Below are 231,578 nucleotides of genomic sequence, written 5' to 3' on the forward strand. Positions count from 1 at the left end.
ACGAGCCGCGAGCTTTTCACGCTTGGACTAAAGATCGCGAAAGAATTAAAGGTGCCAAGTGGAAGTCTTTTGTTATCGACTCAGGAGCATCGCAGCACGTTTGCAATGATCGAAGCTTGTTTATTTCTTTCGAAGAGGAAATTGGTAATGTACATTTAGCCAATTCACAAGTCTTGCAGTCGCTTGGCAGGGGTACCGTTAAACTTGACTCTTTAAACATTACAATAGCGAACTGCATTTACTGCCCGTCAATGGACAATTTATTGTCAGTAAGGTGCTTTGCTCATCAAGGCATAACTGTGCGTTTCTTAAAGTCAATGTGTGAGTTTTTCGAGGGGAACAAACGACTATTGTATGCCCGGGAATCAGATGGTTTATATAGACTATATTTTCGCACCTACTCCCAATCGCCTATAAATTGCAGAGCAGCACAGTTAAGCCAGGAGTTGAGGAATGTAAGGCCACATTCTGGGTGTATCCACGTGGCGCACAGAATTCTGGGACACCTGAATTTTGCTGATGTAATTAAGACAAAGAATATTGTCAATGGCCTCAACTTAAAACCATGTAAATTCTTTATGCAGTGTCTATCCTGTTGCAAGAATAAGATTAAGGTTGCACGCAAGGGTAGGTGCTCAGATAGGAAAGTAACTGAGCCATTTGAGCGTGTACATTGTGATTTAGTTGGGCCACTCCCACCCTCATTAGGAGGTTCGAAGTACTGGCTTACCCTGATAGACCAGTATAGTAGATATTGTTGGACTTATGCAATAGCTGAGAAGTCACAAGCATTTGAGAAGTATAAGGTTTTTTGCAACTGGGTAAAAACGCACTTTAACAAACCAATTAAGAACCTGTTTTCTGACCGGGGCGGGGAATTTGTTTCTGAGGATTTTGAGAAATTCCTGGAAGCGCAGGGGACTACTCATGAGTTATCTTGCCCCCGAAGTCCCTGGCAAAATGGGCTTGTTGAAGTTGTGCAGCGTGACCTGCAGGCAGGGGTTAAAACTTATCTGCACGATGCTAATCTGCCCAAAGACTTTTGGGCTGAAGCGCTCCATGCCTTTTGTTATGTTAGAAATCGCAGTTATCATTCTGGTTTAGATGTCACCCCCTATGAGAAGCTGTTTAAAAAACGCCCTAATCTGAAATACCTACGTATTTGGGGTTCAGATGTAATTATGCATTATCCTGCTAAGCAGAAATTGGGTGAACGTAGTGTTCAGGGAAAATTAATGGGCTACCAGCAGGGGGCGTACAGAATTTACATACCAGCAACTGGCAAATTTCATATTACCAGAAGCATGATACAAACTGTAAATTGGAATGGAGTTGCTGTTTTCCAAGATACTGATGGTATAAATGATACTGAGGAAGAAGAGGAAGCAGCAGCAGGAGGAGGAGGAAATGGTGATTCTGAATTAATAGAAAAAGACAAAAAGCCTGTTGAATCTGATAATTTGTTTGACTTAAAGTCACAGGCACCTGAGGGGAGGTTAGATTCTCTTGAGTTTTCTGACCGTGAGCTTAGCCTACAGGCACCTCTTCAGACTGACAATGATGATTTACAACCTGAAACTAGTAGTTCACTCAGTCCCATTAAGTCTGAGGAGTCTGACTCTCCTTCCGGACTGAGACGTTCAGATAGAAAGAGGCAGAAGCCACAACGTTTCGCAGATGAACATTTTAATACTGTGTATGCCAATAAGGTGGTTTTTGAGCCAAAAAGCTACAATGATGTTCAGAATTTACCTAAGCACCAAGCTGTAAATTGGTATAAAGCTATGAACTCTGAGATAGCTTCTTTAAAAGAGCATAACACTTGGTCTCTTGTACCACAAACCCCAGATATGAGACTTATTGATTCAAAATGGGTTTATAGAGTTAAAATGAATGACAAAAATGAAGTTGTAAGGTACAAGGCAAGACTAGTTGCTAGGGGCTTTCAACAAATTCCAGGTGAAGATTATGATTTGTGCTATTCACCAAGTGTAAAATATGAAACAGTTAAGCTTTTGTTAAAAGATGCATCACAATGTGGAAAAGCCCACTATGCAATGTTTCTCTGCTCTTAAGAGAGTGGTAATGTACCTTAAACATACCAAACATTATAGGTTGCAGTTTACATCACACATGAAAAACATGTACAAAGTATGCTTTATGTTTTTGTTCCACAATGATGAACCGCAGGGGAAATGTTGAATGGTTTCTTTAAATGTAAAGGTTCATCATTGTTCCACTCCATGTGTATGTCTTTAAGGGGCCGGAGCAAGGGCCAGAGCAAGATAACGAGACCCAGCTTTACAGCTGTGAAACATAGCAGGTGCTGCTGAGTTGTATTTGATTAAGGTGTGTCAGCATTTGGGTAGAGTATATAAGGAGCAGCACCTAGCTCTCCCATTACCCTGGGGGATGGGTTGGTGGTTGGGTCATGTTTGTTTGTTAATATATTTAGTGTAAATGGAGTTTTTGTTTTTCTTATTAAAACCTTCTTTAAGTTATTTTTGAGTCCTTTCTTTTTAATGCATGATCTCCCCAGCAAGCTCTCTGCAGCGTTACTATACTGCAAAAAAAATCAACATACCTCTGCCACCAAAGCTCGGTAGTCCAGGGAGCAGAGGAGGGTTGCGCCCGATTCTGTGGTTTCTGATGCTCCTCCTTATCTTTCAGTGCAGGTGGAGTTGATTGTGGGGGAGCAGAAAGTCTATACAGTCATACCTTGGGTTGCAAACGCTGTGGGTTGCTCGTTTTCGGGTTGCAGACAGTGCCAAACCCGGAAGTAGCAGAACAGGTTACTTCGGAGTTTCGGCGCTTGCACATGCGCAGGACCACCAAATATCATGCGCATATGCAGAAGCGCCGAATTGCGTCACATGTGTCACACAGCGCTACGGGTTGCGAACGTGCCTCCCGCATGGATCACGTTCACAACCCGAGGTATGATTGTACTTATCCTTTGTTAGGAAAGAAAAGTTTGTTGCATTTATAGTTGAAGTTAGCAACTGCAGACTGAGAAAAAAGATGATGATATTAAGGACCCTTTAGAAGTATTTGGAAGTGAGCGTGTTTATGAGATCTTAGGGTGCTTGGAATCAGAGCATGGTAGGCCTGGAGCTACTGAGTTGGGAGGTTCATAGTTTAGTGGCTGGTGGCCAGGAACTGAAACATTTGCTCACTAATTTGCAGGTGTTCCCAGACTTGGTCCGAGCACAAGAAACATGTCTCTGGAGTTCAGATAGTTGACTTACATGGCTCTTTGGAAAGATAGGGGCAGCAGGTGTTGCAATTTTTGTTAAAGAAGGTTTGAATTATGCTGAGCTGGGGGGGGGGAGTGGGGGGGGTTGGAGACCTCTCTTGAATATCTTGCTTTAGATACCCCTTTAGTTAAGTGCTGATATTTTAAGGGCATTTAATTCCTATAATCTCCGTCTCCCTCTAGACGCCGGTGGTTTAAATTGTCTCCTGGAGGTGGTGTTGGGTCCTTGTATATTGTGTGGTGATTTTTAGTCACAGTTCCCTCTGGGAAAGTTGAAATGCTGACAAAAAAACGAGCAATTCCTGGAAAAGCTTACGTGAAGGTTATGTACTGGTAGTTTAGAGTGATGGAATTCCCACTTGGTTTGACTCATTTGCTGGACTGTCACCCTGTCTGAAAGTCTTGCAAGCTCAGGGTGAGTAAGAAGTTATTGAGGAGAGCAATATGGACAGCGATGCCCAGGTCTCATACGAGGGTTGGGGAATCAGAAATTATATAGATGTGGCTCAAAGGTCTAATGAACTTTAAGAAGGCTAATTCGGAATTGTTTATATGCTTGGATGTTGTTGAGGATTATGGCGGCTGCGATGATGATGATGATAATGATAATAATAATAATAATAATAATAATAATAATAATAATAATAAATAATTAATAATACATTTATGCCCCACCCATCTGGCTGAGTTTCCCCAGCCACTCTGGGTGGCTTCCAATCAAGTGTTAAAAACAATACAGCATTAAATATTAAAAACTTCCCTAAACAGGGCTGCCTTCAGATGTCTTTTAAAAAGAAGATAGCTGCTTATTTCCTTCACATCTGAAGGGCGGGCGCCACTACCGAGAAGGCCCTCTGTCTGGTTCCCTGTAACCTCACTTCTCGCAATGAGGGAGCCGCCAGAAGGCCCTCGGAGCTGGACCTCAGTGTCCAGGCAGAACGATGGGGGTGGAGACGCTCCTTAAGGTATACAGGACCGAGGCCATTTAGGGCTTTAAAGGTCAGCACCAACACTTTGAATTGTGCTTGGAAACATACTGGGAGCCAATGCAGATCTCTCAGAACCAGTGTTATGTGGTCCCGGCGGCCACTCCCAGTCACCAGTCTAGCTGCCGCATTCTGGATTAATTGCAGTTTCCGGGTCACCTTCAAAGATGTGGAGTTTTATGAAAAGTGGGTGCAAAATATACTGGGGCAGCCACTCCAGCTATTCCTAAGTGGAACAAAACGAGAAGCGATTAGAATATGTCCCCATGGTGGTCGGATGAATGTAGTGAGGAGATTAAGGAACATAATACGGTTTTTCAAACATTTAGACATATCCTGGCTGGGGAGGACTTACTGCAATGGAAATATTAAAAGGCAGTGCTTAAAGGGTCACTCAGGACCCAAACTGGAAATAACAAGAAATTCCTACTATTGCGGAAAGGCAGGCAAAAATGATGGATTATGCGGAGTTAGCTAAACTGACCAGCAGGATTCGGGATCAGGACGATCAGAAATTCCAGGATAATTGGAGTAAATTTATTGTATACTTAAAGAACTGTAAAATTTTAAAGACACTAGCAGGATCGAAGGAATTCCTACAATGTAGAGAAGTGTAAAAAGTTAAAATACGCGATTGGATTTGATAAGGGATACCAGCTGAAGGATGGGACGTGGGTGGTGCTGTGGGTTAAACCACAGAGCCTAGGACTTGCTGATGAGAAGGTCAGCGGTTCGAATCCCCATTACGGGGTGAGCTCCCGTTGCTCTGTCCCTGCTCCTGCCAACCTAGCAGTTCAAAAACACGTCAAAGTGCAAGTAGATAAATAGGTACCGCTCCAGCGGGAAGGTAAACGGTGTTTCTGTGCGCTGCTCTGGTTCGCCAGAAGCAGCTTAGTCATGCTGGCCACATGACCCAGAAGCTGTATGCTGGCTCCCTCGGCCAGTAAAGCGAGATGAGCGCCACAACCCCAGAGTCAGTCACAACTGAACCTAATGGTCAGGGGTTCCTTTACCTTTACCTCTACCTTTACCAGCTGAAGGGAAGAAGGGAAGTCGCAAGCTCAGCAGAGCAAAAAGGTTTATATGTTGATTAATATATTGCAAGAATGACTGTGTAAAGAAAATAATAAAAAATTATTGGGGGAAAATAAAAATAAAAGGGCACTCAGGAGGGCTAAAAGAAGAAGTTAGGAGCAATTTTTTTTGGTGTCTTAGGTCAATATGGATATTCTGGTAGCATTGGTGTCTAGGCAGATGAGGAAAATGAAGAAGATTCAGTATCAACAGAAGGGGACTCCACCTTTACTTGCTAAGGTGGGATGCTGTTTATAGGGCATGTGGAAGGCTGAGGGGCTGGCAGATGCTTTTCAGAGAGTATGCAGGGAAGATCACTGGTCTGAGCAGTTCCTTTCGACATTGACATGCTTCCTGTCTTAGAAACCACGGTGACATGCTAAACGCTTTTTTTATTCAGGGATGATGATTCCTTGAGTCTGGACTTTTCTACGTGCAAAAAATCCAAAGGAAATATCAACAAAGATACTTGTTATGCCCACTTGGATGTGCAATAAAAATCTTTCATATCACTTTCTTGAATACTGCACAACACTGTGCTAGATTTAATGGGCCCAAAATATTTGCTCCCTGAACAAAAAAAGGTCCACAACATCTCAGTTCATTGAACAAGAAGGTCAAAATTTGCAGGATTTAATCAGCTAGGAAAAGCTCGGTGTCCAGCCGCATTTTCCTCAGATTGATCTCCCTGATCTGGCTTCTTCCAGGATCATCTGCAGTTCAGAAGCTTTGGACAATTCCAGTCAGAAACAGCAAAAAGACAGAGAGGAATCAGTTCAGTGAGAATTTTGTTACGGGCTGTTGGAGGTTCATACGCTAAAGAGCCAAGACAGATTTAATAAAATCAGGCCAACTTTAAATGAAAGAGCTATGTGCAGGCTGCTCATTAGGGATAGATTAACAAGAAATGAAATAATAATAATATAAAAAGATTCGAAAGAACCGCCCCCTTGCCAACATGCGAGCTGCTCAACAGAAAGAAACTGGGTGGCTTTTATGTAACGCTTGCAGCAATGAACTACACTGGAAGCCAGATGCTACCCATTAGCGTTGATTAGGTGTTGAAGACTAAAAAGAGTCCATTAGTAAGGTTGGCTGAGTTTAAGACAATGGGTGAATACAGGCAGCTAACCTACCGCATGGGTAATACAGGAAAGTTTGCCAATTTAAAGAATGTGTGACACAGTGTGATAAGGTATAGCTTTGTAGTATACTGTGTTTCTTTAAACTCTATCCCCAGTAACTCTGGCTGGATCTAGACATCTAAAAAAGTGTTACAGGAAAACGCTTTCTAAAGCTCATAATGGAAAATCAGATTGCCCAAGGATCAAACTCATCTAGTGTTACATATTTATAACACAATTATAACGATATAATTGCCTGAATGTTGCCGAATCCTCTGTCTCTATCTAATAGTTCTTCTGCTCATATCCCACTAATATATCTCAGTTCTTCATGAACCTCTGTTTGGGGAAGAAGATTGTTATCATTATCCATACTAATACAGTGGTACCTCGGGTTAAGAACTTAATTCGTTCTGGAGGTCCGTTCTTAACCTGAAACTCTTCTTAACCTGAAGCACCACTTTAGCTAATGGGGCCTCCCGCTACTGCTGCGCCGCCGGAGCACGATTTCTGTTCTCATCCTGAAGCAAAGTTCTTAACCCAAGGTACTATTTCTGGGTTAGCGGAGTCTGTAACCTGAAGCGCCTGCAACCCGAGGTACCACTGTAATCATATTGTTTCGAATAGGTCAGTAAAACATATTCTCCTCTCTTGGGAGTTATTCTCTTTCTCAAATGAAAAATAAATAAATGCCTTACATTTCAGCCTTCCAGGCCATAGAATCACAGAACAGAATCATAGAATTGTAGAGATGCAATGCAGGTATCTGTTGTTTTGCTGTTAAGTCTGTGAAACAATCTACTGCGGGCCATTTTAGATTGTCCATGTAACTTTTTGCGGTCCATTTTCTTAAAAAAACAAACAAGCATGATTGTGACATACATACATGCACATATCTCAGCTGCAACCACTAGAATATTAAGGAGAAGGGGGAGGGGAACCTACCGGTAATTACAATGTTCAGCTTGAAATCAAGATAAATCACATACAACACCCAGCCGGTACAGTTGCAGAGAACTTGTGAGCACAAATGCAAAAAACGCAGGCAAAGAAACTAAACAAACACCTCGTAGGAAAGATATTCAAAAGGACAGATTTCATGATAGCTTCCAAATATTGTGTCCCATATCTACCCAGGGAGGCTGTGGCAGAACACAAAACCTATTCCCATCCTCCATGGGAGACGGCCTTTGAAAAAACACAGGTAGCTGCACCATGAACACTTCTTCAAAAAGCAGTAATTGTGTCAGGAAGGTAGCTAAATCCAACCTCTCCCATTCTATACACATCATTGAAGAGCTGATAAGTGTCATTACAGCTTTTTGAAGAAGGGCTCAGCAGTATGCGCAGTCAGAAGGGAACTGGGGACATACTAAAGTGAATGACCATTGGAAAGTGTTAACATTGTCCTAGTGCTGGCTACTGTCACCAGTCAGCAGTCACGAAATTAAAAGACGCCTGCTTCTTGGGAGAAAAGCAATGACAAACCTAGACAGCATCTTAAAAAGCATAGACATCACCTTGCCAACAAAGGTCCGTATAGTGAAAGCTATGTTTTTCCCAGTCGTGATGTATGGAAGTGAGAGCTGGACCATAAAGAAAGCTGATCGCCGAAGAATTTATGCTTTTGAATTATGGTGCTGGAGGAGACTCTTGAGAGTCCCATGGACTGCAAGAAGATCAAACCTCTCCATTCTGAAGGAAATCAGCCCTGAGTGCTCACTGGAAGGACAGATCCTGAAGCTGAGGCTCCAATACTTTGGCCACCTCATGAGAAGAGAAGACTCCCTGGAAAAGACCCTGATGTTAGGAAAGATGGAGGGCACAAGGAGAAGGGGATGGCAGAGGACGAGATGGTTGGACAGTGTTCTCGAAGCTACCAGCATGTTTGACCAAACTGCGGGAGGCAGTGGAAGACAGGAGTGCCTGGCGTGCTCTGGTCCAGGGGGTCACGAAGAGTTGGACACGAATAAACAACTAAACAACAACAACAACAACAGTGCTAGCTAAGGATACGCAGAGCCCCATAATATGCCTCCTACTGGATCAGCATGTTTATGTCTACACTTTTTTTAAAAAAAATGAAAAGGATTGCTGTAGTGTTTGCAGCAAAGGATCAAAATGGTTATTTCAAACCTGAAAGCCAAACTATTACTTCCTAATGCTTTTTTTCTGCTTGAAAGATTTCTTGTGCCAAAATTGCTGTCATCCGAAATAACAACTGTCAGGGCTCTCTGTGCCTTGCTCCGCTCGAAGAATGTGTGATGAAACGGGTGCTGGGTCTGATTTTAAGCAGCAAGCATTTCCATGCTGTTGATTTGCGGGCTTGAAAGAGAAGCAGCAGCTTGCATGGCCTTGGTCTGCCAAGCCTAAATCCACACAAGCAAGCCCAACCTGGAAGAACCATGTAACTCGCAGCATCTGCCAAGTGATGGCTTGGCTTTCCCTTTGACAATTCTTGCTTTCCATCCTCTTGCATTTCCTCTCATGTGTCAGTTGGATTTTGACAGCAAAACATAACATGGACTGCAGCAAGCAAGCAGTGCACCAAGCCCAGTGCAGTGTCCTTTCAGTAGAGGATGGAGTGCAGAATTTCTTAAGAATGGCAAGTCCTTCTGTTGTTAGCTTAAAGGTAAAGGTACCCCTGCCCGAACGGGCCAGTCTTGACAGACTCTGGGGTTTGTGCGCCCATCTCACATCTATAGGCCGGGGGCCAGCGCTGTCCGGAGACACTTCCGGGTCACGTGGCCAGCGTGACAAAGCTGCATCTGGCGAGCCAGCGCAGCACACGGAACGCCGTTTACCTTCCCGCTGGTAAGCGGTACCTATTTATCTACTTGCACCCGGGGGTGCTTTCAAACTGCTAGGTTGTTAGCTTAGAAGCTGGCAAATTTTACCCTGCAGAATTGTAGTAAGAAAAGGGTAGGCGCAGTGCAGAGCCAAGTCAAAAGCCTTTGGTATCAATGGGGAAAGTATAGGGAGCTGCCTCTTCCATTTAAACACTGGCATTATGTATTTTAAAGAATTTTGTTAGCTGCCTTGTGGGTTTTTGAATGGAAAAAGCAGGATGGAAATATTTTAATAACATAAATATGTATACAGTCATACCTCAGGTTGCGCCTTTTCAGGTTGTGCACTGTGCTGAACCCAGAAGTACCGTAACGTGTTACTTCCGGGTTCTGACATTTGCACATACGCAGAAGGGCTAAATCGCGCTTTGCGCATGTGCAGAAGCACCGAATCGCGACCCGCGCGTGCACAGACGCGGTGCTGCGGGTTGCAACCGTGCCTCCCACACGGATCACCTTCGCAACCCGAGTGTCCACTGTATTGCAGATAGGAACTGAATTGCACAGAGCACAGTGCATAGCAACGCAAGGGAGGGAGCAAACAAGCTAACTAAAGTTGATACATTTAGTTTGTGCAGCAGCCTCAGAGGCAACATCTAAGGCAGGGGTGAGGAACCCCCTAGTCCAGATGTTGCTGCACAACAACTCCATCATCCCTGACCACTGCCTGCACTGATGGGAGTTGGGAGTCCAATAAAATCTGGAGGCTGGGGAGTGAACGTTTTCCTTCACAGTCCCTTACTCCCCAAGCCTTCAACAGTTACTACTGGCCTTTAAAAAAGGACCACATGTTTATTGTGTGTTAATTTTCACATTGTCGGCCTCTTTGGAGACCTGCTGGTAGGCAGAAAGACAAGTTATAAACATTTTAAATAAATTACACAAAATACTAATGACCATGTATTTTAACTCATCAGTATTTATTTATTTTTTAAGTCACCTGGCTGTAAGGGCTGATGTCTTAAACCGCAGAGGTAAGTTGATAAGGCAACTCTTGAAAGCGACACGTCTTTTTATATAGTTTTCCTAGTGTGAAATGGATCTCCTTTAATTGGGTCTACAATTGCGACTATTTAAAACAGATGTAAACTACTAGTTGAAAAGGATTGTTTGGCTGACATGTATAGGGCAATTTTAATTTGAAATGTTGTTATTTAAGAGTATATGGACATTGGCTGCATAGCTGATCTAAGAGTCGACGTAGCTGACCTGAGAGGCGACAGCTGCAAGCAGATTTTGTGTGCCTGGAATCCATGTTTATCATTGTATTTTAGTGGTTTTTCATAAGATCTTTGCATTTCGATGCATAAAGAACATGTCTGATATGTTTGCCTTATCTAATCCCAACTGTCTAGCTTCTAATCATCCTCCTCGCACACAAACCACCCGCGTATCTTGCATTTTTTGGGTGAATCTAGGCCTCCCACAACTGCAAAGTTTTAATGCCACCAAATCTGAAGAACTTTAATCCAATTTTGTGAGCCTTCCCTGACACCTAGTGGTCAAATGACATAAACAAGTAAGAAAAATGGGTGGAAGGAAGGCCTTTGGAAGGCAATGACCAGTTTTTCCTCGTGGATTCTGAAGTAGGTGTGTCTCTCACACAAAAAGTTGCTTGTAATTTTTCGGTGAACCAAGAGCACTTGAGCTGTAAACCGTGTTCCATGAGACTCCCTCACCCAAACGATTTTTTTAAAAAAGCAATCTTGCAGAGTGTGTACAACATACATCAGGTTTATGTGATTTACCAAGATCTGCATTTGGGGGGTAGGGGTTCTTTCTTTCTTTCTTTCTTTCTTTCTTTCTTTCTTTCTTTCTTTCTTTCTTTCTTTCTTTCCTGAACTTGATTTGTGGCTCTTGTAGTCAGTGCATCATCTATGACTGAGCACTTTGCCTCAGTGACTGTCCAGGGAATGGCGAGTGAACCAGGGAGACAGCGTCTGCCATACACAATTCTCAGAAAAGTGAACCAAGCCACACTGTTTCTTTTGGGAGCACCTTAAGTGTCACAGAAGTCTGAGAGCCAGTGTGGTGTAGTGGTTAAGAGTGGTAGACTCGTAATCTGGTGAACCAGGTTCGCGTCTCGCTCCTCCACATGCAGCTGCTGGGTGACCTTGGGCCAGTCACACTTCTTTGACGTCTGTCAGCCCCACTCATCTCACAGAGTGTTTGTTGTGGGGGAGGAAGGGAAAGGAGAATGTTAGCTGCTTTGAGACTCCTTCGGGTAGTGATAAAGCGGGATATCAAATCCAAACTCTTCTTCTTCTTCTTCATCTTCCCCAGCCACGCAGTTTTCAATACATAATATAAAAGTGCAGCAGTAGAGACTCAGCCCCATTAAGAGCAGGAAAGTTGCAGCAAGGGTACACACAAGTAAGATTTCTGGTCTCTCCATTTCTGCGCTGGACTTTGGGGTCAACACCCCCCCACACTTCTAGCAATAACTTCTGGGATTGCTCTTGATGGGGGGGAGGTGTGAGGATGGGGGGCTGGGGGAGTGAATTACTGGCTATTGAGGCCCTACATCTAGTTCAGGCATAGGCAAACTTGGCCCTCCAGATGTTTTTCAGACTACAATTCCCATCATTCCTGACCGCTGGTCCTGTTAGCTAGGGATGATGGGAGTTGTAGTCCCAAAACATCTGGAGGGCTAAATTTGCCTATGCCTGATCTAGTTCTTCCTCAGTAATGTTTAGAACAGGGCTGCTGCCTCAAGAAAGTTTAATGAACCTCCCTGAGGTTGGGAGTCATCCTGATTTCTTAAAGAAAGGGTTACAAGTAAAATGAGTTATGGGGAGGCATGGGATCTGGATGTTGTGCTGCTTAATAAAACATTATTTTCATGTTTTTCAGTGTTTATCTACATCTAATTACAGTGGTGTCTCTTTCTGATTTTGGTTTAAATCCAAAATTCCGTGTCAGTAGAAGCAAGAAATAGGTTGATAAAGTGAGGGGATTAGACAGATTCATGGAGGATAAGGTTATCAATAGCTACTAGCCATAGCAGTTGTATTATACCTCCTGTCTGGTTGCTGGGAAAGGACTATTCTGTTTGTGGACAGCTCTCCCCAGGAATGCTTGCCTTGCCACTTCCTTCTACAGTGGAACCTCTGGTTGCGGACGTAATCTGTGAAGGAGGCACGTCCGCAACTCGCAGCATTGATAACCTGCAGCGCCGCGTCTGCGCATGATGCAATTTGGTGCTTCTGCGCAAGCAGCAAAACCCGGAAGTAACCCTTTCCGGTACTTCCGGGTTTCCCGCAGTCCGCAACCTGAAAACGCGTAACCTGAAGCATCTGTAACCTGAGGTATCACTGTATATCTTTAGGTGCCAGGCAAAAACATTCCTAGATAACCAGGCCTTTGGCCTTTAACTATATGTGGCCTTTTAGAACTGGGTTGGGTGTGTTTAATGTATCTCCCCCCCCCCCACTTGGTTTTACTGTATCTGTGTGGGGCTGTTTGTTTGTTTGTTTGTTTGGTGGTTGGTTGTAAGATGCTCTGGGTTGCCCTGGGCAAGTTAAAACGACTAACAAATTAAATAAATACAATATTGTGTTGATTTCCTGCTTGTTGGCTTCTCAGAAGCATCTTGTTGGCTACAGTGGGAGCAGAATATTGACAAAAATGGACCTTTAGTCCAATCCAATAGGGCTCTTTTATGCTTTTACGTAGTAAAGGTCACTTAGTATAGCCTTTAGCCATTTAATTAAACTCAGACTGATTTAATACAATATAGATGTACCTTGTTCATTCTATGTATTTGTCAAGCTCATAATGCTCAGCTGCCTTATGAACCAAACCCCATTTCATTTGTTTTACTCTGTTGAATGAGATCCTGCACGTGCAGAGTCAACGTGTGCAGAAAGTCATTAAATTTAAGCATTAATGAAATTCTTGCTGATTGTTCTATACATGCCGAGACCACCTGACCAGACCAAGCAACTTGCTGTTTGCAGACAACTTTCTCTGTTTAGGCCAATTCACTTAATAACATAAAATGTTTTCAAGGAACTATTATCTCCCATCTAGATTTAATGCCTTCTTTTGTTCATAATAATAATAATAATTTATTTGTACCTCTCCCATTTAACTGGGTTGCCCTAGCCACTCTGGGCAGCTTCCAACATATATAAAAACATAATAAAACATTAAACCTTAAATGGCTTCCCTATACAGGGCTGCCTTCAGATGTCTTCTAAGGGTTATATAGTTACTCATCTCCTTGACATCTGATGTTTCATAGGGTGTCACTACCGAGAAGGCCCTTTGCTTGGCTCCCTGTAACCTCACTTCTCGCAGGGAGGGAACCGCCAGAAGGCCCTCGGAGCTAGAACTCAGTGTCCGGGCAGAACGATGGAGGTGGAGGCACTCCTTCAGGTATACAGGACCAAAGCCATTTCGGACTTTCAAGTTCAGCACCAACACTTTGAATTGTGCTCGGAAACGTACTGTTTGTGTGTTTGAAGATTTGGGACAAATTTTCCAATCAGCTGCCTGCCATGGATGATGCTGTTGGGGCGAGTGCAAGGCAGGTGAAGCCAAACTAGCTGTTTAGTCTGGAATTGGAACACAGATTTTTCTTGTTGCCACCCAGTTGTTGAGCTGTGCTGTTGCCTTTTTCTTGAACCAATTCTGGGCAGTATTTTTGGCCATGAAACACTATTGCAGCACTAGACTGCCCAGTGTGGACTGGAAACGCTCAAGAAAAACCTTTCAAGGCGGAGGGCTCCTTTAATTATAGGCTTCCTCTTTGCATCTTATGCCCCAGTTCAGGGAGAGGGGCTTTCATCTCAACCAGAGCGAACTCTCATTAATTTTTATGAGTGCAATTACGAAGTTATGAAATTACAAAATTGTGCTCATCATCTGGGGGTGGGGGGAACGACGAGCAAACTGCTCTGGCTTCAAAGAGGAAGCCAGGATCCTGCCATGGGGTGGGCACTGCAGGATAATATTGCACAGTATTAAGTACCATGTAGGACAGCCATTTTTATTTCACTTCTAGCTAAATTCAGAAAATTGGGTGGGGGTGGGGGATTACAATATGGTATATGTGCCCAGTACCAATTAACAGCTACACACAAAGCATTACAAAGCAGGCAGAGGACTCTCTCAGTACAGATGAGCTTTTGCCCCCAGGAAGCTAATTTCAATTCAGTCTGCAGGGAGCTTGCCTATCTCTGTTGCAAAACCACCGCAGCCCTTGCTGAAACACCCCCGATTTCTACAAACACAGACATGAGAGCTATGGATGCAAGAGGAGCACAGGCAACTGCAGCACAAGTTACAAAGCTGCTAAACAGTTTCTCTAAAGATCATCAGACTTGGGAAAGGAATCTTCGTAGCATAAGAATGAAGAGGCGAATTTGGGCACACATAAAAACCACCAGTGTTTATTATCCCATTCGTTGCAGCTCTTTCTCTGCCTTGCCCAGCAAAGTAGAGTTGTGTACCTCTTACAATTCTCCATCCTATTTGTAGGCAGAGAAATTCGGGGGGGGCGACAATTTCACCAAATTTCTCCATGCGGGGTAATTTGAGTTTCCCCAAGGGTGAGACTCAGTATCAGCAGTGACTTGATGCACAGCTTCTCTCATATTTCCCAGGTTGTTTTTTTTAAATGCTAGCCACTATTTTGTACAGCTATTATGCTCCAGATCCAGTATCATTTTAGGGGAAGGAGCGAGGGGGTGGGGTGGGTCTGTGGCCGTGACAAAAGTATAATAGAAAATATTTGCCATGTCAACATTTGCAGAACCCATGCGAATTTTAACACGCTCCCTTTGCAAACACTTTTTAAAGGGAACCTACAGTTCTTTCTGTCAAGAGCATCCTTGTCAATATCTTGGTTCCCCTCCTGGTAGGTCGCCTTTGGAACAGCCGAGGGCTACATCTTGACCCAGGACCAACAGTAGAGCCAGCAGAAGGTGTTGTCAGTGTGATTTGTTTTGCAGCATGCACGCAGGTAAGCAATCCTTATTTCACCATTGCACAACCACAGTACATCTTCTTTTTGTACAGATATGTTCACTGGCCCCTCAAAATACAGCATTGTGAGCAGCGCTCCCATTCCAAAACTGTGTACAGGAGGGTGTCATCAGAATACCGAGTGCAAATGGGGATTGTGCCCTGCTACCTGTGGCTAAAAGCCATGGTGACAATTGAGCCCCCATTCCCACCAACCCCTGGAAGTTGCTTTTCTTCACACTCAGGCTTTTGCTGCAATGGGCAAAAAATAATCAATAGCTGATGGACAAGAGATTTCTGGGCTTGATCCCAGCTTGGATGGGATCCAAAAGTTGTTGGGTTTTGGGAAGGCAGCAGGTTACCTTATTTAAAAGATTATCTTGCGTATAAGTTTCAAAATGATACTTGAGAGACTTCTGATGCCCCCAATAATAAGGGCCTTTAAGTAAGACTTGATAGTTTCTCCATTTCTTTTCATAGCAATGACCAAACACAGCATGTGGAAAGACCAAGTCAACAGTGTTGCTTTTGCAGTTGTCTCCTCTTCCTCAATTGTAGAGATTTGACTTAAAAATCTAACCTCTCTTATTTCACTGAGTTTTTATAGAAATCCAGAATCTGACAATCCATCATCTTTCAAGGATTTTTGATGCGAGGCCTTTCCTCTGAGATTGGCAATTGCATGCAGAAAATGAACTATTCTGGGAGTCTTTGGTGGTGGTGGAATTCCTTTTAGTCTTCCAATGGTTCAAATTGCTATAAATCAATAAATCTTCATTTGCTTTGGGCAGAGAAAAGATACCCATTTATAGGATTTGAAAAGCCAATGTTAGATAGGACATTTAAGTTTCGTTTAAGTCTCTTATGTAATGGAAGTCTTTGCTTTGCAAGTTACTGACTTGCGTTTCAATACACCAGTTGTAATAAGGGGATACTATTGACCAACTTTTGCAGGGCCATTTTGAGGATTATTTTGTTATAGCTCTGGGTATTTGAAAGGTGCTTGAAAATGCTAAGTATCTGCATCACACACATATATATTCATTTTTCTGGAAACTCACTGAAATTGATTAAGATGCTACCTTTCTTTGCAAGCACCACAAATTCTCCATTGGAAGATTGTGTAATAGAATGAAAATAAAAACAATTCAGTCCCTGTAACAAAAGCATTAACCTAAATGTTGTCTCAGCACAGGCCAACTTGTTTTTGTATCGGCCATATATTTTGTGTTTGGTGGACGAGTTTGATTTCAGTCAGTATTTGCAGCAAGATGTAGGCAGTGGTTGGGATTACATAAGGATGCACTCCTAATGTTTACTTAGAAGAATGCTTCACTGAACTAAATGGGTCTTGCTTCCAAACATACAAAAAACTAGGCTGCATAGTACTTAGTCTGAATTTCACAAGTCACCAAGCATATCGAAAATGCTTAAGAACATAGTCTGGCATGTTAACTATATACTGCAATGCAGCTAAAGCAGGCGTAGGAAACTCGGCCCTCCAGATGTTTTTGGGACTACAACTCCCATCACCCCTAGCTAACAGGACCAGTGGTCAGGGATGATGGGAGTTGTTGTCCCAAAACATCTGGAGGGCCGAGTTTGCCTGTGCCTGAGCTAGAGCATGGATTAACATCAGGTTTGAAGAGTGGGTGCATCGGACTGTGTGTCTGTAGCGTGCCTCCAGAAACAAGCCTCTCTACAATCTCCACCCTACAGCAACTATGTTTACTGTAATCCTGTCTGAAATGTGTTGTGGACATAGCAGTCATCCTCTGTATGGCCGTACCTGTAAGCAGGAACAGATGTGAGGTTCATTTTGCTGTGGGGTGATCTCAGCTTCACTTTGGCTTTGCTCCTGTAAAGACACACATACAACCTCCAATTTGAACATGTGATTGCTTCTTGTGGTTCATTACCCCACCAGTGCTTTACACTTGCTCTTGTATTCTTTCAGTATATGCATATTCATCCATTCAGGTTTTTACAGTTCTAAAAGTTTTCAGTGGTTATTTCACACAGCTCTGTCCCAACAGTGGTATGCATGTAGGTTTGCAACTTACGCAAGGGCTAGCTAATCAGTGCTACACAAATCCAGATTCTACTGAAGACCAGGACTAGAGATTATCTCAGATCCTGGGAAGATGAAGTGTTAGCACAAATGCAGTGACTAAACTTCCACAGCGAGGTCTAAAATCATATCCATCAAGATTCAACCCCTCATTTAATTACAGTACATCTCTACTTCGAAGTTTTTCTGTCAAGGTTCCTTTCTTTAGCAGCCTCCCAAACACAAAGGTAAAATGGTTTTCATTTGTATGTGTATGAGATTCTTATCTAGATACTGGATAGCTCAGTTTGTTAAGAGTGTTGTGCAGATAATACCAAGGTCACAACTTCGATCCCCATACAGGACAGCTGCATATTCCAGCACTGTGGTGTGTGTGGGTGTGGGTGTGTGTGGACTAGATGATCCTCAGAGTCCCTTCCAACTCTACAACTCCAACATGGAGAGCCAACAACCAGAGGTGTCTGTAAGACTAGCTTAAACAAACTGTGCCGTCTTTTACCAATGGAAACTGAAGCACTACTACCCCAGTCCCCCTGGCCACATAAAAACTCACAATCAGAAAACAAATCATGTCTTGCCAACTGCTCCCTTGAGCACAAATATGCCAATGGTATAAGTATTTGAAATGGGAGCTGATGAAGCCAAGAAGTGTACAGTGGTACCTCGGGTTAAGTACTTAATTCGTTCTGGAGGTCCGTTCTTAATCTGAAACTGTTCTTAATCTGAAGCACCACTTTAGCTAATGGGGCCTTCTGCTGCCACTGCGCCGCCGGAGCACGATTTCTGTTCTCATCCTGAAGCAAAGTTCTTAACCCTAGGTACTATTCCTGGGTTAGCGGAGTCTGTAACCTGAAGCGTCTGTAACCCAAGGTACCACTGTGGTTTGCAAGGAGCCAAGTTACATGGTGTGTTATCAACTCATAAGTCAAGGTCTAAACTAAAACTGGCAAATTAGCTGAGGAGTTGCGCCTGGAAACCATGTGTCCGCCCCCCCCCATTCCACCAGCTAGATATTTGAAGCAGATGTGCTGAACACAGTAGTCAACCCAATATTTCCAAGTGTTAACCATTTATAAATAAGTACATTTTTTTTCATACATACAGTTCATTGTACAGGTTACAATCTGTATACATTAGGGAGGGGCAGGGGAGAATGCATTCTTTTTGAACTTTTTCCACGTCTATCTGACAGCTCACATGTACAGACAATAAAACTCTGCTCAAGCAAGTACAGTGAAGGGAAAGAAACACATTTCTTTCCTTTTATACAGGAGTGGCCAAGAGTCTTAGCTGAGCGCAGGGGTTTGTGCGGCTGCCCTGCTGCAAAAGATCACAACTGTGTTGGTGATTCAATATATCAGTAAGAGAACAGAACATGCAATTGAATATTATTATACTGTACAGAGAAAATCCTTTACATCGGAATTATAGAAAAGCTAAAAGGAAAAAGAACTCAGTGTCTTCCCAGCAAGTGTCTTGAAGGATGGCAAACCTTAAAGGTTTTTTCTTTTTCTTTAATACAAAGGAGTGCTGTGTTACTGTACAGAGGCAGACAAGGCAGGCAAAATGCTGCAATGCTCATAGGGAAGAAAATGCAAAATGAAAGAACACCATCGGAATGGAAAACACGTTTGAACTGGTGCAAAACATTCATCCCCTCCAAAAATACCCCAAACCCTGGACCTATACAGATCAGTGCCTTGCACTCTGTGGAAATGTCAGTATCGGTAAATAACAGTGGGTACTCCTAGGAAATGGACTCGGGGTCCGGTGCATGTCCAGGCAGAACAGAGCTGAACTGCCCCACCTTGCTCACGGACCCAGTGTGATGGCAGCCAGAAGAAAAAGCATCATCTCTCTCTTTCCCTTTCTAAGCAAGCGTAAAAGTGCAAAAACCTCGTTCCGTTTTCCCAGTAGCCTCTCGACTCAGAAGCAGCCCCAGGCCAGCGGTGTCTGCCTTTCTGTGGGGAAAGCAGTTCTCTGGAGAAGATCCCAAAGAATTGTCAAGGATTACAGGGTTTTATTTGCCAGGAGGGGGCCTAGTCTGGTCTAGCAGGTGGATTATAATCAAGAACTGCAAACGCAATAGCCTGCTATGTAATTTCAGCCCTTAATATGTTTTTGTTTTTAGGGGAGAAAAATCATCCAGCAATTGAGTTCAAGTAATTCGGGGGGGGGGGGAGCAGTTCAGGTTTTCCACCCCTTTGTGCTTGTGCCCCAAGTTCTTCCTTCGCTTTCCACAGCAACCATACATTTAGTGAAGGCATCTAACATGTCAAAGGAGGTACATTATTTCTTGTCCCCTTCTAAGCCCTTTTTATAAGCTGAATTCCGGTAGATGAAGGCCCTGGGACTCCCAGTGTATTTAAGAAGAGGGAAATGGGAAGAGATGTCGCCTGCCAGCCAAGAGTTTGCAAGGGGCCACCTTAAGCAGAGAAGGAGAATAATTTCTAGGCACGCAGTGATGTTCGTTGCTTTATGTAAGGCGTGGAGAAGCTGGCACTTTGGTTTTTTACTAGATGACTTTCTGTGTGGATCTTGAACGGTAGCAATTTTGTTAACTGCTGCAAAAGGCCAGGCCAGTGACTTGGGCTTTCAAAATATGTGCAGGCTTCGCCCTCCCCCCTTTCTCCGCAGTCGAATGCTATGTAATAAAAGAAAAACAGCCTTCAGGCTTAGTATCTGAAAGGAAATGTTCTCCTTCTCAAATGTTCTGCATATGTGGACAGCCTCTGCCTCTTTGAAACTGCAACAACAGGCACATTTTCAGCCACTCTCAAATAAACTCTTTACCTCCAAGTACATTTCTTACAGCTAGCAGTAGAGCCATGTTCCAAGCTGATAGCTCTCTTTCCCTGGAGCAAAGCAGACCTTGCAATGTATTCAGACTCCCATCCTATTTTAAAGAGCCAGCTCAGACTTGTTGGGTGGAATTCAGCCAACTTTTACTCAAGAGTAGACCCTCTGAAATGAAAAGACCTAATAGAGTCATGTTCTTTAATTTCAGCGAGCCTATTCTGAGTAGGCCTAGTGTTGAATTTCACCCTGTTTCAAATTTCCAGGTGCCAGGATCAGTTTTCGGTACCCAAGTGGCAAGACCCCAGGAGGCAGACTCAAACCAGGGTCAAGTTAATTGCTTGAATGCAATTAAAGTACAGCACACAAATTTCTTTGGTATGTAAATAGCAGCCATGGTGAAGCCTGCAAAACCTTGAGATGGTGGCAGAGGGTGGAGAGAAGTCTCTAAGTGTGCCAAAGTCCAGAAGGTGCTCTTTACATTTCACAGAAAGACTCCATTGGCAGCTTTCTAGAACTTGTTGCTGGGACCATGGTGAGTAAAGTGGAACTCCCCCTCCTGGTCCCTGTGGTTCCGAGGCTGATCAGATATGGCAGCTACTAACATAAGAAACAAAAATGTGCTTCTTCACTGTGTTCACGCAATTAAGGACAGGTCTACCTTGGTCCTCAGAAGCAGCTGGTACTGCTTCGAGAGCCGTAACACATGCACCATAAACCTGCAACTAGATTCTAGCTCTAGAATAAGCCTTCCACTCAGCCTAGAAGCTTTCTGCAGTGTTAGAATGACATGGAACGGTGGCATACGCGGGCATACATTCAAAGCAGAAATGCCACTAGACTATTTGGTGTGTTTGTGCGGGTAAAGAGAGTTCTAAAACTCCAGCTTAGAAAGGGAGACAGGTGCAGTTATTTTTACATGGCCCTTAAAAAAAAAAAAAGCATCTGGGAGCCTTCTCTTGAGCGTTAAGCCATTCTATCACACTTTCCTGAGTAGAAAAAGCCTCACTTGAAAAGGCATTTCAATTGCAGAAAGGACAGCGAAAGAAATTACTTTGTGCTCTATCACATTGTATTTCAGGAGACGACACAATGAGCAACAGAGGTCTAAGCCAAGAGCAAAATCAGAAGGAACTGCCTCCTGCCAACTTCTAAGACAAAAAACGGCTCCTATTTCAGCTGAGATCTGTGTTACCTGGTAACTAAAAGCAGTCACAATTAAGCCTCAGGTGCTCCTAAAGAGAATTGCTAGGAGATCAGTTTGATAAGTCACAGCAAATGTTTCTCTTTATATTGATAAAAGTACTTCGCCTTTTGATGCTTATGTACAACAGCTAATACTTGTGCTATATATTTTGAGTCATTGCTTCTGTTTTAATACACTGAAAGACGAGAGCTGTTCTGCTGTATTTCTAATGAAGACACTGATCACACTTAAATAACCAGCATTTATCATAGTGACAAATGAAACTGTAAAGTGCACCCCCCCCATTTACAAAGAGAGCAGGTGACAAACCCATCAGTGCAAAAATCCTGTGAAATCACAACACAGTACCGGGGGGGGGGGAGAGAGAGAAGAAGAAGAGGGGGAAACCCTGCCCAATGGAAGTATTAAAACCTCGTTTTGAATGTGCATGCCATTTCTTCCACTAAACACTAAATGTAAACAGATATGGTACTGGGAACCCCATGGCAGTGAAGAGCAGAGCAAAGCAACCAGATTCAAGAACTATAGCATTATGCCATCAAGAAGATTCGTATGTTGGAACTGCAAAGGTGATCGGATCGGCATGACAGCAACATTGTTCCTCCGCCTCCCGCATGGTGGAGACAGCTAAATTTGGTTGCGTTTCTCTACTTGCTTTATCGGGAAAGACAGCAAGTTAATGCCTCAGTGCACTCCAGCCATACCAAACAATTTGGTGCGAGGATCTTTTATCGTAGCCCAAAAGGCAAACAACGGAAACGATTAATTTGACCTTCCACTGTCCGCTGCAGTAAAATGGGTTCTATCTTCTGCATGATACAAGCAGTTCCAAAGTAGTTGCCACAAATCTCTTAAGGAAAGAAAAATCACCGATAAACACATGCAAACATATTCTTGTTTGGTGGTGTGTCTTCCAGTTTTTAAGAGTTTAAAGTAATCTGTCTTTATAAAGCAGAAAAAAATGTCTTAAGACAACACTAAAATCATAAGGACGATTCCCTACATCTAGCAAGTGCAGGGGGGGAGGTTATCAACCCTTTTACACATTACAAAAGTAATGTGTGGGGAAAGCAGGAAGTAGCTTTATCCACCCCCAAAATAAAAGAAAGCAAATTTCAAGTTGCACCTTCTTTATATCGTGGGTTATGTACGAAAGCTCGCTCTCCCCTCTCTCCTACGCACACTCACAAGAGGGCACAACACTGTCCCTTTCAACATGCAAGTTGAAACAGCGGAAAAGCATATTCCCGAAAAATGTAGCTGCCAATTTCTGGACTTGCTGGGCACCAGTACACCTTGGCAAGCCCCATAGCAGCAGAAGAAATTATGCTAACACCTCTTTTGCTAAGTGTTTCCTATTACTGCAGGTTCTGGAATACAACAGTTAAGAGCTGGAAAAAAGATGTACAAAAAGAGTCCTATGCAAAGATCAAAGTAAAAACCGAAGTAAAACAAACCCTTGAAAACATCCCCTTCGCACTCAAACAAGGACTACTCGTTCTGAGAATGAAAAGATTTCCTGAAACTGTTACATGAATCTCTTTTGCGTCTCTGAATTCCAGGACCTTAAAGCATAAACATATTGTCAGTAATACTTCCAGGTATGGAACCCGCCAACCTCACCTGAAGGTGCAAGCCTTGCTGTTTAATGGAAATGCCTTTTCTAATCACTTTTCTATTTATAGAGAGGGTCTCCTGAGGACAGCAAACAGACTTCAGAAAGAAGCCAAGTACTGAAAGTAAATCATAGGAAGCAAAGGGTATGTATATACCTGGTTTATGTTTCAGAAACCATTGTATTGTTTTGCACATCCTGATAAGAGAAATGAGGAACTCCGTTTCAGCTGGGACAAAAGACTAGCCATCCACGGCTGGTGCAATCATAGCATGGAGGAAAATAACCCTGCTTAATTAACAGGAAGCCAGCTTTATCCTTTGTCCAGCCCAAATGAAGAAAGGGCAAGGTGTGATTTTGCATTCCTTTGTGTCCCTGCCATTTCACTGTACCTCTGATGACCTTTTGAGCACCTGCATACATTCACAGATTACCTACAGCTGCATGAATCTGAAAAGCCCTTGCTACTCAGGAATGACCTTTAATTGCCCTCAGAACTCCTCGCCATCATTTTTTGTCAACATCTGATCTTCTCCCACCCAGTTCTGCCTTCTGAATTTGGCCTGGAAAAACAGCTCCAGCTTCTAACACTTAAGAGCATATTCCTCAAACATCAGTATTGTATTGGTCTAAATGACCCAAGTCGCAGTGCCCCACAACCAGAGAAGAAGAGTGGAAGAAAGTGCTTCACTCTAAGTGTCAGCCGGAAAAGGAATGCCGAGATGGCTCAATGGGTCTCTAACTCAGGAAGCATTGCTACGAGTGTACTAATACTGACTTCTAGGGGGAGGGCATTAACCGTCACCATGGGAGTGCCTGTACAAATTCTGCTTCTCTTTCTCAGTTCCCCCCATCACGCTTTCAAATGATAGGACACCTCACAGTTTATAATGAGCTTTCTTGATTTGGGAACAATACCTGGAGTGTGAATCGGTAAGGTGCTGTTCCATTTGGAGGACAAGCCCACTGATAATGGACAGGAAGTCCGATATACAGACCGAGGTAGCCGCCCACTGATTGGCTGAAGTGGAGAGAACTTTGATTTCTCCCTGAATATTTGTTCAACTGCCTCAGAGGAAATCCAAACAGTATCATTCCGAACATGCCTTTCAAAGCAATGTTACCCGTGGAAGTCCATACCAAGAGATTGGCTGGAAAGGATTTTTTCAAAATTCACAACCATGAACCCTTAATACTAATCTTCAATCCGATCACACCAGATAAAGCAGGATGGGTTTTATGCATAGCTCCTCACTGTATTACGAACAAAATAAAAGCCGCATTCTGTGCAGGTCAACAAGCTCTTTGGACACAACAAAACAATGTGGACAGCACTGTGCTGACTGAAAGAGTGCAATTTCCAAGTCAAAAGGGCTCAGTACTCTGGAGGAAAATTTAGTAAGTGTTTTAAAGCCTATATTCAAACCAATCTGAATTTTGAAATTCGCATTTTGTTTTTTCAAAGAGCTGGTTACCTCTCTCGAGTGATTCCTTCTAGGTCAGCCCCAACACCGTCTACTAACATTGCCTAATTGACAGCTGAAGACATGTACAGTGCTGGCTTTATCTGAGGTCAGCTGTGTGCATCAAAGGGTTTGGAGCATGTCTTGGACTGCCTCATCACCACACAGAAAAAAAACCCTAGATGGTGGCCTGCTAGGTGAATGAAAAATTTAAAAAGGGAGGAAGAAAAACAGCAGTGTAATGTGGGAATTCAGCCGGGAAAAGTGTGCTGAAAACAAGGCTCTTGCTCCAAGACACGTCCGTTTCACACATTAGACTCCACAAATGGTCTCTTTGGTTTGATAGGGGATGTCTGTCCTTGCCTGGAGTCTCTGGAGAGTTGCCTATAGAGGTTGTCCTGATACGCCTGTGCAACAGGCAGTGTCCTGGCCACCTTAACATCGGGATACGAAGAGGTTTGGCTAACTCTCTCTAGGAGGTCTCCTCGGGAGCCATTGGACAATATCCCATGTGGGCTGTAATAGTCGTCTTCCAGCAGGTGGCCATTCTGTGCATTGTTGGTTTTGTTATAAAAGGCAATGCTGCTGATTGAGGAAGGCGGGCTGAACGTTTCTGGCTGGGGGAGGTTTCCTGGGGACGTGGGGCTTATGACGGTATCCACTGAAGACACAGCCCAGGTTCGGTTCTGTTGGTGCAGGTGGGGATACTGCTGAGTCCGGGCCGTTTTATCAATGATTCCCATGAAAGGCGTGGTCCTGGAGCGGGCAGGCTCGCTGGGGTAACCGCCCTGCGTTGGAGAGACTGGGGAAAGCTCATCGCATGACCTGTCATAGGCTGGCTTAAGGGGGATCTCCATCTGCTGAATAGAAGCCGAAGGGCGGAAGGGGGGGTTCAGATTGGGAGTGGATGAGATGCTATTGCTGGAAGGGGAAAATCGGAGGCCAACACTCTGAGAATGAAGCAGAGGCCTTGGGGTCGGCGGGTGAGGTTTGATTTCATTGGGGTTTACTGCCATGGGCCTTCGTATCAAGTGAGAGATATCTGGCGAACCAAGCTGGCTAGTGGGAAGGGAGGAACGTTCGAGATCAAGCTTTGTATGACAGACTGGGTAATAGGAAGCGGACTGGCTGCGCCCAATCTGTGGGGTCTGGTTGTATCTCATCCCGCCGCGATAGGCAGAGGAAGGCCTTTGTGGGAGATCCTCTTTAGCCAGCCCTCCATGCTGACAGATGGCCCCTGCACTGAGACTAGCCTGAACGTGCTGCATGGGCCGCCCATCCCCCACTATCCCCCCAATGGAGCTCTGGTAGACCAGCCGGTTTTGGCCAGCAGCCATTTCCGCTGACGCCGACTGGTATTTGCTGGTCACTGAATGGGCCACCTGGCCGTAAGTGCCCGTCGGGATCACCGTACTGCAGTGCACGGCCGAACTCGGCTGGTTGCTTCTGACGATCTGTGCCTTGGCAGGCTGCAACCTGAGCCCTTGCTGGGGGACTGCAACCGGCAGCGGAAGCATCTGGAAGGACCTCTGTGTCATTTTGGAGAGTGGAGACTTTGGCCGGCTGGGAAGTTGACTGATGCTGGGTTCCTGCTGATATCGTACGGGTGAGCCGGACTGAGCCCTGTAGACACTCATGCTATCTGCTGGAGGGCTGGCTCGGTACTGAGGGCCTCTACGAAGGGGAGAAGGAGGTGGGCTTTGATACTCTTTACCTTGGCTACCTACTGGAGGTGGGCTAAAGCGGTAAGACGAGGCTTGGTGAGCAGGAGATGTGTGTGCTGGGCTAGGCCTATAATGGGAGTTCTGGTGTGTTGGGGAGAGTGCTGGGGAGGTGGGCTGGTACCCTTGCCTTGTTGGTGACCCCACAGAACTATTTGACCTGAAGTCAAACACCTGATGTGAACTAAGTGGTGAGCTGGAGATGTAGGCAGAGTCTCGGTGGGCAGGAGAAGAAGGTGGGCTCTGGATGATGGGCAGAGTTTGGCTCGGCCGTGACTCCGTCTGCAAGCCAACAGAAATGTTTTCTTCTACATCTTGCTCAAGGTACTCCTCTTCCAAGATGTCCTGCACTGCATACAACTCTTCGTGCTGCGTTTCAGGCTCAGATACCGCAAGAGGCTCTTGCTGTAGTTGCGCCTGCGTCTGTCTGCACTCTTCCTCCACCCTCATCAGCAGCCGCTGGATCTCACGGTTGTTCGGACAGAGCTTGATGGCCTCGTTCAGGTCCTCCAGCGCTGCTGAAAACTGCCTGCTCGACCCAAGAGAGGGGACAAAAAAGAAGAACCAAAGTTACTCTGGATCAGAACGGATTTGGGAAGACTTAAGCAACAAGTTTCTTGCGAAGAAAAGCATTGCTAGCCATGGTGGGGAGGATGTTCCGAGTCCTGTAAGAACCAGATTCTTCAGCCTTTGGCTGTTTCTTCCATTTCCACGGCAGAGGACACAAGGCAGTTTTCCCAAGATTGCTCTCTTGGAAATGAAGGGAACAAGGAAGGCAACTTTATGGTATGCAGGGTAGGTTTAGCTGTGCCCCTCCAACTATTTAAGGTCTGAGCTTAAGCCCTTATGATGCTCCAGGCAAATGGCAAGCTCTGGCCTTCCTGCAGCCAATGCATTCTGCTCTTGGGAATGAAGGGAACAAGGAAGGGAGAGAGTGCCTGACACAAGCCCACAATGCCTTTGTCTATCTTTGGAGGAACAGAAGGGTGGGGAGTTTGGGGGGAGGTGGGTTGTCATTTACAGGGACACTGGTAGCTTTTCAACAAAACAGTCATCTACTCGAATGTGATTGCGATTGGTAGAGAATATCCTCTACGCCCTTCATGCATTTCGTTTTATTGTTTGGTTTTTTTAAAACACAACAATTCCCCCAAGCCCCAAAACTTTGACCTCCCCTGACTGCTGATGCTAGGAGGCAAGGCATGGTATGGCAAGGGAAGGCTTTTTCTTTTTTCTTTTTTAAAGTGGTATAATGGACCCTGAGTGAAGAAATGTGGGAAAGTCCCCGAAAGGAAATTGGTTGCCAATTTACTGCAAGCAGTGGGGAGCCGAATATGAATGCATAAAAGAAGGGAAAGTGTGGCTCAATTCATAGAGGTCTGTTTCTGGAATGGAAGTTTAATTATAGCAGTGAGAGACCCAGACGAGGGTTTATTGCCACTTCAGTGGGTCCTCCTTGAGCTGAGAGGTTGAACTGCAGGGCCTCCAGCTCAGCAGTGATGATCAAATGGGTAGGTACAAAAGAAACTCTGGAACAAAACAAAGCTCCAAACAGTCACAGCAGGTACTACCCTACTCCATGAGCTGAGCAAAGAGGCTAGCAGTGGCTGAAAGGCAAAGCTCTCCAGTCAGTTCAGGATTCTGAAATGTGATCCCACCTGCAGCAGATGAGCTAGGCCCCTTTAAGCACCAACCAGAACACAGATGAGATACAACTGGATCCCAATGCTTTCATCCCACAGCAACAACTAATTTCGAGCACAGAGCAGAGCAGTCACTAGTTAACCCCCAAACATGCCCTCCAGAAGCTCAGCTGCTGCATGCTTCAGCGATGTGAATAAATCTAGCACTGACAGAATGCTCTGAGGACACTATGGTCCAACTTACAGAATTACTATATATGGAACTGTGGAAGGTGCTCAGCTTAATGGAAGAGGGCGAGTTTCTTAACCTGGTATTTCCGAGGGTTAGAATTATAGTCTCCCTTGGGCAATCCCTTGCTGTCGATTCATTTGTGTGGAATGGGGGCGTTTTTGGAATGTGTCACACCCAAACCTCAGGAGAACAGAACCTTTCATTTCTCTCTGGCTCTCCTCTCACCTGCTGCTGCGTTTGGCCCTTGCTCTTGCATAGTAAGCTTCATAAGATTTCGGTTTCAGCTCCAGTGCTTTAGTAGCAAATTCCTCCGCCATTCCAAAATCCTGCCATCACAATAGGTGCGTAGATAAGTCATTGAATATATACACACACAGAGAATTTGGGAAGAAAAAATAAGAATATGACATGGAAATATTTTTATATGTGGACTTGGTATTTTCCAACACTGACGTCATGTCACAGATAGCTGGTATCGAGAGATCCAACCCTGTTTTGTGAAGTTACGAGGTTATCCACTCCCAGGCTGGGCCTATAAGGACTCACTTCGTTCCTTGTGTGTCTCTTCAATCGGTCTGCTGTCACTGTGTCTGCCCTGGAAACCTTGCTGGATATAGGATTCTGTCAATTTGACAGGTCTTCTTTAGTGTATGTACTTATTGTTGATCTTCTCCCTGCACCGCTAATCTAAAAGTGCGGCCTAGACCTTTACATTTGGCACTGTTGGAAACAGAACTTTCCATCAATCTGCTCTTCTCATGACCTTTTTTTTTGGGGGGGGTTCTCTTGAACTGTGTGCTAAAGGAACATGTCAAGGGGTTCACAGCTGCACAGCTTTGCCCCTTACCAGTTTTAATGTTTCGGTGTAGGGTACCTTAACACGGCTGCTGACTCTGGCTGGAGTGAATGGCTGCAGTGAAGCTATGCAACACAACCATGCGATGAGGGCATTCAAGTAAGCCTCTTCTTATACAGTAACTCTGAATTTTTTTTGCTAACCAATAAAAAAGAAGAGGCAAACCTTGGAAAGGTTAAGAAAACCCTTCAAAATGGTCTGGATATGCTCAATGGGTATGTTTGGTTTTATACATACATTTTTAGTTTCTTTCTTCTCTCCTCCCTATTAAATCACTCCCTAAACAATTTCTGCAAAGTGCTAATGTAAGTTAACTCTGTTTCTTAGCTCTGTGGCCACACGTAACAGATATGATTAAAACATGTCTATTCTTTAAAATGTTTGCATGCCAAATCCTTGACTTTAAATCCAAATGTGCAAAGCTTTATTATATATGTTGGCTTCTATATTGCTGAGACATTTACTGGATTCCTAGCATAAACAGTATTGTTTCTCTTCCACGCACTTGTAAAAACACTTCCCATGCTATGTTTTTAGACACAGGAACAGATTGCAAGTAACGCAAGTTGTTGCCCATCTCCAGGAGGAAGATGGGAGGGTGTGGGGTATGTGTTTCTGATTCTGAGTGACTGCTCTAAGAGAAAGCAAGAGCTTCAGAAGGCTATGACAGCATTACAAGTCCGACAGCATCCTCCAATCTGCACACATACAGACATTGAGAAAAAATAAATCAAAGAGAGCTATAACAGCTCTTTTTTATATAGCGATGAATTTTTAATTGCTTGAAATTAATCTCAAACCATTGGCTTGGCTGTTTCAGAACTGTAAAACGCCAGTGCTCTGTGAAGGACAACCAGGTTACAAAAAGGTGGAGGTTTTCAAGGCCATTCCAGGAGTCTGGGAAAGAGTCTGGTTAGGGAGTGGTTTAGGAACAGGAAAGGGAGCTGGGAAAGGATCATTGCCAGGAAGGGGCTTTGAGAAAGAGGCCACTTACATTCATTTTCCTCCGGCATCTGGAGAGGTTGAGGAGGAGTGAGACCTTCAGTTCCCGGAAGGTTTTCAGGTCCTCTCCAAACCCTTCTCGGGGGAACTTCTTCAGAGCATACTGGTAGCGCTGGGCAGCCTCCTTCACTTTCCCTTTCTAGCAGAACGGCAAACAGGTCAAAATGCACCACTCAGTTTTCTATTTCAGCATTGTAGCAGTTCTAAGACAATCACTGAAGACAGCTGAATGTGCCTACACAGTTGCATCAGAGGGATCTAGAAATAAGCATGGCAGCTGTCGTTCCTTGCCGAATGAAATTTGGCTGCATGGAAGTCTTTAAGAGAAAAGCTTTCCTCTGTAGACTGTAAATTGATTTCTAGGTTTCTTGTTCTGATACTGGAGGGAGAAAGCTTAGCACAGCTGAAAAGCTCAGACCCTAGAGAATGGTTAGGTGGGTTTTCTTAAGATGCCACTGGATTGACTGTAAATACTAAATACACTGGGTAAAGGTTAGCTCAAAGAATGATTGGGCACATCGTGGAAGTATGTCCAAAAGTATTGCACACATTGGTACTAGTCTGAAGTGACCTGGTCAATTACTTGTCCATCTCACCATGGACAGGGGACCAATGAGAACACAAGTGACCGACTAACAACATGTACCTGACAGTAATATAAACTGCCCAAAGGTTCCTGCCAAACAGAACCTCTTCCTGTACTACTTTGACATAAGGCTTAGAAAAAAGTGGATGTTTCCCCCCCCACACACATGGCTGATTTCCCAGCTGAAGGAAATATTGAACTATTAATGGCCTCCCCACTATAGAAGCAGAAGGATTTCAAGGATGGACTTGGCAGGCAAGAGCCTCTTGCCCACAAGACCACTTCCAGTCCTGGAAATGGAGGGGTCAGTGCCCAGGGACCTCCATAATATCGTAAGAGGCACATACTTTTAAATTACCTGTCTTTCCCCCATTGACTCTAGTTTCTGTATCTCAGGCCTATTGCTTCCAATGCATCTCCTTTTATTCATCTATTTATTTATTCCTTTACTTTATGAAACCATTTATATCCCACCCCTTGCTGTTGCAAAAGGAGAAACAGCTTACAATATCTACAAATTACAATTTTATAAAAACAACAATATACACTTATCAATCAAAAACCCATGAGAATCAGTTAATTTTGTAGGTTTGTTTGGTTTATCTGTCAGATGCAGCAAAACCCTGCCAAGATATGATGGTTAACAACCAGCAGAAAATAGCAAGGGAGGAAACCAACTACAGTCGTACCTTGGAAGCCGAAAGCCTTGGCTCCTGATCAAATCGGCTCCTGAACAATCAAAACCTGGAAATGAGTGTTCTGGTTTTCGAACAATTTTCAGAAGCCGAACATCCAGCACGGCTTCCGATTGGCTGAAGGGCACTTCTGCAGCCAATCAGAAGCTGCACTTTGGTTTTTGAATGGTTCTGGGAGTCAAACGGACACCCAGAATGCATGCTGTTCGAAAACCAAGGTACCACTATACAACTTTCATGGAGCAAGGCATTCCATAAGCTTAGTGCATCCTTTTGTGTCTTCTGCTCATATCATAATATCTACATTGGACGGCAACATCCCATTGGCACCAGCAGAGGCTTTCCTCCCAAGGCAAGTAGCAACGTGGTGCAGAACTTTAATTTTTAGTGCAAGGTATAAACTGTAGCCAAGCAGTAGCTCAAGATTCTGAATTAAGAGAGCCACCTTGATTCTAAGAAAGCTATTCCAGATATTGGAGAACATAAAAGTGTTTTGTGGTTGTTGTTGCTACTGCTGCTGTTTTGCTTCACAAAGCCCAGCAATTTAGTCAAACAGTGATGCTGCGGACAACCCTGTCAGACACAGGGCTCAATGGGGTCTTAAGTTCTATGGACATGCTGACTGTATGCATTTAATCCCAACGGCCATGGGCAGTGCCACCAGATCCAAACATCAAAAATAAAGAGATGTTCTACAGTGGCAACCATTCACTTACATGTACTGCAGTGTTTTGGAGTAATGGGCACCTGCTGCCAGGTTCTGAGGCTAGGGGATTTTTATTCATTCAGCAATTCAAGCTACTGTCAGGACTGCTTGTGCTAAAAATTACAAATTAACTGATGCACATGAATTGTGCAAATTAAGCACATTTATAATACTTGCTCATTTGAATCCAAATTATTCAAGTTAGGTTCTTTTAGCCACTGAGAGAGTGCAGAATAAAGAAACATCATAGACTTGACACCCACTCAGTCACCCTGTGGCATAGTCAGAAGAGCAAGGGGGGGAAATGTTTTTTTTTTTTTTTTTAATGTGAAAGCTCAGGAACTGTTTTGATGCAATTGCAGCAGCAAAGAAATAAACACTGATAGGTCGTTTAACTGATACTTGGTGAAAAGCTCAGTTTCCCATCTCTCACCTTGTAAAACATGTCTCCTTCCTCCATCAACTTGCTCAACAGGATGACCATGATGTCTGGCTTGGAGGTGGCCATCGCCCAGGTTGCTGGACCTGTAGTGTACAGGATGCATGATGGGTAAAAAACTCATACAATGCAAAAGGTGGTAAGGGAGGAAAGCTAAGGTGGATAAACATCCTGGGGGGGGGGGGAGAAATTTCTGCTGGAGAGAACAACTTGGTGCAGCCACCCAAGGAGCGTGGGGTTCTCGCAAGAATGCTTCAAACTAAAAACGCCTTTCCCTTGCAACCTTTTCTTTCAGCTGATTTGAAATGATTCGCAAATGTTGGAGAAGAAGGCATCAATATCCACCAATTAGCATTGGTGGGAAGTAAAGACAGTTACGTTCTGGAAAATGTGATTAGTGGAGAAATCAAAGGGTTTAACAAACAATATAGATCAATTCATGTAAACTTTAAATATGGTATGCTACAGCTTTCTGGATGTATTTGGGGCTGAAAATTTATTTGTGATGTATTTGTGTCAGCACAACAAGAACAGAGTTTAAAAAATAGTTGGTGTTTCAAAACAAGGCTCACTTCAAACAGGGCTTATACCTGCGAAGTACTTTGGATACACTCCCCTTCTATTGCAGTCCAAGAGCCCAATTCTACAGCTGTTTTATGCAGGCCTTTACAAATCCACCAAGCCTTCATGGTCTAACTTGGCAGGCTAATTGTCAAATAGGGGAGTTCTCAAACAGCCAGAAAGGCATGGGGAAGCATTTCAGAAGGCTCTGAGTAAAAAAATAAATTGGCAGCATTTTAAAAGTGAATTAGGTCTTGAGGTCAAGTTATTCTCTGCAACAGTAAGGGGGGAAAATAATTGTTTGAAGGTGAGAAAAAATGAAAAGAGAGGGAGAGAATGCAGGCAGGCAAAACCATAGAAGAGAAAGCAGAGCTGTCAGACCACCAAGCTGGATGATGACAGCAGTGATGTATACCTCGTGGTCGACTCGGTAGCGTCTGACAGCCTTTGAAGAAAAGGAGAAAACAAAAAAGTTGTAGAAGAGGGAGAAAGAATGGATGACGGTGAATTTAAAAAAAAGGAAAAAGCAGCAGTGAGAGGCAGGCAGCATAGCAGCCAAGGCACCAGCAAATTCCCTTGTGACGCGAGGGGTTGTAGGGGAGTAGAGCAGTGCAGGCAATACCCAAACCTGGAAGCATCTACAGAGCAAGGAAAGCAACAGCTGACAGCAGCATATCAGCACAGCAGAACCGTCGAAGTGGTGGTCATTCTCAGAGGAATAACCTCATTAAGAGGTACTCCCCCAGTTTGCCCAGAGCTAGGCAGGAGGGAAATCCAATGTTCGATTAACACAACACAGCAGCCAAAGCGCACAGGAATGTTGGCATTCTGCTGGTGAAACAGAAGCAGCATTCTTTCAAAAGCGGACATGCCTTTTTCATAGGAGTGCTGCAAGTTTGCACAACCTGGGAGGAAATAGGGCTCTTGAGAGATTCACAAGGTGGGTTTTCTTTTCTTTGACTGTTCCCTACCTATCTTGGCTCCTTTCTTCAGTAGTGTGACAACAACAGAAGTATTGCGGCAACCCACGGCCCTGTCGAGGGGGCGCATCCCACTGTAATCCACATGCTCAATCATGGCACCGTGATCCACCAGGAACTGAACCTACAAATAAGCAATCAATTGAAATCAGCATCACCCTGGAAGTCATAGGCATTATGATCATGCTATTAAGTGCGGGTTTTTGACCTCAAAAGAACTGAGAGTGGGATGCTGAGCTAAAATGGCAACTATTTTTATTCCTTCACCTCATTTGACTCCTGAAGGCACTTAGGAGTTGGAATGAATAAAAAAGCCATCAGATCCAATCCCCGGCTCAAAGGTAAAACCACCCATATATGCCAACCACACACTCCAGGCCATACTGGAGAGAGCATGTATGCCACACAGCAAATAGCTGCAGACTTCATTGTGTTGAAGTGCGATGTCTACTTTTGCCTGACACTATACCGTTGGGCTAAGGCCTGTTCTTTCTTTTTCTTTCAGCTCAGTATATTAGAAGCAAAACTCCCTTGGTGTGCTTTCCAAAAAAGTTGACCACTACTGTAGGATAAGAATTTGAAGGTGGTTTGGGGCCACATTCCTCAATTAGCTCTGGAAATCAAACACAATATCCTCCTGGAGCAGCTGTACAAGTTATGGGTGAGTGGTACCTACTTGGCTGGACATTTCCAGAGGGTGATGCTTGGGGAGTGTTTTGCAGCCCCATGCAGCCTCCAATGTGGAGTTCCTCAGGGTTGAGTTTTATCTCCTATACTGTTTAACATCTATATGAAACCACTGAGTGGCGTTATCTGGAGGTTTGGAGTACGCTGTCAGCAATATGCCAACGACACACAGCTCTGCTTCCTCTTTACATCTGCAGGTGAGACCGTAGATGTGCTGGATCTTTGTCTTGCCTCGGTAATGGACTGGATGAGAGCCAACAAACTGTAGCTCCATCCAGATAAGACTGAGGCACTGTTAGTGGGCAGTTCCCTAGATGATGGTGATGATGATGATGATGATAATAATAATAGTAATAATAATAATAATAATAATAATAATAATAATAATAATAATAATAATAATAAATTTATTATTTATGCCCCTCATCTGGCTGGGTTTCCCGAGCCACTCTGGGCAACTTCCAACAAAACACTAAAATACAATAACCTATTAAACATTAAAAGCTTCCCTAAACAGGGCTGCCTTCAGATGTCTTCTAAAAGTTTGGTAATTATTTTTCTCTTTGACATCTGGTGGGAAGGCGTTCCATGGGGCGGGTGCTACTACCGAGAAGGCCCTCTGCCTGGTTCCCTGTAGATCAGATGGATGGGAGTTTGCCTGCTCTTGATGGGGTTACAATTCCTCCAAAAGAGTGGGTATGCAGCTTGGGGGTACTTCTGGAACCTCTGCTGTCACTTGAGGGTCAGGTGGCCTCAGTGGTGCAGAGTGCCTTCCATCTGCTTCGGCCCAGCTGCGCCCCTATCTGGACAGGGCCAGACTAACTACTGTTGCCTATGCTCTGGTAACCTCAAGGTTAGATTATTCCAACGAGTTATATGTAGGGCTGCCTCTGAAGACGGTTCGGAAACTTCAGCTGGTGCAGAATTTAGCGGCCAGGTTGCTCAGTTTGAGCATATTACACTGATCCTGGCCCAATTACATTGGCTGCCAATTAGTTTCAAAGTGCTGGTTTTGACCTTGTTGTTGTTTGGTCATTTAGTAGTGTCTGACTCTTTGTGACCCCATGGACCAGAGCACGCCAAGCACTCCTGTCTTCCACCGCCTCCCGCAGTTGGGTCAAACTGCCTTGTTGTGGCAAAGGGGCTTGAATAACTCAGAGAGGCTATGAGCTATGCTGTGCAGGGCCACCCAAGACGGACAGGTCATAGTGGAGAGTTTTGACTAGACGTGATCCACCTGGAGCAGGAACTGGCAAGCCACTCCAGTATCCCTGCCAAGAAAACTCCATGGTTTTGACCTATAAAGCCCTAAGCAGCTCAGGACCGCAATCCCGCAAGGATCACGCTTCTCTAGATGAACCTACTCAGACCCTCATCACCTGAGGGCCTTCTTCATGAGAACGGGCCTTTTCTACAGTGGCTCTCCATTTGCGACATGCTCTCTTCAAGGAGGTCTTCATTATACACTTTTAGGCACCAAGCAAAAATGTCCTCTTCATCAAAGCCTTTGGCTGATTAACATCTGATGCCCTTTTAAATGTGTTGTGGAGGAGGGAATCGTTGGTTTGTTTTTGTTCTCATTTTTATGATGTATTCTGTGTTTCTTATTTTGTATTTTTATGTTGTGAACTGCCCTGAGATCTACAGGTGAAGGGCAGTATACAAATTTAATGAATGAAACTAAGTTTGCCAAGGGCTTGACATTATCCTGAACCTCCTCTCTTGGATTTGAATTCTCCCCCCCCCCCAAAAAAAGCACTTACCACTTCTGCATCACCATAAAAAGCAGCTAGATCCAACGGAGTGCGCCCATTTTTGTCGGCATGGTCTGTAGCAGCTCCACTCTCCACCAAAGCTCGTACTACTGAAAGGTGTCCCTTTAGGCAAGCCCAGCTGAGGGCAGTAAGTCCTTCTTTGTCCATTAGGGAAATGGAGGATCCTGGGGAAAAACAAAACACAGAGCAAGACTACTTAAGGGTATTTCCAAATATGCTAAACCCACCTGCAACTCACAGTGCCCCTCTTTAAGAGTTTCATTCCTGGAAGTTGTTTTTTTTCTTCCATGGAAGTGTGTGCCTTATTTAAGAGACTCTTATGTCCTCTGCAATATTCCATATACTGGCTGTGCAGGTATCTTTGGAGAAAAATTGCCAGTTTGCTGACATTTGAAGTGCTTACTTGTCAGACCATAAAGGTAATACCATTTGGAAAAGAATGACGTGATAGATCTGATTCCTAGAGAGAAGAAACAAAGGATAGAGGAACACACGGCTGGTGCAATCTCTATAGGTTGTGGCCAGCCAGAATAGCAGCATGATTTTGGTCATTTACGGCAACAGCTATTCTGCTGAGCTGAGATTTTCTGAACCTGTAGCTGGGGGTGGGGGTGGGATTGGCACCTGAACTGGGAAATCATTTTGAAAGTTTTGTTCACAAAGTTTCGACCCTGTAAAAAGTCAATCAACTAAGTAAGGCTATTCCACTGTAAATGAAACATTCGTATACAGCATCCTAATTCGGATTTGAGTCTAGCTTGCATGATTTCATCCAACGGTATGAAATTTGTGGAAAGCGAACGTCAAGGTCTGTCTTTGCAGTAATTTTGGAGTCTGCTTACACATACTTGGGTTTAATCTCAACACGACTCCAAACTAACCTTGTGCTAGTAAGAACTCTACAGTGCCCAAATGTCCCTCGGAAGCTGCCATCATCAAAGGAGTCCGGCCTTGTTTATCTGCCATGTTAACATCTGCACCATGGGTGAGCAAGAGATCAACAATCTGAAAGCATACAAAGCAAGGATGCATTGAGTACAAATTGTGCACAGTTTGAGAGCCATGAAAAAAATGCATAAGCCCCTACGCTCTGTACTCACGACAAGTTTCAGTTTGCAATTAAAATGTCACTATGCTACACCTACTTAAGTCTAGTACTTTCAAAATCTTCCACCTCCAAACATTCCTCATATATCCATTGGATTTGCATTTAAGAAATACTTTTATTTAAAATGGATGTGAAGTTTTCAGAATGTTCTGCACATCCTTCCTCTAGATAAGGGGTGAAGAATCCTTTTCAACCCAACATATTCACACTCACAACCGCACCTGCTTCACACCCTATTCACAGAAATGCCTCTCTTCACACATTTGCTCCTCATTCACACACACAGTGACTATACATTATGTTATTTTTACTGCTGGGGAAGGGGAAGGGGAGGCCAGTTGGGATTTTCAAACAGCAACATTCAAATGTTTTGGGCTTCCTTGGAAAATAGGTTCTGTGGCTCTGCCCAGCTTTGGCTCACCCTCAGCACACCTTGAAAGGACACCTGTGCAGCCTGAATGCTCTTCCTCGGGGTGGGGTGGGGCACCTCCAAAGTGATCCATGTTTTCATCACCTACTTACTGGAGCAAGTTGTCTCTCTAGAGCCCCTCCCTGTAAAAGGTCCCCCGCCATTTCCCTCCAGAGAGACAGCATACAACAGTAGACGTACAGACTTGTTTAAATCTGCTCACCCCAAATTATTGGAGGTTGCACAGGGAAAGCTCAGAGAAAAAGAGAGTAAGAGAGAGAGAGAGAGATGGAGAGAGAGATCGCCAAGGCGCTCAAGCAAGGCATCATGTGTACAACTGCACCATGGATGAGAATGGAGAAAGAGGGGAAACCGCAGAGAGAGTGGAGAAATAGAGAAAGACATAGCAGCATATTCCATAGCATCATATTCCATGTTGATTCTCAATGGAGGCTGCTAAGTGAGTTTCTGGAAGCAGAACAGAGTTGGTGAGAGGGTGGGAGAACACATTAAGAGTTCACAGGGGCTGCACCCAGCCCATGGGATGGAAGTTCCCCACCAATGGTATAAGCTAATGTGTGGTATAGGCTACTAAGGTACACTCTCGGGTAGATTCTGGGTGATTTGAGCTCCCATCCTGCTGCCTCCATGTCATTTACCATGAGCTATCTGGTCCCTCTCATAATGTATGTTTTCTTTATCTATATCTGTGCATGTTGGGCTGTCTTGGAATAACTCTGCTGCAAAAACACTGGCAACCCCATATTTCTAAATTAATGCAGTGACCGTCTGTGTTACCAACCGTCATACCAACCAGAAAACACAATGCCAACCAGGGAACACACTTATTTATCAAATATTAGGTGGGAACAGACTGGAATCGTGGACTGCTAAAAGGCATGTAGGGGCATTATTGAGGTGTGTGGGAGAAGCCAAAAGGGCTATACGGAAGATAAAGAGTGAATTGCCTATGTTGGAATAGGCTAATGGGGCTTTCTACATGTAGAAAAAAATGCTTAAATTTGAATTGGAACATTTGACACCTTTGGGGTAAAACATGTTCCTTCCAGCCCAATAAATCTCCACCAGCATTTGTGAACCATAAGCTTTCATCTAATGAGAGTTAGGCACTGTCAGGGAACTGCCATCGGAAGGACAGGAGGTGGAAGGGCTCACAGAGGTTGGGAGAGACTCAGCAGCTGAAGAGGGAACCAGCAGGGGGAGAGGAGGTGAGCTGAGGGGAAGTGAGCAGGAGGGATGGCTCAGAGACACTTCCAGCGAAAACAGTGGGGAGGTTTCAGGACCTCCTGTAGGGACACCCACTCCTCGCCGGAAACTGTCACGCCGAGAGTCCAGAAGACGTGTTTCCGTTAAGGAGCTTTTATGTTGGAAGAGATTCCGAAAGCAACCACTGTCGGAATCTGCCAGCGACTGACGGAGCCATGTTTAAGGGGCTCCGTTACAGACAGAGGTTTGCGGACTTAACCAAACTCTGAGGGACTTGGATTTTACGCACAAGCAGCTCATCATCCCATCACAGGCACTGTTTACATGTGAATCACACACATTTAAAGGAGGGAGGGAGAGCATTTGGTATGAAATGCTCTCTTTGGCAGTACGTCAAAGCAATCTCCTTTCCTTCTGCATTCCTATGAATGCCGCAGTTATTGGTTCCCTTGCTCCCTGTTTTGCATCTTGCATTCCTGAAGAACTCACATACATCTAAAAGCCTCCGTAATTAAAATACAGAAAACTTCAGACAGGCACCTATCTATTTTTTAAGATGTTGTGGCAACACCAAGGTATTGAAAATCGATTAGCGATCCTCCCAGGACTTCACCATAGGGAGACACATGTTGAAACCTCTCTCACGTTGTTGAGGATATCCCACCAAAAGGCCCATGTGATGTACCGTATTTTTTGCTCTATAAGACTCACTTTTTCCCTCCTAAAAAGTAAGGGGAAATGTGTGTGCGTCTTATGGAGCGAATGCAGGCTACGCAGCTATCCCAGAAGCCAGAACAGCAAGAGGGATTGCTGCTTTCACTGCACAGCGATCCCTCTTGCTGTTCTGGCTTCTGAGATTCAGAATATTTTTTTTCTTGTTTTCCTCCTCCAAAAATTAGATGCATCTTGTGGTCTGGTGCGTCTTATAGAGCGAAAAATACGGTAAATGATACAGGAAGCAGCTCCAAAAATCCAAGCTGTATACATACTTGTTACCTTATTAGGAGAAGGACTGGCAGCTTTTTCCTCCCTCCCACTCCCCTTACCTGCCAATGGCCTTGTCTAACAGCACTGAATAAGGGAACGACTCCCCGTCGGTTGGGCTGGGCTACAGCTGCTCCCTGCTCCAGAAGCAGACGGCAAACATCCAGCTTGCCTCGTCCGGCTGCAGCAGTCAGGGCTGGAAGAGAGAAAAGACCAATCAGAATAAAAGAAAGTCTGCCACTGCTGCTGCTGCAGGACTTCCAGCCATGGTATGCACCTAAGTGCTGTGCGATGGCTAAAGTGGAAATAATCCCTGCCTACAGGCTTCCTTCTTGTTTTTAAAAAAAGAACATGATAAAAGGATTGTGGTCCAAAAATAAAAAAGGCTTTAGGTTACAATTTCCAAGATTCGCCCAAGACATAAAGGGTAGCATAGACCTGGAAAGATTTTAGCCCTCTTCGGGCATTATCCAGTGGCCAAGGGAACGAACACACTAATTCCACCTCCTGCTACCATTCCATGTTGGAGGGTAATATCCGGAAGCAGGGAGGCTCCTCTCCCCCATGCATTTCCCCAGTTTCTAAAATGTTGAAATGAAATTACTTGGCTCTTGTAAGAATGTTTAAAGAATTAGGTAAAAAGGTGATTGTTATGAGAAGCTGGTAAAAATAAGATTTAAGTTTTAAGGATTTTTATAAGATAGATGAAAATAGAGCAAGGTAAGGTAATGACAGAATATTATGAATTATGGAAAGGATTTGCTGTGACAATTATTAATCAAGATACAAGAAATGGGAAGAGGAGGAGGTCATGGAAAGAAGGTAATGAAAGTGGAGAATTTGAAAATGATGGTTTTATTTTTTATTTTTTCTGTTTTTGTCTTTTTTCTCTGTAATTTTGTCATTTTCTTTGTAATTTTAAAAATTCTTTTTTCAATAAATATCATTATTAAAAAAAATATGTGTGGGTAGCCTCTATGAGCACAGAAAACTCCCCAATTCAGAAGATCATCCTTCAACTGGGGACAGGATGGAGTTAGCGTGCTCACTCCCACGGCTTCCCTTCGCATGCTTAACTGACTAGAAAACACATTAAATGGGGTTGTTGTTCTTTAATCTGCATCATTCATGGTAATTGATATATGTTAAGTAACAAGCGACGAGGAAAGACTGAAGTTCAATTCTCCACATCCAGGTTATCAGAGAGAATACTTTGTTTGGGGTAGCAACCCCTACCCTGTACATAGATCTACACACATATTTATTGCTATTATTATTATTACAAAGTAAATTTCCCATCAGGCTGCATCTTCAGTAGCCAGGTGTGCAGGACCGCTGGCAGTACAGAGCACGGTAATTCTCCAGGGCACACAGGGCCAGCCCAAGACATTTTGACACCTGAGGCAAACCAGAAAATGGCACCCCACCCCTTACCCCAACTGGCCAGGGAAGAATGGATGGATGAAGGGGACGGGAGATGGATATCTACATCAGGAACATGGGTGGGAAGAGGAGACCAGCATTACCTCCTATTCTCTAAAGGCCACTGCAGAGGCAGCACTGGGGGGCAGGAGCTGCAAGGGATCCAGCCTCCAATGAGTGGGCAACAGCTGCTGTCGCCATCGAGGCAGCAGCAGTGGGTGATACATTCCTTGCAGGCTGCATCCATTGTCCCCGGGGATCCTGCCTCACCTTGCCTCATGGGTGGACCAGCCCTGGTTCCAAAGGATTAGAGAGGGAAATTCTGTCTGCATGGGGGTGGGTGAATACATTTTAAATTTTTGAACTGCTACATTTCTCATGGTATTACATATTAAGTAATAATCCCAAATCAACCTATTATGTTACCCATATTCAAATTTATGTACAATTGGCAGACTTTTCTGTCTAGTGTGTTTAACCATATAGAACAGTACAATTACATGGGTCATCTGTTCATATGTGCACCACGTGAATAGCATTAACATTTTCTCACGTGAATTAGAACTGAACTAAATTAGGCGTGCTGGATGTGTTTCTAAAATTATTGGGCTGAGCACGAAGAACTTCAAATTCAACTGAAACTGAACCAAAGCACTGAATGATTTGACTCCCTGGTCCCCAAAATGCAATTTGGACAGATGCTTTTAAGAAGACAAAACAAAACCCTGCATTTTCATCTGCAATACTTTTGAGAGTGCACCAGGGAAAAGCCTGTGATGCAACCATCAAACAGACACGATTCCATCTAAATGCAAACTTGGGTCCTTTCTTAGGTCAAGGCAAAGCCCACAGACAGCAAAAGCCTTTTCTGTACAACCAAGCGATCATTCATTCTCAAGACTTCAAGAGTTTTGTGTAACATGGAAGTGCCTTGTGCCTGGCATAATGTACTGTCTGGGTTAGAGGAGACACTTTCACCCTGAAAAACAGACGAAAGCACTTTTTGAAGTTGCTCTTTCCCAGACTGACACAATAAACTGCCGGCAAAGCAATTCCTTTCCCAACCACCACCTCGCCCTCCCATTCTCCAGCAGACCAAGTCCTTTGTCTTGTGCTGCTTAAATTTGCCTCTTTGAATATTCTGGCCTGGCTTCTCTCTCTGCTATTTGAAGCATTCACACCAATCCTCTCTCCATGCAAATGAACATTTTCTGTAAAATAACCCTGATCCAGATCTCTCAGAAGTTCACTGAGATAGGTGAATCTGCTAGCTGTGCAAAATGAACCTATTTTAAATTAGTAATTAGAAGCCATGAAGCAACTGTCTTCTATAATGCCACATTTCTCTGCCAAAAATAAGGAGGCACCTGCTGTAGTGGATTATCAGGATGTTCTTTTGAGTATCCAGCCCACCACTGTTCAGAGATAAGTAAGAGCACACACTGACCTGGTTCACACATAACGCTAAACCGAACTATGGCTCAGGGCAAATGGCCACTGTGCTCGTTCCTCAGTCCTGCTGTTGCTACACGACCCAGAACTAAACCATGGTTTGGCTTAGCTCTAAATCTGAACCATGACCTGTAACCAAGGTCTGATCCTGATTTACACACACACCCCGGTAATGTGGGAGCAGCAGGACTGGGGAGTAGGGCACCATCTGTGATATTTACTTCAGAAACGCATGTAATAAATGCTAATTCAAGGGCTGACTTTTGTTATCATGTTAGCATCCCTGGGTTAGGATGCAACTTAGCAGCACAGTTTGAAGACAACATGATAATGAAAATAAGCAAGGCAGCCAATTGACCACAAGCATGCAAAATGTACAACAGAGTATAACTTCTGCAGGAGTAGGAGTTATAGTGGTTCATCTTATTTTTTATTTCAATTTATATGCCTTTAATTACAATAGTCTCTAAGCGGTGCTCAAGGAATACAATACAATGAAATAAAAATCAGGTAAGACCATACAATGAGAATTCCGTTAAAATGGGATGGACAGTTCTGAATGGGGTCACACTCCCTCTGAAAGGCAGGTTCGCAGCTTGGGGGTACTCATTGATCTGTGTTTTTCATTAGAGGCCCATGTCAACTCATTGACTTGTATGAGCTTTGGCTGAAATGCCAGTTGCGACCATTCTTGGCCTGAGAAGGTCTGGCCACAGAGGTCCATGCACTGGTAACCTTAAGGGGCTCAATTACTGTAATACGCTTTACGTGGGGCTGCCCCTTGCATCTGGTCCTGAAGCGGCAACTAGGGCAGAACGCAGTGGCAGCTCCACTTCAGAGGAGCAGGTCACTTGCAACATGTTACTTCTCTGCTAAGAGAGCCACACTGGCTACCAATTCACTACCAAGACAGGTTCAAGGTTCCTGCGTTACCGTATTTTTCGCTCTATAGGACGCACCCGACCATAGGACGCACCTTGTTTTAGAGGGGGAGAACAAGAAAAAAAATTCTCGCCCTCTCTGCTCAGCGCCCCTTCAGCGAAGCGGCAGGAGAAACAGAGCCCCTTCCATTTCTCCTCCCGCTTCGCTGAAGGGGCGCTGCGCAGAGAGGGAAAGCTGTGCAGCACCTCTCCAGCAAAGCGAAGCTAGGAGAGCAAGAGGGATCGGTGTGCACTGATCCCTCTGGCTCTCCTGGCTTCAGCGAAGCAACCCAAAGCCTCCGGCTTCAGGCTTCAGGAGGCTTTAGGCAGCTATCCCTGAAACCAGGAGTCTTGTTCTCCTGGCTTCAGCAAAAGGAACCCGAAGCCTCTGGAGTGCAGTGGGACTTCCTGCTGTGCTCCGGAGGCTTCAGGCGGCTATCCCTGAAGCCTCGGTGCGCACCGACCCCTCACACTCTCCAGGCTTCAGCGAAAGCAACACAAAGCCTCCGGAGCACGGAGGGAGCGCTCCCTCTGCGCTTCGGAGGCTTCGCGCTGCTTATGGAGGCTCCATAAGACGCACACACATTTCCCCTTAATTTTTGGAGGGGGAAAGTGCGTCTTATACAGCGAAAAATACAGTAATTCCTGACTCCATATTTTCCAGCATGATCACTGGCACCCTCTGATGAGCCACTTCAGCTGGATTTTACTAGAGACTGAGCTGGTAGAGGTTCAGCAAGAATTGTCCCTGCCTTCTTTTAGACATCTCCTGAAAATTGTGTTATTCAGACAAGCTGCTGAGAGGTGAATTTCTTTTAGCAAGCAGTATTTATTAATTGATGTTTTTACTGCTCTTACTGGGATGTCACGTTCTTATGCATATTGCCTTGCTGTAATTTTATTCATGTGCGGCCTATAAATATTGAAATAAATAAAATATTTATAAGCTTTTCCTCCTTAAACTCAGAAGGAACAACCAATACTCAACACCCTGAAAATTAAGGGACAGAGGTTTATGTTGGCACTGTTGTGAATTTCCCAGAGGATAACCAATCTCTTTCAGCACATCACACATGTATTCAATGGATGCAAGGGGAGCCACAAACAGTCTACAGAATTTACCTGTCTCTCCCCAGAGACTGTCAAAGCTGTTGATCTGTGCTCGTTCTACCTCCTCCTCATCTTTTTCTGGAAGATCAAGCAGGTAGGAGACAATCTAAAAACAAAGAAATCTGTCAGTTTCTGAACTCTCTGCGTGTCTAAAAATAATCTGAAGCTGTAACTGCTTTGAACAAAACAAATGGAAACAGAGTGAACAAATTCCCTATCAGGCACTTTCCCAGGCACAAAGGAAATATACTCCCCAGCCCCATTAAAATAATTATCTGCCTTTACAACAAAAACACACACCGTCACCCCCACCATAATCTATTTATTTATTTGGAAACACCTTTAGAAGATAGCACACAGTATCAGGACATAAATCTTAAACAGTATCCAACTAAACAAACAAGTCACAATGGGTTTTTTTTTGTTTTTTTTTTTTTAAATACACTTAATAACCTTAAAAAACCCCGCAAGGGAAGATTCATGAGGGGTCCACTATACACCCAAAATTCTAGCCTACATTCAACGATTATTAGTATCGTATTTATTCGAACCAAACGCTCCCCTTTTTTGGCCAAATTGCGTTGCGAAAATTAAGGTGCGCATTAGATTCGACAGCACATTTACATCCACCAGCAAATACCTTTTTTTGTTTCAAGGTTTTGAAAATTGAGGTGCGCATTAGATTCGATGGCGCGTTAGACTCGAGCAAATACAGTATACTAACTGTGCCATCAGTTATCCATGTGTGAACATCCAGACTAATTACTGGATATTATATTAAGAGTGTATAATGTTTCCGGCTGACTTTGAAACTTCTTAGACCTGAGCTAGTTCTGTACAGGACAACTATGTTTTCCTTTGAAGCCCTAGAAGGTTGGCTGTGAGGGAAAGTGGCCTTTGGACTGAAAGAAGTTCCCTACCCTCTACCCCAGCTAATGAGACAACACAGTCCTTACGGACTGCCTGTTCCCACTTAAGCCTGCCTGATAACATTTCCCCAGGTGCCTCAGAGGTTGGATGTGTGGTTATGCACCATGATGGCTATGGTTTGCCTCCACAGTTGGAGGCAGCAATGGGAGAGTGGGAGAGTCCTCTGATGCTCATGTTCTACCTGGTTGGCCACTGTGAACCTAGGATGCTGGATTAGATGGACCACTGGCCTACCATTCTTATGCTCTTATATACCCAAGAGAATATTTTTTCTGTGGTTGCACCCTGTCTATGGAACTTGAGCCCACAGAAGAGCCATGTTAATTTTCTTTTAGATACTAGGAGAATTCTATCCTACTTATTCAGGCTTTTTCGTATTTTGTTCGTTTCCTTGTTCTATTTCGCATTAATTTCTCCCGGTCATTGTTTCTATATGGTATGGGCTGCTGGAATTGCTTCAATTTGCATAATTTGCCTGAAATGTTTTATCTGCAATTTACTGGCATACCTTAATTTTTATTTTCTATCATTTCTTGCTTTCTTGCAGTTTTTTTATGCTGCTTAATGATTTGTTGTTAGCCACCTTGTATGTCATTTCTAGTACAGGAGAGGCAAGCAAATTATTTTAAACAGCAAGAAGTCAGTAGATTGTCCACAGCTTTTGGCTGCAGAGCTATAGGTGTGGTGACTTCCCTCAAGCCACTTGATGGTCAGAAAGGTTCGCTGCATGCAAAGGCGTACCTAGGCTCCCGTGGCAACTGCATAACCCTCCCTCGCACTTCAAGCTTTAAAAACAGTTACTCAGTATTTTGCCTTAACACAAAGGCCGCTGGGCCAGGGAGGATTCAACAAGGCTGAGCGACAACTTACCTCGGTGTATCCCATGCTGGCAGCCGCAATCAGTGCCTGCTGGATGGCTTGACTCTTTTTAAACACTCCCTGCTGTTGCCCAGCAATTGTCCAGTCGCACTGGATTAAAAACTTGACAACTTCCAGGTGGCCTCTGAGAGCTGCATGAACCAGGGCACACTGACCGTTCTTGTCCAAGTGATCCACCTTTTCAAGAAAAGGAAAAAAAAATGGCTGATTAAAATTTAACTTAACTGCTGTGTGTTTCAGTTCCTACTTTTCTAACACTGCCACATTCACATGGGAAATATGCTCCATGTTTCTCTGGCCATATATGCAGAGCTAGCCAGTTTTGTGATGACAACTGTATTCTGTGTCCACAAGTACGTTATTCACATGTAGCACAAACCACTCTCACAGATTTCATCTGCAAGGAGCAATGACATTTAAAATGGAGTTTAGAATATAAACTCAGGACAAATCGTGCAACACACAATTGCTATGTGCACCGGCAGTGATCTGCAAACCTCTTTGCTACATTCCCCCAAGTCCCACTCCAATAAGCAAAGTTGGTCTGAAGAAATCTATTTTTTACATCTAATTCGGGAATTAGGTGCCATTCTGTCTTGTTACCGAATGACAGTGTTTGCTTCTAAACCTATGGTTTTCAGTGAACGTTTTGCTGTTACTTTTGGGAAACACAAATGTTCACTGAAAACCACAGTAGCTCTCTAGAAGCAAACACTGTCATTCGGCAACAAGACAGAATGACATAGTGATCTTATAGAGCACAAATGTCACCTAAAGCATTGAGCTGGTTAGTGAGACAGTATAAAATTGTAGGCTCCTGGAGAGGTGTTGGTTCCTGGATGTTTTCTGAGGTTAGCCAAAATGGACCATACTAGAAGCGAAGAATCTGCCAAAGACTATTGTTGTTGTTCTGATTTATACTTATGTATTATATTATAGATATATTCTTACAGAGTGAGCAAAAACAACTCACATTAAAAACAACAAAACCTCCTAAAAACAGAGCTATACAATTAGAAGGTGGGATGAACAAATCCTGCCCCATTAAAAAAAGGTCACAATGCCCCCCCCCCCCCAATTTAAGGGCCAAAAGCCCAGGTAAAGAGAAAGTCTTTGTCTGAGGACCACCTTCAGGAACTTTTACAACATTCAGGAGCCTGAAAGAGTTAATCTTAACCTAAAATGAAAACAAGTTTCTAGCCATCTTTATTATGAAGACAGGTATGACAATTAAAAAGACATGTTCCTGAACAAATAGTTATCTCATATCCCTAATCCATGTTACATTCAAGTTCCCGGTTTTGCCAGGATATGTTTCATGATGTATTCGATTCTGGAATACCATCCGAGGGATATTGGCTACTCCTACTCACTTGGTGCGAAGTGTCGTGTAAAAAGGGAAAAGGCATATTCTCCAACAGCTGGCATTTACCATGTTTGTGCAAAACTAGATTATGAACTCTAGCCTTGCTTTCTGTATCTGAGTGATAGCAAATTAAAACAGGAGAACTTTAAACGTTGAGACAAACAAGATTAGCACCCTATCCCTTCAGCAGCTTAGCAACATCCTTACCCAAACCTGAGTTGCCAATGAACTGCTCTGGGATTTTAGTTGCTGACCACAATACCAGTGAAGATTGTGGAGTACATTTATGAAGAAACAGAAATGAAATTGTTGCTCGTGCTCTTGCTAGCGTAACTACCCCGGAGAGCAGCTAGAAGACACAGCTACAAGCATGCAAGCAATTAGGACTGGAGTCTACGGGACATGGGCAGCCCAACCGTGGCTTGCTTGCTCAGGTTTGAGAACAGGACAGCCACCTTCCTCACCTTCGCTCGCTTCTTGCACAAGAGGGCAACAATGCTTAGATACCCAGCAGCAGCAGCATATCCAAGAGACGTTAGGCCGCTTTCCGAAGAGGCGTCAACATTTGCTCCAAATTCCAACAGCAAAGCTACCATCTCCGTGTAACCAAGGTGAGACTGGACGCATAAAATTGGGGCATTGTTTAGAACTTCAGTTCTGTAATTGATGTTGGCGCCTCCTAAGATCAGTAGCCGACTGACCTGAACAGAAAGAAATGGGAACGGATGAGATCAGCACTCTCTAAACGAGCCAATTTTCTCAATTAAAAACGGAGCGAAAGAGTTTCGTGTAGTAGAGATTAGCAGCTTCCCTCCCCTGCCACAAGCTTGATTTGTCTAGCAATTCTTAGCCAAAGCAGAGAATACACAGGAAAATGTTAGTTTTTTCCATAAGAGTTCTAAATTTGCTACTGCCGTCTCCGCTCCCCACATTCCGCTGTCCTCTGGCACTAACAAGGGGGTAGACGTTTCGTCCTCTCTCTCTCTTTCTACTTCCCCTGCCCTCTTTCCAGCACCTTGAATGTTGCAAAATCTTCAGAGTCTTACCAAACTCACTGACATTCTATGGTGGGCAAGGTTATTTCAATTGACAGAACAATTTCTTACTTTCTGGAACTTCCAATAATGCTCTGATGTTGCCTCCCTAAGCACACACTCTCCAGAGATCACCACTGAATGTGCTTTCCAATGCACTAGTGTGTTTCTGTGTACCTTGATGCTATTTCTGACTGGGAGGAATTGTTCTCAAAGCTGTGACTCAAGCTGAGATGCAGTAGGCACTCTTTTTTGAGGTTAAGGAATTCTGGTGTTCCTTTGCAGCAGGCATGACTAAATCAATCAGATGCAGACAGAGTGCAGAATTACCTGCCCTCTGAGGATAGCGATTAGAAGGAAGCACGTTCAGATCCTCAATTATTTTATTTACGTTTACAACTCATTTGTGATTAGCTCAGATGTCACTAGTGTGCCCCCCAGCACACTGTTTGGAAATTACTGGGTTAGAGTCAGATTTTTGATGGTTGTAGCAGGGAAAAGGATGAAAACATCTATCTATGGATCTAGAAGGAATTTTGATATTAAGATTCATATTAAGTTCCTTTAACCTACGACATTACAATCTAAGTACTAATATTTTGTTTTACTTCCTCTTTTAATGTATGGCGCCAATAATTACTGTATATTTCCATGTATAAGACTAGGTTTTTTTCCTTTAAAAAATGAAAAACATGAGGAGGCGTCTTATACACAGGGCCATCTCTCCCCGCCCCCCATTTTCTTAAATCTAAGTCCCCCAAAATATACATGGGGGCGTCTTATAGACGAAAATATACGGTATTCCTTATTTTTTAAAAAATGTGTTTGAATGCTATTTTACGAACAATACTTGTATTTCAAATTGAAGAGTGCTACAGAAATGTTCTAAAGCAAAACAAAAAACCCAATCTGCCTTGATATCTACCAGGCAAGAGTCAACCAGATGCGTCGCAAAAGCCCATATTCAAGGAAAACCTGTTGTCTGTCCCAAACACCTGATACCTGGAAGTATGCTGCCTTATAACTCCAAGCCTATTTAGAATAGACGTTACATTTTCTCTGCATTTTAAATATTATTTGGAAATAAAATGAAAGCTGAAAAGAGGAGGCAGTGATAGAAAGAGAAGTCGAAATTCTTACTGAATGGGAAGAATGGAGAAAGACATTTTATGAGGATGCCCAAGGGGTTGTACAGATGTGAAGAAGGGTCAAAGTTGACCAAAGGCGGAATTAGATGTGACGTTACATCAATTAACATGCACATTATAAAAGATGTAAACAACAGCTGTAGCCCCACCCCACCATGAGAAGGAAGAAATACTTAATACTTTTCCTTGCCTGCCATAGTCTCAATAAAAATTATTCCCCTCTCGTACCTTTATGTTAGGGGTGTACAAATTCCGGAGAGAGGCCAGCGCCATGGAAAGACCTTCTGAGCTGTAGGAAATCCAAAGCCCTTGGAGAATTGAGGAGGAAACCCCAACTTTTTTACTCAGTCCCTGCAAAAGACACACTTTAAATTTGATAATCCAAGGTACTGGTTTTATTTTACACATCACTAACACACGGCTCATTTAACCCCAATTGACTAGCAAGGAGTCACTGTCAACTTTACAAAAATATTGTATTCTAAAGAGAAAGTAGGAGTGTTGGAGAGGACGCAACTCCAAGGATTAAGTCCTACTACTCGGTGCAAGTTACGTCAGAGCACCAAAGAGTTACTCTTTTGTAAATGCTCTGAAGTCTACCACATTTCGAATAACAACCCCAACCTCCAACCAAATCACATGAGTAGGAACTCTTGGGTACAAGGTGCAGCATTCCATCATGAAAGGGAGAGAAGTGATGTAATCCCTTTGCCCTACATCTAGTGGGCTGTATACCACAAGTACTAGCAAAAAGACACAACAAAAAATAGAAGAATCAAAGAAAGAGGTGAGCCAGTGCTGAATAAAGAACATTTATTCTAAAAGAATCAATATCATAAATAGCCTAACTTTTTTGAAAAAGGCAATGCAATCTAATACTCCATTTCCCCCCAAGGATTCTTTTAGGAACCTTTCCTGGGAAGGTCACCCAAGCTCTTGTCTACAGCCCCCTCCAAAAATAAAACTTGCACACTGTAAGTCATATTCCTTGGGACAGTATGTCAAGACATGGGGCTTACAATTAACAGCGACTGTTCCTAAGGTGCTCTTAACAAGTTGGTTGCAGCACTGAGCAATCTTTTGACTCAGAAAATGGAAAATCCTAAACTAGACTAGAACGTAAGGTAAAGGTAAAGGTACCCCTGCCCGTATGGGCCAGTTGTGTCCGACTCTGGTGTTGTGTGCCCATCTCACTTAAGAGGCCGGGGGCCAGCGCTGTCCGGAGACACTTCCGGGTCACGTGGCCAGCGTGATAAGCTGCATCTGGCGAGCCAGCGCAGCACACGGAAACGCCGTTTACCTTTCCGCTAGTAAGCGGTACCTATTTATCTACTTGCACTTAAGAGTGCTTTTGAACTGCTAGGTGGGCAGGAGCTGGGACCGAAAGATGGGAGCTCACCCCGCCGCGGGGATTCAAACCGCCGACCATGCGATCGGCAAGTCCTAGGCACTGAGGTTTTACCCACAGCGCCACCCGCGTCCCTAGACTAGAACATACTCTATATTACTACTTAGTACTTCTCATACAGAAATCGAGAGTGCTAATGAGACCTCTAATAATTAATTACTTCTCAAACATTCCTTAGTGTTCAGGGATTTAAAGCCACTCATGCCAAAGGGCTTTCACTTCCGATCAAAGGAATTCATTTCCGATCAATAGGCCATGTTTGGTATGAGAAGAATGGAATAATGATACAGATCTAGGGAGGGTGGAGATCACTAACTAGCAGTTCCAGGCCAAATTCAGTTCCCTTTGGGGGCACCAATATCTTCCTCCTGCCAGCTGCTTACCCTAAGATCTAAGGAAGAGAGAGACCTTCTCTCTTATTTCCCCTCTCTCTCCCAAAACTGGAAAGAAAAGGTTGAAGAGGTCCATGAAACTGAATGAAGAACCTTTCTTTCTCCTCCTCTTCCTCACCCTTGGTCACCTTCTGCTGAATCAGCTGTCTGGTAGCAGCAGAAAATCATGGACGGCTGTTGTGAGACAGCGTCCTCACATAACTTATTCCTCCTGTTTTGAGGATACCTGAGGACAGGGCCTTGGCCTTCACCACAATTTGTGGCTGACCAGGCTAGGTCCTAGTGAGGATCTCAGAAACTTAACATTCTTCATGTACTCTGAAAACACCAGTACCACACCATTCAAATCCAAAGTGAAGATATCACTGCACAATTTTTTGCTACCTTAAAGATGTGTGCTTTGAGAATATGATGGCCCAGCTCAATAGTCTGCTGTCTGTTGAGTTTTCCCTCTTGACGGGAAAACCAGAAGGCGAGCAACGTATGGCCACTCCTGGGCAAAAGAGAAAAGAAGAAACATGGAGGAAGTTAGAATTCTAACTCCAATGTATCTTTTGACAGTTAGCACTCAGATTGTGAAATGAAGGAGATAAACCTTTTATCCCTCCTCCTCATAACCCTTGTTAGTTGTACTCTGATGCACATCAGGACCACGTTGTCCTTAATTGTTCATCAGCTTTGATGAAACATTTGCTGAACTACTAGATAGCACTGTAGCTCATTCCTCTCTCTAGGAGAACTAACATAGAGGAAAGATATTAGAAGCAAAGATCTTTCAAAGTCTGAGGTGACCCCTTCTTGTAGGAAGCTACACTTAATGATGGATTCTATTCTGAGTGAGTACTTTTAATAGAACAGCAGGATATAAACAGACTAATAATAATAATAATAATAATTCTTACCCACTGCTGTGGGCAATACCTATTTTCTGGAGCTGGAAGCAGTAGCGGTTTATTTCTGCATGTACCCTATTGAAGAAGGGGAACTTGGTGACTATAAAATCCATCTAGTTCACCCCTTTGAAGAGCTCAACCAATGAAATCAAGGCAAGTGCCACAAGAAACTATTTTTAAGATAGCAGACAGAATCAATCAACCACCACTACTCATGCTTCCAGGCTGGGACTTGCGTTTAATAGCTGCAGTGACTGGCTATTTATTATTATTATTATTATTATTATTATTATTATTATTATTATTATTAAAATTTCTATACAGTGGTGCACCACAAGACGAATGCCTCGCAAGACGGAAAACCTGCTAGACGAAAGGGTTTTCCGTTTTTGAGCTGCTTCGCAAGACGATTTTCCCTATGGGCTTGCTTTGCAAAACGAAAACGTCTTGCAATGTTCCAATTTTTTTTCGCTTCCCCACCCCCTTTTTCTAAGTCGCTAAGCTGCTAATAGCCTTTTAGCCACTAATCCGCTAAGCCTTTAATAGCCGCTAAGCCTTTAATAGCCGCTAAACCGCTAATAGCGCTAAGCCGCTAAGCCGCTAATAGGGTTGCGTCGCAAGACGAAAAAACCGCTAGACGAAGAGACTCGCGGAACGGATTAATTTCGTCTTGCAAGGCACCACTGTACCACCCTTCATCTGAGGATCACATGGCAGTTTACGGTATGCCTTTTTATCGTTACAACTTTTGGCTACCTGCAATCAAAGAAGTCTCATAATTTAATATTTCTGTTAAGATTATCAGAGATTATATGGTTAAATAACAATAGTCCTTGTAAATCACAATCATAAGGCTTTTAATATAGGCTGGCAAACGTGATGGAAAAGGAAAAAGGAATGGAAGAGAAAAGCAAGCGTTGCAGCAGCTGTTGCTTCAATAGCCAGTGAATGGGGCCAGATTGATCTTATTCTTGTCACCAAGTTCTTCCAGTGAGGCTGGGTGGAGCCTCCCAGGTGGCATTGAAGTTGTCGGTGGTGCTAAAAGGCCAGGGAATGCTTTCCTTTGTTTCTGCAGTCATAAGAGGAGGTGGAGGTTGAAGCAGAGCATTTTTTCTTTTCTTGCAAGGGGAGAGGAAGCAAACTTATGAATCTATCTTATTGATAGAACTTTAAAGATACTTCACTACGGAGGAGTCATGTTCCACTTCAGATGTGGCTGAGACCATGGTAGTGTTGGGAAGAAGCTTGTCCAGTAAACTGGTTTGAACTGAGGTGAATGCAGGCACAAAAACCATGCAGATGTCCCATTCAAGGTCAGGAACCACTGGACAGCAAAGGCAGTCACAGACAGGACTTTCAGCACCCTGGACAGATCATAGATGACTTGTTCAGACAAGTGCTTAGTCCCCATGGAGCCCTTATATACCCCCTGTGCCTGACTATTCCCCAACCCGCCCCCAAAGCTCTGTTCCTTTGCTGAGGAGTTCTGACCCTTGGACATGCAGTTCTCTGGCCCAGAGCCTTGCACTCCATTGCCTTTCTGCTATTTCTCAGTAGACACCTTGCTGCATTAGCAAGTGGGTTCTGTAGAGAATGAAGTCACGAATAACAAGTGGAATCCAGCTCAGGGGCAGCAGTTTTTGGATGGCTGCAAAAGATGGTTTTATTAATGCAACCTAAAATCATATTCAGGGTTTTTTTGCAGCTAAAAACTCACTGCTGACTCCTATTTGGCTTACGATTGACTACAGTCTCCAGATCCCTTTCACATCTACTATTGTCAAGCCAGGTGGCCCCCATCTTATACCTGTGCATTCAATTAGTTATGTTGTTTTGGCTAAATGCATAACTTTGCATTTGTCTATGTTGATTTCATTTTGCCAGTTTTGGCCCAGTTTCCCATTCTATTGAGGTCATTTTGAATTCTATTCCTGTCTTTCAAAGTGTTAGCTTCCCCCTACTAGTTTTCTTCCATCTTTAAAGCCCTCCAGATCTATGTTCAACTGATCTCAAGACAATAAATATTTAGCTCTACCATTTTTTCAAGATGGTTCTTGAGCTTTCAAGATTTTCAGAACAGGGTATTTTAAGAACCTTCTAGCTTTGTTCAAGCTCCTGAAGGAGTTTTATATTCTGAAACATTTTGAGCTACAATAAAGAGTTGCGCATGAGTGAATAACAGAGCCTGTTCCCCTTTTTGTTCTGTAAAGATTACAACAGCAAAATGTACATAAAACTCTTTTACTCTGCTTAATCATTATTAAGCAGAGTCAAAGTAAATTCTAACATCAAGTTAAATGTGGAGGTATTGACTCAAAAATAAATACAACGAATAATCACTAAGGATCTTGGCACGTGATCATTTTCCTTAGTCGCATCCAAAGAAACAGACTTTGCCTACTTTCACAGACTTCCATACATAATAGAGAAAGTGATCAGATAATGATTAACTTAGTGTTGTTGTTGTCGCTATTTACTGAATATAGATACCACTCTTCAAAGACCTCCATTGGCTCCCAGTATGTTTCCGAGCACAATTCAAAGTGTTGGCGCTGACCTTTAAAGCCCTAAACGGCCTTGGTCCAGTATACCTGAAGGAGCGTCTCCACCCCCATCATTCTGCCCGGACGCTGAGGTCCAGCGCCGAGGGCCTTCTGGTGGTTCCCTCACTGCGAGAAGCAAAGTTACAGGGAACCAGGCAGAGGGCCTCCTCGGTAGTGGCACCCGCCCTGTGGAACTCCCTCCCATCAAATAATAACAATAACAATAACAATAACAATAACAATAACAATAACAATAACAATAACAATAACAATAATAATTTATTTATATCCCACCCTCCCCAGCCAGAGCCGGGCTCAGGGTGGCTAACACCGGTAAAATTACAATAAAAACATAAGGGGGGGACCAATTTAAAATACAGGTTAAAATACAATTTAAAATGCAGCTTCATTTTAATAGTAGCCCATAGATCAAAGCCATAAGGGAAGGGGGAACATCTCTGTCTTGCCAGGGGGAACATCTCTGTCTTGCAGGCCCTGCGGAAAGATGACCAGTCCCGCGGGGCCCTAGTCTCTTGTGACAGAGAGTTCCACCAAGTCAGGGCCAGTACTGAAAAGGCCTTGGCCCTAGTTGAGACGTCAAAGAAATAAACAACTATCTGATGTTAGAAGATATCAGTTTTTAATGACTGATGTTTTAATGTACCGTATTTTTTGCTCTATAACACGCACGTAGTTTTTAGAGGAGGAAAATCCGTAGGCATGCCACCCGTAGGCATAACACGCACAGACATTTCCCCTTACTTTCTCGGAGGAAAAAAGTGAGTGTTGTGGTGCAAAAAATACGGTATTTTTAATCTCTTGTTGGAAGCCACCCAGAGTGGCTGGAGAAACCCAGCCAGATGAGTGGGGTATAAGTAATAAATTGTTGTTGTTGCTGCTGCTGCTGTGGTTGTTGTTGTTGCTGTTACTACTACTACTACTACTACTACTACTACTACTCTATACCTGCACGTCTCAGGGCGGTTCACAGAATAAAATCAGATTATAAAACCACAAAATACATAATCAAAATGAAAACAACATCAACCCAATAACACACCCACCCGGTTGGTTCTCTTCCTATTGTAAATGGATCATCTTTTTTAGCCACATCTCAATAACACTACTCAGTGGTATATTAATGAAAAATGAAGTGATCTCGTATCTGTCTTCTCCTGTCACAAGGTGATGCGTTACTTACCTAGGGTCACAGAGGAACTTGGTTTTTTCTCCTTCTTCTCTCCAGATCAGCCACTCTCGAAAAGATGGATGGACAAACATTCGGGTCATATCTCTGCGCTTGATAAGGAACATGGAGAGGTTCTCCATCCTTTGCTGAAAGTCCTCCCATTCCAAGGAACCTTCAATGCTTCCTGCATTGATGGCCTGGAAAATATGCTCATCGGTCAAGGGGTGCAGAGATGCCACAGCCACGTTTAAGAGTGGCATCACCCGGTCAAAGGAAGACTGTGTTGGAAACTTCATATTGCACTGAAGCAGGTACACCTCTGAAAGGGAGACGGGGACTACCTTATAGCTAGAGCTTTTTAACACCAAATAGCCCTTCTCTATTAGATCAAATGTGAGCTTAAGGTACAAGTAGGATCCTTGACTCAGGGTTTTGAGATGAGAACTAAGTTTGCCAAAGGTTGTATTGTCCATTTTGCCATTAAGAGAGATGTTATTCTGTATCTCAGAGCTGCTATGTATTCGGTGTAGGATGTAGGCTTGGAGATCCTGATCTATAGCTTCATTCTCTTCCAGTCTGTCCAGGAATATCCTATGGAAGGGTAATAACTTAATTATTTCCTATAAGAGAAAAACAAGAATAAAGTAAATAATGGAGAAGTTAAAAATGGGAGAAATACAATCAGTCTCCCACTGGAAGTATAAATATTGGCACACATAGTTATGAGTTATAGGCCAAACATGCTGTCATACTGGCTCCAAATGAGGTTACACCGCTTGTTAATCCTGGGTGGCTCAGTTAAACTGACTTTGAAATAAACACAAAGCTAAATTTCCAAACTGCCTTTCAAAACCACAACCAAGAGAGCAAAGGGACAATGGAATCAACAGTTTCTACAGATTTGTTTCTGGTCTGTTATTGCCCTTTATATACTGACCTAGGGTGCTTCTACACTAGCAGTTTAGTGTGGAACTGCCATGTTTTGTTCATTCGCCTTTTTATGGGGCACCCATGTCATGCCATCATTATCATTCTGTATTTTCATCATGGTTCATCAGTCTTCTTTTCAGAAGCCAGAAGTCTGATTCCCCCGCAGAAGAGCCCAAGAGAAGCATGATCTCCAAAGGTGTAGATGTCTTTAGTGCTACTCTTCCATCTTTTTAAAAGAACAGGATTTTTTGATGTGCACAGCAATGGATAGAAAAGAGAATCCCCCTCAGGGAGGAAGGATGGGATATAAATTTAAATAGTAATAATAAATAAAAATGGGCTTTCTCCTTGGAATGAGGCTGGAATCAGCACTTTTAAAGTAAAGATGGAACAACACACTGGGTGGAGTCCAAGGTATGGGAACCACAGTGAAAGGCATGATTAGAAGTAGCAGTAGAGTTGTGCTTATGTTTTCCACCTGTTTTTCTGCCATAACAATGTGAGAACCTTGGCTGGAAGGAAAGGTGTCAAGTGTTCAGCGCTATTCTAAGCCAGTGTTAGAATCAACTAATAAATGTTTTTCTTTCTCAAGGTTTGAAGATTACAGGTGGTTCTCACTGAGAAAACTGTATTCCCCTAAGTTACACATTCCATTTGCAAGTCCAGTGCTCCAGCACTTTTTAAAAACGCAAGCAGATGTTCTAGCAATGTGTTCTATTAATATTTTATGCCCCTGATAGCCATATGAAGGTATTTTATCCTCCTTTGTACTTTAACTCTTTTATCACCTTTTCCACCATATTTACGCATGTTATGTTGTCTATAAATATTCACACCACTATAAATTTACTAGTCTCAAAGGTAACAAGTGCACTTTCGTTAAAAACTAATTTTTAAAAAATGAAGAGGGGGGGAAATCTGCTGCTGCTGCTGAAAAAGTCCATTTTTTAAAGAAGTCAAACCATTCATCAGTAAACCAGCAGGTGGGTAGATGTACTTTCATTATCCAAATGTAGCAGCTGCAAATGACTGACTGCCATTATTGTTTTGGTCTTGGGAACAATTCAGAGAATCATAGGATTACCCACAATGTCGGAGGGGGGGGGATTTACTTCTTTTTAATATATCAATCTTCTCCATTGCATTCAATGTACTCTTGAAAGCTGGAGGAGTTTCAAAAGCAGTTCATGTAGAGGCACAATGAGAAAAGACCGGAAATCCAGCTGGGTGCACCTAACTGTGGCCTTGCCTTCTTAAAATACTGGTTGGAAACATCATCTTCCTTTGAAATGTAACAGTTTTTATTTCCTAAGAAGTCAACGTTTCAGCTTTAGTAAGTGAACTAATTCTATTTGCAGCTGTAGACGATGAAGGTGGCTGCCTATTTTCTCTTTTAGTTAGAAATTGTCAGGGTAATATTAAACAAGACAGCTACCTTAATACTGTAAGGTTGCAGTGGTTAATAAACATTTGTGCGTCCCAAATTTCCTCCCAACCAGTGCATATGCCTTGCAAACTGTGCATGAATCATCTGCTTCCAAACAGATAGCCCCATCACAGCAGAGGCCACGTAAGGTGTCTGCTCCCATTCAGAGAAAAGCAATTATCAGAACAGAACAGTGGAAAAAGTGGAAAAACCTAGTCCCCAACCTACCTGTAGACTTGTTCTGACTGTCACAATCAGCTTCAGCCAGGATGGAAATTTCCCTATCATTTTGCTGAGGAATGATACTATTGTATCCCCGTAGTCAGGTTTGTGAAATTCAGCTTCATTTAACCCATCAATTAATATGATGAAATCTTCATCGGGGATCTTTCGTTCTGAGAGTTTGGGAATAGGGAGGTGGGAGAAAGATATGGTCAGAAAGGTTCAGCTTGTGCTTTTAAAATGAAGCCGCAGTCGTGCGTTGCTATCAAGGTAAACTCATGCTTTTCACTACCTTTATGAAGGCTTTCCAAGGGCTCCAGAACTCCTCTCCGGAAAGAAGCTAAGGGATCCTGAACACAGGACCGTAAGCTGAGCATGCTCTGTAGATGGGGCTCCCGTAACAGCTGCTCTCTGTAGGCAGCGAACTGTGGGGAGCGGCAGAGCAAGGCTGCCACGTTGTGTACAAATTCTGGCACAAGGCAGGTGTAGGCATTATCAGCCTGGCAGTAGTGGTACGCAACAACCTGCAAAAGGGGAAACAAACATCAGTTTCTCAGCGGACAGACGTTAAAAAATAGCCACATTTGCTTGCTAGTTTCTCTCAGTCTAACAAGGAGGAGGATCCAGTGCTAAAAGTCTTTGACATGAGGGGCAGAGTGACTAGGTTCACACCTAGACCATATATTTAAAGTACTTTAATGGTCATGGCTTCCCCTATAGGATCTGAGGAACTGTACTTTATTAAGGGTACTTGTAGCTCGGGGGGGGGGGTGTCTCCTAACTCTTCAGTGTCCTTTACAAGGACTGCAGGAAACTGCTTCCCCCACCCTTGAGCAAGGTGCCCCCTTTTTTAGAGGCATTACCTGCAGGAGGGACTTCTCCCACATTCTACTAATGCTTGCAAAAGGAAACTTTCTTTCTCCCCTCCCCATCACACGATAGATGCAGTTTGCAAGTGTGGTGGAATAAGTCTCTCTCGCACTTGAGACCTGTAAAAACTGGGAATGTTTGCACTGGCTATGGGAGTCTTTTCCCAGTAAGGAAGACGTGTGCACAGCCAAACTGAACAGGCTTTAGTGCCCCCCACTAAACCCTGCTTTGGCTGAAAACACCTGTTCACGCAGCCAAGGCAGAGTTGAACTCTGTCCTCCTGTCCATGAGCTGGCATCAGTTAGCTGGTGTCAGTTAAGTGACAAGTGGTTATAGTAAATGCCCTTGCAGGCCAAATTGGAACACCTGGTGAACAAAGGTTTGCTTGAGGGCTGGAGGTTTGCCACCTTGGGTCTATCTGTTGGATCAGTGTTTCCCAAACTTGTGTCTCCAGCTGGTTTTGGACTACAACTCCCATCATCCCTAGCTAGCAGGACCAATGGTTAGGGATGATGGGAACTGTAGTCCAAAAATAGCTGGATAGTCAAGTTTGGGAAACACTGGGTTAGATAATGGTTTGATGCAGTTGTGTATTTTTAACTCTTTCCCCTCCCACAAAACCAAACAGTGGTCATTTAACTTAGCAATACTTCCACACAGTGACTTCATTGTTCAGAATAAACCAGCCAAACACCAAAGAAAGGGAGCATTTGCGAGTATCTTCATAGTATCACATTGCAGGAAAGACTTCCCACTCAACACTGGTGAAGGAATAACCCCAAGAGGTGGAAGAGATCTTCTGACATTAGTGGAACCTCTGTGCAAGCAGAAGGAATATTTTTGGAATTTTAGCATGGCCATAGCGTAATAAAGGGACACGGGTGGCGCTGTGAGTTAAACCACAGAGCCTAGGACTTGCCGACCAGAAGGTCGGCAGTTCGAATCCCCGCAATGGGGTGAGCTCCCGTTGCTCGGTCCCTGCTCCTGCCCACCTAGCAGTTCGAAAGCACGTCAAAGTGCAAGTAGATAAATTGGTACCGCTCCGGCGGGAAGGTAAACAGCGTTTCTGTGCGCTGCTCTGGTCCACCAGAAGCAGCTTAGTCATGCTGGCCACATGCCCCAGAAGCTGTACACCGGCTCCCTCGGCCAATAAAGCGAGATGAGCGCCACAACTCCAGAGTCGGCCACGACTGGACCTAATGGTCAGGGGCCCCTTTACCTTTACCTTATAGTGTAATAAATAGTTGTTAAGTATCTGTAGCAGGACTTAAAGTACACTATTCCTTTCCCTTGGTTTGCTTCATCCATATGAAAGAAAAACAGAATGAAAAGTTTGGGTGGGGAAGTAATACCTGGGCAGCAAGCCTCCTCATAGCCTCCTCCTGACGTCTGCGCATTTCTGGGGTTCCAGGGCAGCTTCCACTTGTGATAGAAGAGTGAGCAGAAGGTGGTTGAGTGAGGGGGAGCTCTCTGTTTGCATCAACATCTGCAATGCAGAAAAGGCGGAAAGATGGACTTAGACTGGAAAGAGTGAGAAGCAAGCAAATCACATCTATGCACCCTAGAAGGACAGCTCGATTTCCCTTACACAAGCCAACATTTGTAAGCAGCAGGTTATGGAAAAAACAGGAGTCAAATAAAGGAATATAGGAGTGGGCAGCTGGACATTAAGGCAATGCAGCCAAAATGGCACCATATAAAACTAGAATAGCCTACAGTCCCCAGAATGAAATTACCACAGTACCTCTCCACCATCAATAAAAGCATTTTTCTATTAGGCTTTTTATGTCACCCTGAAGGCTCTTGATGCATAAGTACTACCAAACCTATTCAAAGCTTTGTACATTAAATAAACCCAAGCTGACATATATTCCTGGCCACTAAAAATAGCTTTCCAAAGCATCCTCTGGCTTGAACTCAGTATGATTTCCAGAGGAAGAAGTCTTAATTGTGGAGAAGTCACTAAGAACTCTTTGTTTCCGTCCTCATTGTAAAGATTGGCACCCAAATGTTTCAGTATATAGGCAGATAGCTGCCAGCACTCTTATCTGTGCGGTAGTAAGTGGAAAGACAAGTCTAGATTCAATGGAAATAAAAGCTGAATTTGTAGCAATTCCAAGCTCTTATAGTATATGACTGGGAAATGAATAGTTCAGGATCCCTATAATTTCTCACACCTACAAATGCAAGGAATTGTCCCAACCTGCTTGCGTACAGGATATAGGAGCACATCTCCATTAGATAATATGTTACCTATATAAGCACACAACATATTTATCCAGTTAGTACATCTCTTCACTTACGTTTTGGGGATGCATGGGGGCTGTCAGAAGCAATCTGCCTCATCCGTGTGCCATGGCAGCTCAGCGCAACCAGTCTGGAGATGATTGCTGTCTTGCCAAAGCCTATATTTCCAACGATCACCACACCTCTGTTCACACTGGCATCAGCACTCTGCAACTGTACATCTATCTCTTGGAACACCCAGTCCCGGCCGACAAATACAGATTCTGTGGTAATGCTGGGCACCTCAAAAAGCAGCGGTTTCAGGGAGATGTCAGGAGGTCTGTAAGGTGCAAAGCGTACTGCAGAGGGGGGGAAAACATGTGTACAATTCAGTAACTATAATTAGTTATGGTCAAGGAAGCACCGAGTGCCACCTTCTAGTCCTGAACAATGATGAGCTTTTCAAGGGATCCATTTGAACTTAGGTATCATTGGCTACTATAGCACTGCTCTATTCAAATACAGAGAAGTTGGGAAATTTCAGAAAAGGCGGAAGGAAATGTAATTCAATGGGAAGGGATTTTTTTGGGGGTGGGGTCCCCAACAGCCTCATACCACCTTCACTTTTTGAATGCGGACTATAAAAAATAGGTGTGGACAGATTTTCCTTCCTCTGTTTTGGATATTCTGCTCTGTCTTTCAATAATTATGGAGCTTTTAACTGTTTTTAAGATTCTGTTACTATGGAAGGACATTGCAGATACAAAGGGCTTCCTGCCTCCGCCCACCACCACACATACATTTGAAAAGGTATCTCTCTCTGCCTCTTTCTAAAATATATAAAGTAATCTTTCTTAATATACAGTCTTTTTTTTGCCATAGCTGGGAAATCCCCCAGTACGTATAAGCTCTCATACTGTATGTGGATAGCACCATTTATACTGTCCTATTAGTGGCCAAAAAGGTGGTAAATATTTTTTATTTAAATCTTACTACTTTAAAGCGGGATTTCCCAAACTTGGGTCTTCAGTTGGTTTTTTGTTTGTTTGTTTTGTTTTTTGGTGTTTATTTTTTGGACTACAACTCCCGTCGTCCCTAGCCAGCAGGTCAGGAATGATGGGAATTGTAGTCCAAAAACAAATAGCGACCCAAGTTTGGGAAACCCTGCTTTAAAGCAACTCCAATTATGTTTTGGACAGCTCGGGATAACTTACTGTAGCACAGCCAGAGATAGCCCAGACTATACTAGGTTCCTTCTCAGAATGTGGACACCTTCAGTAGGCATCTGTACTAGGGTAGTAGCTGCTAAAGACCCCAAGATATGTCACAGCTGCACACATATAATGCTTACCTCTTAGGTCCTGTTGTGTGCGAGCACCAGCCATACTCTGACGAGGCATCCGTAGAGATGTTCGTAGGGGAGCATGCCTCTGTTCATCTAGATAAGCTAGATCTTCTAAATGGGCTGAGCTTGTGGCTGCCAATGAATAGAATGCTTGATGAGACACACTTTTGGGATTGGTATTAAGACATTATAGTAAATATACAGCACTCGTCATTCAATACATATTGAAGGCTGACGGGAAAAGGCGCCATATTCAAAACTGTAGTCTTTCGTCTTCAAAAGGAAGAATCAGAGGCATACCGAAAGTGCGCTGGAGATTTTTCTTCCTTAACCTGCGGTTTGAACTTTCATATATGCCAGGCCCACAAACGTGGGCATGCTTTGCCCAAAACTGTTGGGTGGGCCATCCTCCAGGGCCTGGCAAGTTTAATTTGGCCTACAGGTTGGAGGGTCTCCACCCCTGGTGTATAGCATCTGAGCTGTGCTCATTGGATCAAAGCAAATAATTCATGCTCTTTAACACAGGACCAAAGAAAAGTCAACAAAAACTCTTCATCAGATATGTTGGACATGCTTATTAGAATGTTAATATCTATTAATTTAGAAAAAGATAGAAATGTAAACCTGAAGGTTTCTAAAGAATGGGGAGAAAGATTCCTTAAATTAATTATGTTAACTTCCCTAAGCAAAATGACCTAAAAGTAGCCACTTGTTTATTTCTTTGGCCCTAGACTGAGTAGTTCCAAGAGAATATATATCATGTCAGGTACTATATCTAGAGTTAATACAGGGTTGGACCTTCCTTTCCTGGGATTTGTTTATGAGTATATTGGAGCCTGAAACCTTGTGGGTAAATAGATTCCCAACTCTCTCACTGACCCTTTTGCAGTTTGATGAAGCAAACACTTCATTGCCATGAATACTTCCATCCAGCTATAAAATGCCTTCATGTCACCTAATGTATGCAGTGCCTGAAAATAGATGCCTTTCAATCCTGATAACTAGGTGTAGGCAGCTCTTTGTTCATAAGGCTAAGATATATATTACAGAGAAACCACAGGTCAAAAATACCTTCTCACCCATAAACCATAGCCTGGAGCAAGTAATTATTTCTCCACCTGGCCAACTTCAAAGGGCTGTTGTGAGAATAAAATGATATAGCAGCATACTGCAATGTACCTTTAGCCTGATTAGTTCTTTAGAAGGCTTACATAGAAAACAATGATGTTGTACACTGTAAATATTCTCAGCTGAAATTAAGGAATGCTGAATGGCTTCAGTCACTAACAATGCAAAATACTTAAGGCCCAATGCACACAAAAATCACTCAATCTATATTTTCCTTTTACTCAGCCCACAAAGGAGAACTGCAAGAGAGGTATTCAGATTGCATGGAACAGGAAAAAGAAAACCGGCACAGAATGTATATGTAATTTTAAGTATAATATACAACCACAGAAAGCAAAAGGTGTCACTTGCATTTGCATTTTGTAAAATACTTTGAGTTTTTATTGAAAGAATAAATACAATAAACAATTGTAAATTGCTTAGATGCTTTTAAAATGTTGTTTTGAACAGTTCCACAGTAAAAATAAATAAATGGTGAAGTATTATTTCAGCAGAAAGGTGGAGAATATATGGAGAACAGTTATGGTCAAAGGAGAGAAAAATGACCTCTTTGTCTGTCCTAAGAAGCATGTCAAAGATTTCTATAGATATGAGGCTATTTTGGGCAATGAAGATGACTGATTTATACAGCATAATTGGTGTGCATGTTGCTTTGCTGAGTTATAAGAGGCAATGTCCTTTTGCCAAAGGGATATAATCTATAATTAGACACAATGGAGACAACAAAGGAAGGGGAGGGAAGTGGAGGCAGGCAGAGGAAAACAGGAAAAGAATATGTGCTACTTCAGTTAAAGATACTTAGGCTTAGGTACAGTAAGGCACAAGAACTAGGAGACGGGCCTTGATCACACCATGCGAAACTGGCAGCTGCTACGCTCCTCTCTCTCCCTGCTGCTGTGCTGCGAACAGCTAAGCCAGGAGCTTAGCATTACAAGCAAATCCGGGCTTGGGACTTGTCTCTCCCAAACAAACCACAAATGGCAAGCCATGAACAAAGCTTGGTTACAGATCATGGCTTGTCTGGAGTGAGACAAATCGCAAGCCCCGTTTCAGACATAACGCTAAGCCAAATCACTTAGCTCCTGATGGTGAAGGAGGCAGAGGAGCGAGGGATCAGCCAGGTGGCCAGAATTTTCTTGTTCAAGGTAAGCCAGTTTAACTCAGCATTACATGCAAACCAGACTACTGTGTCAAAGGCTTCACAAAAAAGTAGATTTTGAGGGGGTCTTTGAAAGAAGTAAGGTGCTCTGGTAGGAACAGAGGAAAGGTGTGCTGGAACTGTTTAAGGGAGCAGGAGATCTTCAGCCAGCTGAGGGTGGCAAAGACTGGATAAATGAAAGTTATCATGATCTAGAAACCAGTATAGCCTACAATCTTAAACCTTTTACTGCCCACCCCCCAATTATATTAGTCAATGCCTTGCAGTCTAGGGTCCATTGGAGTTTGGAGGGGGGTGCTGAGATAAACATTTTATTTCACTGACATCATGACTTTCCCCCACGAAATCATACCATATCCAAGCCTGATCCAGAAGCAAGACTTCTGGATCATGTGTCTTCAGGTCATGCTGTCAGATTTAGTTTCCAGGTAACACTTAATCACAAGTTCTCGCAAAAGAAAAGAGAAAGTAGAGCTTGCGATAAAACTTTCCAAGAGTGAAGGAAATATAGCTTAACTAGGATTAAAGGTACTTAATGCTGCTATAAAGCCCTTGTGATATAAACTAGGGATGGGCAAACTTCCCTCAGCTCAGGTTGGAAATGAGTCACCAGCTATTTTAAATTGACTTTTAATGTACTATATCAGATTGGTTCAAAATCCCACCTATCTTTTGTCCTAAGCCCTGAATATTAATTTCAGCTCTAAAACAAGTGCACCCTGCCCCAAAGGGGGATGCTTAAGACTCACAGACAAGGTGAGCAAGTCTAGTGATGCTCTCAAACTTCGAGGGGGGGGGGAAGCTATGTAGCCTTTAGGCTTGTTTAACCTAGTAAGTTCTAGGAAGCTTCCTAACTCAAGCAACCAATAGCATTTGCAAATAATTTTATTACAGGCTTTGCTAGCTTCCCCTAGCTCAGTGATTCCCAAACCAGAAAATTGCTGAGGGTCCTGGCAGACTATTTAGTTGTCCTTTTCTGCCTGTTGTAGTAACTGTAGTGCACTAGATGTTGTATGAACTTTGTCCTTTTTATCAACACACTGTGGACCACTTGTATGAAATTTGTAGACCACTGGTGGCCCGTGGACCAGTTTGGGAACCCCTACACTAGCTTATGTTTTCACCTCTCCTTTATAATGAAACAAAAGACTTTTCTCCAATGCCTCTGTGTCCAGCACTGAGACATCTGGGAAGAAATGTCCCTCACCCATGTGGAGAATTTCATTTCTCAGCTGAAGGCAAATTATGAAGAAAGCAATGTTTGATGGGCACCTCTCCCAAGCATACAAAGCTCAGCAAATCTGTGACCCAAACCAGTATCTATTAGTTTCTGCAATATCAATGATATAAACCTTGTGTGGTTCTCCAGGTACCACTTGAGGTTGAGGTCTGTTACAAGCACCAACCATTTTGTGTGTGGGTTCTGTTCCTAGCTCCCGTGTGCATCTGTTGAATGGACATAAGCATGCCCTACCTCCATTGCATCCCATTACACCACCACCACCCTGGTTCTACCCTCTTCCGGGTCCCAAAGGACCCACGTGTCAGCAATTGGACTGTTGAGAATTCCATTCCTCCCGTGCTGCAGATGTGTGGGACCGTTACATGTCACATGTCTGTTTACATTCCAGCACTGATTACTGGAGTCTTGTGAGTGGAAAGGGAGATACGCAGAGAGAGAAGCCATGTTTCTGTTACGTTTGATTTAATTTGTAATAAATTAGGCTTAGATGTTACTCCTCAAGGCTGAGTTTCTGTTTGGACTCTGCTAGTCGTGTGCTCATGTCCTTGGATATGGGTCACATCAGCGTGACAAGATCGGAGTGATGAATCCCGGGCGACGCTTCATTGAGGGAGGCACCGGCCTCAGCGTTATCGCCCAACGTGGATGTGCCTAAAACGGTCGCTGTCTGCATATGAAATTCTTCTAGGGAGTTACTCGTCAATTTAGGATTGGCGACTACCCAATAGAAATGTTTGACTTAGAGCTAGTAGGAAGTAAGGCAGACCCAGATTGGATTAAAGTTGTTGCTAGCAGTAGGGGAAATGACAGAAGATTAGAGTTCGTAGTTTTGCAAACAGTGGCCTTGTACAGTCTTATTTTGCCTCTCCTCCGCTCCCAATTTCACTACTTGGTTCACGCAGCATCACTCTTTAGCAGCTTTTCATTAATCTCTCATTAGCACATTTAGAAGTTTATGTGATTTAATTAAATATGAGGGTTAAACTGAAGAAAGAGCAAGTGACATTGTGCAAGCACTTCTGGAACTATCAGGAGTGGAGATGTTGCATTGTGTAATCCTTCAGCAAGTTTCTCATGGCCAAGGACACAACTGAGGTAGAGATAGGAAGGATCCGTGAGACACAAAACTAGAAGACACTGGATAACTTGAAATGTAAAGTTAGTGTGGGGTGTTATTTCAGAAATAATATTTTAAACACCTGAAGCATTCACACAATTTTTTACAAGGGTGATAAAAATGTAAGTAACGAGTTTCTGGCTCACCATTAATTACAATTTACCTTAGCACTTAATGAGAATTTCTTACCTGCTACAGAGTTTGGGCGAGGCATAAGGTAGAGTGGAATGGATTGTACTGACTGGGATAAAACAGTCTCTAAGTTCCTTTCAGGGATCTTGTTCAAACTGTATGTAGAGGCCGTCATGTTTTCATCCACTCGATATAAACAAGAGTCTATGCTGGATTTTTGAGACTGCCAAGGTTTCAAGTTTCCTCCAGATCCTAATTCTTTACTGCTTTCCCCACCATACTTAGCACGATCCATATTTTCAGAATAGCTTGTCAGTGTTGCTGTAACAAACAAACACAGAACATGAATAACAAAGGAGGCGGTTAATTCAAGTGTGACTCTACAGATGAAGGCAAGGATTGCCATGGTTCAACAATGTCTATTTCTTCAGCTGCCTTATAAGAGTACGAACGCAGCCGTTGCACTTTCTGGCCTGCTACCCCACTGCTGGTCTGCATACTATCCACTCCCGTCTGCTGTGGGGCAAGCCTAGATTGATTTCTGGTGAGCGATGGGACCAACAGGGTTAAGGCTAGAGCAGAGAGGTGGTGCCGCAGAGCCTTCAGGCACAAATTTTAGGTGTGGTCTCTCAGTTAATAATCTGACAACCCTAACATAATTTTGCATTGCATTCAGATATCAAAAAGTGAACTGTAAATTCAAAGATTATGGAATCCAAATTGGTCCGCACAACAAAATGTTGCAGTTAAGCCACTCTCTCCCATATATATGCCCTTCCAACCTGCAATATGGACAATTATTTGCACTTGTTCTGGATTTTGTAAAAAAAATCCTAAACGAGAAAGACCAGGATCTTTGCTGATACCTTTTGGGTTTTATTTGTTTTGTTTTCTGCAAACCTTGAAGTTCAGTCTGCTGATACCTCCCCCTTCTTCTTATGCATGAGTGTTGTCTACTGTGGCTAAGCAAGCATGTATATTTTCCCTTGACAATCAGAAAGAGAATATAAGATGACATACGGCAACTATTCTGCCACATAAATGCAAGATTTGGAATTACAGGGGAGATGAATATGCAAATATACATTTGAAGTTTGAAAAATATAACAACACAAATTGTATTTAAGGAAACATGAAGGTCACAAAGGCCAAACTGTTAGTTGCTGGAGTTCATCATTAAGCAGAAGTTTTGCTCTTACAACATAATATATACAGGAGCCCTGACTTTTCTTCTCAGCTGTTCTGTTCATCAATCTGTTCATTGCTACAGTGAACTCAAGATGACGGCTACTTCCCACTTCTCTGTCATTCTCTCACATTACCTCCAACGGGGTTAATTTAGCTATCATTCAAACAGGACACAATCACTGGGTGGAACTCAACACTGCACTAAGGCAATTTGTTCCGCCAGGGCAAGCATTTCAGCTTGCTAGATTAAACGATCCCCACTTTCCTGACTCCCCCAAACCAATTTTGGGGGGCAAGCAGTGGAAGAGAGAGAATCCCCATTGTGCAAAGAGGAACCTTTGCACAGGGATTCTGCTGACAGGACTCATTGGTTGATTCCCAGCCATTGGCTCTGGGCTTCTGTGTATGCAGGCATTATATCACCCAGCCCTGAAATACGAAATTTGGAGTCTGTTCTCTGCAGTTTATATTTCAATCTGAGGCAAAGGAGAATTCAACACTTGCCCTCCTTCACAGCCCTCAAGCCATGTCCCTGCCACCCCCAATGCGTATGATCCTCCAAGCCTCCTCTTTTTCCATCCACTTACTTGGCTGCTCCTGCTGCTTTGGCTGAAAGGAGGAGTGAGGAAATAAGTGATAGACATTTCTCTCGACTCTCCATCTTCCCAGCACATTGTACCTGGTGCAGCAGGCACCAGAACTGGAGATTGGGGTGGAGGGTGAGGAGAGGCCTGAAATTGCCTCCTCTGAACTGGATCTAGCAGCCAGGCACATGGGCGGCATCATGCGTTAGAAGGGAGTTTGGAAAAACATGGGTGAATGAGAGCAAGCAAGGAAGAAGTTTGTGGGGTGGAAGGGGAACAGTTGGAGGTGGGATTGGAGCCCACTGCACTGTCAAAGACATTGTGGAGTGTGCATGATGAGGTCCAATTTGGCTCGCAGCTAGCCAAGGAATAAACAAACCAATTACCTAAGCCCAATTATGAGCATGACCAGAGGAACGTCTTACACAAATCTGGTCAACTAGATTTTTCTAGATCTTCTTAGCGTATACATCACCGTATGAAATTATCTTAGCAAGCTATAAACAAGGGCAGTCCAACTTTTCATACCAAGTGGGCCGCAAGAGTACTCTGACATGGAACCCACAGGCCACACAATTTGACACTCCACCCCCCCCCTTTTCAAAGAGAGGCTCCGGCAGGGTCTTAGAGCTTTCCAAATCTGGGAACGCACTAACTATGCTTTGGAAGGAGGACTCTAGGACCCTACCAGAGCTTTGCTTTAGAAAGGAAGTGTGAGGGCTGGGGGGCAGGCATCCAATGCAGAAAGAATGTAGTGGTCAAGGGAGCGGTGGACCCAAACAGGCTGAAAATCTCTGCTTTATGGGTTATGAGAGAGGCAGAGAGAAACTGCAACTGAAGTGAGATAATATGCAGACTCAACATGGACCGACAAATCTAAGAGCGATAAACTTAGCTTGCAACAAATTTCCTTTGAGGCTTCTATTGCTTCCATTAGTAATCTTTGTTATGAGTTTGGCTGCCTCGATTAGTGCAAATGGACCTATTGTTAAACCAATGGGTAGCCAGGGACTTCCTCTCCCATGCCTTTGAAATAAGGCACCCATCAGAGTTTAGAGGAAGGACAGGATGAACACTAGAAGCAGATGGGGGAGAGATGCTGAGGTCAGACAGATCTGGACACAGATGGAGGTAGACAGTCAGGCAGATGTGAGTTCATCTGCACTGGCTTCTGCTGGAGAGCTGCCTTGGGTCACCAGTTTTACTGCCTGTTTTTGAAATCTATTTCCTTTTACTACGCTTGTAAATAAAACAGATACTTCAGTGACAACTTAAGTATGTAGAGTACTTTCATTCAAAGGAAGCTAAATCCCATAGTACAGTTCCCTGGATTTCTCATACTTGAGAAAGTACGGAGTGCTTAACCCTAGCGTCAGAAGTACAGCAATGTTTCTTTCAGGAGAAACTGTGATGTGATGTGATTTGGCCAATATGTAGAAAATTGCCGCAGCGCTTCTAGTAGAATCAGGGTATCCCACTAGGAGATGAAGATGACTTAAAGCAACCCCGAAGGCTGCACAGGAATAGGTGAAAGCCTTGCTTGCTCAGCAGCTAAAGGGATCAAAGCTGACCTAAAAGCCCAGCTGCACAGATCCCATCTGAGTCTGGTTAAGACATTCCACAAGATGTATGAGTATTTAATGAGCTTGGACTGGAGTGCTACAGTCAGACGCTGAAAATAAGCAGGCTTCATCTACCTTCTGACCTTCCAATGCAAACAAGAGCAAAAAGCTATATGAATAGCTGCTGACTAGTGAAAGTGCAACCTATTCTAATAGTGGCTTGAAGGAGATTTAGCTGTAGCCATTGGTGAGGGGGGAACCCTTAAACTTTTTCACCTTGTGTGAAAGCCTCATGTAAAGGCCTTGGTGGGATGGATCAAATCTCTTACAGTAGGATTAATTCACAAGCCTGTGGAAGCCAAGCAGTCTGAGAAGCATATCTGCCTCATATTGAGACCATGCTCAGGAAAATGGAGATGACAGAAAGAAACAGAAACTACTGGCAGTTAGCCTGAATGGCTCAACCTCTCAGGTCCAGCAAGAGATGAAGACTTCATCCCAGATGAAGACTTCAGGGCTTTTGATCAAAGGTTTAGATCAAACCACCAGTCAGAGTGGGCCAGAAACCAGAGCAGGAATGACAAGAGGAAGAAAGAAAAAGGAGGACTCTCTGAGAGAAGTTGCAGTGGATTTGGAGAGACTTATGAGCCAGACCTACCAAGATGCCACTGAAGCAAAACAGATCACTGAATGAGCATTTGATTAGAATTTTCACGTGATCCTCGTGGAAATGAACCAAGCAGTGAATATTTCTGCAAGAACAGACTCCTCTGGTGCAGCCTCTGGTTAAAGAAATGTGGTTCATCAAAGGAATGGTGTTGGGTGAGCACAAATCTCTCTTTTTTCTCATTTGAAACAAATATACTACAAACTTGTTTGCTATTTTAGAATTTACTTTTGGACACACGCGGCTCTTAATCCATCTTGCACTGAAAAGGGTAACTCTAATCTGTTTTCTAGCCACACTTGTATCAACCTTTTTGCCTTTCATTATTCCAAACAAGAAATTCTAACAATTTATAATGGGGAAGTATATATTGGAATTATTTTGATAACTTTTCAACTGCAGAGAATAGAGTAAGGGCTGAGAGGTAAATGTTTTACACAGAGAAATTGGCAGCTAAAACTTTTATTACTAAGGCAACAGAAAATGTTGAATATGACAAGATAGTGCTATACTGATACACATAAACCTGTCCTCTTTCCCATGTCAAAACTCCATCTTTTAAAAAGCTGGTTAAGTATTTTAATGATTGGGGGAACAGAGGAGTGACAGGACAAGTTAAGGCAATTCTAATTTCTACTTGAAAGAAGTACGAAGAGCTATGGCTCTCTTCCTCCAGCACTACAAAATACACACCTTCCACATTACTTCATAAACTGTGTTGTAGAAAGCTGTTGAGATCACTTCTGTCAGATAACCAAGAGGCAGACATTTGCCAGTCCCTGAGTTGATAAGATTGCGCTCCAATGGAAGTCTCTCTGGTATCACATCAATAGCTTCACTAGCGGGTACTATTGAGAGGTAACACAGATTATATCTACTCTCTCAGTTCTGATTTTCCTGAACACTCTGTGAATCAGGGTTACTGCAGATGGAAGCAAATTTCTGAGCCAAGGTGACAACAGCAGTTAGGTCCCCTTTGCACCTTGGCACAAGGACCTGGAGAAGCTTTGCACTTGGTTGCTAACCGGAGAAACAAAACAGTGCTATGATAGGGATTCTGCAGTTGATCATGACTCTGTGAAATTCATTTATTTTGAGAGACTGCTTCTCTTGATCCAAGCTCTGCAAGTTAACTGGAGGGCTCATCTACTGAGCATCCCATGGATAATACTCTACCCCAAAGAAAGGTTAGAATGACAAAGAGTCTTGTTGCACCTTAAAGACTAATGGATCATTATGGCATATGCTTTTAATCGACTAAAGTCCACCCAATGAATTAAATACTATCCTCAGGGTGTGTGGGTGTGGGTGTAAGTGGTCCATAGTGGGATCAAATGGCAATGAAATGCAAAAAGTACACTCTACAACTATTAAATTGATGCTTAGCTGTATGCAAAATAAGCACAGTGACCATTCATAACAGCAGCACTTTGTATTAATACAATCATCCTCTCATTATTAAGTTAATCCTGTAGTAGGAAAGTATTGTTTCTTTTCATGCCTGAGCAAATAAGAATCAGTCTTAGTAAGCTTTAATTCAGCAGTTTCATGCCAATTCTTCATGTCACTAACATTCTATTAAACATGATTCCAAGACACATAGCATTACTGGTGCCCATGAACATGACTCACCTATTATGCCGCTGTCTCTGCTCTCAAGAGTAGAAGTGGGGCTGGTGACAGCTCCATAACTGCAGTCTTTTGCTATAACATCCTTGGTGCTAGTTTGAGGGAGGGTGGAGCAGGGACTACTGGCAGGTGGTGAAGCAGTGCTACTGGTCAGCGTGGAACAAGGACTTATTCGTTGGGACACTGCTGAGGTCTGCAAAATTGGAAACGGGAACAATTCAGTCATTGCAATCTATTAGTATAGCATTCAGACACTTAACTCTGGCTCGTACTTCAGCATCTATATAGTATAACAACAAATATACCATATTTTTCGCTCTATAAGATGCAGCAGACCATAAGATGCACCTAGTTTTTGGAGGAGGAAAACAATAAAAAAATATTCTGAATCCCAGAAGCCAGAACAGCAAGAGATCTGGCTTCTGGGATTGCCTCTTGCTGTTCTGGCTTATGGGATAGCCGTGCGCAGCCTCTACCGGGCAGCAGGAGGAAGGCTCCCCCAAGAGCTGTGCTCCCTTTAAAGAGCGCGTGGAGCGTGTGTGCGGCTCTTGGGGGCTTTTCCCCAAGGAGGGAGAAGGGCAGCCCCCAAGAGCCACGCACACATTCCACGCAGCTCTTTAAAGGGAGTGCTGAGCAGAGCCTCCCGTCTGCATTCGTTCCATAAGACGCACACACATTTCCCCTTACTTTTTAGGAGGGAAAAAGTGAGTCTTATAGAGCGAAAAATACAGTAGTTGGCTGTTGGAATGTCATCTGGACTAAGACAATGGTTCTAAAGCAACCTCTCTTACACTTCCAGGCCATTCTAAGTCCTACCATTTTCTCTTGGTGCCGAATGCACTAAAATCACATTCTTTCAACAAAAACCTGCAAAATTAGTACAGGCCGCTGGTGTAATACTTGAAAGTACACCCGAAGTTGCACTGTATCTGGAACTGATAGCCTCCTCACATAATACCTATTTAAAATGCTGTATTTCGATTGTATCCCACATACCTGATACTTTGAGAGCTAGCCACAGAAAAGACACACCTAATTCTATTTTCTGCTTTCCCCCAGTAGTAAGCAACACATATTTTAACCAGCATAATGTCATTATTTGTGCTAGATATGAGTACCGGAATGGCAGCATTTTGCAGAACATTGGCAAAAATGGTTTTCTACACAAGCAAGACAGCTGTGAAAGCCGAGAAGACTATTTGAGTTTCCTTCTATTTTAGCATCCCTGGCACAATATATACAGGAAATCCAATAAAGACTTGCAGTCTGGCACTTTCCCCAATGACTCTGCTCAGGAAGCTCTCTTGGCATCTGATTTTGCTTTGTAAGTGCTTCTTCCATTCAACGAAATATGACAATGATTTTGTACTCAGATAAAGAAGGACGTATCAAAACAGCTCCCCTTTTTCTCACAGGGAACATTTTTCATGTCAAATTTAATTTTTTGAAAAAGAGCAACCAATAAAGTATTTCCTTTGCATAATAGAATAATCCAAAGCTGAAGGCGCATGAGGTTGGTATTGATCAAGAAGGGAAGATTTATTTTACTTTAACTGTCTGCAAAACCATGCACAGAGATGAGTGGCTTCAAGATGTCTAATCTGACAAATAATCTTGATTCTGTTGAAGAAGAGAGTTTGTATGCTCAGCTTATAGCGTGCTGAAAAAGCCAGCTGCTTTAATTTTGCACATTTAAAATAAGTTACTTTTAAAAGCCATCATAGGCCACCCACATTGCAGTCTGTGACAGTGTTCCTACCAAAAATGCACATGCCAACTCAGAACCAAAATTGGTGCTGGTACTTGTTACTGCTCTCCAGTGCTCTGAGCCCTGATTATCTGAATCTGTAACATTGGAGAAACAGATCAAATAGCATGTGTGCTGCTCCTCAGCCATCAGTGCACCAATGATCTTGTCTTGCTTAATGTATTTGTGAGACCATTCCCACAGGCGTCCAGATGTACATGTCGATTGCAAGCAAACAAACCCTGGGAATGTTAAACTCTTTACTAGGGAAACTTTCAAAGCCTTTCCTGTCCAACGTTTGTCTTATAACAGCAGACTTTTACCAAATGTGGTGGCGATATAAAGAGCACCAATATATACAGAAACAGTTAACAGAAATGTTAAAGAAATTTTCGGTAATAGCGTCACTCCTAACCTACTAGAATGTGTGCTTAATTATCTGCAAATATAAAAGCGGAAAATATATAAGAAGCTGTATTATATTTTATAACAATGGCCAGATTAACCCTTGCCACTAAGTGGAAGACTTTCATATGATTGAAAAATAGAATAGCATTGAAAAATAGGGTAGTAACTATACAAAAATTATACAAACAATGAAATTGGGAACCAAATGAAACATAACTCAACAATTTTGGGAGTGCTGTTATTAGTAATCAGGAATACTTTGGTATTTCATTTGTTTTCTTCATATATATGTGTGTGTGTGTGTGTGTGTGTAGTCAAAGATGACTACGGGGTTGCGGCGCTCATCTCGCTTTTAGGCCAAGGGAGCCGGCGTTTGTCCACAGACAGCTTTCCAGGTTATGTGGCCAACATGACTAAACTGTTTCTGGTGCAACAGTCACCATGACAGAAGCCAGAGCGCACAGAAACGCAGTTTATCTTCCCGCCGCAGTGGTACCTATTTATCTACTTGCACTGGTATGCTTTCGAACTGCTAGGTTAGCAGGAACTGGGATGGAGAAACAGCAACTCACCCCATTGTGGGGATTCAAACTGCCAACCTTCTGATCAGCAAGCCCAAGAGGCTCAGTGGTTTAGACCACAGCGCCACCCATGTCCCTTATGTTATATGAATCTTAAATCAGATGTATTAATTTTTTAATGATATAAAAAAATTGTTTAAGCATTATGGATGTGAGAAATGTCTGCAACTGACTCTTTTAAAGTAGGGCAATGAAAATATAGCCAGAATTAATTTAGAAGGACACTTGCTTGGGTATCTGTGAGGGAAGCGATATAATTTGCTGCAGAAATTCTACTGCTGCTTGTGAAAATTCTCACGTCTTCGGAAAGCAAATACATAAGTGTGGCAAGAAGCAGAGCACCTCTTCCCAATAAAGCAAAGAAAGACAAGCCTTTACACTAGATAGCAAAACACAAAATCTGTTAGCGACACAGAACGACTAGAGGCAAGAGAACCACTGCCAACAGCCCAAGCACCCCACCTGAACCAACAGGGCTCTTATTTTTTTTATTGATTGTAAGTGGCTTTTCAGGAGTTCTGGTTATGTAAGAAACTCCCAGCGGCAAAAGGGACAGTCTGCAAGCTCTTGTGTCTCAGAGTGGTTTTCTTTACTTAATGGGATTTGAAAGTTAAGGGGAAATTAATAACTCGATTCTCAACCAAACACCAGATACTATGATTAGCAAGACAACGGTTGGTAATCCAAACAATTTCCCCCACAATGATTCATTATGTCGAGCAATCAATCCCAGGACAGACAGGTTCCAGTGGTAGGTTTGCTGCTATGTGTAGTGGGCAGTAAGCTACAATGAGTGGAAAGAGACTTGGAGAGGGTTGAAGGAAAGGGGTAACAGTGCTATTAATATAACAACCTCCTGCTAGCTGATTCAGAGCACCATCATACTTTATAATCTTCTCCTACAGATTGCTCATTGCATGAGGAAGGAATCTCAACTGGAAAACTCTTTTTTTGCCCCCTTCCACCAGGCCTAAATTGAAGCAGCTATCAGTCTCTTGTTCAAGCACATATAACCCATGTACATCATAGGGACCAAATTGCTAATATATTTCAAGATGGCAAAGCAAAGGAAATTTTAGTTCAGCAAAATATAACATGAATGTTATCTCGTGTGTCTGACATTAATTAACCAGGTCCTTTTAGTGCTTCAGCCCATTTTAAGTGCTGTTTTTCATGTTTAAGTCTCATTGAGTTTTCAACCAGGCTATTTGAAGTTAGGGCCTTTGTGTTGTGTTGCTATATAATTCCAAGGCATCACACTGCATCTAGGCCAAAGTTATTACGTTCACTCACTGATTTGGGACAAGAGGAATTCTTAACAAAACCACCCCAATTTGCCCATGCCTCACTACAGCCTTATCACTGCCCTTAACGAAAGTACCACTCACAGAAAACAGCTTTTACAGGTATTATTTTTCCTTTACATACACAGAAAGTATTCAAAGCCCATCAGAAACCTGCTCATGCAAAAACTAGCTCAGAGATATAAATCTATTACAGAATGCAACCATTCCTCCACAGATACCTTCTTGTCCTTGCCTTCCAGAAGCATATTTGCTTTTTTATATGAAGATGGAATCTATTTTTTAATCCCTGAACACAAGGAACCACTTATAACGGAAGTCTCTGCTCTCTGCTTCGATCTATTCAATTAAGTGCCCATTAAAAATAAGCTAAAGAAAAAGGATGTTTGTATACATCCTTGCCTTCAACGCTACCCAGGCACACTGCCTCCCTGGCTATCAGGCTGCCCCTGACAGTCAGAAAATAAGTGGCTTTGAAAGAGGAGATTGTGATAGTTGTCAGCCCGTGTGATTCTCCTTTTCTTATATATAAATTTTTTATTAGATTTTCCACAGTGATAACACAAACCACAAAGCAAAATGATACACAAATACAGAAAAAGAAAAAAGAAAGGGGGGAAGGGGGGAACAATAAACAGATAAACAATAACAACAAACTTAATTCTCCACAAATCCGACCTTTTAAACATCTTGGTTGACTTCCTCAAATCCCTCCCTTCTGAGTTTCCTTGTAATTAAAAGTAACAGCTTTCCAATATCATTATTAAACTAAAACAATTTCCAATTATAGTCCTTCTTATTCACTTTTCTTAACATTCTAAATCCCATTTATTTAATTATAACTTAATTTAATCCTAGGCCTATTTCTTTCTTTCAAGTAATTTCTAATTTTTATATATTATATACCGTATTATTTGCTCCATAAGACTCACTTTTTCCCTCCTAAAAATTAAGGGGAAATGTTTGTGCGTCTTATGGAGCGAATGCAGGCTGCGCAGCTATCCCAGAAGCCAGAACAGCAAGAGGGATTGCTGCTTTCACTGCACAGCGATCCTTCTTGCTGTTCTGGCTTCTGAGATTCAGAATAATTTTTTTTCTTGTTTTCCTCCTCCAAAAACTAGGTGCGTCTTGTGGTCTGGTGCGTCTTATAGAGCGAAAAATGCGGTATATTATAATATTATATATATATTTATATATTTTTTATTGTTATATTACAATATTTATTCAAATAGTCCTCGAATTTCTTTCTGGCCGTGGATTCTTCCAGTCAGGTCAGCTAGCTCCGTGTGATTCTCACCTTAAACGTCACCCAGTGCAGAGCCACCAAATAACCAGCTAGAGGGTGAATTTGCAGGTAGAGACTGCATGGGCTGAGAGTTCAGACATTTCCCACTTGCAAACCTACAAGGCATCTCAAAGAGGTGGATGGGGATTGTGCCTTCAAAGACAGCCAGCCAACCAATCCCAGTTTGGGAGGCTGTCATTTGAGGACACCTTTCAAGCTGGAATGGAATGACCTTAAAGGTGGGACTGCGTGAAATTCCACTTCCCAACGCATTTTATTTTTTCATAAGAATGTCTATATACTCCACAAAAGATTACGATTAAAATCTCAAAACAATTTAAGCTGAAGGGCATAAGTGCATCCATATGGTACGCCAGATCCTTCCCACTCTACCCCACGCAGGCCAACGTCACCTGTCAATCACTTGATGCCATTATGACATCCTGTGGCAACTTGAAAGGGGCTCGCATTTGAAGTCTGTCTGCAAGCAAACCACTTGCAAAAGGACTTCAGAAAGATGTCTTGGTAAAATGCCATTTACCAAGGTTTGAGTTGGGTATCAAAAACTGTTGTACTGACAGCTGGAATCAGGAATAGAATCTCTGCCAGCACTAAGGAACTATAGATACCAGGGCCTGAGCTAGATATCAGAACTGCCCCTTCCAAGAAATGCCCCAAGGCTTGAGTTTGGTAGCAGGACTGTCAATCTGAATGAACTCCGGGTACCATGACTTGAACTGGGTATGAATACCATCTGTACAGAAGACTTTTAGCTACCAAATCTAGAGCTAGAGTACTGAGAGTGCAAGAAACATTGCCCCTGCTTTTGCACTCATATACTGTTCAATACCGACTCAGCCTGGAGTGACTAAAGGAGAGGAAGTGGATTTCTGTGCAACAAACAGTCTGCTCTGAGAGTCTTCCCAATCACAGAGGTATTTGGGGGTCAATGTTAATGGTGCCCCATGACTCACAGGCACAGCTCATATCAACCTCGAGCCCAACTTTATGGCATAGCTGTCAACTTACAGATTTGAAAATAAGGGACCAGCAGCCTCGAAAATAAGGGACCAGCAGCCAAAATAAGGGATTTTTTGGGCACAAGTATGTTCAACTTCTGAGCCCCTCCAAGCCAAAGGCAGAAAGCCCAGCCAGCAGCCAAACGAAGCCTCAAACAGTGGTTCCCATAGCGCAGCAACCCGGCAAAGGGGATGCAGCAAGGAAAACCACCATCACCTCTCTGCTGGGAAGCGCTGAGCAAAGGCGATTCCCCAGGCAACACGGCCGATTTGATCGGCACAAGGCATGCAAGCTCCACCCCCCATTCATTCTTAGACTCCTTACTGGGTGAGCAACGCAGCCAAGCAACACAGCTGGAGCCTCCCTCCTCTCTAGCCGTCAGGGAGGGAGGGAGATGAGCTGCTTCCTTTGAAACCCGGGAAATTTAAGGGACATCATCAATAAGGGACATCAGCGGGACACGGCGCTAGAATAAGGGACTTTCCCGCCAAATAAGGGACGGTTGACAGCTATGCTTTATGGAACTCCTGGCTGAAGTCATGCAGGCCCCCTTTCCTGTTGAACTTTTGGTGCTCCGTGAATACTTTTTTCTTTATTCCAACAGGCATTTTAACAATTCTAATTTTATGATTTTAACTGATTTTCATTCTTATTGCATTGAGTTTCTTGTACACTGCTTAGAGACTGTTGTGATTAAGTAGCATATAAATTGTTGAAATAAGAAATAGTGATATCCATGCAAGGTCGACCTAAACTTTGGCGGGAAAGCACTTCTAGCTGGGCTCATTTGCAGCCACTATGAGGAGAGGAGAAAGCTTGATCCACAGGCAGATATTTTAGGGTTGCCATAAGTTTGGGAATTCCTGGACATGTCCTCTTTTGGGGGTCCTACATGCCCATCCAGGGGGGATTTGACATTTTAAAGCAAATGTCCTGGATTTGGGGCGTTTTTCAATATAAAAAATAATGGTGCGTAGGCAGTTCTGGTTCAGGCTCGGGTGACCCAGGCTTTGGCTCGGCGGTGGCTGAGTGGTTATCAGGCAATTGCCCTAAAAAAGCTCAAAAACTTTTTGCGTCTGATTTTTTACCATTTGAAATATGGCAATCCTAAGATATTTGCAAGCGCCTTAACTAGAGCCATCAGGAGGAAGAAATGTCTACAAATTATTTCATTTGCATTGTTAATTTTATTTGGCTTTGTCAAGGGCATCGTTTTAAACTGAGGGCACAGAAATAGTACTTCATTTATTAATGGCTGCCTGAATGACTATCAGTCATAAATGGAAAAAGATCAATCCACTGTCTTTAGAGAACGGGTGCCTGAGGGTATGAGATACAGTTTACTCAATTAAACTTACAAATTTGATAGGTTATAGAGGGAAGGCAACACAGTGATATCATTGACAAATGAAGCCTTTTTATTCAATATTGGAATGATGTAGAGCAACTCTGTTCTATTTTGGGAATGATCTGAATAACTGTGTGTGATTCTGGTTAACCTGATTTAAATTTAAGTAATTTAATATTGATTGGATATATTTTTTAATTTTTGTTATTCGATGTAAACCTAGCTACTAATTATTATTTGAGGTAGTTGTTATCCTGTTTTATCTAACATCATTAGAATGTACAACTCAGCTTATTTAATAAACATTCAAAAATCAAAAGTTTATTTTCATTCTATTCTAAAATTAGTTTGTAGATCATGGTACTGGGAGCTCCACAAGAACTCTGCTGCCTGTAGCAGAGCCATTACTAGCCTGAAAATGGGAGCACCCCCCTCCCCCCATTAAAAATGTAAATGGGGGGGGGCATCTGCAGATAGAAAAATATTTTTCTAGTGGGAAGAAGAAGAAGAAGAAGAAGAAGAAGAAGAAGAAGAAGAAGAAGAAGTAGTAGTAGTAGTTTGGATTTGATATCCCGCCTTTCACTTCCCTTCAGGAGTCTCAAAGCAGCTAACATTCTCCTTTCCCTTCCTCCCCCACAACAAACACTCTGTGAGGTGAGTGGGGCTGAGAGACTTCAGAGAAGTGTGACTGGCCCAAGGTCACTCAGCAGCTGCATGTGGAGGAACGGAGACGCGAACCCGGTTCCCCAGATTACGAGACTACCACTCTTAACCACTACACCACACTGGCTCTCATAGTGGGGTAGGAGAGCTGGGGGAAAAATCACAGCTGGCAAACAAAGTGACCCTTGGGTTTCAGATAGTACATGGGTAAAGTAAAGGTAAAGGGACCCTTGACCATTAGGTCCAGTTGTGACCGACTTTGGGGTTGCGACGCTCATCTCGCTTTATTGGCTGAGGGAGCCAGCGTACAGCTTCCGGGTCATGTGGCCACCATGACTAAGCCGCTTCTGGCAAACCAGAGCAGTGCACGGAAACGCCGTTTACCTTCCCTCCGGAGCGGTACCTATTTATCTACTTGCACTCTGATGTGCTTTCGAACTAGTAGGTTGGCAGGAGAAGGAACCGAGCAACGGGAGATCACCCCGTTGTGGGGATTCAAACTGCCAGCCTTCTGATAGGCAAGTCCTAGGCTCTGTGGCTTAACCCACAGCGCCACCCGCGCCCCTTAGTACATGGGTAGACCAGACCAAAAAGGCACAAATTTCCACAGTCTAGGAGGCCCAGTAGGCTTAATTTGGTCACAATCACATATACACTTACAGATTTAATACTAAATACATTACTTCTGATAAACGAACCACTATAGCCGCTAGAGAGCCATGAAAATTTGTGTCCTGGGCTTTTTAGACTCCCCTACCAATGTACTTCTGAAACCAAAGGGGCACATTGGTTGCCAGATGTGGCAATATTTTCAGCTCTCCTGCTCCACTAATCTGAGCTTGCGGGAACAAGTTGGGCCACAGGGGACAAGCTTTGCACCCACTTCAGCTGTGTCCCAATCTACTACGGTTGCCGCACAATTCGAAATCAGCATTTTGTATTTCATTGGGACATGGTTCTCCTACCTCTGCCACTAGAGAAGAGAGAGCCTATGAAGTAATCTCCGATGAATCTTAGATTATGAGCCATGGCTTCCGGGGATTATATTTTTAACAGAACCCCTCATTTTGCAAATCAAGCATTACGTCAAGAAACAAGACACAGTCCAATCACTATCAATCAGCACAAAAGAAGCCCACCTGATTGTCCTCCTGTACTTCCATACTGTACTGCTGCCCTGCCTGCACTTCCGTGACTTTCTCTCCCAGGAGGAAGCCCAGGCGAGTCATGAGTGTGTTTGCTGCCTCATCTACAGATGGAGGGGGTCCCAGTTCCTGCTCAGCTTCACCTGCAGAGAGGGGAGGAAATAGGATGTCAACTGTAAAAATTATACTTCACAACATCTTTATCCAATCTTTCCCAGGTCTTTCCCACCTCACTATCTCTTCCCAATATTCAAATTACAGTGGTACCTCGGGTTAAGTACTTAATTCGTTCCGGAGGTCCGTTCTTAACCTGAAACTGTTCTTAACCTGAAGCACCTCTTTAGCTATTGGGCCTCCTGCTGCCGCCGTGCTGCCGGAGCACGATTTCTGTTCTCATCCTGAAGCAAAGTTCTTATCCTGAAGCGCTATTTCTGGGTTAGTGGAGTCTGTAACCTGAAGCATATGTAACCTGAAGTGTATGTAACCCAAGGTACCACTGTAGATTATGATGATGATATACCAAATATATAGTTCCATTTTCTCCCACCAAGAGTGTTTGCTCGCTTCTAAACCAATTATCTCATTGCACCTATAGGATAGAAACAATCCAACTGCCTGTTATAAGGACCAGAAACTTTTTTTTAATAATTAAAGAGAAAAGTTCTTCAAAGTTACCGAATACTTAAGATTCTGATTTCCTAGAGAGAACTCTGCAGGTCCACAATTACAAAGCAAGCAAATAAATAACCCCTATGAACAATTCTGAACAAAACTGGTTGAGTCTGTATGTACAGAAAACTCTACTTCTACTAGGCCCTTGCTACTGTTTTCAGTGTTACAAACTTAAACTTAGAAACACATCCATAAATCTCAAGCCAAGAAATGTTTATACACACATATGCTCATGAGAGTTGCTCCTGGATTACATGTTTAAACAGTGCAATTTTTATATACTTATCAAAACTGGCCCATGGCAGCTTACGTTAATTTAAAAAACAAATAAATAGCATTTTTTAAACGTTCAACATAAAAGCAGCAGTCAAGGGGGTGAACTGCTTTTAGCTAGATTGTTCTGAGAGATGGTTCTGAATTCAGATAGGTGAAGGCTCAAAGAGCAGCATGTCTTGTCGCTGTATTATCACACTACACTGTGACACAGGCAAACAAAACAAACCTCACCCCATTCTGCAGATATTTGTACCCTGTGATCCTAACACAAACAGTGGCCACTCCTTTTTTATCTTCCCGGAGGTCTTAGTTCAGAACTTCCTCAGGGTTTTCAGTGAAGCAGGCAAGTATTTGTAGCAAAGCAAACGAGTTTTCCTCAAGAGACACCAGCAATGTACAAAATATGACAATGAGCAAGAGGCGCAGACTGTGCACATCCTGTTGTTTATCTCATGTAACAACCGCTCAATGGTATCTAGCATAGATGATATAAATGATGATATCCAGGACTGGCATAGGGGCAAGCATAGTTAGGTACAAGCTGATGGGCTTGACACAGAGAAGAGCTCTACAAAGCATGACTGTCTGTCTGTCTGCCCATCAAGGAGACACATCTGGGCCCAGGGAGAGGAGGGTAAGTGAGTGATTAGTAGTGGTGGCACTTGCGACAACAGCAGAAGAACCAGATGGTCCCTATGAAGGTGGCATCATTGCTGAATGGGGGCCCAGGTCGGGGCTGGCCATGAGTCCAGAAGTGGCACCATTCTAGGGGGCCACTGAGGTTTGGCCTTGGCGTGATCAGATCATATGAGTGAACACTTCTAGTTTCTCAAGTAAGTGCTGAATAGACATACCATCTTCTCTATCTCTGCAGCAGCTTAGCTACACTCAGGAGGAGGAGAAACTATTTTTTGACTCACAAGGAAAATGTCTGAGAGCTCTAAGCAACAGTCGTTGGCTGAAGCAGCTGTTTCCTGGAATGATATACAGTGCAAGCAGAGAGTGCCGTTTTACGAACAACCGGAATATTAATAATGCAGCGTGACTTGTCTTTTAAATGTGCCTCAAAAGGGGTTTTCATACTCTCAAGATGTTTTCAGGAGAAATTCATTCATAGCAGAAGACCATTTTATTGTGCATCCAATTTCATACACACAAAATAAAACTGAGACAAGAATTTTCACCACACCTGCTCAGATTTTGAGCCACTATTTCACAAGAGGCCTTAATAGTTCTAGGATGAAAGAACAACGTATTCAAGTCAAGCATTCCATTGTGTTCCCCTATGCTCCTTTGAAAAGCCCAAAACAGCTAATTATGCAGTTACAAAAGAGGGGTAAACATAACAAAAAGTGTCTATGCACTTTTTTAAAACTCTGAATATCTTTGCATGGAACTCTGTAGAGCAATTAATTTCTTTAGGTAGTTACATCCAGCTAATTCAAGCAAAAGACTCTGCAAGGTAAAACTAGTATCAGCTTAAACAAAGACAATTTAAAAACATAGTACACATGTAAAAAGATTAAAATAAGACAGTTAAATGAAAACAACCCAGTACAGATCAGCAATCACTCCCAATCCAGAAAGAGCAACAAGAACTCCAGATCAACAGTAACTGGAAGTAGGCGGAAATAGGAAAGTCTTTAAAAGCCTGTTTAAAAAGAGACTAAAGAAAGGGCAGGTCCTGAAGCTGAGACTCCAATACTTTGGCCACCTCATGAGAAGAGAAGACTCCCTGGAAAAGACCCTGGTGTTGGCAAAGATTGAGGGCACAAGGAGAAGGGGACGACAGAGGATGAGATGGCTGGACAGTGTTCTCGAAGCTACCAGCATGAGTTTGACCCAACTGCGGGAGGCAGTGGAAGACAGAAGTGCCTGGCGTGCTCTGGTCCATGGGGTCACAAAGAGTCGGACACGATTAAACGACTAAACAACAACAACAACATGGAAGGGAGTTCAAGTGAGAGGGCCATAACCTTTTCTAGCTACTAGGTCTGGCTGATTTTGATGCTGGGTCTGCTAACAGGGTCTGTTAGGACCTATATGCACAGCAATTACTTCAAGTAACTTGGCCCCAAACAGTTTAGGGCTTAAAGGTAACAAAACAATTTGGGTGTTACACACATCAACCATTTAGCTCCTTTCAAGGTGGAAGGATTCGTATTTGGATGGTGCCTGCTGAGTAAACAATACATGGACACTAATAAAACTGAAATGTGCTTGGATGTTCTCCCAGATCTCCCTCAAAAATATGTGTCACGTCAAACAAAAATGGAATCAAGCTACCTACAGTGCACACATAGGTGCAACAGCATCCGTGAAGACTTACTTTTGCAAAAGTCATTTTTTATCTATTTATCTATATTAGGGCTGCCATATATCCAGCGGATTTTTGCTGAATCAGCACAATGTCCGGGACGTATGGCAAGTAGGGCAATAGATAGATGATAGATAGATAGATAGATAGATAGATAGATATAGATGATAGATATAGATAGATAGATAGATAGATAGATAGATAGATAGATAGATAATAGATAGATAGAGATAGAGATAGAGATAGAGATAGAGATAGAGATAGAGATAGAGATAGAGATAGAGATAGATAGATAGATAGATAGATAGATAGAAAATAAAATATCAACAACTTTGTCCAGATTTTCACTTTTGGGAATACGGCAACCAGAACGGAGGTCCGTTCTGAACCTGAAACTGTTCTTAACCTGAAGCACCACTTTAGCTAATGGAGCCTCCCGCTGCTGCTGCGCCGCCATCACATGATTTCTGTTCTCATCCTGAAGCAAAGTTCTTAACCCAAGGTACTATTTCTGGGTTAGCGGAGTCTGTAACCTGAAGCGTATGTAACCCGAGGTACCACTGTACTTGACAATTTAATCTTCAATAATGGTTTTCACCAGTGTTCTCATAACATATGTCAACTGGCCTTTAATATTCCCACATCCCCTCTCAATCCCTTTTTTAAAAAAACTGGTGTTACAATGGACACTTTCCCATCCTGAGGGATGGAGGCTGACCTTAGGGACAAGTTACTTTGGTTAGAATATCAGCAATTTCAAATTTGAGAACTTTCAAGACTCAGTGTTTTGTGCATTTTTTTATTTGTCAGTGAGGCCTAGAGCCCCATTACTTCCTCAAACTCTCAAGAAAGTTTGTTCAGGCACAGGGACCTGCCCTACATCTTCTGCGATGAAGACAGATGCAGACAATGTAGTCAGCTTCTTTGTGATCTAAATTTCTTCCTTTAGCACACCTTTGATTCCAGTGTCATACAAAGCTCCAACTGCAGAATACTTTACCTTGCACCCCATCTTTGTACTAGATAACAACCCTGGGAAGTATGCAACAAAATTCTGGCCCTAGCGTAATTTCTTCCCCTCTCCTCCCTCCATGTCAACCCCCCTATCTGTTTTTGCACCAATAAGACATTTACTTTAGTGCTACACCAAATACAACCCTCTATTCTGTTTCAAACAAATTTTAATTACATGCTTCCTGTTTCCTCTACAGTGCCTTTGTTAGTTGACTTAAAACAGATGTATTCGATTACTTTACATACCATTCCCTTAATTTAGGTATTTCTAGAATATTCCAATATTTGGCATATATTATCTTGGCTGTTTTGGGAACAGTACCCCCTCTTTCTCTCCAAATATTGTTAATGCTTAGCAAGAATATTTTGGGTTTGAAACTTAGTATTTCTTCCATAATGTTATCATAGCTTCTCCAATTTGACTCCAGTGCATTCTAGTATGTTTTAATTAAGTTTTTACTCATCAACAGTTTAATTCTTTTCCAGCAACTCCATTTCGTTGATTTCTTGCCCATTTCTCCAGCTAACTCAACCATTCTATATATATGCAACAACAGGTGGTGCATTTGTGATAATGCTTTCTTTGGATTATTAACCAAAATGTACTCAAAGCACATCAACTATTTTCAGCTATTATTTCTAGTACAGGTTCACCCTGCCCAAAAAGGAGCAAGCTCTTCCTTTAACAAAGTGAACTGCTAGTTCAGTTCATACACAACAAAAATAGCATCCAGAATGTTACAGGCTGCTGTGCTGAAGTACAGGGTAAAAAAGTAAATCAGGTGCTATACTGAAATAATATAATATGTGATTGGCAGAATGTGAAAAGGTGAGGCTTTTCCCAATTATTGTATTACCCTGTTTAATTTCTGCCTTCCACGCAGCTGATAAGGACAAGTCATCATTTACTTTGTTCCTGTATTTCTCACTGCAAAGTGCTCTTGTTGGAAGAGTGTGAATCTCCCCAGGAGGAAGAATACATTACTTCTTTCGGATTGCTTAGCAACAGTGATTAAGTGACTAAGCAACCTTAGCAACAGCAGCGCCTCCATATTTGCCTAAATAAGTTTTAGAGTATTGCCTCCACATTTTGCTTTCTAACATTCTTTAAAGATGCCTGATTGACTTACTTTTCTTTTTTTAAAAAAAAATGTAGGCTATGAGTTCAGGGCTCCTATTGGGGGTGGTGAGGGACTGAACATAAAGATTGATTAACTAGAAACCCTTTAAAATTCTATCCTAAAACAAACTTAATTCACCTTTAGTTCACCCAGCAACTAGCTCAATGAACTTCATTCACATGGGCAGCTCAAGAGAGGGGCAAATGCTGCCCCAAAGAAGCTCTCCTTCCCACTTGCCTCATCCCCCCTCGCAATTGTTGGACTACGGTCATTAACACATATTGTCTGTGGCTGCTCTCAGACTTTGAAACTCACACCCTAGAAAAAGTGAAGACTGTCTCCCTCCTTGTTGTGCTTCTGCTGGCAGGTAAAGATCATCTTGTTCCAACAGACGTTGGGGAACTGACTGCTCTTAATGAGAGGGCTGGTGCCATGTCTGTTTGTTGTGTGTGTGTGTGTGTGTGTGTGTGTGTGAGAGAGAGAGAGAGAGAGAGAGAGAGAACGAACATATATTGTATTTACCTGAATGTAATGCACGCTATTTTTGGCCAAATTACATTGTGAAAATGAGGGTGCACATAAAATTTGATGGCACATTTACATTTGCCAGCAAATACTTTTTTGGTTTCAAGGTTTTGAAAATTGAGGTGCACATTAGATTTGCGTAAATACGGTATTATTTCTATTAATGTTTGATTGTTTTAACGATAAAAAATATTTTTAGCTGTTCCTATTTTATTTGTAAGCCACTATGAGTCCCTGTCAGGGAAAAAGGTGGGGTATGAATGAATGAATGAATGAATAATATACCTGTAATGGGAATTGGGGTTGCTTGTGCGTAAACTGCAAACTGCTCCAAGCTAGCCGTGTAGCTAAAACTTTCCCCGGTTGACAGCCCTTGAAACGCGACTGTCTTAGTCACTGGCAGAATCCGTCAGTGGGCGGGACCTAAATTTGCGCCAACATAGGAGTTGTTTGACTCCAAATCTCCGTCTAGATTCCCTGCGTGGAAGCCTTCTGCGCAGCGTGGGCATGCCAAGCAGAGGTCCTGTGCTCTCTCCACTGATTTCACTGGAAGAGTCTCTGAGCCTCCCCTCCGCCTTGCTCTCAGCTTCCCCTTTCTCCCTGGTGTCCCCTGGATTTCTTTCCCCCGTGGAAACCCTCTCTCTCTCCTTGCTAGTTCCCTCCCCTGCATCACTGGAACGACTTTCCTCTCCTCTTCCCTCTGATGGCAGTTCCCTGACAATACCATTACTTTTCTTTCTGCGATCTTGACATTTAGGACACAACAGTGTTGCCCCTGTCCACTGATGGCCGGAAAGTGACTTATGTTCTGCTAAGATGCAAAAGAGGATTTACAAGAAGTCTGTCTGATCCCTGCTCAAACAGTTCACAGCAAAACAGGAGTGTGGGGAAAAGTTAAGGTCGCCTATTTGGGGAAGGGATGTGCAAGAGATTCTTTCATTTTCTACAAGTACTCTTCTTTAGCTGTATTCCCTATTGGCAGAAGAATTCTGTCCCACATAGAATGTCTCCTTTTGTCTGCTTATAAAAGTCCAGCTCAATAAATTAACGTACTTTGCTTATCAGTAATTTTCATCAGAATAATTTGCAATGTTCCACACCCAGCTCTGTTGGATCATTTGGCCTTTACATGGACAGGGCTTGATTAGAGGGGGCAAGTTTTAGTGGAAGGTCAGCAATCATGCAACCTAGAATCTCCACAGTTGCTCTCATTATTCATACACAGTTGTTGGGACAACAGAGTAATGATCTTTGTTTAGCATAATAAATTAAAAGATCATGAAAGCACTACTACAGGAGGAAATATAGAAATATTAAAACTTAATTTGGAACATTTTAAAGAGGAAAAAAAAAAACCTGGGGCTGGGGAAGGTACAAACTCCTCCTTTCTCCAGCTCAGTTAACAGTTGCAGTCTTCCAGCCACAAACCTTTGGCTAAGACACTGCAGTCGATTCACATTTCATTTAACAGTTTCCCAAATTTGAGCTTTTAACTACTGTTTTGCTTTCATTTGCTGTGATACTTAATTTCCCGCAGGAGATGTGCTGGGCCTCCACTAGAAATTGAAATATCCCATACTCTCATTTGGAAGGTCCTCCCCTAGATATTAAATATGAGTGGGCTGACTGTGGTTCATGAGTAAGAAGGAAAATTGTCCTCCATGCTGCAATGAACTCACATTTTCGTTATTACTTTACACACCCGAGGTTCAAGCGTGGACACTGTAAGCACAATTAGGACTAAATATTCCTTACTGAATAAATATGTTGCGCAAAATATTTGAGCCATTTTAAGTATGAAGATGCCCAGCATTAGCTTGACTGGCAAACTGAGTCCGCAACTTCAGGATACTTTATATTCCCACAATAGTTTGGTTATTCTGCCCTAAATTTATTCAGGATTCGAACCGCCTTTGTTGCTCTAGTCAACAATATCTATGTTACTAAAAGTATTTATTGGTCTCTCTTCAACTGAAATGTTCAGAGGCCTACGAAAAATAAATCACCAAGCAATACAATTACAAAAAATAAATAAATCACAGAAACACAGCAGGCGAGCACAGTGGCGTAGCGTGGGGGGTGCAGGGGGGGGCCGGCAGCACCGGGCGCAACATCTGGGGGTTAGGGTTAGGGGGCGCAAATCCACGGGTTAGGGGGCGCAAATTACTTGCCTTGCCCCGGGTGCTGACAACCCACGCTACGCCACTGGGCGAGCATAATATCATATATCTACACTAAAACAACTAAAAAGTGTAACAAATAAAAAGGTTTTCATCCAGCACTGAAAAGGAAACACAGACCAAGTCAGGAGGGCAATGTTTGCCAGTGGTCAAGATGGCAACTTAAGTTCATAGCTCGCTTAAAGGTAAAGGGACCCCTGACCATTCGGTCCAGTCGTGGCCGACTCTGGGGTTGCGGCGCTCATCTCGCTTTACTGGCCAAGGGAGCCGGCGTACAACTTCCGGGTCATGTGGCCAGCATGACTAAGCCACTTTCTGGCGAACCAGAGCAGCGCCCGGAAACGTCGTTTACCTTCGCACCGCAGCAGTACCTATTTATCTACTTGCACTTTGATGTGCTTTCGAATTGCTAGGTTGGCAGGAGCAGGGACCGAGCAACGGGAGCTCACCCCGTCACAAGGATTCGAACCACCAACCTTCTGATCGGCAAGTCCTAGACTCTGTGGTTTAACCCACAGCGCCACCCGTGTCCCTCATAGCTCTCTTACCCATATGCATAAAGGAGTTTTGGGGTCATATAAGCAGTAGCTATAAGAAGTGGGGGCCTTGCCTACAGACAGAAGGTCCCATTTCAGGTGATGGCTAAATAAGGAAAAATGCTGATATCATAAACATAAGTCAAATAAGTACTGGGGAACCTTTATGCCCATCTCTCCTCAGACTTGCCATTATAGAATGGCATGCTCTCAGATGAAAAAGTTCCTGAAAAATCTCTCCACCACTGACACGTCCAGCTTGGTAATATATTCCTGAAGTTGCAGAGAGCCAGTGCAATGAAGTACAGTGGTACCTCGGGTTAAGTACTTAATTCGTTCCGGAGGTTCGTTCTTAACCTGAAACTATTCTTAACCTGAAGCACCACTTTAGCTAATGGGGCCTCCTGCTGCCGCCACGTCGCCGGAGCACGATTTCTGTTCTTATCCTGCAGCAAAGTTCTTAACCTGAAGCACTATTTCTGGGTTAGCGGAGTCTGTAACCTGAAGCGTATGTAACCCGAGGTACCACTGTAGTAGATAGTATGCTGCATTTTTACCAGATTCCTACTTGACAAGGGAGCTCTTTGAGTGGTTACGCTATACAAAGATAAAAGTTGACCATATGTTGTACACTTCCTGCAGATTAGCAAATGAGTGACAATACCCTGCACACCACATTTTGATAAAAGGAATCCCCTTATCTCAACATTTTGAAACCACATTGGTATCCTGTTTTCTGATATATCTGCTCCCACCCCGTCACAGAACCCAGAGAATGCATTAATTTCCCAACTTGCAAAGTCTCCTAAGAGGCCAACAAGGCTAAATGTAACATTCTTTATCATTTAAGTTAATGGTAAAATCCAAAGTTTTTCTTTTGATTTATTTCATTTAGAAATTAACTTCCGATCCATTTTCTCTATGGTTTACAGCCTAGAGTAGCACTTCGGGGGAAATGGAAGATTTAAGTGCCCTAGTTCGTATTTATTTCAAAAGTCTGAAAAACAATAACCAGAATACTGTATTTTTCGCTCTATAAGACACACAAGACCACAAGATGCGCCTAGTTTTTGGAGGAGGAAAACAAGGGGGAAAATATTCTGAATCTCAGAAGCCAGAACAGCAAGAGGGATCGCTGCGCAGTGAAAGCAGCAATCCCTCTTGCTGTTCTGGCTTCTGGGATAGCTGCGCAGCCTGCATTCGCTCCATAAGACGCACACACATTTCCCCTTACTTTTTAGGAGGGAAGAAGTGAGTCTTATAGAGCAAAAAATACGGTAATTGTTTTGGCTCCCAATATGTTAATAATTCTGTAACAGACAAAGCTCCCTCATCTACTAGAGCCTCCATAGCCATGAAGTTGTCAAATGGGGGGGGGGGGATCCAATATAGCTGAATGGTTATGCTAGATAGCCTCCCCTCCCTGACATGACTGTCTGAGATGTAGACAGGGGGCTGCTGTGGTTTTTCAGAAAATCTTTCATTGCAGCAATTCTTGGCGACAATGGAGAAGTTCTCCATTGAAGGGAAGTAAATATTACACTTTTAGAAAAAAATATCTGAACCCAAACATGGCCAACCTTCAAAATTTTCTCCAGCCAAGTAATATGTAAAAAATGTGTCTATTGGGGTAAACTGTGCATACAAATGCATATATTAGTAAAAAATGTTTTAGGGAAATTGCTTTGAATTCTACCAGGGGAAACTGCTTTCCCCCAAAAAAATTAAAATTAAAAAAAAGTATACAGTTGTACCTTCGAAGTCAAACAGAATCCGTTCTAGAAGTCTGTTCGACTTCCAAAACGTTCTAAAACCAAAGCATTGCTTCTGATTGGCTGCAGGAAGCTCCTGCAGCCAATTGGAAGCCGCGGAAGCCCCCTCAGATGTTCAGCTTCCAAAAATCGTTCGAAAACCGGAACACTCATTTCCGGATTTTGATTGTTCGGGAGACAATTTGTTCAGGAGCCAAGGCGTTTGAGATCCAAGGTACGACTGTATTAGGCAAAACGGCATGTAAAAATGTGTGCATTGTGAGAAATAAAAGTGCTGATTACTTTTCATGAGGACATTTTAAAAAACAATCCAGCAAACGATGTGGAAATGTGTAGAACACAACCGGAAAAATGAGAAACTAAGACAGAGTTGCCTGTCCCTAACACTACTGGGAGCCTACTTCAGAGACAAGCAGGCTTATCTGAGTGTTGGGAAAGTATGAGGCCTACAGAGCGGAAGGGAGAATACATCAGTTATTTATAATATTGGACAATAGTAATTCAATGTGATGAAATCACAGGTACCTTGAAACCAAAGAGAGCAGGATGAAACTTTAAGTTAGCAAACTAGAACTGGAAGGAAAACAACAACTGTAAATGTATATAGTTTGGACAACAAACAGCACACATGCAGCAGCAGCAGGGGTAACGGAAAAGTTAGCCCAAACCCAAGGAAAAATAAGCGGAATCAAACGTGTTCTGCTGGAAAACCTATAGGGATTAGAATAAAAAGCACAGAAATAAATCACATTAAGAGCCCTTCAACTGAACAGAGATAAACTGAAGAAGGACCCTAAGCTTTTAAAAAAGTTTACAAGCTAAGAACAAAACTAACTTAATCCGGTGGGGAGAAAGAGAGAGAAAGAAAAGCAGCAGAATAAAAATAAATAGATTGCTTTTGCTTTTCTTTTTTAAAAAGATGCAGTAGCTGCTTTATTTTAAATGGCAAAATGTTGAAATTTTGGGCACCCAAGCCAACAGAGCAACTTGGGACTTTAAGGGAGTCCCTTATTTGACTGGAGATGCCTTGTTAATAGCATGATCTGACCTGGATAACCAAAAACCTCACCTGAATCATGCCTCTTGTAATTTGGGCCGCACAGAGAACCTACACAAATCTCTAACACACACACACACACAGTACTTTTATTGTGGAATTAATAATGTGAAAGCCATTGTAAAAGCATCTGTCTCATTTTACAAGTGGGAAACACTGAAACTGAGAGGACAAGCCCAAGACTGAAGAAGAGGAGTTTGGATTTGATATCCCTCTTTATCACTACCCGAAGGAGTCTCAAAGCGGCTAACATTCTCCTTTCCCTTCCTCCCCCACAACAAACGCTCTGTGAGGTGAGTGGGGCTGAGAGACTTCAGAGAAGTGTGACTGGCCCAAGGTCACCCAGCAGCTGCATGTGGAGGAGTGGAGACACGAACCCGGTTCCCCAGATTACGAGTCTACCACTCTTAACCACTACACCACACTGGCTCTCTAGTGAATCTATAGCAAAAAAAATTTACTAACCACCGACTACCATATCAACGGCTGTTCACAAACACCCTTCATCCCTACTTTCCCATTTTACTGCTAGTCAAGGCTGACTTGCCTAAGTTTATCAGTGCATCCATTATTTACTTAAATCATTTTCCTTATCTTCAATTGAAAACGCTCCTAGAATGGTTCTACTGATGAATAAAAAATAAGACAGCCCCAGCCTTCGGACTTATAGTTTAAAAGACAAAACACAAAAGGGAAAAGGGATGGGGAGGGAGGAGGAAGAAAGCAGACACCAGTTCTTAAAGTTACAGGGTAATTATTCATTCACACAGCTTCCTTACAGGCAGGTGGTTCAGAGCAGATAGACATAGCACAGAAGCAATAGTCAATGCAACAGACAAATCATTTTGACCCATCAAAAAAAAAAAAAAAAAAAAACCCCACAGAAACATATACTGAATAACTTCATGAATAGTAGAGCAGGCACATGACATTTTCACTGCAGTGGAACAGCACAGAAAATCACACACTGCATTCTCAAATGTAAAATAATGCATAACTGTCATCTGGTACAGTGGTAACTCTGGTTGCAAACAGGATCCATTCCGGAGGCCTGTTCGCAACATGAAAAGCCCGCAACCTGAAGCGGCGTATCTGCGCAGGTGCGTGGTGTGATTTGGTGCTTCTTCACATGCACGAAGCGCTATTTAGCGCTTCTGCGCATGCGCGAGCAACAAAACCCAGAAGTAACCCTTTCCGGTACTTCTGGGTCACCGTGGGACGCAACCTGAAAAAACATATAATGAAGCAAACATAACATGAGGTACGATTGTATTATATTGGTTGCAGTTTGCGGTTCAGTTCTCTGCATGTTATTCAGAATTACGTCCTACTGTATTGAGTGGAAGTTGGGGTATGAGTAAGATTTGGGGTCCAGGAATATTAAGCTACCTCAGCCTGTTTCAAGAGTGTTGGGTTGTAATCCTAAACAGATGCTCCAGCAAATAAGCTCCACTTAAATTAGTGGGATTTATGGGCAAACATTACTCTGGTTAGCATAGAATTAACTGGTGCCAGGCATCCGAAGCAGAGCATGGTGCTCAATCATGCTTGAACCATTCCAGTTCCTTTATTTTGCAAATTAAGCAATGCGATGGAATAATCTGTTACCTTAGCGCTTTCTTTTCTGTTCTCTTTAAACTAAAAATCTGTACATGCTGAATACATTTCATATTTCTGAATAAACTTTTAGGTTCTCAAGAACACTTATGTTCTACCTAGTTCTCCACATACATATTTGTGTCTTAAAAGGTAAAAGGTAAAGGGACCCCTGACCATTAGGTCCAATCGTGACCGACTCTAGGGTTGCGGCACTCATCTCGCTTTATTGGCTGAGGGAGCCGGCGTTTGTCCGCAGACAGCTTCTGGGTCATGTGGCCAGCATGACTAAGCCGCTTCTGGCAAACCAGAGCAGCGCACGGAAACACCGTTTACCTTCCCGCCGGAGTGGTACCTATTTATCTACTTGCACTGGTGTGCTTTCGAACTGCTAGGTTGGCAGGAGCAGGGGCCGAGCAACGGGAGCTCACCCCGTCGCGGGGATTCGAACCGCCGACCTTCTGATCGGCAAGTCCTAGGCTCTGTGGTTTAACCCACAGCGCCACCTGCGTCCCATTTGTGTCTTACTTCCTTTTAATAACTTCTTCCTTTCTCTTTCTCTTTCTCTTTCTCTTTCTCTTTCTCTTTCTCTCTCTCTCTCTCTCTCTCTGACACACAGAAACAGCTCCTTCCTTTCCCCATTCCCATCTGTGCTTCTCTGAACCCTTTACTAAGATTACAGGATTTCTTAAGATCCTTTTGCCTCTGTGCCATATCTTATGTTTGACTCCTTTCTACAGACTCAAAGAGTCCAAAGTAGTTTGCAGCTCTTTAAAGTAACTCTGTAAGGTGACTGGCTGCACCATGCTAACAGCAGCATTTGAAGAATCGCACCAGCCGCCAAGGAAAAGGAACAATGCTGGCTGGGTGGTAGCTAATAAAAGACAGCCATCTTAAAAGATGTGTTCACTCTCTGCATCTTTGTGGGAAGGCATTCCAGGGTTCTTTTTAACCACGTTCTACTCAATGTTAATTTTATTTAGAAATGTAGCTGTTGTAAAAAAAAATAATTTTGTCACAATGTAATGGTGCGCACATCCCTTCTCTCACATTTTGCTGCCTATTTTGGGAAGACTATCATACTAAAATCTCTAGGTAGGACGTGAGATTTCACAAGGGCAACATCTTCTACCAAGCATTTACAGTCAAACCTTGTTCTGCATCCGCCTCCACCTGCATCCGCTTCAGCAAACGTCTGTAGCAAACCCAGAAGTACCAGAACAGGTTGCTTCTGGGTTCACCGCTCGCACATGCGCAGAAACACTAAATCGCGCATGCGCAGACACAGGGCTTTGATGTGCGTCATTTTGGGGTTGCGGCAGGGCCTCCGGAATGGATCCCTGCCGTAACCCGAGGTTCCACTGTAGCAGTCTCTCTGGGATACTGGAACCAAGAGCCCGCCACAGCAAGGCAAATAAGAGGGGTAAGGCTATAGCTTTTGCATCTGAGATGCTTCCCCTTGAGATCTTGTAGGGCTGTCCCAAGTACAGTCATACCTCACATTGCGTCCGCTTCAGGTTACATGTTTTCATGTTGCGTCCCGCGGCAACCCAGAAGTACCAGAACGGGTTACTTCCGGGTTTCGCCGCTCACGCATGCACAAAGCGCTAAATTGCACCATGCGTGTGCACAGACACAGTACTTCAGTTTGCATCAGGTCCATGTTACAGCCTGGCCTCTGAAACGGATCCCATCCATAACACGAGGTTCCACTGTAAACTGAAGTATTCAAGCCACCTTGGGCCTTTTGGTTCATTATATCGTCCAGGGTCAAATTAATAGGCTTCCAAAGACCTTTTTTTGAAAATCTCAGGACTACTTCAAATATAATACAGAGAAATGTTCCACTGTTGATCAGATAAAATCTTCATGATACGAAAGCAATGGCATGATGTAAGGTTATAAGTAAAACATAATCTGCTTATTTGGCATTTTCTTCCATTAATTCTCTCTATAAAACATTACAAATGTATTGTGAAAACATAGCAGTATGAAAAGAATCCTGGTTTTTTTGGGGGGGGAGGCAGCATGCAGCAATAATCTTCAAATTACGAAATGAGGGTCAACATTTTCACTACAATAATTGAAATATTACCTCTGCAACAAAGGACTTAACTATTCTGGAGTGCAATGAGAAACTACAGTGTGTGAGGAGAAGAAAAAATAAGGCCAGAGACCTTGGCTTTAACTTCAAAATGTTAAGTATGAACGGCAACACGAAGTTCCTCTCCCCCTCTCCTACCTGAGGTTTCTGAGGACTAACCCTATTTCATCACAGGAGAAAATAGCACATACCTCATATGGAATGTTCCACAACAGGGAGTGGAGAGAGGTGGTGGGAAGCAAGAAAAACAAACCTTTTTATGTCAAAGTAATTCCCTCTGGTGAGTTTTGGCTTCCAGTATTCTCAACAGAAACCTTAAAAAGCCTATTTTCTTCTATTTTTTCCTTTCATCATCTGCAAACACGCGTATGTAAACATGCTGCAAACTTCCCCAGCAAGTCAGATTCTTTGCTCCCTTCTCTCCAATGAACTGCAGTCCTCTTTGAAGAGAAGGGAGGGGTGAGAGGAGAAGGAGGGAGTCAAGTTCCCCTGAAAGATATCCTAACATATGGAACTGCATTGCTGACACATAAACAGCTCTCTCCATGACTCTCCCATATGCTTTGTGACTTTGCCATTTATTTTTATCTTATTCCAAAACGCTTCTTTAAGTAATATTAACCTTCCAGGTCTCAGACGGGATTAGGAATGCATCCTTACACATAGCCTGTGCTAAACTGCGACAATTGGTTTTCAACATTTTTTCACCGGCTAAATTGAAGTCAGCCTTCTCCTAGGGGAAACCGCGGCGTTTGCCATTGCCTCTTTTTCTGACCTTGTTCTCAGAACCAGTTTTAAACTGGAAAACTCTGTGTGACTTATCAAAGTATTGCATATGTCAGTGTCCACATCACAAGAATACAATCTCCATGTAATACCTGTGCATATAACAGAACTCAGCAGTCAAAATTTCAGAAAACGGCTAAAAATAGATCCTCCCCAACTCTTCAGATAAAAGTCTTGTCTCCCTGCATTGTGCTCCCTTTGTGCACAGCCTACATGAGGTTGCCAAGCAACTAGTCCAAGTTCAGAAGCAGCCAAGCAAGCGAGCTGCAGCTAAATAAAGATTTAATGGAATTCTCACATCTGCAACAGCCTGCAGTCCCTCAAGATACTGAAGAAGTCAACTGATGAACAGAAGAGTCAAGGAACATATCAGGTTAAGTCGTGGAGGCCCTTTCTTTCGAACTATGCCGTTTTCTGCAGACTACACGGAGATGCAAACATTTCATCAAAATCTGCAGAAAATCAAAACTAGCAAGTTAGGAAAACGTACGTTTTGGCATGCAAATCCACAGCCATTTGCATTCTGCTGTGCTAGGGTTTCAAGCAAAACAGAAGGGAATGAAAAGCAGAGCCTCAAAGCAGACCCCACCACCAAGCTACATGTTACGTACCTGGATCTGTAAGTCAAAGGGATCTCTTTGCAGATGCACAAACTACATGCTACAGCAACGCAGGGCAGCAACTGTGAAACACTTAAACACTATGAGAACACTGGAACCTTCCCTTTTGAGGATGGTAAATAAGAGCAGAGTCAGCAGCCACCTGTTCAATTTCTTCCATCTAAAGCAGGAGCAAGGAGGACTCCTACAAAGAGGAAGAAGAGCAGGAACACTGAAAGTGCTACTCTATCAGGTGAACAGCCTCTGGTTTCCTCTCCGCAGTTTTCCCACAGTCACAGAGAAAGATGGCTGAAAATAGCTCACAGTGGGCTGGGGTGGGGAGGGCGATGGTGGTTTAGGCTGCTAGCCTATGGCGTGAGTGCAGCCATAGGAGCTCACAGAATTTAGATAGAGCTGGCATGTCATCATTATTGCAATTAATAATAACATTATCACTCCCAGGGCTTTTTATTTTTCTAGAAAAAGAGGTGGTGGAGCTTGCTGAGAACCCGCCCAAAGTTGTTGAGCTTTTCTTAGGGGGGCACCCACCTTCTCTTCTTCGCGCCCCCCCCCCCACCGCCACTTTCGGCGATGATGCTGCCGACCTCCACCTTGTGCAGCCACAATCGCCGCACCAACACGATTGCCGCGGCAACCTGATTGGCACACCGCACAACCCCTGTTCCTTTGCGCCCGCTGGCGCACAGCCCCAACCTAAAGAGCTGCCGGAATGCACCAAAGAGGGGCCAGAACTCAGTTCTGGTGCGTTCCAGCTGAAAAAAAGCCCTGATCACTCCTTATACAGTGGTACCTTGGGTTACATACGCTTCAGGTTACATATGCTTCAGGTTACACACTCCCCTAACCCAGAAATAGTGCTTCGGGTTAAGAACTTGGCTTCAGGATGAGAACAGAAATCGTGTTCCAGTGGCGCAGCAGCAGCAGGAGGCCCCATTAGCTAAAGTGGTGCTTCAGGTTAAGAACAGTTTCAGGTTAAGTACGGACCTCCGGAACGAATTACAGTGGTGCCCCGCAAGACGAATGCCTCGCAAGATGGAAAACCCGCTAGACGAAAGGGTTTTCAGTTTTTGAGCTGCTTCGCAAGACGAATTTCCCTATGGGCTTGCTTCGCAAGACGAAAACGTCTTGCGAGTGTTCCGATTTTTTTCGCTCCCCCCCCTTTTTCTAAGCCGCTAAGCCACTAATAGCCTTTTAGCCGCTAAGCCGCTAAGCCTTTAATAGCCGCTAATCCGCTAAGCCGCTAATAGGGTTGCTTCGCAAGACAAAAAAAACGCTAGACAAAGAGACTCGCGGAACGGATTATTTTCGTCTTGCGAGGCACCACTGTAAGTACTTAACCTGAGGTACCACTGTAATAGTAAATTCGGGAAGTGAGTGCTGACAGAAATGGAACCAAAATGAGGCCACAGAGAAATAAGAAAGAAGTGTTAATATACCTGGGGGGAGCCCCAATTTTGGCAGTAGTGTTTTTCCTCCAAAGGTTAAGGGGGAGGGAAGGAGATCAATGGTGATTGATCATGCTGAGTAGCCACTGAAAGATCACAGACTGCATAAAAGGGCAGGAGGACTAAAGGGGGAAATGGATGGGAATGCCCCCTTTGAGCTCTTTACATGTTATAAAATCCTGAAGAATGCTTGGGTGGTTGGCTGGAAGCTTGAATAGGCATATTCATGCTAAAAGGTGAGAATACAGGCCATTATTTTGATGCAAGTTCCACATAATTACAAGTATGTGCTGTGCTTAGGGAGATTTTTAAGGATTGATGTTTTTATTATGTTTTTAGATGTAGATGTTGTAAAGGGACACAGGTGGCGCTGTGGGTTAAACCACAGAGCCTAGGACTTGCGAATCAGAAGGTCAGTGGTTCGAATCCCCGCAACGGGGTGAGCTCCCGTTGCTCGGTCCCTGCTCCTGCCAACCTAGCAGTTCAAAAGCACGTCAAAGTGCAAGTAAATAAATATGTACCGCTCCGGCGGGAAGGTAAACAGTGTTTCCGTGCGCTGCTCTGGTTCACCAGAAGCGGCTTAGTCATGCTGGCCACATGACCCGGAAGCTGTACGCCTTGGCCAATAAAGCGAGATGAGCGCCGCAACCCCAGAGTCAGTCACAACTGGACCTAATGGTCAGGGGTCCCTTTACCTTTACCTAAGCTGCCTAGAGTGGCTGGGGAAACCCAGCCAGATGGGTAGGGTGTTGTTGTTGTTTTATTTTAAAGAAAGGAATGTCCTGCCCCAAAGTACAAAATCTTTATCTCTGTGTCTGCGGGAAATGAGCTAAGGGCGCTTTTGACCCCAAACAGTAGTGCCCATAGTGCCTTTCCAAAATAAGGGTGAAGACAAAGAAGAGAAAGGAAAAAACCATGACTGCTGTTATCTGTAACTGATGCTTATCAAATGGGTTTCCATACAGTTCAGCCCTAGGAGTCGTGCATACCCAGGTCGGCTGCAGAGAGTCTTCTAGACCCCTTCTACACATGAGACACTTCCCCTGGTGGCTTTGACCACTTTCCTATATTGAAGAGTGGAGGAATACCACATCTCCTTCCCAGTTCCTTTCTGAACTCTGGAGGAAATCCATCAGTAGATAAAATAAGAAGCTACAGAGGGTCGCACAGAGTAATATTCACGGGAGTTCTTTCAGAACTCTCAGGTAGATGCCATCTGGACCTTGTGATATATCAGTTTTTATTTTGCCAACAAGGCCTAAAATGTTGTCTCTTGTCACCGCTAGTTGCTTCTGTTCCTTTCTGTGAAAGTTAGTTCAGGCACAGGGATCTACTCTATAGCTTCACTGAAAAGGTAGATTCAAAGAATTCATTCAGCTTCTCTGCAAAATCCTTATCTGCCTTTAGCACACCTTTGATCCCTTGTTTTTCAAAGGTCCAACTGCCTTTCTAGCCGGTTTCCTACTAATAATGTATTTATAATTGTTTTGTAGTTGGTCTTTATCTTTCAAGCAATGGCTCTTTTCTAGCATCTCTTATTGTCTGTTTGCATTTCTTTTGCCAAATTTTGTGCTCCTTTTTGTTGATTTATAAAATATTTACATACTGCTACTTCATTAAAAACAATCAAAGCGGTTTACAATAATACATAAAGTTATACAATAAAAACCATAAAAGTAATTAAAATTAGACATTGAATAACTACTGTTGAAAGATGTTTTCTTCATTGCCTGCATAGGCCTGGTGGAATAGAAACATTTTCAGCAGGCCTTTAAAAGTTATCACATAAAAAAAAAAAATACAGTGGTACCTTGGTTGTTGAATGGCTTGGCTCCCGAAAAAATCGGCTCCCGAATGCTGCAAACCTGGAAGTGAGTGTTCCGGTTTGCGAACGTTTTTCGGAAGCTGAACATCCAACGCGGCTTCCGATTTGGTGCAGGAAGCTCCTGCAGCCAATCAGAAGCCATGCCTTGGTTTCTGAATGGTTCCGGGAGTCAAATGGACTCCCGGAACAGATTAAGTTTGACAACCAAGGTACCACTGCACTTTGTACATACATGCCTGCCTTATTGGGTTCTATTTAGGATAAATGGGTCTTCTTGGAATAAAATATAACAGAATAAACAAGACTTCAAATTATGATATCAGTTACTTCAGGCATTTCTTTAGAAAGTTATTCAATTAAAAGGTATCTGAAAAGCTAGTCAGGCTTTTCTTTTTATGTGTTCCAAAGCACAGTGATAGCTTGCTGTTGCATGATAGAATTAATGCTTTGAAAGGGAAACTTCTGGATTGTTTATTGAAAAGACATGAGAACAAACATCTTATAAATCCATTATTGTAAACATTATTCCTGTCTAACAGTAGCAGGAATTCCCTTTATGAAAGCAGTTCCAAGTTTTGTAGTTTTGACCCTTGTAGTATCCAATACAGGTGTTTTTCTTTCTCCTTTTTTTCCTCCCCTACAAAATGGGTAGCAAAACCTTCACTGCACTTTTTTGAACTAGACCCCATTATTTCCTGTTGAAGTCATAACTGAAGTTGAACTTTTGAAACCACAGAAGGTGCGTCTAAAAGAGCACGAATAAGCTTTATAGCATAACCTTTTAAATTCCAGGCAACGCTCCCTTGTCCAAAGTGATTATCGCCCAGAAATCTCTGAAAGGGCGTAACCTGTTCCTGGAAAAGAAATATCTTTGCAATTCAATTGGCTAATAGTCAAAACCCTGTTTAGATGTAGAATGGAGAATGAGATTACTCTTACCTACAGTCACCCCTGCTTCCAGTTGACATATCTAGTTCTACAAATGTTTGAGACAGAAAGTATCTGCTTTGTTCAAAATGTATAGTCAGTATCAGTTTTAAAGGAAGCTTTTATAAATTTCTGTTTCAATGGTGTTTAACCGTACTACATCTTAATTGTATTTACAGAACAGCAAGTAGTTCATGCTGAGGGTATAAAGTACATAATGCTGATATTCAGCAAATCTTTGGATAGTAAATAAGAAACTGAAATAACAGATTTACCAACAGATCCATTAGTTATATTATTTGGGTGCATTAAAGATTTGGAATTAGCAGATGACAGGGAACCGCTCCAACATTTATTGACAGCAGAATGAACAACTATTTGTTCTAATTTAAGGCCCCTGACACTGGATGACTGGTTAATTGGCGTATGGCACATAGTATATGTGGTCAAATTGACCAATATGCTTATAGAATTGGAGAGTGTCTTACTGGTATAATATGATGCAGGAAAATACAAATCCACACATATCTGGGCAACACTGTAAAATATTTATTAATGTATTAAAATAACCAGTGTAGGTATTCTTACTTGTATCTCCTAGGAGATTATATATTCAATCTATACATTTAATTATTCACTTCTTTATCATTTATTCAGTCAAATTGTAAAGTATTTTGCTTTAATCTCTCCACTGGGGCCCCCACACAACCAAATGTGATGCCTAATATTTATTTTTCATAACATAAAAACTTCAATTATTTTTGTCCAGGTGATTGGAGAGCTGTAACTCCACCCTGTTGACTGGTCTGCAGCTGATAACCTGCTTGTCCTCCTATTCCATGTTGTCGCCAGCGCTGCCAGCAGCACCAGCTGGCAAGGGGGCAGTGGCATAGGGCAGAGCTCCTCGGCACTGCCCGCTGATAGGCTGGAACAAAGGACCAATAGCTCAGCGACCTAGCCGAGTGGCAGCCTCAGTGCCCCATGAGCATCAAGCATGGCAGAGAGCGGGACGGGGGATTGGTCAGGTGCAGGTATCTTTCTAAAGCCCGTGCAGAGGGTGCCCTAGCAACTGGCCATTGCCCAAATCCACTCCTCAGTCTGCTCACATAAACATTGGGAGATTTTCTGTGTGAGGAGGAGGGCGCACTTTTGGAGCACTCTTGTATTATAATAGAATGTATTATTCTATGCTGCTATTGTGCTACTGTATAGGTATCAAGATAGTACGGTATCATAAAATAAAGATAAAATTGTTAAAACAATGCAGTTATACCTTAAAAGCCAACTGAAACAAAAATATCTTCAATTTCTGGTGGAAAAGGCACAGAGAAAGAGTCTCATGGATTTTGACGGGGGGTGGGGTGGGCACTGTAGAGCTATGACACCACCACATAAAAAGCAAAGCCTTTCACAGGCACTTGTGGCTATCTTAAGACAGCACCAAGAGCAAAGCCTATGCAGTTGACTTTAATTCCCAAGCAAGTCCATATAGGAGGAATTGATCCATAAGGCAAATTAGTCCTAAACTGTTTTACAGCCAACACTTCAACATGCATTTTGAATTGAGCCCAGAAGAGGATAAGATGCTAACAAACTGATATTCAATAGACAGTACAGTGGTACCTCGGGTTACAAACACTTCGGGTTACAAACTCCGCTAACCAGGAAGTGGTTGCTCTAGGTTAAGAACTTTCCCCCAGGATAAGAACAGAAATCGCGTGCCAGTGGTGCAGCGGCAGCAGGAGGCCCCATTAGCGAAAGCACGCCTCAGGTTAAGAACAGTTTCAGGTTAAGAACGGACCTCTGGAACGAATTAAGTTCTTAACCCGAGGTACCACTGTAATAATTTCCCACCTATAGGTGCCAGACAAAGGTCTGGCTATCACACTTTGGACTAATGAGGTTGCCAGGCCAACGTCACTAGTCCATCCTTGAGGCAAGTGAAGGACCGATGACTGAAGCCAAATTCAACTTCTCCAGGAAAGATCACACACAGCCAGTTTATCTACTGGAGTAGATAAAAGGCACCCTAATGGCCACCCTCACCCGAGTATCCAGGAAAAATGACACAGTGAAGAATACTGCAAGACAGAAACCTGCTTCATCAGAAACACCACTCCATCCAAGACACGTTGAACATTTCACCTAGATCACCAGTATGTTTGAGTACAAGCACATTCATCTTCTTTGGATTCTGTTTCAGCTTGTCAATTCATATGACTTCATCCTGTGCTTTTGCATAGATGGTAAAACTGTATGGAGTAGTGTGTATGGGGGTCCTGGGCTGCCCAGACAACAAGACCCCCTCCAGGCCTCGCTGATGTGGTCCAAAGGAAAGCAGAGCAATACGTTTGGCACCAGCTTGGCTGCAGGAATTGCCAGAAGGAGACGTACAGGGCGCCATCCAATCATCTTAGAAACTCTACTCTGGATTTGTGTGGGGTTTACTCCTTAGTCTTTTTTTCTCCCAACAATATTCCACAAGGCAGTGGAGGTTTAGGACCAGAGTTTTCCTTCCCCCCAATGGGCTATCTTCCCAGGTTGATGAGCTCCATCTGCCACTCACTTCTCTCTACAGAACATGCAGAAACTACCTTCTTGTCCATTGGACCCACTATTGGTCTTGTCTGCTCAATCCACCAGAGCCTGTCTTCACATGCAGGGGAAATCCCTAACTCACCAAGGGGTTGAGATCCATTGACTACCCTCACCTGGTTTAGCTGGCCAGCTGAAGTCGTTTCCTATAGTGTGGTTGCTGTCACATGCTGACAGCTTCTAGGAGCCACAGGTGAGAGCGAAGTGCAAAGTGGGGACCAAAGACGGACAAGCTACCCCAGAAGGAGCACAACATGTCCCCCACCTCTGGCTGGGAAATAGGCAAATAAAACTGTTTTGTCTTTGCTTTCAGTACCAGTGTTTCACATCTGTAGCAGCCTGACCCAGAAACACCCAAGCAGCCCCTGTAGCAACCTCCAACAGCCAAGGCCACAGAGGGAATGAGCAACACAATGTATCTTAAAAAACAATTTTAAAAATGAATGCTGTAACTTTTCCAAACATTCTCCATGACATGAGCCAGCAGAGATATAATGCTGGCTGTAAAGTAATTTCAGTTCTGGAAAGCCTTAATTTAACACCTAAGAACTCAAGCATCAAGTACTGTAAGCAACTGCTGCCAAAATTTAAAACTGCCAGATTTGATAAGCACATAAAACCTGTAAGCTATTTATCAAGGTCTAAATGGTGTCTCTCTTCGAACGCAGTAAGCGCTTTGCATGCATGCTTACCAGGGCAGTAGGCATCAAGGTCCAGTTTTGGTGCAGAAGTGAGAGTTGGTGAGCCAAGCTCAGATTCTGGAATTCGAGGGCTCTCAACAAATTTTGCCTTCCTTAGAGGAGCTTAAGAAGAAGGGAAACACAAAGGAAGGTCATGAGAAAGTGAACAGTAAATAACACATGGAAGCATTTAGCTAAACAAACTATGTCAGGCCCAGATCATGTTCCCTTTTGTAAAACCAAAAAAGGAAACTCCACGTTTCTAAGAAAAGAGGTGGATCATGTTAAAAATGCAAATTTCCACACTGTCTTTTGAGAAAACTTACGTGAAGAAACCACCTCCAGGTGAAATAAAAACAGTTAATGGCACAACCCTACACATATTTACTCAGGAGCAAATTCCACTCTGTCCCATGGGGTTTACATCAATATAAGTATGGTTAGAATTGCATACTAAAGGTTATGTCTCCTGGACAGATTATGCACATGCACAAGTGATGGGAATAATTCATCCTCCATTGTAATCTAAAGGAACCATATTTCACTGTCCATTCTATAAGCCACTTTGAACAAAAGAATCACGCACCAGACTCCTTCCAGTTACAGCTTCCGCACAATCCTAAGGGCACACAAATATGTAACTCTGCAAATAATACCATCAATTTCTGCTTACTGAATGGAGGCCTTATGAGACTGTACTCTGATGTTCTAAACAGACTTTAGCTTTTTCAGATAACAGAAGACAGTATAACCGAGTCACATTAATATGTGAAATGAAAGCAATCTCTTCCCGTAGGACGTGCAAAAACCCACACAACCTATTTGGCCAAAGACCCTAGAAGGATAAAAAAAAAGTATCTGAACAAATGTTCTAAAACCAACGTTGAAGAGCTTTCAAGCATCCGAAAAATTACCATCTTTATAGCAACCCAGCAGCTACCTAGCCTGACACCACCTTCCCAGGAGAAAGTTTATGCAAAGGAAAACAGCACGTGCAAATTTCAATTTAGGAAGAATAAACGATCTTCACATTTAGTGAAGATTAATTTGCTATGATTAAATTATGGGAAAATTTGTTTCCTAAAAAAAGAAGAAGAATTAAATCATTCACCTCTTTGAATTAAAGCAAGGAAGCAATGTGGGAGGCAGCCTATCATGTGAACTTGCATGCCAAAGAAGGTAGCTCAAGTATTTAAACAGATTCCACTTCATCGCAGGTTGAAGACGCAAGCCTCCCAAAGGCTGACTTACACATTTGTGTGGGTAATGAACAGATTTCTAGAATAAATTTTTAGAGCTTCATAATTACTGTTTAAAACATGTCAACCATGAAAGAAATGGTGCTGATTGCTGAATTCAGATTGAAGATATTTATAACTAAGTTACTATGTTGATAGTACATAAAATCATAACCAAATTACTCCATTGTTTTATAATACACAAATTATTTCATAAAGCAAGCATCTGTTAGACCTGAAAAACTAGCTTGGGAGAGAAGCCAGAGTACTAGGTTTAACTGAAATACTCAGGATGTCCCACAGAGGAACTTACGGTCTGCAAATAAAAACATCCTGAAGGTCCCAGGCCACAGAGAGGTTAGGCTGGCCTCAACTAGAGCCAGGGCTTTCTCGGCTGCGGCTCCAATCTGGTGGAACGCTCTGCCACAAGAGACTAGGGCCCTGCGGGACCTGACATCTTTCCGCAGGGCCTGCAAGACAGAGCTGTTCCACCAGGCCTTTGGTCAGGGCGCAGCCTGACTCCCTCCTCTGGCAATCTGCACAGAATTTTGCTTAACGGTTGCCATCAATTTGATTTTAATTAATTTTTATAATGAAATGTTTTTAGAATGTTGGATTATTTGATTGTTGTTAGCCACCCTGAGCCCGGCTTCGGCTGGGGAGGGCGGGATATAAATAAAATTTATTGTTGTTGTTGTTGTTGTTGTTGTTGTTGTTGTTGTTTGATCCCTCTTCCACCGTGAGTCCCACTGGCAGATCTTGAGGAAGTTTGCAATCTCATCTTAACCTACCTCTGTTTGTGATAGCCTAAAATGCTCCTCTGTGCATTTTAGGCTATCACACCAGGGCACTAGGACTGAAATTTAAGAAAAGCATGCCTTCTGCTTATTCGCCCTGCAAGTCACAGGACAAAAGTTGGTGTGACAAATCTGTAGGCTGAGTTGAGCTCATGACAAAGCAATCATGTGACTGCTTCAAAACACTTAATTAAGAGACTTTGGGGTGAAGTGATAAACATTGCTCATAATTTCTATGCCACCTTTTGACCATGCAGTCCCTATGACAGTTTACAAACAATAATTTGAACCCACTTGGCAAATCTCAAAAGTCAAGACATTTAAACAAATAATAAAGCGGTGTTTGACACTGGTGTCTGACACCAAAGTGATGGTCAAATATGAGCCTGATGGACATTTTTTGGGGGAAATTCCATAAACAGGGTGCCAACTGAGAAGGCTATGCCCATGTTAGCAAAGTACTTCAACTCTGCAGGTGGGACCTTTAACAGAGTCCTCAACAATTGGAGGAGTTCATTTTAATAAATTGACATCTGATCAAGCAATGAAAAAACTATACATGTTTTCAAAAAGAATTACTCCAATTAGAATACTGATATCAAAAATAATGTTTTAATTTCTATAGATGGGTATGTCCATCAATGACATGAAGAAATAGTATTTTATATGACAACCGTGGTTTTGTATGTGAAATAACATAAACACCTTCTGTGAAAGAGCAGTTAAACAAAATGTCAGAATATGCAATGATGACAGAATTACCTTATTATCTTGAACTGAAAGAACAAAGAGAAAGAAGGATAAAATTCAGAGAAAAGTAGCCATGCTTCATCAAATATTGCATGATTAAGGCAAGAGAGTTTGTTTTTGCTTTATTCTGGAGACATTCTAGAGGCGTTTTGCTAACATGTTCACATGAGTGATGTATATTCCTGTATGTTTCTTATGGTAATAAACAAAAACAAAAACGGGGAAATAGGAGCATGCATTCCATCAGATACCCAGGTCCTAGGCTGTTTAGGCCTTTACAGGTCAAAGCAAACACTCTGGTTTGTGCTTAGAAGCAAACGTGAAGCTAGTGAAGATCTTTAAGCACACGAGTGGCACTCATCACATTCATGTTTCCTGTCCTAGCCTCTTATTATTAGAAGAAGCGTGGCATTTTAGTACCCCAGACTGTAAGTCAGTGAAACTCTTCTGAGCAATTATTATAACTGTTGGATCTACAACGATGGTCAAGATGACTCGACCCATGTATCCCTGTGAATAAGCTTGTTACTGGACCTAAGAACACACATAAAGGCAACAAAGCACACAGAATATGAAAGGGGCAGGCATGGAACTTATTACTAACAAAAAAACAGCAAAAATAACTGAAAATATGTGAGCAGCTCTGTAGACAAAACCTGCAGGAACCAAACATATAACAGCACCCAGCTAAACATATTTACCCTTAGTGGGACTTACGTTCCAAACTTATGCCCAACTAAGTGTGTTCAAAATTGCAGCATGAGCATGAGGCAGAACAGAAGAGTTGGGGAAAGCAATCAAGCACCCAAATATAAAGTTTACATAAAATATAAAGCCCCTTCATGGATCACTGCAAGAAGATCAAACCTCTCCATTCTGAAGGAAATCAGCCCTGAGTGCTCACTGGAAGGACAGATCCTGAAGCTGAGGCTCCAAGACTTTGGCCACCTCATGAGAAGAGAAGACTCCCTGGAAAAGACCCTGATGTTGGGAAAGATGGAGGGCACAAGGAGAAGGGGACGACCGAGGACGAGATGGTTGGACAGTGTTCTCGAAGCTACCAGCGTGAGTTTGACTACACTGTGGGAGGCAGTGGAAGACAGGAGTACCTGGCGTGCTCTGGTCCATGGGGGCACGAAGAGTCGGACACGACTAAACAACTAAACAACAACAACAAAAATATAAAGAGAGCCAGCAACAGATATGGTGGTGGTGGGGAGTTCTACGTTAGAGCAGCTGAGATGGGTGTCATCAGCCTATAAGCAACACTGAAACCTATGAGACTTATGATGTCACCCAGAGATGTGTAGAGAGAGAATATCTTAACATCAAGAACAAGTCCCTGAGTGACCCCAGCAAAGCTTTAAAGGAACTCTACTATCCACTGCAGAGAAGCAGCACATTAATTGCTAGTTACACATCATCAACTTGTAAGATCCAATTACAGACGTTAAACAATGTGAGTCAGAATGGTGTAAAGAACAGAGTGCTGGACTTGTTCAGCCATGCACATTTCTCTGTGGTTTTTGGAAAAGACATCCTCTTGTGGCATAACCTAACTCTGGGGTTATTGTGAGGCTAAGAGTACATTCCTTTAAAAAAAAACTTGTTAATTTTACATTATTTCAATAAGTCATACAATAATTACAAAAAACAAAAAACAAGATCCTTATTCTGCTACATATTGGAAGTGCCTACTCTTAAAAAAAAAAGAGAAAGCTAAATAGCAATAGAGCATAACAGGTAAGCAATAGAGGCACCAGGAAGTCGGAATATAAAGGACTAAGGAACATCAATAAGGAACACCATTTACAAGGAAAACGTGGCAGCATCACAACCCATTACATAAGGGCATACAAAATAAAAATAGTTTTAACCCTCTAAGGTCTTGCATATGACAAGTGGTAGAATCTATATTACTCAGAAAAGATAACCACCATTCCAGGAAATAATCTGCAGGTATCCAGTTAAGAGATCCCTTGATTTGTGATTACATATTTGACTGCAACAAGGAGTAAGGCAATCAAGCTTCCTAATATAATGCCTGTAGATTCAAATAGCACTCTGAAATCTGTAATGTTCTTGATATACTGAACAACCTGAAACCAGAAAAGAACAGATCTTTGGATAGTTCTCTCAGCAACAGAACAATGTTCCAGGGGAATAAATCTGCGCTCCCCCCCCCCTAATTTAAAGAAGAAAAATCTATATTAATGTGACCTAAATGTAATGGTGTGGAATGCCATCTAAAGAAAACATGAAATGCTAATGCTGTAATATTAAGAGACAAATAAAATTAAGGAACATGAGATTCAAATTTTATCCCAGACCTACTCTTCTGATTAAGATCCAAACTCCTGGGGCAATTTCTTTACTTACAGAACTCGGTAGGCTTATGTATAAAAGACAGGGGTGTGTTAAGTTATGGCTGGCCTTGTAGGCAAGCATTAGTTTCTACTAGCCAGCTATTTTTTAAAAAATTATTTAATCATTTTTTCAATACAAACAACAACAAAAAACACACAAAAAAACCACAATATCATTAATAACACAATTTAACATTTCAGATTTGAGTACTGATATACCTATGACTACACCTTTTTAACAATATTTCTCCACCTCTCATCCCCCTACTTCCCACCACCGTCCCCCTTATCGCTTAAATATTCCTTCCAGATTTCTTCATATTTATCCATTCTTAATTTGTGTCGACATGCAATTCGCTCGTATGTGGCTAGTCTGTCCATATTGTCAATCCATGTGCTCAGTGGAATCTTTTTGCGGCTCTTTCAATTCATCAGAACAAGTTTTTTTGCTTCTAATATAGCACAGCAATATTATTTTACTCTATAAGCACAGATATTGTCTTGATCAATTTATGCTTTCGTAGCACAAGTCTACATAGGCTAAGAGTCTACAGTGGTGCCTCGCAAGACGAAAAGAATCCGTTCTGTGATTCTCTTCGCCTAGCGGTTTTTTCGTCTTGCGAAGCAAGCCCATTGACGGATTAGCGGATTAGTGCTATTAGCGGCTTTTAGCGGCTTATCAGCTTATCGGATCAGCTGATAAGCGGCTTAGCGGCTTAGAAAAAGGGGGGGAGGGGAAAAACCCGCAGGAACTCGCAAGACATTTTCGTCTTGCAAAGCAAGCCCACAGGAGAATCGTTTTGCGAAGCACCTCCAAAACGGAAAACTCTTTCGTCTAGCGAGTTTTCCGTCTTGCGAGGCATTCGTCTTGCGGGGCACCACTGTACTTCGCAGATTCAGGTCCCGTCCCCCCATGTTGGATCACTGAATCGCACTGCCCATAGGTTTTGGAAAAGCTACACTAGGGTTTCATTATTTTAAATCAAAATTCATGATTAAATCACATGTTGGTATTATGTTCCTTCATTAAAGGTCATAAGAATGGGTGATTTATTTCCTTTTTCAACTGCCCATGGAATGATCTGCTCCAATCTTGGAATCTATCACAAGCAGACGCCACGTTGCTCTTAATTCCTAGTGAGAAAATCCAAAATATGGCAAGATATATAACTCAGAGCTAAACACTTCTATTAGCCAAATAAGTTTAGTTTTAAAAATAAACTGAGGAAGGTATCTGTTTAGAAGACAGAGTGGGATGGCAGAAATCTGCTGCATTAATTAAAAATACTGCCTAACTACCAATTTCAAAGGCTCTTTTTCTGCTGGCTGAAATACAACCTTTAGCTTTTAATTAGAAATGCAAACAATCTTACAAATATTTTAGTTTGAATTAGAAAATGCATCGAAGAAAGGAAAAGAAGTTTCCAATTTGCACTGGGTTATTTTCCTCACATTTGCTTTTAAATCTATTTCTAACTATTTGTGGTATTTGGTCCCTTGCAGTTCAAGCTAGTAGTTTGCTGCTAATTGACTTTATAGCCAAGAGTTAGGGTTTACAAACTATTTAAGGATCACAGAATCACAATTGTTTTTAAGAATATGACTATAATTTTATAAGTAGTAGAAGCACACCAAATGTTCATATTCCAAATTATACAGCTAAACCTTGCATGATTCACTTTAGTCACTAGGCAGAAGAATGGCTAAATTAAGCAACACAAACCAAGGGCGTTTTTCCAGCATTGCTTTGTACTCCTCTGTTCCCATTTTACATCTCTGGATACAATAAAAGCGTTTTTAGCATCTTGTTTAAATGAATGCATTTCAATATTTTACTAAAAGTGTCCAAATATCCTTGATGCATATTTGTGACTAACTCATTTTCACCCCCAAATTTAGTTTTTCGCTCTTTTGCCCTCAGTCACCTCAGGGATTATTTTAAAAATAAAATAAACCATAGGCTTTATGGTAAAGAAGAATGTTATAAATAAATATAGTTTTCATCATTAAGTAGAGAGGTCTGTCATAGAGGTTCACAAACTTCGTGCTTCTCAAACTTTGCATCCTGACATGTTCCTGGGTAAGTTTATTTGCTTGTTTGTTTAACATATTTTTATTCTACTCTTCAAGAACCCAGAGTGCATTATAACTGATTGGTAATAAAATAATTGCCAACAATATAACTGCCAACAATAAATAAAGCACCAATTAACACATTAACAGGCTGAAAATAGAAAATAACAGGACAATAAAATAAGCTTCACCGCAGCAGAGACCAATGAATCACCCAAAGGCCTGGGAGGTAAATAAGTAAGTCTTTAAGTTGGTGCCAAAATTGATAAGAGATAGCATCTTTTAGTTGCGTGGCGAGTTCACGCCCCCTTCCAGGAAGAAATAAAGACACAGGACACCAAGAATTAAGGTTAATGGGCGAAATAGGACACAACTTTATTGATTACAGGAATGAGCGGTATTGGCTTAGGCATTGGCCCTATCGACAAGCCAGCTTCAGCCCGATTGCATGAAGACCAGCAAGGGTTAATAATAATAATAATATTTTATTATTTGTACTCCGCCCATCTGGCTGGGTTTCCCCAGCCACTCTGGGCGGCTTCCATAGAAACCAAAAAACACTAAAATATCATACATTAAAAACTTCCCTGACCAGTAGAGGGAGTCCTGCTGAGGCACGTCAACTAGGAACTGCCCCGGAGTCACCGCTTGGGGGCGTGCCTTGGGCCCACACCTCCATAGGCTTCAGACAGGGCAACGCCCCCCGGAGTCCTTTATCGGACTACCCTTTTCAGTGGGGGGAGGCGATGGCGCTTCCCTTCCCCCCTCACATACACTTAACCCACCCTTGCCAATGCCTAGTTACTGGGAACCAGGCAGAGGGCCTTCTCGGTAGTGGCACCCGCCCTGTGTAACGCCCTCCCACCAGATGTTAAAGAGAAAAATAACTACCAAACTTTTAGAAGACATCTGAAGGCAGCCCTGTTCAAGGAAGCTTTTCATGTTTAATTGTATTTTAGTGTTTTGTTGGAAGCCGCCCAGAGTGGCTGGGGAAACCCAGCCAGATGGGCGGGGTATAAATAAATAATTAATTATTATTATTATTATTATTATTATTATTATTATTATTATTATTATTATTTCTACCATTTTTTTTATTTCAATGTATTACCTGCCCTCTTTTTAGACTCAATGCAGGTAACGGCATTCCTAAGCTCTCTCCAGAAAATGTTTTCAGTAAATCCCCTCTGGCAGATGGCATCTAGCAATAACGCGTGCCTCTATCTGGTTCTAGACCATGGAAGAGGCAGAATGCTGTGTAAACCCTGCTGAAACGACTGCCACAATCAGACAAATAGTTTCACCTACAGATTGTTCAAGAAATACTGCTCTGGACATAACATTTAGAACCGCGTACAGTTTGGAGATTATCAGAGCATGGATAATGCAGACCTATCCAGGAGTCAGGGTGGGGTGGGGTGGAGAGGTTCTAGCTGGTGCACTTTATAGTGAAAGGCACTTTATACCATAGATGTCAGTTGGGCATCCAGCAACAAAGGAATGTCACAATGCAATGTCAATATGATTGAGCCATTCTGCACCAAAAAGGAATCTTGCCGGGCTGATTTAACTGCAATTCCACCAGCACATGAAAGAGCAGCGAAGCTGGTGGCCTTGTGCTACCTCAACTGAAAACAAGGTTCACATACACACACAGACACCAATTAAAAGTAATGGATTTCTGCCATCCCCACCCAAAAGTTGCTAAAAATGTCCCTTTCTTTATGAAGCATGGATTCTAATTTTGACTGGAAACATTTCCAAAGCATATGTGGGGGATCACATTTTTCTTTCCTCACTTTCTCTTTTGCAATAAATCCCCATGAAAATATTTGCAGAATGTGACTTCTTTAAAGTGCAAAATTAGGCAAATCCCAACAGGTTTTCAATATGATTTTACTATGGCTGGGCTTCTGAAAACCTTGGGTGGGCCCAATGGATATCTGTGTGTTTCTGTGTGCTTTTTCTTTTCTTTTGAACAGGAAACCCTACCCACCCCCACCCCCACACAATGGCACAACACAAACTGTTTATGAGGCTCCCATCTATTTTCACCCATGATTCAGTATGACCTCTCTTAGAATCCAGGTCCTTTTTAACAGGAATCAGGGGGCCACAAGAAATGCAGAAACAACACTTTTATATCTTTCATCTTTTTATATTGTATTCTACATCTGAATTTGCAAGACCTTGCACAAGCTATGTACACAAGAGTTGCAGGCAACAGGCTTCTGAGATTTGTTATGGTGATAGTTATCTCCTTTTCTCAAAAACTTGTCGGTAAAAGTCATTAGGATAACCATAAGCAACTAAATGAGAATTCTTCATATAGTAAGTGAAATATACTCAGAGTCGCAAAGTGATTTCATGCTCTTTATTCAGCTCATAGTGGTGAGGAGGAATGAATGAAAGTCCCCTCACAGTATCTGCTTTATATACACTATTTACACAATGGGCTGCACATGATTGGCTAATTCCGGAATTCTACTGTAAGCCAATCAGGTTGTGGATTCACTTCTATCTGGAGCATGATTGGGTGGTTCCTGCCAACCAATCATACTGCTGCATTGTTCTAGGACCAATCAGACTGCTGCATTCTGAATCCTATTGTTCTAGGACTAATCAGACTGCTGCAATTTGGATCCTATTGTTCTAGGACCAATCAGACTGCTGCAGTTTGGATCCTATTCAACTCAGTACATAACAGTAAGAATACAAAGAAACAACTTCAGAGACCTTGCTTCCCAAAAGCAATGATGGCAAGCATCTCTCACTTAGAATTAGTGAGCTTTCATTTTGCATTATATCAGACCAATATCTTTTTTAAAAATGCACTTTTTTATTAATCATTATAAATCTCATTCCTAAACCATAACCTCAAAAAGCCTCATTATGGTGTACAAATGTGAGAGAACATATGTTAACAGCAACCAATTAGGGCTAAATAGGACAGTGTGAGAAAGTTAACAGTTGATTTTAAAAATCCCTTCTGGTATGACAAGCCGCACTGAAAAATGCATCCATTACAATCACTACCAGAAATTCAACAAAAGTATAACTGAGACTAGCAAAGCTGGGATACTTCTTGTCCTTTGCTTATACTTCCTCAAAGCCTTGCTCAGTGATGACACTAAGGGAGGGTCCAGCCATGTTCCCATGAGGAAAAGCATCAGCAAGATGAGAACTAGGCTTTGCACTGAGGAAACTGGGTAAGCCCAGCTTAAGTTAGTGAAAAGGAGCTGTAGCTCAGACACAGAGCTCATGCTTTGAATTAAAGAGACCCCATTCAACAAACATGGGATTGGTGGGTCTTCCTCTACATCAAAACTGTTGCACTTTCCTAGCCCGAGAAATTGGGATTCCGTCCTTCCTCAGGAGAGAGTCAATGCTATAAGAGGCGAAGCAGCCTTTGCCAATCTAAGGTAAAGGTAAAGGGACCCCTGACCATTAGGTCCAGTCGTGGCCGACTCTGGGGTTGTGGCGCTCCTCTCGCTTTATTGGCCAAGGGAGCCGGCGTACAGCTTCCAGGTCATGGGGCCAGCAGGACTAAGCCGATTCTGGCGAACCAGAGCAGTGCACGGAAACGCCGTTTACCTTCCCACCGGAGCAGTACCTATTTATCTACTTGCACTTTGACGTGCTTTCGAACTGCTAGGTTGGCAGGAGCAGGGACCGAGCAATGGGAGCTCACCCCGTCGCGGGGATTTGAATCGCCGACCTTCTGATCAGCAAGTCCTAGGCTCTGTGGTTTAACCCGCAGCGCCACCCGCATCCCTACTTTGCCAATCTGGCGCCCTCCAAATGCTGTCTGACTACAATTTCCATCAACTCCAATCAGCATAGTTGCTGTGGCCTAATAAACGAAGGGTACCAGGCGAAGGTAAAAAGCGACAAGTCTGGGCCATGGGCAGCAGTCCAGAAGCCACAGGATAAGCCAGGAATGAGTAACTAGGCAAGACTCAAGAGCAAGGCAGGATCAAGGACAACGGCCCGGGAGAGGATCTAGGCCTGCAGTGTAGCAAGAAGCAAGAAGCAGAGGTCTGCAAGAAGGATGCACTTTTACTCAATACGATAACAGTGACTATTTCTTGGCACTGCTTCCATTATTCCATCCACCCATCCCTTTTTGGCTGAATAGCAGATCACGTTCGGAACCATTCCTAATGCAAGAAGCGAGAACAAAAACACATTTTAATGCTTTTGTTGCTGAAGTAGTTTAATCTCTTGATTCTATGTGATTTACTCCATACTTAAATCCATTTAGCTTGCTAATAATATAATTGCATTTTCTATTTACATTATTTTGTTGTGGCATGCCATTTATGATTGAGCTGGTATTTAATTAGGAAATATTTATTTAGACTTCTTTTTTAGAAACATTATTAATAAAGTACAATTGAAAAATAGCATGTCAGCTCTCAAAAGAAATAGGCTTAATCATGGTATTTTTATTTATTTTTAAAAAGAGCTTTGTAGCTTGATGGTCTAATCGACAACACACATACCTGAGGTATGTGAAAAGCCTCAAACATCAACAGAAGAAGTATTGAAATCCACAATATACATATGAGATTTCAACCTTCTCACTCTGCATGGAATTCTACAGCTGACAATAGAATTGTGTTTGAGGTTGCTTTTTGTGGGGTGGGGGCATTGCTGTGGCATTCCATCCTATCTTTCTATAACAATATACCTTACAAACCATATCAAAATATCAACAATGCAATCAAAATTATGAAAACAAAGTTACACCAAAATATTAAAAGCAGCAGCCTAGAGTAAAAGTCAGTTTCAAAAGTCAATTTATCAAAAACGTCTACTGGAATATTACCATTTTTACAGACGCTAGAGTGAGGAGGAAGTGAGCAATCCCACGATTAAGGGATCCCCAGCTTTACATCTGCACTGGTGACTGAAAGGGACAAATTAAGGCATTCAGGAGGAAACCTTCTGCGAATTTTCTCCTATTTGCTGAATTGAACAGGAGCTGGGCAACAGTGTATCCATGCAGTCTAATATTTGCTTCTGGCTTTTCTGCAGTATAAGGTTTCCGCATTGTGTAAGGTTCAATAGCTGAGCGGCCTCTGAGCCAAATCTGGCTCTCTAGTTGTACTAAAGGTGAAAGAAGGGTATGGGGACAGTGATAGCAATGGTAATGAGACTTTCTGGCAGGCTGCTTGGATGTGGGGCAGCAAATTTGCCCCACTATCCTGTACTTCTCCTCAAGTTTCACCACAAGGCTTTTTATTGCTGACCACAGCAGGATAATTTTTATTGATTTTAAATAAAGCAAACATCCAGCCATTGCAGATTAAGCTAAGTGTTCCTGCCCCCCTCCACTTAAATAATGATGAATTCTCTTGCCAGAAGCTGACTCACATGCTGGACACTAACCAGTTACTATCTAATACTGCAATGAGGGGCCTTTGGTGTTAAAATGTTTTAAGTGCTGCAGTGCTATTGATTCAAATAGTTCAAGACATGTAGCAATCCATTTCTAAATAGCAAGACCACTCCAAACATAGCTCAGGTTCTAGACCTGCTTATTCTGCGAGCCTTAACGAGCCTTATTCTGTTGCATCTAAAAATCACAATTATGAAACAATAGTGGTGGTTGCCGTAGTACAAAATCTCAACTGAAAAAAACAACACAAAATTATTGAAGGATGCTTGGGCCTGAAAACAAATTAGGGGACTCAAGAGTGCTTAGACTCAAGCTAAAAACCACCCTGAAGGACAGACACAAACAAGTACTACTTTGAACTACGGAAAAGTAGTAATTCATAACTATGTAATTCATAACTGCACAGTGTCATGGTGGCCACCACTGTGATGGTTTTAAAGGGGGGATTAGACAAACGCGGGTGGCGCTGTGGGTTAAACCACAGAGCCTAGGACTTGCCGATCAGAAGGTCGGCGGTTCGAATCCCCGTGACGGGGTAAGCTCCCGTTGCTCAGTCCCTGCGCCTGCCAACCTGGAAGTTCAAAAGCACGTCAAAGTGCAAGTAGATAAATAGGTACCGCTCCAGCGGGAAGGTAAACAGTGTTTCTGTGCGCTGCTTTGGTTCGCCAGAAGCGGCTTAGTCCTGCTGGCCACATGACCTGGAAGCTGTACGCCAGCTCCCTCGGCCAATAAAGCGAGATGAGCGCCGCAACCCCAGAGTCGGTCACGACTGGACCTAATGGTCAGGGGTCCCTTTACCTTTAGACAAACTTATGAAGAATAAGTCTATTAATAACTACTAGTCACAATGACTGTGTGTCTTCCCATATTGGGAGGTGGGTATTCCTCTGGATACTAGCAGGAAAGTGATACTGCACTCATGTCCTGCCTGAGCACTTCCCATAGACATCTGATTGGCCATGGTCAGAATAGGATTCTGGACCATATGAGCTTTGGTATGATCCAGTGGGTGGGGAAGAGGTTATTTTTTTATATAATAATAATTTATTATTTGTACCCCGCCCATCTGGCTGGGTTTCCCCAGCCACTCTGGGCGGCTTCCATAGAAACAAAAACACACTAAAATATCATACATTAAAAACTTCCCTGAACAGGGCTGCCTTAAGATGTCTTCCGAATGTCAGGTAGTTGTTTATCGTTTTGACATCTGATGGGAGGGCGTTCCACAGGGCGGGCGCCACTACCGAAAAGGCCCTCTGCCTGGTTCCCTGTAGCTTTGCTTCTCGCAATGAGGGAACCGCCAGAAGGCCCTCGGCGCTGGACCTCAGCCTCCGGGCAGAACGATGGGGGTGGAGACGCTCCTTCAGCATATACACATGCTATTATTATCATCATCATCAACTTCATCATCATCATCAATTTATTTATCGCCTTCTGCACTATCATCTCAGGGTGATGTGCAATATAAACAGCAAAACAAGTTAAAAACACAAAAAGCTGACACATTTAGAAGAGAACTAAAACAACACAAAATACAGTATAGCCACTCATGGCAAAAACCTATTTATCTAGCCGGAAAAGCCTGTTAGAACAAAAATGTATTCACTTGTTTCTGGAAACTGGAGACAGTGACACTCTTATGGGAACCATTTGCTCTATGGGATTTAAAGGGTGTGTACTTGTGTTCATTTTGCACAACTTAAGGGCCGTTTAGAGTATTTTCAACTTTATGATTGTCAATGTATTCCTGAATGTCACACACTATGCTAAGCAAAAAAGGTAGAGGTAATTATAAAAGTTTTGTAGACTGGAATGCTTAGCTGCACCATGTGATGGTTTCTTTGGCTAGTCAAGATTTTTCAAATGACTTCCAATTTTAAATTATTCTAAACATACCTTATTTAATGTTTATTGCGTGTATGTATGTTAACTCCATGGTAAGTCACCCACTTTTAGAGGAAGTAGCATCTTGACTATTGAAAGGCTAGGCTCTTTTAAATAGAGAACTGCCTATTTTTCACAAATGATTTTAGTCCTAGAAGTAGTCTAATAAACTCCAGGCTAAGCTTATAAAATATGAACACAAAAATCAAATATCTGGGATTCTACTTTTAATTTCTGAATTTTTGTGTACCATTAGAAACTTCTAATTATACATGGTTTTACTTTTCATTCGTGGGGATATACTGGTGTTCACCAGGCACCAGAGATAAGGAAACACGTAGTAGTAGTAGGGGTAGAAGCAATAATAATAATACTAATACTAATAGTAATTTTATTATTTATAGCCCATCAATCTGGCTGGGTTTCCCAAGCCACTCTGGGCGGCTTACACCTACCCATCTTATGTATTCTGCCCTGAAGAAATCAATTCATTTAATACTTCCGTTTCAGCTAAAAGCTGCACTTTCACATTATGGCATAAAGAAGAAATAAACACCCAATAATAAATACCCAAGAACTGTTCACTCACATGTGACAGTCTTGCAAAATAAATCCACAATATCTCCCAGTCAACAAGAACTTTTCTAATCGTACATACAATATACATTCCAGGGGTATGTAATGTTGCGTAACTCTTCTTGAGTCTGTTGTAACAAACACAGCACAGAGTCTTGCAGTACATTTAACAGAATAATTGCAGCACAGGCTTTTGGGTGTGTGTTTTTGTGGGCCAAAAAAAATACTTCATCAGATGAATAATACAGTAATCTTAGTAGGTCTTTGTAGTACATTTAAGGTTGGCTCTGATATGAATATAGATGATGGCTTTCAGCTAGTAACTGGTTCTTTGTCCCAGCCTCCAAGATACTGTAAAACGGGAATGAACAGTCTTTGACAAGCTTCTAGTGAGTGATGGTTTAGGCGACTTAATGGAATCTCCATTTCAGAAAATGTGTACCTCTAACACTGATTTGGACTCTTGGTGATTACTAGCTAGTGTATCTCAATGGAACCTCTATATGCAGAAGTTCTATATCCCTGAGTATGGTATACTGGGGGTTTACAAAGACTGTGGTTAAGGATCCTACCTAGATGGCTTTTCAAACAGGTTTTTGACAAATTCATGGGGACAAAAATTCACAGTGACTCCTCTGGTTCCCTATTACTGATTCCCATTTGACACTTATATACGGTTTAGCTCTGACAGTTTGCCAGGCTGCAGCAAACTGGTCCTGAGCATAAATAAGACAAATAACTCTTCGGGTGACTTGGCAGGTCCAGGCATGGTGCAGACACTCCAGACACCGCAGGCACAGCAAGTAGCCCTACAAACTGAAGTACAAATATTGAAAGCTAGGATCTCCATGATAGCAGTAGAAGTTTTAATGTCCCCTATTCTTCCACCAGCAAGGAGGGTGAGGATTCACAGTCATTCTATCATGGTAATTAGATCAACATCTTGATGTTCAGGAGGACATGCAACTCCACTGGATCAGATACAACCTTTCCACTTTCAGTGCTTAGAATTTGCCCCTCCACAAGTCCTGGTGGTTTATTTGCAAGGGATATCCTGGACAGAGAAAAAGTCTGTCCTTAAATTTTCTGGAAAGGAGAGATAGAGGCATGGACAGGCCTTACTTAGGGTATAAGCATCAAGCCATATTATGGTCTAAGCTATAGAAGAACAGGACTATGTTCTACCGAAAATGTCATCTCCAAGACAGCACAATGACCCATGTCTATTGTAGTGTGCTCAGTTTTCTAGCAATCCACCCTAAGGACCAACTTACACAACACTGTTAAATGCTGAAAAATATCACTTGCGTTCTGAATGCCAACATGACAAAACTATGTTTAGGGAACCATTCTACCTTCCAAGGAAACAGACAGAACACTGCATTTGTTTGACTTAGGGTATTTACTGCCTCTGTTTTTTCTGAATTTTTGGTGAGATGAGGGTTGGTTAACATTGTTTCCTGCTTGGCAGGGGGTTGGACTCGATGGCCCTTGTGGTCTCTTCCAACTCTATGATTCTATGATTCTATAACATATCTGGAGGCACATTTGCATATGTACAAAGCACATTTATGTAACAAATGAATTCTTTAGTAGAATCCGAGCTTTCATTTTATATATTTGGTAACCCTCGGGGATTGAAGTGGCATTATCTGAAAGCCTGATGGGAAAAACACAAAATAAAATCCAAATGACATCCAAGCTCATTATGTTTTTTAAAACCTCAGAAATCTTTGAATCTGTCAGGACTTCTCAAACACTGACTCATTTGTATCACAAAATTATACATCCTGTTCTATAACATCTATACGTCAAGGTCTATAATACAAATGTATCAAAGCTTAAGATACTGACCATAGCTAAATTATACTATATATTCTTAGAATTCTTTTTGACTCTGAGAGACTACTGCAAAGGAACTGCATTAAACAAAACACAATCGTTCCATAACTCACCATGCCTGCTATTATAAGTACTCTTGTTTCTGTAGGAACAAAAGGAGGAGACACTTTCACTCCTACAGGAATTACAGCCTAAAATGATTCTAAAAATATGCAGCTAATGTGGAATATCACAAGACAGAAGTCAGGCGTATGGACAGCTTTCGCAAGTTACTCCATTAAAAGACTCAAGCTGAAAATAAACCTGCCACTGCATGCTATATTTATTCAAAGAAACCAAGTAAATGTTGAAATTAACTCTAAAGTTATGAGATTCAACCTCTCTCTCTCTCTCTCTCTCTCTCTCTATATATATATTCACAGTACCTAACCACAAGACCCTCTAGCTGATCAATTCTATTTAAAGAACTCTTCTCTCTTGGTTTCCGTTTTCTTATAGGCCGGTGATTCTTAGGTTACACACCCAGTAAATACAATTTGTGGAACATGCATGCATGGGCAAACTCATATATTCAACCCTTCGGGGGGGGGGGGGACAGAAATGGATCATTAGATACTTAATATTTGTAAGCACAGCCCAATGCAAAATACTGTACTCAAAATCATTGTTTAGGAATATCATGTTTTTCTGCTTTTAAAAGCTCGTCTTGGTTTTCCATTATAAAACTCAATTATAACAAAAATGGCAATTAGTGGAGCCTTTTATTCACTTCCCTCTCTTGTATCCTGCAGGGGAGAGGAAAGCATTTTGTCTGGGCCTACAAAAGGCTTCAGTACTGACCACTACTAGGCCACCACAGAGTAGCTTCACAGCCACCCTGAACCAGTATAGAGTGCCCATTATAAAACGGAACAGTGTAGGATCAGTAAAATGCATATGGGCACAAAACTTGGATCCACTATCACTGTCTACCTGGACAGACAACCAGAATGACTGTCCTACCTATCACTTATCTCCATTTAACAGAGATGCCAGATACAGGGGTACAAGAGTAAGGATGCATTCTTCACTCACCCAAGAAAGCAGAGTCTGGCTTGGAATTCAGATCTCATACCAACAAAGTTCTGTCTAACTCTGACATCCATTAGACAAAGTTGTCAACCTCAGAGATTTTGGAGGTCCTGCAACCCTGATCCTCTGACCTGCAGCCTATCCTACCATCGCACATAAACTGCTGCCATTAGTAGGTTCCATACATCTAGGTCTGGTGATATTTTTCTCTCCCTCTTGTCTCCTTCATGGTCAAGACATGATGCTGCTGCTGTAGCTGCGCTTACTGAAGAAAGTACCGTATTTTTTGCTCTATAAGACTCACTTTTTCCCTCCTAAAAAGTAAGGGGAAATGTGTGTGCGTCTTATGGAGCAAATGCAGGCTGCACAGCTATCCCAGAAGCCAGAACAGCAAGAGGGATTGCTGCTTTCACTGCACAGCGATCCCTCTTGCTGTTCTGGCTTCTGAGATTCAGATTTTTTCTTTCTTGTTTTCCTCCTCCAAAAACTAGGTGCGTCTTGTTTTTGCGTCTTATAGAGCGAAAAATACGGTAATAATCCAGCACATGGGTTATGGCACACCACATAGAAATATTCTGCTCTCCCATGTAAGTGGCCTGCCTTGACCTTCTTTCTTAAGGAAATTAATACTTCAAAGCAATCAGAAGAACAAGTTGGGAAAGAGTATTTACATAAAACAAATAAAATATGCACCATTAACAAAGCCTGCCAAGCTAGTTTAAGCAGATCCCTTGAAAATATTGTTTTCTTTTTTGTTTCTCCAATACAGAAAGCAAGGTGTGTGTGTGCTTTAATCTTGTACACAAGAACAAATTGCTTCCTGCCTTACATAACCAGCTATGACTCTACTGAAAGATACAGGGATTCCCACTGCGTTGCAGAACTTGCTAGAATGCTTTCTTGTCAGTGTTGTAAATAAAAATCACTTCTACTGTAGGGGGGAAATAATAATATTTGTTCACAAGAGGCAGAGATAATATGGATCAGAGCATACGTAAAAAGAGCCAAGCAGAAACTCTTCCTAAAGAAATTTGGCTAAATGAGGCCTGTGAAGTGTGAGTGTAGTGGTTAAAATATTGAACCAGGGCCTGGGAGATAAGGATTCAAATCCTCACACAACCGTGAAGCTCAGTGGGTGACCTGACCTTGAGCCAGTCACTGTCTCTTAGCCTCATCTACATCACAAGAAACTGAGTGGTGGTGAAGTATATCCACCACCATGTACTCCTTGGAGGAAAAGTGGGATATAAATGTAATAATATAGAAATAAAGCTCAGTCCTCACATGATACATTCAATGTCCTCAACATATATTGTAAAAATACACAACCCTCTTAAAATTGTCTATCAAATTTGTATGCGGTAGTTTGTGGCCAGCACGGAGCCATAAATTGGGCTTATCAAGCTTTGATGGACTGAAAGTCATGGCTGATTTGTCACATACAACAGAGTGAGCTTTACCTTTGACATGCTTGTGCTAGGCATTTTACTTGTGTATTACTTTCTTACAAAATCAATAATCAGGATCCGGGCCAAGTGTGAAAAACAGGTTATATGCCTCATCCAGAAACCTACTGCATATTTCTGTCAACACCAGGACCCATTGGTGGCAGCCACCTTTCCCCAAGAAAGTGATACAGTATCATCCCCATAGGGGAATTTTGTCTCATATTAGAAGGGACTGCTACAGGGCTGCTGACAGTTTAGTATTTATCAGAAGGAGCCATAAGGATTTTTTCCTCTATTGATAGAGAAAGACAGAAAGGGGGGGGGGTGGAGAAGGAGGGAGAACCCTCAGGTGGGAACCTACCTTATTTGCCCAAACCTCAGCCTGAAATTTCTGAGATTTCACCACTCAAAAATGTTGAAAAAAGTCTGGGGCAAATACTTCAGCCCAGTACTAGCATGATATGCAACGGATGATCACTGTGCTTATTTTGCATCCTGTTTAGCTTTAACTGGATTGCTGGGAACCTGCTTTTCTACATTTCATTGTCATGTAACTTCAACATTTACATTTCCGCCCCCCTCTACAACCATGTATACACATGGCCAACTGAGGACACTGCTACATGCATCTGATAAAAGTGAACTCCAGACCACACAGCTTATGCCATAATAAATCTGGTAGACTTTTAGATGCTACAAGATGAGGAGGAGGATTACTAAACAGACCAGCACAGCTACACCTCCAAGACCTAAAATTGTTAGCCCAATGCAATAAGGGGGGTTTGTTAAGTGACTTTAGACTCTGGCATTGGGCAGAGGCCATGAAACTAGAAATGGGATTTAAGAGAATTACTGGAATGTTGTAAGTTCTGTTGATTTTTATTTCTGGACTTACTCCATCAGACTTGTCACAAAACAATCTCTGTCATCAAATGGAAGGTTCTTGATGCGAGACCAAACTGCCAGTATCTGGGATTAGGAAAGTAGCCACGTGTCCATAGAGACACACAACTCTGGCAATCATTTTGGACCAACAGTCAGTGACACGAATTTTTGCATTTACTTGTTTCACAAGTTGGAATGCTTCCTTCCCTTGAGGCAGGTGGTTCAGGAACAAGATGAGTTTTTCCTCAGAGAAGGCTGATGTGCATGCCAAGTAACTGGCCATCTGGATAGACATGGCAGTTGTGCTGTAAAATTTCCTCACTGTTCCATCAATTTTGTGGCTACCTCATTTACCATTGTAGTGCCATTGTGGTGCTCATTTACATTGATGCATACATCAAACGGGGATGGAGATTACCTGTCCAGGTCTGGAGGTAAAGCAGACATCTAGATGAGCTGCTTGCCAAAGAGCCAAAAGGCAGGGAAGGAAGCAGTATCTCATACATAAAAGTTTTCCAAGCCTTCCACTTTCATACTATGCCAGGAGGAGAGGGAGAGAGGTTTTGCTGCTGCTGCCCCAACCCCATGGCCAGGTATGTCTACTTCTGGTTAGCAGGAGTGGTGATGATTCTGAGTGAACTCCAGTATGAGCCTAGGCCCAAATTTGTCACGATTTCGGTTCACCTTGCACTGGAGTGAGGCATTTTGAACTGAGGTTATATTCCAAATTCCTTCAGTTCAAGTTGCACTTCTATCATTAGTAATTCACAGAGGTACCGCCTTAATTGTGAAGGGCAAAACGTTTACATAACATCCCAAAGAGGAAAAATTATTTAATGTGAAGACAAGAAATAAAATTAATTCACTCCAGCAATATACGTATAAGAAAATGCCATACTGATTTCAAGGGACTCTCTCTCCATGTCAGTTGGCTTAAAGCTGGAAACCTAACGAGCTTGAATGAGCAGCAAGCCAAACAGCTTTTGCTTAGTTCTATAGTTGTTAAGTTTTATGGCTAAAGTCCAAGGTTCCCCCATCTTTAAACAAGTTATAAAATTTATATTCACTTGACCTGACCTATCTCTCAAGCTACTTTACACATTTAAATATTATTCCAAGCAAATATACCAGAATAGGCTCAGAAGGGGAACATTATGTATTTTCACAATTTTTTCTGAAAATTCAATACTGTACATACTTTTATCTGTCTAGTTCACAAACAAGGAAGATTCCAATTCAACAAAGTATTTAAAAAACAACAACACCTAAATACATTGGTTTGAAAATGCAAAAATTGCTACTCATGTTTTGCACTGCACTCAAAATTTGTAAACAGTTATGCTAAATGAAATCATTTACTGTTTCTAGCAATAAAATCTAGAACACATAACCTTGGCTGCATTTCTTGACATTGGAGTAGCTTATTAGTACATAAACAACTTCTGCAAGTGGCAAGTCTATTTTTTCCTTTGTGGGTGGTGAAAATCTCTTGGGAGCTGCAGGTTTCATAATCCAGCCATATATTAAAACATGAACTGAAAAACATCTTTGAATGCAGCAGCAATCTATTAGATAGCATGTTCCAAGTAATAGGATATTCAACAGCTTAATGCAAAAAAATAATGCAACTAGTAATACTCTATTAAGGTAAAGAAAATATTACTATAACATAAATTTTCACTAGTTCAATGTAAAAGCGAACATCTTATTTTAAAAGGCAATACTAAATACATTATATAAGAGCTGTAAGCAAGCAATCAGAAATCTCAGAACAACACCTCTGATTCACAACAGCAGCCTCTTGATGGTTTCTGTGACAAGAGTTTTCAAGAGACAAAAACCCTTTTGCTGCAATGATATTTTTTTAATGTTTGAAGCAGGCCTGAAAATATTAATAAAAATATTCAGCTAGAGTACATGCAAGATGCAAATGTTCCTCCCCATATACTTACAGGGTTCAGTTCTTCCTCCCCATTAGTCGGTAGAATGCAATCTTTCTGCCAGTAAGACAAAAAACCTGCTCTTTCACAGGCAATGTTGCCAGCAATCCACCCTCTTGGTTTGTTTGCCGCTAGATCCATATCACTGCTGACAGCATCAGTGTGATGTTACGTGTCTTGTGAGGTTTGATCCCAAAAGCCAATCTCCCTACAGTGCTTGCATTTTCTGGGTGAGCAAGGAAAGCCAATTCAAGGTCAATTTCAGGAGAGCTGACATAAATGCTAAGCTTCTCTCGCTATTAAGTCCTTTAGCACAAAATAACCCTTCTTCTCTAGACTACCACACAAGTAGTAGACTCTGCAGCTCCCTGGGGGTTAAATTAAGTATTTTCATACGGAATCTCTCTATGGCGCACTTTAATTTGTCCTACCCCTTGTCGGAGTAAATTACAGAAGGGACATGAAGGTAATGGCGCAGTATACCAAGTGAATGATTCACTGATATGCTCCTTAACATTCAGGAGTAACACGAAGGCTAGCAATGCAACCCAGTCCAGAGCTGATGAATGGTGCAGTGCTGCTGTTGTCATGGCAACTTACAGGGGGAAAAAGCACTACCATGTAAGGAACTGTGACATGGATTCCGGGAATGGTTTATATTAAAAAGCAATAAACCCTTTAACACTTACCTTCTCTCTATTGCGTGTCTGTGCAGCCTTCATTTTCAGTCACAACAAATTGTCACATGCATAATCACCTCAAAAAGAAAAACTGTTTGCACCGGGAATACTGCAGTAGCAGCAGTAACACTGAAATAACACAAAGGCTCCTCTTGCGGTGCTTAGGCAAGGAAAAGGGAGAAAAACGTTTGGCTGAGAATTGGGATTCTATCAATCATATGTTTGGAACAGAAAACAGGACTAATAGCAGCTCAGCATGTCAGAGGGTTGGCTGGAGACTCCGCTCCAATCCTGGGATAACCCACCCCAGGTGTCAGCTGCAAGCCTCTTCAAGAGCCATTGCTGGGTTCCTACTCTGCTACAATGATGGCAAGCACAGAGTGGATCTTACACACACGAAAGGCAACAGCTGGGATCAGAAACCGGCAAGACATAATGATCCTAGTAATTGATCAGGATGAGTTGCTTTGAACCCAAACGATTTAAATGGTTGATTTAAATGATTAATTTAAATCACTATGGTGTGTTTGGGCAACAGCGGCATCACAAACAGCCACTCCTCAACCTCATGCCAGTAAAAAAAAAAACATGCGACACTAGTATGAGAGTTTGACAGTTTCTGTTAACATAAAAATATACTAATCCAAATGTGATTGGCAAGCAGCAGCAGCTTGGGAAAGGAGGGGGCCTCCACTGACGTCTATTTCATAATATTTTTTTGGGGGGGGGAGTCTTGCTTCTGCCTGCAGCACCTTTTCTGAAAAGTTTTGATGTGCTTCTCCTCAATCCTCTCAACAGGGCTGAGGACCACCTCCAAAAGGTATTCCCATCACCACATTGCTTTGCCCCGTACTATCCTTGCTTTCTCACAGTTGGCCCTTTCACAGGTTGGTCCTGGGATTCATTTTCTCTCCTGCAAGAGGCTGCTCCCCACTCCACCAATAACCCTTGCCTCTTTCTTTCTCTAGCCCCTCCACTTGCCTGATCTCTCTCCTCTTCCTCTGGCATCTCTGGCTCAATGCCACCTGCCCTGCCCTCTTCCTCTATGTCTCTTTCTTCCAGCTGCCCATTCTCTTCTACATTCCACTCTCCTCCTTTGCCTTCCTCCTCACTCAAGATTTTGATCTGGCTCCTGCCATGCCTGCTCTCCTCCTCCACTCACAGGAACCTGCTTGTCCTCTGCCTCCCATCTCCTCACCTCCCTACCAGCTCGTTGCGACTCCCTTTTCAGCCTGCCACTGCTGCTCTGCTCTGTCTCCTCCTCACAAACTCCCCTGTAGTTCTGTGCTGGCTCTCCGCATAGCCCGTGACTCCACAGCAGCTGCTTGGGGTATCTAGAGGTGACAGAGGCTATGGCCACCCTTGAGGCTCTTCTGCAGGAGCCAGGGGAGGGGAGTAGCAACGCTTACTCCGAACATTAGGTCACAACCACCAGATGTGAGGGGGAAGACAAACTGAAAGTAATTTAACTCAAATTTTCCAATTTGAAATTCATATACAGTGGTACCTCGGGTTACATACGCTTCAGGTTACAGACTCCACTAACCCAGAAATATTACCTCGGGTTAAGAACTTTGCTTCAGGATGAGAACAGAAATCATGCTCCAGTGGCGCAGCGGGAGACCCCATTAGCTAAAGTGGTGCTTCAGGTTAAGAACAGTTTCAGGTTAAGAACGGACCTCTGGAACGAATTAAGTACTTAACCCGAGGTACCACTGTATTTCCAAAGCAAGTACACACCTTAACTGGTTACCATACCAATCAGAACATGTTGCTTTAAATACACCTTTACACAAGCTAGGAGCTTAATGAGGAGCTTTCTCAGAAGACAATTCTGAAACTTCAAGTAGTACAGAATGCAACAGCCAGGATAGCAAGTAGAGCAGGTATAGCATCAATATTCTAACATATCATTCTATATATATATATATATATATATATATATATATATATACACACACACACACATATATATACACACACACACACACACACACACACACACACACACGTATATATATATCTTGGTGGGTGAGTGGGTGTATCATGGCCAAGGGAACCTGTAGTCTCCAGGAATAATGGGAGCTATAGTCCAACAATATATTCTTTCTCTATCCCTGCTATTACAGACACACCAGATTAAAACTCCCAAATGGAATTAATAAAATGCACATTCCTGTTTTAAAGGCAGGACAGCTCCTTGCTCCCATGTTTGCTTTAGAGTGGTTGGTATCTTATATCCCTGCAACCTTCTTTAGGTCCCCAACATTCAAGAGCCACAAAACCTCAACCTAGGCAAGATGCTCAAACCAGACAACGGTAAGAAACTGGCTATATTTTGTGTTCTGGGACACGGGTGGCACTGTGGATTAAACCACAGAGCCTAGGACTTGCCAATCAGAAGGTCGGCGGTTCGAATCCCCACGACGGGGTGAGCTCCCATTGCTCGGTCCCTGCTCCTGCCCACCTAGCAGTTTGAAAGCACGTCAAAGTGCAAATTGATAAATAGGTACCGCTCCGGCGGGAAGGTAAACGGCGTTTCCGTGCACTGCTCTGGTTCACCAGAAGCGGCTTAGTCATACTGGCCACATGACCTGGAAGCTGTACGCCAGCTCCCTCGGCCAATAAAGCGAGATGAGCGCCGCAACCCCAGAGTCGGCCACGACTGGACCTAATGGTCAGGGGTTCCTTTACCTTTACTATATTATATGTTTGGAAATGATGTTTGATGTTTTTTGACTTTCCAGAATATCAGTCACACATTTGATCTACAAAATCACATTGCACTGTTTTCCTTCATTATGAGTCCAAGGTATCACTATACTTGCTTGTAAAATAATTGTGACAATAGCAATGCTGTTTTCCCCAATATTACTCTTTCTCGTCAGACTCTCAAACCGTTCTGCATTTTTCCAAACCATGTGTCTATGGTATGTTCCCCTTACAAACGCATATTGAAGGAAAGATAGAAGAGTTTCTTGCACCATGCAAGTGAAGATAAGTAGCTAAGAATTACAGGTTTATTCCTGTGCCTTTGGGCCATGATGCAGTCTCTTTCACAGCTTCTTTGTAAAACCACACACCTTATATGTTCATCGAGCATTACTCCACCCACAGCAGACTATTTTTGTGTTTTATGCCTCTCTCCGTTTCCACCCCCAACAATTCTCTGAAGGCTCTGAGTTGCTTGGCAAAGGAATTGGCTGCATTCCAGGTTCGGCAGGGATAGCTAAGACACCCTGTGGTCCTTTTATTCAAGATAGCATTATGAGTTTATCTTGCCTGTGAAGAACAGAAATGTACCCAACCTGTCCTCCGTTATAACATCCTGGCTCGACCTGCAAAGGCAGCCTGCTAACCCTCTGGCCTATTAAGTACAGTATTCTCAGATGGGCTAGTTCTCTGCGTTGGCACCTTTACCATCAGACAACCCTGAGTCCATCTGCAGCTTCTTCTGCTCCCTAATTCTTGAGCAGTAGCACTTTCCCATCCATGATCCCCAGTAACAGGCATTCAGAAGCATACTGCAGTTGGCTACAATACTAATGCTAATATAGCCCCCGTGACTTGTAGCTCTTGATAGCCATATCCTCCATTAATTTTGTCTATGGATATGTTACAAAATACAGAAATGGAAACTTTAAAAATCTAAGCACCACGTAGGCCTGCCTTATTTTTCTGTCAAACAGGATTCACTTCTCCACAGGGACACAGTTAATTCGGTCACCAAATATATTTTATTCGTATTATCAAATTTGTATTCTTACCTTCCTCTAAGGAACTCAGGGGTGCCTGTAATAGTTATCCTATTTGATTCTCAAAATAGTCACTTGTGGTAGGAAAGACAAGGCTAGTAACTGGCTCAAGGTCCCACAGTGAAAGAGATGTGACCCAGGTCCCTGTGATCTAACAACTCCAGATTAGCTCTCCAATTAGGTTATAACTTGACCAATAAAGTTTCTATACTTTGTCATCATAGACAATTTGTTGCCACAAGTGACAAAACTATTTTTCAGACAGAGATGGTGTCAAAAAGGTTATGTTACAAATCTGACAAGTAGGACACGTAGGGATTATAAATTCACATTTTGATTAATTTCAGGCCACACCAGGATTAAAAAATTAATTCCAAAAACAACAACAACATTTTATGAGAGGATTAATCACAACATTTCTATCACAGTAGCTAAATTAGATTGAAATGGCTGCATGAATTTACACCTTTGTTTATTGTTTAATAGCCAGAAGATTTGCAATTCTACACCAATTCTAGTCTGACATGGTCTTACCATGATGGGGAAACCTCCAATGGAAAGTGTCAATATGAGGCTTAAGTACTTTATAATTTACTAAATAAAATAAACTAATTCCATTTATTTTAATTAAGTAAAAGCTACAATGTGCTAGATAGGATTACTGAATCCAGAGAAGCACAAAAGGTACAACATTTCAATTATATTTCAATTATAGTCAGATTAAGGGGGGGGGTGTTTTCCCATTTCTTCTCTTCTCTTCTTCTTAGTAGTATCTTTTTTTCTGTAAATATTAATTTTTTTCTACAACTACAAAAAGATCATTAAAAAATTACCAGCCTAAGTACACTTCCTGAAACTGCAGAGATACTCATGAAATGTAGGACACCTGAGAAATCTGAATTAAGAAGAATGTTGTCAAATATATCCTGTTGTGTCAATTCCACACTCCAACATTCCAAAAGCCTCAACTGGCATAATTCTCATCCCAGGTCTTTTACAGAGGAAGAACAGATTTGGTCTCTTTTAAGAAAGTTCAGTAAAATAGAAGATTGAAGGAATATCCTAACAGCAGCATTGAGTGACCTGGTGGATGATGGGAGGGGTGCAGTCCTGCTGGTTCTCCCTGGGTGTCTCAACCATGGTCTATTTCTGGCTCATCTAGCTGGAGTGAATCTGGGAAGCAGAATACTGTGATGGATCTGGTTCCTCCTTGCAAGATGAATCCAGATGCTGGCGCAAGAGGACTTCTGTTCTACCTCATGGTACCTTAGGGTGCCTCAGAGCACCATCTTGTCCCCAGGCTTTTTACATGACGCCACTGGTGGGAAAGGAAGTCATCTGGAGTTTTGGAATAAGGCTGATAACATTAAATTCTACCTCTCATTTCCACCTACTAACAGATATCTGGAGGTAGTTTTGGGATAGGTAAAGGTAAAGGGCCCCCCTGACCAGTCCAGTCGCGACCGACTCTGGGGTTGCAGCGCTCATCTCGCTTTATTGGCCGAGGGAGCCGGCATACAGCTTCCGGGTCATGTGGCCAGAATGACTAAGCCACTTCTGGCAAACCAGAGCGGCACACGGAAAGGCCGTTTTACCTTCCCGCTGGGGTGGTACCAATTTATCTACTTGCACTTTGACGTGCTTTCGAACTGCTTGGTTGGCAGGAGCAGGGACCAAGCAACGGGAGCTCACCCTGTTGCGGGGATTCGAACCGCTGACCTTCTGATCGGCAAGTCCTAGGCTCTGTGGTTTAACCCACAGCACCACCCGCGTCCCTTTTTGGGATAGATGAGGGCTGACAAGCTGAAACTCCAGTCTGAAAAGACAGTGGTACTGTGGGAGGAAAGGTCAGCCTATGTAGATGGAGGTCTGCAACTGGTTCTGGATTGGATTCCACTCTCTCTGAACCATTCAGTTTTGCATATTGGAGGTCCTCCTGGACTCAGTGCTATCTGGGGAGGCACAGGCAGCATCTGCGGTGTCATTTACCATCTTTGGGTGGAACACCAGTCCGAGGCCCTACTTGGAAATGGTGTACTTTATCTCAGTTACTCATATCCTGGTTATGTCCCGATTAAGCTATGGTGATGTACGTTACATAGAATTGCCTTTAAAGACAGTCCAGCAGCTTCTGGTACAGAATGCAGCCGATGGACACTTGTGAACATCGGGTGTTCAGAGCCTACTAAATGGTCTTGACCTTTTTAATGCCCTAAACTAGCCTCATCAGGAGTGATGAGAGCTATCAAAAATATATGGAGGCCATTAGGCTGCGGGAAGCTACCCTATACAGTTTCCTGAGCCTAAATATGTCCAGGCATTAAGATCACCAAATGACCATGTTCATTTGTCCACCATATTGGACACATTGGCAGGTATAATAAACAGGGCATTTTCAGTCGTGGCCTTGTCACTGTGGAACTCCATTTCAATTTGTCTCCCTCATTGTTTCAGAGACCTTTTACTACAATCCACCTTTGTTTAAAAATGAAGGGCTGGATTTTGAATTATTCTTTGAATGGCAGCCTCTGCTGTAAAACAAGCTCCACCAGGCTCCTCCCTCAACTGTCATGTACAATAGCTATTCCATAAGGGTGTAGGAGAGAGAGAGAGAGAGAGAGAGAGAGAGAGATGGGACTGCAGCGCCTCTCCATCCACTCTGCTGAAAAACCAGCAACCTTTGGAGCTACCTCTGCTTTTCCCTCCTCCACCCTCCCAACCCCTTTCCCCTTTGTGTCATATCATGTAAGCCAAAAGGAAGTGACTGCCTTATCACTGACATTTGTAAGTAACTATGAAATAACTAGCTGAACAGCAGGAATAATAACGCTATTACAGTGGACGTTCGGGTTGCAAACGTGATCCGTGCGGGATGCACATTTGCAACCCACAGAGCTTGCAACCTGCAGCGGCGCGTCTGTGCACACGCGGGTTGCGATTTGGCACTTCTGCATACGTAAAGCACGATTTAGCACTTCTGTGCATGTGCGACTGCCGAAACCCGGAAGTAACCCGTTCCAGTACACTTCATTGTACTTCCCGGTTTTGGCGGTCCGTAACCTGAAGCGTCTGTAACCCAAGGTATGACTGTACATCATTCTTGCTTTATGCTTTAACGTGTGACAACATTTAACTGTTTTGTTTGAATCACTGGTCTGAAATGATATGTGCTACTCTTCTAGTTTTTAACATTTTAAATAGTGGTGGGCTTTTTAAAAAGTTTTTAGGATCCTGATTGCCACCTTAGGATAACTTTTTGTTTTAAAAACACATCAAGTGAAGAACACACTAATAGATAATCTGCTCTGGCAGTTAGGAGACCATGTATATTCTTCCAGAAATGCAATTAAGTAAAGCATTTTTATTTGACTCAGCCAACACAATGCATAGGCTGGTAGGGTAGAAAAATGAAAGGTTGGGTAGCCAAACTGGTGTCAAAGATTTAATGGTTACTTTGGCATCTTTCCATTCTGGATGCAGGTGGGAAGAACAAAGGAAACAATAAACTGCTGCTTCTAATTCACATGTAGAGATGGTTGGGAAGGTATTTTATATTGCTTTATTCTTTTAGTAAACCACTTTAAGATTGTTATTTTTAAACTATCAAGTGGTATTTATGTGAAATAAAGAAATAAGTGAGTTTAAAAACTAATCAATTGTCATTGTTGAAATATTGGCTCAGATTGGTTGCAAAAAAAGGCCAAACCACATGAAAAAGTGAAGAAAGAAATACTTGCCATTATTTAAGATAAAGTATATGAGAATTGTGATGATTTTTATATTGTTTGCACTTTAGTGTCTTTGGTTAAAAAAAAAAATCAATTTAACTACTAACAAATATTGTAGCTGATGTGCCAGCATCTCTCATGGTGTCTGCTGTGAGATAAGTGCATCATCTTTAAAAAGATAGTTTTTTTCAGAAGTACTGCATTATTAATATACATATTTATGCAAACTGATTAATCAACTAAAGCTCAAACAATGAATCAATTAAGTTTTCTTTTATTGCATGACAGCCCTAATTAACAACTAATTCAAGCCCTGTCAGGTATGAATAGTAGAGTTGAGGAAGGAATTGAGAGTTCTAGCCCTTACTTCCTGCCCAACATCACTGACGCCATTATCTTAGATCAGAAGTGGGGAGCTACAGCCCCCTAGATGCTGTTGGACTACAGCTCTCATCATCCCTGACCACTGGCTACGCTCATTGGGGCTGAAAAGAGATAAGGGTCCAGTAAAATCCTGAGGGCCACATGTTCCACACCTCTGCTTTAGACGAAGCAAAATACGAGACCATGTCTGCTTTCCCAAACCTGGCCTTTGCCTCTGTTCCCTACAAATATAACCTCAGGTTCAGGCCCTGAGCAGAAGATAAAGAGTTATATTTTTGAGCGAAGTCTGAGTATATCTGGCACATGGGTGGCGCTGTGGGTTAAACCACAGAGCCTAGGGCTTCCCAATCAGAAGGTCAGCGGTTCGAATCCCCACGACGGGGTGAGCTCCCGTTGCTCGGTCCCTGCTCCTGCCAACCTAGCAGCTCAAAAGCACGTCAAAGTGCAAGTAGATAAATAGGTACCGCTCGGGCGGGAAGGTAAATGGCGTTTCCGTGCGCTGCTCTGGTGCGCCAGACGCGGCTTAGTCATGCTGGCCACATGACCCGGAAGCTGTACGCCGGCTCCCTCGGCCAATAAAGCGAGATGAGCGCCGCAACCCCAGAGTTGGTCACGACTGGACCTAATGGTCAGGGGTCCTTTTACCTTTACCTTTTACTGAAATTATATAAAGGGTGGAAAATTTCCACCTCAGAAACTTGGTTCTTATTTTGTTTTGTTCATACAAGCCAGGAGTGCAGAGAAGTGCCATACCCATTTCAGAGGGCCAGGGCATACAGTTTTGCACCCCAATGCAATGTTGTCTGCAACTGCAGTTCCTTATGTTCCATCGCAGAAAGGAATGACAGCTGCTTGCTTATATGAGAGAAAGAAAAGGACTTGTAACCAGGATCGCAGCTGGCTTGTAAGGGGCTATGCCCCATATCTGCACCAGGAAGTCCCAGGGCCTGGGGAGAGAAGCAACTTCTGAACCCTCAAGTATGTAGTATGTCCCAGGTTATGGGCCATTTACTTATCCCAGAAAACTCAATGGGAGCTCAACGGCATCCCTGTTCTCTTTTTTGATCACACTAGAATATGAGACTTCTGTGAACAGAGAAAAGGTCGATTTCTATCCCACTTCTTATAAATATTGCAAGGTACTCAATACAATTTGTTTTGTTTGTAGAAGACTTCTAACATGAATATTGCATACAGCCCAAACTTGCTCAACTTGTACCATTTCAGACAAGGGGGATTATCAATGGAGCTTTGTGGAAAGAAACTGAGTGGAAGTTTTCGGTGGGATGGTGGAAACAACCTTTATTCAACATTTCAAACTCACTCAACTCGTGTAAGTTCCTTACCAGTTAATTTCTTCATGGGCTGGAGCCGAACACTGATAGACTGATGTGTTAGTAATGGGGAGGATGGGAGAGAGCGGGACATGCCTTCCATAATCCGAATGTGCTGCATACCTTCAGGCACTGGGAGTGTTGGGATAGCATACTCTGGTTCAAAAGCACAGTCGTTCTCTGTGGAGCTGCCACCTGAGAGAAATAGAACAAATAAAATATCATTAACCAAGCATTGCCTCCTTGTTTAAAATACATACATAAAGTCTTAAATTTGTATGCCACCTTTCCACCCCGACCTGGCCACAGTGATCCATGCGACGGTCACCTCCAGGCTTGACTACTGTAATTCGTTCTACACGGGGCTGCCCTTGAAGCTGTCCCAGAAACTCCAGCGGGTGCAGAATGCTGCAGCGAGGCTCCTCACGGGGTCTCTGCCATGGGAGCATATTCACCCAGTGCTTTTCCAGCTGCACTGGCTCCCGGTGGAGTACAGGGTCAGATTTAAGGTGCTGCTTTTGACCTTTAAAGCCCTTCACGGCCTAGGACCCTCGTACCTATGGGACCGCCTCTCCCGGTATGCCCCACGGAGAGCCTCAAGGTCCATAAATAGCAACACCCTAGTGGTCCCAGGCCCTAAGGAAGTTAGATTAGCTTCAACCAGAGCCAGGGCCTTTTCAACACCGGCTCCGGCCTGGTGGAACGCTCTGCCTCATGAGACCAGGGCCCTGCAGGATCTGATTTCTTTCCTCAGAGCCTGTAAGACAGAGTTGTTCTGCCTGGCCTTTGGCTTTGGCTTGGAGCCAATTTGATTCCCTCCCCATTTCTTTTTTCTTTTTCCTTTCTCCTCCTGTGATAAGGCTGCATTTTAATATTTTAATGTTTCAATATTTTAATGTTGTATTTTAATCTTGTTTTTAAGTTGTATTCATTCAACTTGTTTATATTATTGCTTGTTAGCCGCCCTGAGCCCAGCCTTGGCTGGGGAGGGCGGGGTATAAATAAAAAATATTATTATTATTATTATTATTATTATTATTATTATTATTATTATTACAGTGGTACCTCTGGTTGTGAATGCTTCCGGTTACGAACGCTTCAGGTTACGAGCTCCACTAACCCGGAAGCAATTGCTCCTGGTTGTGAACTTTGCCCTAGGATGTGAATGGAAATTTGTGTGCCAGAAGCGCATGCACAACGGGAGGCCCCATTAGCAAAAGCGCGCCTCAGGATAAGAATGGTTTCAGCTTAAGAACGGACCTCCAGAATGAATTAAGTTTGTAACCAAAGGTACCACTGTACTGGTTTACAACACGGGGGGAAATTACATAATTATAAACTTAACAAAAATAATCATAATAAATAAAACATCCAAAAGTACACAACCAAACTGAACAATCTCCACATAAATCATATCTCAATGCCTGTAACATGGTAGATGGAGCAAGCTTGTTTTCTCCTGCTCTAGAGTGTAGGACTTGAACCAGCGGATTCAAGTTACAAGAAAGGAGATTCCAACTAAACATTCGGAAGAACTTTCTGGCAGTAAGAGCTGGTCAACAGTGGAACAGTCTCCCTTGGGAAGTTTTGAACTCTCCATCCTTGGAAGATCTTAAGCAGAGGTTGGATGGCCACCTGGCATGGATGCATTAGCTGAGATTCCTGCATTGCAGGGGACTGGACTAGATGTCCTTTGGGGTTTCTTCCAACTCTACAGTCCTATGATTCTAGTTTTGTCTCTGGCTCTACTCACCCTAATGTGGCTCCCAAAATACAGTGGTGCCTCGCAAGACGAAAAGAATCCGTTCTGTGATTCTCTTCGTCTAGCGGTTTTTTCGTCTTGCGAAGCAAGCCCATTGACGGATTAGCGGATTAGCGCTGTTAGCGGCTTTTAGCGGCTTATCTGCTGATCGGATCAGCTGATAAGCGGCTTAGCGGCTTAGAAAAAAGGGGGGAACCAGCAGGAACTCGCAAGACATTGTCATCTTGCGAAGCAAGCCCATAGGAAATTCGTTTTGCGAAGCACCTCCAAAACGGAAAACTCTTTCGTCTAGCGAGTTTTCCGTCTTGTGAGGCATTCTTCTTGCGGGGCACCACTGTATTAGCTCTGAGGAAAGCTGGTCCTTGACAAGGGGGGGGAATGTCCTAAAACTATCAAAAACTGGAAAATCTTTAAATTTCCATAGTGAAAGCCTTGCGCTCTCAGGTGGACTCTATGATAAAAAAGAAGCCAGTTTTCCTTCAGGACATCCCTGTTCTCAGCCTGGGGAGCCAGTTTTATAAATTGCATTGCCAACGTGGGTTTAGCACATCGCACGGTAGCTCATTTCTCTGGATTGCCTTGTTCAGGAGAACTGAAACAGTGCCCAATCCCTCAAATGAATGAATGCCTTCTGGGCACAGATACAAATTAGTAAGAAATACTGAGCATTTGAATTCATCCAATTAAGGCCAGTGTATACCATGCCAAATTCTGGTCAATGCACCAACTGGATCCCCCAGTCAAGGTTCAAATAGCAACCCACTGGGACAGGGAATAAGGTTAACTTCTGAAACCAGTAAAAAGCTTAAGTGGCAAAACTGCTAATAAATTGAAACGTAATCCAGACAAGGCAGCAGTGCTCTGGGTCAGAAGGGACAAAAATCTGAAGCTGGGGTTCAATGTGCTTTGTAGGGGGTAGTACTGTACTTCTCTTAAGAACCAGGTTGAGTTTGGGGATGCTCCTGGATTTAACTCAGCATATGTGTGTTCAGGCGGCAGCTGCAGTCAGGAGTGCTTATACCTGGCTTAGGCTGAGCCACTAACTGCACCCATTGCTGTAGAGATCATACCTGGCCATGCCAACACATGCATTAATCATATACAGACTGGATTATCACAATGCACTCTAGATGAGCCTATCTTTGAAGAGTCTTCAGAGACATCACTTGGTCCAGAATGCATCAACAAGAATGTAAGTGGACAGCCATGCCTCTCCTGCAGCAACTGCACTGAATGCCAATCTGTTTCTTGGCGCAATGCAAAGTGTTGGTGATTTCATTAGAGACCTAAACAGCTTGAATCAAGGATACATTAGAGGCCATTCCTCCCATCTCATCCTGTCCACTTCCACAGATCTTTCCATATGAACCTACCTGGACCCTGAGATCATCTTCCAAGACCCTTCTTCGTGTGCCCCCTCCTCGAGAGTTCTGGAAGGTGGCAACACGAGAATGGGCCTTTTCTGCAGTGGCTCCCTGTCTGTGGAATGCCCTCCCCAGGGAGGTTTGCCTGGCACCTTCATTATACACTTTTAGGCACCAGGCAAAAACGCTCCTCTATAATCAGGCCTTTAGTTGACTGACATCCTATGCCATAATAATAATAATAATAATTTATACCATTCCCATCTGCTTCCAACAGAATATTAAAAATACAATAAGCATCAAACATTAAAAACTTCCCTAAAATGTGTTTGGGGGGAGGTATTGGGTTGTTTCTGTTTCTGTTTTTATTTTCATTTTTTTATTTTTTTGGTTTTATATTCTGATTTTATCCTGTGAACCGCCATGAGACCCGCAGGTATAGGGCGGTATACAAATTAAACAAACAGACAGACACACAGACAGACAGACAGACAGACAGACTTCTTCTTTGTTTCACTCATGGCGGAAGCACAATTGACAGGAACTAGAGAAAGCGCCTCCTTAATAGCTATGCCGAAACTGCAGAACTCTTTGCGCCATGAGACTGAACTGGTCCCCTTCTCTTTGCCATCTTCCAACAGCTGGAAGACTTCATTTTTATCCCAGCAGGTTTTGCCTTACAGTATAGATAATGTTTTATTAAATTATGTTTATTTTTATTTATTATGTCCCTATCTTATCTCACATTGCCTGGTTTTGTATATTGTTATTTTATTATGAGTTTATGGTTTCAACTACAGAAAGCCGCCCTGAGTAAGTTGCGTGCATTAGAAAGGCAGGATATAAATCCCTATATAAATAAATAAAATATATTCCCAAGTCCTTCCTATTAAGTGTTGCACATTCACTTCTCTCATTCTCCGTTCTTTACTTCTCCTCCAATGAAAGCCATACTCTGTTTATTTAGCCATGCAAACAATGGTGAGGAGATTGCCTCCTGTATATGTTTTAGAGAACTGTTTAGATTAGAGAACTTATTAGCAATTGTAAAAACAAAAACAAAAAACAGACAGGCATGGGCTCTATCTATCCAACGTAGAGTGGTGCCTCAGGTTAAGAACTTAATTCGTTCTGGAGGTTTGTTCTTAACCTGAAACTGTTCTTAACCTGAAGCACCACTTTAGCTAATGGGGTCTCCTGCTGCCACTGCACGATTTCTGTTCTTATCCTGAAGCAAAGTTCTTAACCCGAGGTAATATTTCTGGGTTAGCAGAGTCTGTAATCTGAAGCGTATGTAACCTGAAGCATATGTAACCCGAGGTACCACTGTACTGCTAAACTAAAGAGAGTTAACAATGAACTTGTTCCACTACAGGGTCACCTTGTGCAATGAGATTTTCTGCACAAACCAAACTGACATTGCTGGGTACAACCCATTGGCTCATCTTGCCTTAGAGAGGCATTAGCGCTACTACTGTTATAATGTATTTATTAAATTCATTATCCTGCCCTTCTTCCCAAAGCAGGGCCACAAGAATGACCAAGTGGCCATATTCTGGATTGGAACAATGAAGACCTACAATAAAAATGAAGTAATCTCCAGTGTCACAGCCTGCTAACTTACTTGTAATACAGATATTCCACAATCTGTGTAGCTAATAAGTTACTGACAGAAAATTAGATAACTTTCTATCAGGTATTTAATTAGATTTCTGTTCAAGATATGAGACGAAGGTTCATCTTTCATATTTTGATGTAATTACTTCCTAGAAATATTAAAGTGTCTACTGCTTAGAGAACTTAAAACTATCAAGTGGATTTTAAATGCTTCAAAATAAATAAATGTGGATTTTTTTTTACAGGTGGAGCAAAAGAGGAAGTATGCAAACAGCTGGCACAGATCTGATTTAGTGGAGCAAGCAGGTTAGTGCTCAGAATATGTTTCCACTGATTTCTTGAAGCAGCCCAACTGAACTGCATTCTGATGTGGTATTTTCCCTGAAGAAAGCTGCTGCTGCATTATCATATCCCATTATCCAACAGATATGCATATTTTTATTCCCTATTCCCAATAAAGTATACTCAACAAAGCCCACTACAAAAGGAGAAGTGGGGGCTACTAATTCAAGGAAACAGAACATTATTTTGTCTAAATCGCATTTAACGGAAGTACATATATAAAACTATTCACAGGAGTCTATCTTCATCCTTAAATGTTTGGCATTTCTAAAAAGATTGTGCATCGCTGCAGACTGAAATACATTAAAATATAATATCACAAATGGGCTATGCAAGTGTGATGGGATGATGAGCTGCTTGTGCGTAAAATCCAAGTCCCTCAGAGTTTGGTTAAGTCCGCAAACGTCTGTCTGTAACGGAGACCCTTAAGCATGGCTCCGTCAGTCGCTGGCAGATTCCGACAGTGGTTGCTTTCGGAATCTCTTCCAACATAAAAGCTCCTTAACGGAAACACGTCTTCTGGACTCTCTGCATGACAGTTTCCGGCGAGGAGTGGGTGTCCCTACAGGAGGTCCTGAAACCTCCCCACTGTTTTCACTGGAAGTGTCTCTGAGCCATCCCTCCAGCTCACTTTCCCTCAGCTCACCTCCTCTCCCCCTACTGGTTCCCTCTTCAGCTGCTGAGTCTCTCCCAACCTGTGTAAGCCCTTCCACCTCCCTTCCTTCCGATGGCAGTTCCCTGACATCCAGGCATATGTAATATCTGGAAATCCACGGTTTACTTACCTTGCCCAGAATGGCTCTGACAGTAGTCTATGCTTGCCTGCCTTCGGTCTGATGGTTCCTCGCTTCCTCCATCTGCAGGGGAACCAAAACAGCACAAGTAAATCAGCAAGGCAGATAGATCTGGCAGACGCAGCTTCTCTTCCAGTAGCATCACTATCAGGCTAGGAGGCCAGCTGGTTTTCTTTTGGTTGCAAGAGGAAGAAAGCAACCCAAGAGCAAAATCTCTTTGGTTCGTGTCATTAGTCCCTGAACCCAAGGCCCCCAAAATCTACTTTAAGAGTCTCCCAATGCCTCCACAAATATCTGGACAAAATCACAATGCCCATCATTTAATTTTACAAGAGATCTAAACCATTTAGATAAACTGATCGAAAGAAGTATCGGTAGTTAATAATATTCAAAATAAAACCAGTAGTTGAAAACCAGCTGCTTATTCTATGAAATATTCCTTCACACTGAATTTATTATCCAAGCAATCATAATACACAAGTGTTTCTTATATTGTGCGGCTGTTCAGAAAAAAAAGTTGCAGCAGCAGAAACTAACATGCAAATAAACCTTTGTGGATAAATGGGGACATGGAAATCTTATGCAATTAACCACACGTCATTCTCATTGATCAAATTACCAGATTAGTTACAATAGATAAACATGTCAATACATATATACCAGAATGAATGGCATACTCAAACTAGAATGTGCATTGAAGTAAAGACATTAACAGCTAGCTGAAGCTTATATTAAGTATATAAACTATAAATTTAATTACAAATGAAAAAGCAAAGGAGGCAGACAATACTAGATAATAGTAGCAGGACAGGCTTCACACTTGAAGCGTTCCATGCCAAGTGTGATATTCACTACCACATAGCCTTAAAAATCTAAGTCTGCCCAAGCAAGAGTCACAAACACACACACACTTAAGAGTGAGATACCCAATGCTAAATTACTTCCACAGAGAAAGTTAGGCCTCAGATTCTCCTTGGAAACCTTCCCCAAATATCTTTGATGCCACCATTCCAAGTCTAGAAGGTGTCTACAGGAGTAAACACTTAAAATTCTGAAAATCATGTTACTGTCAAGCCAAACATCAATTGGAGATCAATAAAGAAAAAAAGATACAAAACTTAAATCAGTTTGTTCGATAGCCTCATTGCTGGGAAGCAGTTTTAGCTCATGCTTCTTTATTTGTCAATGCTACTTTGATGCAGTGTTAGAAACTGAGATATGACACCTTCAACCTAGGTTATGGGAACAACAACGGAATCTCTAGGCACGCTTTTTTATAACAAGAATACAAAGCTGAAAATGAATGAACTGCAGCTAAAATATTATGTTCATTTTACACATGGTCAGTCTTTCCCCTACCCACCCACCCCAAAATATTATTACGAGGGTCTCTTCTATAGCCTTCAGAGAATAGCTGGATGTGGGGGAGGCAGAAAAAGTCCTCCTTTCCTTACACACTGCAGTTTCAATCTGATATCCCAGGCTCAGCAACTGCTCACGCTAATGAAACTCCCAGTCGCAAAATGCGCCTAGAACAATGAGAGTTTCAAACACCGCTTTAACCTGGATATATTACAAAAATAGGGAATTAAAGACAATTAATACCAAATGGTAGTTTTGGCTGCAATTCTAGGCACACTTAGGTTAGTTTCATTGGATAAGGTGGGATCTCTGAACAGATTTAGGAGAAGGCAGTTTGCGTATTAAATTGCAAAATCACTTACACGTACTTCAGAAAGACTCCCATAAATTTATTTCACCATCAATTAATCAAAAATCTATTATTTAAAAGGCATATGATATGAGTCACACAAAAGCCATTTCATAGGTTGGCAGTCATTATTTGTTTTGCTGATGTCTCTATAGGATTTTTGGGATTTTGCTACAGCTGGGGTAAAGAATCTTTTTCAGCCAATCAGGGGATAAATGCTAACTGGTAGGCAGGGCCAGAGACAAAATAGGGAGGAGTAAATGTAAATTTTTACCTTTGTGTATTAGCCTAGTTTGTTCACACACTCACAATCCTCTCTATTCTCCATTGAGGCAAGCATGAAGCACTCAAAAAAAGTGCTAGGTATGGGTGTCACCACATGAGAGTTCCAAGGGACACATAGAGAGGTCTGGAGGACCATATGTGGTCTCCAGGCCTGAGGTTATCCACTGTCGTGCTCCCGTCCAAAGCCATGAGAGCAGCTATTACTTGAGAATAAGGAAGAGATCTTCATTCAGGCTCATAGCAATACAACCTCAGCAGCCATCACAAGGTCCAGAAATCACAACTGAACAAAAGCTACAAAGATGTCCCAATAGTTGCCACACACCTCTTGCCAAGTTTTTAAAGATGAGCGAGTTCACGAGATTCTCTTTCCCTATGGGTCTGCAAGGCACACCCATCCATACTCATCTGGGTGGGTGTATCTGATGCCCCAGTGAAGGTGGCACCTAGCTCTCTGTGACAAGATTGTGCCCTTCCCCTCTGCCTCCAGTGCCATCACTGTCCAGCTCCTCCCTCTGGCTGGTCAAAGTCTTCCTTGCTCCCTGACCTCTCTAGGTATTATTGGTACAGTACATAATAGAATGGAGAATAGTACAGTGGCATGTCTAATTGAGTCTTATATATCAAGCCGGAAAAGTTACTAGCCTGTTTTTTTAAGAGCTCTTAGAAGACTAGCAAAAATAAAAAAAGCTTTCTACCTGGTGGGATAGCAGAGAAGGGACTGAGAAATCTCTCCTTCCTATGCCAGCCTGCTCACTTGCCTGCACAGAATTAATTCCATGCACCTGCTTGCAAGGAGTTCTTACATACAAGGCTGATCAAATTAAATTCAGCACAGGTTGTATGAGTCAATGATTCATTTGTGACAAGTATTACTCAAGGGAAAACTAAGGTCAAACAGCATGTACAAACAGTGGATTTGAGAATGCCACATCCAAACTCCAAATGACAGAAATTCTCCATAGCCCTTAACAATTATGCTCTTGGAAGCAAATGCCTCCACGGGAAATGAAAAATCCAAGGAGTCTGAAAATTTATCTAATATGAAGCGTATCTGGTGTGTCATGGAGCTGGTGTCCAATTGCCTTGCTGTTTGTCCATGATCACAATCAGCTAAGCTATCATAAAAGCTATCAACCAACTGCTTTGCTACAGTCACGTATGCTGAATTCCTGAGTTCCTTTGGCTTCCTCTGATCTGATAGTATCTATAGTATAGTCAATCCCTCTGAAGGCAGAGGGCCTTCTCAGTAGTGGCAACTGCCCTGTGGAACGCCCGCCCATCTGGTGTCAAAGAAATATACAACTATCTGACATTTAGAAGACATCTGAAAGCAGCCCTGTTTAGGAAAGTTTTTAATGACTGATGTTTTAATGTATTTTTAATATTTTGTTGGAAGCTGCCCAGAGTGGATGGGGAAACCCAGGCAAATGGGCGGGGTATAAATAATAATAATAATAATAATAATAATAATAATAATTATTATTATTATTATTATTATTATTATTATTATTATTATTATTATTAAGCTTCCCTTCCTCCTATGCTCATGTTTCTTGAAAGGTGGGCATGATAGTAATATAATGAACAATGCAGTTCACTCATTTGATATTGGGTATTTTTTATAAAACTGCCACAGAAATTGTGTTTATATCTTTTAGACGCTTTTCTACTGCATATATTTTAGTTTATTTTTTGTCAACGCAGTAATCTGTAAAATACAAGCATATAGTTGTGGCAAGGTTCCTTCAGCATGGAGGAGAAATACACTGCAACAGGGAACTGCATTAAACAAAGATGAGCCACATCTGGGCAACTCTAGGAACTGGGACAACTCAGCCTTTTCCTGTTGTTGGAAGGAAATCTGTTTGCAAAGAATCTCTGGCTGTGTTCACCTTGTTGGTGGAAGGGTGGTGCTTTCCTATCTGCTGGAGAAATGACGGAGTGGAGCTTCCCACGAAAACATCAATACACAGTCTCCAGGCTATAGATCTGGTGCCCCTCCAACTCACACCTTACATTAGGGACTTCAGTCTCACAATTCCTTCTAGAGCTCCCGGCATTTCTTAACTCTCCCACCATAGGAGTTAACTGCAGGGTCCCGTGGGTGCTTGGGCACCCACAATAATAATATAAATGTGGGGGTCAGGCACACGAAAGCTTATGCCTAAAACCACTCAGCTGGTCTCTGTGCTACATTATAATTTTTAAATTCTTTTGGAAGGATTCCTTTAAAGACTTTCTTAGATCATATAATTTTTTTGAAGACATGATTCATTTAAGGGAGTTTTTAGGTTTTTAAGAAGAGTCTTTTTAACTATATTTTTAAAGAATTGTTTTAATTTATTATGTACATGCATACGCATGTGACGTCACATGTACACCTTGCGGTAGCAGGCACCCACAATCCTAAGGGTGAGATGGCACCCCTGTCTCCCACACCTAAGTGAAGATGGTGTAATGCCATTTCTCATTTGGCACTTAAGGAAAGAAGAACAAAATTAAGCCATAAGCAGCTTTATGGGTATCGCTACTTTAACAAAAAGATTATGAGTTATTCACATACAGAATAGAGAGGAAATGAGTAGTAGTTTTACTGAGTTCGATACTATTTCTCTTAACAAGTATGTACTCTCTTAACAGGCATGATGCAGCCCTGTCTTCCAAAATCCTGTCCCCGGGAAAACACAACCAACCCATTATCTCAGTTTTAAGGAAGCAACTTAACTTCCCCACCCATATAATTGATGACAACAAAAGATTAATCTCAGTGTCAGAACCATAAAAAACTGCATAGGTAAAGGTAAAGGGACCCCAACCGTTAGTTCCAGTCGTGGACGACTCTGGGGTTGCACTGCTCATCTTGCTTTATTGGCCGAGGGAGCCGGTGTACAGCTTCCGGGTCATGTGGCCAGCATGACTAAGCCGCTTCTGGCAAACCAGAGCAGCGCACGGGAACGCCATTTACCTTCCCGCCAGAGCGGTACCTATTTATCTACTTGCATTTTGACATGCTTTTGAACTGCTAGGTTGGCAGGAGCAGAGACCGAACAACGGGAGCTCACCCCGTCGCACGGATTCGAACCGCCGACTTTCTGATCAGCAAGCCCTAGGCTCTGTTGTTTAGACCACATTGTCACCCACGTCCCTGAAGTAGGGGCTTGCAAATGAAAGCTCATGTCAGAAGAGGTTTGCTTGTATTTAAGTGCCAAGGAATCTTTGATGTGTTTTCTATGATAGACTCATTATCTGCAATTTAAATGCAATTTAGTCGTGTCCGACACTTCATGACCCCATGGACCAGAGCCTGCCAGGCACTCCTGTCTTCCACTGCCTCCGCAGTTTGGTCTTAAAATACTAAGACAAATAAATTTTATAAAATATAGAGCAACAGAGTCCTCTTAGGCCAACTAATGGTCTGTTCAAGAACTGGTGGCACAAGCTCCCTGGCCTGGGCTTCCTAGCTTCCACATTCCCTCAGAGCACACAGGTTTTTCTTAAGCATTCCCAGGTCAAGTGAGGAAAAGTGTGTCCAATACAGTGGTACCTCGGGTTACAGACGCTTCAGGTTACAGACGCTTCAGATTACAGACTCTGCTAACTCAGAAATAGTACCTCAGGTTAAGAACTTCGCTTCAGGATGAGAACAGAAATCTTGTGGCAGCGGCGTGGCAGCAGCGGGAAGCCCCATCAGCTAAAGTGGTACCTCAGGTTAAGAACAGTTTCAGGTTAAGAACGGACCTCCAGAATGAGTTAAGTTCTTAACCTGAGGTACCACTGTAGTTATCTCTGGCCATTGATGGTCTCTTCAGGAGCTGGTATGTTGTCCCATTTTAGTTCTAAGTGGCTTCAATTGCTCAGTGCTGAGAGGAATAAATCTTTATATGTTGAAAGGTATTTGTCACTTGTTTGTGCTTAAGAATTCCATCCCATGGTTTACCAAAACTGAGCTAATCATTTATTATGAGGCCTTGGTATTCCTCAGCTGTGCTTTATGGGTTTTATAGTTGTTCCCCCCCACTTTTTCATCTAAAACTTGCATGCTCTTTCCACAGTGTAGAATCATAGCCCGAAACAGTGTTCGAAATTCCCCAGGCACCAGGCGCATTTTGCATTTTGACTATCAGCCACTTGTGACCAAGTGAAGATTCCTGGGCACCAGGTGAGCTTCGCTAGAAAGACCATTCTATCGTCAGGGCCCCAGTACAGAAAAGGCATGTTCACCAGAAGCCACCCACTACACTTTAATTAATGAGGACAGCTGGAAACAGAAGGCAGATGAAGATCCTAACAGTCTGGACAGATGCATATGAAGAGAAGAGAATCTTAAAGTATCCTGATCTCAAATTGTGAAGGGCTTAAAAGCTCAAACTGGCACTTTGGATTGAGTATGGAAATAGACCAGAAGTCTGTTCAGTGGATGGAGCACCAATATAATATGAACATACATAACACCCAGTCTCAGTAAGCTACCGTCAGCAATGGAAGTCCCATTTATAATGCATTATAGTACTCCAAATCTGGTGGTTACTGGATCATGGATAACTAAGGACATGCTCCTGCTGTCTAGATAGGCTGGTATTCCAACTGCAAGCCTAAGCTGGTAAGAGGAACTCTGTTCAACAGAGACAAAGGCCTACATTTTTTGCCCAAGTCAAAAATTGTGGTCACCAGGTTCCTCCTCTAATGCCTCAGGGTTCTGTAATGAAGATAAGGAGGGGCAGATTGGCAATCACTCTAAGTGTCTAATGAATTATAACAGTCTTTCTTTATCTCATAAGAATAAAAACTGTTAACAATTAATGAACAATTAACACACTCCACAGTGACTCAACACAAATCACTCCTGGTTACCTGGCAACAGTAGATTTGAGGAATAAATAAATAAACAAAGTCCATCAGCTGTTGCTAATTGAACAGCAGTGTCTGTTGCAGGTCTTTTCAGTCTAGGAGAGACCACTCTTCTTTCTGCTCTCTCGCCCATCCACTTTCCCTCCATCGTTTCTTTCTCTTCTTCATGACATCTCTCCCCAGCTCCTCAGCTTCCCCTAGCCTTTCTCCTTTGCTGCCCCACTCTCAACAACCCCTTTTGAAATAACTTTCCACACTCTTTTCTCCCCATGCTGTGCCTTTCCCCTCTGCATAGCTCACATGTAAAGGCCCCTAGGAGCAGGAACTACACACTTTGCCTGACCATGAAGCCTGTGTCCAGCCTTCCCAAGCAGCTTGCTGGTTTGAGTCCTGCAGGGCAGGTTGGCCACTTAGAGCAGTAAGGTATGCTGGCTGGATGCTTCCCTCCAGAACAGTTGGATGTCTCTCCTCCAAACAGCTAAGGAAGTACCATAGTCCCTCATTGGCTTGGCTGTTTGGAGAGAAGATGCAGCAGGAGTCTCTTCTACAATCACCCGAGCAACCCCCAGCCTTCCCCCTAACCTTGCAGCTAGAGAGGGAGGCAGAAACTGCCACAAACCGGGGATCTGGTAGTATGATCCCCACCTGCCTCTGCAAACTCAAACATGAGTGGGAGGTTGGTTGTCTACCATGCTCACCAGAGAGCAGCAGCAGCAGCAGCACGTTGGGCATCATGAATGTGGCAGGTGAAAATGCAGAAGTCTGCATGGAGGTTACTTATACAGTGGTGCCTCGCAAGACGAAAAGAATCCGTTCTGTGATTCTCTTCGTCTAGCGGTTTTTTCGTCTTGCAAAGCAAGCCCATTGAAGGATTAGCGGATTAGCGCTATTAGCGCTATTAGCGGCTTATCTGCTGATCGGATCAGCTGATAAGTGATTTAGCGGCTTAGAAAAAGGGGGGAGGGGAAAAAACCAGCAGGAACTCGCAAGACATTTTCGTCTTGCGAAGCAAGCCCATGGGAGATTCGTTTTGCGAAGCACCTCCAAAACAGAAAACTCTTTCGTCTAGCGAGTTTTCCGTCTTGCGAGGCATTCGTCTTGCAGGGCACCACTGTACCCCCAGTGATCAAGTGACAAAAAAAGATCAAGGAGAACCCTCAGACTACCAACCAAACACTTCAGGGGGAGTGCAACCCTGTCCAAAAGAGAGAATAATCTGTATAAGCCACACTAAGCAATACATATGCATTAGAAGGGTGGGACAGATTTTTTTAAAAAATAAAAATGAGTATTACAAACTGTAAGGCTATAAGGTTCATGGGTGCCTGGTTTGCATGACATGAGCACAAATGCCCTCTTCAGCATCTTCTGCAACACAGAATCATAGAATTATAGAGTTGGAAGGAAAATCCAACTCCCTGGAATGCAGGAATCTTTTGCCAACATGTTTGCCTGAACATTATTTTGGGATAGTTTAGAAGCCTGATAACAATAAGTAAATAATCTCTCTATTCTATAATCATACTTAAAGCATCTGGAAAAAACCCCAACTATTACTTAAAACCCATATATTGACCTTTCCTGACCTCTCATTGCCACTTAGAAAACAAAGTTGGAATACAATTTATTTCAATTATTTACAAAATGTTTTTCATATTTATTTTTTGAAGCGGTATCATTAACAGAAAAGCAATGCAATATAAAAATCATGTAAGTTAAAAGCATGCAGCAGCAAAAAAATGAAGAAACGCATTCATAATTGCCCTCTAAAAATGGAAAAAAGAGAAAGGCTATCAGACTTTCCTGGAAAGTGCTCAGCTATAGTGTCACTACCAAAAAAGCCCTGTCCTCGTTTTCCAGCTACCGGTAAGGGAAAATGGCAGGACCTCTGATGCGTATCTTAAGATTCAAATGGATGAATATGGTCCTTATGATCCCAGGCTTTTTAGAGCTTTCAATGTCATTTCTAGTACTTTAATTTGAGCCAGAAAACAAACCAGATACTTCCAACCAGACCAGTGAAGTCTACCATCAACACTATATCTCTGCTTTTCTGAAATAAGTTTGTTTGTTTGCCCTCATCCACACCAGAACTGCTTCCAAACACTAGTTCAAAATTTTCAGTGCTTCCCTACAATGATGAGGAAAATATGCTCGTAACTATTCAGACTAACCTCTGGATGACATTGGCCAAAATTTCATGTCGATGTGAATCAGTATGAGGTACAAGACAGAGACAACCACATAAAAGGACAATAGTTTCCCAGCACAACCTTCTGGGAACATCCTTCCATAAATGGGTCACCAATCTTTTGGGACCCATGAGTACATTTGCAAACCAGAGAAATTGTTGTAGCCACCATACACACATGCACAGAAACATGACAACCATTGCATATGCACACTCATTCTTCCTGCTGCCCCCAGGCATTAGGCTTGACAAAATGTTCTTTCAAGCCCACTTTCTGTGGTGAGAGGTGTGTCCAGTATGTGCAATGTGTACATAAAACAATGTAAAAGCAATTCCCACCCTGACAAGGTGACCTAGAAAGATACTGTGGTTGATGGTATCAAAAGCTGCTGAGAGGTGTACAAGAATCAACATGTTGGCATGTTCTCAGTCCATCTCTCAGTGCAAGTCACTAGGGTTGTGCTGGGGTGCTGCTGCTGGGATTCTCTGGAAGTCATTTTCTATCCCCAAACAAAGTTAGAACTCAGATCATAAAAGGTCTAAAATAATCAGTTTCATCTAGAAACACCCGGAGATGGGATGCAGAGGCACCAGCTGAGCAGAAGATTGGCTACCTCCAATGTCTAAGAGTGAGATTCACCTAAGGAGTCTCCTCAGCTGAGCCATGAACAAGGACTTTCACTTGCACAGTGGGGCTTTCCCCCTCTCCCCTTCTGCCCTTCCCCCATGGTTCGAGGAGGGTATCAGGAGATAACCCACAACAGAGAGGGTGAGGAGGGTGAGATTGTTCTGTCTGTCAAGCTAAAATGTTTGCACAGGCAAGACATTTGTAATGGTGCAACACTGAATTCCACCCTATGTACGGGAGCTAGTTCTGACAGCTTTAATTAACCAGAAAGAACGAGGTAAAGGGTACATGTAGTTAGCCGCCATCCTTCAATGTAAAATTATTTATATACTGCCTTTCTGAGCACAGGTCCACCCAGGGAAGCTCAAAATACCATCCTCAAGCTGAACAAGCTGCAAGTTATCCATAATAAGCAGAACAAGTAAAACAATAGTTTATCTCTGGCATCTAAGGGGCAAACTACATGTTACATTAACTATGTGGTTTGCCTCTAAGTGCAGGGTTTTGCTTTCACAAATAGCCCATGCAGATCTCCAGTCCTGATTGGGACCCCGACATCAGGGTAGAGGAGGTTTAGCCTTCTGAACCCTGTTGCAGTCCCAGACCTGGCTGACCCACCTGCTGTTTGCAAGAAGGGAAAACTCCTGTTAGCTTCAATGAACAGAAATATTTTATTTGGATTCTCTGCAATGTTTATCTTCCCACCTGCTATCTCATGGCCCAGCTGCTTCCCTGGTTGCTTCCCTGCTTCTGTTTATCTTAATGGTTTTGCAAATGAACTTCTCAAAATCTTTTTTCACTTGCCAAATAGTCAAAAGTGTGTTTTACAGCACAATCCTATGCACGTTAACTCAGAAGGTGGGGGTTTTTTGTATTCATTTCAGCTTAGTCACCGTTTAGTGTGCATAGGATTGCAGCCTTAGACATGCTTTGCCCAAAACAGCAGCTCTGAAGCTGCAAGGCACACTGCTTTTGAGACACTGGGGAGTTAAATATTGTTTTTGAGATATGGCAGGGGAGTCAGCTGTTTGAAAGTAAAAGATCAACCATGCTTAAAGGTAAACAATTCCAGTGATTTCATATAAGCTCCTTGCTCATTGGATTCCCATTCCCTTGTCTAGAAAAGCAGATTATGTAAACAAACTAATATGACAGGAGCTTGATGAGGAAAAAGTCACCTATAGCCATCACAGAGTTAATTGTATTAACTACACGGTAATAACAGCAGTAAATATAACAGTGTATTTACAGAACAGTTCAAAGCATCTCATGAAAGAGATGAGCTGCGAACAGGGGACCTCTTCCTCTTTAGAAAGTCAGCCACCTGGAATAGCTAATTCAGTATCACTAGCAGTATAATTCGAAGCTGCCTGATAATGTCAGAGCAATATTCCAGCCAGCCAGGGATTGTCTACTCTGACTGGCAGGGCTCTCTCTCAGAGTCAGAGGAAGAGATGTTTCTTAGCTCTGCTATCTGAAACCTTTTAACTGGAAATGACAGGGAACTGGGGCCCTCTGCGTGCAAAAGCATGTGCTCTGCAACTGAGCTATAGACTCTCCCCTAAAATGTGGAAGGCCCATAAGAAAAAAACAAGAAATGGAACCAAGAGGTACTAATCCTGCACATTATCCACCTTGCTAAATTTAGATCTGCAAATAAATAAGCATGTAACACCCCCCCCCCCATGTTCTGTCTTTTTTATTATTCTGAACATCAATTGTCTTATAATTGTTAAGACTACCGGGTCTAGCCAGTCCAGTACTGTTTATTCCAGGGCTGGCAGTTGAATCCTGGTGGCAAATCTCAGCCCCCATTCCCCAGTGGCTGGACAGAGGACGAGATGGTTGGACAGTGTTCTCGAAGCTACGAACATGAGTTTGACCAAGCTGCGGGAGGCAGTGGAAGACAGGAGTGCCTGATATGCTCTGGTCCATGGGAAGAGTTGGACACGACTAAACAACAACAAGCGGGAACAGGGGACACACAAGATATGCTGGAAGGAAGTACACCCAAGTTGTGGCTGAAGCCATTGCCCTGTGAAAAGTTCAAATGTGTCCAGAGTCCTCTAAAACGGTGCAAAGTATCCAGGGACACACTAATTCCAAGGGTTTCTGGGGTTCGCTTCAACTTCTTGCACCCTGCTGCTTCTGACCATACTTCACCCTGCAGTCTAGCTATTTTTTTGTAACATTTTTACCCTGCTTTTCAGCCTCCTAGTCTTTTCTGCACCAAGATTAAGACATTTTCATTCACCCAGGGTTTTCAATTGTTTTTTTTTAAATCCAAGCTACATATTGTTTTATGTTGTTTGTGTTTAAGGTTGTTTTTTAAGAGGGGGCTAGGGTTTTTTTTCTGTCCGTTACTGGTTATTGTTGCATTTAAGTGTTATATGTTGTATTTTAATATGGTTTTGTTGTAAGCTGCTCAGGAAACAGTTCTTGATGGGAGGCTGTAAAAAAATCAACCAACCAACCAATCAATCAATCAATCAATCAATCAATCAAATATGACTAAATGTGGTAAGCACTATATCAAAATATATTTGTTCTGGGGTGAAAAATGGGTACAAGCTGCTACTCCACCTCCTCCAACCTATTCAGAGCGGTTTCAGTCAAAACTAGCTGCCTGTGGTCTTTCCCAAGTCTCTTATCTGCAATCCTTTTCACTGGAGATACCAGGAATAAAATGTGTGACCTTCGGCATCTAGTGTGCTCTACCACTGAGTTATGGCCTCTCATGATCCCTTCCAACTCTACTATTCTTTGATTCTATAGTCACATATGTGATGATGAAGCTCTTTGCTGCTATGTAAATTAAATTGGATCATCAATACATTTCCGATAGCCATCAGGAGAATAACTATTGGGGGCAGGGGAAGGGAATCTCTTTAGCCCACTGTCAAAATACGCTACATCTTGAGAATGACAGTCCTGGGGCAGCAGAAGCTTCTGTGCGTATTGCTGTGGACAGAAATAAATGGTGTTTGTGTGTGCATAGACTGCCACACAGTTATGTATGCCTTAAGAGGCTGCTGGGTGTGGCATGACCAAATCATTTCCACACAGAGACTGCATTTGCTTGGGTCAGAGCAGACAAGCGACTTCCACTGTGGGAGTGGATCTATATATTCAATTAACAGCCAGCTGGAAATTGAAAAGTCATGTCTGGAATTGTCACTTTAGAAAAAAGGGCTAGAAGGACAATTCCTTGTATCCCAGAAAGTTAAGAATTATCTTCTGTAACATCACTTTCCTACATTTAAACCCATAACAGCTGCTCCCCTAAAGATGCTTTGAGTACACACATGAAAAGCCTTTCCCCCTCCTAAGATAAATTTTTTAAGCCTACGTATTCAGAAACTTGAACTTCATTTACTTTTATTTGAGGCACCTCACATGCAGCAATTAAATGATATTTTATTTTAAATAAATGGAAACATTAGTTGCTCTAAAAAAAGATAATAAACACATGCAAAAGCGGAACTAAAAATACTCATCTGGCATGTAATCTCGCATTTAAAACTTTGTTTAGAAATCACAGTCCAGGCTATTTGCTTGCAAATTTGCTCTAAGAAGCTACTGTTTTACTCTTCTTCTCTGCAAACAACAACTGGCACCAAACATAGAGTCAAAATCATTGTGCTTTCCCCTTTCACTGGAAATATATTTTAATTGCAGCCAGTTTTTCATCTGCAGTTTGCAGCAATGGGAGTCACCAGCCATTTTGTTTTGAGCATGAAAGACTAACAAGCAGATGTCTCTATTCTACCTCTCTATTAGCATACCAGATGATCACGAAATGTAAGTGCTAAAACAATACATAGCAACAAATATTTTACATAACAGAATATATTTTGCTTCTAACACTGCAACATCCCATTTTATCTGCAACTCTTATCTGCACAGCCATCTACATTCTACAGCCTCTGAAACACAAGCAAAAACAAGGCTTAAATTCTATTATCTCAAAACAGGTACCTTTTGCAAGAAGAAGCTTCAGAGTACAATTAGCCTTTTAAATATTTTAGGTTAAAAGGAAATGGTCATACATTTAATAAAGCAAGAAGTGTGTTTCACTGCATCAGCTTGCAATAAGTAATAAATATATCAAGGCCAGCATACATTATTCTGACCTAATAAGCAGTCGAAGGAAGACTGCTTATTCTCCACCTGCTTGGACTGCAATAGCCTGCTGTAGGAATGCCAATTACAAGGCGTGTCAATGATCTCCAAAATTACACCTTTTTAAAGATAAATTTAAACAATTTCGAAGCTAACGGCCCACGGTTTTATTCAGCTAATCTGTCACGAACGTAAAATTTTACATCCCATTTTTAAGCGATTGCCCACACCTCCTCCTGCAAACTGCAAAGTGCCTGTATGTCAAAATATATAGCGCAATCATTTGTCTAACAGAAACCAACTCAAAGAGCATAGCATAATATATGAATATTCACTACACAATAAAGAACAGAGTACCTCTTGATCCAGACAAAACGTGCTGCTCTCTAAAGGAAACAGCTCAAGACATCTCTCACTGCAATTCATCTTTATTTTTTAACTTTAAAAATTAACAGAAATGATTGTTTCTCACCAGCATGCTGAAGGTGAGGTCGAATCAGAAAGGTATAACACTTCCCACTGTTACTGTATCCTATTACAGAACCAATCATATTACTCCATTTCATCTGCAATCACTCCATCAGCATTATATAACATTCTAGAGACATTAAGATGTCCAGAAGTTATCACATGGTTAAGCCTTAGTAGGTAGAGCAAGCATATGTAACTCTGGCAAATAATTTGCTGCTTTCAAGTGATAACATGAATACAATTGAAACACACCAGTGACTACCCGGTCAGCAGCAACATGCTACTGAAACATAAGGGGAAAGCCTTCCATTCCTCAAAATAAGAGGATGAAAATGAAATAGTACCAGTATTCAGTATGGGTGACATTCAGGCCTGTACTTCTTAACATACAAAACTGCATTAAACTGCATCTCCATTAAATTTCCATTCTTCTCCTGTGTAACCATTTTATTCCATGAACGCAATCATCATGTTGGGTAATTTGCACACAATCATAATCCATAGAACCACACCATTTCTATGTATATGAGAGGTTTTTATCTTGAGGTACACTGACAGAAGCAATTCTTTAAGCAAAGGTTTTCTAACTGCTTTAACCAAAGGACAGCAATCTGTATGGTCCCTTTTCCCTTCAGTTAACACAGCACTGCTTAAAACGTTTCTCACTCCCACTTTTTGTGGGAGTAACTTAATTATAAACTTACAATATCAGAGTTTAAAATGCCCCCAAATGCCCAGGTGTGGCCAGTTAATTTAACCTTCTTATCATGCTCCTTAATCACTAGCATCCAACGACCAAAGCTTGAGTCATGCCAAAGTAGGTTGCTCAAAAACAAACATAAAATCCATCTTTAAAAGCTAACAAATAGTATGTCGCAATGAGGTATCATTCTGTGTCAGGTTTTATTAAAATGTTTGTACGGTTGTTGTATCTTCATATCAATCTAATAACCTAAAGCTATCTTGGACATACAATGTTCTGAGCAAAAAAATATAAAGCATAAGCCAACTGTTCTTAAATGTTTGTTTTCTCGGGTTCTTTTATATCCCTCCCTGTCTCCAACAGGATCAATCTGATCAACAGTCAGACAAAGGCACTATTTTTAATGCTGACCATTTGCAATTCAAACCTAACAGGGTATTGCATTCATCAATAAAAGATAAAGTGGCAAGTGTAGCATTCATTTTCCACTGCGTGTTTTCCTCCTCTGCCATCTCAACTGAGAATCCTCCACTCTATTATAAAATAAAACTTTATTCTTTCCTCCTGCCTCCCTCACTTGAAAATAATTTGTGACTAAAAGAAGCTTGCTGTGATGTTAGCTACAGAATACAGCTTGATATAAGAATAAAAATATTTCTTAAAAACAAGGAAAACCAGTATATACTGCATAATGCATGTAAGTAATATGGTCAATTTTATTTCTATTGGCATGCAAATGTTATTTTATTTGCAACATTTAAATCCTTGTAACTAAAATAAGGATTAAATAGGTTTGTATAATCAGAATGCTTTTGCTAAAGCAAATTCCTCTTGCTCTCCCCCTCTCTGTGCAGCTAAACGGCATTGCAAACCTACCTCTGCATCATACTGAAGGTTATTGTTTCTTAAGGAAGCCTCTCACACACTGCACCATTTTGCCTGTCTTCTGGATGGTGCAGAAGCTGGCAGAACAGCAGGCAAAGGAGTATACTGGAGTCAGCAAATGTCAGTGCTAGCCTCATACTGCAGTCTGTGCATTAAACACACTGAGACCCACAGGTGCCTACGTAGAGCCCTACAGCTGCAGGCAAGCTGTTACGTCTTCTCAGTAGAATGTCTGTGCTCTACTTTCATTCTTCATTAACCCATTGCGTCACGGTAAATCAGCACCCCCCTTAGGATGCTCACGGCAAAATCTCAACTTAAGGAGACAGGATGCATATCAAGCAGCAGCAGGGCAATGCATGTCCTGATATCTAAACCAATGGCGAAGGCCAGACAATTACAGCTGTGTATGCATATGGATTACGAATATTTTACCTTACCGCATTAAGTTACTTTAAAGGCACACTCTTCTAAGCTTTTTGCATTACAATGACCATCGTTTTCTTAAAAGCTTTAGTTTTTAAAATACACAGCTTTAGTGTTTAAAATGTCTGGATGGATGGCAGAGGAAGCCCCATACTTCAAGGACACTTGCAAAATAATACAATTCATCCCAAGGTATTCTGAAAATAAAATACATATATAATGCCTAAATGGAATCCCCACAGCTTGATAGGTATAGATTTTGCATACAAATGAACAATGCCTCAGCCGCAACACTTTTTTTTCTCATTGGGGCCAATGGTAGTCATTCACTTATGACTGGAATCATGAACAGATAGGTAGCCGTGTTGGTCTGCCATAGTCAAAATAAAAAAAAATTCCTTCCAGTAGCACCTTAAAGACCAACTATCTGAAGAAGTGTGCATGCACACGAAAGCTCATACCAAGAACTAACTTAGTTGGTCTTTAAGGTGCTACTGGAAGGAATTTTTTTATTTTGGAATCATGAAGGAATTAATCCTGTTGCTTCTCATTATCACTGCCCTTGAGATTCCTGCATCACAGGAGATTGGACTATATGACCCTTAGGTCCCTTCCAACTCTACAATTCTCAGTTTCTAGTAGGTTTTGGCCCAAGGCATTACAATTTTTGACAGCCATGGAGTAGTAGTAGGTACTTTTAGACTGAGACAACCTGGGTTAAAATGCCAGCCCAGGTCACAAAAGTTGAAAGATGTCAGTCACTACCTCTTAGCTACATTACAGGTTCGTTGTGAGGATACAGTGGGAGAAGATAATGTGTACCAGCCTGAGTTTCTTACAGAAACGGCAAAATAAAATTATAACAACCCTTTCATCCAAGGGCCTTAGGCATGGTCTCTTCCATTTTATCCTTACAACCATATACTGAAATATAGTGTTTGGCACAAAATCAGCCTGTGTGCTTTTGTGGATGAGGTAGGATTTGAATCCAAATCTCTCCAATAACAACAAAGAACAAACTCAACCTAAACTGTTCGGAAATGTTACAGGTTACATTCATTTTATAGGTTGCTGAATGCTCAAAAAGCAATTTTAACCAAGAAGTGTAAAAAAACTAGACTACAGGGGTGATATTCTTAAAATCTGGCACAAGATCTTTCATAATACTGTTCAAAACCATCTGTGAAAGCTATAAAACCGTATGGTGGTGGGAGGTTATCTAGCAAAATGCTTGGTACAGTAAAATGGTTGAAGTTACAAAATGTGCTCGCTCTCCTACCAAGATTTTCCATAATTTGTTCTTGCAAGGACAGAAAACATAGAGTCCACTACAGAAGCAATTCTGCTTTTTCCCTCAACCTGAAGACTCAAAAGCTGCAATCAGACGTGCAATAAATCCCAATCATAGCTAACCGAAGTGTGATTTCAGAAGAGGACACTGAAAGAACAGGGGGAGATGAAAGATCAGGATAGCTCTTCTATTTTGGTCATCAGGTAGTTAAGGCATTTGTTCTTAACTTTCATTTCATTCATCCGCTCATTCAATTTCTATCCCATTTTTCTACATATCATGGTCCCAGGCCAGCTTACAAATTCAATTAAAAATCCATCTATCGAAAGAAAAGCTGCAGAAGAGCAGCAGCTGGAAAAGCTGAAAACTAGGGAGAGGCACTTAACATCCATAATGACTGCTACTACCCCAAGCCTATTTGCTTACTGCTAAAAAGGAGGTGGACCATGCTGGAACCAACATATATCAAAGGAGGAAGCCCCATCCCTATGAAGGACAACAGGTGCCTGGCTGCTTGGCAGCTATTTCCAGGGTGCAAGAGTATTCTCCTCTGAAACCTATTGTGAGCAGAGTGAGTCATTGCCAGCAAGGGCAACTTCAAAGGTGGCAAGAGCAGGAGATCATAAGGGTCCTCATGCTTTGTTGGTTACTATCGGTCTTTTCTCAAATTACTACACCTAGAGTCTATACAACTGAATGTGCCAAAGTCAGAGATGAACGTGGTTAGGCCCTTAGTGTGAGGGAGGCCTTTTATATCTGGGAATTGGTAGTGTGACAGTAGTCTGTAAGGCAAGAGTAGGAAGCCGTTTCCAGTCTGATTCCTGGCAAAAGTGGGTGTGGTCACACAAACACACCAGTCTCCATCTTTCATCCAGGCAAGCAAAAGGTAGTATCACAGTGAAAGGACACAATCCAGTTAGGTAAAACCAGTTGAAGGGGGGGGTGCAGAGCAGGGCCAATGAGGGGTATGGCCTGGGCAGAGTTCCAAGGACCAGACAGCAAAGTACCTGGGAGAGGTCATCTGGCTTTTTGGATGATGGTGTCTGGTAACATATATCTATATCTCCTTGTCATCAAATCAAGTTAGCTGTGAGATCAATATAAACAGATGTCTCAAGTTTGACTGTCTAGAGGCCAATGAAACTGCAGCTCAATCCAGGTAAGATCAAGGTGCTGATGAGTAAAGATAACAATGGACTGAGAGCTTGGACTTTTATGTGTTTCGGAGGAAACTGCAACCCTCTCCCAAAAGAATCATGGGTGCCCTACAGATGGATGCTGAGGTTGTGTCCATGGCCTTATGAGGGACGGTTGAGGAAGCTGGGTATGTTTAGCCTGGAAAAGAGGAGACTGAGAGGAGATATGATAAGCATCTTCAAATATCTCAAGAGCTGTCACATGGAAGATGGAGGAAGCTCGTTTTCTGCTGCTCTGGAAGGTAGGACTTGACCCAATGGATTCAAGTTACAAGAAAAAGCACTTGAGGGTGCTGAGAAGAGCCTGTGAGAGATATGACTTGGGGAAGAGGTGTGGCCTGGACAGAGTCCCAAGGGCCAGATAGAGACCTGGAGGTCTGCATTAGGCCTCAGGTTCTCCACCCTGATATGCCCACTATATCAGCAGCATGATGGAATGGACAGAAGCAGCAGAATATAGTTAATAGTGGGTGATTTCACCCATTCTACTGGACTTAACTGGGAGTGCTTACATGATAATCAGATGGAAGTATCGTTGAACCACTTGCTTACAGTGAAATCAGGGGGCAGATCCTCTTATGGATCAGGAAATAGAAAAAGCAGCAGAGAGTAGGAATAAATGGCAGTTCTCACAATGGAGGAACAAGGAAAGTGAAGCACCCCAAAGATCTATATTGAACCTAATAATAATAATAAATAATAATTTTATTATTTATACCCTGCCCATCTGACTGGGTTTCCTAAGTCACCTATAATTTTTATCTTGTTCATAAATGGTTTAGAGTTGGGGGTGAGCAGTGATGGTTGATGAAGCCAAGTTGTTCATCAAATTTGCAGATGACATCAAACTGGGAGGGGTAGCCAATGCCACAGAATCGGGATTTAAAGTGACCGTACCAGATTGGAGAACTGGGACCAAACTAACAAAATGAATTTCAATAGGGACAAATGCAAGGTTCTACATTTTGGCAAGATGAACCAGATGTACAAATATGGGTGGGGGGACACCTGCTTTGTCAGTAGTACATGTGAAAAGGATCTAGGCATCTAAGTAGATGACAAGCTTAACAAGAGTCAACAGTGTGATGCAGCAGCAAAAAAGCTAATGCTATTCTAGGCTGCATCAACAGAGGTATAGCATCCCAATCAAGAGAAGTTAATAGTACCACTCTATTCTGCTGGATCGTGTGCAGAGGAGGGTGACCAAGATGATCAAGAGTCTAGAAACCAAGCCTGATGAAGAACAGTTGAGGGAGTTGGGTGTGTTTAGCCTGGAAAAAAGGAGACTGAGAGGAGATGTGATAACCAATGGCTTCAAGTTACAAGAAAGGAGATTCCAACTAAGAATCAGGAAGAACTTTCTAACAGTAAGATATGGGGAGGGAACAGAGCACACCTACAAAAGGGACCCAAGATTATTCCTGATGTAATTCCATGGATTCCTGAATGCTCTAAAGGAGTTTCCAACTGGCAAGGTTGGTACTCCTGTGAAAACCTTAATCTGAATGTTCCATCTGATTGTTTCAAAGGGCTACTGACGTTATCACTCCCAATCATTCTCTCCTGCAGGGTGGAGCCTGACTGGCTCTCTGGTTTTCTGGGCAACTACAGGCCTATGAAGCAAGCAGGATGACAGCTAGAACACAAATGACACAAGTCTCAGATTAACGATGATCAAATACAAGGGTTTATTATTGTGCCTACTTTGCGGCAGGGATTGCAGCAAATCAAGCTCACTTTTTTGACAGCATTGCATCTCAAGTCCACCAAAGTTCTGCCTCTGCGTAACACCTCCAGGTGGTGAAAGCAGAGAGGTGGTATAACCATAAGAAGCCTGCTGCAACAAATCTGTGAGGCACTTTTTGTGGATAAAGTCACTAATATTCTCACTGAACTTAACACTGCTGTTTATATAGAGTCAATGAAGATATTCAACTCATGCTGTTTGGGATCAGTTTCAGTTAATGCAGCCTCAGTGATATTGCCTCATTTCTAGAATGCCCCCTCCCCTTTACAGGTATGCCAGGAGACAACAATGTTCTCATTTCAGCGCCAAGTGAAGACAATACCCATTTACCCAACTGTTTTAGGTCTTTAATCAGTGACTTTTTAAATCTTCTTCTATTTGGTTGTCTTTTCTGAAGTTTTAAAGATTTTTCTTCTTTACTAATTGTTGTTCATAATTACTATTGTAGCCCACCATGTTATCAGTACCAATCAAGGCCAGGTTATAAGCAAACACAACTTTTCCATGCAACTGAAAAAAGAAAAGAAAAATAATGCTGAAATATCTTCTCTCTTTTTCTTTTTCTTTTAAATCCATTTATATTTTGCCCTTCTTCCATGGAAGTTAAGGCAGTCCACATGGAATTTCTAGGCAGTCTCACTTCCAAAGCACTAATCAGACCTACACCCATTTAGCTTCAGTTTTGAAAATCGTATGTTCTCCTCTAAAGTAAGGTTTAAATTAAAAAAAATTAAGTCCCATTTTCCTCCCACACATTTTTAATCACATAATATTTCAGTTGACTGTGGTAAGTAACTCTGTGAAACTTCATTTGCATAGTATTAAATTAGGCAGTTCTCATTTCCCTGTAGATTAGAAATTACACAGGCTAGCGGTTTTCAAAATTTCAAACTGGTTCAAAAAGAACTATTGCTAGTTCTCTTTGATAAGCTGAAATTTAGTAAGCTTAAAGGGATCAAAAAAACTGATATTTTTTTACTTCTACAATGGTATATAAGCAATATGTTTTTTCATAGGAGAGTTGCAGAAGCAAAAGAAGTCTGTTTACAAGAAGCAAAATTTCTAGTACACAAACTTGCATACAAGTATGCACACAAATATATTTCTATAGAATGGCACATAGTTATGGGTGCACTACCAGTGTCTAATGCAGGCTTCCTCAACCTCGGCCCTCCAGATGTTTTGAGACTACAATTCCCATCATCCCTGACCACTGGTCCTGCTAGCTAGGGATCCTGGGAGTTGTAGGCCAAAACAATTCGGAGGGCCAAGGTTGAGGAAGCCTGGTCTAATGTATTTACATATATCCACCCAAAATACATGTGCATATCCCACCACATGCCTGTTTTTAATACATCCAGTACACCAAGTACGCAGGGAGAAGGCTGATTTCCACATGCAGATTATATTTTCTGGATTATAGTGATTATTACTGATATGCAATAGTGTGAAGAAGCAAAGCTTTTATAGAGATGACACAGAAGTCTAGCCAAAGACAAAAAGCGTTAACAGTATCAACCACTTATAATAACAACACAGGAAACTACTATAAAATATAATGACCCACCTGGTATACAGGCGTTCTGCAAGTCCACAAAATTCAGAAGATACATACTGCTTTAAATTCATGATAAATTATACCTTCATTATTATACCTATTGCAAGTTACTGCAATAGGTACACGTATGCCCCCTCAATACACTAATCTTTTTTAATGGCAGATTTAGAAAGATTCCCAGCTAGCTGCTATGCAGCCCCACTATTATACCTTAACTAAATCAACGACACTTGCCTAATTAACCACTTTTGGCACAAATCTGTGGGAAATGTGGTATATAAATAAACCAACCATGACTAATATGGACCCACTTTGAAGTGTCACCTAAGATGTTCTGTCCTACCTTCAGTTCTTTCCATCTCACCATCAATCTGAGCATTATCTACTCCACCTTGAACATTAATTTCCTTGTTACCACAATTTGATGAACAGGGTATGTGGGGCTTCAAGTCTGCTTATATCAGAAGCCAAGTGAACATTACACATTCGCCTATGCCTTTACAGTAAGATCTGTTTTATACAAGCCACACAACACAACCAAGCCTTACGCTACAACCACATTTGTTCATATCTATTGAGTTGTGACAACCAGCCGAACCTTTTGAAATAAGCTTTCTCCAGATTTCAATGACCAGTTCAATTCTCAGAAGAAAACTACTTCAACATAAAAGCACCACAAGCGAAAAGACAGGCCTCCTGTTGATTATTACCTGCAGCTCACTGCTGGGCATCTTAAAATGCTTCATAAGGAAACTACAACCTATTTTCTGGAATGATCCTGTTCTCAAAGAAACCACAGGAGGCACACCACTGCTGGCATACAGACAAACGCTCACATAACCTGAATACTACTTACCATGGACAAACACATCTTCTCTGGTTTATGAACAAAATCTTGCAAATATCAGCCATATGTAAACCGAGTAGATATGAAAATCCATCACATCAATGGTCCTTACACCTAACATCTCAGGATATAGTAAACTTAATTTCATGCTTCATGTGTCCATCGGCAAAGACTAAGTGGTCCTTAAGGCAAAGACTGAATGATCACAAATCAGGTACAAAGAGTAAGAACACTAAGAAACCAGTAAATGATTGTTTTAATCTCCCTGGAGAAAGTGTGACAGGACTTAAGAGTTAGCTCTGAGGAACGGCAAATCATGTAGACACATGGAGCAGGAAAAGTAGCTAATTTCTTTTAGTCTAAGGGCCACATTCACTTATTGAACAACCCTCCAGGGTCCACATGCCAGTAGGGGTGTGGCTAACCCACACTCATATGCACATACAGGTCATAAAGCCCCCCCCCCATAAAAAACCCTCAATGATTCGTGCACATCAACTGAGACGCAGGTTAGACCCCTTCCCTGCTTACCAAATGATTCACAATGGGGCAACTTGCATCCACATCACAGCACTAGGCTAGGTGGAAAGGCTGAAAGTCTTTCATCTATCCTATTATCATGTTGCTGTCTCCAGTTCCAATACTACATATCATTAAGTAGGCTGTTGCCAACCACAGCTTATGCTTTTTTACAATAACTAGGTTCAGAAAGGGCTGCGGGTGGCGCTGTGGGTTAAACCACAGAGCCTAGGACTTGCCGATCAGAAGGTCGGCGGTTCGAATCCCCGCAACGGGGTGAGCTCCCATTGCTAGGTCCCTGCTCCTGCCAACCTAGCAGTTCGAAAGCACGTCAAAGTGCAAGTAGATAAATAGGTACCACTCCATCGGGAAGGTAAACAATGTTTCCGTGTGCTGCTCTGGTTCGCCAGAAGCGGCTTAGCCATGCTGGCCACATGACCCGGAAGCTGTACACCGGCTCCCTCAGCCAATAAAGCGAGATGAGCACCGCAACCCCAGAGTCGGCCACGACTGGACCTAATGGTCAGAGGTCCCTTTACCTTTACCTTACCTTGGTTTAAGATCAGCTTAGTTTATGAACAACTTGGATTAAGAACGCTGTAAACCCGGAAGTAGGTGAACTTTGCCTTGGAAGCAGAACATGTTGAGTGTGTTCCATTTGTAAATTGAGTCCGCCACTATGGGAAAGCACACCTAGGTTTAAGAACGCTTTGGTTTAAGGAACGGACTTCCAGAACGGATTAAGTTTGTAAACCAAGGTACCACTTTATCCAGTTGTTTAACCTGTTTTTACACACGTAACTGTTTTATCTGTTTTCATTATATTGTTAGTCGGCCACGACTGGACCTAATGATGAGGGATCCCTTTACCTTTTACCTTATGTTCAGAAAAGTTAGTCACAAGGTACTACCAAACACATTTCTCTTCTCAAAGAAAACAGACAACAAGTTATATGTCCATTTAGGAATAGTAAGAGTCAATTTTTTTTTACTCCTCAACCATTTCTCAAAAATTTATTAGGAATGTTCTCCAGATGCTCTCACTTACTTACTTACTTACTTACTTACTTACTTACTTACCCAAACCTTTATTAGGCATTAGAAATATAGGGCATCATAAAACATCCATATATAAAATTTTAAAACAAAGAAATAAACAGTGTTGCCCCAGCTCCTCTGATCTGACTCTGAGAATCTTACATAGAGGGTGACAGCCTTCAGCTGCAATACCACATCATAGAATCATAGTCATAATCAACTAGTCCAACCTCCACATTGTGCAAAATCACAACTGAAGCATCCCTGACTGATGGGCATCAATTAGACATCGTTTGTGTGACCTGTCTTTCTGTCACATATTCCCCCATACAAAGGGCCCCAAACAATGTTAGGGATAGAACAGCCCGGAACAGGATGATCTCAAATCTGAGGCCAAGGCCTGATGTACTTTGTTGAGCAGTTCATAAGGTACGGGTTTCCTGCCACCTGGCCTTGCATCACCCTTCAACATGCTCTGAATGCACAGGATTGGTCTGGGTACCCCTGCACTTTACTAAATAAGAAGATAGCCACTAGATGCCCATTGTACAGGGAGCTAGACCCTGATCTTAAAGTGAGGCTAAATACAGGTGGACTTCCACCTCAATAATTGGTCAGTCTAAACTTTATATCTAACTTTCAGTGTTCACTATATTTTATGATCATGAGTATCTTTCAGGAAGGAAACTTCCAATTTCCCTCCTTTTTAAGTACAGTATGAGAAGCAGTTGAGCACAGCATGCAGGACAGGGAGAATGCTGCAGAAGTATGTTCCATTAGCTCAGGCTTCCTCAACCTCGGCCCTCCAGATGTTTTTGGCCTACAACTCCCATGATCCCTAGCTAGCAGGACCTGTGGTCAGGGATGATGGGAATTGTAGTCTCAAAACATCTGGGGGGCTGAGGTTAAGGGAGCCTGCATTAGCTGCTGCCTGCACCACTACCACATGCCGGAAACGGCAGCTCAAATTCTTGAAGGAAACATGCCAGGCTGAAAATCTGTTGCATGGGGGGAGGATACTTCCAGCTTCCCTCTTTTCAAGACTGAACAATGCCCAAGCTTAGTGTCTGGTGGTTTGGGAGCTGACAGAAGCAACATACTCCATAGCTTTTGTCTTCATCACTAGCACCTAAACAGAAGAATGGCTGTCAATCCCACTAGAGAGCAAGTAAAAAAAATCTGCCTCCAAGGAGGGGAACTTCTGGTTTCCAGCTTTTTAAAAATGAGAGCCAAATGAGCATAGCATATCGAACAGTGAGATCATATTGGGAGCAATGCACTCCATCTGTTGTTGACTTCACCATTACAACCTGTAAGGATCAATACTAGTTGGTTTTACACTCTCCACTGTTCTTTGAAGTATTTTACTTAACAAAACTTGTACACTGCTTACTTGATAAACTTCTAAGCAGGTTATAAATTTGTATAATTGCCCTTCCCGTCATTCTCCCCTTTAATCTAGAAATTCCAGTTCTTCAAGTTGAAAATCTTGAAATGTCTTTATCAGTGGAGGTACAGGAAAGAAGGGTTCTTAAGAGGCTGTTTAACAGAGCTCACAAACCTTCCATGAATATAAATTTAAGTCACCAGTGCAGCAGTAGCACATATAAGGCTTTATATCTTTCCCCTACCTTTAATTATAACAACACTGGCAGACCGGTGATCAGTATAAGAATAAACCGTGAAGATTACAGAACACATTCAGGATTTGTTATATGATCAGATGAGTCATGTATACTTAAGTATGAGTCAGAAAAGTGCAGAGGGAGAAATCAAATAATTTAATTAAATGTCAGAATTATTGATGCAACAGTGGCAGAAAAATAAAAAAGCTGGCTTTTCACTCAGTGGAGCATACTTAAATTTAGACTGCTAATGCTAATTCAGTTTGTGTGCTTAAAAGAAACATAGTTGAAGCCTAACTAACATCAGGAAGCATGATAATGGCTAGTTTTTTGTTGTTGTTTTTGTACAGATCACCAGATTGTCATATTATCACTAATAATATGTATTTTAATCTTGTTTTTAAGTTGTAATCATTCAACTTGTTTTTATTATTGGTTGTTAGCTGCCCTAAGCCCGGCCTTAGCTAGGGAGGGCGGGGTATAAATTTTATTTATTATTATTGTTGTTGTTGTTGTTGTTGTTGTTAATAATAATAATAATAATAATAATAATCCTGCAGTACCAAAAGTCAAGTCCACATTAAGTCTGTGTTTCCAGCTGTGCAATCATGTGTATGTTTATGCATGTCCCACAGCAGTCCATGAGACTAATTCTCAGTTAAGTATGAATAGAATTGCAACCTAAAACCTTGATAGATGAATTGAGTAATGCCAAATAAATCTAGTCTCTTCTGGAAAAAGGTTCAGAAAAGGGCAACCCAAAATGATCAGAAGGCTGCAGCAACTCCCCTACGTGGAAAGGTTAAAACAGGTGGAGTTTTTCTAAAATGAGAGTGGGAGAGACATGATAGAAGTGTATAATATTATAAATGGTGCAAAGTAGACAGACAGAAGTTTTTCTCCCTCTCTCGCGATACTAGAATCCAGAACAAATGAAGCCAAATATTGGAAGGTGTTTTTTTCACACAGTACATAGTGAAACAATGGACTCTACTTTCAATCTATGTGGTTATGGCCATCAGCTTGGATGACCTTATTAGACAAATGAGGAATGAAGTCTAGCCATTATGGCTAGCAGTCATTGATACAGTCTCCCCTTCATTCTCTTCCCCACGGCCAGTGGTGATAACGATAGGGGAAATGAAGAATTGGGGGCTGAGGGAGCTGTGAGGGCATATGGAGGGGTTGGGTGGAATATGACGAAGTTATTTGGGCGAGCTGGGAGGAGCAGCTGTGGAAGCTATGGTGGAAGGGGTTGGGTTGACTGTGAGGGGAAGAGGGAGGGGGTTGGGCAAGCTGCAAGGGAGGAGGGGTTAGGGCAGGCATAGGCAAACTCAGCCCTCCAGATGTTTTTGGCCTACAACTCCCATGATCCCTAGCTAACAGGACCAGTGGTCAGGGATGATGGGAACTGTAGTCTCAAAACATCGGGGGGGGGGGTTGCCTATGCCTGGGTTGGGGCAAGGTGTAAAGGGAGGGGGTTAGCAACAGGGTGGGTGGGAAGTAGGCGGGATTGCTTACAAGCACATATTAGTCACATTCACACTGCATGGTTTCACACTCCACAAACAGAACAGCTACTTTGCAATATGCACTAGCCATTAGTATTTCTCATTTTTCTATCTCTAAATAATGATGTGCTACAGCAACTGCCTCTAACATTTAATTAGTGACCAATGAATAAGTACATTTCACAGTCTGAATGCAAATCTTCAAGCTGAACAGAGTTCAGTCAACAGTTCAAAACCTTGAAAAAGTTGAGTTGCAGACTGCATTTAGTTAATCATTAGTCTGAGATATCCACTGGCACATTCTGAAAGAGACATAGAACCTTATGAACTACGCAAAGGTGAACAGCTCAAAAGTCTACCAAGGGGTAGAGGAGCCACAGACATTGGGGGAGGCACTCAGTGGCTCATGAGAGCAGAAGTGGGGCACGTTGAGGGGCTGACAAGGGTCCAGGGCTACATGCCTAATTAGGGCGCACTGTGCACTGCTAGTAATTTCCCACCTCTGGTCTACCTGCTGCAGCACCCTGTTTCCCATGGTGGTTGCCCAGAAACCCCTGAAAAGCCTATAAAAGCAAGGCATGAGAGCAATATTCTTCCCACACTGCTTCCTCACCTCTCCAAATGTAAACATGGAGGCTCCACACACCCATTATGACTAGCAGCCAGTGAGAGAATTGCAAGCCATCAATTTGCATAACCCGTTTTAAGTAATCTAGGTTCATGGTCTTGTGGCAATTAAATCCGAAAATCATGTGAGAGTACTGTCTTTTGTCCATTCTAAATCTCCTACGAAGTAATTTCACTAGCTGGCCTGTGTTTTAGCATTATTTAGTATTTTTTTAAACCTTTTTTATTATGAGAGGAGTAACTTCACCATCCTCTTTCTCTACACCATGCACAATATTCTAAACCTCTACCATTGTCCTTTAGTTGTCTTTGTTCGAACTAAAAAAAAGCCTACCATTGTGGTTTTACTTCAAACAGAAGATGCTCTAGCCCCATAATCATTTTCGGTTGCCTTTTTTCTGCAGCATTCCCAGTTCTCCAATATTGTTTTTGAAATGTGACAACCAGAACCGTCCACAGTATAGACACGCCTGATTTTTTTGTACTTTGCTTTTCTTGCGATTCACAAACGTTGCTCTTTACAAGGACGCGGGTGCAGCTGCAGGCAGCCCGGCCGCTTCCAGGAGAAGGAAGCCCCCCGCCATCGCCACCCCTCTTCTGGCCACAGGAGTGGAGCTAGCTAGGGCTGGAGCCAGGTCTCTCCCCTTCCACTCCTGCAGCCAGTGTGACTCGCATGACTGTACTACAGTGGAACCTCGGATTACATACCGTCCTCCTTACCCACACTTCGGGTAACGAGCTCCGCCAACCCGGACCTAGGTGCTCCTGGTAGCGAACTTTGCCCCAGGATGCAAGCAGAAGTGGCGTGGTGGCGGCGGGAGGCCCCATTAGCAAAAGTGCGCCTCAGGTTAAGAATGGTTTTGGGTTAAGAACGGACTTCCAGAATGAATTGAGTTCATAACTGGAGGTACCACTGTATTTGCTCTATTGTGGTGGTCTGGAACTGAACCTGCAATATCTCCAAGGTATGCCTGTATTATAAATGTGGCCATACTACAGCTCTGGTGCAGGCTCTACAATACTGGCAGTTTTATTTGCCTTTCCTTTCCTAATAAACGCTATCAGGAAATTTGTCATTTTTGCAGCTGCCACACACTGAGTCAATGTTTTCTTTTTCTTTCTTTTTTCATTAAAGCAGAAAATAGATACATCAATATAGCAAGTAAGAAAAAATAAAAATAAAATGTTACAAATACAACTAAGATGGAAAGAACTATGTCTGGATATAATATTGAAATTTGTTATTCCCAAACAATGCAAATAAAGAGTTGTATCCTTTATGTTCGCAGTAGACTCACATCCATTTTCCAAATCACAGTCCATTTTCCAATGAATTTAAGTTTATTGGTTGTTTGAATGAAAATTAATAAAATGGCAAATTTAACATACCATTCCAGAAATGAATTGAGAGGCAGGAGATTTCCCCCCATCAGTTGCATTACATTTCTTTTCAGCCAAGCCAATCATCTTTGATTGTGGGGGTTATACTAGGTATCATACAATTTCCGTGCCAGGGGAGGGTGGGTATATGTTCTGTTAAGCATTTAGCTTTATATTGAACACGAATCTAGAGAACGAGATCATGCACGCATACAACAACAAAAAAGGATTATGCAGAAAACTAAACACAAACGAACACATCAGTCTAGATTATACTTGCTGTAGTTACATACAGTACAGTACAGAAGGATTAATTCCTAGCTAAAAATTACCAAGTAAATCATTACCTAGGGCCACTAAATTTAGAGTACTTTTAGAAAGCTGCTATACAATGCACTTTGCTGTTCTGACTATGACATACCTATTCTTAGTGTAAAATAACTACACTAATTTCTCATGGTTGGATTTCCTTCTGAATTTTAATAATAATAATAATAATGGAAAAATATGTTTAGCTTACAGTTCTATTTGCATTTCATACTCCATTAAAAATGTGTAAGGTTCTCCCCACCGACAAATTACACAAAAATACTCTGGCACTCCAAGGGATTTTCTTTATACATTCAGAGTATTCTGCTATGGGAAGCACATTTAAGCAAGCTTGTCGTTAGCTCTCAGGTACTCAAAAAATTGCGGGACCTGAACAGGAATAATGATGATAATCCTCCCTCTACTCCTTTTTAAGTCTCCTCCTCCTCAGCTGGACATTTCTCAAACTGCCTTAATACGCCAGGAAGGAAGCTGTGCTCTTCGTTCTGCAACACACAAAGCTCTCCGTCTACTGGGAGACAAGGGAGATGGAGAACTTAGCACAGTAGGAAAGGCAAGTTCCTGGGATGCTTCTGCAGCCTCTGGCCACTCCTCCTCCTCATCACCCTCAGACAAGTCTGAACTGCTTTCTGCACATTGTTCTTCTTACTCACTAAAGCCTGTTGCATCTTCAGTATCCAACCCTTCAACCTCCAACCTGTCCTCAGTATCCCACCACCACTCCCCAGGCTCTGAGCCCTCCTCATCTCGGGGGGCTCCCCTAGGGGGTTCTCCAGCTGGTGTCTCCCACCAAATGCAAGTCCCTGACATTTGTTTTGCTGTCCTTGCGTGGTTGCTGTTACTTAGATGGGAAGAACCAATGTCTTCCTTTGTTGATAGGCGAAAAACCTAGATAAAAGTTTAGGAACTTTAGACAGTGGTACCTCGGGTTCAGAACTTAATTCGTTCTGGAGGTCCATTCTTAACCTGAAACTATTCTTAACCTGAGGTACCACTTTGGCTAATGAGGCCTCCTGCCGCCGCCACGCAATTTCTGTTCTCATCCTGAAGCAAAGTTCTTAACCCAAGGTACTATTTCTGGGTTAGCGGAGTCTGTAACCTGAAGCGCCTGTAACCTGAAGCACCTGTAACCCAAGGTATACCACTGTATTTCTTGTTGTCAAAATCAAACTTTTGTTTCCTCTTTGGGAATTTCAGTTTTAAAACGCCAGCAGTTTCCTTACATACTTTAGACTCTCACGTACCTCAGATTTTATAGTTTGTGCTCTCTCAATAACCCCCTTTTTTAATTAACGGGTCCTAAAATAATCCTGGAGCCAATTCAACCAATCTAGTCCCGCATTCTGTTCTCACAGTGGCCAATCAGATGCCTGTGAGAATGCTGGAAGCAAAATGTGAGTGCAACTGCATGATCCCCACTATATGTTCTGCATGTAACAGTTGTTTGGCATGATGTTCAATATGCCGAAATGTTATGTTAGATCCTCATTTTTATCTATGTTAAAAAAATATGGATATACATACCACTATTTATGAAAAATATCACAGTGGTTTACAACAATGATAGCAAAACCACACAGTAATAACCATATAAAAATCAGAAAACAGCTAAGCATTATGTTGAGAGGCATTCTTAATGAATGGAAGAAAGAAGTTTTTAGCAGGCACCTGCTGAATATCTACTGGCAGAATATTCCACAATACTGAGTAGATGATACTAAAGGCTCAGTTTATTGTTATCAAATGAGCCTCAATATACTGGGGAATGACCAGCAGTGCTCCTGCAATTGATAGCTGTAATCAAGCTGGAATATTAGTTTTAACAATTATGCTTAATCTTACTGGTAGTTGGTCTCTATGGTTTCATGCACTGAACTCTACCAGGCCATGTTTAGTTATCCTTTTAATACTCATTCAACAGACTGCTGCTAGATCTTCTGCACACAAAGGGCAGTATTCAACACTAGTCCTACTCAGAGTAGAGCCACTGAAGTTAATCAACACGACTAACTTAATTGTGGCAACTGAGTGGGATTTTGTTAACTATAATCCATATACAGTGGTACCTTGGGTTACATACGCTTCAGGTTACAGACTCTGCTAACCCAGAAATAGTACCTCGGGTTAAGAACTTTGCTTCAGGTTGAGAACAGAAATTGTGCTCCGGCGGCGCGGCAGCAACAGGAGGCCCCATTAAGCTAAAGTGGTCTTCAGGTTAAGAACAGTTTCAGGTTAAGAATGGACCTCCAAAACGAATTAAGTATGTAATCAGAAGTACCACTGTGCAGTGACTCAGCAAAAGGGGTCCCCCCCTTATGTAAATAATAGAAATATGTACCATATTCTGCAAGAATACCTTGAATATGAATATGCCTCAACAACTGACATGCTAGTTGTCCTCTGCATGGGACTAAACAGGAGGGGCAACAGTCCTATCAAGCAGAGTAGCTTCCGTACAGCAGGAACTAGGATAGAACAGAGAGCATAATCACTGACGTTGCCAAGTTTCAATTATGCCTTACATTTCCGCTAGTTGCTTTCATGTTGCACACTCTGTTTTACAAAGTAATAACCCTTCTGTGCTGAGAGGCTGGCTTTGGTATGTTTTAACTGCAATTTTAACTTTTCCTTTTTACGTAACTTGCCTTGAGAGAGCTTTAAAATATTTTATTTTTTATTTTACTGTATAACTAGTATTTTATTTTAAATAAACAATTACTCTTGATTCAATACACAGTAGATGTTGTGGTTACAACAAATAAGAATTAAAGGATGACTGTGGTGATACCCTAGAAAGTTAGACGCATAGGCACTTTGGCCATGAATTACAACGTACGGACTCCAGAATATGGTTTCTTGTGGGCCCCAAATTTGTAAGGCTTTTGAATGGTTTAATTTAGGTGGGAGGGAGAGAGATTACTGGCTTTTTGGGGAAAGTATTTGACCAATTGCTTGTGAAAAGCCTTGTGCAAGAGCTTGCAAAAAGAAAAGAAGAATTATTTATTTTCTGCATAATGCTCTTCTGCCACGTCATAAACAGCCCTTCCATGAGAAGAAAACCTTATCTGTTTGAATATAGATGAAACTCGGGAGTGCTTTACACCTAGTAAGTTTTATTAAGCTATTGTTCAAGGGACGTGGGTGGCGCTGTGGGTAAAACCTCAGTGCCTAGGACTTGCTGATCGTATGGTCGGCGGTTCGAATCCGCGCGGCGGGGTGAGCTCCTGTCGTCCGGTATCAGCTCCTGCCCACCTAGCAGTTCGAAAGCACTCTGAAGTGCAAGTAGATAAATAGGTACCACATTATAGCGGGAAGGTAAACGGCGTTTACGTGTGCTGCACTGGTGCAGGCTCGCCAGAGCAGCTTCGTCACGCTGGCCATGTGACCCAGAAGTGTCTCCGGACAGCGCTGGCCCCCGGCCTCTTAAGTGAGATGGGCACGCAACCCCAGAGTGGGTCACGACTAGCCCGTACGGGCAGGGGTACCTTTACCTTTACCTTTATTGTTCAAGGAGAAACAGACTAATTTCCCTTTATAGCTGCTTTTAAATAAAGCCAGCCAGTATGTTCCAAAAAAGACATTTAGCCATCAGTTCTTCCTCTGAGATAATTCAATTTCCAAAATATTTACTCAAAATGTAAACCATGTTGTTTCCAAACTAATCCTGTGTTGGGGGGGAAAAAATAACAACAAAATCCGCAACAGCAAGCACAGGCAAGAATTGAAAGACATAGAAAACTGGTGCCAACAGCCTGAAGAGGCTTTTTATCTCCCCCAGCCCTCACAGCGCCCCACAAGAAGCTTTCAAATCCACATGGAACTTCAAAATCACTTTGCAATGCAGTATTGGCATCCTAAAAGCCCTAGTAGAAATGTGAAATCGCTCCAGTGTGCTAGAAAGTATCCTGTAAAAAGCCAAAACCTCCAAAACTATTTTGGTAATGCTTTTACTGACTTTTCATTCATAAGAGGCTAATAAAATGGTGACATGGTCCTTTCTGCATCATCTAGTCTTCTGGAGAAATAAAGAGTTCAAGCAGTATGGTGCCTGCCCCAACTTCATTCCTTATAAGCTCTTGTGCAAAAGAGAATGGAATGGCCACATTTCTGTCCAGGCTCAACATATATATGGAACAAGTGAGATAAAGGGTCCAGAACCTTTAGAATGACCAGGAAAGATGCATGCAAACAGAAGGGCAACAAATAACTCAGAAGTTAGTGCAAGAGTAGAATGAACATGTTTGTACTCCCTCTACTGGTTCCTCACCAACAATACATAATTTGGTACTATACCAGAGCATTAGCTAATGCAGCAGTTACGTTTCACTGGTAAAGGTATACCAAAAAGGGCTTAACAAGTGGCCTGGGCTCCTTTGGAAGGAAGGGTGGGATAGAAATTTAATAAATTTATTATTTATTTATTAAATAAAAATGCTTATTTGACCTTTCAAACTTTGGAAAATCTGCACCACACAGTCACAAGCAATAACATGTTTAATTTACCTATACATAGAGAGATACTGGGACGCGGGTGGCGCTGTGGGTTAAACCACAGAGCCTAGGACTTGCCAATCAGAAGGTCGGCGGTTTGAATCCCCGCAACGGGGTGAGCTCCCGTTGCTTGGTCCCAGCTCCTGCCAACCTAGCAGTTCGAAAGCACGTCAAAGTGCAAGTAAATAAATAGGTACCGCTCCGGCAGGAAGGTAAACGGTGTTTCCATGTGCTGCTCTGGTTCGCCAGAAGCGGCTTAGTCATGCTGGCCACATAACCCAGAAGCTGTACGCCGGCTCCCTCGGCCTATAGAGTGAGATGAGCGTCGCAACCCCAGAGTTGGCCAGAGTTTACCTTTACCTAGAGAGATATTGATCCAGTCTGGGTAGGGGATAATAAGTACAAATGTGATATATTATACAAATTTACAATTATATGGTGTTTACATTACGCAGGGACATTCAAAGTGGTAGATTCAAAACAACCAAATCACTCTACGCAAAGGCTGCTTGATATGTATCTCATTCCATCGCTAGTACTCATGGATAACTACAGTTTTACACGAAAAAGAAAGGAGTGCCACAAGAAGTGGAATTTGTCTTAATATTCCAGGAGCCCTCCCCAATAACCAACATCTTGGGGCAGTCATTCAGAGATCAGCTGACAGTTTTGAAGATGAGGACAACATTTGCCCACTTCCAGACTGCAGGGATCTCCCCTGTTCTCCAATAATTCTCAAAGATTATAGACAGAGACTCTGAGATTACATCCTCAAGCTCCTTTAGTACCCTTGTGTGCACCTCATTAAGCCCTTAACTATCTTGGGCTGCAGCTCCCTCATTACATCATTTATTATGTTATCACCAGGTTGGGCATTGCTTTCCTTTTGGGAGAAGACAGAGGCAAAGTAGGTGTTGAGCAGGTTCTGCCTTCTCTCTCTCACCGAATAGCAATTCCCCATCTTCTCTACACAGAGGTCCTATCACTTGCTTGTTCTTCCTCTTGCTTCAAACATAGCCAAAGAAACTATTTTTTTATAATTTATAATCTCTCTTGCAAGCCTGAGCTTATTCTGAGCTTTGGCCCACCTGACTTTTACCCGGCAACTGTTCACAATACATGTATACGCCTCCTTTGCAATTTCCTCTTTCTTCCATTTCTTATACGTACATGCCTTTCTTAAATCTCAGCTCATCTATAAGCTCCTTATGCAGCCACGCCAGTTTCCTTAGGTGCATCCCACTTTTCTTTCTTGTTGGAATCATCTGCATTTGGGCCTTCAATATTTCATCCTTAAGAAACTCCCGTCCATTTTGGATTCCCTTCTCTTTGAGTATTTCTGACCATGGGATCTCATCCAAGCTTTTGGAAATTGGACTTCTTAAATCCAAAATGCATGTCTGATTGCACTCAACTTTCCCTTGCCTCTGTATCATGAAACCCAGGAGAACATGATCACTTTCTCCCAAATCTTTCAGTACTTTCACTTAGTCAATGAGACCCTCTCATTGACTAATAGCCCTGTTGCTTCTTCCAGCTTCTGGGAAATGAAATAGCATTGTTGCTTCTTCCATCTGGGAGATGAAATTGTCAGCAAGATGATGGAGGAATTTGTTGGACCTTACATTCTTGGAAGGGTTTGATTTCCAATACATATTGGGGAAGCTCAAGTCTCCCATGACTACTACATCTCTCCTTTTTGAATGTTTGGTAATCTGCTCTAGGAAGACATCATCCAAGTCTTCAATCTGGCTTAACGGTCTATAAGCAGACATCCACATAAGCTTGATGTTGGTTTTTCTCCCCTACAAAATTTTACCCATATACTCTAAATCTGCCAGGTTATGGATTTCTTCACAAATGCACACATCCTTTACCTATACAGTGGTACCTGTACATATACAGGTTACAGACTCTGCTAACCCAGAAATATTGCTTCAGGTTAAGAACTTTGCTTTAGGAGGAGAACAGAAATTGTGTTCCGGCGGCGTGACAGCAGCAGGAGGCCCCATTAGCTAAAGTGGTGCTTCAGGTTAAGAACAGTTTCAGGTTATTTACGGACCTCCAGAACGAATTAAGTACTTAATCCGAGGTACCACTGTAATGCTACTCCTCCTCCCATCATGCTTGAATTCCTGCATTCTATTCTGCCTTCCAAAGTCTCATTCCACCAGTTTTCAGTAATGCCTACCAGGTCATATATGCCATCCTGCATTAAAAGCTCCAATTCGTTCTGCTTGTTTCCCATATTCTGTGCATTTGTGTAGAGACAAATGAAACCATTAGTCATTCTCTCCAGCTGCTTCCTTCTTGAAGTTTCTTGCCCTTTAGCAGGTTTCTGGAGCTCCACCTCAGTTACCTGTGCAGTAATGAATCTATCATCCACAGTACCAGATGTTCTTCTATCGTCTGTAATGTTGTATCCCTCTAGTTCAGGGGTAGTCAACCTTTTTATACCTACCACCCACTAATGCATCTTTCTTGATGGTAAAATTTCCTCACCACCCACCAGTGCTTAATGGAAGGAGGATTCAGCTTGTGCCGTAGAACCCCCTTCCACCCACCTAGAATCCTGAAACGCCCACTAATGAGCTGTAGGGACCAGGTTGACAACCCCAATCTAGTTTAAAGCTCTCCTGATCAGGTTCGCGAGACTCTTAGCAAACACACTATTGCCAACAACTGTGAAGTGCAGCCCATCTCTTGCCCGGAGTCCTTCCTCAAGAAAGTAGAGACCACGATCCAAGAATCCAAACCCTTCCTGATGACATAACCTGTGCAGCTAGTGGTTTACCTCCAGTATTATCCTTTCTTCCTGGGCCACAACCTTCAACAGGAAGGAGTGATGAAAAGAACACCTGTGCCCCAAGGTTCTTCAGCTTCCTGCCCAGAATCTCATAGTCCCAAGCTACACATTGAAAGCGGTGTGTGGCCGTATTGTTTGTACCCACATGAATCAGAAGGAAGGGGTTGTGGTCAGTGGACTTTATAAGACTTGGCAACGTCTCTGTCACATTGTGAATCTTTACACCTGGAAGCCAGCACACCTCCTGGGACATCCTGTTTCCTCCACACACTACTGCCTCTGTCTCCCTCAATAGTGAATTACCTACCACCACCACACGTCTCTTCTTCCTCTGGGGAATGGCAGAAATCTTTCTATACACTGTGCCTTCCAAAGCCTCCTTGGAGAGTTCTGAGGTTTGCAAAGATAGCAGCTAAAATCAAAGGAAGCATTTAAGGGTACCAGGTATTGTTGACTATCTGTTGTTGTTGTTGATGATGTTGTTGTTTATAAAAAGTTTATTGAATATTTAAAAATTAAAAAACAATTACCAAGTGGACTAAAGTTGTTACAGTTAGAAATGGAAGAAATGAAAGGCAATAGTTCTCCTCACCAACGGTCTCTCCCATTGCCCACTAAGATCCTCAGAATCTTCACTCCATACTTGGGAAGGCAGACCCACCTTTGTGCTTTGAGTTACATCCCTCTTCTGTGTTATTATTTGACAAGTTGACTAGTCCTCATCTAACCCCACCCAAACGCTCCCTTGATCTTATCCCCTCCAGACTCCTGGCTGCTGAAGTCCTATCATCATCCTCTGGCTCCTCCCCTCCTATATTCAAGCATTCCATTGTTCTCTACTTCAAACAATCAATCAAACAAAAAATCAACCCATCCCCAACTCTCCATCTGCCACCCAATTTCTCTTCCATTATTCACCACTATCCAGAACTCCACCACCAAATTCATTCATCTAATTCACTGCTCTACATTGGGTTCCTGTCCAAGCCTGGATTTAGGACAAACTCCTTACCTTAATCATCAAAGCCCTGCATGACCTCGTAAGCTTCTTGGGGTAGGGATCTGTCATCTTGTTACTATGTGTGTGTGTGTGCACTGATGGTAGTAAATAATTAAAAATTATGGTACATTAAAGATTTCTATCAGCAAAAAAAGAGATCCCTGCTGGTAAGCAACACTGGGAAACAATAACAGAAGGAAGGCAGCGGGGAGACAAAGTGGGGGGAAACTGAATCAGAGTAAATATAGCTTCAAATATTTAAGTTTGGTTACAGATGGGGTTGCGGATGAAGAGATTAAACCAAAGGCTTCCAAATAAAATGTTGGATTGAAGTAAGGATTTGAAGGGGCAGGAGGGGAGAGAACGGAGCACCAATTACAGATCAGAGTTGTGCATTTTCCAGGTAAAGAGGGGCAGCAAGAAAGAATGAACACAGCTAAAAGAACATCATTTCACAGGGTGTCTGATGGTAGTAGAGTTGGAGAAGCAAAGGTCATGGAAAAGGATACAACTGCCCAGAATGGTATGTCACTATTATTTCACTTTACAGGCACAAATCGCCCCAAACTACCTGCTCAACTGTTGACTGAGAGGGAATCTCAACCCATTCCTCATATTCTTTCCACAAGTTCTCACCAGGGAAACACACAGAATACAAGATGTCCCCGCAAGCTGGTTTTACACAAGTATTCACTGAACTAACTTTGATGCACCACTTAATTTAAATACTGCCTGAAAACCTGATCTGTATTTAAATTGCAGATAATTAGTCTATCATAGAAAACACATCAAAGACTCCTTGGCACTTAAATACAAGCAATCCTTTTCTGACATGAGCTTTCATTTGCAAGCCCTTACTTCAGGGACGCGGGTGGCGGCTCCCTCGCAAGATGAGCGCCGCAACCCCTGAGTCATTCACAACTGGACTTAACGGTCAGGGGTCCCTTTACCTTTACCTTACTTCATTAGATGGATAGCATTAACCTTAAACACTATACAGTCATACCTTGGTTGTTGAACGCCTTGCGACTCGAACGTTGTGGCTCCTGAACACCACAAACCTGGAAGTGGGCGTTCTGGTTTGTGACCATTCTTTGGATCCCAAATGTTCAACACTCCTTTTGCGGCTTCTGATTGAGTGAAGGAAACTCCTGCAGCCAATCAGAAGCCATGCTTTGGTTTTCAAACGTTTTCGGAAGTCGAATGGACTTCTGGAACGGATTCCATTCAGGAACCAAGGTACAACTGTAATAGTCCTAGTGTTGTGTTTAAGAATAATTGAGAGTGCCTCCCTTCACATTCATCTTGCAAGTTAAAAACCCAATACTTCATATTAAAGCAGTGCTTTTTTTGAGTAAAAGTATAAAACTTTTAATATCTATATAATCACACACATGCAGACACACACCAATTTCTGTTTTTTCTTTTGTTATAGTTTTTGTTACTATATCATGGAATCTAAAAGAACTAACAAGAAGTTGTGAGTGAAAAAGCTGAAAACAACTCTGCTAGGGTGATGAAAAATGAGAAAGCTGAAATAAGAGTCAGCCAGAATTACGGGACCACATCACCAAATACTGACATCTTCAGCATACTTCCATTTATCCTGATTGCTGGTGCTAGCTGCTTAGTTTGGGAAAACACCGCAAAGAATTGTAATTTGATAAAAGTCAATGTGTTCATTGTAAAAATCAAAACAAATAAAACCCAAATGAAAGAAGCTACAGTACTTTTCACTATAGCTGAAAGGCATAATACCAAACTTGAAAAATAAATAAAATTGATCATGATTTGCTTAAGTGAAACAAACCATGATCCCTAGTTTAGACATAAGGCTAAGCCAATGATAGTAGTTTGTTGCTCCCACTCACCAGCAGGAAGGAGTGACGTTAGAGCCATCTGTGTGTTCATGGTAAGCCATTAGTCATGGCTTACCATGATATGCAAAACGCAGCCAGCAGGTTAGGTACAAGGTTTTTTTTAAACTATGTTTTGTCTATTAAATATCCAACATAGAGTGGCTTCCTATTTTCAAGCTTACTCTGCATAATGAACATAGTTCCTCTGACTTCTAAATATCAAATCAAAGTTTGCATTTCATATTCCAGAAAAAACACACTGTTGTTGTAGATCCACAAACCAACAGGTCTCACTGATTCAAGGTTTGCACTCAGTTGCACTCCTACAACCCCAAAGACTTATGTAGCAGGGGGGAAATCACAGTAACAATTTTTCCAGAAACTCCAGAACACAACTTGGACAGCAAATAAATAAAACACTGCACATTAGGCATATTGCCACTTTGTAAAATAAAGTCATCAAGTCTTGCCAGGATTTGAAAAGAAATTATCCTGCAAAGAAGTCTGTGGATAATTCATCTTTTGTGCACTATATGACAAAACAAACATTTTTCTTCAGATCAAAAGGAACATTGTATATTATAGCAGAAACATTTGAAACTCAAAGCACAATGGCTCTCATTCACACAAGGTTTAGTTCATTTGCAGCCCAGTCCTATGCATATTTACTCAAAATCAAATCATACCGAGTTCAATGTGCCCAACTTCTAAATAAGAGTGTTGCAAGTTCCCCCCAACCACTATGGGCCATTATGATGGAAGGATGGGGCCACCCACCAATAGCCTGACATAACCATGATTTCAGGACAGACCCAACTTCAAAAAAAAAAGAAAAAAGATTCCAATTCTTTCTTTTCAGTCCACTTTGAGCTAAAACCAGCTGCAAATGAAGATCACTGCAAAAAGTTTGGAACTGAGTACAAATTCTGATTTTCAGAGGAACTGGTTGTATTCAAGATCTCCAGTTAGGAGCTCCAGAGTGTAACCAATCCCAGCAGGATTTGCATTTGAAACCAAATTTTAAATGTGGTGAATGCAAGATCCGCCTGCCAAGGAGCACTATAAGACTCTCCATTGTCCTTTTGCATCTTTGCTTGCCCCACAGCTGATGTCACATATGTTGTCAGGTGTGCTACAGGTGGGCATGGTTTGCAGTAAACATGTCACATGGCACAAATTAAGACCCCTGCCAAGCCTAATTAGACTCGTGGCCCAGAGGATCTGGGTACACAAGCCTGAAGCCACACCCATTTAAATATGAATTTTTAATGTGGCCTTACCGGATTTCAATCTAGAAGATATAGAGGAAGTTTTTCTGGTTGCCCATGAATCACATGAATCATCAGAATCATTTCCTCTTCCCTTCTCATTCAGTATTATTCAGCTCATCAGGCATGAAACTGGCTTGAAAGTTATACTGTTATCATTATATTAAGGGGTGACAAAATAACTGAAGTCTCAGAAGCATCATCAGCATCAACTCGAGTCGTCTGGGATCTTAGCAATGCGGGGAGCAGTCTATCCACTAGTTGAGTCTCAATAAGGATACGGAATAAGGAATGGGATCACTATATTACTGGCATGGTAATATTCTACCTCACCTTGCAGCCAGTTTCTACATGCAAATTTCATTTGCTGGGCTGGAATGATTGTGCTGAATTCAAATACTCCTTCCTTCACTTACCACTGGATCTGTTTTTGCGGTTTGATTTCCCACCCGTAAGAAGCATCTTGAGACTGTTCCGAAACATGGCTGTTCTGGTCTAATCAGCTCGCCCCCAAAGCTGTATAAATATAAAAATAAAAGGCATCCATTAACTAATTTTTGGTCATTAGCAGCAAGGAACAACGTAAAGATTCATTGTGTCTCTGCAACTGCTATTTGTATTAATAATGTAACATCTGAATTGGCTTTTTGAAGGAAACTAAGCATTCAGAAAAAAAGATCTTAAACCCGTAAATGAAATAAAGTGCTAATCTTCTATTGTAATTTTTCTTCTCTTCCAGAGACTAACCATGGTCAGCACATATTTCAGGATTCTGTTCTGCCTCACCTGTTTAATAGTTTGGGGCAAAATGCTGCCATGATTGGGTTCTGCAAATGGGGTAAAATTTGCAAAGTAGCCCCCATGTTGGTAACAATGTGGAATCCAGAATTTTATTGCAGAGAGGCCATGTCTTGCAAAGGCAGTTGAGAGCACCAAACCTACATAAATAAGAAACAGACCAGGTATGAAAGATCCACCAAGCTGTAATAGTGGAACAGGCTCAGGATACTTGGAGGGTGAATTTATTTACACAGACCTTGGATGGCTCCCATTATCAACCTTATTTATTAGTATTTGCCAAGGATATTGAACTGTACAAAGATTTCTACATGATTGCACCTAGGGCTGCGTACAAACTCAGAAAACTCAAATAATGTTGAACATGTGCAGGATTCACCTTTAATTCTTCCAGGTCTTTTAGATGTTTAAGGTAAGTTTAAAACCATGGAGGCAATATCACAGAAGAATATTAGAAGAGCCCAACTAGATCAGGTCCCATCTAGTCCATTGTTTTCATAGTGGAAACCAGATGCCTATGAGAATCCCACAGGTAAGACTTAAGGGCAATAGTAGTCTTCTCACCTGTGATTTCCAACAACTGTTACACAGAGGCAAAACTTAGGCAAAACTCAGAGGGTTTGCTTAATGAGATTTGCAGGGAATACACATTTGGTGCCCTGCTTAAGTCCTTACTCCTCTCCGTAGCAAGTAAAAATAAACTTTGCAAAGCAGGCATATATGTACAGAATGGCAAAAACTGGAACAACACAGTACCCACAGACCTAATCATAAACCAAGTCAATATAAGAAAAGTTTAACGTTCCAATATCTGATTAAAGGTTGAACTATATTAAATTACAGCAATCCATGACTGGTTCTCCCATCTCTTTAGATTTAGGTTAGCTACACCTACAAGCCTTGAGTGTTCAAACTGAGACTACAGTATGTGTCTGCATTACCTTTTCCTCTCTGCCATTTGCCCTGTGAATTCCCCCCACACAAAAAACTTGATATTCATCCCATTCAGGCAGGGTTGAATAACCCATAAGCAGCACCCATCCCTCTCTGCATAATTTTTGTTATGTTATGTTTTTGTTTTGCCGCATAATATACACACACTCAAAAAAATCCTGCCGTTTTAAAAATAAATATAGGAAATTATTGTTATTGTGTTTCTATGTGATGTCGAAAAACCAAAAGATTGTTGAGTGGCGATAGGCTCCTCTCCATTTTCCTTCTTTTTTAATTATTACTTTTTAACTTAACCTAACCCTAACCCCACTAAGAAGGTTTTTTTGTAAACCCATTTTTTATTTGAAAAAACAATAGTAATTCTTTTACTGACCATTCCCCTGCTGTAATTGTGATGCTAAAAGGTTGTTAGGACCCTCCAAGACCCACCTCCTCTTTATAGTTTTCTTTTAAAAAAATAAATGTAAATGCCCACTTTTACACTTTTGACACATATTTGACATGCAGCCCCAAATAAGCTGTCCATGTGCCAATGCTGCCCTCGCCCCAAAAAGGTTAGCCACTACATTTTCAAGCTTCAGTCAATGATATTGATGTTGAAGTAGTTGTAAACTTACTCATGGCTTCAAAAACATGTATAGCTACAAACTGGAAACAGTAGCCCCACTGAAGTCTGATTAGTATGTGAGAATATGGGATACTGCACTTTTATGGAAATTAAGAGATTGATAAACCTATTTGGTGTGCATTCATCAAAGGGTAGTCTTTACTTAAAATATTTTGGAACATCAACTTTCATAAACCATGTTCTTTCTTTCCATTATGAATGTCCCCACCCCACCCCTACTTGTTTACTTTTGATGTGAATGTAAATGTTTCTACAAGTTTCCTTACATGTGTCTCATATTCATTCTATATCTATTTTATACATATATATATATATATATATATATATATATATATATATATATATATATTATACATATAATATAATATAATATAATATAATATAATATACACACATACACACACACACACGGGACGCGGGTGGCGCTGTGGGTTAAACCACTGAGCCTCTTGGGCTTGCCGATCAGAAGGTCGGCAGTTCGAATCCCTGCGACGGGGTGAGCTCCCGTTGCTCGGTCCCTGCTCCTGCCAACCTAGCAGCTCAAAAGCACGTCAAAGTGCAAGTAGATAAATAGGTACCGCTCCGGCAGGAAGGTAAACGGCGTTTCTGTGCACTGCTGTGGCTCGCCAGAAGCGGCTTAGTCATGCTGGCCACATGACCCGGAAGCTGTACGCTGGCTCCCTCAGCCAGTAAAGCGAGATGAGCGCCACAACCCCAGAGTCCTAATGGTCAGAGGTCCCTTTACCTTTACACACACACACACACACTTTGAGCAGAGACATCACCTTGCCAACAAAGGTCCGTCTAGTTAAAGCTATGGTTTTCCCAGTAGTGATGTATGGAAGTGAGAGCTGAACCATAAAGAAGGCTGATCGCCAAAGAATTGATGCTTTTGAATTATGGTGCTGGAGGAGACTCTTGAGAGTCCCATGGACTGCAAGAAGATCAAACCTATCCATTCTTAAGGAAATCATCCCTGAGTGCTCACTGGAAGGACAGATCGTGAAGCTGAGGCTCCAATACTTTGGCCACCTCATGAGAAGAGAAGACTCCCTGGAAAAGACCCTGATGTTGGGAAAGATGGAGGGCACAAGGAGAAGGGGATGACAGAGGACGAGATGGTTGGATAGTGTTCTCGAAGCTACCAGCATGAGTTTGACTAAACTGCGGGAGGTAGTGGAAGACAGAAGTGCCTGGCGTGCTCTGGTCCATGGGGTCACAAAGAGTCAGACACGACTAAACGACTAAACAACAACAACAACAACATACAATCAACCAACAGCCATTTCATGCAGGGGTTCCATTCCGCCGCCCCCCCGCCCATCGGCAGAGCACATATGAGCCCATTCTACCCCCACCCTGCCCCCATTCCACCCTTTTTAGTGACGTGTTTAGTGAAATTTTCGACTACTTACAGGTTTGGCACTGTGTGCACATGTGTGATCACGGACCTTTCAGACATGTGTTAATCAGTTGTCACCTGTACACATGGTATGTCCCTAATCTCAATGTCACAAGTGGAGCTGAAAATATTGTAAAAATGTAGGCTGCATTGTCAACAGGAATCACTTTCTCAATTAGAATCCAGAGTCATGGTATTTTGGAATACCATAAATGTATGATGAAACGAGTCATATCAGATTCAAAAGTTTGGGCCTTTGGTTCAGTTAAAGTCTTCAAAAAATAATATATAAGCAGATTCACTGCACCTCAAGCAATATAGGCTCTTCTCAAAATTTTATGGAAGTAAGGTGATAACTGACTCTCTTCTGGTAGAATCTGTGGAATCATCCATGCTTACAATATAATTCAAAGTGTGCTTTAAAACAAACAGATACATTATATTAGACACTGGTCTGTGAGAAGCTAATGCTAGAATATAATTTGTCACAAGACCAGATAATATCATCTTCTAAGTAGAAGGTCAAAAAAAAAAACAAGTAAAGGGAAAGATTTTTGCACCTGATCTAGACTTGAAAAGAATATAAAATAGAGCTTTCTAACGTTACTACAAAATGGATCACTTTCAGCAAAGGCATTCATTCTTTTCCATCTTTAAAGGGAGAGAAAAAAATCAGACTGCCCTTCTAAGCAATGCCCTTGACACTTATAGATAGAAAATACAGGAAAATTCGTCGGAATGAGATTTGTGCATTTGTGGAGAAAAAGTACCAGTAGGTGTGTTTTGTTATCCTATTTATGAAAACTATGTGATAAATTTATTGAAGATCTTATAATTACCAGACTTCATAGAAATTCAGAAAATCTGGTATATTCTCACAGAGCCCAATGTGGCAGTGATGACAGCAAAAAAAGTAACACTCTGCCACCACTGTTTCTGTTCAGCATTGGTCGATTTGTTTATATATTTGCTAAACATTTTGCAGCTTAAATCACTTATACCTGCTTCCAATAATATATAATAGTTCATGCAGTCCTAAGAAGGGGTGCAACTGTTGTTGCACAAATATGTGGACAGGTTTCTTGGAATTCTGAGGCTCCACACTTGTTCACTCAATCCCTGTCCAATCTGGTTTGTGAAATCTTCTCTGGCTATGCTGAGTAAGCTTTTAACAGCTATTGTGAATATTGCTTCCTGGTACTTTAAAAAGGAGTGGTAAATCAAGCATTATTTTATATTAGATTTTCTGGATTCATGCAAGTCAGGCTTAAAAATAAGACTCAGTGAATCCTGTGGCATTTTGAAGACTAAGAAAAAACGTTATGAAATAAGCATTTGTGGACTAGAGTCCCCATCAGCTCAGGACCGCAATATCTCATGAACTGCCTCTCCCCATATAAACCAACCTGGACCCTGCAATTATCGTATGAGGCCCTTCTCCGTGACAGAGCCAGAGGGTTGCAACATGATAACAGGACTTTCCTGTGGTGGCTCCCCGCTTGCGGAATGCTCTCCCCAGGGAGGTGCCAGGTAAAAACATTCCTCTTCTCCCAGGCCTTTGGCTAATTAAACCATCTATGTCCTTTTAAACTGTAGGAGACATTGTTTTGGTTTGTTATTATGATGTGTATTTTTGTGTAATATACTGTAAACCACCACGTGAACTTCAGGAGAAGGTAGTATAGAAATTAAAATAATAATTATTTATCAGATGCATGAATTGCATTCCTAAATTGCCAAGTAATGGCTGGGGGAGGTGGGATGTAAGAGAGGTAAGAGGGAAATGAAATGCAGAGGTAACAGACAGCAACAGTTATCTAAAAGCAATGACCGATTGCGACAGCACTGTTGCTGAGAACACAAACATCCTGGCATTGGTAAGCTAATAAACAAGCACATGTAGAATTAAAAAAACAAACAAACAAAAACTTAATCTCAATTCAAGCTGCAAGTGACAAAAATTAATTTCCCAATAACTTATAATTCAGACTAGAGTTTACCTCTGAAGTGCCTTTGTTCAAGTATGACCACCTTAAAATCAGTTATGGAGTGTTCAGGTATAATGAAATGTTCTCCTGTTGGTTTCTGCATATTGCTATTTCTAATGTTAGGCTGAAGTCTACTTCTTATTTTGCATAGAAATTGGTTTGCTTTGTCCTATATAGAATGCAGAAAGGCACTGCTGGGAGATGATGGCAAGTATATGAGCACACACAGAAACCACTGATGTGGCTGACATTATTAAGCCCTGTAATAGTGTTGCCTGCATGATATGGGGATAAAGTTGGTATCTCAGCCTGCTGCAAGGCTGGCTTCTGTGTTTGTCTCTCTTGATATATGGCCTGTTGCTGACAGCAAATGCCTGTTTTAGGCTGGGCACTGTCTGTAAGCAAGTACAGACCTAACACTCGAGGCCTGTGAGAGAGGAAAGTGTGATTATTCAGGATGGGCTGCTGATCACTGATGATGTGTGGTTTTAGTTGAGAGCTATTAGATTATAAATAGTGTTTTTTCTTTTCTTTTTTTTAATGATATTTATTAAAGTTTCAAAGAAAAGAATTACATGAATTTAAAAAAGAAGAAAAAGAAAGACAAAAATAAAAAGAAAAGAAAAAATACAAGATACAAAAAAAGATAAAAAACACTTTAAAAAAATACATCAGTCTTTCCATACCTTACTTTCATTTCCTTGTTTCCCTGACCTCCTCACTCTTCCCTTTTTTGTATTCCAATTCAGTTAGTTAATTCAACAATTTCTTTCCCTCTTTGTTTTTATCTTAGTCCTTTAACATAATATATTATAACTTTGGATTCTCACCTGTTTACAATCCATTTTTACATACACCTTTATAACATTGCTGCTTAAACCACTTAACTTCATTCTGACATCATTCTAACATTCATTAATTTTGCAATATTTCTGTAAATAGTCTTTAAATTTCTTCCAATCTTCTTCCACCGACTCTTCTCCCTGGTCTTGGATTCTGCCAGTCATTTCCGCCAATTCCATGTAGTCCATCACCTTCATCTGCCATTCTTCCAGAGTGGGTAGATCTTGTGTCTTCCAATACTTTGCAATAAGTATTCTTGCTGCTGTTGTGGCATACATAAAAAAAGTTCTGTCCTTCTTTGGCACCATTTGGCCGACCATGCCCAGGAGAAATATAAATAGTGTTTTTTCATGTTCTCTTTTAGGTCCATCCTGGTGCAGATTATTCCCAGGTACCAGTCTGGCTCCATTTAGCTGCTTTTTCACTTAACTGGGCAAGTACTGTACAGGCAGCTGGTGAAGCTGCATCCACAGACCAGGAGGCTACTGAAGCGTACTCTGAGCAGCTAAAGAGGCTGCTGCAGGAGAAAGGATACCTTCCAGAGCAGGTCTTCAGAGGAGGAGACAGGCCTGTCCTGGAAGAAGATGCCTGAGCAGACTATATTGATAAAGCAGAGAAGGCAATATGGCTAGGCATTCAATCAAGCTGGTGTACAGCTAAAAAAAAAAAAAAAAGCCATGTCCTCAAAGGCAAGAACAAGAATCTGGTGCCTATCTTCTGGCAGTCCAACAAGAAGGCCTACAAGCTTTCTGGACTGATTCCACAAGTGCTTCATTCTGGAGGTGAGGTGTTACCTGCAGGAGAAAAGGCTAGAGTGCTGCTGGTGGTGGACAATGCTCCTGGTCACCCACAGGAGCTGCCATTTGCACACAACGACATCACTGTTGCCTTTCTCCCCTCCAATTCAACCTCACTCATCCAACCTTTGGATCAAGGGCTGATTCACTGCTTCGTCTCATTACACCAGGCTCACCTCGCTGATCATATGATGGATGCTGATCTACATCTCAACCTCATGGCATTCTGGAAGTCCTTCAACACTGCCAGCTGTGTCACCTACATCAAGCAGGCAGTGGATGCAATCAAGCCTGAAACATGAAACATGCTGGCACAAGCTGTGGAAGGAATGCATTCACGACTTCAAGGGATTTCCGGGCATTGCCAATGAGGCTGAGAACATTATGGTGAGGCAAGTTGATGGCGATGGCTTTATTGACTTCATCCAGGAGGAGGAAGAGGAACTGATTGAGGGGCAACAGGCCTTGAGTCTGGAAGATCTGGAGGAACTGGTGAGATCAAGTTCCAGCTCTGAAAGCACGGAAGAGGAGGGCAATGGTGAACAGGATGACCAACCCAACTGGACCCTGGAGAGCTTTTCCAAACCCTTTTACACACTTCAGCATGTGAATGATATCATTGCACTGTATGATCCCTCCACAGAGCACAGTCATCCATCCTCCAACCTTCAACTAGACAAGACCAGAAGTTACAACAATGGATAAATCTAAATCTGGTATCAGTTTTACCTACTTCTGAGATGCGTCTACACTGAATAGATATGAACTGTAGAAGCTGTGTTCAGTTTGTTGCACCAGAATCACAACTGGATATTCCAACAGGTTACATCAAAAAGTTTCAGAAGCATATCTGAGTAATAGGCTTAAATCCAGTCCTGTATCAGTGCAAGATTAAAATAAAAACCATTGGGACACACATATATCCTTCTACCATCCATTACCAGGCTAAGGTTTCCTATCATTTTTATTGAGGAAAATAAATAATAAAATCCCTAGGATTCTATCCAATGGACATATTCTCATTACCACCAAACATGCAAAATTATTCTTTATAAGACAAGATGGCAAAGGTGACAGAAGAGCCAACTCAAATGAGAAATAGATATAATGTGCTGCTTCCTGGCAAATAATCTATTTTCTCTCCAACCCCTGTTTCAGAATCTATATTAACTTCGTAAGATTCACAGTGATAATCTCTTCTAAAATTGCATAAATGTAATATGTATTTACTAGTATACTAAAGCTACTGTATCTTAAAATGAAGGCATTTTGTTAGGCAGCATTAAAAGTGTGCCCTTAGTGTGAGTGCTTGCTTTGCCGGGTTTCAGATCCTGGTTTGAAAGCCATACTAAGCTGCATACCCGACATGACGACAAACCGTGGTTAGCTTGTGGACTTGAGTCATCTCAGTGTTTCCCCGGAAGAAATCCAAGTAGTATTTCAGCATGCCAAAGCAACCCAAGGCCCCAAAGAAAAATTATTATCTATACTACAAGTCAACTGACAATTTAATCTAGCACACAGGAAATCTACTCTGTCTGGATTTAACATAAATCAATAGTGTTTATTTTTCCCGTCAGTTTTGATAACTACATCATGGGTAAACACTTTTTGGGATAGGGTATAAGTGATCCAAGCTAAGCTGTTTAAGAGGCTGTTGTTGGCATCAGTCTGTCTCAAGGGACAATAGTGTGTGCCTCCAGAGGTGAAGTCAAACAGCTGTGTTAGCAGTACTGAAGCAACCCTCCTAGGGCACAAGCCTTGGCACTGTCTATGGACGTCCTGGGCTGCCCAGATGACAAGATCCTGCTCTCAACCTCACTAATGTGGTCCAAAGGGAAGCAGAGTACATAATACATTTGGCACCAACTTGGCTGCAGGAGTCGCTGGAAGGAGACTTACAAGACGCCATCCAACTGCCTTAGGGACTCCACTCCGGATTTGTATAGAGTTTACTCCTTAGCCTTTTCTTCTCCCAAATATATCCCGAAAGGCAGAGGGTTTAGGAACTAAGTTTTCCTTCTCCGAGATGGGATGCCTTACCAGGTTGATTGATTTGGCTCGACCTTGCGTTTGGCACTGCCTAACAGAGTGCTCAGCCCAGCCCAGCTTCATGCAGCCTCACAGTTTAGTGGAGTTAGAACAATAAAACAATGAGATAAAACAATAAATTAAAACAACAAACAAAGCACTGAAAGGAGTTAAGAAATAAAATGGAAGAGAGGATAAAAACAAATGCTAAGGGTTGGTTATAGAGCAGAAACTTGCCTTAGAGTTGGCCTTGGAGCTCAAAACCCTGCTTCAAGCATTCAGCAGCCATCCATTTGCCCCTCACTTCCCTCTACAGATCGTGCAGAAACCACCTTCTTAACTGTTGGACCTGCTATTGGTCTCATCCTCTCAATTCGCCGGAGCCTGCCTTCACATGCAGGGGAAGTCTCTAACTCACTGAGGGTTTGAGACCAATCGGCTACCTTTGCCTGGTTTAGCTGGCCAGTCAAAGCCATTCCTGGGGTGTGGCCACTGTCACACACTGAGGTATCATTTCAACGAACTAGTATGGCAATTACTAATTTACCCACTTTGAAGCTACTACAAATTGGCACCTTTGCCATGGCAATAATACCACCTTTCAGACTGCTTACATAGCTATATCGTTGTAGCCTGCAGAAATAGGTAACATAGTTTAAGAGATAAACAACATGGCACCAATTATGTGAATGCAACTTAAAGGGAAGAGGAAATATATCATCAGTACATGAATAGTACAGCTGAAAAAAGTCAACAGTACACAAAAGTAATCATACTATGAATGCAAATATTAATCAATAACTATGTCTGAAACAACTTGTGCAAAAACCAAGGAAATACTCTAGAAGTAAGCATTTCAACAGTCATCATTTCTATGCTTAATCCAGCGATAATTTGACTTCTATAAAAATGTTATGTATTTTGCACATTTACACTGAAACATTATACTCCCAAGTGTATCTTTTCTAAACACTTCCATACAATCAAGTGTAGTGGTACAGGAATATGTGTGTCAAATGTACGTGTCAGAACTCTCACTTCAAAATAATTTCTCATTTTAAAATAAAAATGCTGAATTCTACGTGGGAGGAGCAGCATCTTTACCTCCACTCCTTGGAAAGGTATGAGAGGCAGATCAAGCTGACAGTGGCAAGAGTGCTGTGATGAGCCACCAAAAGGCAGGTGCTACTTGAGGACTGCTTTACAGTGTCCATCCACCACCCTGTTCTAGGTGAAGTATCAGAAACAAGATCACACTGTTTTTGCTGCTTGTCTGGTACTGGCAGGCTTTGTGGTCCAGCATGACTGAAAAGAAGTTTGGCAGGGCAGTGGTGGAAAGACTGGAGAGTGCTCAGGATTCCCCTCCGTCACAGCAGGACAGCAATGGCTGAGAAGTCCTACAAAGAGGAAACTGTTTAATGATGAAGGGGCTATTGAAGAAGTTAGATTGGACCAGCATATATTTGGTTCTTCCCAGTCCAGGGACAGTGAACTGACTGGGCTGCTGCCAGCCCTGCCCCAGTACCTTAAAGGAAACTGCATACAGTAGAAACACCATTTTTGTCTCTTCCCCTTAGACCACATAGTACAAGGGACAGCTAGGAGTGAAGCCTGCAGGTGCATACACCAGCACGGCAGGCTGTGCCAAAAAAAGGGGGGGAATACCTAAATAACTCCCCCAACCCCCCTCTCTCTGACACACATGCGATGGAGAGACCCAGCCTTCTGTATTTCATGACAGTGGGCATCAATGGCAGCAGTAGGCATGCCACCAAGAAAGGCTTGCCAGGAAACAGCATTCATCCAACACCGAACTAATTTCATTTCAGGACAAGGAGTGGAAAAAATAATAATAATCCAACTGCTGTTGGAGCAGGAAAGGGAAACAGACGTCAACCTATAGAGCAGAGCTTGATCTAGGCAACCAGAGGCCAATACAAGGAAGGAAATATGAAAGAAACTTAAGTTACTTTCTAACAGGATTTTGAATGAGCAAACAATGAACAGCTAGGTCATCCAATGAAGACAAAAAAAATAATTATTACAAGACAGCACTAGTGCAAATAGGTTAATTCCACATAGCTGGGGGTTGGAGAGGACTTGGGAGTTTTGACTCCCCTGATTTAAGTGGATAATAAGGGTCCTACCAACCCCCAGGAGTTATAGATGCTGTGTCTTTCTTCTCAATATCACATTAAAGGGCAGGATGGGGGTGTTCTAGGCCTTAAGCAAGCAGCTTGGCCTTCCTTGTAGGACATATAAACAAGTATGGCTGGGTGTGGCCATATCATCAACTTGCTAGAAACAGGATCTTGAACCTGCTAGAATCAAGGTCATTATGCCTTCATCCTGCAAGAACCAGGGATAACCCACAGATGGGTGGGCAGTGACTATGCTTACTCTAATAGAGTTGCACAATATTCTTTTGGAAAGAGGGCTACTCCCTGCCTGCAGCAACAAAAGGGGAAAAAATGGGAAGGGAGAGTGAATAAGGAGCATGAAGTCAAGGTCAGAGTGGGAGGCTATGCCAAAGACCAGGAGAACATTCATCACAAGCAGGTTGACTGCAACTGGGTCAACTGGATTGCAGCATTCACCCAATTTTGGTCAAGTACAGTATCTTAGGGACGCGGGTGGTGCTGTGGGTTAAACCACAGAGCCTAGGACTTGCCAATCAGAAGGTCGGCGGTTCGAATCCCTGCGACAGGTTGAGCTCCTGTTGCTCGGTCCCTGCTCCTGCCAACCTAGCAGTTCGAAAGCATGTCAAAGTGCAAGTAAATAAATAGGTACCGCTCCAGCAGGAAGGTAAATGGTGTTTCCGTGCGCTGCTCTGGTTCGCCAGAAGTGGCATACTCATGCTGGCCACATGACCCGGAAGCTGTCCACCGGCTCCCTCGGCCAATAAAGTGAGATGAGTGCCGCAACCCCAGAGTCGGCCACGACTGGACCTAATGGTCAGGGGTCCTTTTACCCTTTACCTTTTTACAGTATCTTAACACAACATACAGAAACTTTATGAGCTTCAGTTGAGGTTAAGGTACAACTAGACTATCAGAATGAATGTGGCCTTAATCCTCTCCTTAGCCTTTGTTTTTTGGACAGGGGAAGAGCTACAGTCAGTGATGTGAAGAGGAAGTTTTTTTATTTTAAAAAAAACTTCACTGCTTTATTTTTCTGCACACAAAATATCTGTTTCCTAAATTCATTAGCAACAACAAATGAATGCCAATTACAAATAAAAACTAGGCAAGCCTGGCTATTTCAAAGTTTTTAGTTTTGTTTACTAAATACAAGTAATCAATCAATACCTTAATTACAGTAATAAGACCTGATCCGGTTTATACAGAACACAATTAATGCAGTCCCTGTAATACAGTCCATCATTTGACCTCTTATGGATATAGCAATTTTGAAAACATTAGCCACCTGTCCAGTGATACAAGACTTTATCCAATAAACAAGGGATTACAAATCTTTCATTTGGGTTCCCTGGCAAAATAGACAGAAGAGGATAAATAATATGGCATCTCAAATCAGAACAGAAATTACAATATGTACAAGAGTGCATATGTAAAGGTTTAGGGGACTTGGAACAATTTATTTAGAAATTGGATTTTCAAAAATCTGCCCTGGAGTAGTACTAAATAAAAGTAATATAAGCATGCTAAATTACATTTCCTTGTTACTGACTGCTGGCGGATGAATACTTTTAGTACTATTTATGACTTTAATGCTTTTGCCTATTTTATGCTTTCTTTCCATTCTTGTTCTAAGTTAAATTAATTTTCTGGGACATTTTCTAATTCAGATTTTTTTGGGGTGTGGGGGGGGAGACACATCACTGGAGATTTTCATTCTCCATCCCTGATATCAAGCACTTACTAACTGATTTCTATAGTGACAATGAAATTCACCTTTTCTTGAAAGAATGAATGATTTCTCACATGTCACCAAGACACCATGGAAAGGGAATAAGCCTTGGGACTCACTAACCCCAAACTCACAGGCTGCTGTCAATGGTCTCCTAGACACACCTTTCAGGGATGCTGGCAGAGAGGTGCAAGGTTCAATTTTAGCACTGAATTGATGTTTTGTGCCAAGATAGGGTGACCTAAACAATGCAGACAGTATTTTCTGGTTCTCACCTAAGCAGCAGGTAACGCACATAGGAAGAAAAAGGAAGTTAATTAACCATCTATTCCATCACAGATAGTTTAGTAATAAAGTTGTGAACCTTAGTTTAAATGGATGTGTTTTTTATTTTAATTTTTCATTATGTTTTTGCTTGATTTTCTGAAAAAGCCTTCCATTCCACTGAGGTACACATGAATTTCTAAATATAAACAGAGTAAAGCAATCTTCTGTCAACCAGAAACAATTACTCAGGTGTGAGCTCTGTTGTTTCTATTAATTCTATTAAAAGTCCAGGTTTAAGGGTCAATGATAAGCAAGAATGTTAATGAGTGGAAAGGAAGTAGGTCACAGGAGTAAACTACATCAAGGTTAGAAAGGGATGTTGATGGGGAAAGGAGAAAGCAGACTCAGCAGAATATAAAAGAATTAACAGGGCACCCTTATGAAAATTAATGCTGCACCCATATTTTTATAACAAACATAGTTTTGAGTACTCCCTTAAACAGTGACTGTTGAAGTAGATAGAAAAATTCTTGAGGGAGGATAGCCAAAACTGTCAAATTATGTATTCGACTGTCAGTTATGTATTCTTATCTATTCACTCTTATTTCCTTCCCTGCATCGGAATTTCTTTATCAGAAATCACTTGTCATTCCCCACATGATTTATATGCAATCTCCAATGTAGAAATCAGGTGGAAGAGAGTAAAGGAGGGTGGACAAATATTAAACTGCTTTGAGATTTTGTTAAAATCAAATGATCTCTAAATATTGTGGAATAAATAAAATAAATATGTAAATATTAACCAAGATGACATCCTTGCAGTTAGAATGCAGAATAGTAACAATTTCTTCTGAGCAAGTAGCTTGCCAGAGCCACCAGTCAAGCCACAATGCAACATACAAATATTCACAGACACGCTAGTCAATACTTTAATATATTTGCCTGAAAAGGTATAGACCACAGATTTATAAACTCAAGAACCTTAACCCCAAGTCCATGACCAAGCCTCATTCAATAATTATAATGTACTTACTGACTCTTGCCCAGGGTACAGAGTCTATGCTATAGCTGGCATTGCAAATTGAACCATGCAGAATATTACAGGTACATGGACTCTTAATTATAAGTTAAAATTGTTTCTCTGTCTTTAAGATTTACACTTTCTCCGAATTCAGTCAAGAGATGCTTTTCCGTTCAGGTGCAGTGTAAAGCAAGCGTCTACCCAGCAATTAAGATCTTCTCTGAGTACTCGTTAAATGCATTGTAAACTTTGTATGAGAAATCGGGTTAGCAAAAATTGAGCTCTACACTGCCATCTGGTATCACAGTGTTATAATACATAAACAACACATATAAAGCACTTTTTCTTTGCCAATGTAGCTGAGTCCTGAGGCTAGGCAGGTGGAAGAGTCTTTCCAAAGGCATCCTGTCTTCAAGAATTCAACCCAGGAAAGCTCAATTATTGCCATCTTCACTACTTTTCAAATAAACTGTCAATTCCATGCCGTTTACCTATGCTTATAATAATACTTAAGGTGCTGCTACTGATCTGGTTTCATTGCTTTATGGTTTTTAACCTCTATTTAGTATCATCATTTGTTTTAAAATTGTGTTTACTTTTTTAAAAGTAATTTTATTTGTTTTCATAGAAGTATAACAAAATATAACAGGACAACTAAACGTAACACCCCTCCATCCCCCCTCCATGCCTTTAGAATATTCATTCCTTTTTTAGATTTTCTAACAAGTTTCTCCTATGTTATTCCGTCAAGGTTGTATGGAAGCATCCATCCACAACAGGGTCATCTTCTCCAGCTAAAGTACCCATAAGTATTTGTGGTCACACCGCTGAATTCTTTAGAGGCTTTGGAGGCTCTTTTCACCAAAAGGGTGAAATGATATTTTAAATAAAGAGATCACAGTATCACAGGAAGTATGGATAATTGCTTTATCTGAGAAACTACGGTAACTAAGAGTACACGCCATGATGCAACTGATACAGACGATTTTGCTAAAATATGACATCACTTTATAAAGTATTCAAATGACTGGCACTGACCAACTGTGCAAATAGATCTATGGGAAAATTTACTGTATTGGTCTTCTGGGGGAGGGGGGAAACCAATTGTTATGCTTATAATTATATCATGTTTCTTAGAAAGCTAATAAAATTAAAAGTATAGATATATATCTAATATCATAGTTTCTTACTTTATGCCACCACTATGTGAATTAGCTTAATCAAGGACAGTAAACATGTAACTACACAAAATTATTACATCTATTAAAGGATGCATGATGAAAAAATTGCTTTTGCTTTCAGAGAAACCTGCGACAACTTACAGGTAGGTAGCCGTGTTGGTCTGCCATAGTCAAAATAAAAAAATTCCTTCCAGTAGCACCGTAAAGACCAACTAAGTTAGTTCTTGGTATGAGCTTTCGTGTTCATGCACACTTCTTCAGATATCTGTATCTGAAGAAGTGTGCATGAACACGAAAGCTCATACCAAGAACTAACTTAGTTGGTCTTTAAGGTGCTACTGGAAGGAATTTTTTTATTTTGACTGCGACAACTTGAAAGCCTTACCTTAAATTCATCTGAAAATGGATGAGTCTCAAAACTACATTGTTTCTTTAAGCAAACCAAGATCCTCAGCTAAGAAGAATTCCTGTTTAAGATGGATCTCCAGCACAAGAGATGCTGCTGCTCTTTGCAAAACACATTATGTGGGACATAAATAAATATAAATATGATACATATAAATAATATAAATATAAAATATAAATAAATACTGAACTGTGGGATCTCAAAACCAACCAAAGTTATTTTCATGCCACAGTGAAGAACCTGCTTCAGACAGCAGGCTGGATACAATTCTGATTAACCCTCCACATGTTTTAACAGTTTAACAGGGCTATTGACCTTCCAATTAGATCAAGCCCAAAGCAGTGCAATTTTTATTCAGTGTGAAACACAACTGAACTGGGAGCCTTCCTGACCAACTGCTCCTTTGAAGCATGGTTTGTATTCACTGCTGTTTAAATTTGGTGCAGAATGCAAGCTGTGTTGCTTGGTTGGATCCACTCAAACTCCCACGTGGATGCAATCCAGGCCAAATGCAGCAGATTTTGCATTTAGCATCAAATTTAAACAGCACCAAATGCAAATTGCAAATGCAAATGAACAGAAGGGAGAGCCCTATAAGGTTCCCAATTGTTCCTTTGCATCCACAGCTTTACCTGTTCCATATCTAATGTTAATATCTAATGTAATGACACATCAGGCAAATGACAGGTGGACAAGGCTGGAAGAAAAGTGTTGTGACTTATGAGTCAAATTAGGAACCTAGCCTAGTTGGCCAGATTTGGCCCATAGGCCAGAAGTTCCCAACCCATGTTCTATGCCTTGTGAAAGAAAGGCAGAACTTTCCAATATACCATATAAAGTCACATTTTCCTGCAATCACTGACATAGAAGTTAGTCAGTTATTCACAACTGATTGATAATGTAAACAATCTCAATTTAGGAAAGAAAATCTGAATACAAAAAAAGGCTCCTGGAAATATGCAAAGTTGTTATTATTATTCCATATTATCACCATAGTCTTCCAAAAACATGTTCCTTTATAAGAAGTATTCAACACTGCTGACTTGTCAGGCCTTTCCCTCCACACTCAGTACCAAAGTTATTTCTTTTCAGTTAACTGGAGAAAGCAATTGGTCAATAGTACTAGTAGGCAGGACAAAGTATCTGTGCAGACCTAAGGATGTGTACAGGATTCTTGGAGAAGAAAAGCCAACCATCTGTGTGTTCTTCCTGCTCTGCCTTCCTGATAAAAACAGTCATAGTTAATCTGGTCAAGTTGGTAAGAGGAACGAAAAGGAGTTTTCCATCCAGCCTTAAAGAAGTGGCGTTGAGACTTAGAACCAGGGTTAAGATAGGTTTTATAGTAAGTACAGTCAAACCTTGGTTGCCGAACATAATCTGTTCCGGAAGACCGTTCAGGTTCTGAAATGCTCGACAACCAGGGCACGGCTTCCGATTGGTTGTAAGAGCTTCTTGCACTCAAGCGGAAGCCGCATCGGACATTCGGGTTCTGAAAAACGTTCAAAAACTGGAGCATTTACTTCCTGGTGTTCAGGAGCTGAAACTTTCAAAAACAGAGTCATTCAAGAACCAAGGTTTGACTGTACCTAATATTCTATTTTGGGGCAACGTGCTCAAGCATAGGGAGATGTTTCCACTCCAAATTTTCCAGGATTACACGGATTATCTAGACATATTACAATACATCTTTAAATCCAGTTATGGGATGGAAAGTTTTGCTCAAACATTTTTAAAAACAGCTGCACAAGCTAGTGTTGGTTATAGGTTTTAAAGCCCTAAACAGCTTAGGACCAGGTTACCTTAGAGACCTCTCTCTTTGAGAAGCCTGCCTAGGAATTAAGATTAATGTCAAAGACCTTGTTCTGGATACCATTTCAGGAGATTTGGTAAGTGAACAAAAGAGATAGTGCCTTTGCTGTGGCTATGTCACAATGCCCTGCTAATTGAAATTGCTTAGGTTTCGTCTCTGTGTATCTTTCACTGGAAATTGCCCTTTTTTCCTGGTAGATGAGCCATATCTGCTCCTGGGAAAAATCTGATTTTACCAGAGTAACCCATGGCTTGGCTACACTGCAAGTGTATTATTGCAATGTGCTCCATGTGGAGCTACCATTGAAAATACCAGTTGCTGAAAATTGGAGGAGGGGAGTGTGCTCTTGTGCTCAGGTTCTGTTTGCAGGTTTCCCACGGGCATCTGGTTGGCCACTGTGAGAACAATATGCTGGAACAGATGGTCTGCCAGCCCGACGCAAGTTCCTCTCACGTTTTTAAAAGCATTTGAAAGTTTCAGAGGTCCAGAATGTCGTGGCCAATCTGTTGACCTGAGCCACTGATTGCAACAGTTTCTGTGGCTGTTGGTCCGCTTTTGGTTCCAATCCAAAATGCCCTGAACAACATGGGAATACGGTACCTTTAGGTCCGCCAGTTGATTATAATCTTCTGGAGACACACTCCTTTGCATTCCACCAACATTTGAGTTGCCTTTGGTTAAAGCACAAAAAAGTGTTGTTTTGATTGCCCCACCTAAGTTTTCCTAGAGACGCCTCTATTGTTCTTTCTTTGCCAGCCTTCCAACTCAGTATAAAACCCTTTTTGCTCCATCAGCTTTTCATTTACAGTGGTACCTCGCAAGACGAATGCCTCGCAAGACGGAAAACTCGCAAAACGAAAGGGTTTTTGGTTTTTTGAGTTGCTTCGCAAGACGATTTTCCCTATGGGCTTGCTTCGCAAGACGGAAACGTCTTGCAAGTTTGTTTCCTTTTTCTTAAAACCGTTAATACAGTTGCGACTTGACTTCGAGGAGCAACTCATAGAACGCGGTGTGGTAGCCTTTTTTGAGGTTTTTGGTGATTTTTGAAGCTTTTCCAAAACTTTTCCGACACCGTGCTTCACAAGACGAAAAAAAACGCAAGACGAAAAAACTCGCGGAACGAATTAATTTCGTCTTGCGAGGCACCACTGTATAACATTTTAATCATTCACTTTCACTTTCTATTTTATTTTTAATTGAAATATTCTCAATAAACAAGAATGAAAAATATCATTCTGCCCTTCCTTTCCTCAAGCAAAGTCTAAGAGAAACTTAAAGCATTATAAAGGTAAAGATAAAGGGACCCCTGACCATGAGGCCGACTCTGGGGTTGCGGTGCTCATCTCACTTTATTGGCTGAGGGAGCCGGCGTACAGCTTCTGGGTCATGTGGCCAGCATCACTAAGCCGCTTCTGGCGAACCAGAGCAGCACACGGAAACACTGTTTACCTTCCCGCCAGAGCGGTACCTATTTATCTACAGCGGTACCTCAGGTTAAGTACTTAATTCATTCCGGAGGTCCGTTCTTAACCTGAAACTGTTCTTAACCTGAAGCACCACTTTAGCTAATGGGGCCTCCTGCTGCCGCCATGCCACCAGAGCACGATTTCTGTTCTCATCCTGAAGCAAAGTTCTTAACCCGAGGTACTATTTCTGGGTTAGAGGAGTCTGTAACCTGAAGCGTATGTAACTCGAGGTACCGCTGTACTTGCACTTTGACGTGCTTTCGAACTGCTAGGTTGGCAGGAGCCGGGACTGAGCAACGGGAGCTCACCCCGTCGCGGGGATTCGAATCGCTGACCTTCCGATTGGCAAATCCTAGGCGCTGTGGTTTAACCAACAGCGCCACCTGCGTCCCTGAAAGCATTATAATACAAGTGTAAAAAAACAATGCTGAGAATATGAAAGGAAACATAGAAAGCATCCACTAAAACCATTTCTACTAAAACAATATATGGTAGAATTAGAACATAAGAGGAGCCTGCTGCTGCTGCTAATGGCCTATCTAGTCCTGCCTCCTATTCTCACAGCAGCCAACCAGATGCATGCAGGAAGCCAGGAAGAAGGATTCAAGCACATAAGTACTCTCTACACCTGTGGCCCTCGGCAACTGGCATTTAAAAAACACTGCTGCCTCTAACCATGGTGGCAGCACTTAGCCATTGTGGCTAGTAGCCATTAATAGCTCTCCCCTCCTTTAATTTGTTGAATCCTCTTTTAAAATCATCCAAGTTGGTGGTAATCACTGCCTCCTGGGGGAATAGATTCTACAGTTTAACTATGAACTGTGTTAAGAAATACTTTCTTTTATCTGTCCTGAACGCCATATACTCAAGCAGTAGCAGACCTTGAGGCCTCAAATTTCAGCGGTGCCTTGTGAAATGCCAAAATTTGATGCCCCGTGCCTCCTACCTTTCATTCTAGATCATAGTTGTGATACCCCCTGTGGTGCTCCCAAGACTCTGAGCCTAAATCCGCCTCTGACTTAAGGATCAGAAGCTTTCCTAAAAAGTGAAGTGAAGTGAACATGGCAGTAAAGCAGACCTCACATGGGAGTTCCAGAACCATGGGCAGCCACTGCAAAAGCACTCTCCAGTCCAGGGGTGGGAAATCTGTAGCCTCGGTTTTCGAACGCAATCCGTTCCGGAAGACCGTTCAGGTTCTCAAACGTTCGAAAACCGAAAACTCAAAAGCCGACAGCCAGGCCTCAGGATCTTGCACTCAGCGGAAGCCGTGTGGCAAGTTCGACTTCAAGGCATGTTCAAAAACTGAAGTATTTACTTCTGGGTTTACAGCGTTCAGGAACCAAAATGTACGTCAGCAGAGACGTTCGAAAACCGAGGTACCACTGTATTGCTCTCATCAGCTCCAGCCAGCAGATGTTCAATGTTCATGGGTGACTGTTGTCCAGCAACATCTGGAAGGCCACAATCAGGTTCCCCACCCTTGCTCTAATCCAAACTAAATGTATTTTGGGGGAGGCCACAACATGCAAAGGGGTCTACTCAAGATCTCAGTTAACAACTGGCATAAAATGGTTAAATTATAATTTGCTGAATTGTTAATTGCATTCAAGTCTTTATCTGAATTTTTGTTCACTGCTTCACTCTTTTACTGCTCTCATAACTTTTTAAAATTTCCTTGAGACTTTCTAATGGAAAGTGAGGGTAATACATTTTGATGAATATGTTTAATAAATGCAGGTGTAACACTCCCAGTTAGCTCAGGAATGGATCTTGCACTCCCTTCCCAATCCCTCCTTTCTGGAGTGCAAATTTCCATCACCTGCCTAATTAGGGCTTTTCCTTAACCATAATTTGGAGCTGGGTTCAAACCAGGGTTTGAAATCTTCATTAAGTGGGAATGCTGAATAGCCCTGACCACGGTGTACATCTCTGCCAATGTGATGCTTAATTATAATTAAGTTGTGACAGGAATTCACACTCCAGGGACTGGAGGGAGGTTGCAGTCCCATGGGCTGCTCACAAGTGCTAGGCAAACTGGGAGCATTATGCCTCCACAAGACTCAAACAGAATGAAGGCAGACCTTGGATACTGCAAATTTGTCCAAATGTAGTAGAAATCAGAATCCTTCATCCTTAACCAAATAAACAGTAACTCACCCTATTATTCTAAGACAGGATGGGACAGAAATCCAAGAGGAGTAATTGTCCTACTTCACATATGAAGAAAAATTACTGGAGTCAAAACCTAATGCTATAAAGCACAACAAAGAAAATGAAGGTTCCAACCCCTATATCCACTGACTGTGAGAAAGCCTCAGTGAATTCCATGGGACTTACTTTCAAATAGACGTGTATAGGTATGAATTTTGGTGTCTGTGTCAGATCTTTTTAAAGGTATATTTATCCTGTTGTCATTTTCTATGAAATCTTATTTTCATGTTTCACAATAACTGAAAACATAATATTGGACCTTAATATTGATGTTTTTGCTTTAATTCTGGTTGTCTATGCAAAATCATATTTTGATATTCCAAAATGCATTTTTAGCATGAATAAATGGCATATACTGAGAACAAGTGAAATGAAATGTCAACAAGCGTGATTCATCTGCTTTCCTTCTTTTTTGTGCTAATCTGAAAGGCATACTACTCTAACAGATTAATTTCCCCACCCATTAGTCCTCATACAAAGCCTTCCCTGTGAAGAACTAAAGCCTTAAATATGTCAAGACACACAACATGAATAGTACCATTGAACTAAATATTCACATTCAGAATAGAAGCATATGCACATTCTGTAGTCCAATATTGCAGTAAGATATAAAAGCTACTCATATGTAAAAGCTTAATTTCTAAAATTTCAAAACCTTAGCAATACATTCTACAAAGATGCAATTGGGTGGAACTGAGCCATTTACAAAATGAAAGCTTATATAGAAACAGACTATTAAAAAAAACCTCTCAAGACCAAACTGTTCTAATGGTTGCCTTTGCACCCAAACAAGTGTACCGAAAATCTGAAGTTTCAAAAATCACTATTTGGCAAACAGCAAACCAAAGAAAAACCAGTGAGATGTTTCTGTACATGTTCTGTAAGGCATAGTAAACAATTTTTCACAAACCACCTCAGACATTTCCTATAGTACAGTGCTATGGGAAAACTGAGTTAAAGATTCTTCTGGTTTTTGTAACAACAACACTGCTAAATAAGGCTCGCAGTCCTGAAATTATATCATTACCCAAGGATCCACCAACATAAAATTGGTATCCCAACAGGAACAGACATGAAAGTAATTCAGTGGCTGGCTAGCACAGAATTGGCCAGTTGTATGACTAGAACCTAAACTTTTCTTCACCTTTCTCAAGACAGTGAAATCAAGCTGAACATAAGGTAAAATTAAATTCTGGGGAAAGTACTGTAAATAAGAATGGCAGCCAATACATTTCCTTCTAATAGGCCTTTATATTCCAACAGTTTTAAGGACATGCAAGTTTAATTTTTTAAAAATGATATGAAAGTAAGGAATTATACTTTATTTCCCTAACTCCTGCCACAAATGGCAGCCCAATAAATGACAAATTCTACATCACAGGATTTTCTAGTGGAGCCCACCAAAGCAGAATTGAAAGTAATGTTTCAAACTCCTAGGCACCAGCATCATATTCATAGAAAATGGATTAATTCTCAGCATTTCCCCCAAGGGACAGTAGAGCTCCCAAACAGTGTTGCTTACAACATATGCAACACAATAATTTCAAATAGTGGCATCTATCAAAATTAGACGATTAGATGACACGCAGTACAAGAGGGGGGGACCCTTCTTGAAGTTTGGAGAATTAAGCAGCCACTATCATGGAGGCTCAGTGCCACAGACCACCAGAAAAGGCAAAGAAGCCCAAAAGGGAATAATGCATCTTTACTCAGGAGCAAGTCCCACTGAATTTAATGGGGCTTATTCCCAACTGTCTTAACTCCTTAGTATGGGGGGGGGGGGAGTAAGTATTTTCCAAGTGAAAAATGAAAAATGTAAAGTTGATAATAAGACAAACAAAAACAAAATTGAGGAGGAAATTGCTGAAGCTATCAAAGCTAGGCATCATTTCAGTGGAATTTACTTCTGGGGGAAAAGGGATTCGTCCTCATTTTTGTATATAGGTCACACTGTTTGAGGAAGAGTAGTTGACCATGATTCTTGTAAAGTTAAATAGTAAATACATCCATAGTAGCACTTTTAGTACATAAATGTTAAACAGCAACTCTTTTCACTTCAACCATAACAAGCCAATATATCCTTTTTCCTCTGTTAATACAGTTTTAGTGCTGCTCTGACTGAAACAGGTAATAATATTAGACTGGTCTCTACTTTCAGTTATTGTGTGTGAATTATTTGACTCCAATACAAATACTGGCCACCAAGTTTTGAATTCAGATTTCTTAAAATAATTACTAGTTTCCCCAATATAATTGCTACCTCATCGGTAATACTGAAAGCGGACTTTCCCGCCCTCCACACACCAGCTGGGACCACTGTAATCGCTATACCACATCCAGGCTTATGAGTATGAATGTTGTATAACAAGCACCTTTTGTCACCCTGATATCAACAAGTCCTAAAGAGACCCACCCCTCCAGTTCGACAACAGACTGCCAATTCAATATCACCAGGCTATAATGCCCATTCACCCTACAATACCCATATGGACTCAATGTCTCTACCTTCCAGCCCATGGCGGAAAGATTTCTCATACTCTTCATGTCAATATACCCTCTGTTCTCTATACATGGCTGACATCATTGTTCAAAGGGCTTCATGTCTACACTGGTACATCATGGGATTTTTCTGCTCCCTGCCCCCAATCTACACACAACCCGTAGTGATGATGTAGTGCAGGCATCACCCCCACTCTGAACACACACACACCCAGGCTGATGTGACACAACTCTTACATATGCAGACTGAACGAAGATGTTCGCCCCCCACGGCTCCCACATTCGCATCTCTGTCACCCAAAATAAAAAGCAAGGTACCACAAACTCCTGCCCCACTAGATTAATACTTGTCAGCAAATTCCACTGCCCCATAAGATACCACAACCCCTTCCCCTTTTGAGTCACTGAGATGATTCATGCCCCCCCCATTCGCCTGTAATAACATACTTCTAACTAAGCACAAAACACACAAACACATACACCGTGCAAGACCAGATGACCTCAGACCATCGCAAACTGGGATGGCGGGGAGGCGAAGGAGAGAAAGGATATCAGCAGCCCAGGATATCCTCCTCTTCTTCGCAAAACATGCTCCCAAACAGCAACATCCTCCTCCTCCCAGTCCAAACGCCACCCCATTTTCGCCCCCGATCTAAGAATTAAGACTGTACGTTCAGAGCGTGTGCTTTTCACCTCAAGCGACCCTGCCACGACTAAACCCGGCCGGCCAAGTGACCTCCCGCAAACGAGCAAGGTATGGTTATTATTAATTATTATTAACATACCACCTATAACTTTAGGCGTGTAGCAGGAGCATCGCTAATGGCAGCCGGACGCGGATGCGTGTCGGGCCGGCGCGCGAAGGTGCGCCCGCCCGCCCGGGAGGGGAAGGACGGGAGGCATCTACATAAAAGCGATGCCCAGCCAGCATCCGCGCCCGCACGTCCCGCGTGTGCACGGAGCTCGCTGTCACGCAACCACTCCTTCAGACGGCGCGGGCGACCTATCCCCTCCTTCCACATCGAGGCTGTGGAGCGATAGGGCCAGCTGGGAGGAGGAGGGGGAGGGGGAGACGGTGACAGAATCCCACTTTCCCCCGCCTGGGTTACACCCATCCAGCGCCCACCCTGCTCCCCCCCCTTTTCCCCTCTCGCCAATCCCACACTCACCTCCTGAGGGGCGTCGGGGGTGGGGGCGTGAGTGGGGCGGGGGGGGCGTCCGGCTGCCTCCGGGGCGCGGCAGCTCCACCTCCTTCCCTTCCTCTTGCCCCGGAGGGTTTCTTTTTCTGGGGTGGGTGGGGGGTGAGGGAGGGGCTGCGAGGCGGAGGGAGTGGGGAGCCTTCCCTGCCTCCCTCACCACATCCCGAAAGCGACGAGGAGGAGGAGGAGGAGGAGGAGGGGCGGCTGCCTCCTCCCTCCACACAGACACAAGCCAAGGCGAGGAGGGGGCGGGGAGGCGATGCTGCTGCTGCTGACGGGGGGGGACCGTGGAGGGGATGGCGGCTGGACACCCCCCCCTCACAACGCCCGCCTCCTCAGTCAGTCAGTCAGCCCGGCCGCTTTTGTTTTGGTTTCCCCCCCCCCCTCACCGCACACACCTCACCAATCAAGGGAGAAGCAAATGACGAGATAGTGAGGAGGAGGAGAGAGTGCGCGCACGCGCGCCACCCTCTTCCACACACACGCCCGCGCGCGCTCGCGCACGGCGGCGGGGTTTGGGATATAGAAAAGGGGAGGGGGGGTCGGCGGCGGCGGTAGCGCCTCGCGCTTCTCCTGATCCTTATTCTTCTTCTTCTTCTTCAGGGCTACCTACCCACCGCGCGCATGCGCCTGCCGCGCACGCGCCACGCGCCTGCCAGGGCCGGGCCGGGCGGCGAGGGGCGGCTGGTGTGCGCGCGCACCCTCTCCCCGTTTTCCCCTCGGGGAAAGGAGGAAGGAGGGGCGGCGGCGGCGGCGGCAGCAACAGCAGGAGCCGCAGCTGATTGCCAGCGCACAGGTGGTGGGTGGGGTTAGGAAGCGCCTCCCTTGGCTGGCCGGCGCGGGTGCGCGCGCGGGACGGGAGGGGGGGTGTGGCCGCTCGGCTTCCTCCCTTCCCGGTCTGCGAGCCGCCCCCCCCCGCCGCCTCCCTTGTACGTTTCAAGGCATGCTCCTGACCCTTCAGGAGTAAGGGTCTCCATCTCTTGAAATAGAGCGGGGTGGGTCTTCACGACCCGGGGATGCTCCCTAAAGGAAGAGGGAAGGAAGCATTGCCATGAATAGGGGAGTGGGTGGGTAAAGAGGCGTACCTGGGGGTTGGGGAAACCAAGTCTCCCCCCCCCGGAGCGGAAAAATAGCCCCTCGGTGACGTGTGTGTGTGTATTGATGCTCCTCTGCTGTCGTGGGGCAAGATCAAACCCTTACTCCTTCGGCTGCGCCCTCACTCCCCATCTTGTCGTCATTCGGGACATTTCAAGTACTTGGGAGACATGAAATGTCCTAATCTCTAATGTGGCTATTGTAGTAAAGTGATTTTTTTTTCGGGGGAGGGGCACTGATACAGCTCCCTTGCCAAGAATTCCAGGTACCCCACCCCACCCCAGGTACACCTCTGGGTGGGTAGGTGGATGTTACAGGTTACGTGTGTGATTTTAGATGAAAGTTTTCTGCCGTCCATTGTAAAGGCCTTTGGCTATACAGTGGTACCTCGGGTTACATACGCTTCAGGTTACGGACTCCTCTAACCCAGAAATAGTACCTCAGGTTAAGAACTTTGCTTCAGGATAAGAACAGAAATCGTGCAGCAGCAGCACAGCGGCAGCGGGAGGCCCCATTAGCTAAAGTGGTGCTTCAGGTTAAGAACAGTTTCAAGTTAAGAACGGACCTCCGGAACGAATTAAGTTCTTAACCCAAGGTACCACTGTATACAATAAAAATGATTGATTGACTTGCAAAAATAATTAAAACTACAGTTATTAACTTCTGTGCCGATCTACCTTGAAGTAAGCCCCATTGAACCCAATAGGACTTGGGGACAGTGGCAAGGGTCATTTTAAACAACAACAGCCCTGCAACACTTACCTCACCTAAGGATAAATTCAAATGTGATGAAAATAGGCAATTAGAGATAGCACAACTTACCACAAGCCATTGTTTTAAGCAGATTCTGAACAAGGAAATAGTTTTGTTGCCTGCACTTCTAAGGGCACATCTGTGCATAACCCTCTCAGTTCAGTGTTTCAACTCCTAAGCTGGAACTACAATAGGTACTATTAACTAGACCATTAAAACTGGCACCTTATTGGCTTTGGGTCATTCCATTTGTTTCTACCTAATTCATAGAATCATAGAGTTGGAAGAGACCACAAGGGCCATCGAGTCCAACCCCCTGCCAAGCAGGAAACACCATCAGAGCACTCCTGACATATGGTTGTCAAGCCTCTGCTTAAAGACCTCCAAAAAAGGAGATTCCACCACAATCCTTGGCAGCAAATTCCACTGTCGAACAGCTCTTACTGTCAGGAAGTTCTTCCTAATGTTTAGGTGGAATCTTCTTTTTTGTAATTTGGATCCATTGCTCCGTGTCCTCTTCTCTGGAGCAGCAGAAAACAACCTTTCTCCCTCCTCTATGTGACATCCTTTTATATATTTGAACATGGCTATCATATCACCCTTTAACCTCCTCTTCTCCAGGCTAAACATGCCCAGCTCCCTTAGCCGTTCCTCATAAGGCATCGTTTCCAGGCCTTTGACCATTTTGGTTGCCCTCCTCTGGACACGTTCCAGTTTGTCAGTGTCCTTCTTGAACTGTGGTGCCCAGAACTGGACACAGTACTTCAGGTGAGGTCTGACCAGAGCAGAATACAGTGGCACTATTACTTCCCTTGATCTAGATGCTATACTCCTATTGATGCAGCCCAGAATTGCATTGGCTTTTTTAGCTGCCGCATCACACTGTTGGCTCATGTCAAGTTTGTGGTCAACCAAGACTCCTAGATCCTTTTCACATGTACTGCTCTCAAGCCAAGTGTCCCCCATCTTGTATTTGTGCCTCTCATTTTTTTTGCCCAAGTGCAATACTTTACATTTCTCCCTGTTAAAATTCATCTTGTTTGTTTTGGCCCAGTTCTCTAATCTGTCAATAACTAATTCAATAACTATGGTAGCACCAATGACATTTAGTAAGACTTGAACATAAGGTTGATACTTTTGCCCACTGATGGTGCTGTGGCGGGTTTTTGTTTTTACATAAGGATCCACCCTTGCATGAGCATAGCTAGGATTTATGTTATGGGGAGCAGGACACTTAAATGCCATCATCCTCTGTCTGGGTCTGTCCAGCAGATTCAGAATGAAATGTCTCAACAGTTGCTTTAAATTACTTCCTTTTGACCCCAAACGCTGAGAAAAACCTGTCAAAATCATCGGTCATTTGAAAACTAAGAAGTTACTGACGCGATTGGTCCGTTTGCAGAAGCCTGTTGCTCAGTTGAGCTATAATGCCCAAAACCCAGGTGACCTCAGCGATCATTTCAATTTTGAATATTCTGATTATTTCTACTTTTAGTTAACTATTTTTATTTATTTACTTGATTTAGGGGGGGCAGCTGCCACTCTGCCCAAGCTTCCTTGGAGAACTAAGTTTGCTACTGATATATATCATGAACCTAGTCTACTATATTCCACTAAAACGAAAACAATGTCAAAAGAGCACATATTTTTCCTTCACCAGCAGTGCCCACATGCCTTTAAAAGACTGCAGCAGATCATAGATACACATCTTTATTTCTTGCCTGCAACAGAAGCCGAGGCCTGAAGGGGGGGGGAATGGGACAGTGCAGTATATATAATTACATTGTTTGGTTAAGCAAAGCGGGACACTCCCTGTGTAAACTGCATGCAGGAAGCAACACATTCTGTAGTGTCTCATGCTGTACACAGCCTGCCATGAAATATTGTCCCATATACCACCAAGAATGAAACACTATATTTTTTTTACTATTGACAGATCTTATTGAATTCTTTTGCCGTGCTGAATTTAAGTTTTTATAGGTCGCCATCTGGATGACAACAATGACAGAAGGAAATTTGCCCTTGAAATCTGAATGGTGTTATTTTGGACGCTGTATGTTTAACAGTGGTTATTGCAAAATAATAATGATGATGATGATGATGATGATGATGATGTCACTTGCTTGTTCCACACTTGCATTCAAATGCTGGAATTAATCTTTGCACCACAATGCTGTTTTAGTATACAAGTCATGTTGAGCTCCAAACATGGAACTATACCACTCTCAGAGATCCAACATGTGATAGGCTCAGGAAATAACACAGATCTGTCAACAGCATCTGGGATTCCAGGGTTGATCATGCATCAGCCTCTCTCAAAATAGCCATTCTGAATGGATCCCACTGTCTTGTGATGGGGAGGGGGAAATGGCTTTTTAAAAACATAGTAAACTTAAGGTAAAGTTAGATTGCATTGAAAGAAACTCAGACTTTTATGTTGCCTGGTTGCATGTGCCACAGAGCAATTAAAGTGTGATGAGGAAGCAACTGATCTATGAGACACCAAGAAAAGTAGTGTCCACCAAGAAGAGTAGTAATATTAGTTAAGAAGCATCCCAAACAATTAGTTTGTGTCACCCTGTAGTACACCTGTAAGAACAAATAATTTAATTGGACCCTGGCACAATTTCATAAAATTCTAATGTGTCTGTGGAAGGTAAATAGATTCCCTACTCTATTTCCTCTGAGACATCAAAAAACTGCCACAAGAGCAAATATGTTAGGCAATTTGGATTTACGTGTCAAAATTTCCCTTCAGAAGACATAACAGGCGAGTTTTCACTCAGGCTGAGACTTTGAAAGTTACTGTGTCTGGATGCTCCTTCAGAAAGATTGCGTTGCTCTCTTCTGTTTAATTGGGGAGCAAAGTTTCATTAGATGAAGCCATTGTTCGGTATAATCAGTGGACTAGCATAGCAAGGAAGTGATAACTTAAAAAAAGAAAAAGAAATAAAGAGTATACCTGTGATAACATAAATAAGCCAATTAATAAATTAAGTGAAAATAAACTATTGATAGGCTGAGATCTCAGCCCAGTCAAACTCCTTTCCTTACCTGTACGCCTCTTAACAGAGAGGCAGGATGGATCAATCGGATAGAAGGAGAGAAATTGGGGGGGGGGGAGGAGAGAGAGAGCTGCTACCCCCTGTCATGCTACTTTGAAGTAAAGCACAACTTACCACAGGAAAGCAACAGAACACACATTATGTAATAAATCATCTGTGACTAAGAATCCCCATAATACCTGGGAAATATCGGGTGGATATATTCAGAAATAGTTTTCAAAAGCATCACTTGAATAAGACCTCCTGAACGTTGTTATGTATGAATTATGCCTATAGGAACACCATTGGTAATATGGCTGTTGTAATGGCAATGCAAGCCTTGAAAGGAATGTAGCTGAACATTCACAAGTTATCATCATTAATAAATGTGCAATTCCCTGGTTTATGTGGGATGTGACACATAGAGAGCAGTCAAATACAACATGCCTAGAGTGGACATGAAAGAGGATGTTTGCTCCAGAAAACTTCCTGTTTCCTCCTGAGCTGGGGCAAACTTCCTCTGCATGTGACTAGAGGTGGGCGTGACCTTACCTGCCCAGGTATCAAAAGGGGCAAGGCAGGCACTACACTCTCCTCTTCTCCATCTTGTTTTTGACTAGTGAGCAGCAAGTGACTGCCTGTCTGCAGTCACTGGGACTAACTTCCATATGGGGTAGTTCCACATGTATATACTTTGTAACACAAGTCTGCCTTCAGGGATCCATCTGTGAACTGAATGCGTGAGTAAACTTCTTTTATAATACTTTACACAAGATTGTGTCGTGTCTATTCTTTTTAAGGGGGAGAAAGGGGGATTACCAGGAATCTTAAATTGAAAAGCTTAAACAAGCTTGCAACAAGCTAACCGCTGTGTGTTTAAAAGGGGAATGCAGTCTGTTAAGTAAAGGGACTTGCCAACGCAAGTTAGGAAGGATATTATTAAACAATATATCCTCTCCTGCCTCCCTGAACATTCCCACAGTTTATCCCTTGACCATCGCATGCTATAATACAATATCATGTTGACAAATGAGTGGTTTACATAATGAAGACATTGAGACACTTACTTAACGGACATTATTACTGATTTACAAGTTAAACTAACAGCAAACACTGGCATACAGCATAGAAGATATGATACAGAACCTCTTGCTCGGATATGTTACTGAATAATCATTACAACACCAGCTCAATGTCCACTTGACAGGTATTAATTTGTGAACAGTGCTCAGGTATCTTGTGAAGGGCAGAACCCAAAGCTACTCATCTTGAAGAGACAGGTATAATAATGCTCAGAGAAATGTCATATAATGAGAATATGGAAAGTGTAATCTGCGTCAACATCCCTATTTTCCTGTTGTTGGTTTTATATTACCTGAGGTGCAGGTGAACATTCACTGTATTGTCGGAAGACACTAGCAGTGCAAGTGTTCTGCTACTGATACTGGAACATCATCCAAGAGGAATGAAGCCACCATGCTCTGCCCTCCACCAGTGCGTGCTGTGCACTCCATTCCCCAGGTGTGTCGTAAAATAGCAAAGGTGCTCAAGAAACATCTGAAGCCTTCTAACACTGGGGAGGTTAATGAAAATATGTCAGGTTATCAATTGGGAATCTTCTGCACTTGTGTCTCCAACTATGGAAGCAAAGTAAAGAGCAATGTGTCTGAAGTGAGCTATGACTTATGGCCCAACTAAAACATACTCTCCAACATTTCTCTGATGAAAATAGAGATGTCCAGTGCTATTTTTTTTCTAGAAAAAGAGGTGTCAGAACTCACCACGAACACCTCCTCTTAGAATGGCAATGGCACCCACCTAAGAGGTGCAGGAACCAAGTTCCTGTTGAGTTCTGGCTGAAAAAAATCCCTGGGTATGTCCTATTTCTGTGTGTCTCTTTTGTGTGTGCTCCGTATCTGAACGTGTGGTCAGAGATATATGGGCCCATGCCATAATAATAATAATAATAATAATAATAATAATAATAATAATAATTTATTCTTTGTGCCCCGCCCAAATGGCTGGGTTTCCCCAGCCACTCTGGGTGGCTTCCAACAAAGATTAAAAATACAAGCAATACAAATACAGACAAAGCCCTGTCCCCTGAATTGTGGGCTTCTTGTCAGGGAGCTAGATACCAGGGTTGGTGTGCTGTCAATGTTCACAGATGGAGCCTGAATCATGTCCTTGTTGTGGTAAGCTGGGTTTTGTAACAGGAGTTGGGAAGGCTGGTTTGTGCCCTCTACTGAGTTCAGTGGTACCTTTTTGACTTCCACATCCACCATAATAATAATAATAATAATAATAATAATAATAATAATAATAGTAATATTGTATACAACAATGTGGGCTCTTCAGAGACAAGGGGAATTTAGGATTTTGAATATATCTGTTCCTCCCCTGCTCTCACCCTTGTTTCTGCCAACACTGGTCAATTTGTGTTGGCGATTCAGATACATTCACATGGAGTTGCGCACCTCTTGGGTTGAACCAGCATAGTTCCACTGGTGGAGGCAAATGGGAGGTTCTGGCAGCACCGCAGGTCTTCTACGATACCCTAAAACGCTTTCCCCCAGCTAGCATATTGCGTATAAGGCCGGACCCTAAATATGTACGCTGTATTCAATAGTATATTGGATAGCACTACAGGAAGATTGCTCTAAGTACAGTGGTACCTCTGGTTACGCACTTAATTCGTTCCGGAGGTCCGTTCTTAACCTGAAACTGTTCTTAATCTGAAGCATCACTTTAGCTAATGGGGCCTCCCGCTGTTGCTGTGCCACCGCCGCATGATTTCTGTTCTCATCCTGAAGCAAAGTTCTTAACCCGAGGTACTATTTCTGGGTTAGCGGAGTCTGTAACGTGAAGCATATGTAACCTGAAGCATATGTAACCCGAGGTACCACTGTATATACAAGGCTAAAGGTAAAGGTAAAAGTACCCCTGACTGTTAGGTCCAGTTGCGGACGACTCTGGGGTTGTGCGTTCATCTCGCTCTATATGCCAAGGGAGCCGGTGTTTGTCCACAGACAGCTTCCGGGTCATGTGGCCGCTTCTGGCGAACCAGAGCAGTGCATGGAAACGCCATTTACCTTCCCGCTGGAGCGGTACCTATTTATCTACTTGCACTTTGACGTGCTTTCGAACTGCTAGGTGGGCAGGAACTGGGACCGAATAACGGGAGTTCACCCCGTCGCGGGGATTCGAACCACCGACCTTCTGATCGGCAAGCCCAAGAGGCTCAGCAGTTTAGACCACAGCGCCACCCACTACAGAATCACAAAACTAGGGGGCTATGTCATTTCCACACACACACACCCTAGGTTTACATGGTGCCAACTACCAACAAGGGGGAAAATCTACTTGATAAGCATAAGCATCACATTGAAAGAGAACATTTAATTTCAAAGACGAGATCTGAGTGTCTTTGTTGTCCTTTCTCTAATGCATTAAATAATCATGGTCATGGGGGGGGGAGGGGAGTAGCAGCAGCAGCAGTGACAAAGGAGGAACAGCAGTTTTTTTCTACAGCTTTATCTCATACTAATTATTCATAGCAAAAAAAGGGGGAGGGAGCGGGAGGGGGGAAAAAACAAAAGTAAGCAGAATGGAACATATGATCATGATGTCAGCCTCTGCTAAAATTGGGGGGGGGGGGAGACCAACAAAAAAACCAAAACCCCACCTCGCTTTGCAATGGACAGTGTATCCTAGCGACTGCAGCATGAGGAACAGGTTGCTAAGAAACCGTGGAGTCTGCAGGCAGCCGCTCTGGCCATGCTCAATACGGAAATAGGCCATAAAAGGCATTTCCCCTTGTTCTAGTCTCCTGGTTGCCATGGTGATCATACATAAGCAATGGATCCCAAGTTTTGAGGCACTGCTAAAGAATATATTTCTCCCCATTTCCCTATTTATTTATTATTATTATTTTTTAAAAACACACTCCCCAAACATCATAGCTGGCATATGGTAGGTCTCATTCCCGCCCCCAAATTGTGCAAGTTAGTGGTGATAAACTAAGTGACAAACAATTCCAGGCATACTAAGAAGATAAGCTTTTGCATCAGGCTGCAATTATCCAGTGTTTTAATTTATCCAGTAATGTTATTCATTGGGGGCGGGGCGGTGTTTCTAGCTAACCTATTTCCAGAGGTAAGTTTTCTCCAATGCCAAAACTACCTAAAGACCTAAAGCAAAGAGGCAAATAGAAAACAACAAAGCTCAAATGTATTATATTTTCCAACTCAACTGCATTCACGTGTCAAACTAGTAGTAGGCTAGGATAAATATATGCATTTACATTTGGGCTGCTTCCGGATTGCCACCTATATCACAGGTGGGACTGAACAAGTTCAGGTGACACAATTAAAGTGGATTCCCCCCCCCCCGGGAAAAAAACAACCCACCAGCCCTTTTGAGGTAATGAAAGGCGCAGGAAAATGCAATGGAAAATGTGGGATGCGACATCATATAATCTCCCATGAAACAAATCAGGATGAAAACTCAGTACTACAATTGGCATTGTATATTCTCCCTGCGAACTTTGTGCAAGCACATAAGGATGAAGGCTCGATGAACAGGTGATCTGGAAGCAGGGATAGGCTTTTTCCCAATTTTTAGGTTCAGTTTTCTACATTTCCTCATCATTTTGTGAATTTTCAAGAAACAAGTCCTCTTGAAAATTCAGCAGGATTTTAGAGTGAATTTATCCTAATAAACACATCATTAAATGCAATTTTGCATAATATACACATTTTTGAAAAGCAATCTCCCCCTCTATAATGTACTTTGTATGCTATTTTGCACTCGTTTATGCATTTTTATGAACACTTTACCCTAATGTGAACCTTTGAGGACTCCGTCTAACAACAACTTCTTCTTCTTCTTTTTGCAGATGCCCACATGTTAATTGTAGTTTTAGGTTCTGTTAATTAAGAAAAACATAATGACAAAAGCTATTATGAACTGAGTAACACTTTAAAATAAATTTGCAAATGTGCTAAAATCAAAGAAGACAGCAAAATAAATAAATATTTATTTCCTCAGGGTGCCCACTGATCAATATCCCAAGCAATTCATTCCAAAAAGTATTAGATAGACATTTAGGTAAAGGTACCCCTGACCATTAGGGATGCAGGTGGTGCTGTGGGTTAAACCACAGAGCCTAGGATTGCAAATCAGAAGGTCGGCGGTTCAAATCCCCGCGACGGGGTGAGCTCCCATTGCTTGGTCCCAGCTCCTGCCAACCTAGCAGTTCGAAAGCACATCAAAGTGCAAGTAGATAAATAGGTACCACTCCGGCGGGAAAGTAAACGGCGTTTCCGTGTGCTGCTCTGGTTCACCAGAAGCAGCCTAGTCATGCTGGCCACATGACCTGGAAGCTGTCTGTGGACAAACGCCGACTCCCTTGGCCAATAGAGCGAGATGAGCACGCAACCCCAGAGTCAGTCAAGACTGGACCTGATGGTCAGGGGTCCCTTTACCTTTACCTTTACCTTACCCCTGATCATTAGGTCGAGTCACAGACGAGACTGGGGTTGCGGTGCTCATCTCACTTTATTGTCCGAGGGAGCTTCCGGGTCATGTGGCCAGCATGACTAAGCCGCTTCTGGCGAACCAGAGCAGCACACAGAAGCGCCATTTACCTTCCCGCCAGAGAGGTACCTATTTATCTACTTGCACTTGACGTGCTTTCGAACTGCTAGGTGGGCAGGAGCTGGGACTGAACAACGGGAGCTCACCCCGTCACGGGGATTCAAACCACCGACCTTCTGATCGGCAAGCCCTAGGCTCTGTGGTTTAGACCACAGCACCACCCACATCCCGCCAGATAGACATTTATTTATTCATAAATACAAATTCATTCATTTCCCCAATATACCAAATGATCAACAACTCAACTAATCATTCAAATGAAACAAAATACATATTAATTAATTTATTTCTAAGTGAATTAAATTGATGTAATCTCCAGAAGAATTAAAATGAGAAATTTAATTGCCAATACTGTAATGTAATATCATAAGTATTATATTAAATGAAAAGCTAGTGGAAAATATTACTGTGTTCCCTCTTTTCTTAGAATAGGGGATGGGCAAACTTGTCAATTCTAGTTTCTCACTTTTTCAATCTTAAATTGCATTCCCCACATTTCTATATCAGTTTGCATTTATTATTTTTTAAAGGTCATCATGAAAATTCACCAGCATTTGGTTCAGGTTTTGCCTAACATATACATTTTTATATACAATTTTGTTGAACATGCACATTTTTGCTTCTCCTTATATATTGCGATTTTTAAAGTTATTTCCCCAAATTTATACACTCTCTAGTAAAGTTGGGTGAATGAAAAGCTTTTTTCTGCCACCAAGAACTAAAAGCTTCCTGACACAAACACATTGGGAATGACCAGGATTTAAGAGCGTATATTCTCATATTTTAAATGCTTTATTTAAAAAAAAAAAAATAAATGCTTTGAAACTCTGATTTCTGCAAATATTTTTGTTTTATTACAATCTATCCTTCAGAATAAATTCATACACAACCCTACTTATTAAGAGAGTTTTTATCTTCCTTAGTTCGTAAAGTATATTGCGGGGCTTATTTAGATCTTTTGCAATACATTTCTCATTAGCCCAAAGTGATGAGTGCTGGTGGCTGTTCAAATGAAGTATTTTCACATTCTCCAAGACAAGGAGTGTGTGGTTCTACAACTCCACCCTGGACCCCTGAGCCATCACAACATCTTCAGTTTCACATGATTCATCATAAGACTCTAGACAGTATCAATAAAATCCAAGTCTAAGATGGGGATCTGAACAACAGCCACCATAAGAAATTTGCAAACATGAGGGAACTCAGGGAACTTCTGTGGTCTCTGCCCATTCAAAGTAACTTGAAAGGTGGCCTTTTGCTTGAAAAAGAATACCAGGTTTCAAGCTAGTCCCAAACCTTGTTACCCAAGACTACCTTGTTGCCCAAGGTTCTTCCAGGTAGAAGCTTATGGTGGAATCAGTGCTACTTGGAAGTTGTTGTTGTTTTGTCCACATAATGTCATCGGTGTTATGTACGGAAGTTCTCACCCTGGGCCAGCAGGGGGATATTGTAGATAGTTTTCACTCAGGTCCACATATGCAAATAAGGGATTGAAAGTGACGTTCAGTGATTGGATAGTTACAGAAAGTGGTTACTGTTGCGTTCTAGTGGAGCTCTATATAAGCAGGCTGGCTGAACCCTTCAGTTCAGTTCTGTTCTGTGAATAAACAAGAGCTGTTTGAAGAATCATTGTGTCATCTGATATGTTCACCCACAACTTAACAGTCGTCATCAAAATGCCAGCCCTTATCTTTTCCTTATTTAATGTGGATTTACAGATTCCCAGGAAAATTAAACAAGGAATAATAACCCACAGACACTGTTGACGTGAAAGCTCTTTGGTGGTTTTTTGGGGGTGGGTGAGAGGTTTGTCATGTGTGGTGACATTTTGGTGGTTGCCCGCTATCCCTGCTCCTCCTTTGCTTCTGTTTTTTCCTCACCTGACTGCAACCTCATTATTTTGTTTCTGGCAACCCAAATGAGAAAAGCATGTTTGATTCTACTAGTTCCTTCATGCTGAGGGCTTTCCAAATTTTAACAACCTGGTTCGGATTAGTTGTTCCCTCAGGGATCTCTACACAGCACATATGAGATATTTGCTGTCCCTGGTTCCAAGGAAACCAGACCCTGAATAAATGCCTGGAACCCCAGGAGTCTTGCAGCGCTCAGAGATTGGGGTGGCATGCAGAAATATATTAAAAAACCTGGAATGTTAGGAACCTAACATGTTAGAGCCAGTGTGGTGTAGTGGTTAAGAGCAGTAGACTCGTAATCTTGTGAACTGGGTTTGATTCCCTGCTCCTCCACATGCAGCTGCTGGGTGACCTTGGGCTAGTCACACTTCTCTGAAGTCTCTCAGCCCCACTCATTTCACAAAGTGTTTGTTGTGGGGGAGGAAGGGAAAGGAAAACGTTAGCCGATTTGAGACTCCTTCGGGTAGTGATAAAGCGGGATATCAAATCCAAACTCCTCTTCTTCTCTTCTTCAATCACACACATACACGTAAAAACCAAATCTGAATGACCCACTTGCATATTTAGCCCCCCTCTGGGAGAATCCCTAGAGATGCATAACTAGAAACTGACCCAGTCTCAGCAACTGTTCAAACAGAGTAGGTTGATAGCCCAGTGTTATTGCTTAACAGGGACACGGAGGCAAGATCTTCCTGGTTTACGACGTCAGCACGATCAGAAGGATGCTTACTCAAAAATAACCCCCCCCCCAAGTTAGTCTCACGCAAATGCTGTCCAGGATCAGGCCCCTTACCTAGGGGTAGGATCCACTGAATGCAATGAGAGTTGCTTCCTAGTAAAATGCGTAGGATTTTCATCTCAGGCACACTTGCTTGGGGGAATAAAATTCATTGAACACAACAAAACTATCTTCCTACCTAGTAAACATGCATGGGGATTGCGTTACCAGTCTTTTGCTACTTCACTATCTTAAAAAATGTGCATGCATGTGGAATTTGACAACGGAATTCCGGAGAGAGTTCCCCCTTTAAAAAAAAAAATGTTGCCCCAAATCACATATTCTTTCAGGGGGGAAATTATCTCCCTTGTCTGGCATTGACTTTATCTGTTCTGGTAAATGGACAAGCCTATTTCTACTCTGTGGCTGGGGGCTTATTGAAAGCCTCTGTCAAAGTAACTGATTACAAGGGACGGAAATTCCCCATCACAGTAGATGTAAAGTTTAAAGAAAGGGACGAGAAGTCCAGGTCTCTCGTTGCTTAAATTACAGGCTGCCGATGGCGGGTTTTGAAAGAGAAAGAGGGTTTCATACGAACCCTGTAATAAGATGAGATGTAAGCCTGGTGAGGAGCAAAAATAGACACAGACAAAAAGCACTGCGTCTGTCCATCTTCAGAGTGTTGCCAGAGGACATGGCAGCAGAGGGGGTGGGAGCTATCGCATTCATGCTCTGCATGTGAACTCCATAGGTTAAGGTTACCAGATTTTTTTCAATGAATCCAGGTACACTTTTCAACTTCAATGGATTTTGTATGGGGACTGATTTGAAAATCCTGGGAAACGGGGACATTTGGTAACCTTATCATAGGTGCATTTGGCACTGGGAGAGAACAGCTGTTGAACTAGATGTTTGTTTGGTCTAAAGCAGCATGGCTCCTCAGTTTTTTCCATGGTACCTGTTATGTAGTGTAGTTTCACCCTGGGCCAACAGGGGGATACTGTATATAGTTTTCACTCAGGTCTGTAGATAGTTTTCACTCAGGTCCGCGGCAGTTATTTTAGGCGGGAACTCTGGGCTGTGGTGGTTACAATGTTGACAGCCGGCTGCCTATAAATACAGGCCGGCTGAGCTGTTCCCAGTCAGTTCTATTCCAGCTTACCATAATAAAGAGCTACTTGAAGAAATCGCTGTGCCGGCTGCTATGTCAACCCACGACTTAACACTGGCGACGAAGGTGGGATTGATGGACATCAGAGCACAGCCAGATGCGGCCAGCCTCTGAACTGAGCTGAATCACTGAGCTGAATCACAGAGCGAAATCACTGAGCGAAATCACTGGGAAGAACCAATTCAGAGCTGACTGTTCTGGCTAGAGCACTGTGTTCCATCCATCGCCCTTCACGCCGGCATCGGAATCATGGCTTCACTTGTGCCTCTACCGCCGTTTGCGCCAGCCTCTGAATCATGGGACTCCTACCTCGCTCGGTTCGACTGCTACCTCCAAGCCAACGAGCTGACAGCAGTATCAAAGGATCGGAAGCGGGGCCTATTCCTCAGCCTCTGTGGGCCTGAGGTGTTTGAGACGGCCCGAGCGTTGGTTGCGCCTGAAGCAGTCCAGGCAACACCATGGGACACGATCCAAGAGAAGCTCCGCAACCACTACGCACCAAAGCCGTCCAAGATTGCTGCCCGCCATGCGTTCTACCACCGGAACCAGGCAGAGGGGGAGTCAATCAACAACTACACCACCGCCCTGCGACAGGCTGCAATGCACTGTGAGTTCCGAGACTTAGACGATGCCCTGATGGATCGAATCGTCTGCGGGGTCCGGGACATCCATCTGCAACGGCGCCTCCTAGCCAAGCCAGACCTCACGCTACAGAAAGCCATTGAGGAGGCTGTGGCCTCAGAAGCTGCGGAACGCTCCGCCCAGGAGATCCGCAAGTCCAGCAGCCCGCGTCTTGCTAGGGAGCCAGTTCCGGTGCATCATGAAGAGGCCAGCAGTGAGGAGGCATCCTCCAGTGAAGACGATGACGTGCACCAGACAAAGCGGGAGCGCAGGAAGTTCCGACAGAAGTCCAAGGGCCAACCGGAATGTGCTGGCTGCGGAGGCAACCATTCCCGTGCCAAGTGTCGATTCAGAGACGCCATCTGTAGGAAGTGTTCCAGAAGGGGCCACATCGCTAAGGTCTGCCGATCGGCTCCGTCTGACACCCCCCCTTCATCGACTCGCAAGTCCAAGTCTTCACTCCAGTCTGCCAAGGAAAGTTGTTTCGCTCTCACCAACTGCCGCTGCCCGTCTGGAACCACGATTGGCCAAACCGACTCGACTACGCGACGCAAGCTGAACGTCACGGTGCTCATTGAAGGAGCTCCATGTGACATGGAGATCGACACCGGGTCTGCCCTGTCCATCGTGTCATGGAGCACCATCAAAAGACTGGTACCCAGAGTGTCCAAAAGGCAACTCGACTCTCACCGCGTACACCTGAGAGACTACCAGGGAAACGACATTCCCGTGGTAGGCGTTGGCCGGTTCCGGATCGCCTTCAAGGATTTTTCGGGCCTGCTCCGGTTGGTGGTGGTCGAAGGTCAGCGGCCAAGCCTCCTAGGGCTAGACTGGTTTGATGCCCTCGGCCTGGAAGTCACCGGCATCAACTGCATCTCTAACGCAGAGACTGAGGGTCTGGTCAAAGACTTTGCCGAGGTTTTTGACGGCACCTTGGGCCAATATACAGGTACGCCCATCTCCTTTAGCCTTGATCCACAAGTCGCCCCCATCAAGCTAAAGCCACGCCGGGTTCCCTTTGCTCTCAAGGCTAAGGTGGACGAACAACTGGACAAACTGATCGCCCAAGGAGTTTTGGAGCCGGTTGACCACGCAAAGTGGGAAACCCCCATCGTCACGCCTGTCAAGCCAGATGGGTCGGTGAGAATCTGCGCTGACTACAAGTGCACGATCAACAAGGCACTTCAGCAGCACGCTTATCCGGTTCCTGTTGTCCAACACCTGCTGCATTCCCTGGGTGAGGGTAAGGTCTTCGCTAAGCTGGACCTTGCCCAAGCCTATCAACAACTGCCAGTCGATGATGCCACTGCTGAAGCCCAGACGATCGTCACCCACCGGGGGGCATTCCGTTGCCGCCGGTTGCAGTTCGGGGTGAGTGTGGCTCCTGGCATCTTCCAAAGCCTTATGGAGCGTCTCCTGCAAGGGCTTCCGGGCGTGGTACCATATTTTGATGACGTCTTGGTGTCTGCAGACTCACACCAGCAGCTGTTCGAGCGCCTCCGTGCCGTGCTGACCAGGTTCCAGGAGGCCGGGCTCAAGGTAAAGAGGGAGAAGTGCCAGATCGCCGTTCCACAGGTAGAGTTCCTGGGCTATCTTATCGATGCCTCCGGTCTTCATCCAACCACATCCAAGATCCGCGCTATCCAGCAGGCCCCCACCCCAAAGAACAAAACGGAGTTGCAGGCATTCCTGGGGCTGCTGAACTTTTATAACATGTTCCTGCCCCACAAAGCCACAGTGGCTGAGCCTCTTCACCGACTCCTTAGCACTAAGACGCCTTGGGCCTGGGGTCATCGGGAGACGGCGGCCTTCAACGCGGTCAAGGCTCTCCTTTCTTCAGACAGTGTGCTGGTACAGTACAGTGAATCCAGGCCGCTGGTCCTTGCCTGCGACGCCTCACCTTTTGGCATCGGTGCTGTCCTTAGTCACCGTTTTCCAGATGGAAGAGAAGCACCGCTCGCCTACTTTTCCAGGACACTATCTCCGACGGAACGGAATTACAGCCAGCTCGACAAGGAGGCATTGGCACTTGTGGCTGGAGTGAAGAGGTTCCATGAATACCTCTATGGCAGGACTTTTGACCTCATCACTGACCACAAGCCACTCCTGGGCCTCCTCGCCGGTGATCGTCCAACTCCACCGGTCCTCTCACCACGCATGCTGCGATGGACTGTTTTCCTGGCTGCCTACCACTACCGGCTCATCCATCGCCCGGGGAAATCGATGGGCCATGCCGACGCCCTCAGCCGTTGCCCTCTTCCAGCATTTGTGGAAGACCCGGCTCCAGCTTCATCGCTCCTTCTGATTGAGGATCTTCCGGCAGCGCCTGTATCGGCTGCCACTGTGGCCTCCGCATCTGCCCAGGATCGCACCATCAGCCGGGTGCTCAACTGGGTGTGGAGGGGGTGGCCACAAGGACCATTTGCATCGGAGTTCCAGCCCTTCGCAACCAGACAACATGAACTCTCAGCTCATCGCGGCTGCCTGCTGTGGGGAGACCGCGTCGTGATTCCCCAGGGACTCCGTCAGCGCGTCCTGGAGGCTCTGCACGTTGGCCACCCGGGAATTGTCAAAATGAAGGCGTTGGCTCGGTGTTACGTCTGGTGGCCTAATATGGACGATGCCATCACTGCCTGGGTGTCCGCCTGTCAAGCGTGCCAGGAGTCGAGGCCTGCACCACCGGCAGCTAAGGGACACACCTGGGAGACGCCAAAGACACCCTGGTCGAGGGTGCACATCGATCTGGCTGGCCCCTTTCACGGCCGGACCTTTATGGTAGTGGTGGACGCCTATTCCAAATGGCTGGAGGTCGCCCTGATGCCCTCCACCACTACCGAAGCTGTCATCCGGGTGCTGCGAGGCCTGTTTGCAACGCATGGGTGTCCTGATGTCCTTGTCTCTGACAACGGACCGCAGTTCACGTCAGGCACGTTTGAGCGGTATCTTTTGGGACTGGGCATCCGCCATGCCCTAACGGCACCCTTTCATCCATCCAGCAACGGGCAAGCGGAAAGAATGGTGCGCTCGACAAAAGAGGCACTGGCGCGCCTGGACCGGGGAGACTGGCATGAGCGGGTCGCCGAATACTTGTTCGTGCAACACATCACCCCTCATGCGGCCACAGGGAGGAGTCCTGCTGAACTGCTTATGGGCCGCCGCCTCAGGTCACCGCTCGACCGGCTACACCCAGACTTTGCCGTGGCTGAACCCCCAGGCTGTGCCAACGCACCACGGTCATTTGTCCCAGGAAACCAGGTCTTTGCCCGGAACTATGTGGGGGACATCCCTTGGGTGCCAGCCACAGTAGTGGGAGTCACTGGACCTCGCTCGTACCAGGTGGCACTCGAAGACGGACGCTTGTGGCGACGGCACATAGACCAGCTTAGGCGCAGGGTTGGGGACTTGGACACTACCGAGGTGCCCCCAACTGCGCTTGCGGCTCCAGAAGAGACACGTACAGATGGCGAGGCCCCACCTACACCTCCCTCGCAAACTGCCAGCGTGGAGCCGAACCAAGCCGTTTCAGAACAGACTCAGACCGCTCCACTTGCGGAGGCTCCACCCACAGCAGCGGATCCAGGGGAGTTGGTTCCAACGCCACCTAGGGTCGCACCACAGCCTCAGCGAGAACTGTGTGGCCCTCCGGACTTGGCTACCAGTCCCCGGCGGTCTGGCAGAGTTTCCAAGCGCCCAACTTATTTAAAGGACTATGTTGTTGGACAGGTATCACTGTTGGTCTAAGTATGGGAAATGTAACCGATACGCTTTTGTGCTTAATTGAACCATTACACGTAGTGCTGTATATAAGGAAACCATTACGATTGTAACTAACGCCTTATCTCGGTGGGGAGGGGTGTTATGTAGTGTAGTTTCACCCTGGGCCAACAGGGGGATACTGTATATAGTTTTCACTCAGGTCTGTAGATAGTTTTCACTCAGGTCCGCGGCAGTTATTTTAGGCGGGAACTCTGGGCTGTGGTGGTTACAATGTTGACAGCCGGCTGCCTATAAATACAGGCCGGCTGAGCTGTTCCCAGTCAGTTCTATTCCAGCTTACCATAATAAAGAGCTACTTGAAGAAATCGCTGTGCCGGCTGCTATGTCAACCCACGACTTAACAGTACCCTTAACTGCAGATGGTGACAGCAC

The 231,578-nt window shown here is 42.7% G+C and overlaps 1 protein-coding gene across 3 annotated transcripts; it reads right to left on the bottom strand.

The window, feature by feature from the left end:
- Positions 1–18,382: 18,382 nt before the first annotated feature.
- On the bottom strand, positions 18,383–212,953 carry TANC2 (tetratricopeptide repeat, ankyrin repeat and coiled-coil containing 2; the record flags this gene model as incomplete). Of its 3 annotated transcripts, none has more annotated exons than XM_083469381.1 (27): positions 212,427–212,627; positions 187,502–187,601; positions 145,711–145,782; positions 139,964–140,035; positions 107,698–107,808; positions 83,632–83,780; positions 74,140–74,329; positions 68,564–68,827; positions 63,734–63,859; positions 62,460–62,741; positions 61,509–61,642; positions 59,579–59,810; positions 59,293–59,459; positions 56,721–57,328; positions 52,468–52,576; positions 50,512–50,634; positions 48,566–48,802; positions 46,727–46,912; positions 44,939–45,032; positions 40,085–40,218; positions 37,176–37,299; positions 36,283–36,458; positions 33,824–33,956; positions 32,286–32,377; positions 29,858–30,004; positions 28,233–28,333; positions 18,383–26,661 (listed from the first exon to the last, which is right to left on the bottom strand). In XM_083469381.1, exons 2-27 carry the CDS (start codon positions 187,566–187,568, stop codon positions 24,717–24,719), a joined length of 6,075 nt encoding a protein of 2,024 aa, XP_083325507.1. In that variant the 5' UTR covers positions 187,569–187,601; positions 212,427–212,627. The 3 variants fall into 3 exon arrangements, with proteins under 3 accessions (XP_083325507.1, XP_083325506.1, XP_083325508.1); XM_083469380.1 differs by having other exon boundaries at positions 139,853–140,035; positions 212,427–212,621; XM_083469382.1 differs by lacking the exons at positions 18,383–26,661; positions 212,427–212,627 and adding exons at positions 187,872–188,023; positions 212,855–212,953 and having other exon boundaries at positions 28,229–28,333; positions 139,853–140,035.
- Between the last annotated feature and the right edge of the window lie 18,625 nt (positions 212,954–231,578).

The sequence above is a fragment of the Podarcis liolepis genome (genome assembly GCF_965112155.1).
Source record: "Podarcis liolepis genome assembly, chromosome: 13".
In the NCBI taxonomy this organism is placed as follows: Eukaryota; Metazoa; Chordata; class Lepidosauria; order Squamata; family Lacertidae; genus Podarcis; species Podarcis liolepis.